The sequence below is a fragment of the Diaporthe batatas genome, assembly GCF_019321695.1.
Source record: "Diaporthe batatas strain CRI 302-4 chromosome Unknown Contig00013, whole genome shotgun sequence".
NCBI classification, from domain to species: domain Eukaryota; kingdom Fungi; phylum Ascomycota; class Sordariomycetes; order Diaporthales; family Diaporthaceae; genus Diaporthe; species Diaporthe batatas.
Genome location: NW_025408560.1, coordinates 1,053,438 through 1,305,520, shown reverse-complemented (window position 1 = coordinate 1,305,520; position 252,083 = coordinate 1,053,438). Strand labels below are relative to the sequence as shown.

Below are 252,083 nucleotides of genomic sequence, written 5' to 3'. Positions count from 1 at the left end.
TTATAATTAATTTAATAATAATTATAAAGTATTTATTATAATATACTTTATTTAATTTTATATATTTAAATATATATAATTATTAATAATTATTAATATTAATACTATTTTTTAAATACTATTAATAAAAATATTCTTTTTTATATTTATTAATATTTTTAAACTTATTATATTCTTTAATTTTATTAATTTAATAACTTATATAATAAATAACTTTAAGCTTTATATTAAATAAATAAGAAATATATTAATTATATAATTTTAAAATAAACTTTTAAAATTTATTATTTATATATTTAAAAATTTCTTTTAATATAAAGTTAAAAGATTTATAATTATAATTTTATAATTAGTATTTTATTTAATTATATAATATTAGTATAGTTTTATTTAGTTTTTAATTTAATTTAAACCTTTTAACTTTTTTAATTTTTTATTTTTAAAAAGTTAAAGTTTTATATTTTTATATTTAAATTTAAAAGTTTTATAAATTTTAATATACTTTAAATTAAACTTTTATTTTTTATTATTTTAAAATATATTAATTATTTTAAATATTTATAACTTTTTTAAAATAAAGGTTTATTTTATATAATTATAAATTTAATTATTAATAATTATTTCTTTTTTATAAAACTATTAAAACTATAAATTTAGAGTAATAATAAAGTATAGTTACTTTATTTAAAGGTTATTTTTAATTTAATAGATTATATAATAAGTTAAATAACTATTTTTAAGTAATTTTATTTATAAAGTTAATAAATAAATATTTATTTAAGTAGAATTAAAACCTTTAAAGGAATAATAACTTTATTTTTATTTATTTTAAGTAACTTATATTTAAAAAAGTTTAAATTATATAATAACCTTATATATAATATTTAATAATATTAAAATTTAATAATTTATAATTTATAATAACTTTAATTTTTAATAAATTAATTTATATTAAAATTAATAATATTAAATTAAATTAATATAATTTAATATTAACTTAATATATTAATATAAAAGTATTTTTAATAATTAATAATATTATAAATAATTATAAAGTTATTATAAAAGTTTTATATAATAAATTTAATTAAATTAATCTTAAAAATATATTATATTTTATTTTAAAAACTTTAACTATTTATTTTAATTTAATAATAAAATTAAAAATATATAAATAGTTTATATATTTAAAGAAAACTATATAAAGTTAAAATATATTAATAATTAAAATATTTATAATAATTAATTAAATTATTAATAAATTTATTAAAATAATTAAATTAATTAAACTAATTAATTAATTAATTAATAAAATTAATAACTTTTATAACTTTAATTATTTAAAAGTTTTAAACTATATATATTAATAAGTAGTTAATAATTATTTATTAACTAATAAAACTTATATAATAAAAATTAATAATTAATAAATTAAAACTTAATTTTATTTATTAAAATAATTAAAATTTAAGTAAATTAAATAATTTATAAATATTAATTTTAAATATTTTAAAATATTTAAATTAATTAAATTAAAATTATAATTTTAATAATAATTTAAAATAATTTTAAAAAATTAATAAGAAATAACTTTATTAATAAATAAAGCTTCTTAATAAGTTAGAAATAATAAAGATATTATACTTTCTTCTTACTATTTAGTTTTTATAGTAAGTATAAAGGAGTGTAATTAGATTTCTAGCTTAGTATAGTAGAGAAAGGAGAGGAATACGTAAATTAAAGTATAGTGAGTTATTTATTTAAAAAGAAAGCTAACTACAAAGTAGTTATAGAGGTAAAGTTTAAAATAAGCTTAAAAATATAGCCTATATACCTACTAGCTAGCATTAGTTACTAACTAGTTAGCTACCTCCTTATAGTTAGCTTACACCCCTTTATACTTACTATAAGTACCGGGTAGTAAGAAGAAAGTATAACGTTTTTATTACTTTTAATTAACTAAAAAACTTTATTTATTAATAAAAATATTTTAATTTAATATTTTATAAATTACTTAATTTACTTAAATTTAAATTCCTTTAATATGTAAAATTAAACCTTAACTTATTATTACTTTTATATAACTTCTACTAGCTAATAAATAATTATTAGCTATTTATTAATATATATAATCCATTACCCTCTAAATAATTAAAGCTATAAAAACTATTACTTTAACTTAAATAGTTGCTTAATTAATTAATCTAATAATTACTCTAATAATTACTTTAATAATTACTTTAATAATTACTTTAATAATTACTTTAATAATCACTCTAATAATTACTCTAATAATCACTCTAATAATTACTTTAATAATTACTCTAATAATTACTTTAATAATCTAATTAATTACTTTAAATACTTTAATTACTTATATATTTTAATTTTATATAATATTTTAAATATATAAATAATATATTTTAAAAGTTTATTATAAAGTTATATAACTAATATATTTATTATTTAATTAGTATAAAGTTTAAAGTTATTTATTATATAAATTATATAATTAATAATAAACTTAAAGGATTTAATAAATTTAAAAATACTAATAAATATATAAAGAAAATATTTTTATTATTAATATTTAAGAAGTGAAAAGGAAGGGGATAATAGAGGTATTAATATTTATTAATAACTATATATATTTAAATATATATAATTAAATAGAATAAACTTTAATAAATAAGTCTTACTATACTTTCTATAAGCTTAAAAGTTATTTAATAAAGGCTTTATAATTATTAAAAGCTTAATTATAAAGAATTAAAAGTAATATAAAATATAGTTTTAATAAAAGTATACTTTAACTTACTTTTAAAAGATATTATAATTACTTTTAAAGATATAATTATTTATTTAAGTATTTAATTATATTACTTAAAAGTATTAACTTACTATTAAAAGGTTTAATTTTACTATTAAAAGTTATTAATTAAAGTAATTTAAATAAATAATTATTTAACTAATAAAAGCTTAGCTTTAAATTACCTTTTCTATTTAATAATTATATAATCCTACTTATAAAGATAGTTTTATAATATTACTTTTTTATAAAGAAATCTTTTAAAAATAATTTAATAAAAAAGTAATTTATTTTATAATTAAGAATATAATACTTTTATTATTATTTAAATAATAATAAGAGTATTTAATATATATAACTTTAAGAGAGTTATTTTAATATTTAAGATCTTTATATAAATAAAAGCTATATTTAATAAAACTTTTAATAATATTATAAGAGTTATTTAAATAAATAAACTATTAGTTATAAATAATAAAAGTTATTAAGTAAGCTTTATATATTACTATTATTATAAAAAAGAAAGATTAAAAAGAATTATAAAGAAAGAAAGAAAAGAGATTAAATTAATTAAAATATTCTATTTTATTTAATTAAAGTAATTATAAAAGTATAGTTTTAATAAATTAATAAATAATTATAAAATAATTTAATTATAAATATAATTATAATAAATTAATTAATTATAATATTTATAAATTAATAAACTTTAATTAATTATTATTAAAATTAATATTATTAAAATATTTATAATAAAAATATTTAAATTAATAAATTTTAAATTATACTTATTATTTATAAAAAAAATAATATATAAAGTAAAATATAATTAATTAATTATTTAAAAAGAAAGTTAACTATTAAATAATTATAAGAATAAAGTTTAAAATAAGCTTAAAAATATAACCTATACACCTACTAACTAATATTAACTACTAACTAGTTAGCTACCTCTCTACAGTTAGCTTACACCCCTTCATACCTACCACACTTACTTATTAGATTAGTTAGTAAGTTCAAACCTAAGGCTAGCACCTTCACCCTAGTATATATATAGCTAAACTTAGTAACTAACTAACTATACTTTAATTTACTACTTCCCCTTACTTTATCTACTATAAATAATAAGCGCGAAAATCTAGTATATAGGTTATAGATAGTATAATACTTATTTATAATAACAAGGCTAAATAGGAAGTCACTTAGGTACTTTATAAGTTGTTATATAGGAATAAACTTGATCTTATTCTCTTGAATCTTGCCCGTCTTGTCCGTGAACGTAGAGTCTGGTTCCCGCTTCTTCAAGTCGGCAATGAGACGCGCCCGGGTAGAGCTTGGCACACGAAGCTCCATGTTCGGGGCATTAACGATGCCGTCGCGGGTTGCATCTTCGTCGTTAGGACTTGTCGCGCCAGAGCTGGCAGAATCGTCGCGGTCAGCAGCTAGCGCCTCATCGTCCTCGATGTTCCGCAAATCCTCGTCGTCCTTATGCGAGCCAGGAGCACTAGTACCTGTGGCCGGAGACAAGGCGGCCTTCTCTTTAGCCCTCGCAGACAGGTAGGGCGCCCTGATACCCTTTTCCATCTCAGCCAGCTGATCATGAGATGTGGCTGGAGAAAGGTCATGTATATCAAGCTCCCATGGGCCATAAAGGAACGGGTTATAGCTCTCTTTCTCCACATATTCGGCGATCCAAGACTTCATAAGGAGGCGGAAGATAACTGTTAGTTCTAAGAGGTGTGTTCTAGCTAAATGTAACTGTTGCCGACTACCACACAACTCCGGCCTAGTACCTTTACGTTGTAGTAGCCTCTTTCTCATGTTAAAAGCAGTCATATTATACAAACGAGGCATATTATCTGGCCTCTATTATGATACAGTTAGCAGCGGTCATCACTGCATCGGCCGCCTCTAAGCTAGGAATCATCATCTTCAACGTCTCCATCAGCAATGGACGAAGACGTTTTCTTCTGTCGCTTAGCGGCGAAGCCGCTGGATCCACCAGAAAATTTCCTCTTCCTGTTGTCATCCGCGGCTCTCCGCTCTCTCACTCCGTCGTCAGCATGCATGCAGTTGATATCGCGTAGAGGAGTACCCCTGTCATAGGCCGATCGGTACCTTAATCAAATGTTAGTTCAACTTGTAACTTGAGCGCGATGGTGGGCTCGGTCCATGTGCAGTAAGTTGCTGCCATCTGGGGCGTTTTGGGATCCACGACTTACTTTTCATTCGGGAGGACCTTCGCAGCATCGTTGACCTTCTTTATCCGGTCCTCCTTTGCCCTCTTTGCCTCGTCACTGTCATTTGGAGCCTTGTCTGGGCGCAGTTTGAATGCAATCTCCCTCCGGGGCCTGAGAACATCTTGGAACGAAGTAGTATGGTCAGCGCCAAGTGATTCGTATAGGTCATCGTTGTCGCAGCAGTCATCTGCGTCAGCTGTTCTATCAGCACTGCTGAACTGCTGCTCTTTCTCTTCGTCCCTCTGTCCAAAGCCTGTGAAAGACAGCTCGGGGTCGATAGCCCGAGGAACTGGGGGGGCAGTGAAGCTAAGTCCAGCGAGTTTCAGGTGCTTGGGCGCCTCTTCGCCCCGCTTTGTCGTCAAAATTTTCCAGTAATGTGCCTCCAGACCCTTGATGTCTAGATCGTGTTGTTGCTGATCGTCTCTCATCCGCGAGCGGAGGCTGTCGACATCGGCCCAGTCAGCCTCGCGCAGCCAAGCGTCAATACTCGCGTCTGCATCGTGCCCAGATTGTATGAGGAGGCATATTGCCCGGAAGACAGGCTCCAGGTCGATCATCCGGTCAATGAGGTCAAGAACATTGGCAAAGTCGTCAACGTCATCAGCCGACTGCTTAATGTTCTCGAACGCCAACGCGGCGAGCCAGCTGTAGAAGACAGCATGTCGCTTGACCCATGGTGCTTCATATTCCTCCACCGACTCGAGTTGCTTGTAGTATCTGGCGGCCACATACTTGGATTCCACGGCGCCGAACTGTTCACGAGCAACCTCGTAGCACATAATGGCGCGAAGGTCCCCGGTGATCTCCAACGGCAGCCGCCCTGTAACAGACAGATTTTTGACCTGCTTGGTATGACAGAAAAGCTCCTGTACTCGGGCGAATGAGGCGGCCTGGATCACAATGAACCAGCGGACGGTCTTTTCTGAACCAATACGGTAGAGGCGGGCCATGATCTGTTGTGTCTTTGCTGCCGAATCGTCTATATTGACCATTATACCCCAGTTACAGGCTCTATGCATGTTCATACCTGATAGTTTCATTGTCCAGGGGACGATCAGGGCATGGACGTTGCATTTCCGGTCATTGAACTGTTCCAGCAAATCGTCGCGTTCGGAGGCTTGTAAATCGGCCGAGAAGTTGATCACATTTAACCCCAGGAAGCGCAGTGCCCCCACAAGGTTACTATAATATTCAGATCAGCAACTATCAGCAATTCAAAGCAGTCGCCGGCTTAGTCCAATTGATTAAGCCGACCGGTGTCTGGTAACTTACTTTTGGGTGAGTGGTGAGTCGACCACTACGAAGACCCGGCTGCCATACATGTCTGGCTGATTGAGGCCTTCCATAATCATGTCTATAACCTTGGATATGATTGGAGACTCGCTCAGTGCGAATGTCATCATGTGGACAGTGTCATCGGTGGCGACATGGCCCTTCTCCGCAAGCAGGAAGTGACGGCGTACCATGCCGCCATATTTGTCATATTTGGCCATGGATGCCACTTGCGCGGCACCAAGACGAGCATCCGACGACTTGTCCTTGGCTATCCTTTCGGGCAAGGCTGCTGCTCTTGGGTCCCTCTTGGAATCCGCAAGATGCCTTAGTTGGTTGATGGTGTCCCTGGAGATTTTCTGCAGTGGGTCCTTTCGATTGACATCGGAGTCGAAGACTAGGCGGAAATTGTGCCAGTCTACGGCGATTAAGTTCAGAATGCAATTAAAGGAGAACGACGAAGCCCGTGGCTCTGAGTCGTCATCCCCCAGATTGAGCACGTGACGGATATGCTCCTCAATCACGTTCCCAAGCATCGCTTCATGTCTTGATGGCATCCAGACTCGTCTCTTCTTCCCTCTGTCGTGATCCTTGTTCTTGGGTTTCGGCTTCCGTCGACTCAGCTGCTGTAGCATAAGGTCGGTGAAAGAGACGAGCATGCTCTGGAATTTCTTTTCGTGGTGGACCTCCACCGTGCGATGCGAACGATCATGGGAGAGAGCCTACTCGTGGGGTATACAACCCGGCCTTTGTGGTTTTTTAGCCTAGTAGATATCTTGCGCTCATTGACGAAGGAAGAGTGGAACAGCTTGCAGGATATGGTTTTGATGTGGTCGTCCTTGCTTCTTATTAGCTGCCGGTATCCATCGAGGAGACACCACCACTTGCGGTGGCCGAGGTTTTCATCGGCCCATTCGAATAAGTCTTGGACAAACCCTTTGTTATAGTCGCCCTTCTTTGACACCAACATATCGTCTATAAGGTCCTGAGAACGCTGGAAGTCGCGGCTGAGGCTATGAATGTCTATATAATCGAGTATGAGGTGATTGTCGATGCCTGACATGTGGGCAAATAGAGATGAATATGAACAGAGATCAGTAGCGTCACCGTATAACGGGGTGCTAGAGGCTAGCAGTAATGCTTGCTTTGGAAGAAGTCTCGTAGTGATGTTGAATGTCGTCTTCACGTTTCGCAGGATATGGCCTTCGTTGAAAGATGCGAGCGTGTAGGTGGGGCCCTCGTCACTCTTCTGTAGCGCCTCGTTGAACCATTTTGGTCCAAACCTGGTCAGTCTGCGGCCCGACACAGGGACCTGATTGGGATACTGTTCGTGGAACTGTAACACCCCTCGACCGGTCGTTATGTCCTTTGACTTGAAGAACTCAGCCAACGTATGGGTCACTGAGAGTTTCTCCTCGACATATGGACGTTTGTCGTTCTCATTACCCGGCCAATAAGTGTATGGGTCCTCACTGTCCCCGCCGATCAAGAAACCAGGAGTGTCATCGTCATCGATCGCGCCCTTCTTTGCCATTTCCAGTCGGACGCGTTTCACAGCGGTTGTGAAATTGACCACACCGCCGCCTAAACCAGGTTCTTGTTCCACGCATGTGGGCTCATCGTCAACGGGCTCGTCCTCGTCGCCGCCTTCCGAGTTTTCGTCATCGTCTGCCGCTGTGTCGTCGTCGACATGGTCTCCGGCATTGGCCCGTCCGGGAGGCATTGACACCCACTGGGTTTTCGCGGGCGATGGTCTGTGGCGCCGAGGTCTGTGTCCTAACTCGATCTCAAGTTGGTTGGGGAGGGTGACGAGGGTAGAGTTTACCAAGAATCGCTGTGCCATTATTTGGTATGACATGAAAACCGTTATGTTCATCACCTTTAAAAATGCAACTTAGTCAGTCTCGTGACACGCAACGACAAGTAAGGCTATAGTAGTGACGTTACCTCTGGATCGAAGCGGCGCTCATAGACCATTTTAGAAAGTCAAGGAATCCCTCTGTCGTTTGGATAACGTTGACACCCTCAGGCATCGATGAGTCGGGTGCGGATGAAACAATGTAATATCGGCGGAGACCCTTGAATGCCATGTGGACAGTCTTGGCAGGTGTCTTGACCAGGTCCGCCTGGCAGATCACAATGCAAGGTCCCCAGGGGCCGTCTTTCGGGATGCCATGTGTTCCTGGCGAACGCTCTTTGATGGACTTGACGAGGGGATGCTCGGTTCCTGCAATGATAAATGCCTTTCCACAGCCCATCTGGTTGGCTTCGAAGTGAGCCTTCACCATTCCCAGATAGTCGACATGGGTAACAGCATCTACGATTTGTTAGGAAGTGGTTTTGGGGACGCGATGACATGACTTGCCGACAAACTGGTGAGGAGCAAACACGAATGCGTTGCTGACCATGTGCTCAAGGGCTATCTGTGTGTCGCCTTCGCTGGCGTCAACGGATGCCCTACCCTTCCCCTTCTGGTCCCTGTTCAGGGCCTCTTTCATACTGAGTCTCGTGTTGTCTTCGTTGAACACGAATTGGTCAGTGTCCAGGCTGAAATTCCAAGCTTTCAAGACCTTTTCCCATAGCTGCTCAACGGGCGGATCGCCCCCAAAGAATGTGGAGAGTGAATAGGTGACGGTTAGCATACGCTTCGCCTCGTCCATGGCATCATCATCGGAGAGGTCCTTTTGAGCAGCCTGGATTTCCTTTCTCAGTGAATCGACCGTATCAGGACAATTATCAATGTAGGTCCCCGCGGTGGCGTTGACGAAGTCAGCCAGCCTCGTATTCGATATGAAGTCGCTGGCCTCGTCTCCCATCCAGCCGTTCCTCACCCACCCGAGCAAAGGCTTCACATGCGCCATAATCACCTCCTAGGTCTTTGTGATGTTGTGAAGATCGATTTCCTCGTACGTTGAGGGCTTGTTGAGGTTGCCTGTCATCTCCGGGCTGTTCGTGATAGCGGCATACGTGTCAAATCTCTCGATCTGTCTTGTCAATTCGACCATGGGCTTCTCGTATTCGAACTTCTTGCTCTTGGTGTCAAATCGTGCGGCGATGACATCATTCACGAATTTCGAAAACTCTCGATCGGCCAGGTCTGCAGGCTTACCGATAATCTTCATGTCGTTGTACGCTTTCAAAATGTCTTCCCTGCGTTCGTGGTCTTCGTCGAGGTTGGCCTGGTGCTCCCTGGCCTGCTCCGTCGCTTCCGATGCCGCGTGATAGTGCAAAATGTCCACAGTACCTTCCCTCTTGTCGCCCAATTTCGCCCATGGCTTGTCCATCCACTTGAAAATCCACGCAACAAGGAAAAGACTGCGGTTCCAGTCCTCCAATGTAAACTCAAGATACCGCTCCGGGGAAAGGGGGTCCGAGCCGTCGTGCCGGCGGAAGCGATAGTTGCTGTTGAGGTCGACCATATAGGCAGCCATCTTCTGCTCTGGACGGACGTCTTCTTGTTCATCGAACGCTGCCCATTTGGCGCGAGCATTGTCCGGGTTCCAGCCTTGACCATGGGTCATCCAGCACAGCACTTTGTAGACAAAAGCCATACCAGTAGCTGGGCCCGCGAACCCATTGACTGGGGAGATGTCCCTCATGCTCGCCTCAACATGCGCGTTAACCACAAACGGGATGTAGTCCTTATCGTCGCGAACACGCTTCATTACTTCCATCAGGTAAGTGTCGGTTGTGTTACGTTGGCTGATCACTGCAGCAGTGTCCTGCATGTGGAACCTCCCCTTCTTGGCCCCCTCGTAAATATGCTCCAGAAGGGGTCCGAAAAGCTCCAGTCCTGTATTCAAGTCAGAATGTTATTCCGCAGAGACCGCAATACGCTTCCTAAACGACGCGGATTAACTCGACAACGACCGCTACCCAGGCAGTAATCACCACAGACAAGTTGTGATGGAATAGGGTACAACACAAACCTTCGGTAAAGGCAAATGAGGTCAGAGCTGCCCCGCTTGGAAATGCGAGATAGGGGACAATCAGTTTGTCGGCGACGTTGCTCGTCTTGATGTTCGTCATTCGGTGCGAGCCAACGACTTGAGCTTTATTCCCCTCGCACTCGCCCTTGTACTCGTCCAACCCCGTCTTATTGTTTTTTGACCTGGCCCAGGGTTCCCCGAATTGTTGTTTCTCATAAGGCAAAGGACCGTAGGAGTTATTCAGCCATGTCGAGGCTGGTATGGATCGATCATAATCGTCGTTGTCGTCCTTGTGCCAGATAGGATGGTCAGATGGGTACCTGGCTTGGATTTCTGTGTCTTTGAGTTTCTCCAAGTTTGGAACGAACTTGAAGGCGCCATGGTATGTGCACTGCTTTTTCGCAGAAGGGGATGCCTTTGCCGCCGACCCCTTGGTCTTGCCAGCATGGTGGTTGCCCGGTGGCTCCGACATGGTGAAATGATGATAGGGACAAGGGGTGTCAGTTGGCTCGCTTAATCCATGTGAACTGTCCGATCACTGAAAATGGTGCGAGTTGGTAGAAGGCGATTGGGTGTTTGAGAAAGAAATAAATTGGATCTGATAGATGTTAGTTGTGCGAGAGGGATAAAAGGTGTCAGTTGGCCAGCTTAGTTCATGTGGATCAGCCGGTGCCTGTGGAGGATGTAAGCAGAAAGAAGGAGGTGAGGTTGGTGTTCAAGAAAGAAATGAATTGGAGCAAGTCTGCTCCGACCTGTTTGCCTGTGTCAGATATCTTTAGCACAAGCACGAGCGGAAGTACAAATGCCCGATCTAATGGAAATTTACACACTATTAAGACTAAGCGGGGGGGTCATTGGTGAAGCAAAGTCGGGTTGGGACAAGCGCAGCGGGCCATGAGCAGAGTCTCCAGGATCAGCACCTCCAGGGGTCGATCTCGTTACTCCTGGCACAGATCTCTGAGAACTCAACCACACAGCTACTAGCTTCACAATTTCACGCTACACCATACCATACATTAGTGGGTACTAGAAATAGTCACTAGGGCTATAATTTATATTAAAAGCTTATATTTTATATAATTAATTAAAGTAATACTTAAAGTAAATAATAATTTTATAATATAAGTAATCTTTTAATAATATTTTACTTAATTCTTTATTAAATAATTTTATAAAGATAAAAGTTATAAAAAAAGGAAATTCTTATAAAAAAAGAAATAGTTATAAAAAAAGAGATAATTATAATAAAAAGAAATAATTATAAAAAAGAAATAGTTATAAAGAAGTTTTATATATTTTTTTTATATAAAAAATAAAAGAATACTTTTTTTCCTTCCTTTTTTTCTTCTTTTTTTATTTTCATTCCTATATTTTCTCCTTTAAGTTAATTTAAATTAATAATATCTAAAAGTTTAAAAAGAAATAATTAAAAGTAGAGTTATTAAAAGTTAAAAACTTAAAAAAGCCTAATAAAAAGGGGAATAAAAGGATTCTCTCTTAACTAGCTAGTATATTTAAGTAAGAGACTTATTCTTAAAGAATTAAGAAAGAGTCTCTTAAAAAGAAAGAGCTTTTTAAATAAATCTATTCTTTCTTTTATAACTCTTTTAAGATATTACTTAAGTTTTATAATATAAAGGTTTAAAGTTTATATTAAATAGTATAGATTTAAAGAGTAGGGTTATTTAAGGAAAAAAATAAGAAAAAAAGGTTACTCTTTAAGTTTTAAAGTAAAAAGTAATAATATAATAATTTTATTAATAAGAGGATTTATAAGGATCTTTATAAAACCTACTTACTATTTTAACCTCTATTTTTTACTTTTTAAAAATTTATTTTTAATTTTTAAAATAGTTTTATAACTTTTAAATAATTATTTAAACTTAATAATATATATTATTATTATTATTAAATTAAAATAAATAATTAAAGTTATATAAACTTAATTATTAATAATTATTTTTATAATTTTATTAAAATTATAAATTTAAATAAAAATATAATTATTTTATATATAATATTTAATAATATTAAAATTAATTTATAATTTATAATAGTTATAATATTAATTTAAATAAATTAAATATAATTTAATATATTAATATAAAAGTATTTTTAATAATAAATAATATTATAAATAAATTTATATAATAAATTTAATTAAAATATTTTTAAAGAATATATTATATTTTAATTTTTAAAAACTTTAATTATTTATTTTTAATTAAATAATAAAATTAAAAATATAATTATTTATATAAATATAATTAAAAGATATTATTTTAATAATAATAATAGTTAAAATATTATAAAAGTTATATAATTTTTATATTTTCTAATTTTATTATTATATTATAAATAAATAAGTAAAGTTTAAAAAATATTATATATTTTCTAAAATTAATTTAATTAAATTTATTATATAAAACTTTTATAATTATTTTATACTTTATATTTATAATATTATTTATTATTAAAAATACTTTTATATTAATATAATAATATAAGCTTATAAACTATTAAAATAATTATTTAAATAAGTTAATTATTATAGTCCTTTAATTAAATAATTTAATTTATTAATAGTAATTAAATAAACTATTTTTATAACTAATTCTAAAGTTATAAGTTTAAACTTTTATAATTTAAAAATCTTAAATAGGTATAAAGGAACTAATTTAAAAGATACTCTTTTAAGGAGAGTACTTTAAAGTAAGTTATATATTTATAAAGAATTAATTAATTATAATACTATAAAGGGTTATTTATAAAAAGCAACTTAATTAAACTAAGTAAGATTATATATATTAAACTTCTATTTTATTTAAGATTTTTAAATATTTTATTTATTATATATTAATTTAATAATAAATAATTAAGCTACTTTTAATATAATAGTTATAATAGTCCTTTATTAAGTTTAGTTAGTAGAGATTTCCTTTATTTATATAAACTCTTTAAGTAACTTTTTATAGTTAATTATTAATAATTAATTATATTTAATATTATTATTATTTACTTTTATATATATAAATTTAATTAATATTAATTAATAATTATAAAAGTAATTATAAATAATTAAGTTAATAAAATAATTTATTACTTTATAATTTAAATATTTAAAAATAATTATATTAAAGTTATTAAATTTTATTAGATTTATATAATTTATTTAATATAACTACTTTTAATTAATTAATTAAATAGAGTTAAAATTCTTTAAAAAATTAATTTTATATAAATATTTTAATAATTATTAAATATAAAGTTTAAATAATTAATTAAATATTTAATATTTAATTTAATATTATTATTTAGAATTACTTTTATAAATATTTATTATATTTTATATAAATAAGAATTTTATTAAAACTTTAATTTTTTATTTATTTTATTATTAAACTTTTTTATATTTTAATAATACTTTAAATTTTATAAATTAACTTTATTAAATATTAAACTTTTTATTAATTTTTAATTAATAAGTTTTATAATATATTTATATATTTTTAAATTATATTATAATAAATAATCCTTTTATATTTTATTAATAGGATTTATTAGTTTTAATTTAACTATATTTATTCTTTAAAATAATATAATTTATTAATATATCTATTTTTTAATTATTATTTTAATATTTTAATAATTATTTATAATAGTTTTTGAATTTATTAAATTCCTTAATTTATTTAATATTATTACTTAAAGAAATTTAAAATAATATATATTTTAAAGTAATTTATATATATATTATTAACTTTAAATATTAAAGTAGAATTATTAAATAATAAAAGATTTTAATAATATATTTATATATATATTATATAATATTTTATAAATATATAAATATTTTAATATTAAAAGATATATAAAATTTATTAAAGATTTTAAAAATAAAATAATAAAATATTTAATTTTATTAACAAAGATTTTTAAAATTAAAAATAACTCTTTATATTAAAAGTATTTAAACTAATTTAAAGATTTATTAAAATTTATTAATATTAAATTTTATTTTAAAATAAAAAAATATTAAATTAATTTAATAATAAACTTAAAAAATTATAAATTATTTAAAATTATATTTTATTATAATTTAATTTAAAAAGTAGAGATTTTAAAAATAAAATTATTATTATTAAAATTTAAAAAAATAAAAATAAAAATAAAAATAAAAAAGAAAAGATATTTATAAATAATAAGAAAAATAAAAATAAAACTATTAAGTATAAAATATAAAAAGAAATTATTTTAATATAAAAATAATAATTTAAATAAAAGTTTAAAATTTAATAATAATAAATATAAAAAAGAATAAAAGAATAAAAAAGAAAAGGATAAAAATAAAAATTAATAATATTATAAGTTTAATAATAAAATAAAGTTTAAAAAAATTTATTTAATAAATTTTTATTTTTATTATATTTTAATTTTAACTTTTATTATATAATTATTTTAAAAATACTTTTAAAATATAGAATTTTATAATATACTATATATTACTATTAATAGAATTTTAATAAATATTTAAGTTAAATATAATAGTTAATATTAATAAATATTATTATAATAATAAAATATATTTTAAATAAATTTATAATATATTTAATAATAAAGTTTTATTTTTAAATATATAAAAATTTAAATATTTAATTAATATAATTTTATATAACTTTTTTATATATTAAAAGTATTATTAAAATATTTTATTTATATAATATTAAATAAATTAATTTATTTTAAATAACTTATCTTAAAGTAAAATATAATTTAATAATAATATTATTTATTAAAACTATTTTATTAATTAAAATATATTAACTTTTATTAATTTATATTAAAAACTTTAATAAATTAAAACTAATATATTATAATTATTAATTAATAAATTAAATATATATTATTAAGTTTTAATTATTATAATAATTAACTTATATAAAATAATATTTTATAAATAATTAAAAATATATTAAAATTTATTATAATATTTTATAAATTTTTAATATTAATTAAAACTTTATATTTAAGTTTGTATATTTTATTATAAACTTATAAATTATAATAATTTATAATTTATATATTTATTATAAATAAAATTAAGTTTAATAAAAGATTAATATTTTATAAATTAAAAGTATAATAATAATAATTTATAATAAATATTATAGTAAATTTTATAATAAAATAACTTTTATAATAATAATTAGAATTTATATAATAATTAGAATTTTAAATTTAAAACTATAATAATTATAATAACTATAATAATTCTTTTTTAGAATAATTTTTATTAAAAGATATTTTATATATAATAAAAAGAATATTAATTTATTTAATATTTTTTATTAAATAATAATATTTTAATTAATATACTTTATAATATAAAAATAAAAGAAAGAGTTTATAAATATAGATTATATAATATTTTTATTAATTTTTAAGATTAAATATAAAAGATTTTTAATTTAATTTTAAATTTATTAATAATTTTAATTAAATTTATATTTTATATTTAATAGATTAAGTTTTTTTTTTTAATTAATTTTTATTATAATAACTATTTATAAAAATATTTTAATTTTTATATTTATTTTAAAAAATAATATTTTATAAAGTATTTTAAAATATTCTTTTAAATATTAATATAATAATTTATTTTATTATTAAATATAATTAATATTTTATTTTATATTATAATAATATTTTATTTATTTTAAATATATTATATATAAATAAAATAAATATTTATTTTAAATTAAATAATATAATATATTTTATTAATTTATTATTTATAATAATTTTAATTAAAATTATAATATTTTATATAATTAATATATTAATTTTTATTTTATATTTAAAATATAATTAAATTAATAATTTTTTTAAAAATATAATAAATAAAATAATATAATAATATATTAATAATATAAAAACTTTTACTATTTAAAAATAAAGTTATTTATAATTTTTTATTTATTAAATTAACTTTAAATATAATAATTAACTTATTTTCTATTAAAAATAAACTTTAATATTTATATTATTAATTTAAATATCTTTTATTAAATATTTATAATATTTTTTATAAATATAAAATATATAATAAATATAATTATATTAAAATAATTTTTATTTTTATTATTAATATTAAATATATATATTTATATTAAAATATTTTAAATTTAATTTAATAAATAATTATAACTTTAATTATAAGTTTATAATAAATATTTTTATTTAATTAAATTATTTATATTATATATTATAAATATAATTATATTATTTTAAATAGAATACTTTTTTATTATTATTAATAAAAATATATAAAAACTTTATATATAATTTAAATTAATATATATTTAGAATTATTAAATTATATTTAATATAATATAAATATAAATTTTATTTTTAAATTTTATATTATAATTTAAATATTAAATATTATTTATAAATAAATTTTAATAAAATATATTAATTAATTAATAAAATTAAATATTATTATATTATATTATATTATATTTTTAATTTTTTTTATAAAACTTTTAAAATATATTTTAAAAGTTATTTTTAAGTAAACTTTAGGTTATAAATAATATTATTAATTTTAATAATTTAATTTTAATTTTATTTATTTTAAAAGAATATTTTTAAATTAATATTAACTTTTTTTTATTTTATATTTAAATATATAAAAGTTATTTAAAAGTTATAAATATTATTTAAGTTATTAATATAAAATAAAACATTAATAATACTTTAAATATATATAATAAATTTAATATAATTAATATTTTTCTTTATTATTATAAAGTAATATTTAAATATAATATTAAAAAGGTTAATAAAATTTTATAAACTATTTATTATTAAAATTATAATATAACTTTTAATTTTAAATAACTCTATTATATTTTATTTTATTTAAGTTTAAAAATATTATTTTAACTTTAATTTTAATAATATTTTAATAATAATTTAATTATATTTAAATTCTTTTATTTAAATTATTAATTAACTTTAATTTTATAAATATAAATATTTTTAAATTTAAGAATAAATTAAAATATAATTTATTAATATAATCTTTATTTAAAAAATAATTATAATTTAATTTTAAAATTATAAATAAATAAAATTATTTTTACTTTTAATAAACTATTTAAAACTTTTAATAAAAATTATAGATTTAATTAATTATAATATATTTATTTTTAAATAATATAATTTGAAAAATATAATAATATTTATATTTTTAAAATATAATTTATATATAAAATTAAAAATAAAAATAAAAACTATATAAAAGTTTTATATAATTTTTAAGAATATAAAATATTAATAAAATATTTTAATATAATTTTAACTATTTAAAAATTAATTAATATTTACTATTTATAATTATATTTACTTTAATATTATTTTATACTATATAAATTAAGTTTTAAAATATTATTTAAATATATTTATAATTTAAATTAATACTTTAATATATTATTTTAATTAAATTATTAAAGAATTATTATAAATATATTAAAATATATTTATATAAATTATTTTATTTTATATAATATATTTAAATTTAAACTTTATTAATATATAAAATATTATAAATATTATATTAATATATTTAATATAAAAATTTTTATATTTAATTTATATTTTTAATTATTAAATTTTAATATAATAAAATTATTTTAAAATTATTATTTTTAAATTAATTATATTTTAACTTTAATTATTAATTTTTTAAACTATTTATTAAAAGATTAAAAAAGAATTTTATTATAAATTTAAAGAATAATTAACTTTAAACAACTTTTTTTTAAATAGTAAATTACTTTTGATTAATAAAAAAATATTTATATAAAATAAAAAAAATAAAATATAAAGTTTATAATTATAAATATTAAAATTAAAAATAAAGTATAAAAATATATTAAATAATATACTTATTGTTAGTATGGGTTATTATATATATATATGTAAAGAGTGGTTTGGTTGGTTGAGTTGGATTGTGTAGAAGGGAGGAAGCTAGGCTTGAAGGGCTGGCTGCGAGTTCCTCGCTATGGTCTACCAACTAGGGTTACGTGACCCGAACTATCTACTGGTTGCGATTGCCTCTATTTCCACACTTATATTATATATTTAGTTTTTATTTATTAATTTAAAACTATATTTAATTTATTAATTATTATTTAAATTTATAATTTAAATAAAATAAACTATTAAAAACTTAATAAATATTTTAATTAATAAATTAATAATCTTAAATATAAAATATATTTTATTCTTTTTAATTTAATAATTATTAAATTAATAATTTTATTAATAGATTATTTATTAATAATAATAATTTTAATTTTAATTAATTTTATAATTATATTTATTAATAAAATTAAAATTAAAATATAAAGTAATAATTTAATAATAATATTATTTATTAATTTTATTAAGTATAAATATATTATTAAAAATATTCTTATTTTAAAGATTTATAATATAATAAATAAATTTAATATAAATATTATAATATTAATTATTTTAAATAAAATTATTAATTAATTAAAAATATTAAATATTTTATTAATTATTTAAATTAATTTATTTTTTATATAAATATTTTATTAAATTTAATATAATTAAAACTATTTAATAATTAATATAATAATACTTTATTAATTATATAAATATTAAAAATTTATAAAATTTATTAAATTTATAGAAATAATAATTCTATTAATATATTTATTAAAATAAACTTTAATAAATTACTTAAAAACTTATATTTTATAATAAATTAACTTTTAAATTAAAAATATATTAATTATAAAGATTTTATTTTAATTTAAATTTAATAAATTAAAATAATTAATTTATATTAAAATAAAGTTTATTAAAATTAATATAATTATAAAGTTATAATTTTAATTAATTTTATAATATAATATATAATATTAATAAAAATAAAAGTTAAATTAATAAAATAATTTTTAAATATTAAGTTAAAATAAAACTATTTTAAATTATTTTATTTAATTTTAAACCTTTTAAACTTAAATTTATATTATTAATTTTATAATAAATATTAATATTAAAAGTTAAATTATAGAAATTATTTTATTTTAAATAGTTTTTACTTTTATAGGAATTATATTTTTAATAATAATAATTAGTATAAATTAATTATTAAATTTAATTCTTTTAGTTTTATAATTAAATCTTTTAAGTTTAAAGTTTTAATTTTAATTAATTTTATTTTTAATTTAAAATAGTTTTATTCTTTATTTCTTTAAATAGTTATTTTAAATCTAATTAGTTTATTTAAATATTTATTTATAATATTTTATAAATAATAGTTAAAACTATATATATATTTAAAATAATTATTTAAATATTTAATTTAATAATTTTAAAATATTTATTTTATAATAATTAAAAGATTTCTATAAATAGAATAATATATTTATTTTAACTTTATAAAAATATAAATTAATATTAAATATATAAACTAAATACTTTTAATAATATTAATAGATTTTTATATATATCTTTATTTTAATAGAATAATAGAATAATTTCTTTTATATTTATTTAATAATTTAAAGGTTTTAAATTTAATTTATATTTAAAATAATTTATTTTTATAAAAGAAATTATTAATATAATAATTATAATAGTTTTTAGTAAATTTAATTAATAGAGATTTTCTTTATTTATATAAACCCTTTAAATAACCTTTTATAATTAGTTATTAATAATTAACTATATTTAATACTACTATTATTCACTCTTATATATATAAGTCTAATTAATACTTAATTAATTATAACTTAATATTTTATTATTTTAAAACTACTTTATTTAAATAATTCTAATAAATTATAATAGATTTTAAATAAGGAGTATAATAATATAAATTTATAGATTATTAGAATAATTAATTAAATAAATTAATTATTATAATTCTTTAATTAAATAATTTAATTTATTAATAGTAATTAAATAAATAATTTTAATTAATATATTAAATTAATATTATTAATTTTAATATAAATTAATTTATTAAAAGTTAAAATTATTATAAATTATAAACTATTTAATTTTAATATTATTAAGTATTATATATAAGATTATTATATAATTTAAATAAGTTAATTAAAATAAAATAAAGATAAAACTATTATTCCTTTAATTAAAGTTTTAATTTTACTTAAATAAATTCTTATTTAATAAATTTAAAATTAAATAAAACTATTTAAAAATAGTTACTTAATTTATTATACTATTAAATAAAAATATAACCTTTAAATAAAATAACTATACTTTATTATTTAAGTTTATAGTTTTAATAACTTATAAATAAAAAAATAAGTTATTAATAATTAAATTTATAATTATATAAAAGTAAACTTTTATTTAAAAAGAAGTTATAATTATTTAAAATATTTAATATATTTTTAAAGAAGTTTTAAAATTATAAATTTAATATAAAGTAAATTAAAATTTATAATAATCTTAAATTTAAACTTAAACGTTTTAATTTAAATTTAACTTTCTTAAAAAAATATTAAATAAACTTAAGAAAAGTTTAAATAAAACTAAAATTATAATTATAAACTTTTAATCTTATATTTAAAAGTTATAAAAAATTATATAATAAAGTTTAATTTAAAAATAATTATTATATAAAGAAATTATTTAAAAGAAATTTTAATTAAAAATACTTTTATATATATTTATAAACTATTTATATTCTTTAATTATAACTTAATAAGTAATTAAAACTTTAATAAAACAAAATTTAATATATTTTTAAAGTTAATTTAATTAAGTTTATTATAGAAAACTTTTATAATAACTTTATAATTATTTATAATATTATTTATTATTAGAAATTATTTTTAATATTAATATATTAAGTTATATTTTATTTATTAATAGTTAAACGTATTATAAACTATAAATTAGTTTAATATTAATAAATATATTATATAATTTAAGTTTTATTTTTTAAAAGATTATTATTATTTTAAAATAATTAAGAAATTATAACTTTAATTTAAAGTAAATTAAATTTTATAAGAATTTTAAATTTAAACTTAAAGTTTTAATTTAAAATTTATATTTAAAAATAAAGTATTTAAAAATATAAAAGGTTTAAACTAATTAAATAAAAGTTATTTATAAAGTTATAATTATAAATCTTTTAATTTTATATTTAAAAGATTATATATATATATAACTTTTATTAAATAATTATTATAACTTTTATTATAAAAGGATATAAAAAGGTAAAGCTTTTAAATTTTACTTTAAATTATAGAATTTTAAATAATACTTAGTTTATTTTAAAATAAAATAAAGAAAGGAAGGAAGCTTTTAATAATTTTAATATAAGAAGAGTTTAAAACTTTAAAAGTTATAAATAACTTATATATTTAATTACTTACTTTAATCTTTAATTTAATATAATTATAATAACTTTTATTTAAATATATAATTATTACTTTTAAAACCTTAAAATAAATAGATTATTTATAATATATTATTATTAAAATCTTTATAATTAATAATAAAACCTTTAAAAATATAATAAACTTATTCTTTTAAGTTTATATTTTTATTATTAATAGTTATTAACTTTATAATAATATAAAATAATATATAGTTTAATTAAAATAAGAGGGTAATATAACTAACCTAGTACTTAAAGAGAGCACTTAATTACTAGATAGTTATAGCTTTAATAACTAGCTTTAAGAAAACTTTAAGTAGTATTATACTATACTAACTCTTATTCTATTATATATAACTATTAAAATATACTTTATTAAAGTATTTAAAAAGCTAGGTATATATTAACTTAAAGTTAAGAAAAATAATAAATATACTAACCTTTATATTAATTATTATATAATTAACTAATTAGCCTAATAGTATAAGAAAGAGTTAGTAGTAATGAGTACTAAGGTACTAACTAATTGGTGCGAGATGTAGGAGGGAGTTAGCACTGGTTGGTACTAACTGTACGAGGACTGACCTAAGAAGTTTTACTATACGCAACCGCCTCATCTCTGCGAGCATTTACTCGGTCGACATGACTGCTACCTAAAGCACTAGCTTATACCTGGTATTGCTGGGTGCGCCATGAAAGACGTGGATGTTGAACGTGCCGGTTAGGAATGTATACGAGTCTCATTAAAATGTTGCTCCATAGTACTAGTAGGCACCATGAGTATACATGGCCAGAAATGTCACAGATCTATCTTACTAAGGTCACACTTTTCTATAAGGCCCTACTTCTCGATCTCGTCGATATATCTATCCATCTGAAATTTGCGCGTCATGAGGAATGTCTACAGGTCAGAGTCTTTCCAGTACATTGCCAAACAGGGCACCCCAAAGGCTACTCCGTAAAAGCTAGTGCAGGATATCGACCTCTAGCAACGGCGTTAGCTCATAGTAATAATTACTCGATATGGTGATCACTTGGGGCCCAAATGGTGCTGAGTCAGGGAAACTTACCGATTGCCTGGAACTCCTTGAGCGCATATCCATCCGGATATAGCGGTGTTCCGTCGGGTTTATGGCGCCGATCGACACGCAGGCCGGTATACTTCGCATCCTCTTCGACCTCCTCCCGAGGTCGTTCAACATGCCTAAGGTCTTAAGGCTGGTGACGGAATCCACACTGATTGGCAGGCGTGAGGGAATAAGGCTGAGAAGGGCGTGACAGTCCTTGACATTCTCGACGTATTACTCGATGCTGTACTAGTCCCCTAGGAGAGGCCCAAAATCTCCATAACATTGCTATCCCTGTTGGTGATGACGGGCAGCCCGAAAGAACCATAGCTGTATAGCTCCTTGATGACGGACTGGCACATCTGGAAGTCAAGCGTAGGTAGGCCATCCATGGCGTCAAGCGTAGCATTGCGGCTCTGCCCACGGTTTAGCCACTTACCCGCGGCTGTCCGGTCGAGCTCCTCATATGTCTGGAGCCGGTGTAGGAATCCATTGCGCTCCCACATACGATCGTGGAGGAGATCGATCTTGTTTGGTGTCGTTCCGGCTTTGGCTGCCTTCTCCTGCATGGCCATGATGACAGACGACATGTCGGTGGCAGCCCGATCTGCAATATTGATGGGAATTTCCTCGTATTTACCCTCCTTCCAAGGCAATTGCTATACTGTTCTTTATTGTTAGCCTTTAGGTATTATTCGATACTAGCCTATGATCCTAGTGGTCTCTTCTTGAAATTAAGCCCCCCTTTCTTTATATTAATAGCACTAAACTTAGGACTCTAATATAAGGCGGTAAAATAAGAAGTAATATATTTATATATATAAAGTTAAAAATAATTAAGTAATTAATATAATTTTACTTTTATTTTATATATATTAAGAAATATATATAATACTTTTATATAATAGTAATTATTTAAAGTTTAATATTTAAAAATATAATAATAATAATAATAATTATAGTATAATATATAATAATAATAATAATAATAATAATAATAATAATAATAATAATAATAATAATAATAATAATAATAATAATAATAATAATAATAATAATAATAATAATAATAATAATAATAATAATAATAATAATAATAATAATTATAATATAATATATATTTATAATTTTAATTTTATAATATATAAATAAAGTTAAGAAGTATTATTTTAATAATTATATTAGTATTTTAAAGTAATTATATAATAAAATTATATCTTAAAAATAACTATTATATAAATAAATTATATTAAAAGAACTTTAATTAAAGACTATTCTTTTAAATATATATATCTTATAATAAAATCTTTATTAAATAAGTTTATAAAGTTTAATATTATAACTTTTATTTAAATATATATTTATTAATTTCCTTTTAAATATAAAGTTAAAAGACTTATAATTATAATTTTCTAACTAATTCTTTTAACTATTTTATTATATTATAACTAGTTTAGTTCTAAATCTCTAACCTTATTTAAACCTCTTTTAAACTTATTTAGTATTGTTCTCTAAGAGAGTTAAATCTAAATTAAAACCTTTAAACTTAAGTTTAAAATTCTTATAAATCTTAATTTACTTTAAATTAAACTTATAATCTTTTTACTTTTTAAAAATATAGTAACTATTTTAAATAATAATAAGTTTTCTTTAAAATAAAAGTCTACCTTTATATAAATATAAATCTAGTTATTAATAACTATTTCTTCTTTTATTTATAAGCTATTAAAATTATAAACTTAAATAATAAAGTATAATTACCTTACTTAATTATATTTTAGTTTAATAGTATAATAAGTTAAGTAATTACTTTTAAATAATTTTATTTATAATATAATAAAGTTTATAAATAAATATTTCTTTAAGTAAAGTTAGAACTTTTAAAAGGATAATAACTTTATTTTTATTTATTTTAAATAATTTATTTAAGTTATATAATAATTTTATATATAATATTTAATAGTATTAAAACTAACTTATAATTTATAATAGTTTTAATTTTTAATAAATTAGTTTATATTAAAGTTAATAATATTAAATTAAACTAACTAAGTATAACTTAATAGTAATTTAATATATTAATATAAAAGTATTTTTAATTATAAATAATATTATAAATAATTATAAAGTTATTATAAAAGTTTTATTTAATAAACTTAATTAAATTAATCTTAAAATATATATTATATTTTATTTTTTAAAACTTTAATTATTTATTTTTAATTTAATAATAGAATTAAAAAAATATAAATAGTTTATAATTATTTTTAAAAGAAATATTTAAAATTTTTATTATAAAATTTTAATTAATAAATACTTATAAATTAAATTAATATAAGTTTAGTATTTTAAAATTAACTTTTTAAAGTAAAATTAAGTAACTTAATAATACTTATCTTAGTTAAGCGCGGCGGCGCAGGACTATGAGATCTACTTTTACCCCGCTTCTCATCGCCCCACTGGCGCAATGGTAGCGCGTCAGACTTCTAAAAAGGAGTTACATCTGAAGGTTGCGGGTTCGAGCCCCGCGTGGGGTTTCTTTGTTATTTTATAATCTTAAATAAACTTTTTAGTAATTTAATAAATCAGTAAGAGATTTATAAAGTAAGAAATAAAAAGAGAGTAAAGTAATAAGTCATCTAAGTTATTATAATCTTTTAATTAAATAAAAGAGTATTAAATTAATAATTATATTAACCCTTATTAAAATATTACTTAGACTTTATAATATAAAAGCTTAAAGTTTATATAAAATAAAGTAGATTTAAAAAATAGAGTTACTTAAAGAAAAAAAGAAGAAAGAAAGGTTATCTTTTAAACTTTAAGGTAAGAGATAATAATATAGTAGCTTTATTAATAAAAGGATTTATAAGGATTTTTATAAAACCTATTTATTATTTTTAATCTTTACTTTTACTTTTATTATAATAATTAATTTAATTAAAAATATAAGTTTAAACTTTTTATTTAATTATATAAAAATTATTTATAAAAGTAATTTAATTAAATTATTTAAAAGTATTATTTTTTAATATTTAAAGTTTTAAAACTTTATTTATTAAATATATATTATATATTATAAATTATTTATATTTTTAATTTTATTATTAAATTAAAAATAAATAATTAAAATTTTAAAAAATAAAATATAATATATTTTTAAAATTAATTTATTTAAATTTATTATATAAAATATTTTATAATAATTTTATAATTATTTATAATATTATTTATTATTAGAAAATATTTTTATATTAATATATTAAGTTAATATTAGATTATTAAAATATTATTTAGATTTTATAATATAAAAGTTTAAAGTTTATATTAAATAAAGTAAATTTAAAAGTAGGGTTATTTAAGGAAAAAAGAAGAAAAAGGTTATTTTTAGACTTTAAAGTAAGAAATAATAATATAGTAGCTTTATTAATAAAGGGATCTATAGGACTCTTATAGAGTCTACTTACTACTTTTAACCTCTACTTTTTATTATTATATTAATTTAATTTAAATATTATTAGTTTATTAAAAATTAAAACTATTATAAATTATAAACTATTTAGTTTAATATTAATAAATATTATATAAAAGTATTAAATTTATTATATAATTTAAGTTTTTAAATTAATTAAAATAAATAAAATAAAGTTATTATTCTTTTAATTAAAGTTTTAACTTTATTTTATAAATATAATTATTTAAAAGTAATTATTTAACTTATTATATAATTTATTAAATTAAAATATAACTTTTAAATAAAGTAATTATATTTTATTATTTAAGTTTATAATTTTAATAGTTTATATAATTAAAATAATTATTAATAATTAGTTTATAATTATATAAAATAAACTTTTATTTTTAAAAGCTATTAATATTTAAAATAATTAATATATTTTTAGAAAAGTTAAAAACTATAAGTTTAATTTAAAGTAAATTAAAATTTATAAAAGTTTTAAACTTAAACTTAAAGAATTTAATTTAATATTTATATTTATAAAAATAAAAGTATTTATAAAGTTTAAAAGTTTAAATTAAGTTAAAAGTTAAATTAAGTTATAATAATAGAAAATAATTAAATTAAAATTAATTATAAAATTATAATTATAAATTCTTTAATTTTATATTTAAAAGAATATTATATATTATATATTTCCTTTTAAATATAAAGTTAAAAACTTATAATTATAATTTTATAATTAATTCTTTATTTAACTATATTATATTATTATAATCTTATTTAATTTTAATTTAATTTAAGCTTTTTTAAATCTATTTAATATTCTACTTTAAAAGTTAAATATTTAAATTTCTTAAACTTAAGTTTATAATTCTTATAAATTTTAATTTACTTTAAATTAAGCTTATAATCTCTTAGTTTTTTAGAAATATATTAATTTTTTAAATAATAATAACTTTTAAAAAATAAAGGTCTACCTTTATATAATTATAAACCTAATTATTAATAGTTATTTCTTCTTTTATTTATAAATTATTAAATTTATAAATCTAAATAATAGAGTATAGTTACCTTATTTAAAGGTTATATCTTAATTTAATAGGCTTAGTAATTACTTTTAAGTAATCTTACTTATAAAGTAAATAGATAGATATCTACTTAAATAGAGTTAAAACCCTAATTAAAAGGATAGTAGCTTTATCTTTACTTATTTTAACTAACTTTAAAAGCCTAGATTATATAATAATATTATATATAATACTTAATAGTATTAAAACTAGATAGCTTATAGTTTATAATAACTTTAACTTTTAACGGATTAATTTATATTAAAGCTAATAGTACTAAATTAAATTAACTAGATATAGCTTAGTACTAGCTTAATATATTAGTATAGAAAAGTATCTTTTAATAATAGATAATATTATAAATATAGATTATAAAGTTACTATAAAAGTTTTATATAATAAACTTAATTAAACTAATTTTAAAAAATATATTATATTTTATTTTTTAAAACTTTAACTATTTACTTTTAATTTAATAATAGAATTAAAAAAATATAAATAGTTTATATATTATATATTTAAATTTAAAGAATAGATATTCGCATAGGAAAAAACGGCTGGTATATAGGTACAATATTTCCTCCTAGGCTATAGCTAATTAGAGGGCATAATTCAACCTCCTCAACTATACGTACCACCTATATGAAGTACTTTTACGCCCCCCCCCCCTATATAGACCTACTAATTCTCCCTATTAAACATACTCCCTTACTAACCGCTAAGAAGCCTCTATAAGGGCTTATAGGATTATCAACTAGCTACTATAGGTTGACTTAATTATAGAGGACCTTATCGGTAATAAGAAGGAGACTTAGGAGGAGATTAGTGCTTAGGGAATTATTAGAGCGCCTTAGGCGATAAGGAGGAAAGAAATAGTAAACTATTAGATTAAAAGCAATAATAAGAGGATTAAATATATAGTTAATAAGTGTAAATTTCAATTTTATATAGTAAGTAGGCGGTACAAATTAAGGTTAGCACACTGAGGGTCATTATACCTATGTACTAGCCGTTTTTTCCTGTGCGAATATCCGTTCTTTAAATTTATTAATTTTTTAAAATTTATATTATTTTTAATATTTATTATATTTAATGTAAAATATTAGTTAAGTATATTATAATTTTATATATAATATATTATTATTATATTTTATATATAAATATTAATTTATTAAAAATAATTATTTTTTAATTTATTTTATTTAAAAAAAACTTAATAAACTTTTTAATAATATTTATATATTATAAATTATAAAAGTATTTTAATATTAAAGGATTAAAAATAACTTATTTAAATAACTTATTTAAACTTTAATAATTAGATTTTTTAAAAAGAAGGGTTAACGTAATAATAGCGGGGAACTACTAGGGCCTTATGTAGTCTGCGGACCTCCAGTCGCCTTGGTCACCACCTGGGCACGCTTGGCCAATCTATTTTTTCTGATGTTTTTCTTTGAAACGCCTTCTTGCTTGCGCCTCCATCGGTGGCATTCTCGATGGCCGATTCATCCGGCTGGTCCAGCCCAGCGACCTTGTCGAGATCAGGGCCATCAAACCACTCAGCATATTGCTGGATCTCCGCAGAGGTTCGGGTGAGATACCTCCGATCGTGTTTGACCCACAGCATAGGTTTGGTGGGAATGTACCATCGGCCCACGAAACTCCCCTGAGCTTTCCCATCCACACACTTCGCATCCGACCTTGCCTCATCGCCGCAGACTGCACCATTCCCCTGGGGAGCCACGAATAATTCATCTCCTCCTATGTCGATGTAGGATGGCGTGACATCAAGACGGATGAAGCCACAGACATGGCATTGGATCTCGACGGTGGTACCGTCACGAAGCTTCATACCCCATTTCACCTTGTCACTGGGTCTCCTAGGGAATACCCCAAGGCGGTCCTCGCGGGATAGACTAGGCTCAAAGCTCGTGTGATACTGATTGTGCTGGCTCTGTGCTTGTTCGAACTGTTGCCGTTGTTGTGCCGGGGTTTGGCGAATGCCTGCCATCTGGGCAATGACGGCCAACTGTTCGCCGTACGTCTGCCCCTTGTCTGGGTCCTTGCACTGGGTTAGGGATTCCGGGTGCCATAGAAAGAACACAAGCCTGTCGACATGGCCATTCTCACCCCGAAGAATGTAAAATCTCGTCTATTGGTCGTCCTATAACGTGACCTCCTCCAGTAGATTCTTCTATAGTTTACTTAGGAATAGGCTTTAATTATTTATTATTTTTTTTAATTTTTAAATTAATTATAAATTTATATTTTAAATATAAAGTTAATAATTATTTAATATATACTTTTAAATTTATTTATATAAAAAGTTATTAACTTTTTATAAAAGTTTCTTTATTATATATATTATATATTATATAAAAGTAAGTAAATTTTTAATAATAAATTAATATATTTTAAAAAAAGACTTAATTTTTAAATACTTAAATTTTTCTTTTTTTTATATAATATATAATAAATAAACTTTTAATTTTTTAAAAAGTTAATTTATTTATAAAATTATATAAAAGGTTTTTAAAATAAATTTATTATTATAATATTATTATAATATTAATTATATATTTAAAATAAAAATTATAATATTTATTAATATTAAATTAAATAATTTATAATAAGCTAATATCTACCTATCTAACTCTAACCTCTACCTACCTAATAATTTTTATAAACCTACTTAGTACTTATTTTTTTTAATAACTCCCTTATATTTATAAGTACTTTTTAAGTTAGTATTAAGTAACTCTTTAATATAATTTTCTTTTCTAATTTTTAATACTTTAAGTATAAACCCCCTTTAGTATACTTTTTAATATACATTTTAATATACTTTTTAATATACCTTTTAATATACCTTTTAGTACCCCTTTTAACACCCTTTTATCTTTAAGTAGTAACTAATTATTTAGGTATTAATTAAATATTTAGATATTAATTAAATATTAAAAAGTTAGAAGGTAAGAAAGTAAAAGTAAAGATTATACTCTTTCTAACTTTCTAGCTCTCTTTTTAACCTTCTAACTCTCTAAACTTCTAGCTCTTTAATATTTAGTTAGTATTTAAATGCTTAGTTAGTACTTAAATGTATATAGGCTACTTAAATATATGTAGGCTAGAAGGTATACTAGAAGGTATACTAGAAGGAATGCTAGAAGGGGTTTATACCTAAAGTATTAAAAATTTAAAGAATCCTAGTTAGGTATATAGTTTTATATAGGCTCTATATATAAAAAGTTAGTATTAAGTAGGTCTGTAGAAATTATTAGGTAAATAGTAGTAAAAGCTAGGTAGGTAGATATTAGTTTATTTATAATTTATAATAACTTTTTTTCTTTATTAACTTATATTAAAGTTAATAATATTAATTTAAACTAATATAGTTTAATATAAAAATATAAATTTATTTAATAATAAATAATATTATAATTAATTAATTACTTTAAAAATAATTATTTTAAAAGATAAAAAAATAAAAGGTAGGAGGGTAGGAGAGTAAGAGGGTAGGAGAGTAAGAGGGTAGGAGAGTAAGAGGGTAGGAGAGTAATAGGGTAGGAGTGTAGAAGGGTAGGAGAGTAGAATATAAGAGGATTAGAGGGTAGGATAGTAGGAGAGTAAGAGGTAGGAGGTAGGAGGATATAAGGGTAGGAGGGTAGGAGGGTAGGAGGGTAGGAGGGTAGGAGGGTAGGAGGGTAGGAGGGTAGGAGGGTAGGAGGGTAGGATGGTAGGATATAGGAGGGTAGGAGGATAAGATGTAGGAAGATAAGAGGTAGGAGGGTAGGAAGGTAGGAAATTTATTTACATTTTATAAATTCCCAATTGACCCCATCAACAAGGACAGGGGGGTTGAGCCCATCGCCAACCCCGAATGTGTCACCAACACCAAGCTGAAGCACAAGACCACCGCCGGAGCCGACATGCACGTTGGTGTCACGGGCATGCTGGCCGTCTACAGGCTCATGCGCCACGCCAGCAACGGCAAGGCCTGGGACCCCGCTGCAGCAAAGGCCCGATGGGACGCATGGCAAGCCGCATACCCGGACGCCAGGCCAGAGGACAGCCTGGAGTTCTTTGGTGTTGACCTGGAGAGCAGCAGCCGCTACCTCAGCCACGAGGACGCCCCGCCTGCCACGCACTACATGGGCTACCATATGGAGGACTGGTCCAGGAACCACTCCATGCTGGCCACCATCTTCGCGGTGTGGAAGAAGCCCTGGGAACAGCTGGGGCCTAAGCGCAACGTCGAGGTCTACTCGACCCCGTTCGAGTCCCAGGAGATGGCCGAGCTTCAGATAGCCGCCAGCCACGGCGAGACGAGCGAGAAGGAGGACAACCGCCTCCGGATGCTGCAGGCCATGGCAGATATGGGCTTTGGCGACCTGGATAACGATGATACCGACTCGGATTTCCGCCGCATTGTCAACGACATTGTGAGCAGGCGCAACGACCCGGCCGCCAACAGGAAACTCGACTTCCAGCAGGGGATGGAGGAGCTGACCAGGGACCTCGCAAAGGTCAACGGTTACATGAACCTGGCCTACAGCAGCAATGCCACGAACAATATGAACAGGCCCGACCTGTTTAAGCGCGTCAGCCCTGAGACCACCTCGATGATATAGAGTATCGTCGAGGCGGTTGTGGGCTCGCAGCACGGCACCCCGACCAACCCCATTGACAACAACACCTTCAAGCCCAACAGCGCCATCATCGAGTTTACACGCAAAACCTCAAAGGCGTACCTCTCCAACTCGGCCAATACCGTCGACGCCCTCCGCGACGTTTATATGGCACGCAACCCCAGGCTGTCGCCCGAAGACGCCCTCAGGCAGGCAGAGGCCAGCATCGCCGCCACACATGCCCTGTCGTCATTCACCAGCGGCGAGATCCCAGTCGACCCACCATGGCCAGCCACGCTCCGGTCACTCGGCCTCGACCCCAAGATGGATGAGCTCGTCTTCAACGCCGAAAACACCCTTGTCACCATGGCCGACGCAGTGGGCAAGGGCGCCAAGGGCGCTAATGCGAGCACCAACGAGGAGATCCTCCAGAAGGCCGCAGTTATCCTGCCGCACCAGGCCAAGAGTAAGTCTAGCCTCACAAGTAGTCATTTTATCCCATATAAGACAGTGGCCAGCAGCAGTCTTCTTATCCCATATAGGACAATAGCTAACAGCGATCTTCTAATCCCATATAAGTAAAGAAGACCACTTCTCAAGCTTATCCCACCCTAGGTATATTCCTATAAGTAATATTATAACAGACGTTAAGATTATCCTTAGGTACATCTTAACCCAGATTAGCTCATTCCTTAACGCCAATACCATGGGACTCAGCAAGAGTCTGATTGCCGAGCTTATCATCTACATATTATCATTGCTGGCAAATGACCCGTCCTCAGGTACGAAGGGCCCATTCGACCCCCACGTCTTTATCTACCAGACGAAGCTGCTCGGGCAGTACACCTCGGACTGCCTGCGCTTCTTCTCTGGCCTCCGCGAATACTACATTGTTAGCTCCACGAAGATGGATCCCCCCCCCCGGCCCGGTGTCAAGACCATCCATGGCATGGCAGCCTGGGAGAAGTTACAGAAGATAATATACGACAGGCGAAACGACCCAAGCGTAGGCAAAACCACCCCCCTGACCCATATAGAATAACACGTGCACTCGAGACCTGTCCAGTCCGGATCGGTATAGTCAAGTTACCGCTAATGCGTCATATTAGATCACCAAGATTACCATCGCCATGACCATCCATCTCATCGAGAAGCGCTGTCTCTCAAGCGAGACATTCGTGACAGGCCAGGATAGCTTCGAGGAGCTAATCGGTCACACGAACCGCCGTATTGTCGCCACGCCTCGCAAGCGCAACTGGGCCACAGATGCCAAGGGATGGTTCAAGAACGCGTTTGACGGCGATGGTGCTGACGAGGCTGCCGCCGAGGGCGCACTCGACGGTACGACGGATGACGCGACCGCCAGCGGGACCGCAGATGCTAGCGAGGCCAGCGACGAGGAGAGCGAAGATGAGCCGGCTGAGGTGGAGGCACCTGCCAGCCGAGACTTCAACACGGCCTGCCGGAGGATCTGGGAGGAACACAAGCCGCCGGCTGGTAGCTCGGCAACGCCAGCCGAGGCCACGGGCGAGTTCGTGGTCAGCAAGATCGACCCGGAGGGGGGCGACCTCCGGGAGGGGTTCAACGAGACCCTTAGCGGCGTGCGTCTGGTCCAGGCCTTTATGCGCCACCACAAGATCAGGACGGGACAGCAGGCGCTCGAGTGGGCCAAGAAACACCCAGGGGGGATCCCCGTGTCGGGGCGCACGAGCTACATGCTCGGCCCCAAGTTCTTCAGCGAGGAGATCCTCAAGCGCGGCGAGCACCCCATCTACTGGCACGTGACGCTTGACGAGGCGCACAGCCTCCGAAACTATGGGTCCATACAACACATGACGGCCTCCCTGCTCCCCAAGAACACCATGTTGCTCCTGACGGGCACACCCATCTTCAACAGCATGAGCGACTTTAGGGCATACATGTTCCTCTACGCCGCCCACAGCGGCATCGACGTCTACCTCAAGCTGCTCGAGACGGATGTCCACCGCCTGGACCGCGCGTTCGAGTCATCAGAGGACCTCATCCGCCTGGGCCTGGTCGAGCTCAAGGACGATGCCGGCAGGGGGTGGGTCGACGCGCTGTTTGCGTGGGCCGACAAGGACCTGGCCAGACGCCAGTGGTGGTGCCTCCTGGCCGACTTTCGCATCCTGGCCAAGAGCCCTGACCCCACGACGAGGCTCGTCGCATGCAGGATGTTCCAGAGGTCCTTCATGTCGCGCCGCACCATTTCGACGCCGCTCGTGGACCACATGGGTCGCACCGTGTACCCAACCACCAGGCTCCCGCCGTGCCACGTGAGGACGGTCTATGTCCAGCACTCGAAGGACCGCTTCCAACGCCTTGTCCTCCTCACGGACCTGATGAACAGCGAGATCAAGGCCGCCAACGAGGAGCGCGCAATGGGTGGCGGGGCCTGGATGAGGAGGCGCCGCGCGGCCGCGGGCAGCATGGGCGCCCGCCCGGGCCAGCGCCCGGTCCTCGGCGACAACCTGCTCGAGTCGCAGGTGCGTCACGTGCTCAACCTCGCCTAGGAGGGTGACGCGCCAAAGGCATCCGCCCTTGGGTTCCACCGGGTCATGATCGCCGTTGCCAGCGACAACCACCTGTTCCGCATGTACTTTGACCCCGAGGTCAACAGGAAGGACCCCTTGAAGAAGCTGTCCGCCGCCGAGATCAGCAGTGTCAACCAGGTGCTGGACCCGCGCGGGGTTAATTTAATCTTTTTTAGATCTTAAAAAAAATTAAATAATTTTATAGAAGAGTGGAGATTTATAAAGTAAAACATGAAGAGAGAGTAGAGTATAAAATAATAAGTACTACTAGATAATTAAAGTATTTCATTTAATATTAATGACGAGCAGTTGGCTATTACTGACCGAGTGGCAGGCATTCATCAGAGCCCGGAACAGCAAGACTACCAACTCGTTACGTCACGAGGCTTATGAGAGAAGTATTCTGAGCCTAACAGCATCAAGATGTCCCGTGATGCCAAGATGGAAGTGCTGAAGCGGAAACTGAACGATCAGAAGGTCAAAAACGGTCTGAAGCTTCACGGTGACATCACAGTCGAGGTAAAGTGCCATTTCTGTGGCTTCCTCCGCCTGGACGTCACCCCGTACTTTCTGAAGGTGGATGGGACCGAGTTCTATGTTGCAGCAAGGGCGTACTGTCCCGTATGTGCGGAGGAAGAGGGCAAGGTCCTAGGCGATGGTGTCTGTCGCTGGTTCATCACTACAGAATCCATTCTCTCGGTCAAAGATAAACCGGAATACCTCAGCAGGTCGGCTAAAGACCTCATCCGGTATGTGGAGTGGTTTTATGGTCCCGGTTCCGACAATGTTGCGGGGTTAAGTCAGTCAGTGGACGCCATCATCGACAGCCGTGACATCGGGACGAACGAGAAATCAACAGTGAAGACACCGCGGCTGCCAAAGAGCGGTGACAAGGGCGGAAGGAGGCCTCCAGACTACATACAGGAGCGACAGTACTACTACTACGTCGACCCCCAGTCAAAAGAGCGGTACAATTCCAATTTCACAACGCTTGGCTTACTCAAAGTTCATTTCAGTGGGAAGCACCCGAGCGCCATATGGGACGAGACGCTCGTTGAGGCGAAAGTCGGTGACCCAGACGGAATGGTAGCCCCAGATGTTATTTCAACCGGCCTTCAGCACTGGTCTTCACCAAAATCCGTTCCCGGCGTCATGATCCCAACCCCTAGGAAGGAGGTCATGGCCAAGACAAAAACACAATCATCGAATGCCAAGAACACCCTACTCCAGTGGCTTGTTAAGAAGTCCGAACCCGTCATCCAGCCCCGTGCCAATGCTGGTATGGCAGATGAGCCAGATGACGGTGCCAGTGGTGACAACAAGACACGGGAGGGGACGGAACCGGGCACGACGAATAAGCGGACAGTCGAGGTCTGTGATTACACCTGTGACGACGACGAGACCTCACACGTCACTTCAGCTGTCCGCCAACCGGCCGAGGCCACGCGGATGAACAAGTGCGTGCGGACTTAGATTCTATCTAGGATATTTCCTTGTTATTTTTTTTTTTTTTTTTCATGTTCGACATATCATAGCTCATCAAAAACAACCTGTTAGCTTTCCTCACAATTAGTATCTTAGCTGTATACATAGCTGTGGATCTCTTCAGGCACTTGATTTAGACCCGTCTAGGATCGCGGTGACAAGGGCGGAAGGAGGCCTCCAGACTTCACAAAGCCCCGGTATCTCTGTTACCACGTCAACCCCTCCTCCCAACAACGTTGTGACTCGAGCTACACCCAGCTTCATTCCTTGGAGCACCATTTCAAACAGCATCATCCCAGGGCTTCATTCGACAAGAAGCTCGTGAGAAGAAGATCACTGCCGAAGACAAGACTGATTCGTCCGATGCTCCGATCAGCCTCCAGGAATGGCTCGTCCCCCAGCCGCAGCCCGAGACCACGAAGAAGACCACCGTCCAGGGCAGTCTGAAGCAGTGGGCTGTGACCAAGCCCCATGCAAAATACGATCCGTCAGTCGAGCTGGATGACTATGCCGGTGAAGACGACGAGACACTGGAGGACACGGCGGCTGCGCGTCAACGAGCCTCTGCGCGGGCCGCGGCGCGGGGAAAGAATAATCGTAAGCACGCGCTTAATTACACTCTTTTACGTTCCAAGCGTCAAGACGGTGCCCCTTAGCCTTGTCTGTGCGTCGCAAGGCTGAGGCCACAAGCACTTGTCGCATTATAACTATCGTTATCGACATTGTATTCTTTTCAAGCGCTGGGTCTTGAGCGTTTACCACTGTATGAAGGCGCCACGTACATTTTACATGTGTGGGGATTAAAAACGAAACCACCACTTCCTCCAGCGGCGTGACGCCCAATTGTGTTCCCATGATAAGGACATTGCGACTTGGGAGTCCCTAGTGGAAGATCTGGTGCGTCTTGGTAATGACAAATCGACCTCGAATATCTGATCGAGCCTTCCGGACCGCTAGACGTCCCCTCGACGTGCTTGTGAGTATATCCCACCTTCAAAACGTCTCACCTGAAGTACGGGCACGTCCATAACAAGACCAACCCGTCTTTGAGGTTACAGGACGACAATATTGGGGCCAACGATCGCGTTCGGATACAGGACATAATCCCTTTCAGGCACGACTTCGTATCTGACAAGAAGGGGGCGTCCCGTGGCAATGCGAGTACCCCAACTGGACTCAGATCCAGGGAGGATGCCATAGGTTCAACAAGGAGTTGCTGAGACATTCTAAAGTCATTATCTTTGTGGGCAATGACAATTGTACAACATGGAAAAGTTTGCTCGATCTCGAACAAGGCGACCGGATCCAGCAAGTGCAGTTCAAGGTCTCGGTGGGCGGCTGCAACGTGAAATTGCTCCTCCACATTTACCACCAGTCGACAGCTTACTATAGAGATCGGATATTCGCACCCACCAAAACGGAGGGTATACCCAGGCCCCAAGGGATAACCTCTCATAGGACAACCTCTCAAAGGATAACCTCTCATAGGATAACCTCTCATAGGATAACCTCTCATAGGATAACCTCCTATAGGATAACCTCCTATAGGATAACCTCCTATAGGATAACCTCTTATAGGATAACCTCCTAGAATAACCTCCTATAGCTTGTAGGATAACCTCCTATAGGATAACCTCTTATTAGATGACCTCCTATAGTATAGTCTCCTATAGGATAATCTTCTTAAGGAAAACATCTTATGTGATAATTACTCGTGGTTTGGTGCTAAACTACGTACTTTGATCTCGAGTTCCCTGGTATGGGTGTACCCTCTGTTTTGATAGGTGGTGGTTATTCCAGCCCTTTTAGTATGGGGTTGTTACTTGGGTAACCTGTAAGTGATGGGCTAGTACCTAAATAAGCCCTTTTTACGATAGCCCCTTTTTCTAACCCCCTCCTGCTCTATAAGTAGGAGAAAAATTTTTTACTTTCCTCTCTTTAATTAATAGTAAACTATTATTAAATTAAATTAAGAATATAAAAAAAAAAAATATTTATTTATTTAAAAATAAAAGATAATAATTAAATTATATAATAAGTATTATAGTTAATTTACTTTTAAGTTATTATTTTTTATTTTTTATTATAATTAAATATTTAAGTTTTATATTTATTTTTTAATTTAAATTTATAATAATTATTTATTTATAATTAGCTTTATTTAAATAGCTTTAATATATTTAATATTAAAAGAAATTTAATTTTATATTTTAAATATTAAAATAGTATTACTCTAAATAGTTAAAATAGAGGTTATATTATTTTATAAAAAGTATTAAAAGGGGTAGTTTTTAAGAGAAATATATTATTTTTTTATAAGATAATAATTAGATATATTATTTTAATTATTTATAATAGGTTTTAAGCTTTATTTATTTATAATTTAATTATTAAATTAATATTTAAAATATATTTAATAAGTATAATAGTTTAAAATATATATAATTTTAACTTTTATTTATAATATAAAATTTAATAATAATAAAGCTATTTAATTTATTATTTAAAAAAGTAATAATAAATAAAGTAGAATAAAAATAATAACTTTATTTATATAAATAAGTTATAAAAGAATAATACTTTATTATTATAGAGATATATAGTAAAATTAATAAAAAATAGGGTCTATAATTAGCCCCTTTAAAGAGAAGAGTTCTCTTTTTATAATATTTAATTAAAACTTAATTATAATAATTTAAGATAGTTAATTTAATTAATTTTTAATACTTTTATAGATTTAAAGGGATAAAGTTAGATATAAAGTAAGTAAAATACTCTTTATTTTAAATAAAATAGATTAAATAGTTATTTATATTAATAGTTAGATAATTTAAAAGCTTATAAATAATTAATTTACTTTATTAAATAATAATTTAAATTAAAGGTTTATTAAATATATAATTAATACTTTATAATATCTCCTACTTTTATAGTTTTTCTATTTTTATAGTTTTTAAACTATTATATAAGGGATATTTTATTCTTTTTTATTTATTTACTTTAAAATATAGTTATTATTTAATCTATTTAACTTATTAATATAATAATTAACCTCTTATATTAAAAATATATATAATAAATATATTATTAATCCCTTTTTATTTTAAGAATAATTTAGTTTTTAATACTTTTTAAAGTCCCTTTATCTTTAAGTTATCTATTTATTAAATTTTTAAAGTCCTTTATAGAAGTAATAAAATAGAGAAAGGTTATTATTATATAGTTTATTTTAAATATAGTTTAATTTTATAAAGTTAGTAGTAATAATATATCTATATTATTATTATTATTATTATTAATTCTATATAGTAACTTTTATTAAAGTAGTAATAAAAATAGTTATAATAATAAAATAATAATAATATTTTTATTAAGTTATAACTATTTTATATAACTTTCTACCTTTTAGTTAGTATAGATAATTATAGTTATTATTATAATAATTTTATATTATTTTAATAGTCTTTATTATTAGGTAAAACTTATATATATATTTCTATTTTAATTTAAAGTATATATTAAAAGTAATTTTATACTTTAATATAATTAAATCTTTCTTTATTTTATTTATAATTTTTTATTTTTATTAATTTATCTTATTAAAAGATAATATAGTATAAATCTTTAATTATAATAAATATTATTTTCTTAATTATAATTAATTAAGTTTTTAAATAGGTTAATATATATTTATTTAATCTTTTTAATAAATATAGTCTACTTTTAAAGATAAAGAGTAAGTTTTAGAAAATAAAGTGTTTAGAATTCCTTTTAAAAGATTAAGTTCTAAAAGAATATATTCTAAAATTATAAAAGTAGCTCTATAATAATATTTATTAAAAGTAGATAGTATTAAATATATTAATCTTTATAGTTATTTACTCTTTTACTATTATTAGGTTTAATAGGTAAGCTTTAATTAAATCTAATAGTAAAGTTTATCTAATAAAGTTACTTTAGTGTACTTAATAATATATATTTTAATATATTATAAATTAAAGTTTATAAAGTTATATATAAAGTTTAGAGTAAAGATAGAAAAATAGTAGTTAAATATAATATTATAGTTTTAATAGTTAGTTTAGTAGGTTAAAGTCTTAAAAATACCTTTATTATTTATATTTAAGGTAATTAAAATATATAGGGTATATAAAATTAAATTAACTTTAATATTAACTTTATTATATATAGTTTTATAATATTTATTAAGTTATATATTAAAGATTATTATAATTAGTTTTTAGAATATTATAAATAATTTTAATTTAATATTAATAATAAAGATTAATAAAGTTTAGAACTTCTTTATATTTTACTTTATTTACTATTTATAAAAGAATTAAAAGGCTAGTTAATTAATAATATAAATAAAGGGATCCTTATATTATAATATAATACTATATTATACCTTTTAAATTAATTAGTTTTATTTTAATCTATTATAAGGATAAGGGTTTATAGTTAGTTATTAGTTTAATTTAGGTTTTTAAAGAGCTTAATATAAAAGTTTATTAACTTAAAACCTTTTAATTATTTAAATAAAGGAGTATATAATTATTTAATAGAAAGTAAATTATTATTTTTAAATAAGTTATTAGAAACTTTCTTTCTATTAAATATAGTTATTATATAGTATAGATAATATTAAAGATTTAATTTAAAGTATATTTATTTTTAATAAATTTAATAATTTAATTAATATTAATATTTTTTATTAATAAAAATATTTTATAAAATATTTTATATTTTTAAATAATAATATTATATAAGTAAAGTATTAAATTAATATTATAGGTAATTTATATTATATATAATTAAGTAATAATAGTATTATATTATTTTATTATATTATAAAAGAGTAAAATAAAATATAATATTTATATTAATAGTTTTAAAATTATTAAACTTTAAGGTTAAGTATATTTATATTATTATTATAATTAAACTAATATCTTTTATTTAATAAGTTTAAATTTAAGTTTAAACTTTAATTAAAGTAATAGTGTTTAAAGGTAATAAGGATAGCTTTAAGTATAGTATTTAAATTTATCTATTTTAATATTTTTTTAATTTACTTTTACTCTTAAATTTATATAGGATAATTACTTTAATTATAAATAATAGAAGTTTTTATTATTAATAAGATTTATTAATAATAATTTTTATTTTTATTACTTTTATAATTTATAGATTAATTAAATAATATAAATAAGAAATTTTAATTTTTATATTATATTTAAATATAAATAATATAAAAGGTATTAATTATAGATTCTTTTATATAGATTAAAGTTTAAAATAATATAACTTATTATTTATTTAGTTTATTTAAAAGTATATATCTTTTAATATTTATTAATATAATACTTTATATTTAAGTTAAATATTTATTATATTTAATTTTAAATATTTATTAAAGCTTTTATTTTTAAGGATTAAGTATTATTAACTTTAAGTTTTTACTCTATAGTTATAAGTTAGTAAATTACTTAAAGATTAAATAGTTAAGTTATTTATAAAAGGTATAGTTATTTTAAGGGAAGAAAATTAACTTTTAAAATATATAGGTTTAATATAATCTTTAAGTTAATTATAATATTATCTATTATTATAAAGTATAGTATAAGTAATATAAGATATACCTATTAATAGATAATATATTTATATTACTTTATTTAAGGGTATTATATTATTTATAGTTTATTTTAAAGTTTATAATATATAGCTTTTATTTTATTAATATAATAAAAGTAAAAGAAATAAATAGTATATATTATATATATAGAGTATAAAATATTAATATAGATATAGTTTTATAAATTATATATTATTAATATATAGAAAGGAGGAGATTATTATAATATAAAGCTTTAAAATAAAAAGAATAAAAGGGTATATTAAGGGCTATTATATTATATTATAATTAATTTATTTATTTATTAATTAAATAAAGATAGATTTATATTTAAAATATATTTAAAGGTATAATAAATAATTAACTAATAGAAGTTAATTAAAGGTAATATAATAAAAGTTAGAGTAAAGATTTTATTTAATTTAAAGTTAAATAAATATTTATTTAATTAATAAAATTTATATTATATAAGTTTATTTATTTAAAATAGTTTATTAATAAAAGTAAAAAAGTTATATAAAAGGGTTTTTATACTTTATAATATAAATAAAATAGTTAAAATTAAAGAACTATATAGTTAATATTAAAAAGTATAGATAGATATTTATTAAATTAGTTTTATTAATTAATACTAAAAGGTATAAATAGATTAAAGATTAATTCTTTTAATTAATATTAAAGTATAAATAGGTAAAAGATTAATTCTTTTAATTAATATTAAAAGTATTAAAGTAGTAAAGTTTAAATTTTAATTTTTTTATTTTTATTATTATTTAAATATATTAAAAATATTTTAAAGATAGATTTATTAATTAATTAATAAACTAATATTTATATAAAAGTAATTAAAAATATTATAATATTAATCTTTAATTTATTATTATTATTCTTTTAAGTTATTATTACTCTTTATATTATTATTATTTAATTAAATTAAAAATAAAGGTTATTATTTAAATTTAAATATTATATTAAATTTATTTTTAAAAGTAAAAGTATTTATTTATTTTAAATATTAATATTATTATAGGTATTATTATAAATAGTATATATTTTATTTTATATTAATTACTTTAAAAGTCTATTTTATAATATTTAAAGTAGGTTAAAGAAAGTACTATCTTAAGGTTAGATGTTATATTTAAGATTTTTATTTAATCTTTAAGTAAGTTTTTATTTTAATTTTAAAGAGTAAATTAATAAAAGATTATAAAAGTAGTTAAATATATATAAACTTTTAAAGGTAAAGTTTTAAATATATTAAAAATAGATATATTTTTAAGTTAAATAGTTAAATAGTTAATTTTAAAGTATATAAAGGATTTTATAATTTAAAAGCATAGGAAAATAAAGTATTTAAGTATAGTTTATTAAATTTAAATATAGTGTTTAAAATCTAAACTTTTAAAGTAAGTATAATATTTTAGAAAGTTATATATTATATTATTAATAATTAAGATTATTTAAATAATAAATTTAGTTTATTTTAAATAAATAAAGTAATTTAAATATTATTTAAAGTTATTATAGCTTTATAATATTTATATTTAAATATTAAAATTATAAAAGTAATAAAAATTAAGATTAATTATATTTATTATAATATTTAATAAGTATATTAATATTAAAATTAGATTATTAAATATATTAAAAGTATTAATTTTTAATTATTATTATATTAATATAAATAGATAATATATTTAAAAATATTTTTATAATAATAAATAATACTTTAAAATAAATATATATTAATTAATTAAATTTTATATAAAGTAGAGTTAATATTAATAAATATAGAAAGTATAGATTAAATTAATATTAATTAGTATTAATTTTAATTTAAAATAAAGATTTAAATTTATAAATAAAATAAAATTATTAATATTAATTAATATTAATTAAAAATTAAAAGGTTATAATATAGTTAATATTAATTAATATTAATTAGAGATTAAAGAGGGTAAACTTATAATTATTATTAAAGAATATTAATTATAATTAATATTTTATATTTTTAATATAATAGTAATATAATTTTAAAATATAGGTATTAATAGAGTAAATTAAAATATAATTAAAAATAGTTTTATATTTAATTAAAATAAAATTATAAGATTATTATTAAATTTAAATAGTTATAAATATAATAAGTTAAAGTTATTAATATCTTATATAATAGTTTTAATATATATAAATTTAAATATTAAAAGACTTTAAAAGTATAATATATTTTTAATTTATTTTTAAGTATTTTAATAGTTACTTATTTTTAAAATTAATAAATTTATTTAAAATAATATTAATTAATATTTATATAATTATATTCTTTTAATTATAATTATTATATTTAAAAATTTATAAAGGTTATATTTAGAATTTAAAGAAAGTTAATATTTAAATTATTACTTTCTTTTTTATTTTTTATTATAATAATTTAAACTTTAATATTATATAATAGAGTAATAATTATTAATTAAAGGTTAGTAAACTTTAAAAATATAATAAAATCTTAAAAGTAATTATTTATAAATTTATTAATTATAAATTTTAATATAATATAGTTTAAAATATATATTTTAATATAATAAAGGAGATATTATTTTAAAAGTTTATATATTAGAATAAGTTATTATTATAATTAAAAGTTATAGAATAATATTTATATCTTAATATATATTAATATACTTTAATATATTTTTAATAATATTTTAATTATAAATATTTTTATTTTTAATATTATATATTTAATTAATAGATAATAAATATTATTATTTTTATTTTTTAATAAAAGTTTATATAAGTTTATATTTATAAATTTTTAATGTAATTTTAAATAGATTATAAAGAAAGTTAATTTTTATTAATTTTATTATTTATATTAAAATTTATAAATAAATCTATATTTTATAAAATAAAATATTTAATTTATAATAGTTTATAATTTAATTAATAATTAATATAATAAATATTAATATTAAAATTAAAAGGTTTTATTTTTATTAATTTAATTTAAATAAAATATTTTAATAAGGAGTTAAAGTAATTATAAGAAGTTAGTATAAGGGTTTTAATATATTAATATTTATTAATTATTATATATTAGAAAAGAAACTTTAAAAAAGTTTAAAAGTTAAACTTAAAGAAGAATTTTACTATTTTATTAATTCTTTTTATTATTATTAATATATTTAATTAAATTATTATTTAATATATATTTTTAATTAATTATATTTATTTTATATTAATAATATAATAGGTTTTAATAGTTTAGTTATAAATTTTATATTTTTATTATTAAAATAAATTTAATTAAATTATTATTATTATTATTAATAAGTTTATTTTATTTTATTTTTTTAAAAATAGATAATAAAAGATTAATTTAATAGTTTATTTTTAATAATATTAATAAATAAATAGTTATTAGTTATAATTTTATAAATAAGTTTTATATATTTTAAATTAAAAGTTAGAAGATTATTATAAGTATTAAACTTTTATAAGTTAAATATATAAAAATACTTTTTAATTTAATAAAAATAATAATTAATATCTTTTAAATAAATAATAGTTTATTATATTATATAATTAAAATTAAAATTTTTATATATTTTATTAATTAGTTAAATTAATTAATTTTAAGTTAAAAAGTAGTTAATTTTAAATAGTATAGATTTATTTATTTTAAATTAGTATTTATTAATATTAATTATTATTATATTAATTAGTTTTATTATATTTTAATATTTATTTATAAAGTTTTTTATTTTATAGTAATTTTTATTTTTATTATTAATTATTTAATAATTATAATTATTTTTATAATATAAAATTATAATTAATATTATTAATAAAATTATAATAAATTTATAAATAAAAGTATTATTAAAGAAGTATTTATTAATTTTATTAAAGTATTATTTAATTATATTAATAAAATAAGAATTATTATAAATATAATAGATAATAAATTAATTTTATTATATTTAAAGAAACTTTTTTATAATTTTATTAAATATAAATTAAAAGACTTTATAATTTATTATAAATATTATTATTTTTATATTAATTTTATTAATAAAAGTATATTTTTAAAAGTATTTTATTTTATTTTATATATTATAATAATATTTATTAATATTAATAATAATAATAATAGTTTATAAAGTAAGGAATAAAGATTAATATTAATTAATATTAATTAAAGAGAGATAAAGGTTAATATTAATTAGTATTAATTAGGGATTAAAAGGGTTATAATATAGTTAATATTAATTAATATTAATTAAAGATTAAAAAATAAATAAATTAATTATTTAATTAAACTTAAAGTTATATTTATTAAAGTTAATAAATTAGTTATTAAAAATATTATAGTAATTAATTTATAAATTAATATATTTATTATTTTTCTTTATTTTAAATTAAAATATATTTAGTTTTTAATATTTTAAAAGTTTATTTTAATAGATATATAATATAAAATAAAGATTAATATAGTATAATATTATTTAAAGTTTTTTAAAGTTAGTTATTAAAATTTTAATTATTTATTAATTAAATACTTTTTTAAATATTAAATTAATTATATTATTTTTATTTTAATTAAATTATATATATTTTAATATATTATTAATTTAATAGAAAGATTTAAAATTTATATAAAATATTATATTTTTAAAAATAATAATAATTAATTATTAAAAGAAATTATATAAATAAAGTTTTAAGATAATAATTAAAACTATTTTATAATTAATAAAAGGAGTTACTTTATAAAGTTAAGTATTTTATAATAGTTATTAAATACTTTATTTATTATTATTTTAATAATATTATTATATTAAATTATATAAAATATATAAATAGTATAATATTATAATTTATTATTTAATTTATTAATAAAGGTAAATAAAAGTTTAATTAAATAACCTTTTAATTATTTATTCTTTATATTTCTTTTAAATATTAATAATTTTTCTATAAAGTTTATAATATTTTATTATATTAAATTTTTAATTATAATATTTTTAAATTATTTTTATAATATACTATTTATAGTATTTTTAATTTATTTTAATATAGTTTTTAATATTTTTATTATTTATAATTAATATTTTAATATTATTAATTACTTTTTTAATATAAATATAATTATTTTTATATTAATATATATATATATAATAAATTATTATATTATAAAATAAATTATTAAAAAAGTTATATAAATAATTTAAGTTTAAAATTTATATTTATAATATTTAATATTAATATTATTTATATAAATTTTAATAAAATAGTAAGTAAAATATTTTAATATTATTATATTAGTTATTATATTTAAATTAATTAATTTTTAAAGTTTTTTAAAGTTATTATTTTAAATTAAATATAATAATTAATTAAAATTATTAATTATAATTTATAAAATATTATATTTTTAAGTATTATAAAATTTATAATAAAATTAATTAATTATTAATATATTTTAATTTAAATAATAAAGTAGTTTTATAACTTAATTATTTTAATTTAATAAAAGGATTAAAAATTTTATTATTATTATTTTAAATTAACTTTAAGCTTTATTTACTTTAATAAAAAAGTTAAAAGATAGTTAATATTAAAAGTATTAAATTAAATAATTTTAATAAATAATTAAAATATAAAAGTTAATATTAATTAATATTAATTTAAATTTTAAAAATAAATAATAATTTTTAAAATAATAATAAATAAAAGGTTAATATTAATTAATATTAATTAGTTTTAAAATATATAATAATTTTTAAAATAAAATAATAATAAATAAAATATTCTTTTTTAATAAAATTTATATTATTTAATATTAATTATTTTTAACTTTTAATTAATAAATTTATTAAAATAAGTTATATATTAATAAATATATTTAACTTTAAATAAAATAAGGATTTTATTAAAGGTTTAATTTTTATCTTTTTATAATAAGTAAATAATATAAAAAAATTTTATACTTTTATTAATAAAGTTTTATTTTTTTAACTTTTTTAATATAAACTTATAGTTTTTAAATTAATAATATTTAATAAATTAAATTTAAATTTATTTTATTATTTTTAAATAAAAATTATTTATTTTTATTTATAATTTTATAAAAAAATATTTATAATTTATAAATAAATTATAATAAATATATTAAATATTTATTTTTAAAAATTTAAAAGTTAAGTTTTATTTTAATATTTAAAACTTTTAAAACTTATTAAAATTTAATATTATAATAAAAATAATTAAATTATTATTTATATTTAAAAATTATTAAATTAAACTTTAATATTTTTAAATAAAATAAAAATATAAAGATTTAATTATTAATTAAATTATTAATATTATTTAATTAATTAAATTTAATTTTTTTAATTTTTATTTAAAATTTTTATTTAATAATATTTTTATTTTTAATTATAATACTTTTTAAATTATTATTTAATATTAAATTTTTAATAGTTTTTAAAAGTATTTTAAAATTTATAATTTATAATTAATAATAATTAACTTTAATTTTTAATTATTTAATTAATTTAATATTAATTAATATAATTTAATAAAGTTTAATTTTTAATAATTTTAAATTAATAATATAAATAATTTTTAAAAGTAATAAAAAAAAAAAAAAGAAAGTAAAAATTTTAAAAAAATTATAAAGGGGAGATAGATATTTATATTCCTTAATAATAAATTTTATTAAATAATTATTTATTTTCTTACTATTTTTACCTTTTTAGGTATAGCTTTAATAGTTTTAACCTTAATTTACTAGCTCTACTCCCCTCCCCCCCCTCTACCCCTATAGGGTGATTAGGGGTGATAGTAGGGGTATAGGTGATGGGTCACCTGTACGCTAAGGCCTGAGATAAGTGCGAATATCCGATCTCTTACTATATGATTAGGGGCTTGTCCGGCATTGTGAAGAAACTGGTCTTCCTGGCATTTCATAGCCAATACATGATCAAAACCAACGATTATCTTCGTGGGGCCTATAACGACCTCGTCTGGAATGCGGCCTGTTCCTTCGCCGGGTTGGACATTGTGAAGCACGATGCCTTCGTCAACTAAACTGCGTTCCGGGTTCGGAAAAGCAGTGCGGCCTCCACTACACCGCGCTCCCATCTCTTCATACCACTTCGGGAAGAAGCACCGGGACGCGGAATGGGACGACGATCTGCCAGTCTGGAAGGTCGTCGACTGGGATTCAGACGTAGAAGAGGAGCTTGACGATCCTAGAGCCCTGGAGCTGCCATGTCGGCAGCCATGGCCTGAGCGCGCCAGAGTCGGCGCAGAGAAAGTTCCAAGAAGCAGTGCGTACTGGCTCGCACACTTGAGCACTTTGCAAATACATGAATGCTATGCACTATTCCAACATGAAGACGCATCTTCAGACAAAGCACAAGGACGTGCCGTACGACTCTTCATTGTACGAGAAGCGAGCCAAGCCTACGACCGGATCAGGCTTTTAAACACATGCACGGGGCACGACATGTCCAGTTGCATTCATTCAAGCCCACGGCAGCGACACGGACACGCATCGGACCACCAGGCCGTGGGTGAAGTATTCCGCCCCTCGGATCATCGTCTGTGGTTGGCAACTCGTACACCTCTCCTGACCGTCCGAATGTCTGACCGTCCGTCGACTGACACGCAGCCCGGACAGTGATGTTTACGGCCGAGTACGGAGTGTACCAGCAGATGTACAATGACTTGACAGATACCCCCGTCCCCTGCGGCATGACCAGCCCAGCCCAGCCCGACGACGGCACCCGGCGGACGGCACCCGGGCAACGCACCCGCCGCCCACCGCTCTTTCGACTGACCCGGAACCGGGCAGCGCCAGCCAGTCCAGCCCCCTGGCCCGGCCGGCGACGAGTCGTGCGCCCCGACAGGCACGCGCATGCACGTCATTGCCACAAGAGCCAGGGCAGCAGCAAATGGGACCCAGGAGCGTGTGGCAGGGCTTGGTGGTGACGGTGCCTCGCGGTGGGAAGATCATGCCACCACCACTGGCAGTCCGTCCAAGCCGTGGGCAAACTCTGTCTGATTGTCAGCGGGGGGTTTCTTGGCCTGTCAGTGAGCGGCATGTTGTGTGTGGACTTCGACCTGCAGGTGAGAGGCTCGGGGACGTTGACAGGATGATGCCTGCTGGCGTGGACGACCTCCCAAAATGCCACTACAATCGAGCCCACGCAGGGCGGCGCCCGCCAGACACCGGCAAGCAGGCCGGTGTTATTAGTCTGCAATGTGCTGCAGCCTGTACGAACCAGGTAGGTTAGACGCATTGAACGTGACAAAACTGCATACAGCTCTTCAGACGAAAACTTCCGCATACCGTTTCGTCGTCACAGGCGGCCTCCGTCTAGCAGCTTAGGTTGACTCCTTCTTTGCATGCCGGGAGAACAGACGGTGAGGCAGAAGGTCAGGAATCCAGGAGCTTGCTGAGTCGTGCCCCCTTGAGGCCGTTGAGGGTACGCTGCCGGCTCGGGCATCAATGCTACCTATCAGACTCCGTGTCAGGTAGATGAGGCAGACCAAGGGACTGGGGCCCCAGTGCATTGTGCCCAAGGATCAGGGATTGAGGTCAGTCCCAAGCTCCAACAGACCGACGACGATCGACGCACGATCGATCGCATACACTCGCCCGAACCAAAACTCGTCCGCCGAGAACAACATGCGAGCACACACCGTGGGCCGTGGCCACGATGGCTTCACAACGTAGACAAGAGGCGGCGTAGAGCAGCGAGGCATAAGATGATGAGGCCCAACACACGAGAGTTTATATTAGCTATTAGTTAAATGAATGCTCTAGGCCACCCGGCGCATCAAGATCCTATGTGACCCCGACACAACCGACAGGCCCAAGAAGCATGCACCGTTTCCATCAATCAACACATCTCGAAACCAAACCTTTCCATCTTTTCGTTTTCCAGACATCATCTTTTTTTGCGGGTTTTGTAGTATATATCCTCTTGCTCCTCTCCGTCGTTCCACCAGCCCCACATGGCTGCCTCCACCCTTCCAAACGACTGTCTTTGGGTATACTTCGGGTATCAAAAACAAAAGACATTGAGTTGCGAACGCGGGAACTCGATACTGCGGACGGAGTCAAAACAAGGAAAGTCGGCCTCCCCCCCGTCGAAAAGTTGCTCCGAGACAAATGGGAATTTCGTTTGGGTATCTCGAAATGCAAATCCGATCCCATACACCCAGGGAGTGGGTATCATAAGTGGTGTGATGCTCCCTTCATGCGACGCCTGTCGTGTCATCGACCTCGCTCTATAGTGTTGTTTCGTCGATCCGTACAGGGCAAGATGTCATGATTGCCCCATGCCGGCTGAGGTTAAATGTTCAGCTTTTTAGGCCGAAGCAGTAACCGCCGGGGTGCTGGCAACGGGAGCGTCCTTGGCGGGCTCGGCCTCCTCGGTGACGGTCTCAGGCTTGGTCTCCTCAGCAGCCTTGGCCTCCTCGGCGGGCTTCGCGGCCTCCTCGGCAGCACCCTCGGCGGGCTTGTCCTCAGCCTTGTCAGCGGGCTTCTCAGCAGCCTTGCCCTTGTTCTGTTTCTTGGGTCAGCAAGTATGCCTATGGGACGTCTGTGCAGACTTTCATCGTGTGAACTGACCTTGATGGTAGCACGGAACTTGGAGAAGGCGTTGGGGCTCTTGGTCTTCTCAGCGTCGGGGGACGCGGCACCCTCCTCAGCAGCAGGGCTGGTGGGGTTGGAAGAGCCGCTCTTCTTGCCCAGGGCGAAGGGGAAGGACGACTTGCGCTTGTCGCTCTTGACCTCCTTCTTCTCGCCGTTGACGGCGGGGGTGGTCTCCGTGGTCTCGACGGGGACGTTGGCGGGGCTGGAGACCTCGGTGCTCAGGGGCTCAACGGTCTCAGGCTTGGGGATGACAGGAGCATCCTCTGAGACGGTGGGAGTGTCCTTGGCCGGGGTGGCGGGAGCGGCCTCCTCAGGCTTCTTCTTGCCGAACGACAGACCACCGAAGAGGCTGCAGACACGTTAGTGATGTGAGCATTGTAGATGAAGGCGCATTCTCGGTCCTGACATACCTGGTGCGCTTGGTGGGCGTGGGCTTCTCGGCAGCCTTGCCCTTGGCCTCCTCGGTGGCGGGGGTCTCGGCAGCGGCAGCGGCCTCGGGCTCCTTGGCAGCCTCGGTAGCGGGCTCCGCAGTCTCGGTGGCGGCGGCAGCGGGGGTCTCGGTGGTGGCGGCAGCGGCCTCAGCAGGGGCCTCAGCGACGGCCTCCTCCTTCTTCTCCTCGGCCTTGACGTCCTTGGCGGCAGAAGACTCGCCCTTCTTGTTACCGCCAAGGAGAGCACCGAAGATAGAGGCGCGCTTCCTGCTAGCGGAGCGCTTGCGCTCGTCCTTCTTGGAGTCAGCAGCCTCCTCCTTGGCCTCCTCCTTGGCCTCTGCCTCGGCAGGGGTCTCGGTGGCAGCCTCAGTGGTGGCAGGGACGGCAGCGCCCTCGACGGCGGGGGTGTCCTCAGTAGCCTTGGGGGCCTCGGTCTCGTCCTTCTTCTCCTCGGCCTTCTCTTCCTTCTTCTCCTCCTTCTTCTCCTCCTTCTTGACGGCGGGGGAGAAGGAAGCGAGGGTGGCCTTGTACTGCTCGGACTCGGTGATGGTGGTGGCGAGCTCCTTGGCCTCGGCGATCCTCAGCTTGATCTGGCTGACCCAGTTGTCACGCTCGGCAGTGTTGCCGGCCTTGAAGGTGTGCTTGTGGCCCTTGGAGGACAGGATGAACTTGTTGGGGCCCTCGACGGTGGGCTCAGCGGCCTCGTGCTGGACGGCGGGTTAGCGGACTGGGTGTGGTGTGTCAGGATGATCAACTCACCAGGGCAATGGCGCTGGTGGGGGCAGTCCTGTCCTGGCCCTTCTCGCTGAAGAACAGCAGACCCTTGCCGGTCTCGCTGGCCCATGCGGCGAGGTGGTGGTCCTTCAGCAGACCGGGGAACTTCTTGGGGTCGACGGCCTCGGAGCCGAACCAGAAGAACTTCTTGGTGTAGATGAAGTTCCTGGCGCACGGTTAGCAACATGTTCGACAAGCTGTCAAGATGTGGCCGGGGCCGTGGAACATACTTGGGGAAGTTGCTGCCCTTGTGCTCGAGCTGGCCGTCCTCGACGGGCTCGGCCTCCTTCTTTGCCTCCTCGGCAGCTGGCGCAGCGGCGGTGGCATCTCCCTCGGCGGCAGGGGTCTCAGTAGCGGGCTCCTTTGTCGCCTCGGTGGTGGCTGCAGTTACATGGTCAGCAAAGGGTGGTTGACAGACGGTCACTTGCATGACGGGGACAGCGAGTTGTGTCGCATACCGGCAGGGGCAGCCTCCTCCTTTGCAGCCTCGACAGGGGCAGTGGTCTCGGCGGTGGTGGTCGCGGGCGTCTCCTCGGCGGGGACGGCGACGGGCTTCTGTTCCTCGGCCATTGTGATTTGGTTTGGGGGTGAGGGAAGGAAACTGGGTATCTCTAAAAACCAAAAACTAGAAAAAAGAACAAAAAGAAGAGGGTGTGTGGAGGCGAGATGGTAGATACAGGGAGTCCCTGACTGATATTGCCTTGAGCTTAAGGGTATTGATATTCCCTTTGTTGCTGACGGAGATTCCAAGACGGAGAGAGGCAGTTGACGGGACGACAACAGTAGAAGTTTGCGGAATCAGGAGAGCGAAGGGATGGGAACTCGGGCTGGGTCGCACTTTATTTGATTTGGGAGGTCTGGGGAGGGAGGTCAGGGAAAGGGTGACTGGGCTCTTTGTATGGGTCAGCCAGGGTCGACATGGGTCACCCAAAATCAACGAATCTTTCTTCCCTGATGAGGGAGCATTGACCACAAGGCCACTTCCCTGCTCGCGACGCCTGGAAATCACAGGGGTCTCAGGGGGTGTGCGGGAGAGGGCAAAACGGTCGTCAGGACGCGGGCCACCGTTGCCGTGCATTTGGGGGAAGCAGGCACACAGGACCGGTACGGAGTACCGAGTACACACTCGACGTCCTCACAAAGGCCATGTACTTGCTGTTCCCGCTGCGCCCATGTACGCACACCTACATCCATCATACACACACAGTTTGCATGCAGTACCACGGGAACATGGAGTGTAATTTCTCCCGACCACGTTAATTTGAGCCCCCCAAAAAGCACAAGCTGTCCTCCGGCCCCCTCACCCACACATTGTCTATAAACGGGCCATGTCCGCCTGGCTGACCTACAGCAACAATCTCTCATCCCCGTGCTGATAGTGGGGTCCACGGGAGCACCTAGTTCAGGAGGAGGGAGGACGAACAAGGGAGGCGATACGGTGCGTTGCGGTACGGTACGGTACGGTACGGCAGAGCATGTGCCTGAAGCGAAGTACCGGCCAGTGCAGGGGTGGGAGGTGCTTGGGAGTGCACCGAGCAGGGGTCCATCCATACCTCATTTCAACTTTTCTGCAACAACGGTACTGTACCGCTGCCATCGCCCACGCATTCTGCCCTCGCTCGACCGCGACGCCTGAGGATAAGTCCTGGCAGCCTGGATGTCTGCAGAGGAAAGGAATGCCTTGCGGGCACTGCAGAGCTTTCCTTGCCCCCCAATCTAAAGACAGCATGACGTTGCCTGGTTCGGAAGCGACGTCACCCGTTGTTGACTTTGAATTTTCCGACGAGGTGAACGACTACACGCCTCCCACGCCCAGGAGAGAAAACAACACACAACCAGAGACGAGGATCGCGATATGAAATGGAGACCACACTGCAGAAAAAAGATTGCCGGCACCAGACAAAAGCCACAAGGGTCTCCACCCTGGTACAGGGTTCCTTCGCGGGATGCTGGTCTAAACGGACTCACCGTGCCAGCCTCTGCACACTGTGTCGGCCTCTACCGGCACCCCAAATCCACCATTGAATTCCTCCTTCTGCCACCTCGCCGAAGCCTCAAGCGCCCTCGTGTTGCCCATTCCATCCCCAGGCAGGCCAGGCCACCACCACCACCGCCGCTGCCCAGGCTGTGACAGCTCCCACACGCAGCAGTTGCTAGCTGCAGCACAGCTCCAGCCGCCACCACCCCCCCCTTCCAGCTACGGGGCTCCATGGCCTCGCCGAATGGCATCTCGCCTGTCTCTGTCGATCTCGCCAACGGCTGATCGCCTCATCAGACCCCACGCCCAACCAGTCGGCCCAGCGCACCCTTTCGAATGGCCGGCTGCCCATCACGGGATGCGCTACTGTGTACTGTACGCACAGAACGATCCTACCACACAACTCGATAGGAGCAGCACAGACACAGAGCCAGACTGGCTGGCTGGCAAGCTGGCAGGCAGGAACAGGCTCGCCGCGGGGCCACCCTCTGTCCTTGCGCTGAAACTACCATCCAGGGCCATTGTACGGAGTACAGTTTACTGGCTACTGAACATCGTCGTATCTGTGCTGCCGACACGGCCAGACTCCAGGGCCACACACGGACGGGACAGAGGGACATGCACCTTACATGCTACCCGGAAACAAGCCGCATCCAGGAGAATTCCTGTACCGAAATCATTGAGCTACTCTTCTGTCCGTTCTAATCTTGGCTTGAGGCCTGAAGCACCGGACGCCCGAGCCCATTCCATTTTCGCGACTGCACTTTGCGAAATCAGACAAAATTTGGGTTGGGCGCCTCGTCGTTGCAGAGCAATCAATTAGGACTCCACTAGACCTGCAAGAGGTATGGGCCGTATGGCAGCGTGGCCCCGGCACCCGCTCCACCGTGTCGCTCGAGCCAGCAGATGGTCTCAAACGGAGACTTTGCCTTAGATTGCATTGCGGACACGGACGCTACTGCTCCACTCCAGATGGCATGTGCTTCTTGCATGTCTGTCCCGGCCACACCTGGCCCTGCGACAGGGTCCCCTGTCCATCAGATTGGGAGGGAAGCCCCTGAACTCAACGCAGGATCGCTGAACTATTGCCCGTCATCGAGGCGGCTTCATTTTATATTGATGCTGTCCCGCCCGACGTACCTCAACAATGCAATGCGGTTGACAGGCGGCTTCCTCTCATGTTGTGCACCGGCAGTGTACGCAGAACACGGCTACAAATACTGAGCATATTCGCCTGCCCTGGATTCGAGGCCTGTTGGCAGGCCTCGAATCGTTGCCCCTCCACCCCCCTCTATCGGCCAAGGCCGCGCACCTCGACAGCTTGACGGCCATCGTTTCCGCCCCCGGACCCATTGATCATCGACCAAATACCGCCAAGAGGATACGATCAGCTCCTGGTCCAAGTACGCAGCTCGAGATTCTTCAACTGAGCCCCTCGCGGTTGTCCTCGATGTGCAGCCCACAATCCTGCTGGCCAATGTGAACCTTCACATGAGAGGCTGCGGTGGCACCTCGAGTAAGCCTCGCAACGTCTAGAATGCTGGACAGATCCTGCTTGGCACGACATTACACTCCACGCCACGCGCCGTACGAATGCACTCGCCATGCGATTACATGCAGCCCGGTAGCTCTTCGTGCGCCGAAACCAACGATTATGCCTGCGTCCCGACCCGAAGATGGAGTGGCATGGCATTCAGCTAGCTCAGCGACTGCGCGGTAGCCATGCGGAGCTGCGTCTGCTTCCAATTCTGTTCGCGAAGGAAATCAACACGGCCTGACGCAGACTACTTCCGGCGGTTGAGATATAAACAATCCGGGCGCGGCTCGCACTGCACCCTGACTTGCGTTTCGAGCTAAATGCGATTGGAAACCATGCAGCTTGAGGGCAGACCGCCAGCAACTTGGCGACCTGTACCTCTTGGCCGCTCGGTTGCATGCTGGATATATGTGCACGGCGGCAGCATCCTGTCTCCAGCCATTTTCCTAAGCCGAAGCTCGAACCCCTGGGTAGAGCCTGGGCTCTGCCCGGCGAGGCGGCCCCAAAAATAGTAGCGATATGGCAACACAACGGACGATCCCTAGAAGACCTGTCAATGCCATCGCATTAACATCCTTCAGGTCTCCAACATATGTGCTGCACACCGCTTTACATCAGATGACGGAGCATCATTGTTATAATCATGCGCTCCCGCATATTTGCCCCCGACTAGCCCCTGAGCTCTGCCGCATAATCGAGAACAAAGTGCTTTGTTAAGAAAGCAACGCAGGTAGGCTCATCACACATTGGACAGCTCTACTATACTAGGTCGTCGCGGCTGGACTTGCCTCAGTGCAATTGTCAGTTGACAGCATTCTGAGACTGCCGCGCCTGTGACCACGGGTGCCAATTGGACGGAGGCAAGCAGCCGTGTCCTCCCGTAGTATTTTGTGCATCGTACTGCAGCCAACCTTCCCAAACATGGCTGAGTTAGCGGTGGTTGCCGCTCCAATGACGCCCAACTTCACAATGAAGGGCGCCACCTTCTACAATGGACTGCGGCTAGAACGACTCGGTTCACACGCTGACCAGCCTCTAAACACACCGACCCGGTGGACACGAGTGGGTGTTGCACATCATCGTAGCACGCCCCGTTTTAGTTTCATCAGTCAGACCGTTCGCTGGCTGGTCATTTGATGGAAACTGATCTCAACACCGAAGAGGAGGTGTCGCTATGTTCAAAGCGATTCTGAGGCACAAGACTTACAATCTCGTTTCCACTTAAAGCCATCCCGAAACATGCCTGCCCCAGCTATAACACAGTATGTTTATAGTTCATGGCGTTCCAGAGGTCTGCCCCCAGCTGAGGTCGACCGAGATCAGGGCTCAGGGCTCGGATTATTAGATAGTGCAGCATTAATGTGCCGTCCGCGTCTTGGCCCGAGGGCTCGTCCTGGTGCACGGCGCCCGGGCTCTCAGTCTATCCCGACTTACGAACTGAGCACACGCCGCCGAGAGGCATGTCCTCCGCTTGCATTATGGCCAATCAATTATAGTGTTTCCCTTTCAGCTTACAAGTTTCACATCTCGCATGATTAAGGCTGCTTGGAGGTCCTCCGCATCCATCGTGTCAGCGCCTCCGGTGTCCAAAGGCTGATCAGGCCATCGCCTCCGCTGCTCTGGTGGTCGTACGACCAAGGGCAGCCAGGCGCTTGTTTGCTCCGTTTTTTTCTCGCCTCAAGCCTCCCGCAGCATGGCTGTGTCCATACTGTGTAAACCTTTTCTTGGGCCCCGGTCGTCATTTGAGTTCGGTGGGGTCGCGGGCCACGGAAGACAGTCCTGGGGGCTGCCCTTGTCCATCTGCGGCCGCCCAATGGCGGCTATCTTGGCCAAATGGGAGTCGCGAAGGGCGGATCGTGCTTATCTGCTTGCGGCTTCGCATCTGATGAAAATCGATGCAACGCGCTGCGGCCATGCAGGCATTGGCTGACAAGTGCCCACCGGTATTTGGCGAGACCCTCAACAGACCAGTTGGCTATATGCAGGTCAAGCCCGGAAAGAGCCACGGCCCCATAACTCGGGGTCTGCGGAGCGAGCTACAGACTCCAGAAGCGCTGCCGAATGTCAAGCAATATACTTCTGATACTCAGTTGGGCGCGCTCTTCGAGTCACAATACGGTGGAGGTGGAGGAGCTGCCACGCAGCACCGGGCCACCTCACAACTGCACGATGACATTGTGACTCGAAGTTTCTCCAGATGCTACCACGTCAACCACCTGCTGTTGAAGGGGACCACAAGCACACTTCCATTCCTCCCCGGCGCGGCAGCAGTCTCTGTTGCTCTCATCCTCCCAGCCCAGCGCCTGTTCCTGCTTGGCCGTTTTGCCAGGAGAGCGATGGGACGGCACCTCGAACCAGAACCCGGCTGTTGGTGTGCAAAAGTAACGTGAGCTGCAGGCCCTTGAAATTACAGCCGCAGATCAACCAGATCTAGACTGGTCTTGGTCCGAAATATCTTCCGGGCACCATAGGGTTGGCTGCTGGTGAAATGAAAGGGAGGCAAAAGACTGCCGGCCTTGACCGCCATTTTTTTTTTAAAAAAAAAAATCTTTTCGCTCCTTACAGATTCAGTGTGTGCAGTATCTACGCCTATCTTGGAACGACAGGTCTGCAGCCTAAGCCCTGGGCAGCAGCAGCGGCGGCAAGTCATGGGAAGTGCCACGGGAAGGGGGCTTGATTATGCTTCTTGATTTGACGGCGGGACAAGGTCACAAGTTTGGCCAGCTGACCCCCTCCACGTTCATGCATGCAGCGCTTTCCCCACCATCATCCCAATCATTGCAGGCCCTGCACGTCGAGGGGACCGATCGCCGCCAACGACCGTTTTACGTTTTCTCCCGGAACGACGACATAATGCCCAAGGTTATTAGGTGACCGAGTACCCGATGGCGCCAACCATGTAGATAAAAACACGGATTTTGCCCCCCTTGTGAACAAGAAAAAAACGCCGTGCCTCCCGGATTTGCTGTCAAGTGACCGCTCAGCCCGTTGGCAGAAAGTCAAGTTTTCGTGTAGATTCGCAAGAAGGCGTGCGTGTCACAAGCCCCCATCCCGACCTCTCGACGCTTCTAGGTCTGGCTAACGTACACACAGTACAGAGCTTGCTCCCTACGTCCCGAGCTAATAGACAGCAAGCTTGACTCGTCACTCGTCATCCCACATGGAGTGATGTCGCCCTGCAGCGCCGCTGCAACCAAGGGGGTGTGCAGCCTGCCCCGTAAACCACCAACCGGATCCGCCCAAGCTTTACGGTTTGGCAGATGGTGGGTTGGATGGCGAGGGTAGCGTGCGACACGGCTCCAAGGCCCAGAAAGGACTTGTTCTGAAATGGATATTACTCTTGCCAAAGTGCCGTTGCTGGACTGCCTGACTGCCTGCTTGTCGGTAAGATGGTGTGGTGGTGTAGTGTTCTGGGCGCCTGCTGGGCAATAAACCGTGGGAACCGGCGGCAACCCTGTCGCCGTCGTCGTCGTCGTGACCACAGCCCCAGGGCCCCAGAACGCCCTACGACGTTATCGGCCGCCTCGGTAGGGCTTCGACAGGTGCACCCTTGCACCGATCGAGGTCATCCGACGGCCTGTTTCTTTCCGCAGGCGAACCATGAGCACTCATCTATTTTCTTCCTGGCTCACTCCGACCCGGCTGTGATGCCATAGCGTTCATCTTTTGAATACCGTTTGCCAATGGCAAGCGGGAGTGTTATCTCTCGACATGAGAAGGCGGCCCGTCCTAAAGCGGCCCCCGCTCCGTTGACCGATCCGTCCCTGCACAGACCGTATTGCACCTTCGAAATCGGACCCGTCCGAGAAAGAAAGGGAAACGGCCGGCTTTGTTGTATTTACCTATTCTTTTCTCAACCGCCCCCCCCCCTTCCACCCCAGGGCTTTGATATTGTCCAGCTTGTCTGTATCACGCGCTCCTCGTGGAGAGTTCCGCCAAGGTTGCTATTACTTGAGAAGCACATTCCGTCACTCTTTTCCTTGATTTCCGGCCCCGGGATCGGACCAGGAGAACGGCGGGGTGGGGCGAGAATCGGTGGGTTGGGGGTGGTGGTGGTGGTGCCACTATTTCGGGGAAGTGTAGGCGGCCATGTGACAACCTGCCAAGTCGAGAGCAACGGGCGCACCAGACATGCAGGCCTAGTCATGGTTCATTCTTCAGGGGGTAGGACTGCCGCTACCGAGCAGCTTCGAAAGGTGTAGCAGGTGTAGCGTGGTGGTGTCTCGGTAAGACATGGGGGGTCTCAATGGTCGTCATTGCGTGCTTCATGGGCAGGGTCTGGATGATGATTTAGGTGATGGACACGCTTTTGCTACCGGGCTTCGAGGTGGGCTTCTGCCACTGACTCTGTTCCTGTCAGTCTGATAATTTTCAAGACCTCAAAGGAGTTCCTCGTGCATATGGTCGGTCACCTTTGTGGTCCTTACCTAGATGGTATCCCTAGGAAACAATGACACCATCCTTTGTGACGATCCAGCCACATGCCGTGTGTGCCGGCTCAACTCCGGGCTGCCGCTAGGATCAGTCTGCCCATTTTCTGTTCAAGAAACCACTGATGATGTTACCCATGTATGTCCCTGATGAAGTCGAGTCTGTTGCCTCGTCTTTGCACATCTCCTTGAGCTGGCTCTGGTTGGCCATCTCTCCTCGGTACTGTGTGGGTGGAATTCATTCCTTTTATGGCTCTTGTCTTCAGGTATCATGTCCTTAGTACTCGCTTTCGTTCCTCCATATCAACAAACAGTCCTCGGTTCGAGGCTGGGCCACAGATTCTGCCAGAAAACAGACTGGCCCGGCCCGGCCCGGCAAGACCTTCACTCAGATCTCTGCTTGTCACTGTTACTGTAGGATCGTCCATGGCATGCTTGAGGAATCGATGGTGTTTCTTGAACGGTCTGTGGTGGTATCTCGTGCCTGTTGAGATTCAGGGGCGTATGTCAGTGCTTTGGGCTTGGTGCTGATAATCTCCCTTACTCCTCTGAGCAGAGGTCATTCGGTAGACACCATTCTGAGGCCAAGAGCGTGTGCTCAGCCAGTAATGTCTCTGTGAACAAGAGATGACATTTGAAATGAGGGTGTCCTGCTGTACAGACCTTGTCAAAGGTGATCCTGGGAACTCCTAGGATACTTGGGAGCGAGTGGTGTTCCTTTGGGCCTGGGTCTGAAGCATGCAGCTGTTTGTCAAAATTTCAACCTGGCATTTCTCAGGGGTCTGGGTCTCAAATCAAGCTCTGTTTGACAACAAACATTGAATCAGCTACCCCAGGCCCAACCGTTGGCCCTCTGTACTTGGGTAAGTGAGAGTGATTCATAAATACTCATCCGGTCTATGATGTAACCTACTTGATCTGGCAAAGCACACTGCTGTCCTGCAGTCTGGGATTGATTTCTAAGAGAGCAATGAAGGAGAGGAAAGCACAACAGACTCATTTAGAGGGGTCACCGGTGATTCATTCCCGGGTTTGTAGCCATGTTTATGACAATGAGGCTCAACGATGAAGCCGTCCATAGCCTTCTAAGGTTCCCTCAGCTAAATTCGGGCAAGGGATGTGTTCATGAATCCTCTTCATTCATATAAGCTTGCTAGATAAGAACTCTAGCGGCCAAGATACACAAATGGGTTTTTATCTTATCTGAACCCTTCAGCAAGACTCCAGCTGTGATGATCAAAGAAGCTATCAACAACAAACATCTGGCTACTCTAACTACCCTACCTACCCTAGGGTACCAGTCTATAAGCACTGCTGGTCAACACTGTTAAGAGTTGCCGCAAGTACCCGGGCCTTGGAACCGTCATCTGCACAAGACCGCCCTTGGGCTTTATCGTTCTGTCATCATGGATATCATGAGCTTCCAGGGATGCTGCCCCAATACCGGGCCACGAAGCTTGATCTCTTTCCTCAACTCAGCAAGCAAGTACTCTCACCTCCTCGAAGATCCTGTCAAGCGCCCGGAAGTCCAGATGTGTTCTGACATATTACAGGAGAGTAGCAAGCTTGTTTGGGTTAGAACTAATGTCGAAGACAGAGCTGGTGGCCAGTGCTCAACAATATGACTATAATGATGATGCATGTTCTGTTCTATTGGCGAAGATTGAGAAGCACTTCCCAAGCCGAAGGCAGTGTTGTCCCTCCACTGGAGCATTACGTTTTCCTTCTTGTTCAAAGCAGTTGATTGGTTGGTCCCGGATCTCGACGCGTTTGCTCTGTTCCAGTGGTTCAACTGTGACTGGGTGCCCAGGGCCTCGGCAAACGGTGTTCCCTCGAGGCTATTTCGTCATGAGAAAACAATCTCCAGATCCACAATAACAATAGAGCTACCCTTGATCAACCGAATCCTGATTCCCAGGGAGCCATGGCCTCCGGGAAGATTTAAACCCACCGCCGCTGTCCCATAACTCGGTTCTTGTCCGCAATCCTTCCATCAACAACAACGAAGGAGACCTCTGGTTTGGTGCCTCCTTCGAGGAAGCTTATTTGCCATCGACCTTGTCCTTTCTTCGTCCTTTCGAGCATCCACAAAGCTTGACACCTAGCACTGAGTGGCCATCATACATTCTGTTGAACCCCCTGAAGAGATCTCGGCACGCAGTGATTCAACTTCCTCCAGTATCACGGCTGTTGGTATTTAGAGCCTCTATCGAGCACTATTGCTTGATTCTACTATCCGAGAGTAGCATAGCAAGGTACCGGTACGTGGGATACTTCTCTTATTCTACTGCCTGCTGCAGAAGATGCCTTACACTCCATGGCCCTGTCATCAAGCCCTTCGTCATCTGCCAATGTATCTTCCCTTTCTCCCACCCCCACCACCCTCGTTTGCACAGCCGTTGTCCGGCCGGACTGATAATCCGTTGGTCCGGAGTCAGAATTCCATCCACTCAGCCCTGCAGCCCTGTTTGTTCAAAGCCGAGTGCCCCAGACTTCCCAATCTTCCGGACTCTCGTCTGCAGAATCTGCACTGTTCCTCATCCTGCCCCTGACAAGCAGCCGGCTTTGTGTTTTGAGCAACCCAGACACAAGAATTGGAAACTTCCTTTTTCACAAACACCTGAGATCCTCTTGCTTTGGTAAACAGTTGAGCTTTCCTGCGTACCCGCCCTCATTCCTGCGTACCCGCCCTCAGTCCTGCGTACCCGCCCTCAGTCTTGTCTCAGAGACAGGTTCCCGCTGATTCAAGAAACAGGCGAGTTCCCTCTTCCCTCTCTTTCCCCTTGCCCTCTCTTTCCCCTTGCCCTCTCTTTCCCCTTGCCCTTTCTTTCCCCCTTGCCCTTTTCCCTTTCCCCTCTCCAAGTCAACATCAGCAGGACTTGGAGCGTATGACCAACGGGATCATCGGAACAGTCCAGACGCACACATTGCCTCACCTATCTTCCCTCCCCTCGAGAGATTTGGATTCAGCGGTGGCGAAAATTCATATCAGCTTCATTTCCATACCTCGGCTTCTCCGTCGGTACATAAAACAAGTGTTCCGGAAGTCAGGCAGGCCCATCTCCACGGCTGCGGTGTGCTTGAGCCTGCGGGTCCACAGCCTAGAAGTCTCTAACGCTGTAGCGGACTAGTTTCTAAGCATCTCATCCCGCTCTCATCTGCTGACATCGAAGCAGCAACCATGAACGGAACTCGCGCCAACCGGCGTAAGCACGAGTACCGTGGAGGCCAGTGGACCAGAGACCTCCTCACGGGCGAGGAGAAGGAGCTTTCGCGCCCGGAGTACTCCATTGGAGCCAAAGACAGGGGCCGGGTCCTCCCCTTCGATGAGACCGGCGTTCCTTACACCAAGAACTACATCAACAACAAGGAGGCCTTTGACGCGCTTGACAAGGCCCGATTCGAGACCGAGGTGCCCCTGTGGCCTCGTAACAAGGATGGAACCCGTCAGACCTTTGCTGACCTCCAGAAGAACATGAAACTGTCCGGAGATGGTGCGAAGGACGCGGCTGAGGCAAAGGTACTGAACACCTTCTACCCTCACCAGGCCGGAGGACTGTTCTGCTCGGTAAGTGTTAGCTGTGTTCCCAAGGGTTATGTGGACCGCCCAAGACTCGTCAATTTGAAATGTTCGATGGGCTACGTACACGATGGCTCATAGTATTGACACAATTAGGCGCCATTTTGCAAGGGCGAGAGGGCCTTTCGCTCCGAGTCCGCCGAGTCTGATCCGAACGAGGACCTGCTTGTTTGTCAGGCTCTGGGCATCAGCGAGCTCCGCTCGCGTATCATGAACAACCTGTCTTACCACGACATCGGAAGCCTCCAGGGCACCTGCACCAACGTGGCGAACCAGGTCATGGGTACCCCGGTAAGTTGTCTGGCCACAACCACGATGTATTATGCTAATGGGGCCTAGGCGCTCTGGGACATGTCTCACGGAGGATGCAACTACAGCGAGTTTACTGCGGAAGAGTTCGAGGTCTTGAAGGAGTGTGGAGATGCTGAGAAGGATGACCAGCAGGGCAACAACGAGGTAAGGATGCTCTATATCTTTGACACATTATATTCGTGTTGATTGTGGACTTCCCCACACATGATGGCACTGACACTGACCCAATTTAGTTTCTTATGATCAGCCCAACACACATGGGCTACGACGAGGGACACGGCCTCCGGGACTACCCAAACAACGTGGCCCAGGTCCAAAGCGTGCTGATCATGGGCAGAGGCCTCCATCTCAGGGGTCACACTATCAAGCGGGTGTGCTTCAACCGAGTGAACTTCTTCGACTCGGGCGTCTTCGGCACCTATCTCGACTTGATGCCGAACCTGGAGCGGGCCGACATCACCAACTGTGACCTGATCCGCTACCACCACGTCCCTTACCTTCTTGACATCGTCAAGGCCTACAACAAGAGGCACGGTCACAAACTGTTGTTTGATGTCTCTCCGAGGTACAACTATGGACCCCTGTGGGAGAACGGCAAGCGGAAGGATGGTTGGTCCGATGGTTACGATGTGGTCAAGGAGGACAGGCAGGGTACCTACGGTCTGACTTACAGCAACCCGGGCGTCAGGATCCCGCCGGCCGTGGTGAAGGTCTACATCTACGATATTGCGCCGCGCATGAAGCGTAAGTTATCAGACCCAAGCCAAGACGGCCTCTCCATCTTAGTACTGACCTTTAATGTCTCGTCTCAGAGTCCGGCCAGATGCACATGATGGAGAGCAACGCCCTGTTCCGACGCTTCCTCGAGAAGCTCCCGCTCCACAGCAAGGCGGTGCCTCGCATGGAGGCCGTCGCCGAGCACAAGGAGTACCTCAAGCGGCTCTTCGCCAAGGGCAAGATCAGCGAGGACGACAAGGCCAGGCTGCAGATCCGCTGCACCTTTGCGGAGCGGGACGCCATATTCGGGGACGAGGGCCACATCCAGCTGTACGAGGACGGCATCCGGTCGACGACCGAGAAGGGCACCCCGTTCCGCTACGGCCTGTGGGGCGACACGGCCAACTGCGCCGACTGCAAGACGCACCTGGCGCTGATGTACTGCACGACCGGCTACGCCTGCGACGGCTGCCAGATGGCCGCGGCCGTGTCCCGCGACGACTACCACTGGAAGAAGCTCAAGTCGGAGGCCACTCAGTACCTCGGCTGCCACCACGAGGACGACGACCCCATCGTGCCGCTGGGCAAGACCAACATCGACTTCAGCGTCCTCCGCGACGCGCGCGGCAACTCGCGCATCCAGCGGCTGAGCGACTTCGAGAACCTGCTCGCGGTCGAGGTGCCCAAGATCCGGAGGATGATGAACCACGCCCGCAAGATGGACATCCGCGGGTACACGGGGCTCAACATCCCCGACCTCGTCGTCCAGAAGAGACACCGGTGCGACCGCGTCCCGGACAACAACGACACCCAGCGGGACCTCCTGCGCCTGGTGTACTACCGTCATGCCGTCCCTCTCGAGGTGATGCAGAAGTTCCCCAACGGAAGGACTGACAGGATGGTGGGCCAGTTCTAGAGGAGGCCATGGACTGGGCAACACAATTTTGGGGTGCTGGGCCCTGAGCAGCTCGTGAGGGTCTGCTTGGTCGAAAAAGACTTGGGGGGGCGCTTTCTTTTTTTTGGGCGGTGGTCCTATAGATAGGGCTACCTGGGTGCTTCGTGACTTGACTCGCAGAGAGTAGCGGAAATCAAAGCGTTGCACTTACTTATTAAACTATTCCCCGTGCTGACTGTGAAAGGGAGGGTCAATTTGGTTTATTGTGCGAATATGTCACATGTATCATTACAGTGACACAGCCGTGATGCTCAAAAGAGCCCAAACATCATCGTGGGAGCGCATATCACGTGGTCACCTTTCGAATCTGCCTAGAGAAGGTTGTTTCACGGGAGGCCAACCCCCAGGTCCCTATCCCGTGGCAGGCTGCCCCATGGCAGGTCTCCGGAACGAGGTTATCCTGCCCCATATGGCAGATGTTACCCGAGCAGAGCTCAGCAGAGCTCAGCAGAGCTCGTCCTCTGTGAGCCTTGACACCTGCAATACGAGGTGCCTCAGAAATAGATTGATGCAAGGGCAACCTCGCATATCTTTTGCAGGGCTGGATCGTTTTCAAGGATCAGATCGGTGTTCATATAGAGACACCGTATTATAACGCGTGACGTTGTTTATTAGGCGTGAGAATTATATGGGCCAAGCAAGCTACATAAATGTCAACTGGTACACTCATTTACATTCTAATGTATTAAAAGTACACTAATAACATATAAATATTACACACTATTAAACTCCCTATATAACTATTATTAAAATAATATATTATATTTACTTTATAAATATAAGTCTAATAAAATTAAGTATAATATTTATAATAAAAGTATATTATTACTAATTATATACTTTTTTATTTAATTAAAAAGTTAGAATAATAAATTTAAAAGACTTACTTCTTAGTAGTTTATAAGTACTATACTATCACTACCTCCTTTAAAGCTTTTATAAAGCTTTAAACTTTTAAAAATAGATTATATTTATAAAAACTTAAAATTTAATAATATAATAAAGTAAGTAATTTATAATTTAATAATAAAAGATATTAAGTATATTTATTTAAAGTTATTAATTAAATAAAGGTTTATTTAATTACTTTAAGTTATATATAACTTTTTTTTATATAAAAGCTTTATTAAAATTAAAAAACTTTTAAATATAAAGAGCTTAAACTTATACCTTTAATAAAACTTATTATTATAATAAAATATATTACTATTAGTTATATACTCTTTTATTTAATTAAAAGATTAGAATAATAAATTTAAAAGACTTACTTTCTAATAGTTTATAAGTACTGTACTATTATTATATTAAAAGAAAAGTATTTTTAATATTATAAAAGTTTTTATATTTAATTTAAAGTTTTTATAAAATAATTAATATTTAAATAATATTATTTATATACTTATTTATATAATATAATATTTCTTAAATTTAAATATACGTTTTATATATTAAAATATTTTTAATTATAATTATTAAATTATATTATTTTATTAATTTATAATTATTATTTATTAAATAATATATATTTAAATTATATTTTAAATAATATTTTAAATTTAAAATAAATATAAATAATATTTTAATTAAAAGTATTTTATTTATATATAAACTTTATATTATTTATATTACTTTTTTAAATATTTAAAATATTTTAAATAAAACTTTTAATTTAAATCTTTTTATAATTAAACTTTTTAAAATAATATAAAAAAAAGTTTTAAAATCTTAAGAATATTCTCTTTTCTTTAATATTATTTATTAGTTTATTAAACTTAAATTAATAAAGTTAACTATTTATATATATAACTTTAAGTGTGTGTGATAATTATGTGCTATTAGTGTACTTTTAATACCTTGGAATGCAAACGAGTGTAGCAGGGGGGTGAAGCTCGGACCACATCGGCCAATTCGATTTTCGTGAGGGACGTGCATTTCTCCAGACAGCTTCAAACAGCCACTGCCCACCAGCATCCAGCGGCCCCAGACTGGCCATCCAACCCGGGCCCTCAATGCCTCGTCAAGCAGTGCGTGTCGTCCTCGGACGCAGCGCAAAGGCAGCCTCGACACCCAGACTGCGCCCCTTCTCGACCACCCCGAAGCGCCGCGACGATGACGCGAGCAAGCCACCGACCCGCCGCGACCGCTCCGTCGCAGCAGCCTCAGCCATCGGCGCCCTGAGCCGGCCCTCACAACCCTCCCAGCGCCCCGAGGGCTCCTCGCCCGCGCCCCAGAGGAAGACCCTCATCACTCGGGAACCCTCGGCCACCCCCCACTCGGCCGCCCTCGGCGCGCGGCTGGGTGCAAACGTCGTCAGCGTCCGAAGCCTGCCGAAGAGACGCGAGGGGAACGACTCCGGGCCCGCGGTGTTCCGCAGACTGAACTTCAGAAAGGACGGCTCCGGTGGCCCACAGGGCTCCCAGCGTCCGCAGGCTGGGCAGCCGGGCGCCAGTGTCGTGCGCGGTGGCTTCACACCGGGGCCCAACGGCCCTCGGTTCGCACGCCCCCCGGCCTTCAGGGGACAACAAGCAGGCGGGCCAGGGTCTCGCTTCGGAGCGGCTGGCGGCAAGCGGCCACCTTTCAAGCGGGGCGGCGGCGGCGCGAGGAAGAAGAGGGACGACGAGAAGAAGAAGGAGAGAGAGCAGGCGAAAGCGACGGGCATGAAGGGGCTGTCCGAGGAGACCCAGGCGTACGCGCGCGAACAGGAGGTCGGCGGCCCGGAGGTGGTGTACACGCCGTCTGTCACCCTCGAGTCGCTCGTCGGGTGGGGGCCGGCGGTGGCCACCAACACGGCGCTGGGGCAGGCCGACATGGCGGCCCGGAGCATCAAGACCCTCGGCGGCGGGCGGGGCACCGACGAGGGGGAGCAGTCGTTCAAGATCGCCGACGTGAAGAAGCGGCTCAGCGCGAACAAGCCCGTCTACTTCGCCAGTATCGAGCAGAAGAGGGCGCTGATCGAGACCCTGGCGCCCGCGAGGGCGGAGAAGATGCTCAAGGCGTTCATGCAGGCCAGAGTCGACCAGTGCCGGTTGTCCAGTGGTGAAAACTGGGGGGCCTCTGTGGCCAGTCTCAAGGCATGGGCCACCGAGTATGCCTCGAGCGAGGAGGGCAAGGAGATGGTGGATGTGGGCTTGATCGAGAGCGGTGCGACACCTGAGAAGTGGCTCAAGCTGGTGTCTGCGTTCAATGCCGTCTCCTGGATGGACGGCGAGGCGGCAAGGTTCAAGACGCAAAACTCGGAGAAGACAAAGGAGGCGGTTCACAAGTTCGTCCTCAAGGGAGAGCACCCCGAGGTCAAGTACGCCGAGGACGTGTACAGCAAGCTGGCAACATACCACGCCCAGGGCTCTACGTACACCATCGCCGACGGCGCCAAGTTCGACGAGAAGATTAGGAAGCTGATCAAGGTGGCGCCCCCGGTCAGACAGGCTGCCCCCAAGGCGGCCGCCCCATAAAGGCGAAATTTACGGCATGAACAGTAGGGAGAAAGAGGCAAGAGATTGTACAAATACAGTAGAATATACAAAAGTCCTGGTCATCGGGTGTCTATATCAATCGTAGCATGCGCTGTGCCTGTGGCATACACCGCTACAGCCGCGTCTGCCTCTTCTCCATCTGGGCGACGATCTGCTTCTGGGCGCGGTCGATGTGCTCGATCTTCTTGTCCTGCAGCTCCTTGACCTTCTTGTCGAGGGCCTTGGCGTCGTCCTTGGTAATGTGGTTGTCCTTGCGCCAGGCGGCGTGTTTCAGCTTCCTGGCGGCCATGACGGCGCGGATGGCGTCGCGCCAGGCGGTGATCTCTGCGCGGAGGCGGCGCAGCTGCTCGTCGGGGTTCTCGGGCTCGACGCGCAGGGTGAGCTCGAGGTCGTTGTCCGGGTCGCGCTGGGGCTGCTGGTTGAAGTCGGGGCTGTTCTGGACGGCGGACATGACGGGCTTGACGTACTCGGCGTCGCTGACGAGGATGGAGACGCTGCGGCCGCCGCGGTGGACGACCTGGGCCAGCTCGCGCAGCGGCCAGGTCTGCGGCGACTCGCGGTCGGGCCGCACGCGCAGCTGGCCCAGCACGTCCGGGTTGAAGCGCCCGCCGACCCTGAACTCGTGCAGCCGCTTGTCGAAGCGCTCGTCCACGCGCGCGTAGTCGGCCTCGACGTCGGACAGGTCCAGGGCGGCGTCGAGGTCGAAGGCGTTCTCGGCTTGCTGCGCTGCCTTCTCCTTGGCGCGGCCCCGCGACGGCGCTGCTGCTGCCTCGCCGTCCTCATCCTCCTCGGCGCCCCTCTCCTCCTCCCGCGCTGCTGATCGCTTGTTGGCCCTCTTCTCCTTGCTCTTCTTGCCGTCCAGCACGGCGGTCTGGGAGAAGCATCTTGAGGGGGTGAACCGTGTGCGCGGCAGGATCGTGGGGCGGGCAGGGGAGCTCGTGGCCACGGCGGCGACTGTTCTGGCCGAGACGGTTGTCCTGGGGTGGGCTTTGTTAGCTTGGGATTTGCCAATTGGCCGGGCAGGGGCATTGTACCTCGAGCAGAGGACAACTCCATCGTGTGTGCACTGTCGCAGTGCGATCTGGGCTCTGTTAAGCCCTCTCATGGCTGCTGTATTAATTTGTTCTTGAGAGGGCGTGTCGCACTACACAGCAGCTCCCACAGTACTGTAGAAAGATCTTGAGCACCTTCGCGTTGCTTGGCCCCGCGTGGACCACCCAAACACCACACACCCAACCCTGCCAATTACCTAGGTACGCAGCGATCCCTGGCCTTTACCGCCTTTACCTTTACCTTTACCTTTACTTTACCGTACCTGCAAATATCGACGAAACACCAGGTAAAATGGAATAATGAGAAGGGGTTACTGCACTGCTAGAACAAATTTCTTTATTAGCCACTTCAAGAGACAGCCGGGATTATTCCTGCCGCCACGATCTGCATCGATTCGTCGTCCGCTATCTTGGGCGACAACTCGTCCCAAAAAGCATCAACAGCACCTCAATTTGTGGTGTTATAACATGTCAAATTCCATTCAAAGTCAAGAACTGTCAATCTTTTCCCGGCCACCATTCTCTCTCCCTTCTAACCCTATACGTATAGATACCCGTCGCCGCCCGTCCATCACCACCCACTCCTTCATCGCCCAACACCAGCTGCATCTTCATCATCATCGTGCCGCGGATACTTGTGTATCGTCCTCACGGCGTGCAGCAGCTCCCTGCTGAGCACGGGGGGCACCCTCCCGTCGCCCGTCAGCGTCCCCAGCCCGGCCAGCCGGTACAGGTACCCCAGCCACCTGAACGAGTCCTCGCCCACCCGCCCGGGCTCGCTCTCGATGTCGTGGAACCTGTGGCCCGTCGCCCTGGCCCACGCCGCCCTCTCCTCCTCCCAACGCCTCTGCTCGCGCGCCGGCGGCAGCGGGACGGCGTTGCGCCCGCTGAAGACACGCGCCACCGCCACCGCCTGGTACTCGAAGCTGCGGAACGTGAGGCCCTTCTCGATGCCCACCGCCGCCAGCGTCGGCAGGTCGTGGAAGAAGGTGTGCCAGTAGTTGTTGACCAGCTTGCCCGCCTCGTAGTCGTACATGGCCCGCCCGTTGGCCCCCGAGTTCCAGAACGGGAACGACGGCCGGTACCCCGTCGCGTATATGATCTTGTCCACGTCGCCCCCGCCCAGCGTCGTCCCGTCCTCGAACTCGATCGTCCCGTCGCCGTGGTACCGCGTTATGATGGGCTTCCACTCGATCCCCCGCCGCGGCCTGTCGCCCTCGAAGCGGCCCCTGTGCCGCCGGGAGCTGTACACTGGCAGCTGCGCCGTCTTGGTCAGCTCGTTGAAGATGTCTGAGCCCGAGGCCGAGTTGCCGATCGTAAGGACCTTCTGGCCCGAGTACACCGTTGGCGAGCGGTAGTATTTCGAGTGGACCACCCGACCCGGATACTTCTTGGTATACTCCTCCAGTCCGTCAACGTGTGGGATCTGTCTTCTGTCAGCTCTGGCGCAAGGAGACGCAGCTGCACGAGTTGGGCCCAACCCACGTATGGTACTGAGTAGTGCCCGTTGGCGATGACAAGTGCATCAAACTCTTCCGTCCACCACACATCCACTCGCCGCAGCGCATCGTGTTTCCGCAGCGTCAACTTCCACCCGTCGAGACCTGACCCCGAAGGCGGTGATGGAATCCGGGTGACATCCTCGACAGTGGTGCTCAGCACAAGATGTTCGTCCAGCTCATGCGTTGCCACATAATTTTCCAGATACTGCCGAGGGACATGGTGCGGTGGGAACGGGCCATATGCAAATCGTGCGTCAGAGAAGCACATCGCTATATCAGGCACATTTGTTCTGTCATTCACGTGAGACTCTAGACATTTATGGTTTTTACTTCTCTTCCTGCTTACGTCAAGGAGTTATAGACTGGCGTCTTGGAGTACCGTTCCTGCACAACTGGCGCCGTGACGGCGGGAAGCTGGCCAGGAATCTGCACAGGTGGATCGATCTGCGGAGGCAGCTTTCCTGGATTTATGGGCAGTTCCGGCCCCGGTGAGGCATCGAATATCCTAATTCATGTTAATAAGAGTTCACTCATGAGGGATGATTCCGGCCACACCGAAGAAACTCACCATGTTCCGCCTGCAGTTTCCCGACGCTCAAAAATCCGAATCCGGTCGAAATAATTCTCTGCCTTGAGGGCAGCTGCCGTAATAGTCCCTACCACCAGCTATCAGCCCATGTGCCACCACCAGGAACAACATTTGAAGGGTGGAGCTCTTTGACGAGCACAACCTTGGTGCTAGGTACTTACCCGAGGCGCCAGCCCCGATGATGGCCACTGACTTGATCGGTTTCTCGGCGCCCATGATTCACGGCGAGGCTGATTCAGAACCCTGTGTTTCCGTGTCGTGTTATTTAGGGAAAAGGTAGATCATCATCCTGACCGTTTATCGCGCCTGCGGAGACGGAGAGACCGTTCAAGTTGGGCCACACGCCGTCACGCGCTCGTCATTTAGCACGCGATGTCGACATCTCGGTATCACGTGTCTTCATGGCGGCAAGTTGCATCTCACCAACCTAATGACCAATGGCATTTTCTGGGAGGTGTACCTCATAGATAAGCCACATACTGGATTAGAATCACTCCATTTGAGTCCGGCATGATGAACGGGCGTTGGTTTGCTGACTGGCTGTCGAGATGTCGTCAACTGGCGAACGGCCTGTGCCGGCAACACTAAACTTAAATTCGGGTCGGCCTCGGATTCGCATCTCAAATGTTTGCATCGGTAGTCAAAATCCTGGTTAGCCGCCGTTTAATTCTGCAAGTGTCAGACTAGAATGCACCGAGTCTTCGCATTGCTCAAGTGTCTGAAGATAGCGATACTTTATTGGTAGAGCTCGGCAACAGGATCAGAAGGATGACATACTGAAGTACTCGCAAATCATTTTAGCTAGTAATTATGCCAGGCTGGTTTGACTTAATTTGAATGAAGAACTGAGGAGTCTGAAACACAAAATTCACCATTGCACATGAAACATGGATTCAAGATGATCAGCACGATTCCAAGGAATGATGTGGTTCTACACTCTGGACAATATCCAGGTGATGTTATGTATTCCAACTCAAACGCTACCATGGAGCAGTTTTTATAATGCAAGCGCTAATAACAATATTTTACAGTGAAGTCGCCATAACACCAGGCACTATATGACATTGCATCAACCCCATCCGCGCTTAGGCGCCAAAGGTGAACTCAGGGATCTCAAAGGTGCCGATCTCCCAGGTCTTGCCGCCGTCGCTGGTGGTCATGTCGCCGGTGACGCCCTCGCCCAGGTACATGGTCCTGTCGTAGCTGGCATCGGCCGAGTCGAGGATGATCTTGGCGTCGGTCCACTTGTGGGCGGGCACGGTGCCGCAGTCCTCCGCCGCGCACTCGACGGCGGAGCCCCAGCCCTGCGCCTTGCCGCTGCTGGTCGAGAGGGTCGAGACCACCTCGCCGTTGATGCTGACCGTCTGGGTGTAGTTGCCGCTGGCGTCGTCCAACTTGTCTGTTTGGAGGGGAGCATGGTTAGTATCGATGTGTGTCTTTGCTGGCGCTTTTTCCGGCCGAACATGGCCCGGGGCTTGCTTACAGTGCATGGTCACCTCGTCACCGGGGTGGGCCTGAGTGGGGGTATCGTCCTGGACGACGGTCTGGCCCTTGCCCTCGCCGAGGGAGACAAGGGTGTAGGCGAAGATGGACCAGGTGTCGGACTTGTAGTTGTCCGAGATGGACTGGATCAGGTCGCCGTTGGAGGTGCCCATGCCGACCCAGAGGGAAGCGTCGCCCTGGTTGTTGGAGGGGACGTCGGGGAGGACGAGGGTGGCGGTGGACTCCCGGATGAAGGTAGAGTCGGCGACAGGGCCGGTGGAGAAGGCAGGGCCCATGGCAGCGTTGACCGACACAGCGGCGGCCGCGATGGCAGAGATGGTACGGAGAGCGGAAGACATATTGGTATGTGTTGTGTGTAAAATCTGGTATTGCTGGTACTGCCGGCAGTGAACGAGAGACAATGAATAGAAACGAAAAACTTAGGAGTCTGGATGAGATGCTTGCTGACACAAAAACAATGCTGTGAAGACCAAGTCGACTTGCACATACTACTTATATCACAATTAAAATACCCCACTACGTCAGTCTTCACCATATACGACCGAGTGCTCGAATCGCAAGCGATGCCCCATGATGAGACTTGACTAAAGCCGGGCCCATGGGGCCACGAGTTGCCTCCACCGGGACTTGTATTAAACAAGCTCATTAGCTTCGGAGCCTCATTGTGGGGGTCGATCAGCCGGTCCCATTCCCGATGTGGTGTTTCATTCATTTCCGCCGCCCTCTTGGCGACCAACCCGCACGCTCGAAACGTTTGTGGGGCATGGCTCCAGATGTCTGATTGAAACAGCCCTCCCCTGGGTTCTCCTTCAATTTTTAGGCCTGCACTTGATCTCCACCAATGGGCCGGGCGAAGCAGGCGGTGATAGCCGGGCCACGGAGAATTCTCCTGCGGCCGCCAATTGATGATGACAAAATTATCCGACGAATCCCGGGGTAATTCGTCAGCCTCGCGCTCTTTCATTACCTACTTTGGCATTTGGCAGACCCTGCCCCTTTTCTGAGAGGATGATGTGGTACCCATTCGGCCCTCGACTCCGAACACGAATTCATGTCAAGATCTCCTGAGAAACAACACACCTAGTCCTTGCAAATGGAGTTGGAATGGATTGTAGTCGTAACGTTACTCGTCGGCCAGAGTCCATGACTACTTACTGCCCTACCGATGTCAGTTTCAACGTCCATCCAACCAATCATCTGTGACTGGGTCGGGTCTTGGAAAGTCCCTGAAAACAAGCCAGCAACACGCGTTTCCGGGCCAAGAGCCTCGCTTTTCGTATTCATCTGCCTATATGATCTCGAAATGGCCTCAGGTCGCCCAATCCTCTCCCAGTACCACTTTGTTGTCTCGTCCTTTTCAGGAACCCATCCAATGCCAGCCCGACGAAGCCCCCTTTTGAGCTTCATCGTATCACCATCAGCCATTGAAATTGCTGTCTGTGTGATTGGTAGCGTGTGACGACTCACTGCCCCTGAGCTTGCTACGGAATCATGAAGTCTTAATATCGACAGGTACCACTTAAGAATCAATTGATTCCACGTAGAAGGGCAGACATTCTATAGGGTAACCTACGAAATACACTTTCAATGAAAAGATTAGTACAAAGAGTGATATGCAAGAAGATTATGTATACGTTGGCAGCAACCTACTTATTTTCCGGGATGGCATCTTTGAGGCCGGCCACTAGAAATGATGGGAGGCAGGCACACAAGCGACATATCCTCGAAAATCAAGTCCCCGACTGTTTTTCTTCCTGGAAAATGTGACTTTATCACTATAAAATTGAGGGTGATTATGCCTAGCACGTAAGATATCAAACCAAGTGGCGCTCACAAGGGCGTCATAGTCTGCCCTAGGGTCGATAAGAGGGAAGTGGTTGCGTTTCTAATTGCCATACATGTATTTGTCGCCTTCAATTGGTAAACACTCAACATCGACAACGGGAAAACTCGCCCAGTCCTCCGCGACATCGAGGATTCCGGCATCAATGAAGAACATGCTATTAACGTAGAGCGAGTTCCCTATCTCCACCGAGGCCACCACTGTCCCAAACTTCGCTACCTCGTCCGTCTCATTGATCGAAACTTGGCCGATATACCGCACAGAGACCAAGCTGTCGTTGATGGCCGAGACGGCAGTGGCTGCCTCTGAGTTATCAGAACAGAGACGCACCTGACGGTCGTATTGCTTCCCGCGTAATGGCAATACGGGTCTAGAGCGATGGGTCTAGATGCTGCTAGTACGGGACGGAGTCAGTCATATTGAATATTGATACATCGTAAACGTGCGCTTTGGCCAATGCTGTCTTAGGGGGTGATTTCTATGACTCGAGCGGACACCAATCTCGAGGTAAATTCCGCAAGCCGGAAATGAGGCTCAGAGTAGCAGGTGCTTGTCGCTACGATCGCTTTGAATCGATCCTTGTAGCATATGACGAGTGTATCTTGATTCACCAGGTCAAAATAAGATGCGGGAAGACCCATTCGTTTACGCCTCAGATGTTGGACGATGGAAACCTTGGAAGGGAGCCCAAGCTTTGCACGTAGGACATAGCGCAACTTGCAAAATCTGAGACTCACGCGCCTTTATTCATTCCATAAGCATGTCTGAGAAATTTTGTGCCGAAAATTGAAACTCTGCCAGTGCCCTCCGAGGATGGGTCTCAGGTAGCTCCGGCTGTAGTCCACGGGTCGGCGATGTCGGGTCCCGACCAAGTCACGTCCATGATGCCCACAGAACACCTGTAACTAGTAGTGAAGGTTAAGGTCTAGACTGAAAGCTTTCTCTATAAGTGTAAATGTTTGATATGGAGGGTCGCTTGTACAGCAACTTTTGCAGTGAGTTGACTCCATCCAGAGTGACCCTAGTATGCCACGGTTACACCATTACACACGAGGTGTTGCGCTCGAGGATGAATCGAAAGCTTTGCCATCGAAGTGCTCCTCATGGATCGAAGTCGCCATAGAACCTTCAACAGATAGCGTCTCCTCTTCTTGAGAGTCTGTGACCTTCCACGCACTCCATGTGGCCATCGGCGCGGACACGAACCATACAACAGCAGCAACAATCAGATTTGTCATGAGAGACGCTGACTTCGAGGCACCCACAGCATAGCTGAAGGTTGACCCGAGTGATTCCCCGCTTCGCAAGAGAGAGGATGTCAAGGCCAGCGTTTCGAAGTGTGTGTCGTAAGTGCCGAGGAGCCAATACATCCATGTGCCGACTGCTTCGTAACCGACTCTAAAGTATATGCTGTTAGTGGGCTGCTAATGCTAGACGCTACCAAATGAGACTCACCTATACAGCAAGTATGCGCATAGACCCCGTGCATAGCCCGGGGATGACCAGTCAAAGACAGCGTCTTCTTTCTGGTAGTCGGCCTGGTTGATGAATTGGTAGATCCATCCAGCGACGTAGATCACCGCGATTATAGTCCACATGGCCCTCGAGCGGGTAGAGCGGCGGAGATACTTCGAATCAAGGAACCAACCGACAACGAAGTTGACAATGATCCCAACAATGGTGACAATAAACCCTGCGAGTGTGCGCCCCCGGACCGAAAAATATGCGGCGAGGTAGTTGCCGTTGTAGGTTTGTCCCCATTGTGCCGTAATGAAGATTGGCACCAGCATGTAGATGTGCTTGGTCTTACAGACTGCCCAAAAGTCCTTGAAACCTTGCTTGAATGTGGTTTTACTCGAACGAGCTGTAGGCTTGGTTCCATCCCTGCGGAGGAGCTTTTCGGGAGAGGACAAGAGCAACGAGAGGGGAAGACCCGCACACGTTAGCCCAACCAGAACAAGATATGTGGTGGGACTGATGCTCCCCGCCTCATCCTTGCTCGTATTAAGGCCAAGCTGTATGCAGCTGGCGATGAGCGAGCCGATCTTGTTGAGGGCGAGCCAGATGGCCACGCACCAGCCTCGGCGGGAGGCTTCTGGATAGCCAACGGCGATGGCTCCCTCAGCCGTCCAAAGGGCCGCAGCCGAGAAACCACACGTAGCTGCTCCAAATATGAGAAACCACTGCGTTCCGTAGACGGTATTTGTATACAAGGCAGCGCAATATGGCACGTAGCCGATCGTTCCGAACACAAGCACCCATTTGAGACTGTACCGATTGCCGAAAACTGCGCAAATTGGAGAGAAGACGACCATGATAGCGAATGTCACCACATTGGCTGACATAGTGTCAGCTGGGATTCAAAGGGTTTGAAATCTGCAGTACTTACCGGCATTGACCACATATGGTTCTGCTTGTCCACCAGCTCCAAGGTCTGCATCGTTTCAGTAAATGCCCATGTGTCACACTCCGGCAGGTGGAACTCACTGTTCAACGCGACCCAGATACCAGGTTGGGTAAAGCTAACCAACCCGAGTATGATAGCCTGGAACGTGGTCCCTCGGTAAAACCGGCGAAGGCGCTCGGAAGCGCCTCCATGATATGCTCCTATATCTTCGGAAGTCATGATCTGAAGGGCCAATGGTCAAGTTCCTATGGATTCTCGCAGATCAAAAACAACGGAACAACAATGCCTTGGGGCATTTCTGGAACCGTGATTTGGCTACACGGAACAGTTAAGAAGACGGGAGATTTATCTGGCTGTCGTGCGGCGATGGCATCATGGGACACTCGAAGCTCGTGCGTGTAGGCTCCTGTGGATCACTTGAACTATCTCTTGTGGATCTTTCCAGGGCTCTGGATCAAATCAGTCGTTTACAATGCAAGTGCTATTACATGGATGAGGGCGGACGACCATCTTCACGGCTACGTTTGAGTGTAACGTACCAGGGGAATGCCTGCCATACCAGTATTCTGCATGCCTCGGAATAACTTTCTGCTGCGTATTCACCGCGTGCATGACAGCGTTCCAGAGTGCCGTATCCTACATGCATCAGAAAGTAAGCATGGCCATAAGGGTGCTTCAGGGTAAGATCCAAGGTATACGAAAAGGGAAATAACTGTTGGCTGTATCATCCAAGGACAATTGCACTTCAACATAGGTCGACGCAATATTAAAGGCGTCTAGTACAGCCCGAAAGACTAACTCTAGCATTCTTTCAATGTGCTGGAGCTCTCTTGGTATGTGGTTTTTTTTAGAACAACAACGACACCTGGGCATGGAACATACCGAATCTCCCGTGTCCAGTGTAGAACTTCGAGCCATTGATGCTTCATGGAGAAGAACAATTGGCTTACTATGTAGTATATTTTGATTATGGTCTATTCGAGGGTCGGGGACACACAGCATTGAGAAAAGGAACTAATGCAGGCGCTTAAATTACGTGATTTTGTTTCATGCTAAACAGGCAAGCAGATATTCGCTCGGGCGCCGAAGTAACCTATCGACCACCAAGAATGATACCGTCGGCCAGCTGAGCCTGTCTTATTCGAATTATGTGTGAACGTCCCTCTACCTAAAGCCCAATTCGTGCATTAAAAACACATTCTTTCAAACCTAATAGAAATAAAATCAGTCCTGATATACATTGTCTGTGAGCCAAGTAAGTGTTGTGAAAGTGATGAATAGCGGCATCGAACTCCGGTACTCGCCGGGCCCTTGAGCACGCCATCTCTCGCCATCTGTCCCACCCTAACACGTCTTCCAGCCTTCGACTGGGCACAACGCAAGGAATGCTAGGCCACCTGCAAAGGTTTGATGTAATTTCTGACTTTTCATTCGGTAATTCCCGTCTTTCTCCGACGATATCAACGTGCGATTGCGGCCCTTCCATCGGCGAGTTGACGTCTATTTCATGTCACGTGAAACCCCTCCCAGTACATGAGCAAATCTCGGAGGCTACTCCGCTCCGGTTATTCAGGTTGTAGAAGATCCCAGAATACGTTCACTGCACCTACGTACGATTCTTTAAAATACTTTACGTGTATGGGGATTAAAAACGAACCCACTAAAATACTTCTCGAAAAGGCGGAAGGTGCACAATCAAGATGGCAGAGTCCAACGGGAACAACTCTTCGCGACCATGGATCATGAACGCATTCGTCATGAGTGCACCGGGTCACCTGGCCCCTGGTAAGCCAAGTCTCAGGCCGGCACACGTACATGATACTCACTGACCAACTCAAAGGTCTTTGGCGGCATCCCGATCAGGGCGAGCTCACTGTGGAGCACTGGGTGAAGCTGGCAAAGCTGCTGGAGGAGGCAAAGTTCCACGGCGTATTCTTCGCAGACGTGCTGGGCATATATGATGTGTACAAGGGGCCATCGAACAACGGGCCGGCGCTTCAGAGCGCTGCGCAGATCCCCATTGGGGATCCTAGGTATACACAGACAGTGGGCCGCCTCGCGTGGAAGACCTTGCTAAAATTGTCGCAGCCTTCTCATCTCTGCCATGGCACATGCGACGAACTCGCTCTCCTTCGGCGTGACCGCTTCGACGACGTACGAGAACCCTTACGCCCTGGCGAGAAAGTTCGCCACGCTGGACCACATCAGCAAGGGCCGGGTGGGATGGAACATTGTGACTTCCTACCTGGACAGTGCGGCGAAGAGCTACGGCCTAGAAGAGCAGATACCGCATGACGAGCGATATGTGAGGGCGGATGAATTCATGCAGGTTGTTTACAAGCTCCTTGAGGGCTCCTGGCAGGAAGGAGCCGTGGTGAAGGACAAAAAGGCTGGCATTTATGTGAACCCGGACGCGGTCAAGCGCATCGACCACAAGGGGTGCGAGGAACCCCGTGTGTGTGATGTCGGAGCGAACATTGACATGGTTGCAGAAAGTATTACCAATGTGCTGGTCCCAGTCTGCTAGACCCATCTCCACAACGTACGCCATTCTTGTTACAAGCTGGAGCATCAGCGTAAGTGGCCCGGCTGATACCCTTGAGAAGGGCATTGCTGAACAGATGACAGGTCTGGGCAGAAGTTCGCTGCAACTCATAGCGAGGCAATGTTCCTGCCGGGCTTGATCCCAGAGAAGACGCGCAAGATTGTTGACGATACCAAGTAAGCATCCTGGATGTTGGATGTGTATGCATGTGAGCAGCAGCTGACCAGCGTTGTAGAGCAATACTCGTCCAGCAGGGGAGGAAGCCTGACAGTGTCCGTTTCCTCACCGGAATATTCATCGTGGTGGACGAGACAGACGAGAAGGCGCAGGCAAAGTTCCAAGACCTGCTCCAGTACGCAGACCTGGAAGGCACCGCAGCGCTATTTGGGGGCTGGGCAGCAACGGACCTGGCAAACTTCACCGATGATGAGGACTTTGCGTTCAGCGGGCCGGGCGCGATCCAGTCCATGATCAAGGCGTGGACAGACACCGTCCCCGGGACAGAAGGACTCAAGTGGACCAAGCGCAGGGTCCTCGAGCAGCTCGCCATATCCGGGGCCCACGCGAAGGCGGTTGGGAGTCCTAAGACGGTTGCGGACATCCTGCAGCGCTGGATCACAGAGGCCGGGATCGACGGGTTCAACTTGAGCTATGCGACTACTCCTGGTACCTTTGAGGATATGATCAAGTACCTCTGGCCAGAACTCAGGGCGCGGGGCGTGCTTCAGGAGGACTATCCTGTCCCGGGAGGGAGCATGCGCGAGACGTTCTTGGCTGATGGACAAGGCCCTCGTGTTCGGGCGGATCATCCTGCGGCTGCATATACATGGAAATGATGAGAGCTAGTACTGCCTCTAAGCAGGAAATTTAAATCCATTAAACAGATAAAATGTCTATACCTTATATGATAGCTAGGGATTGTTAGGAGGTGATATAGGGAAGGTGTATCCTTGAAGGAAATGGATTGGAGTGTAAAGCGGACACCTTAACCACTGGGCCATCGGAGCGTTTTAACACTAGAAACAGCTTTGTTGGCCCAGTGGTTAAGGCGTCCGCTTTACAACAAGTGATTAGTACTTAAACGCGGAAGATCACAGGTTCGATCCCTGTACGAAGCAATTTTGTATTTTTGCATCTAGAAGCGCGCCTAGACACTCCCCAGCCTTTTTGGATGTTTCTTATCGACTTAATATTCATTAATGTTCAATAGTAATTATATTCATCTATGGCTTTGGAAGTGTACGGTAAAGAAACGTAGTGGCCCACCACTTTCAACAAGGAGAGCATATAAACATGAACACGAAATTTAGATGATATTGCATGCTACTCCACCTTGCGCTAACCCTAGACTACTGACAAGATGATGCTTGACTGACTTTAATTAGACTTTTCCGGAACACCACAGCCAACTCCCAACCTCAACCCGACCCCTCCCAGCCCTAGATCTTCTGATTAGGCCCAGCAATCAGCATCTTGATAGCCTGGCCCTCCTTGGCCTTCTCAAAGGCCTCGAGCGCGTTCTCAAAGGGCACGGTCTGCGAGATGAGCTTCTTGGCGTCGATCTTGCCGCTGGCGACCAGCTCGACGGCGAGCTTGTAGTCGCCGCTGCCGTAGCGGAAGCAGCCGTGGGCGGTGGCCTCCTTGACGGCGAAGGCCATGATGGGGAAGGTGATGTCGGCCTTGCCCATGCCGCCCTGGACGTAGTGGCCGCCGTTCTTGAGGACGTGGACGGCGGCCTGGATGCTGGGCTCGGCGCCGGTGGCGTCGATGACGACGTCGGCGCCGTCGGGCAGGCCGCACTCGCGCTTGATGTTGTCGGCGTTCTCCTCGGCGGGGATGCGCTGGGACAGGTAGGTGTGGGTGGCGGCGAAGTCCCGGGCGAACTCGAGCTTTGAGGGGACGATGTCGACGCTGACGACGGTGGAGGCGCCAAAGGCCTTTGCGACGGCGGCGCAGAGCAGGCCGACGGGGCCGGCGCCCATGACGACGACGGACTGGCCGGGGTAGAGCTGGGCCATGCGGGCGATGTGGACGCCGACGGCGAGGGGCTCGATGAGGGCGCCCTCCTGCAGGGACATGTTGTCGGGCAGCTTGTAGCAGAAGTCCTCGGGGGCGGCCCAGAAGCCGGTCAGGGTGCCGTTGACGGGCGGGGTGGCGGCGAACTGCATGCCGGGGCAGAGGTTGTACTTGCCCGACAGGCAGCTGGGGCACCTGCGGCAGGGGTAGCCGGGCTCGACGGCGACGCGGTCGCCGACCTTGAGGGTGGTGACGGCGTCGCCGACCTGGGCGATGACGCCGGCGGACTCGTGGCCCAGGACCATGGGCTCGTTCAGCGAGAACTTGCCGATGCCGCCATGCTGCCAGTAGTGGACGTCCGAGCCGCAGATGCCCGTGTATGCGATGGCGACGAGCACGTCGTTGGGCGAGGTGAGCTTGGGCACGGGGCGGTCCTCGAAGGAGACGTCCTTGACCTTGTTGAGGACGAATGACTTGTTCTGTGAGGCGAGGCGAGGCGTGAGCTGAGCTGCTGTCGTCGGCGTCATGCGAGGGAGGGGCAAGAAAGGTGCGTCTGAGGTTGTGTACTTACAGATTTGCCCTCCATTTTGAACAGTACTTGAGTGTATGAGGGGGGTCAAGAGGTCAAGACAAGTCGCGAATGTGAAGAGAGAGAAGACAATTGGCGCGTGATGCAATGGTGACGAAGGGCAGATGACGAAGACGACAGAAAGGAAGCATTAGACAGTCCACCAGGGAGACAAGAAAAAATAGGGGCACCCAGCCAGTATATCAAGGGCAGCACTACGGCAGATAAGAAGTCCAGACTCGCGCGGTTGCGTAACGTGTAAATCTTTCGAGGATCGTGACCCCTCATCTCCAAGACCCCAACGGACGAGACGAGCTCTGTTGGAGCAACTGTACGGTACTACTCCGTAACTAACTGCTGGCGCGGGGCAGCTCCTGGGTCCTGGGTCCTGGGAACGTCCCCACCGCCGTCAGCTGCCCCCAGGCAGGCACCCCCCTAGAACCAGCCGTGCCCCTTCGAAAAACCCATCCAGCCCAACGGCCCAGATTTACCCAGCCATTTACCCGCACCAATCGTTGACAGCCGCCCCGAGCTGCCCCAAGCCCGCCCCGGCCGCACCAGCGGTCGAGTCTCGCCCGCCAGCCCGCCCGAAAAGGTGGACAAGGCCCCGACGTCACCCGACAGCGCTGGGCCACTGTGGTGTTTATCAGCGCATGAAATCGCGAGCGGGTAATTGGGCTGGCTCATCACGGATCAATACGAGGACCTCGGCCGAGTCGACGGGCGGACGGGTCAATCCCTTTTCTTTGCGTTCCTTTTTTTTTGAATGCTTTGAGCAGGCAGCACGAGCATCGAGAACACGGGTCTGTCTCCAGCTGGACAGAAAATGGATCTAAGATGAGTTTGTTCGAATGCGCTGGGATGGAGATTTGCCAATCCAGGAGTGCCTTGCACCGCCGCGGCTAGACTTGATGCATCGTGAGAGGTCGCTCGCTGGCAGAGGATGGGCGAGTCACGGCTCAGGACCACGTTTTTGAGCTGAAGCAATTGTGCTGGAAATAGGTGCACGATTTTGCAATGTTGATAGTGAGATAGAGTGAGCCTAATTATGCCATGATTTAAACAGCTTTGCGTTGAGGTCACCACTGCCACAATTGTTCATGGGAACCTTGAGGCTAGCACCAGCGTCTGCCCGCCACAAATCCTGACATTGGATTACCACTACACCCGCCATGCAACTCGAGCTCAAACAGCTCACGGCGTATCGAATAGACAAATCCTTCAAAAGTATGTCTGACCCGGTTGCAAGAGCAGCAGTCTCTCGAGCTCAGAGACACACACAGTGTCAAGAGGCTTCAGTGGAAATACGAGGAAGCGATGGTACACCTGTAGGTTCGTCTGAACAAATAATGGCGAACGAGATGCTCGGCAGTAGAAGAGTTTTCAAGATGATGAGAAGGCAAAGGGCTTCAAGGGTCGCTGCGAGCATCGGTCAACTCATCATGAGAACTTGAGCCGTGGAATACCGGTCTTTGTGATTGTATCATCTCTTGGAATTTGTCGCATATAATATTGCGCGAAAACCGCAAAGGAACGTCTCACAACACTACCTAAAGCACCGTCGTTTCTGACTACTACTACGAACCGGAGGTCTGATCAACGGTGGTAATAAACGGCCCCGTTCCATCCATCTGCCCAAGAACAGCCTCCATCAGTTCCTTAGGGTCCCACTGATCCCTCTCTCTCATCCGCTTGTGCACAAACCATTCCATGAGATCCTTCACCTGCTGCGGTAGCAGCCCGAGTCTGTCACGGTAATCGCCCCACTCGCCACCATGTTCACGGTCAATCTCATCCCAGTACCACCCATCAAATTCTTCCCTGTCCCACCTGTATGTGAAGTTCCACAGGTACTCGCTCCGCTGTGCCGCCCAGCGCTTTGTCATGCCGTCATAAAGGGGAGTGGGTATCGAATCTTTGTCCTGGATGCTGAGACGTGAGACTTGCTCTGCGACGCCGTCGCTGTGGTGATAGGACTGCGGATCGCCATTCAGCGTCGATTTTATCCGCTCCCTATAGAATTCCCGCTCCTGCTGCTGCAGTGCACGCATGAACATCAGCCGGTTGTTTTCGATGTCCTTCGCCAGTTCAAAGTCAATGCGATGGCTGTTTTTTGACAGGTCCTCTTTGCCTTGGACCTGTCCGTCTTGGTCCTGAGCCCCAGTGTCTTTGATATTTCCCTCTTCGCTCCCAATGTTCTCCTTGCGGGCTAATCTGATGTCAAAATTTTCAAGCACAGCCCCTGGGTCCCGGTCCATGATGACCCAAAACGGGGGGTCGTAGATATAGGACTCGGGCGCAAAGTACACAAATTCCCAGTCGATCACGCCCTGGACGTCACCTTGGTCGTTGCAAAGGACATTATGCGGCCTAAAGTCATCGCACCAGAGCCGGAATGACTCCTTCGTTTCTTCTGACGCGGATCCATCGTCTTCCGGACGCTGTGGGAGTCTGCGGTTCTTGGCCAGCTGGCGGAAGAGATACCGCGCCACGAAGCTGTCGCGAATGTCCTCCTCGTCCTTCTCGGGGTCTGTGTCGTAGAGGAGCCCGGCGATGTACGTCTCTGCAATGGATATGTGCCATTGTCGAGATGTCGAGATCGTTTTGGCAGTAGTGATATCCGGGGCGAAGAGAGATTCGGGGACATGATACGACGTGATCTGGTTGCTCAGGAGGAATGACTTGGGGGCCCCGCCTGGGACGCCGCGGCCGTCCACGACATCGAGGGCAGAGATGCTTGGTGAATGGAGCTGAGATAGCTGGATGTGTACATTTGCTAGCTGGCGGAACAAGTGGTCCTTGATCAGGTTGACGTCTCCCCCCAGTTCCGGCCGTTGGACAAGCTCCGGCTCAGCCAGGAGAGTGCCCATGTCGTAGGAATGGGGGATAAACTCCACGACCATAAAGGGCAGATCAAGCCCTGTGGGGTTGTCGGCGGCCGATCCCCAGTGGTATACACGAGGCACACGTATGGTGGTGTGCTCTGCAACATGGAGCATCGTTGCGACCTCTGCGCGGGCCTTTTCCTCGGGGAACGCTACCAGGCCAGGGATCGGCACGCGAAACATGGCAATCTACACTTCTCAGTAAGGGCTTTTCAGTGCATTGAAACGGGTCTTTCCTTGATGTCTACGGCTTTGAAATGATGGATGGCTTGTATCACAACCACGGCATTTGAGGAGCTGAACTCACACTTGGACCGGCCGACTCATCGTAGAAGTTGAATGCGATGCTAAGATTATAGGACCCATAGTACCATCGATTCTCACCAGTGGGCATCCCTGGATGGTATTTCTTGACAAGGGCGAGGATCCGGTCTCGAAGACCCGTGGAAAGGTCGTCGAACTGCTCTCGAGTTTGATCTAGCCACGTGTCTCGCAGTAGGTTTCTGTGCCGTGCTGAAGAGTTTGATGGCGCCGCAGAACCTCCTGGGCCGGACACTGAGCCTGAAGGCGAAGGAGGAGGCAGGCCGTGGCTGCCTGACGGAGCGATGGTAGCATCGCGGCTCCCGTTGGGAATAAACTCGGGCATTGCGTTCTGCCGGTGCCCCTGACGCTGCTTGCTCACGTGCGATCTTTCAGATGCCTCGAATTCCGCAGATGCCTCTAGGGCGCAAAGACGCGCGCCGTTTAATTATAAGGTGGCCTCGAGTGCACAAAAAAAAAGTTGTGGTGCTGACGCAGGATTCCAATGATGCAGTCCCTGCGACTGTGCCGTATGCATGTTGTAGAGTTTACTAATTCCGGGGGAGGATTTGGCCTGCCTCGAGGGTCGAGGGCACATCTTGGCCCTGTCAGTACAGGGAGCTTTGCGAAACAGGCCAGGCCTCTCCGCCAGCGGCCGTTGGAGTCCGCTGTGCGTCACAAAAGACACTCTTCCGAAAGTCTCGGGCGCTTCACACCGGGGTCGTCATAACTCTGTCTATTCTCGGTACACGACTGTTCTGAACTCACTGAAGGGGCCAATTGTTCTCAAGAAATGTAAGCATACAGTTTGGATTCATCTAGTTATGCGTATCATAGGAGCAGGTAGGATGCCTAATAATAAGTAGGCTCGAGAAGACGAGGACACAGCACAGTTCCTGTTGGCCATGGGCTAGAGGGCAAACTGTCAGAACTATAGGTATAACAAAGTCAGAACTGTGTGCAGCGTGGCAAAAAGATGACGGCGGGAAGCCTCCATTTCTCCATGGCTGTACGTTGTATTGAGTGCCGGCTTCGAGCCCTCGGCGCCGCGAAGGCCAAGGTAAGCACGCCACCACCGTCATCCCTGAAGTTGCTCTCATGTTTCTTTTTTAGGTAAACTTCAGCCTGTCATACAACTGGCGGCGACTGGCCCGTTGCGGACCAGAAGCCACACATCAATGATGCAACTGATTTCAGATGAGGGATTCAGGTCATTGCTCGCCTTTTCTTGCAGGCAGCAGAGTCGCAGTGGACCTGTCCTAATTCGATCATGCAGAGGCGTATACGAGCGGTTATGCCTCGGAAATAGATGTGATGGAGCTAGCCCATGGTGTTTCAACCATGATTATGGCCCATACTACGGCACGCTCCATATGGCTGCGAGCTGACGTCCCTCCGGATGGTCCGCTGGGCTGCCCAAGGCCGTCACCCAGCCGTCGCAATCGTGATCTCAGACCTCGTCCTGGGAGCATTTGAGGACGCGTAGGTGTATACAGACTCCTGAGATAGTAATATCTTGGTCTCGTCGTACCCAGATCCTGCATCATCTGAGTCGCCATCCTGTCGGGGCCGTTTCTGCTTCAGCCTCCATGTTGGCCTCGCATTGTGGATATGAATAGCTCTGACATTTTGTTGCTTAATAGCAAGCACCAACCAGATATAAAACGAGGTTGGTCAGGTCCATCCTAGATTCGATATTTCCACCAGCCATCATCACCAATTCCTCTTGTTTGCCATACACGTTTCTTCAGCTCGAGCAGCGGGCCTCTCGACTTCGTCTCTTAGCATTTTGATTCTTTCAAAGAACTTGCCGTAAATATGAGCTCCTCAAGGCGCAGCAACGCGAGTGGCCGCCGCCCCAGTCACAGCGCCTCCTCGTCCGGGTCCAGCAACGTCTCATCGATCCAAGAGATCGCGCGCCCGAGCACCAGCGCCGGCCCGCGGATGCAGACGAGCAACACCCAGTTTTATTCCCAGCCCGGCGGGGTGGCGGACGTCCAGAACGTCGACCGCGTCAACCGCAACCCTTCGTCGGCGAGCATCCCGCCATACACCTCGGCGCGCCCCCCAACCTACCACTCTCAGGAAAGCTCCGGCGGCCCCCGCCCAGCCAGCAGCGGCAGCGGCAGCGGCGGGCGCGCTGGTACGCACGTTTCCGACCCTCCGAGCTACCACTCGCGCACCTCGAGTCAGCAGGCGCAGGGACAAGTCTATGGCCAGCAGCCGCAGCAGTATCAACAGCCTCAGCAACAGAGGCCTGCGCAGCCTGCGCAGCAGCAGAGACCCGCCCAGCAGCAGCAGCTGGCGGTGCCTCAGCAGCGGCAGGGTTTCCGTCAGCGCACTTCTGAGAGACTCAGGAACTTGTTGCGTCGACCCCGCGACCGCAACTAGATACCTAGAGGCCCTTGACTGCTGTGCCCCTGAGGGAAGAGGTTCGAAGCTGAAGGGACATACTCGAAGTCGGCGTTTACATTTAGTTTTGCTGGACTTGAACGTGACTAGCTCTACCCAGGTAGGCAGAGCTGCCTCTCTCTCGTCTATGCACACAAGATTGTGGCGTTGCTGGACCAACGCTACATGCACGTTCCTTTCAGGGAGGCAAGGATATAGCTTGGAATGGATTGGTTGTTGAATGGGTGCATGTGGGTGGTTGCTTTGCGATAGCCATGAGCCTGGTAGTTTGCTCGAGTTCACTCCTTTATAAATAGTATACCACACTTTCATTAAAATGAGCGGGGCCGTTTCCTTTTCCCAGTGATCTGAAATATGTTACAATCCTCCGAGAGAGTCGAAAAATGGGCTGAATTCTCATTCTCACCGCTCGAATTCGAGTCCAGTGTCGGCATCTTGGACATTCTACCACCTCCGTCTTCGGTGTAGCCTTATAATGCGTGTCTATCCTTAGCGCGGCCTCGACCTCGTCAAGATTTAGGACAGGGTATTTCTCAAAACCTATAGACAGGTCCAAGGTTGAATGGGTTATAAATCAGTACGACATTGTTGTAATGGTTTTCTCATATTCCCTGATACCCCGGCCGGCGGGATCACTGTCAATCATCCAAGCCCCCAACACGGGGGACCTGGTTGTGCCGTCCTGCTTCATGAACTCCGGGAGTAAACGCAAGCTCCTGAATGACAAGTCCGGGGTTCCTGGTGGTTCAATCCTCTTGATCCGCCCTGTTTCCATCTGCGACTATCTTCCCGTCGGCTTCAGGGGTTCTATCAAAACACTCCCGAGCGAGAATGGGCCTACGACAACATTTTGTGAAAGGCTCTGGCTACTCGCCATCAAAACATGTCGGTAATAGCCATCTTAATCTCGGGTAATCCTTGAAAAATGTCCCACATTACCGCCTAGACTATGTTATTAGCTAAAAGCATTCGGTATGGGGCCTTGATCCAGGGGCCAGCGCAAAAACGAATTGTTTAAATCACCAAGCCAATTTTCTCTTTCCCCGACTAAAGCATACTAGGGTTAAAAGAGTTATTTCACGGGAAAGAACATTAAAACGGGATATCAAGTACACAATCCCAGACTTTTTATCCCTTCCACGCGCAAATCCACGCACACATTTCCACGCGGCCTAGGAAAGTTTTCCGGAACATAATACGTGAAGAGTAGGCTAATGCAGCACATAATCCAACATATTGCTTGGAAGAATCAAGGTCCTTGTCTGATACTGTAATGGTATTTGAAACAGTAGAAACGTCTTTGTGGGCAATGACCGCACGATCTAAGAACGCATGTAGTAGGCTTCTCCAGCGCGAGACTCAAATGATACCTATGTATGTAAGATTGGAGTAAGAGGCTCCCGTTGATCATTTCGAATCGTTTGGTCAACATTGTGTCAACAAGCTCCTTGGGGGCCCGTTTGCTGACAATGCATGGCCATCCAGCTGGTCCTCTGTACGATTCAGAAAGTTGACAGAATTCTCTCATGGTTTTGTCAACTTCATAACATGTTCACATACTGATCACAAGCCACATATAAAATGTGCATGAGAATAGGATTGCCAGCTGGGTCGTTTGGATGGGTCATTTGAACTACACGGGTTTCCTAAAGTCAGGCTCGAATAGGAGGACATACTACACTCCTATGCTAGAAGGATAGTGAGCACTTAAGGTGGTCTATGAAATTATTTATAGTACCCTTTTAGCTTACTTTTATATATATCTTTTTAATTAAGTCGATAGTTTAAAGACTTTTACTTAAGTTTAACCTTTATTATATTTTAAAGTTAATAAACTTTAATTTAAATTAATTTAAATACTAAATATATTAAAATCTATTTATATTTTAAAAGTAATTATATATATTAAAAGTAATATTTTTAATAAAATATTATTATAAAATAACTTTTATTTACTTTTAAATATATTAAATATTTCTTTAAATTAAAAATTAATTTAATTTTAATTATATATAAAACTTATATTAATATTATATATTATTAATAATATATAAATTATAAACTATTTATATTTTTTAATTTTATTATTAAATTAAAATAAATAATTAAAATTTTTAAAAAATAAAATATAATATATCTTTTAAAAATTAATTTAATTAAATTTATTATAAACTATTTATATTTTTTTAATTCTATTATTAAGCTAAAAATAAATAATTAAAATTCTAAAGAAATAAAATATAATATATCTTTTAAAAATTAATTTAATTAAATTTATTATATAACACTTTTTATAATAACTTTATAATTATTTATAATACTATCTATTATTAAAAAACACCTTTCTATATTAGTACGCTAGGCTATACCTAGTCGGTTCGGGCCGGCACTATTAGCCTATTAAAGGTTAAAGTTATTACGAACTATAGGCTGCCTAGTCTTAATACTATTAAGTACTATATATAAGGTCATTATATAACTTAGGTATAAGTTAGTTAAAATAGATGAAAATAAAGCTACTATTCCCTTAAGGGATATATATAAGTTCTAACTCTATTTAAGTAAATACTTATCTAGTAAACTTAAAAGATTATTAGCTCTATAAATAAAACCACTTAAAAGTAGTTACTTAGCCTACTACACTATTAAACTAAGAGATAACTAGGTAAGGTAACTATATTTTATTATTTAGGTTTATAATTCTAATAGCTCTATTATAAATAGAAGAAGAAATAGTTATTAATAATTAAATTTATAATTATATAAAGATAGATCTTTACTTTAAAGAGAAGTTATTAATATTTAAGATAGTTAATATATTTTTAAAAAAGTTAAGAGATTATAAGTTTAATTTAAAGGAAATTAAAATCTATAAGAATCTTAAACTTAAGTTTAAGAGCTCTCTTTTAGATTTAACTCTTTTAAAAAGAAAAATATTAAAAAGGTTTAAAAAAGGCTTAAATAAAGCTAGAAACTAAATAAGGTTATAATAATATAATATAGTTAAATAAAAACTAATTATAAAATTATAATTATAAATCTTTTAACTTTATATTTAAAAGGAATTAAATTTATTATATAAAACTTTTATAATAACTTTATAATTATTTATAATATTATTTATTATTAAAAATATTTTTATATTAATATATTAAGTAATATTTAATTAATTTAAATTAATATTATTAACTTATTAAAAGTTAAAGTTATTATAAATTATAAATTATTTAATTTAATATTAATAAATATTATATATAAATATTAAATTTACTATATAATTTAAGCTATATATAAATATTAGTTAATTAAAATAAATAAAAATAAAGTTATTATTCCTTTAAAAGTTTTAACTCTACTATTAGGGCTATAGGCTAAATGCCTATAGGACTAACTAGTAGGTTTATATACTCTACTTATTTTATTAGCTTAAGTGGCCTCTATACCTCTTACGATGCGGGATTGTAGCTTTGCTGCCTCCCCTATACTATTTCTTAGGTAATTCTAGTTTTAAATTAATAATTCTTTATAAATAATTTGAGCCTTCTTTTACTATAAGTTATGAGGACTGTTTTATTTACTTTATAAATAAATATTTATTAAGTAAAACTATTTAAAAATAGTTACTTAACTTATTATACTATTAAATTAAAAAATAATTAAATAAAATAAATATATTTTATTATTTAAGTTTATAATTTTAATAATTAAAAGAAGAAATAGTTATTAATAATTAAATTTATAATTATATAAAGATAAATTTTTACTTTAAAAAAAAGTTATTAATATTTAAAATAATTAATATATTTTTAAAAAAGTTAAAAGATTATAAACTTAATTTAAAGAAAATTAAAATTTATAAGAATTTTAAATTTAAACTTAAAAATTTTAATTTAATATTTATATTTATAAAAATAAAAATATTTATATAATTTAAAAAAAAAAAACTATAATAGCTTTAACCTTTAACGCGCCGGTTCGAACTAGTACGACCTAGTGTACTAATATAGAAAGGTATCTTCTAATAATAAACAATATTATAAATAATTATAAAGTTACTATAAAAAGTCTTATATAATAAACTTAACTAAGTTAATCTTTAAAAAATATATTATATTTTATTCTTTTAAAACCCTAACTATTTATTTTTAACTTAATAATAGAATTAAAAAAATATAAATAGTTTATATAATTTAAAAAAAGGTTTAAATTAAGTTAAATTAAGTTATAATAAAAGAAATTAATTAAATAAAAATTAATTAAAAAATTATAATTATAAATCTTTTAACCTTATATTAAAAAGAGTTATTAATAATATATTAAACTTTTTAATTAAAAGAATATAATAATTTATAAGAATAGAAATTTATATACTTTTAATTAAAAGGCACGTATTTATCTACTAATTAAGAAGTATAGAATATAAAATAACTTCTTCTTAAAGGGCTAGCTAAAGTAAAAAAGGTGAGCCTTAAAGTGTGAAATATAGTAAAAGGTTATAAATAAAGTTAGTAAATATAACTTAAGTTTTAAAGGATTAACTTACTCTATTTATAATCTTTTAATTATAAAAAAGGTTTATTTATTAAAGTTATAAAAACTTTAAAGTTTTATACTTTAATTAATTAAATAGTAAAGAAAGTATATACTTTTTAATTAAAAGTATATAAATTTCTATTCTTTAATTTATTTATTATTTAATATTTAATAATATAAATTATTAATAATTTTAATTTATTAATTTTATTTAATAATATATTATTATATAATAAAAATATAACTTTATTATAATATTTTATATTTTAATAATAAAATTTAAATAATTATAATATTAATAAAAATAAAAATAATTATTTATAATTTATTAAATTTTATTAAATTTATTAATTTATATAAAATATTTAAAAGTATAATAAAGTAATAATAATAATAAATTAATAAAAGTTTAATAAAGTTTTTAATTATTTAATTATTTAAATATATAAATTTATAATAATATTATTATATAATTATAAAACTAATCTTTATAACGAATAATAAAAAAATAATTAAAAATTATAATTCTATATTTTAAGTATTATTAAAGTTTAATTACTTAAATAATTAAATATTAAATATATAGACCTATTAGTTAATCTTATAAATAATTACCCCTAAGCCTTAACATACTATTAAAACTATATTGAAACCCGCTCAGAACGTGCAGCTGGTACATGTAGTTTTAAAAATGCTAAAAAAGGTAAAAGAAGAGGCGATTGTCGCCGGGAATTGAGCCCGACGTGGGGGTCGAACCCACAACCTTGAGATGTAATCTCTGTCAGAATCGTGAGGCTATTCAGACCCTCACGAGGTCCTTAAGAGTCTCACGCTCTACCGATTGAGCTAGCCGGGCGTCTGTTAAGACGCTGGATCGTTGAGGAAGGAGCGACCGTGAAGTTTATAATTAGAAATTGCGTAAAATTTAGGAAGGAACATATAATAAGTTTATTTTCTTAAACATTTTCTAAAAAATATTAAGTATAAATAAAACTATATTTAAAAAGTTAAAATTATAATATTTTTAAATAATATTTATTTATTATTAATATATTTATTTTATTATTATTATTAATAATATTTTAAATTAATAATTCTTTATTATTAATTATAAAAATTATTTTAAAATTAATATTTTAAAATTAATATATTAATTTTTTTTATCCTTTTATATATAAATATAACCTATGTTTTACTTTATTATTAACTTAAAATCTATAAATAAGTCCTTTAAGATATACACACTAGATTTACTAGGCTTGTTAAGAGTAGCATGCCTTAATACTGGTGGGGGGCCTAGTAGGCGGATTTCCATGGCATTGCTGGGGTGAGACTGATCTGACAACATGATGTGTCTCAAGGAAATCAGTCGAGAGCCCAGGATGGTAGTCTAGAGGACGGGGGCCGCTGTCTATTACCGCTGGCAGCTGCCAGACTATGGCTCGATGGAATTGATCCCCTGGAGCAGACAAGGAGATAGTCATTCTATTTGCATGGGCTGAGGGCCGTAACTATCGACCTGCTTTTCCATGGCCTAAGATAACATACCCTCCTCATGCGTGGACATGAGTAATGAAGCGGGCGCCGCTCGAGCGTCTTGGAGCAGCAACTGCGGATGACGTTGGACTGTCAGAGGGCAAGGGAGGATGCCCAGCAGACCCGGGGCAGGTAGGGCGGCCGGGCAGAGCAGGGAGTGAGCTCCTAGCTGAGGGGTTGGGCCCCTACATACTTCCCTTTTGGGCACGCATGTTCTCAGTGATTGGCCTGGAAGCTAGGGCTGGATCTCCCCGGGCCCCCCACCTGGGCGTTGAGGCGAACGCATATGCAGGGCCACGACCGACATGCAGGAGCATTTACACTAGCACGGTCGGCGAGAGTGAAAAATGTACGTTATTTAAATCCTCATCAGGCGCGCCAATGCTGATACGAGCCCTCGGTATGCAGAGTTTTCTGACTACCTAGGTATGATTGCTCCCATCCATGGGTTCTTCCGTCATGATTATTGAATTCGGTGAGAAGAATGCCTTTCTCATCATCCCGAGGTCCATTTCTATTTCGTAGCTGTACTAACTCATCTGGATCGAACTCGGTGCCCGAAGAGGAAAAAAAGCCCCCAAGGCCCCTCACAGCGGCGTCAGACGACTTGGTTAGGATCCATAAATCGTCCCACCCCTCCTTCACGTCAGCGCCTCAGCGCTTAGTATTCGTCGATAGGCGACGGGAGAGGAACCGGTGTCACATTTTTGAGGCAGCCAGTCGGTGTGATAGTGATGATTCCCCAGCCGGTCTGGCAGTTGGTGCACACTGTCTCGGTGGGACAGACAGTCGTCGTGGTGGGCGACACAGCCATCCTCGGGCAGCCGCATTCCAACGTCACAGCCGCTGAGAACGGGGCGAGCATCTGTCAGCTCGGGCCTATAAACACTCCACGTGGGGCAGCCCCCGCCCAAGAAGCAAATCCTTGCCTTGGGGGCCAGCAGTCAACTGGTAAGTCGGGGTGATAGACGTACCATCAGCAAAGCACAGTCCGGCGTTCGTGCACGTTGTGGGACAGCCTGTTGTCGCTGTAACTGTAGCTGTCGGGCGGAACGTGCAGAACGCAGGAAGTCTGGTGGTGACTACATCCTGACGAGCTTCAAGTTCGATAGGGTTGGCTGCCACCAGTGTGCTGTATCTTGTCAGTCCCTTGGTCATGGACATGGGCAGGGTCGACTCACCTCGACAGCAAAGCGACTACGGCTGTGAGAGACTTCATGTTGGCGAGTGGTGGGTGCAACGTACCACGTTGTAGTAGGTTTAATAAGTCGGTGTCTTGAAGGCACTGAGGAGAGATAGAGCTGAGGGCCTGAAATTTATATATTCGTTGTTCTTCTTGGACTGCCACCAACACATTTATATATTCTTTTCTGGGCCAGACTGCTGCGGGGAGTCTCAAGAAACTCCGACGCGAAGCCAAAGCATCACGCCGATTCGGATGTCGGGTCTGACGAGGGAGTCTCGCCAAGAAATACATCCCCCCAGAGGCTGTACACAGGTACATCTCTACATGCATTGTGTCGGACCACTGCGGGTACTCAAGTAGGTACTAGTAGCCTTGATAGTCCTCGACCAGATTGTAAATTTATTCCTTAGTTTCCTAGTTAGACATAGCTTAATCTAGGTTTTAGGTCTAAGGTAAAGGGGCTAATTAAAACCTATTAATTAAAGAATAAATATTAACTAAACTAAAGGGTGATTAAATATTAATAAATAATATAATAGTTTTACTTTTACTTTATAAATTTAAAATAGTTTTAAGTTTAGCGCACTGAACCTTTTAAATAAAAACCCTTAATATATTTAAAGTTAATAACTAAAGTCTTAATCTTATCTAGCATCCGTGACTAAACTAATTCTGACTAATTTCAACCCTGTCCTCGACCTAGATATCTGGCCCCCAATATCTTTGTTCGGAAGCCGGGCGCAGACCCTGGCCTGTACCCGCCTTGGCCCGCCTTGGCTGGAGGGAAAATTTCTGTTGAACACAAGACTAATACGAGATGTTTCCTCTGGAGAGGATATGCAGTCTCCTTCACCTGTCAGCCCATGGGCCTTCTATTGGTCCCACTACGTGAAGAGGAATCGACTGTTCAGCTGCTTCAGGACACCGGTGACACTAGGGGTCTCGGCTGAGGGGTCTCTGGTCAGACCTTCTTGCGCACGGCAGACCGCTTTTTTCCGCTTCTGAGCATCAAGGGAGGCGCGTGTAGTGAGCACAATGTCTTGGGTATGAGACACTCGCCCAGCTGCCATGGCCTATGACGACGCCTCTGAGCATTTGGCATCAGCTGACCTCACGTGTGACGATCTAGTCAACCTTGGAAAGGACCTTGACATGCCTCTGAATCGTGAATCTTGTGATTGCCTAAGCGCATTGTACATACAGTGGCCTACCATCTTCGCGACCAAGCATGGCCTGCCATGTCAAGTATGCTGTCGCGCCTGTTGAAGAGGTCGATCATCTACGGTACCTAGGGTAGGTACGTTATGTCCGTAGCACATCTACATGTTAGAAGGGCTGCGTCACAGAAGATCGTTCGAAAGAAATGACGCTGTCGGTAACCAAGCCGGAAGGCCGGGCTTTGCCTGCTAAGGAAATTAAGTAGATAGCGCATCCTCGGAAGGTAATCTGACCGGAACTTATTCCGTAGGGGAATAGGTGCCCACCGCGCTAGATTGTACCCTCCACTGTGAGGGTAAAGTGAAACCGCAGGAGGCTATACGTTGGATGTGATGTTGCAGATGGTAGTTCCACCGCAGCATGTCCCACAGAAGTTTTGCCCAGCAGGAGCTTATCGCTCAACATCTAAGCAGCCCGGCACAGAGTACTGGTGTACCGCACCAGAATCGCACCGACTGATAGAACCGCCTTGGGGACCGTCTCGCATCAAAATCGGCTTCTCACCGAATCCTATTCGCCAAAGTGGCTTCGCTTCTTATTCCGTATACGTGGTTTCGCTTCTATTCCGTATACGTCCGGGGATATACATGGCGCCTTCATACGGTGGTAGGCGCCCAAGACCTAGCGCTTAAAAAGGACATGAATGATGTCGATAACTATGGTTATAATACGATAGGTGCTTATGGACTCAGCCTTACGACGCACAGACAAGGCTAAGGGGTACCGTCTTGACGACGGCGTTGACTAGACCGCCGCGATGCTATGGGCCAAAGAGCGGTGCCTTCGTTATTAATACCCGTGGTTTCGCTCCCAGACTAATCGTTTGTAAAATGCCGTTCCTTTTGAAAATGACACCATACTTGTATGAGCACTTTGTATGAAGGCGCCGTTTGTGGCTTCGGACGTACACGAAACAGAAACGAAACCAGTTATATTGGTAAATGGAAGGTGACTAGAGAGATTTTCGTGATTTTGGTTTCTTCTAATAACAGTTGATAAGACCGCAGCCTGAGTAACTTTAAAAACATCAGCGAGGGCTTATGGACCAAGCACTGGTAATACCGGATCATAGACATGCCTAAGCAGACTGATGCGGCCGCTCGCAGTGAGTACAGCCAAGATATGAGTTACAGTCCTTTCTCACGACCGACCTCTGCGAGTCACCCATGTAGATGACTCGAGTTGTTGGTCTGGGGAGTATATATATCCAAGGACCTTCGATCCATTTGAACTACGATCTCATCTATTCCACGTCAAATTTCACACCACCATCAGCAGATAGTTAATGCAGACGGACATTCGCATTTGTTTTCAGATATTTCCTATCAGTGGAGAAATTCCAAAGCATCATGCCACCGAGACCCTGGCCATGTACTCCTAAGCCCCGACCGTAAGTTGCGATGATAAAGTTCCTCCCTTTTCGACGATGCTTTTGTTACAAGTAAATGCTAATCAGTCGCAGCCCTTCGCCTTCTCCACCACCTTGTCCACATCAGAGGACATAAGGAGAATTGGAAAGGAAAACATCATGACGTGGAACTTGGGTAAATAGCTGCTTTTGCTTCTATTTCGTATACGTCTGATGACATACATGGCGCCCTCTTGGATAACTAGATGGAATTATATCTAGATAGCTCATAACAGCTTACATACTTTTGCCTCGTTGAGCCAAGTCAAACATCCACCCTTGTGATTATCATTATTGTCTTGAATGTATTGATTTGGTATTGACTCGTGCCGTGGACCTGCATGCGTCGTCGCGCACGCTTGTGCTCAGGGATGCTCTGCACTATAGTGGTGATGACATGAAGCTGCCTAGCTTTGTGCAAGATTTATATAGAATTGTAAAGTGTCATTTTCCTTCTCCACGTGTACACGCTCGAGATATATCGGTTATAAAAAAACAGTTCCAGATGGGGTTGCAGTGTGTGAGGTATTGTGGATAGCTGGAGGCCGTGGCTGGTCTACTCTCCATCTCGGCTGTGTGCTCGCAGATAACAACGGGCTTCTGATACGCTTTAGTTAGTGATTAGTGCTTCCTACATTCAACTGGGGTCAATCAAAGTGGTCTGCCAGCATGTTTCCAAGTCTCAAGTACTCATCAACGGGAATGGCATATTGCACATCAAACATTCGCCAGCGACATGACAGTTGCTCTTCACGAACAGGCCCGTCCTACTCATCACCTTCCAGATCGTCCGATACAGAATCCGCATCCGTTGTGGTCTTCATCCTCTTGCCCTCGATGGCATAGTGATGACCCTTGGTGCATCCAGGAGCTGTGCCCACCTGGTCACAGCAGTCCCAGGTGAAGCCTTCTGGGTACTCCTCCCGCATTTCCTTGGTGTCTATCGTTCCATGGCATCTCTCGTCGTGGTCGGCCCAAAAGTCGTCGTCATCGTCACCTAGCTCCAGCTCCCCTGAAGATTGCGCTGGTCAGCAAGACTCGGAGTTTGTGGCTGTGCTGCTGTATTTTGAAGCCCGAAGCACACTTGCCGTGGTGATAGGTGCAAGCCTTGGAACTGTTGGATTCCTCGCTAAAGGTCTCCCCGCAGCGGACGCATATGAAGAATTGGTCCGAGGCCTTCCTCTTCTCGCCAGTCTTCGCAGCATTTGCCTCGGCAGCTCTGAGTTGCTTGAAGTGGGCTGCAAACTTCTTCTCGATCGACGCGTCCTTACATAGCGCGAAGACAATGGCGCGGAGCTCATCCGCAGAGGCTTCCTGTACAAGATCCATATCTTTGGGTTGCTGACGGTGGTAAGGGCACTCACGGGGCGTCAAAAAGGACGTCTTGGCATGTTTGACGCGACCTGGACGCGTCGAGCACCATTTTACGTCACAATTCTTGGTGTGCACTGTGGGGAAACTCCCGGGGTACTACAGTAGAAGGTGTCCCCGCTGCCCCGATCGTCTGCCCAAGCGTGGACCTCGGGACTCGGGAGTCTTTTTTTTCACGCCTACAGCTCTCGACCGCCCGCGGCTCCAGAGCGCGCAGACCAGCACCCAGCCAGGCAGATTTGCTGCGGTCGAGATGACCTCGTCGATAGCCCGTCGCAAGGCACGCATCCCCGGCGACTATAACATCAATACTGTGGTACCGAAATAACGCACATTGAAATGCATGCATTAGGCCACACCACCACGCGATAAGGCGGCAGGACGGCTTGCAGCAACGTTACCAGGTCCGTGCTTGGTACCGAGGCATGCCGAAGACTACTAGGCCGAGCGTGGACGGGGTTGCTGTGCAGCGATACGCAGCTCCATCGTATCTCGATTTGCAGTGAAGCATCCCGGCAGCCCGGCAGAGTTGCTCGGCAGAAATATGAGGTCGACGCGTTCCCGACACGAGGTCCAACGGGGTGCCATAGGGCTGCAGAGAGAGCAGGACGTGGCGAAAAAGTCCTCCCAAAGAATCTGTCTAGTTCGCGTTTTACACGGATTGTCGAGGTTTTAGCTGCGGCTATGTGTTTAATGCGCGAGAATTTCGGTGCGTCGGGGGCGTTTCGGTCTGAACTTCTGAGCGCTCAGGATCCTCGAGCCACCTGGGCAGGAGAGGGAGGCATGGTGCTTATTAGCAATCGCTTACATGATATCAGAGCGCGAAAGCAAGCCACCACGTGGAAGCCATCGATCCTACAAGATGGCCGGTAACCGATTGGGCCATAAGTGCGAGCCTGCAGATCCCCATCGTACTGTGTAGTATCACTGCCCACGCCAGAGCCACACTCTAAATGTGCTATATGCTCCGCTTCAGCCCCGGGGAAGCCTTATCTGTCGCCGAGGATCGTCTTGAATCATGGGACGAATCTCCATTGCGCAGAGGGCAGAAGCCGTGAAACATGAAGCGCTCCATCCGCAACATGGGGGACGCGGGACCCGGAACGAGGACTCAAAACGCACTGCGGGCGGGATGAGCAGCCCCTACCTGGTACGCAGTACTGGTCCTCCAGGTGCCGGTTTGCAAAGTTCAGGCCCTTGGCGGCGATCACGAACGAGAGCGGCCGGCACCAGACATCCATCGTCACCAGCAGGCGATCAGGATGGCCGGTGCATTAGCGGCGGCGATGCTTGAAACGTAAGCCACGACAGTCGCATTCGTTAAGGCGGCTGCGATTCGTGGACACCGTAGATCTGTTCAATGTTTAAAAAGCGGCCTGCTCAGGACACAGGCTGGGAAAATCGCAAGCTTTCCTTATTCGGTATGCCCTCGCCGTGGGCCGGGCTAAGCCCAAAGCTGGATGGCCTCTGCGTACCTGGGCCCGACAGGGTGGCCTGGGTCACCGCGGATCAAGGCGATTGGTATGGCTGTCGTCGTTGACTCCTGCAAGGCCCAATAGCGTCCCGGGTCGAGTGCTAGAACTCCAGTCTGGGCCGGCCTAGTTTGGCGTCTATTAGGTGCCGAGGTGCCTGGGCTGCCAGGGTCGGGCAGTAGTGAGGATATTCCACCGAACTCGGGAGCAGTCGGCCCCTGCCACCCCACAAACTATATGCTGCAATCATACACATCGTGCTGCACTACTGTGGTATAGGCAGTCCGAACATTCCAAGTTTGCGAAACAATGCTCGGCGGGGACAGGGTGTCTCCTTGCTCGCAAGCCATCTCGAAGGCGGAACCAATCCACCCTGGCCAAGGATTAAAGCTTCTTTGCACCATGGCTGCTGTTCCACCTATGTGTCTGGGGGAAGGCCATGCGAATATAGGTTGTGATGATGCCCATCCCATTTCCGTCACGCCAGCCTCGTTCGTCATTCCACAACAACTACTACACTCTCTCACATAACTTCACCTGTCAAGCCCGCCTCCCCTTGTCTCCGTCCTCCTCCCCGGATCCTACGGTTGCAGCTTGCGGTCCGCAGTTCCAGCTTGAGGCGAACCACCACATACGCATCCGATGTTCGCAAAGGTACTTCTCTCAGGCCTCGTCGCCGCGGCGGCGGCCCAGACCACCAACTCAAGCTCACAGGCCTGCGTCTCGGGCAACGCAGTGCACATGATCGTGGCGCGGGCCTCCCTCGAGCCGCCAGGTTTCGGTATCCTCCAGAACATCTCGACCCGCGTGATAGAGCAGCTGCCAGGGTCCAATGCTGAGGCCGTCGTGTATCCCGCCACGCTGGACGGCTACCAGAACTCGGAGGGCCAGGGAGTCGCTGCCATGACGCAGCTGGTCAACAACTACGCCCAGGCGTGCCCGAACAGCAGGATGGTCCTCATGGGGTACTCGCAGGGCGCACAGGTCACGGCCGACACGGTCTGTGGCTCCAATATCGCCGGGTTCGCCCAGACGCAGGCAGTATCGACGGCAGTCACTGATAAAGTTGCCGCGATCGTGTTGATGGGCGATCCTACGCACCTTGTGGGCCAGCCATTCAACGAGGGCACTGCGACAAGGAACGGGGTGAGTCACAGAATATCGGGAGTGGCAGCTGGACGATGACTGACTGATGATGAACAGACCTTCCCTCGGGTAGATAGTTCCGGCTGTGCCCCAGTGGCCAGCAAGATGGTCTCGTTCTGCAACGCGGACGACACGTTCTGCGACTCGGGCAACAACATCACCGTGCATCTCTCCTACGTCCAGGACAACGGAACCTCCGCGGTCAACTTCATCACCGAGAAGGTCAAGGGCGGGTCCGGCAGCAGCAATAGTTCGGGCTCTACCTCGGGGACAGGTGTCGTGACGGTCAACCCCGCCCCGCGAGCGGTGGCAGCTCCGGCTGGATTTGCTATTTTGGCTGGAACCGCGGGGATGCTGGTAGCTTAAGTCACCATATTTTGGTGAAGGCGGCCTCTATCTGGCCGCAATGGAGCTGTCATGCCACGGCGGAGATCTACCAGCGTCGACACCATTGCTGACCTCGCCATCCCCTTAATACTCTGGCTGAATTACTATTTGCTCGTGCACCATGCTCACCATGTATATATGGATATTTGGGCAGCCACCATGTCTGGACACATGGGTTGTCACGATCTGCTTTTACTGTATAAACGCAACGACATACTGCACAGCCGAGTGTGAATAGGATTCGCATATTGACCCGAATATACGCTCCACATTGTACATACAAACACATCTCGTCAAATAAACAGCGCTGAGAAGGCTTCAAATGTTTCTGCCGTGTATCACAGTCATCTCGCAGCCGATGTGATCATCTTAGTGTCTCTACTTGATGTTAAAATTACATGGACCTGACTGGGATGAAGCATGGTAATTCAGGCGCTAGGCCAACACTGGCAGCAAGTGAGAGTTTGATGGAGCATATACTTACACCTAGCTAATTTCCCGCGGTGTCCCCACGTCTTCGAGGACCTAAGTGATGCCCAACAGATAGTCATCATAGTTGATAGCAGAGAAACTCAAGCTTCCCAGTGCCATAAACTGCAATTCTGTGATCTAATTATTGTAACATTAGTCTGTAGCCTGTAGTCTGCAGTTACAGTTACGGCATCCTAGCAACGACAGAGTCTAGAAGGACGGGTATAACTAGGTCACTGGTCTAGAGTTTTATCGCCTCACCTTCCGCTATACGCGCAAGTCCAGACTTGGGCCATAAAAGCCCGTGGTAGCGTCGGTAGACTGCCTGGCGAGATCGACTGAGGAAGTATAGGAAGCGACATCCGTTAGACCCTCTTGGAATGGAAGAAGTCCATTCTCACCAGGACAAAATAAAGTGTGATGTTTGTTTCCCGGACCCGGGCGACCGGTCTACTTGGCATCCCGGCCGAGGCGCTGGCCGCACATATGCAGGGCCCTTGACCACATGAAAATGAAGTGTATGAAAGCTTTCCCGCGTATTCTGTTCTTGGCCGTCGTCATATTCTGCCCCCTGCGCTAATGCCTGGCAGCCTGAACCTGGCCACAGCCTGCCGAGGTGTGTTAGCCGAAAGGGGAATCACGGCGCCTGACGAACGTCTCCCGACGAAGGCATTCTGTTTGTACAACAGCTCAACGGGCACAATCAATTAGAATATATGGACCAAACATGCGCCGGCTCAGGTACAACGTCGCTGTGTCGTTGGATGGCTTCATCGCGCCTCCAGATGGGTCGGCGGACTGGATCGTGCACGACGACTCGATCGACTTCGACTCGCTCTACGCCGAGTTTGGGACGTTCATCCTCGGCCGCAAGACGTGGGAGTCTATGGTGAGCCTCGGGGACCAGAACCCCCTAGCCGGGAGGCCGAAGGAAAATGTGGTAGTTGTGACCAGCCGGATGAAGCCGGAAACATGGCCGGATGTGTCTGTCGTCGAGCCGGGAGCGGCAGTCGAATACATCACCACGCTCAAGGCTGGCGATGGCCAGGACATCTGGCTTTTGGGGGGAAGTCAGCTAGCTGGCTTGTGCATGCAGGCAGGGCTTGTGGACACGGTCGAGACGGCTATCATGCCTGTCCTGCTGGCGGGTGGAGTTGGGCTTGTGGGATTGAGACCGGAGGCGGTTGGCTCGACAGGCTTCAGACTCGGGCTGGTCAACACGCAGAGACTCGAGCAGAGCGGTATTTTGATGTGCAAGTACCATGTCATTGGCGCAGAAAGAGACAGCCTATGAACAATCCGGAGGGTTTGGGCGTGAAGGCGCCGTGTAGTCCGTTCGACTGGTTTTTAAGGGCGTGTAGCTTCCAAAGTTTGCGATGAAGGAGGCTCAGGTGGATTGAAAGCAGCAGGGGGGAGGCGTGACCCAGATTGTACTAGAAAATCGCTTTCAGACTTAGTGCATTTTCATGTCAAATGTGTCCCGACTCCGAGCAGGCCATCTTGAACAGTGCAAATTGACAAGTTTCTTAACTATGAATAGTGAGCATGGGAAGCCCGTATTTATAGACAATGGAGCGTAACAATGGTGGGGCGCACTGCTATGGATAAAATGCGATTTGAAAACACGGTTTGGAGCTGAGTGGATGGCTCCGCAGAGTACAAGGCTGTAACGGTGCTTCTGTCAGAGCAAGTGACCAAGTTTGGAAACCGAACCGCTTGCTTGCCTCCCTCAGGTGGTTTCGTTCTTAATCCACATACATCCCGAAGGCGTGCGGTCCCTCACATATAGATGGTAAACACTCAAGGGCCCAGGTTTCTCCTTTTACTTATTTATAGAAACATGTAAAGGAACCCCTTAGCCTTGTCTGTGTGTCGCAAGGCTCAGACCACATGCACCTATCATACTTTAACTAAAGTTATAGACACAGTAATATTCTTTTAAATGAAATTAGTTATTTAAAAAAAGGTAGTTTCGTTTTTAATCCCTATATATATAAAATGTATATAGTGCCTTTATATAATAATAAATATTTAAAACTTAATATTTAAAGAAATATAATATTAATAATAATAGAAAGAGAATATAATATATAAATATATAATTAAACTTTATATTATATAAATAAAGTTAAAAGATATTATTTTTAATAATATTATATTAAAATTATTAATATAAATAATTTAAAGGTTAATTTACTATAATATTAAAGTTAAAGTTAATAAAATAGTTATATAATAAAATTAAAATAGTTTTTAAAATAGTTTTTATAAAAGAAGAATTTTATAATATAAGACTTAATAAACTAACTTTTTCTATTAATATATTTAATAGTTATTTAAATTTACTCTTATAAAATAAACTAAATATATTATAATCTCTATTTTAAATATATAACTATTAATAGAATAATAATATTATAATAGTAAACTTATTTAAAAGCCTTTTATATAAATTTTATAAAAGATTAAAACTTTTTAAAAATTAAGTAAAGTTTATTTATTATATATTAAATAAATATTATATAAGGAAAGTAGAAGTTTAAATACTTAAAACTAAATTTTCCTTTTAAATATACTATTTTATTATTAAGGATTTATTTACTTTTATATAATATATAAGGAATATAATAAAAGAGGGAGCTTTATAAAGAAAGTTAGTAACTTTATTATATATAAATAAGTTTAAAAGTATATATTAAGTAATTATTAACTTTATATTTAAAGTATAAACTAATAATTAATTTAAAAGTTAAGAAAATAATAAATAGATAAATAGTTAAATAAAAAATATAATATAGCTAAAGCCTTATTTAAAGAAAAAAATTAAAAAATGCTAATAATAGTTGAAGAGGGCTGTGCCTAGGCACGTGGCCGCTAAGGCAGCCTCGTTGCATATAGATAAAACTACTTATTAAGCGTAGCGAGGAGTTATCTTAAAGCGAAGCGGAAGAGCAACAATAAGTAAAGCTTTCTCTATTACTATATAATTTAATGAAATATTTCATATATTAGATTGGTTAGAATCCAAATCTCATATATAGATTAGTTAATTAATATATTTTTATATATATTGTATGTACTTAAGGAGTTATTGTTAAAGAAGGAGTAGCTCCCGCTCCTGCCTAGCTCCAGCCCTAGGAAAGCTCCCTTTCGCTTCACCTTTAGGACAACTCCTCGCTACGCTTATATTCCTTAGCCGAATGAAGCCTTTGGGTACACGTATTTAAAGTAAGTAGTAGGTAAGGCTAGGACGCATCGTGCCCGACGGCGCCGGGCGCCGGCGACTAGAATCGTAAAATTGATCGAAATTATACTGCACACAGAATTTAAACGTGAATGGTTCTCCTAGAAGCTCGAAACTTTTCATCTCATAACATTACCACTTATTGCTTCATCGCCTCCTCTCTCCTCGATTTATCTCACCTTATAACATTTGAACCTATTGCCTCACTGCCTCTGGATTCCCAAGCTCTTGCTTCTCATCCTCCCACCTCAATAACGTCACCATGGACGCAGTCTTGGATCGCCTAGGCTTAGTGACCCCTGAGCGCGCCCTTCAATTGGCGATGAATGCGGTTATCGCAGGGATACAAAACGGGAATGGCGATGGCGACAACACTCGCGTTTGCGTGGTCTGCATCGGGGAATTCGGCCCGGATAACATGGCGCGACTCCCCTGTGACCACAACTTCTGCCAAGGATGTCTCCGAGAGACGTTCAAGATGGCCCTCACCGATGAGCGTCTTATTCCTGTGCGGTGCTGCCAGCAGAATATGCTCGACGCAGAGCCCCGGGTTCAGGCTCTCTTGGGCCCTCAGCTCGTGGCCCAGTACCGGGATAAGAAGGTCGAGGCGGAAACCCCGAACAGGACGTACTGCCACAAGCCCAAGTGCTCCGCCTTCATCCCACCCCAGCACATCGTGAGCGAGATCGCAACCTGCCCTAGGTGTCGGGCGACGACGTGCTCCTCTTGCAAGGCGGCCACCCACAAGGGCACCGACTGCCCTGTCGACGAGGCGGCCCAGAAGCTGTTGGATGTGGCAAAGAAGGAAGGCTGGAAGCAGTGTCACGCTTGCAAAACGGTCATCGAGCTCAAGCAAGGTTGCAACCACATGAGTAAGTCCATAACCACCCTCGTACCCAGTAACTGCAACTCGAGAGCCCCAAATACTAACAGTCCGTCACACAGCTTGTCGATGTGGCGCCGAATTCTGCTACGTCTGTGGCAAGGTCTGGAAGCAAAAAGGCCAGCCAGGCGCATGCGCATGCGACCTGTTCCACGAGGCGACCCTCCGCCGCCAGGCCCAGCGGGAGGCAGCGGCCCGCGGAGAGGGGCCTCCTGAACATGAGCTTCAGAATGAAGTGCTGGGCGACCTCCTCGACGCCGCATGGGATGCCCCGCAGAACGCAGCGAGGCCCCACCGTCAGCCCCAGGATGCCGGGATCCCTTGGGGGCTGGGGGAGCTGTGGCGGGACGAGGTTGATGCGGTGCTTGTGGCACAGCACGAGCGCGAGGAGCGCGCACGAGAGGAGCGCGCACGAGAGACGCGCGAGCGCATGGCGCGTATGGTACAGCAGCAGCGCCAGCGTGAGCTGCGTGAGCTGCGTGAGGCACTGGAGTATCTCGGGACTGAGGAGCGTCTGATACAGGTGGAGCTCGAGATTCAGGAGCGTGATGCACAGCAGCATCTCGGGATTCAGGAGCGTGCGGCACGGCTCCAGCACGAGCGCGAGCGCGAGAGGCGTGCACGACTGGCGCGCCAGCATAGGGCGCATGTGATACAGCAGCGGCAGCGTGAGCGGCGAATGGCAGAGGAGCGGCGCGAGCGTGAGCGGCGAATGGCAGAGGAGCGGCGCGAGCGTGAGGAGCGTATGGCACAGGTGTGGCGCCAGCGTGAGGAGCGTATGGCACAGCAGCGGCGCGAGCGTGAGGAGCGTATGCGTATGGCACAGCAGCAGCGCGAGCGTGAGGGGCGTATGCGTATGGAACAGCAGCAGCGCGAGCGCGAGCGCGAGCGCACCGGGGGGAACCGACCCTGTTGGCACACCAGGATGATGAGGAGGGGCGGCGCAGACACCTGCCAGGATTGCGGCCGCCACTCGCCGCGATCTACCATGGAGTGTCTGGACTGCAACATCCAGGTCTGCTTCGGGTGCAGGCACAGCCGTCTCCTGCGCGGCCCTCGTCTGAGGTGATCAGGGAATTCCGAGGTGGCTGGCTGTCTGTTGTAAAATCCACGACTATCATCATGGCGCTCGTTGTCGGCCGCAAGAGTCGGAGCCGACGCCTCCTGGGCCAAGAGACCTGGATTAGAAGGAAGGGGAAGAAGAGGGCCATTGAGCACCAAGAAATGATTGTTGTCTGTGCGGATGAAGCTTGGATATCCGAGATGTATTGCGTTATCTTCTAATACTTTGCCTTACACCACGTAGCATCAATACCAACAAGTTAAGAATCGTCCCTTCCCCTCGCCGCGTGAAATCTTGCCATTCGATACAGCTACACTCTATGTCCCGAGCCGACCACGAGCGTACAAGTACACATAACCCTGGCTAGGAGTCGGGTCCCTGGCCGCCATACAAGGCGAGCATGTCGCCCGCCGCAAAGACCTGGCTGATGAACTCGTCTGCCTCGCAGATGACCCTCACGCTCTGCTCCACGCTGGGGGAGCGCGGGCCCCCGGACACCTGCTGCCAGCTCGTCAGCAGCCTCCGCAGGTGGTCGCCGGCCGTGAGGAGGTCGGGCCCGATGACGCCGCGCAGGGACGGGACCCTCGATGCTGCGAGGAGGACGAGCATCGCCCCGGCCATACTGCGAGATAATGGTCAGTAAAAAGAAGACTCCTGAGCAGCTAGGTCACGGTGCAGGGAAACAACTTACGATAACGAACAGATCCACGTGTCCACCAACACGGTATGCGCAAACCCCCGCAGGTTCAGGATATGCAACAGGCACGCCTCCAGGCACGCGCGGCACCCGCTGAGGACGTCAGGGCTCGGCTTGTGCACGCTCAGCCCGTCGCCGCCGGACCCGCTCCCGCTCAGCATCCACATCAGGTACGGCCGGTAGATGACGCTGCGGCAGGTGAGGTACCGCTGGCGGAGGAAGCCTCCGGCCTCGGTCTGCGTGGGGCGGGTGTCGACGGTGAAGCCGAACGCGGCGGGCAGGACGTCGCGCCACTCGTCGAGCTGGTGGTTCAGCTCGGCGACGACGTAGGGGAAGCGCGCGGCGTCGAGGCTCGCGCCGGTGCCCCTCGCGTAGAGCAGCTGGTGCACGCGGTTGAGCAGCCGGCGCATCGAGATGCACGCCAGGAAGTACAGCGAGCTCTGCTCCTCGACGGCGGGGCGGCGGTGCGTCGAGTAGGCCCCCGGGAGCGGGATGCTCGACTCGATGCGCGCGATCCCGGACTGCGGGAGGGCCGACAGCTCGGCCAGGTAGTCGCTCTCCAGGACGTAGCAGGACCAGAAGATGCGGCGGATGCGCTCGGCGTCCTCGGCCGTGTCGCCCGCGGGCGGGTAGGACAGCAAGAGGAGGCACTTTGCCGACGCGGCGTTGATGTACTCCCACGCCTGCAGGGGCCGGCGCAGGGAGGCGAAGTACATGGCCACGAAGAACAGGCACTGCGTCGCCGTGGACCCGACGTCCATGTGCACGACGTGGAGGCGCCGCAGCGCGTGGTCAAAGTACAGGTCGCCCATCTCGCGGCGCTGGGCACGCTGCTTCAGGTCGTCGTCCGAGAGCGCCGCGGAGGCCTGGGGCGGAGCGTGCGCCAGGCCTGCTATCGCCTGGCTCGCGCAGCCGAGGGCCATGGTCAGGAAGGCCAGGCAGGCCTCGACGCTCTGCTCCTCGGCCACGCCGGCGTTGAAGCACTTGACGGTCAGGCGCACCTTCTCCAGCTGGTGGCGCGACATGGTGGGGTACCAGAAGTTGACGCCGTGCTGGAAGGCGTCGAGGATGGAGTCCATCTCGTCGTCGGTGACGAAGGGGTACATGATGGTCGAGGAGCGCATCTTGATGGGCGGGCGGGACTGCTCCAGCTCGAAGATGGAGACGTAGTCGCTGCGCAGGGAGGGGAAGACGTCGAAGTGTGGCCACTGCAGGACGGACTCGGTGGTAGAGGTGTGCATCGAGTCGAGCACGGCGTTGTCGAAGCCGTTCTGGCCATTTGGTTGTTGGCCGTTGTGGCCGTTGTGGCCGTGCTGGCCATGCTGGCTTGGCTTGAAGTCCGGAGGAGGCTGGTGCGCGGTCTCACTTATTGGAGTCCGCGGCGGGCAAGCGGTGCGGTATGCGTGAGCCTCGGTGACTGGCGATTCCTCGAACAAGGGGCTGCCGGAGTGAGGGCCAGGCTGTGAGAAGAAAGACGGCCGCCGTTCAGATAGGGGTGAGGCGATCTGCCGTCATGTCAGTCAGAGGCACTGGTCCCAAGTGCAGAAGAGGCTGGCAGGTGGGAGGTACTGACGACACTGGCATTCAGGTCATGGAGGAACTTCTCTACGCGAAGGACGCCTTCTAGGATGAGATCACTCTTGCCTCGTCTGAATTTTCGAGCTGGTCAGCCTTATGCCATGACCTGGATCATCCCCAGGGAAGAGGCATGGAGCTCACGAGTTGGCTTCGGAACCGTACGTGCAGTCCTGCTCCGAGACGGAACAGGATGTACACGGATTGTTACCGTCGCATCTGGCAGTCGACCACGGTCAGCACCCTGTCCTGACGGGAACTCCACCCCCGACGCGTCGAGTACTGTGCACTTCACGTCGCGGCTTCCAGCGGTGAGCCGAACCTTATTTTCCGCGCCCGACAAATGTCGCACTGGCAAAGTGGTCAGCTATTGTAGAGAGGCATGGGATGGTCGAGGGAGGGACTCACGGCATGGGAAGTCCTTAATCTCTTTCTGGAAGGCTGTTCGGACCGTTCTGATGACGGCGCAAGGTCCTTGTCATCATCCATCGACGCGGCGAGGATCTGGGCCCAGGTATCGACCACTTTAATGGGTTCAATGGGTTCAATGGCTCTGGCTGTGTGTAAAGTGACGGCTACAGGATACGGATCTCAGCCTCGGTAGTGCTCAGCAGCCTCGGATCGACCCGAGGCGGACCGGTAGGCATAGGCACGTAGAGACGCAGACGCAGACGCATAGCAGGTCAACAAGTCATGTGAGGTACAAGCAGGCAAGCAGAGAGGTTGGGATGCAAATGCAGCTGCTGGGGCCGGGCCTGGACCTGGACCTGGACCTGGACCTGCAGAAAAGAGATGCGAGAAGGGAGAGGGAAGGTTGCAGTGGAGATAAGCAAAGCATAAAAAAGGGCATGGGAGAGAAGATCGATCAGCAGAGCCCAAAAAAAACCTGGTCCGAGTTCCTGGTTCTGGCATCTGTCAGTTTTTTATCCTGAGCGAAAAAAGAGAAGCTCAATTGGAGTCTGACCTCGGAATGGCAGAGAAAACGCGGGGAAATTGCGGGGATGGCATGAGGCGTGTCAGGGCATGGAATCCCAAAAAAAGGGGGGCAGCATCCAGGGGAAATGGGCAGGTGTGCTAGGTACTGTGTAGGTGTGCCTGCCTATATGTCAGGGCAGTCCATCCTGGGCCGGATCACATACCTAATCCTTCTCTCGATAGCATCCATTATCTGGCCCGTCCTTCTTCCTGTTGCACCCACCCAGGCCAGGCTCCGCACCCACCGTCTGACAAGCATGATGGGTCTGGTGACTGTCGGAAACAGGGCATTACCGCAATGTCAGGCAACCTGGCTTGCCTGGTTCAACAAGGCCGCCCGGCCCAAGCTTTTTCATCGGTCCTTTTAAGGGCGGCTTGTTTTCGATTTGCCATGCGCACCAATGGTCTGGTTCCTCCGGTGCGACCTGGGAGCCTATCGAGCTGCCACTTACGGAATAGAGACCTCCACCACAACACATGGTTCCCTCCGCATTGCCGCTTGCCGCTCGCCGCCTGCCCGTTGCCAGATCTCTGGGATCTAACGGGCGAGCTATCGTTTAGCCAAGGTCCCGTCCGTCCTCTTTTGACATTTGTTTCTCATTGCAACACTCTTTTGACTTGACAAGACATGCTTCCGTGTGTGTAATCCACTCAACCCAGCCGCCCAAAACCAAGATGGAAGTTGAATCCATGGTATCATTCCCGATTCCCGTGACCAACCAGCCCGCCTCCGGACCCAAAAACACCGTCACCCCAAACCGGGGGCCATTCTTTCGCTCGCTCGCCCGGCCCATGCATCGACGACCACTTATGCTGTTGAAATGCCACAACTAAATGCCACAACTAATCCCCAGTTCAAGACGCTAAGACGCCACACAGCCCTTTTTTAAACTCCCACACCCCCCTCCTCCCCCTTTCGAAATCACCTGGACTGTTGGGAGCCCGGCTCATCTAAGGCTCGCCCCAGATCTCGTCGGCGATCTGCCTCACCAGGGCCAGCTTCTTCTTCTCGTCCTCGAGGCTGAGCGGGTACCCGGACTCGTGGGTGCTGAAGCCGCACTGGGGGCTGACGGCGATCTGCTTGAGGGCCTCCTCCTTGGACTGGCCTGTGCCCTCGGCCACGTACTCGGCGGCCTTGTATATGCGCCTCTTCATCTCCTCCTTGTCCTCGAGCTCGCGCAGCTTGGTGCTGATGACGCCCACCACCACGTTGCGCTCCTTGGGGAGGTACTTGAGCGGCTCGAACCCGCCCGCGCGCTCCGTGTCGTACTCGAGGTAGAAGGTGTCGACCTTGAGGTCGCGGAACAGCTTGGACGCGATGATGTCGTACGCGCCCTCGGCGAAGTGGCGCCCGCCGATGAAGTTGCCCCGGCACAGGTGCACGCCCGTGTGCATGTCCGCGGGGACCTTGGAGATGCTGTCGTTGTAGAGCTTGATGTACGCGTCCAGCAGGTCGTCCACCTCGCCCACGTTGTCCTTGTCCTCGGCCCAGCCCTGGCGGAACTTTTGGGAGCAGAAGTCTGTTTGCGCGTGTCAGCTCGGCAGAGGGGCCGCAATCTGGATCATTGGCTGCATCAACCCGGGCTCACTCACATGCCAGGCCAGGGTCGTCGAACTGCACGTTCCTCAGCCCTGCCTTGTACAGCAGGTCCAGCTCGGCCTGGTAGACCTTGGCGACGTCGGCGAAGTAGTCGGCGTCGCTCGCATAGACGCCCTCCTTCCAGGCCTTGCCCTGCTTGTAGCGCATGTGGAACCAGGCGGGGGTGATGATGGTCAGCTTGATGTCGGCCCACCTCTCCTTGGGCAGGGCGGCCTGGATCAGCCTGAGCTCGTGCAGGTTGCTGTGGCTCTTGTCGGCGCTGTGGCTCAGCTTGGAGCCGGCGATGACGCTGTCGCCGGGCATGACCTTGCGCTCCTTCTCGATGAGCGAGACGACGTCCGGGTGGTAGAGGCGGAACATGCTGGCGTCGGCCTCCTGCAGGGCCACGGTGCCCTCGAACTCGTCCCACATCTTGCCCCAGAAGCGGGTGCGGTTGAACTCGCCCGAGGTGACGGCGCGGAAGCCCAGGTCGGCCTGCAGCTTGACCACGTCGGCCACCGCCTGCTTCTCCAGGTCGGGCAGGCCGGCCTCGTCGGGCGTCTTGCCCTGGCGGATGGCCTCTCGGGCATCCAGGAGGGGCTGGGGCCGGAGGAGCGAGCCCATGTGCTCGGCGCGGAAGGGAGGGGCCATGCTGGGTGGAGGGTGGAGGGTACTTGATCTGCTTGGGTGGTTTGGTTTGGTCTGCGGGGTGACGGCCGTTGCAGGTGTTTCACAAGGCAGGTTGGTGTCTTAATCTACCCGGGAGGAATTCCAGAGGATAGAGTTGGACCCAAGACGTCAGTCTTGGGTCTTGGGTCCGATCTAGCAGATTTCTTTCGGCACTCTCGAACCAACAGGCGCAGCGGTGGCAGCGGTGGTCAGTAATGATGCCGAGAGACCATCGCTAGTGCGGGGAACAGTGGGCATGCAGAGGCAAATGGTTGGAGAAGCTGGAGTCTGGACAAGCTTTTGCCTGGGTCCGGCTTCGCTGACCTCGATCCTCCTCGCTCGCCATCCGAGCTGCTGACAACGCCGCCATTTTGCTATTCAATTGCCAATTGAAAGAGTACCTAAGCTCGCTTTCAAGATATTATTATGAGGATCCTGCAGGGTCGCTCGCCCACATATTCCACCATGCAGCGCCCAAGACGATAGGCCAATGGTAGCAGGTCCCACATCGGATTTAGGGGTCTAATCCCGTCCCCATCTGTGGAGCTCACTCAATCGATATCGGCCACGGGTACTTGGTACTTCTAGACCCTGATTATCCCCAGCTATGTAATAGTTGACATAGCAATGGCCCACTGCAAATTTTGCAGAGACACAGACTTCTGGCGGAGAGCAGAGAGCAGACTTCACCAACCAACAGATGGATCGAAAGCAACCATGATTTGGATCTGCGGTCGCCCCTGGGCTTGCTTGGCGAGGTGAACCTCACCGTGCTTGGCCATCGCTGCCATCCCAAACGAAGGATACCCATGTCAGCGATGCTTGATGTTGAGCCGATACTCAGTGTGTCATCAGCGACTCTTGCACGACCTCTGAGCTCCCCGACAGCATTTTTGACGCGTGGTCCCTTGGTCCTGCAAGCCGCTTGGGTATTTGTTCGTAGCCCTCGAACGGTTGACCAGATGCCCCACAAGCTTCTGTCTTGCTGTTACTTACTCGCTGTGGAACATCAATCGGGAACCTTGTTACCCAAGATCTTGAATCCTGAGCTTAATTCAAGGTCCTGCCTCGTCTAGCAATGATGGACGGCGTTGTCCAAGGACACCTGAGCCTCGTCACTCTGTGTTGCGTCTACAGACTGCCCGAGGACTTGCCACATTCCAAGACGCCACTGTATGGTGGTAGATTTATATGCACACACTCAGAACACAATGAGACTCCACGGAGACCAGAACGGCCCGAGGTATGTCGGCCGCGTACCATCAACCACAGGCAAAGTATTTACGCTGATTATCACCAAGCCCCGGAACCCAAGTGGGCACGATGCGCCCCTAATTTTCGCGCTGACGCAACTTGATTGAACTCATGCACCCCGTGCGGGGACGAGATCTGAGTCAAGTATTGGCAGCCAGCCCCCAGGCACCCAAGCACCGGCGCTCCGGCACAAGAGGTTCCCTGGCTTGCCTGGGCGCTCGGGAGCTACCGACATTTTGGGACGTGTGCGTCCTCGCGTCCGGGGAACCGATTACCCCCTGGGGAACCTTCCCCACAAAACCCCCGTGGGGAATCTCAGGGCCAGGGCTGCCAGGTCACGACGCGGGAGGAGGTTGCAAGGAAGCCTGGTAAATGTTTTCCCCAGTCGCCATCGCGTTCGTCACCAGCTCCCCCCTAATCCGTGCCAATATCGGACCGATCTGTTTGTTATATCCCATCGAAACATTTTGTGGCCCCGTCGTGCCCAAGACTATAAATATGAAGTCAAGGAGCGTGCTCTGTGTCCTTGGCGAGTTCATCCCAGGTTGAGGCTTCTCTGCTGTCAGCTCAAACCTTTGGCCATATAGTCTGTCTCCCCAAAGACACGCATATATCATCATGGCTTTCAGCTGGAAATGCGTTGCTTCCATGGTGGTGGCCCACCTGGCCGCCCTCGCCCAGGCCCAGGGCGAAGCCCCTCTCACCGTCCAGACAACGGTCGGCGAGGTGACCGGCTTCATCAATGAGACTGCCCCGGCCGTCCGTCAGTTCCTGGGTCTCCCATTTGCCGAGCCTCCCGTGGGATCCCTCCGTTTCCTGCCTCCCGTCCCCGCCAAGGACGCCGGCCCGATCAACGCCAACACCTACGCCCCGGCCTGCAAGCAGCAGCGAAGCAGCAGCACGAGCCTGTACACCGAGGTCCTCACCCAGTTCCTCATCAACGGGCCCGACTCCGAGGACTGCCTGTACGTCAACGTGTACGCGCCCCTCAACCCCGTCGAGGAGAGCCTCCCCGTCTTCATCTACATCCCCGGCGGCGGCTTCACCTCGGGCGGGTCCAACTCGCTCTACAAGATCCCCGACCAGTGGATCCAGCGGACCCAGTCGCACGTCGTCGTCATCATGCAGTACCGCGTCAACGCCTTCGGCTTCCCCAACGGCGCCGCCGCCCACGAGAACGTAGGCCTCCTGGACCAGCGCCTGGCCGTCGAGTGGACGCGGGACAACGTGGCCGCCTTCGGCGGTGACCCCGAGCGCATGGTCCTCTGGGGCCAGTCCGCCGGCGGCATGTCCTCCTCCGTGTACGGCTACGGCTACCCCGAGGACCCCATCGTGGCGGCCACCATCTCGGACTCGGGCGCCGCGTCGCCCTCGAACCTGGGCCGCCAGCCCGGCAACTACACCACCTTCAGCACCCTTGCCGGCCTCGTCGGCTGCGGCGGTCTGGCTGACGACGCCGCTGCGGAGCTCGAGTGTGTGCAGGCGGTGGACGCGAACACGCTGCAGGACTACATCTCCAACACCTCGACCATCAGCTTTACGCCCGTGATGGACAACGTCACCTCCTTCTCCAACACGACGGATCGCATGGCCCAAGGCCTGGTGGCCAAGATCGTAAGTACTTTGCTAGCAATTAGGTCCTATACGTGTTATACTAATCTTTGGACTTTGCGTAGCCTGCTATTGTTGGGCACAATGCCAACGAGGGTGCGTCTTCTGGGGTATTCAACGAGGCAACCGGCCCTACTCAGGCGACAAAGGACGGCTTCCAAGCAGCGATTGGCTGCCCAGTTGTCAAGGAAGCGAGGTGAGTGGTTGTGATGTCCCGGTAAAGTCCTGGCTTTTCCTTTGCTGACCACAATTTCTCTCCGTAGCAACCGCGCGAGGTTCGGTCTTCCAACTTACCGCTACTTCTACGAGGGCAACTTCACCAACATCTCCCCCTTGCCGTGGGTTGGTGCCGCACACAGCTGTAAGTACTATACTCTATAAGCCGCAGGTAGAGGATGCCCTCAGAAGCTGACTGATCCCCCCAGCTGAGCTCCCACTCCTCTTCGGGACGCACTACGAGTACCGTGGAAACTCGACCGAGTTTGAATGGGAGACGAGCTACGGCATGGAGGCACTCTGGCTCTCGTTCGCCGCCAACTCCTCGGCCGACCCCACTGACGGCGTCTCGGTTACGTGGCCCAAGTACAGCGAAGACACGGATTCCTTGGCGGTCTTTGCTGCGGATGACACCTGGGTCCAGTTCTCCGATGGCAGCTTCGGTGCCGGAGTACAGTGCTCTTCTTGATTCGAGATGTCGAGTTGAGGTTCCTAGCATATATCCGACAATTTAATGATATGAATCACCTTTCTTATTGTACATATATAACCCAGCGTCGCGAGTGAGTGGTCGATATTGGAGCCTCTTAGTGCGACTCATTAGGCTGTGCACCCTACTTTTGCAAACGAAAGGGGATGCTAAATGAACAAAGAACGCAGTGGTGATGCGTGCTGACACAATCGTTACCCAGACCATGGAATGTATTACATCTGTCCCCTATCTCTCACATGTATTGATACTAGAAAGTGATCTGCATTTTCCCGTCATTGCTCACGGCCCACCGATCGAGACACTTGCCGTAGTTTGCCTTTGCGAGGTATGGATGGCTTCTGACCAAGTTCTCACTCATTCCAAGGTTCCGCGCCGAAACTCTCATCCAAGTTCATACACCGAAGAAGTTCCTCAAAAGAGAACATGCTGTGGGCCCCAACCCCTCGCCTTCGAATTCACCGTTGTCTAACATGCCATCGGCCATGGGAATTCTGGACCATTTCATCATGGTCAGGAACGACCTTCCCCTGTCGTCTGTCCGGTGGATGTCGGCCCCGAACTCGAGAAGAAGACGGAGGGCGTCCGGATTCGCGGGTTTCCATTTGTCGGCCATGTCGAGAAAGTACAACAGTGGCGGGCGAACACAGTGGTCTCCAGAGTTGGGGTCCGCGCCCTTCGCCAGTAGGACCTGGAGGGCCTCGGGCCATTCCAGAGCAAGATGGATGTAGCTCAGGGCCCGCGGGTCTTTTGGGAGCAGCGGCAGCGGCAGGTGCTCCAGGATCAGCTCCAGGGGACGGGGCAGTGTCTCGTCGGCGTTGGGCTTACAAGAACATCGGATGAGTCGATGGTTGTGCAACTCCGTGATCGCTCTCGTGAATGCTGTTGGGTATCCGGTATCGGGCATATAGGCACTGTGCCCGTCAGACTTATGGGTAACTTCGTATACATAAGCACTCCAGTCTTTGTTTAAGGGTGCCATATGTGGGTCAGCTCCATGAAGCAGTAGGAACCTCACCATGGGGCGACATCCACAGGCGACGGCACAAGATAGGGGAGTCTCCCACCAGGAATCGAATCCGTTCACCTGTGCGCCTTTCTCTAGCAGGAGCTGAGCAATAGGGACAGGTGAGTGGTACCTGCAGGCAACCTGGAGCAGCCGAGAAGCAGCATTGTTCCCTGGAGAGTCGAATTCCGGCCTCGCAAGCAAATTCTTAATGATCCTGGACTCACCACGTCCTAGAGTTTTGTAGTTCTTAAGGGCCACCTTGAGAACCTCGGAGGGCGTAGTGCGGCCAGGAAAGAGGTCGATGATCGAATCAATGTGCTTCATATCTCTCGAGTAAATGCCAGCTTTGATGCTCTCCTCCAGTCGTTCGTCCGATAACTCGAGAACTGCCCCATACCTTGCCAGGATGCGACACTCGTCAAAGCAGCGATTGTTAAACGAGCGTGTGATCTGGTCGCGAACGTATATATGTCCATAGGGCGCCACCAAGGCATGCTGGAGAATGAATCCCATGATGGTAGCATCGCCCTCGTCCACAGAAAGTCTCAGCGCCATATCCAATGCGCAATTTCCACTCTTGGATCGCATATCTGGACGGGCCCCGTATCGGAGCAGCAAGTCGACTTTGTTTGCTGGCGTGGCCCAGAAATTGCGTCCACCTTCGGCGAGCAGCAGGTATATCGCATTCTTTTGCATGCTGTCCACAGCATTCACGTCTGCGCCGAGCTCGAGAAGGACTTGGAGCGTATGCAGACGTGACCCGCGCTGGGCTGCAGCGGCTGCGAGAGGTGTAACCTCCTGAAACGATGGTACACGCTCATCGATGTTCACTCCCATAGCGACAAGCCGGCGCAGAAAGTCTTCTCGACGTTTTTCCCAAATGGCAGGGTCGGCTGATCGATGCTGCGGCGGGAAACACCCACATGGCCGTGTAGAAATACGCAAGAGAATGGCCGCCCTTTCAGTACTTGAAATATCATAACTTGCGCCCTCAGCCAGAAGCACGACGGCCCCGTCAAAGAAGCCCATCAAGCAGGCCGTCCGCAACGGTGTTCTGCCGCCTGGTTCTAAGATGTCCAGAGAGGCTCCGAGATGGATCAACATCTTCAGGGCTTGCAGATTATCTGGAGATGAACAGGCATGATGCAGGGCAAAAAAGCCGTCACTGTCAGGCTCATCCACACCAACCATCCCATTGCGGACAAGGAACTCGATAGCCGCGATGTTATTGCGACGAGCGGCTGTGTGGAAAATATTCGTGCTGGGAAATGGCCCGCGTTCAGGACTCTGAATCAAGGCACCATGAGATATGAGCAGCTTTGCCGTCGATGTATTGCCGCTGCAAATGGATATATGTAGGGGGCTCCAAGCGTGTGGCCCGTGGCTCCCGCTGTTGTAAGCGTTGTAAATGTTATCATCATCGTCGTCAAAGTCTCCGATGTGCCCAGCGTACCCTAACCTGGGTTCACATTGGCAGACGTGCTGTGCCAATGACTCAATTCTAGCACCGTTCCTTAAAAGCCATTTGACTGCTGCATTTTGTCCAAACTTGGCGGCGATATGAAGAGGGGAAAAGCCTGTGCTGCTGTATAGTCTGTGCTGCGGAAAGGAATCAAGGCGGCGGACAACAGTGGCCAGTCGTGAGCCGCTGGTGTCGTTGATCTCAGCTCCGTAGGACCGCATCCTCTCGAGCGTGTTGATATGGCCATGTTCAGCAGCCCAGAACATGGCGCTGTTGCCCGCTTCCTTCACACTATATCGCAGGAGTACTCGAGTCGCCAGGTCATTCAGGCGGCGGTTCGACCGGGCGAGACGCGCCTTGTCTGGCACATCACACGCCTCGGCAATCAGGATGATGACCTCGTCTGGAAGGCTGGACAGAGAGCTCATGATGGACGTTTTGCAAGGCTTGTGATTGGTCGTTACTGCGCAAGTGCGAGAAGGATTTTTCTCTGATGTGTGCTGCAGAAGAGGCGGAGTTGGATGTCAGGCGGGAGCGTACCCGAGAATTGATCTCTACCCCTCCCTTTACTTTTTTTGTGCGTTACACAAAGATCCACCCAACTACAAGTCCTGTCAACCAACGAGTTAGCCAAAGAAGAATGACCTCCGACTGTGGTAGTATTCCTCGCTTCAAGTACTAGAACATACATTGTGCTTCGGTCTTTTATGCAGGGCCATATGCCTCCCCTGTTACTAGGTCTAGTTTCGAATATTATTCGCAACCGAGACCAAGGACTTCGTAGTTCCAGCCTATTGCTTCACATGAAGCGAACGCCTATTCTTAATCTCAGGGCCATTCTATTCGTTGAGGTTCAGGCAGTGATGGAACTTAAAGGCATAATTACCCAGTGAGCCCTTATCAATGACTTATGAAATCGATCTTATGGTTTTGAAGGAATACATTGCCAGAATAGTAAGAGTATGGCATCACGAGCAGCCGCACCAGATGCATGCTGATCATACTTCTATGTACAGTCCCGGCCCATGTCTGGTATCATGCACAGACTACCTGGGGGGCAGGCCTTCCCTACCCCCCTACACTAAGGGCATAGGGGGTGCTAAAATTCCGCAACGGCTAAAATCCCATAATACTCATACCTACCTATTTTTACTATTTTTTCCTATAAAAATCTACTTTTTAATTAAATATATTTTTTTAATTAAATTTTATATAAAAAAAAGTTAAATATATTTAAAATTCTTATTTTATAAAAATTAATAATAAAATATTTTTAAATTCTTAGGGTTAGGGTTTAAGATTTTAATTTTTTTAATTAAAGATTTTTAAAATTAATATATTAACTTAATTAAATTATATTATTAAAAATAAAAATAATATAATATTATAAAATTATTTACTTTATATAAATAATATTTAAAAATTAGAATCTAATTATAAAAAATTAAAAGTTAAAGTTTTAAAAGATTTATAATATTAAAAATATTATAAAAATAAAATATAATAACCTTAATTTTAAAAAAACTTTTAAAAATATTATTTATATATACTAAATAATTTTAAAAATATTCTAATATTTTTACTTTTTAATAATATAATTCATTTAAATAAATATACTAATTTTAAAAAACCCTTAACTAAAAAAACTAAAATCTTAAACTCTAATCTTAAAAATTTAAAAATATTTTATTATTAATCTTTATAAAATAAGAATTTTAAGGATATTTACTTTTTTATAATATAAAATTTAATAAAGGAAATATATTTAATTAAAAAGTAGACTTTTATAGAGAAAAGTAGTGAAAATAGGTGGGTATAGGTGTTGCGAGGTTTTGGCCGTTGCGGGTTTTTGGCACCCACTCCGCCAGGAGTGGGTAAGTGGAAGCCGAGGCCCACGGGTATCTTACTAAGAAATAAGCTTTCTAACAGGAGACGAAATGTCTTGTATCTCTATAATGATGCTTTTAGACATCAGATGAGCAGGGGTGATGCTTCATCCCATTGCACCAAGGAACAGCATGCATGTATCATGGAGGTATCGAATTCAAAATTCCTCGTTTTAAAGTCTGTTTTCTAACTGATGTGTGCTGAGATGACAGCACCTCCCGGGATGTCGCGCCGTTGAGCCAGCACTTGACATCTAGAGGTCATCGGGAACACAGGCCAGGATGTCAACACGCCGACATCTGGGGTTTGCCATCCCCGGAGGCGGCTCCGTTGGGGGCTCCCGGGGCTTCGAGCGTCCCATCGCCGATGTCTCCATACTTGGCGACACTTTTATTCGATGTGTATGTGTGATATTTGACTTGGCCAACAGCGTCGCCGCCATGGCCCAAGGCGAAGGTGGGCGCGGTGGGGGATGATAGAATGAACCATGTCATGATGCTTGCCATTGTCTTGCTTGTTTGATGTATCAACGCTGTCCATTGGATTCGGAGGTTTCGAAAGTTTGCTACTTGGAATTCCAACGTCTTCAAATTTCATTTTGTCGTTAAAAGTTTACACTAAGCACATCAAAGAAGTCTGAGGACTAATTGCATTCTATGAGTTCATGTATAGAACCGGAACAATAGTAAGTGCCCTGCATGGAGAAGGCAATACATCTTTCAAGATGTACGAAACGAGTTTCCCCACGCTTATATACATAAGTATTTAAGCACCGTTCGCCAACCTCCAGCAGACATTAATGACTGCGCTAGTTGCCAGAACATGGCTCACCGTACGAGGAGGTGCGATGTTAGCCAAGTAACTAACATAGTACAAGCCCGTCTTCAACAACACATGCAACCCCAGCAAATTCGCAATGTGCGTGTCAGCAGGCGCCAGGCTCTGTGCCAGCGACGCCGCGATGGCAAACCCGGCAAAGTTCTCCATCAGGTTGTAGTGAGCGGACCGCATGCGCAGCGGCAGCCCGTCCAGCGTGTGGACGTGTTTCCGTGGCGTGTTATTGTCCAGTCCCTCGCGGCGGCCCATGGCCTGGCCCGCTGCCGAGATTGCGCCGGACGCCCCGAACGTGATGAACACGTAGATCGCCGTGAGGGCTGGGATGGTGCGGCCTGGAGCTACGCCGCCGGGGAAGACCTCGAGGACTCGCTCGAGGATGCCATGGAACACGCCATCTGCTTTGGTGATGCTGGAGGTAATGGGGACGCCTATGAGATACGCTGCTGCGAAGCCGCTGATGGCGGCACCAGATGGATTGACGCTGTATGCCTGTGTCAGTATCACAGGTGCGCCGAGGAGCTAATATTGCTGAACTTACATCGCCTCATTGCGGGCGACTTGATCCACTTTCTCTGATGCTGTTTTGGGTGGCATCGTAAGATCTAGCTTAGAAAGGTGTGTTTGGTGTTGATTTGAAGCCGATATCAATAAAGATGATGGGAAGAGGAGAACACGAGGATCTCTATTCGAATGACATCATACTTTTGGGGTTGATCTTTACCTCGGCATCATAAGAATGCCATCAAGTGTTGACTAAGAGTCAGACCCTCCTTGTTACATAAGGCACTCGCTCGGACTGAATACTTAAGTAATTGAAACCTCTGTGCTTACCGGGAATAGGGTTCCCAATGTACTACTAGTACACAGGTTTGTAAACATTTGAAAGCCGAAATTGAAATACTCATCGGATTCAGCTTCCCTCCTCCACCAGTATCACATACCTAGGTACACTGCGCCAAAGATGCAGCCAAATGGTCAAATCTTCTAAACGTTACTGGACAGCCACCGTGACTTGCTGGCTTTGTGCCGGGTGGTTCTTTATATTGGATTGTGAAATTCATTCTGTGAGAAGCTGACCTTGAGCTATGGAAAGTCATTCCGGAAGATGTTGATCAATTGGACGATCGTGTCACAGAAAGGCCCATGGGTATATGCACTTGGGACGAGACATTCAGTAGCGGCAGATTATATTTGAGATTGCCAGTATGATGAAGCCGACATTGTCATTCGCGCTTCACTCCATCCATGCATGTGCTCAGGAATGCAGGCTCGAAGATACTGTGAATCAGGTGGTGTGGAGTTCCTAGCCCGAGCCGAGAAAAGGTTGAATTTAATCGATTGGACACATCATCGTAACATTATCGTAGAGTAAATGGCAATACTGGATCTCCTGGATCAATGGAGAAGTTCATCTTCCCAACTAGACTCGCATGTCCTCGAACCCTTGGTATACAAGCCGGTGCACCATCCTTGATGGGGCTTTGCTCCTCAGATACAATTTCTCCCTCAAATGTTGATCCTATAATGGATCTATGTATGAGCTTCGACCGTCCAGCCCCTACTCTTCCCTCAGCTAACAGCATCGCCAGCCTTGCACAAGTCCCAGAGCCACAGGGAGATCGATCGATCTGCCCATCGGCGAAGACAGTAACGTTTGTCTGTCTCACGGGATCCGCACTCTTGTCGTCCTCGTCAAAAAAGATGACGCCGTAACAGGCCCTTGCACCCAGGGCTTTTTTGACCTCCCTTCCCAGCGCAACAAACTCATTTGCATTCTTCGGCTCGACCCTCAGGCCGAGTTGAGCTGCGTCGACAGTGGCGTAGACTGCGCCACCAAAAGCCAAGCCGGCAATGATACTGACGCCCCGCGAGGGGACATCCACCGACAACCCCTTCTCTAGCTGGTAACTGGCCACGTTGACAAAGTCCGCATGGACAGGTTTCCCATCCTTGACAAAAACATTAGCAACAACCCGGCCAGATGGGACATCGACAACAACATCTACAGTCCCATCCGCCCCCTGTGGAGCCTCTACCAGCCCTTTCGTGACGGCCCAGTACCCCAGCGCGATCGTCCCATGGCCACACGCGGTGGAGAATCCCTCAGCGTTCCAGAAGAGCACACCAAAGTGCGCGCCGGAGTCGTTGGGCGGGGTGATGAAGCCTCCGTACATGTCCGAGTGACCTCGAGGCTCCAGGCATAGTTGCTGGCGGAGAATGTTGAGAGGATGGTCGGGGTTCTTGAGTATCGTGAGGCGGCGTTCCGCCACAGAGGGAGCATTGGGAAGTGCGTTTATGGGGAGCTCGGCGACGATGCGGAAGGGCTCGCCTGCGGTGTGCCAGTCTTCAGTCTGGATCCAGTATGGAGAGGACATGACGCTTGGTCACGCGGAGTGAAGAGGTAACAGTTCTGATCGAATTTAGTCACTCGGGTATTCACACTTAATGTCGTTGTCTCTCCTTGGGCTTTTGAACAGCTTGAGCATTGTTCTAATGACATGGCTAGCATCAGCGGAGGCAAAGCCATGATGAGGAGAAACTCTAATACTCCGATCTCGGCCGGTACGTCACATACCTGAGGCTCCTCATAAACGTAGAGATTCGAAGTGCTCTGATACCACATAGACTCATAATCGCATACCGGGCACAACCGCGAAGGTCTCAGTCGTTCCCAGGGCCGTATCGCAAGTGCTTGATATTGTTCGAGGTTATATCGGCGCTGCGAATATACGTCTTGATCCTCGAAGTAATCTTGGTTCCCCCTTTATCGCCTGACACGTTCTTGACGCATTCTAGATGACGACCTGTTCCTAGCTTACATAGCACAAAACATATCTCGCAGAGCCATAATACATCTCAAACTTTCAGCCATAATACAACGACTATTTCGAAGAGTCCTCCAGAGCATCTGCCATGTCCCCAAGGGTTTCAAATTTCCAGTCGTACACCTCCGGACTCCGATTTCCCATAATGGCACCTGGCCTGACTATCCAGCAGGAGCTCATGCCCATCTTCTTCGCAGGGTGATGATCGTGATACTGACTCTGCGCCGTCTGGAGAATCTGCTCCTTCGGCACGCCCAATTTCTCGGCGGTCTCCTTGATCATATACTTGAAGTTCTCAAGGTCCGGCTTATAAGACCCAACATCTTGAGCGGTGATGACCAGATCGAATTTGACGCCCTCTAGAGGACCACTGTTGCTGCGAGCGAACGACTCGTGGTCGACGTTTGAGAGCACCACTAGCTTGAAATGACTCTTCAGCCGCTTCAGCGCCGCGACAGTATCTGGAAACGCAGGCCAAGACCCCACAGAGGCCCCAAACGCGTTGCTTTGTTCTGGGGAAGGCTTTGCTAGGCCCAGCTTGGCTGCAATCTGAGGGTGGATGGCGGCCAAGATCTCGTGATACTTTAGATCCGGAGTGGTGGCCTGCTGCGTCCGCTCGCATTCGTGAATCACGTCGAGAAGCTTCTCTCTGCTGAAGGTTGCGTTGTTGGCATCAAGAAGGGGCTGGAGGTTGGATATGATGCCTGTCTCCCAATCTATCAAGGTGCCGTACACGTCGAAGCATAGGACCTTGAAATCGGTAAGGTGCGCCATGATCTGAATTCTGGGCACAAGAATGGGCGGGCGCTTTGATCGTGAACGGTGGACTGTTGCATATATTTCAGCCTCCTTGGCTCCTTAGCCTGTCAGTGATTCGGAGATGGAGGCCGCAAATACGCAATATTTGGAGTGATTGTGTACAAATAAAGAGCTCAGGCTCTCCGCAGACGCAACAGATCCATCCCGCCTGACGTTGGGCCGGGTACAGACCGGGCCGGGACCCCCTGGAGCCGGGGCATGCCCCCGAAATCTCGGCATGGCCCGCTCCATGCACAGTGGATTGCATCACTGCTGCTTGGCCCTGATCAGCCCTAAGTCATGGGACTTTGGCGCGGCGTTCACAACATTGGGCTAACTCGGCAAGCGCCTTCCAGTGTGTACTTGGCTTAACCGAACGTTTGAATGAGACCGCATTGGCGGGTATTACTCAGAATTGTCTTGGGTATCTTGTTGAAAGGGTGTCTCGAGTGTTTGCATTGCCTGTCCAGGCCTGCTCGTGGGAGTACATGTCCGCTTTTCGCAACAGCAAGAAAAGTCTTACTCTACTCTACCAAAAGTGTCACCTGCCAGTGGTCCAACCGGGGACTCGGACGGCTGCGACGATGGACATGACAGGTCTCCCTGTGGATGCTCCTCGAGCTGCAGCCACCCGACTTCGTTTTGCCGACGTAGGCTGGCCCTATTCAACAGGTGGCTCTTGCATGGTGCTAACTTCGTATTGCATAACTAGGTTGCCGTCACAGCGACAGCCAACGAATTCAAAGGAATATACCGCGGCAAGCAATACCATCCCGCAGATTTTCCCAACACACTCGATCGGGCGCTGAGCGCCGGAGTGGAAAAGGTCATTTTGACGGGCATGAGTCTGCAGGACGTGTCCACGAACCTTGAAATCGCACGGTCTCGTCCAGCGGGTTCATGCTTTTTCACCATAGGCGTCCACCCATATCATGCCGCCGAGCCTTTGGCCGAGGGCCCCTCGTATCTCGAAAAGCTCAAAGAAGCCGTTGAGACGAATCTTCACCAAGATCGACGACATCTGGCTGCATATGGCGAACTCGGGCTGGACTACGATCGTCTCAATCTTGCGGATAAGCAGACACAACTCGCGACGTTCAAGGCGCAGCTGGACATGTTCGTGGCCAATCGATGGGATCTGCCGCTGTTCCTGCATTGTCGTAACGCATTTGAAGATTTTGTTGAAGTGATGAGTTCCTACGCGGACGTGCTGCCTTGCCGTGGTCTGGTTCATAGCTTCGTGGGTTCTCGAGAACAAATGGAGAAGCTAGTCTCAATGAACCTCGACGTGAGCGTCAACGGCTTCAGTTTTCAGACCCGCGAGAGCTTAGACATGGTTGCTGCGATTCCACTCACGCACCTCCAAATCGAAACTGATGCTCCTTGGGGGGAGCTCAAGCCCAGTTCCGAGGTGGTGAAGAGGTATCTGACCAACCTGCCTCCGCTGCCAGCGAGTAAGAAGAGGGATAAATGGGAAGCCGGTAGTATGGTCAAGGAGAGGAATGAGTCCTGCACGCTTGCCAGAATTGCTTACATCGTGGCTGGACTAAAAGGCATCAGTGTAGGGGAGGTAGCAGGAGCGGCGTGGGAAAACAGCGCGAAGATGTTCAGACTATCTGAAGAATAACATGTATGGAACTCTAACCCATGTCCAATGGACTGTTCTCACTAGGCTTCACAGTAGACTTATTTCCATACAGTACACTTCCCTCAGTGTACTGGGTGTAGTGAGTGGCCACCCTATATACTGTCCGAGTCTCACTGTAACAGACGGTATACTAATGATTGAGCTTAGTATTGGGACAATCAACCCAACCCGGGCTCAGCATGAAATATTGCTATCCTGGAAATCCGGATGAGGCTCAGACAATACCATCGTAAATGCCGCCCCACAATTTCTACCCTTCCGAATCCTTAGTCAAGGCGGCACTGTTGATCTTATCGCTGGCTTGCAAAATCTTCCTCGGATCTGGTGGCCTCCAATTCAGCAATACGTCTCGCTCCAGCCATCTCGGCCGTCTTGGCTGGTTGTTCAAGCTCGGCCTGTGCGGAATGCTCATGGTCTCGGTGCGGCGAGTGTGAGATCCGGGATGACGTTTCCTTCCCCTTGTCGGTGCCCGCTTGTGCATTCATTCGTCTCCTTCGTCTTAACAGAAACCATACCATAAACGCGACGAGTAAGGCCACAACACCGCCAATGGCGATCCCAATGGTCGAGCCTACGGTAAGTGTCCCACTAGGCGTCTTGCTGACTGGGATTTCTGTTCCTCTAGCTGTGTAAGTAGCAGTAGTACTGCTTGGTGCAGAGGTCGGCGCGTCGGCTCGGTCCGTAGATCTCCAGTTGATCTGGATCATTGGTGCCCAGGCAGTCAGCGTTTCGATCGTGGTAATGGACATGGTAGGGATATTGTCCCCCGTCCCCGTTGGGGTGTTTGTTGTTATCTGGGAGGCGACGAGTGGGAAAGTCTGCATGAATGAGATCATGTCTCCTTTCGAATCGCACGTTGCCATCATCATAACGGTCGAGGTAGTCGTGAGCCCACAACTTGCTCCCCATCCGGGAGTATTGAAGCACGTGTACCCACTGAACGGATAGTTGCGGTTAGCCCAAAGCGTCTACTCGGGCAGGCTAGGCAAATGCAATCCACTGGGAGTCAACGTACGTCGGACAGCAACCCACTGCAGTCTCGCCATCCACCATTGAAAATTGCACTGCCCAGTTGTTGCTGCCCGCGGCAGTAGCAGTGCATGCACTGTTGTAGCCGTGAGGACAGACAAGGCCAGGAGAGTAGAATCCCCACCCTTTGAAAGGCAGAGATGGATACGACGCACCCTGTGTTGTCGGTGGCCAACATTGGGTTGCGTCAATCTAAAAGGTCAGAAATCCTCGAGCTCGGGTCAACTGGGATGTGAGGTCACCCGTGGACCATGATGATGGGATTCTCTCGCTCTCGATGGGGTCCCAAACTTACCATGGCGTCGTTACCAACACAAGCTTGGCCACGCCATCCAGCCCTGGAACACCACTGAGCGGCGGACACACAAAAGTTCTCGCAGGATGTTGGAGGTGTAAATGTTGTGGTTAGCGGACCTAGAATTGTCCTTGATTGGTTCACAGCCTGAGGGACGAGGGGAGTTGTCATAGTATCAAGATTACCCAAAGCGCAAGAGCTTGGGACAAAGACCTGGATGTTTCGAGTGATTCTACACAAGTAAAGTCCAATGACAGACCTATTCAGTGGATCGAAAGCCTTTGAAGGTTTGAGACGTCTGCGTATAAAGTTTGGGAATCGAAGTCATGAATATTCGTTGCCGTCAGCACATAATCTCGAAGAAGAGGGGATCCGAGTAACCCGCATGGAAACAGCAGGAGACACACAACTGCTTCAAGTTAGGTGGTACAAGGCTACAGACAAGGGGCCAAAGACGCTCAGTCCTCGCGGAGCTGAATCGTGCAGGCCGAAACTCGCACCATGTCCTCGTCAACAAGTTCAGTGGTCTAAGACATAAGAAGCTGCGAGGCCATTTATATCCACCTATACGCGCAGGATTGCTGTTGGATGGGTCAGGTGTCTCAAAACAGTCCAAGGCCATGCCGTATTTGATGGGAATAACCGAGGACTTTTCTGCAACAGAAGCGCTATGCCGTTGGGACTCGACCGATGACTGATGGCATGTTTGGGCAAAGGCCCAGTAATGTCGTTGACGCTTACAACTCGTTTTTCTCTCCTATGAGTCCATACCTGCAGGAAACTAAACTGCAATGTGTACCATGGTCTGTATTTAGGCATCGACTACCAATGTGGCCAGATGGGGAGCTGGCCAGAGCCGAGTTCAGGGGCCTTACCTGGGCAGTCACTTCTAGGCTAATGTACCTTCTTGTGTGAGGATATTGGAACGATGACAGCTATGAAAGCTACTAGTATTAGGCACAAGTATTATATGAAGGCGCCATGCATGTCTTCAGACGTGTGGGGAACCGAAGCGAAACCAGTCAAGGTCCAATTCCTCACCACTCCACCCTCGAGAGCCGGACATAGCACTGAGTAGGCTCCCGAGCAAACTTCTGAACGGAATCATACGAGCTCAGCTCAGGAGGACACGGCCTCAGCTCAAAGTGCCAAACCGCAAGCGCAATCTGGATCCGCAGCGCCTGCAGCGCAAGCCTCCTCCCATAACACCCCCTCGGGCCCGCGCCGAACGGCAACGACGGCCCAGCCATAGGATCGAAGACCACCACGCCGTCCCCGGCCGACCTGAGCCAGCGCTCAGGCTTGAAAGCACCAATGTCCGCATCATCCCACACGCCCGTCAGCCCCTTGTTGGCATCGGCCGCACCACCACCACCGCCACCCCTCCGCGCCCCGGGGGCACGCAGCCCGTCCGGCTCGACAGGCCGGTTCGGCGCGAGGTAGCCCGCCCCGTTGGCCATGAGGAAGACGTTGGTGCCGCGCGGGACGACCCTCCCCAGCACGGGGGCGTCGCACATCGCCCGCCGCACCACGAACGCGATCGACCCGGCGTGCCGCAGGACCTCCTCCACCACGGCGTCGAGGTACGCGACGTGCGAGCCCGCCAGCTCGGCGTAGGACGGCGTCGCGGCGCCCGGGAACGCGGCCCGCAGCTCGGCCCGCAGCCGGTCCTGCGCGCCCGGGTTGTCCGCGAGGTACTTGACGCTCCACGCCATCGTCGTCGCCGTCGTGTCGTGGCCCGCCATCAGGAACCCCGTGAACTCGTCCACGACGGCGCGGCTGTGGTACTCTGGCCTGCGGCCCTCCTTGGCGGCCGTGTCGCGCTCGCGGAGGAGGACCGAGTGCAGCGCGCTGCGGGCTTGAGGGCTCTTGTTGTCGCCGCTGTTTTTGTTGCTGCTGGCCGCCGCCGCCGCCGCCGATGCCGGGTCGACGCGGGGGATGCACTCGTCGATCTTGCGGCCGACGTACTCCTCCTTGACGGCGATGGCCCGCCTCATATAGGGGAACCTGCGCGACACCCACGCCGTGAGGGCCGGCGCGGGAGAGAGCTGGTTCTCCGTGATGGACATGCATATCGTGATGATGGCGGCCGAGATGGGCGGCACGATGTCCTCGGTCTCCGGGAACGGCACCGGCTCGCCGGTGGAGGACGCCTCCAGCCCGGGCGGCGGCGTCCAATTCTGCATCTCACGCAGGCGCTGGAGCGTGACGTTCTCCTCCTCGGCCAGCCCAAACAACGCCGCGAGGATGGCATCCAGCGCGAGATAGGTGAGGTCGTGGTGGGCTGAGAATGGCCTGCCGGCCGCCATGTCGCACTTGATGCCCCAGACGCGGATCATCTCCTCGGTGGCCCGGTACATCTCGGGGGCGCTGACCTCCTGGATGAAGGTCGGGGCCATGAGGTGGTTGATGAGCGCGCGGTTCCTCTTGAACTGGACGTCGCTGCTGAGCTTGTGTGAGTGCTGGCCGGGGATGATCCCGCCGATGACCTCGCCAAAAAAGGGCGCCCGGTCGAACTCGCGGTTGCGCCGGAGGAGAATGTCCTGGCTTTCAAAGGGGTCTGTGATCACGACCCATGGGTACGAGAAGGGCTTGATAAATACTTGCACGATGGGGCTTTTGTGTCGGTCAGTAAGCGAGGTGAGCCAGCACTTCAGTGGGTTAGCAGAATGATCATGCTAGGGTTCTGGCGGCTTGCTCAAAGCCAGACCCATCCGGAGACTTACAAAGATTCGCTTTGTACGCTTGACGTAGCCCATCATCTCGGGCACGTCGCCAAGAAGCTGCCCCGCCGCATCGCGATTATACGGGATGTCTGGCAAAGGCTTGGGTAGAGCAGCACGGTAGGCAACATAGAGTAAGGCAAGGACCAATGGCAATATGAAAACACCATATGCGGACATGATTGCAGCCATGGTGCGCGTTGGACGGAAGACGAAGTTGCTAGGTGGAAACGTTTCAAGCAACACACGATGCGGCCGAGTCGCTGAGCAGGTTGACTATTTGGACATCGAGAACTTTGCCGAGATAATGCATAGATAATGCATACAATAAGCAGGGCACTGCCGGGATCTCCAAGGCAGCTTACTAGTGCTGATGCAGAGTGAGCCGTCCTCGCCGAGCGGAAGATGCATTCATTCTGAATCATATTCATTCTACCACGTGCCTATATCCAAGCGATGAGAAGTCCTGCTTTTGCCTAAATGCGCGTGGTGCTACCTACAACCCAACACTCTCTAGCACGAATCCGAAGCTGACCTCCTCGCACTTTACAAGCAGGTCCTCCCTCACGCCGGGACCACAGGCGGCCGTGCCAACACCAGCGACCTGATAGTCCAGCCTGAGCAGCGTGGCGTCCTCCTCGACCAGGTCGGGCGGGTGCCTCGCGCTCTGGATCGTCTCGGCCGAGTGGTTGCTCGCCACCCAGCTGAAGCCGCCCTCGAAGCCCTGCGCCACCGCCCTGACGCCGGCGTCGTGCGTGTTCGTGAGGGTCACGTACCGTGCCTCCATGCGGTTGGCGTTCTCCTGGGGAACCTCGTATGGTGTCTGCAGGTCCTTCACCGAGTCGGCCGTCCAGACGCCAGTACGCTGTGAGTCCTTCTTGTCTGGGTAGCTCTCCCCGGGGCCGAGGCCGAACCACTTGACCTTGTCGAGCTTCTTGCTCAGGCGGAGGTTCAGCCCTGCCCGGGGCACGTGTGTGGGCTTGGCGCCCGTGGGCTTGGCGCTCTTGACGTCGATAGATAGGGATCCGGTGTTGGTGATGGTATACTCAATATGGCACTCGTATCCCCAAGCCAGGATTGGTGGTGTGACGAAGATGTGTGACTTCAGGATGGCCTTGTTGGGGTCAGAAGTATCCACAGTGAACGAGCGGCCTTGGCTTTCCATCACATCCACGCCGAAGCGCTGCCAGTACGGTAGCTCGCCAGGAACGTCGTTGTCTGTGGCAGGGCGCCAGAAGGATGGCGTGATGGCAACCCCGGTGGTGGGGTCAGCTTCGAGTATAGACACGCCGTTGACGGCCCAGGAGGTTGGAGCTCCGCGGGCGCGATCGAATGTGAAGTTGTAGTTGGGGCCAGAAACATTGACCTTTGCGCCGGTCGAGGTGACCTTGACGGGAGACGACATCTTGTTGAGGGCCAGAGCCGTTGTTGGGGAGGCCGCCTTGGATACCTGCCACTGCTTCCAGGCAATCTCATGGCCTGCGGCTGCCCAAGGTGTATCATCGCGGAGGGTCAGTGATACGGTCACAAACACCTCCTTGTTGCTCTTGTACTTGGACAACGGCCCGCTCAGATCAATCTCGCCCTTCTTGCCTGCCTTGATGTCAGGGATTTCAAGCTTCCCAGATGCAAGGAGCTTAGATCTATGACGGCTGTTAGCGGAATACTCTATCTAGGCGAATGGCAATGTCACTTACTCCTCCCCAAACTCCTCCACCTTGTAGGAGGCGACGAGGTGTTTGAGGTCGATGAAGTCGTAGTAGTTCTTCAGAGTAAGCTTCTGACCGTTGACAGAAAAACCAACCGGCTGAATGACCTTCTTGTACTCGGTCAGGCCAGGTGTAGGCTCATGGGTGCTGAACAACAGCCCATCCATGACGAATGTGCCATCATTGGGGACATCTCCAAAGTCGCCTCCGTAGGCGTAGTAGCCACCCTTGCCGGTGCCATCGCCCTCCTCCTTCCAAAGGCCGTGGTTTGCCCACTCCCAGATGAAGCCACCCTGGAGGCGGGGGTTCGTTCGGAAGAGCTCTTCGTAGTCTTCGAGCCAGCCAGGACCGTTGCCCATGGCGTGTCCGTACTCGCAAAGGACAACAGGCTTCTCATACTTGCCATCCTTGACACCCTCGTTGTTAACAAGTCTCTGGAGCCGCTCAACCGGGGGATACATGTAGCTGTACATGTCGGCCGTCTCTGCGTGCACGTCACCCTCATAGTGGATGAGGCGGCCTGGGTCGACCTTCTTGCCGTACTCGTACATGGCCTTGTGGTTTTGGCCGTAGAAAGCCTCGTTGCCAAGACTCCACACGATGACGGATGCATGGTTCTTGTCACGTTGGACAAGATCGCGCATGCGGTCCACGTATGCCTCCTTCCAGGCTGGGTTGTCAGTTGTGAACTTGGCGGCTATGGGGAAGGTGAGCTTCTTGCGCTCCTCGTAGTCCTGGCCCTCAGGGATATCCTGGGGCCTCGCAACGGCGTCGTAGAAACCGTGGCATTCCAGGTCAGCCTCGTCCATGACCCAGAGGCCAAGCTCATCGCACATGTCCAGGATCTTGGGGTGGGATGGGTAGTGAGAGCAGCGGAGAGCGTTGATGTTGTATGTCTTCATGATAAGCAGATCACGCTTGATGAAATCAAGTGGAACAGCCCGGCCAAAGTGGGGGTGGTGCTCGTGCCTGTTGACACCACGCAGGCGGATAGGGGTACCATTGACGGTCATGAGCCCGTTGATAAGCTCGACCTTGCGGAAGCCGACTCTTTGCGTTACGGTGTATGGCTTAGAGGAGGAGGTGCTGAGGGCCAGCTCCACGTTGTAGAGGTATGGCGACTCGGCGGTCCACTTCTGGGGGTTGCTGACGGGTATGGAGACGTCGATTTTGGATGAGCCTGTCCCCACAGAGACCTCTTTCGTCTCAATGACCTTGCCACCCTCCTTGTCCAGCTCCGAGATTGTAAGCTTCAGGGTGGCCTTCTCCTTGCTGAGCACGTCGACTGTAGCCTCCAGCGTGGCGTTCTCGTAGTTGGAGTCGAGGTCTGTTCGTAGGAACCAGTCGTCGATTCTGGAATCGGCGGGGAAGGCGATCAGGTGGACGTCTCGAAAGATGCCTGTTCAGGGATCAGCAAGAGGTTCTCAATGGATCCTCGGAGTAGATGTAATTACCAGAAAGCCACCATTGGTCCTGGTCCTCGATATATGTGCCGTCTGACCATTGGTAGACGCGCACGAAGACCTCATTTGTGCCGTCCCTGACGACATACTCGGAGATGTCGAACTCATGCGGGTTCCTCGACCCCTGAGCATAGCCGACCAGCGCACCATTGACAAAGACATGGTAGGCGCTGTCTACACCGTCAAAGCGCAGTCTGAGCTGGGCATTTGAGTCCCAGGTGTTTGGCACGTGGAACGACCTCCTGTACGTGCCCGTAGGATTGTCTGTGGGCACATACGGAGGGCAGACGGGGATGGGGAACTGGACGTTGGTGTACCAGGGCTTGCCGTGGCCCTGGAGCTGCCAGTGGCCAGGCACGTTCTGCTTTCCCCAGGCGGTGGTTTCGCCAGCCTCTGGCTCGGGGGCCTCGAGCGGGTTGGGGGCATAGTGGAAGTCCCAACTGCCGTTGAGCAGCAGAGACGTCTCTGGGATGTGGTAAGAGCGGGCGGGAAGGCAGTTGCGCCTGAAGACGGCTTCGTTGATGTAGTCGGGCCTGTCTTTGTCCTCCTGGAGAGGAATGCCGCGGGGAGCCATCCTGAAGTTCTGTCCCATTGAGGTCTCGCCACGAGATTGGGAGCTAGAGAGGGTGAGAGAGAGGAGTGCCCAGGTGGGGGGGGCAGCAGGGGATGGGCGAGCAAGGCGAGCTTTATCTACCGGTAGAGTAGAGCTTCACCGGCAGTGACACGAGCGCTGGCTAGCTCTGGCTAAAGCTGCAGTGACCCAGTGACGGAGCAGTGGCCCAATGATGGAGCAGTCAACACGACAATGTATGCAGTGGCCACGAGAATAGAGTGGCAGTCGAAGGTGGAGGGCGGACCTCGGCCGAGATGATCACGCTTCTGCTTGGACGAGGAGGCCGATATATGCTACTCTGCAGGGACCGACAAGCCAACAAGTCCACAATTATGCATGGGTGCCGTCAGCGATTGGAACCCGCACATGCATGGAATGCCTGTTTCCGTTTCTGAGCAAACAAGTCGGTACACAGTAGTGGTGAAGATGTCCTGTTCTCGTCGGGATCGGGCGGGCAATTCTCGGTTGAATAGGCCAAGCTATCTGGTTGAGTGACCTCAGTGTGGAACTTTTTTTTGCTCCTTCCTCTGCTCGGACCTGGCAAGAGCAGGAAGCAGCTGCGCACATGTTGTTTGTGCCTGATTGATGGCGGGGTCCCTCACTCCAATTGAGCTCGTGCTGCCTCGCTCCATCCTACCCCGCATTCTCCACAGCCGGACTCATGCTCGGTTGTCCAAGCAGATACACAGTAGCAGAATTACCAGCACAGACATTTGTTCACATGCAGCCCTGGGGCCAAAATACTTGATGCATTCCAGTAAAGAAAAGCTCGGTCAGCCAGAGTCGCAGCCGCATCCTGCCAGATGGTCACGAGGGAGATCTAACCGTGGCAAGGCACTGACCCCGAGAGAAAAAGATCCTTGGAGTGCTGCGAAAAGATTCAGGTACTGAAAGTTGGAGGCTAGCATGATGTATCTACCCATGTTAATTGTTTGTAACAGTACATGGGAGAAACATCTTCAACCATAGGATCCTGACGGGGAAGACGGAGCCGAGCTTTGGGGCAGAAGTGGGTCCTCAGCCAACCCCAACCTGACCCCAGATCAGCCCAGGGCCGGCCAGTCTGTCAGTCTGTGCGTGGTTCTGACGAATCTCACCCGACATACCGAGCTGCCTACCTTCATTTGCACGAGCTAGCATTTACCCGCACCTCTCTCGAGCCTCGAGCCAGACTGCCCCGGACTGCCCTGGACTGCCTGACTGCCAGACGGCGCTGGAACCTCCCCTTGCTCCCCTGCCAGGCGATACCTGGCCCTGCCTGGCTAACTCGTTGAGAGCCGAGACCAAAACGAGGCCAATGGGCCGTCCGGAGCCGACCTCCAACAAGCGCGCCTCGTACTGCATGGTACTCAGAACAAGGGTCCGCACCACGCCAGGCTGCCCCATCTCCGGCCACATCGCATGTCTCTTGCCCATGGGGCCGCAGGGGCGCCATGTGCCCACCAATGGCAGCAATGCGGGGGATCCACGAACCAGCCTTTGTATGCATCTCCGTCCACATGCCCATGTTGTAGGCCCGGAGCGGACCAGTTCTTGGGTTGACCACCACTTTCTGGGGTAGTATGTGCCTTGTTGTCGGTCGCCTGTCTTTTCTAACGTTGCACTGTCGCGTTGTAGTACACATATAAAGTTATGCATCTCGCCTCCACCCCTCCTCTCGTCTCCCAGCCTCTCGGGTCACGAAACGTTGGGTGGACTTGAACCTGTTCCAACTGTTCCCAATCTGCCACTGAGATAGACAGAGATACTACTCAGCCAGCCATGGCGACCATTGACGAAAAGCCTACGGGCGTCCAGAGTGTCGACCACCATGACGATGTCGCGAACGTCGACCACGCTGTTCACATCGCCCATGAGACCGAGGGCAAGATCTCTCCTTGGACGTGGAACATGTTCCGCCTCTACCTGGTCCTCGCCGTTGCTTACCTCTGCGGGTATGTCTGTCCTCACTCTAGATAAGAGACATCGCTGACATACCTCTAGCTGCTTGAATGGCTATGACGGGTCGCTTATGGGTGGTTTGAATGGAATGAAGGCTTATCAGACATACTTCAACATGTTAGCCCCCCCCCACCTCTCTATCTATGTTTTTGGTGCCTAGCAATATCCATTTTGACAAGAAATACTGATCATGTCCGGGATTTAAAGGACTGGGGAAGGATCCTCAACCGGTCTCGTTTTCGCCATGTACAACATTGGTTCGGTGGCCGCTGTCTTCCTCACCGGCCCCGCGAATGATCTGCTCGGACGCCGCGCCGGCATGTTCATCGGTGCCGCCATTGTTGTCATCGGAACATGCGTCCAGGCTCCGTCAACCACCTCGGGACAGTTCCTCGGCGGTCGATTCGTCCTTGGTTTCGGTGTCAGCTTCTGCTGCGTCTCCGCCCCAACATATGTCAGCGAGATGGCGCACCCGGCCTTCCGTGGCACCTTGACAGGACTCTACAACTGCACCTGGTATATCGGAAGTATCATTGCCTCTTGGGTCGTCTATGGCTGTGCATTTATCCCCGACCACACCAAGGCGTGGAGAATCCCCATCTGGTGCCAGATGATTACTTCTGGGTTTGTCGTGCTGTTCGCCTTCTTCCTGCCCGAGTCGCCTCGCTGGCTCATTGCCCGTGACAGGCACGAGGAGGCGGCCGCAGTCCTGACCAAGTACCACGGCGAGGGCGACCCGAACCACCCCTACGTGCAGCTCCAGATGAAGGAGATGGCCAACCAGATCTCCAGCGAGGCATCCGACAAGAAGTGGTGGGACTACCACGAGCTGTGGGACACCCACTCGGCCCGCAGGCGTCTCATTTGTGTCCTCGGTATGGCTTGCTTCGGTCAACTCAGCGGTAACTCTCTGTCGAGCTACTACCTGCCCACCATGCTTGTCAACGCCGGCATCAAGGAGCAACACAAGGTCCTGGCGCTGAACGGTATTAACCCTGTGCTCTGCTTCTTCGGGGCTTGTCTTGGTGCTCGCATGACCGATGTTGTGGGACGACGGCCTCTGCTGCTGTACTCGATCGTCTTCTCCTCCTTCTGTTTCGCCATCCTCACTGGTACCTCCAAGTTATCTATCGACCAGCCAGACAATGTCGCCGCCGCCAACACCACCGTCGCCTTTATCTTTATCTTCGGCATTGTCTTCTCATTCGGTTGGACGCCCCTTCAGAGCATGTACATCGCCGAGACTCTGCCCACGAGCACCCGCGCCAAGGGAACCGCCGTCGGTAACTTTGCCTCTGCCGTCTCCAGCACCATCATCCAGTACAGCTCCGGGCCGGCCTTCGAGAAGATTGGCTTTTACTTCTACATCGTCTTCATCTTCTGGGACCTGTTCGAGGGCGCCTTCATGTACTTCTTCTTCCCCGAGACCAAGGGCCGTACTCTTGAGGAGCTCGAGGAAGTCTTCTCCGCGCCGAACCCTGTCAAGAAGTCTCTTGAGAAGAGAAGCGCCCAGACTGTGATGAACACGATGAATGTGCAGGCCGATGATAAGGAGGTTTACGTTTAATGAGCGGCGTAGGTTTATAATCAAGGGCCTAGTGCCATCCTGGGAGAGCCGCCTCAGCACATTCGATGCTTAGAGACAGACATCCATACTTCGCCCACACATATATGTGTGTAACATGGCTTAGAAAAAAACTTCCAAACTCGCACCATGTTCACAAAGCCCGTGAAACGTAAGAGAACTGATTGTCTTTGTGGACATACGCAATCGTGCCGGACGCGAGGAATGGTTGTCTTACATCAGATCTGGGTTGAACCCTGGGACATTAATCCGAAGAACAGTCATCCGTCATAAGTTCCTTGGCCAACAGCCACGGCCATCGGATCTTGGCGTCAGAATTGTTCCAAATCCGACGCCCACACAAAGCCGATGCAGTCGCGCTCCGAGCCGTGCTTAGCTCCACCGGCCCGCGTGGGCTGGATTGGCCCCCGACGCCGTTCCTTCGTCGGCTTTACGACCACCACGCTTCTCGCTCTCTTTGTGCTACGTGCAGGGACGCGGGAAATACAGCTCGTTGATCAGCATTCGGGACGTGGCAATGGCGGCTCTTCGGGGATCCTGTTGAGCCACAGCCACCTTCGCCCTGGAGATAACGGATGACCTAATGCGCGTGAGCTGAGACCGGTGAGTGTCATGGGTGGGGGCGCCGGGTGGGATATAAGACATGTAGTTCTTGCTCTGCTCAAGATGGCTTCACTTGAGCACCTCATCACAGACCTGCCATTCATATACTCCAACAATTTGCGTTGTAGAGCACACCATACCTACTATCAGACACATTGCCATAAACCAAGCACGCCGTGCAAGCCGACCCCTATTCTAACCAAAAAAAAAGCAACAAAAACCATGTCCCTCGCAGGCAAAGTCATCATCGTCACCGGCGGCTCAAAGGGCATCGGGCGGTCCATCTCGCACCGCCTGGCCCAGGACGGCGCCTCGGTCGTCGTGAACTTCTCAAGGGACGCCTCGGCTGCGGAAGAGGTGGTGAAGGCCATCGGGGGCCCGGACAGGGCGCTCGCGGTCCAGGCGGACGTCGGGTCCGTGGCCGGCGTCGAGAAGCTCGTCGCCGCGACGCTGGAGCGCTTCGGCCGCGTCGACGTCGTCATCCCCAACGCGGGCATCATGCCCATGCGGGCCACGGCCAACACGACCGAGGAGGACTTTGACAGGGCGTTCGCGCTGAACGTGAAGGGGCCTTATTTCCTTGCACAGGTTTGGCTTGCCCCCACTTACGTCCGTCTTTCCCATGTGGACCACTCATACTGACGCACCGACAGAAGGCAGCTGCGCACATGTCGCCTGGCGGCCGCATCATCTTCGTCAGCACCGGCATCGCCAAGGCTAGTACTGTTGCGCCGCCGTACCTGTTGTACGGCGCGACCAAGGGCGCGGTCGAGCAGATGACGCGGATCATGGCCAAGGACCTGGCTGCCAAGGGTATCAACGTCAATGCTGTCGCGCCCGGGCCGACTGGGACTGAGCTCTTCTTTGAGGGGAAGAGCGAGGCTATGATTGAGGGCATCAAGAAGGCTAGCCCCTTCGGCCGGCTCGGGAAGCCAGATGATATTGCAAGTGTGGTTGCCTTCCTGAGCGGCAAGGACAGCGCGTGGGTTGCTGGACAGGTCATCCATGTGAACGGGGCAGCGTTTGTTTGATGGGGGCGATGTCGATGAGAAGGTGCAGCACAATTCATCCGGATAGAGTCTTAAAATGAAATAGAAAATGGAATATAGACAGTCTACAGGTAAATTCTAGTGGTAGTCTACGAAGTAAGATCGCTGAAATGCTTCAGTCAATGCTCGCGGCCGGCCGCACCTGTTCAATGGTCCGTCCCATAATCATCAGCCTCTATCCTCGTAGTCATTGCCATCACCGACCCGGCCACCCCCCTTGTTCCGATTAACACGCATCGGCGGCCCCCTTCTTGCCCCCAGCGGCAGCTCCAGCAGCTGACAGCGCCTCGCCGACTATGGGTACTCCGGCCGCCGACGTTATGGCCCCGGCGATCTGGAGCCCCTTGGATGCCCCGTCACCGCCGTCGCCCCCGTCGTCACCGTCCTTGTCTGCCTTGTCGGCCTTGTCACCGCCCTTGTCTCCCTTCTTACCGTCCTTCGGGGCCCGCTTACATGCCGCGGCCTTCGCGCCACCTGCTGCCTTGGCACCACCCGCTGCCTTCGCACTTGCAGCCTTTGCACCTGCAGCCTTCGCACCACCTGCACCTCCTGCACCTCCACCCAGGGCACCGAGGGCCCCCAGGCCGCCGAGGCCGCCAAGGGCTCCGCCGCCGAGGCCACCGCCAGCGGCCGAGAGCGCGCTGCCGACCTGTTTTGCGCCGGCGGCTGATGTGATGCCGCCTGCTAGGCTAAGGGCGGCGCCGACTATGCCTCGAGCATTATTTTGTGGATGCTCTGAGGATTGTGACGCGCTTCTGGGGGTGACGGGTCAGCATTGCTTCAAATATTTAGACTGTTTGTACACAGGGGCGAGGAGGTACATACATCGGTGCGGCTGAGGTCGTGAAGGCCAGGGAGAGGAGGAGGGCTGCGGTTCCTGTTGCGAGTCTCATTTTGGCTGGTGGAAGGTATTGAGGAGTTGTGTGTTTGAGTGTGTGCGATTGATGGTATTCAGTGGGCTCTGTGCTTTGATGTGCAATTGATTGTAGTTTGTTGTTGTCTGACCTGAGGTGAATTGGATCCTTCTTATATCCCAGATGCGGCATTTCCATCTTTCATGAAAAGCTCCAAGATGAGAGTATCGACTTCCTTTTTTTATCCAACGCATGCGAAGGAACAAATCGACCCTCGCATCGCCCATGAGCTCACGGCAAGCCAAGCGTGTCTCTTTTGACATCCAATCTTCAACACATTCGCCAAACTTTGGAGCGTTGTTTCCACGGTTCGGACGACGTTCGTGACATCTGCAGCATTCGGCTCCGCCCGAAGCACACATACAGAAGGCTTCCAGAACGAGCGTTTACCCAGGCGACCTATGCCATTTTTGGACTGCTTCGGTATCAATTGGGCAATGACGGGAACTTTCTCGAAAGGAGCTTCCCAAATGGGCTGGCCATGCGCGGCGCGGATTACTTCAGTACCTAGGCGGCCTAATGACGTTTCAAGGTTCGTCCCAAGGCATGTGCCGGACCCGCGTTTTCGGGTCCAGGCTTCGGCCATCGCGCTGTCAGATATACTGTCAAGGCCATGATTGGCTGGGCCGAGGCTTGTTTTCACCAAGAGCAGAGCATATACAACATTGAGTTAGCCTTGGTACGTGGGAATCCCATCAGCATTTTGTCCATCAAACCTTTGCCGTGCATGTGAGTACCGAGGTAGTCATGGCCAATCCCCATGACGACATATAACTCGAGTTGCAATGATGTAGGCCGTTCGTGCAACAATTTCACATCAGAAGGAGCTTTAGCATTACCTTGGGTCTTGCACGCTTCTGTGGGAAACGAACATTACTCAAGGGTGTGTCCCGAGGTCTGCTACGCGGCCTCCCCGGCGGCATCTAGTCACTGTAGCCCGATTGAGGAGTAGTTCTGAAGCCGAGATTCTCCATGGTGGTCGAATCAACCAAGTGGGGCGTCGGCTACGAATGGGTTGGCGACAACTTGGGCTCCTTGTGTCGACGATCAACGGCGCTGTCGGGATGGTGCTACCTGGCCTTGTCTGTGCTTGATAAGGCTGAGGCCACGTGCCCCTAGCGTATTGGCATTGTACGTGCGTTCTCTAAACCCCGGGTCTTTGAGTGTTTATCACCAGTTGACCGAATGAAGACGCCGTGTATGGCTTCGGACGTGTAAATAATAGAGACGAAACCAGGAGGAAGTGTCGGCAAAGCCGACGTATAAAGAAGCAGATGAAAAATGAGTGCCTGATCTAGAAGATTCCGAAGGAAATCACTGAGGCTCCCTTCGTGGAAACGCTGGTACGACGATAGTGTGTTTTATGTGACGCTGGAATAGCCGCCCCACCCCAAGCGCTCCTATCAGCCGAGTTCTCACCAGGACAATTGAGATGTCACTTGGGCTTTTCAAAGTAGTGGCTCACTAAATCGTACGGATTTGGCAAGTAGGTCTGCCTAAGGAAGGCAAAAAGGAAGGAAGGTTGCACTTCGAGCCCTTGGGCAGAAGGTGTAGGTGTGGCAGTCTTATCGATAAGGGGACCCCTTGCCACCCATCATCCCATGCATGCCCTTCACTGTGCACAAAGAAGAGGTGAAGCTCTTGAGCCTTACTCGAAATTATCAAATTGAAATAATAGGTATTATAGTTAAGAAAAGAAGGAAGCATGACATGAAGATTCTAATAAGTCTCAGTCTGAGCACGAGCAGCTAAGGGCCTTGAAAGCTACAAGTAGTCTATGTCGCTTCACAGTGTGGTACCGGGCGTTTGAGGACACATACAAACTGTTGAGAGCCAAGTCTGTCAACTTGAAATTCTGGTCTTCCTCTGTGCAAGAAATCATTGGATTCATGCCAGGGTGCGTGAAGATATCTACTACTACAACTAACTCAATCATGGAATGACTAAACAGCCATCTACGAGTACGAAACACCTACCCTTCCATGAAACAACCGCCTATAGGATAGTTTATCTGAGGAAACTTCTACTAAAAATATCCTTTTTCTGCTCTGTAAGCTGTATCAAGAATGGTGGTCATTGGGGCCGAACGGGCTTCGCCGACACTTATCGCCGGCTCATCTTGTACGCGTGATTCAGCCACCGTGAAACAACTTAAGGGATCGTGTAGCAAACGGCATCGAGCAAGATCACTTCAAGTCCAATATGAAAGTCTGGTTTGAACCGAGGTAGTGTATTCATTGCCCAAATATGCCAGTCACATCTTCAGAGCGTGAACAGCTCAAGTGAGGCTGTCCTATCACCTTGAAGTGAAAAATAGTTACATGAAAAGCCCGAGAACCCCGTCATCCCAATTCAGCAATGCGCCTTCTTGATGATGCAGCGAGTCACCCCGGTATTACCTGCCTGGGGCGGCGGAGAGTGGTTGAGAGAAAAGGATGCTTGTCAACCAAGGACTAAAACCTTAGTTCGGCTTCTCGCCGCCCTGAGGGAAGCCGGGGAAGCCAGAGCCCTCACCACCGAAGCCGCCTGTGGGCCTAGGTCCGAAGCCTGATGTCTCGGTTAGTGGTTATGATGACACTATATAGGATGACAGACGACTTACCACCAGTGGGCCTCTGACCACCGAATCCGGGGAAGCCACCCGTAGGCCTAGGTCCGAAGCCTGACGTCTCGGTCAGCGTTTGTGATGACATGATATAATGTTAGAGACGACTTACCAGTGGGCCTCTCACCGCCGAAACCACCCTCGGCTCCACCCTCGGACCCGGGAGGGCAAGAGGGCTTAGGGCCGCGGGTGAAGGTCTGGAAGCCAGACGGGGCGCCGTCACCGAACTGGCGCTTGGCGTAGCTTGAGTCGCCGAAGCCGCCATTGCCGAAGCCCTCCGTAGGCAGAGGACCCTCCGCACCGCCGAAGCCTTACGTCTCGGTTAGCGTTTATATTAACATTATATTGTATGTATAACTTACCACCTGTGGGCCTCTCGCCCCCGAAGCCCCCGGTAGGACGAGGTCGGCCGCCGCCGTGGTGCCTGGAACCTTCTCCCCCGAAACCACCAGTCGGGAAGCCGGGGAACCCAGTGGGAAAGGCGCCAGGACCACCGGAGTGGTGAGGGTGATGTCCAGCGCCTGGAAAGCCTTGGCCGAAGCCCGGGCCGCCGGTCCCAGATGGGAAAGGAATCGCATCAGTGCCAGTGGGGAAGGGGAAGGGCTGCTCCTGGTCCTGAGCGGCAACCATTGAGAGGAAGATAGCAGCGATAAGGGGGGTGATCTTGACCATCTTGACTGATTTTATTTTGCTTGAATTTGAAGATTCGAAGTGATTTGCTGGTTGAGACGTTGGAAGAAAGGCGTTTTGAAAGTTCGACTTGCGAATGAATGTCTGGTCTGGACCGACAAAGAAAGAATCTGAAGACTGGCTTCTGAAAATGACTGGAAGGAAATCGAAGTTTGGGCTGAAGAGCGGGATGAGGAATGAGAACAAACAGACCTGTCGACGTCGAGAGTGAGGCTCTTATATTCTGTCTGGAGCCAGCAGTCAACCGTGGGATCAAGCAGCGGTCTCCCGCCTACCTGGGCGCATGCAGCCTCGTGCCGCTCCCGCAATTCTAGACCTTGGCGATTCTATTTTGCCTCTAATTTCCTCGAAACAACCCGCGAGCCCGCGAGGGATAATATCATATCGGGGGTGGGTCCTCAACTACCGCGATGGGGCCAGCGGGTATCCATCGGAGCTGCAGGAGGTAGGGAAAGTGACGTGAGCAGACCTAGGTTGACCCTGCAGAGATCCGGCCTGCTGCCATCATCTCCGTTGAGCACATCTCACCCCTGACTCTGTCTGACCTCTCACCCCTCTCTATCTGCTGGCGACTTTCGAACCTTGCATGTCGACATCCATGGATGCCAAGATGAATTTTCAAGATCGCCCAGTCGAATAACCCGGTTCACGTTGCATTGATCGAAACATCTGCATTGCTGCCGACATTGTGTACAGGCTGGCACAATAAATATGCCATGACATGGTTCATCGGACATGGAAATAGGAAACCCGTGCGACTATCCATGGATGTCTGCAAGGGATTGACGGCAGCGTACCAAGGTAACGAACGGTGCCGAGGGGCCCCCAGGCCCAAGGCAAGGGTTCGCAGGTGCAAAGGTTGAAACATGCTTATCCGCAATCTGGGCCGATGTGGTGACGAAGCTTCGCGTCCATCTTCATTTGTTTTGAAACACGGACGTTCGGGTGGCGGGTCGGGCGACCTGGCAGCTGCCTGGGCTCTTCAGTGGCTTGAGTGGCTCGTTGACGAGTCGTTGCAGCACGAGCTGGCTGCGGCGGTCCCTCGGGGCCCGCAATTTATGCAGTGAAGCTAGCGATTGTATGATTCGAGCTCGGATCAGGACGTGGTCAGCCCGGTCGGACAATGATGGAATTGTGGGGAGGCGTACGTGTGCCGATGGGCGCAATTGGTGGAAGTGCGCGCAAGCGACGGGAGCTCAGGATGGAACATTTGAAAGGAGAGACCTGGGGATTCGCGTCAAGTATTGATTGAACTTTAGAATAAATGGAAGTGATGGATTATAGTGTAGTGTATCTGAGACTGACAGCCCTCGAGAGCCAGGATCAGGGAGACAGGCAGTCGCCTGCAATGCTGCTGGGATGATGTTGGCAGGCGCCAAGAGCGCTTGAGGCTCCCAGCTCCTTGGTTTCCAAGGGCCAAGGTTGGCACTCCCGCAGCTATCACTCAACCACTGTCCGGATGAACTGGCCGTGGCATGCGAACACGGAGCTGGCAGCGCGGCGATCAGCTTGGCCGTTCAGCTGTTTCATGTTTCTACACGTGTGTCTCTGCATGTGACCACCCCTATACTGTGGTACACGAGCACGTGTGGGACAAAATCGCCGAGCAGCGCGAGTCGGACGGAGCCGGGGATTTTACTTGACCCAGAACAACCCACAACCTGAAAGGCTGGAGTGTGCGCCCAAATACTCCGTACCGGAAGCGAGGCCGTGGCCGCCAAGACCGCCAAGGTCAATTACCACGAGGCTCTACTCTACTTAGGTACGGAATAGAAAGAGCGCGCGTGGACGCATTCTACCTCTGTAAGTCGCGCCTTCTCGATGTGCCCGCGACTCACACCCCTGGGCACTCAAGGGTAGCCAGCTCGTTTCATGCCTAACTTTAGAACACTCAGATGTATTCCCTCAAATACGGACTGTCATGGAAGCAGGTATTCAAAATTTCAGTCTCAGACTTGACGCATACATAATGATGACTACGCCTTGCAGTTGCTGAGGTGAGGTGAATTCATCATCATCAAGCGGATAACTAGCTGCGGAGCCATACACCGACCAACATGTAAGGCGGCCCAGCCCCTCATACCCACCTGGGCAGACCCATCCTCAGCATAATCTACAATAGCAGATACAACTAGCCTCATATTTTCTTCCTAAGTAATTCAATTTCTAATCCTTATAAATATATATTATATCTATAGTACTTTTATAAGGTTATAATTATTAAAAAGCTAATATTTTTATATAATAAAGTTATAAGTATATTAGTAATATTTTTAAATTATTATACTATAAATATTATTTCTAATATTAATATTAATTAAAACTATTAAAATAAGTAGCTTAAAAGCTAGTCTATTATAGAAATAGAGTAACAGGGAGTGGAGTCATTATATAGCGAGACTATAATACCTATAGTCTCTAACGATGGTCAGCACAACCGACCTACCCTCAGGTTATATATAACTACTGACGCAAATGCCGTGGTGTCCACCGGTAGCACTGTGCTACACGAGGCGATGTTTAGCACGCACATGGAGGCGTACCGTGCGATGAACGGCCGCACACCTGCAGTCAAGCACGCGACATCTGGAATCACCCGCGTAGGTCATGAGATCAGCGATCGCCCACAAACTACATCGTGATGGCGACGGGAAGAACTAAGACATACTAGTATAAGGGCGCGGTCAAGTGCTGGGGTGTCACCGAGTCGGTGTAGCCCAGCGCCCAGACCAGCGTGGGGTACCTAGGTAGAAGCTGTTGAGGGTGAAGCTCCACTCCACGGTCGTCATCATGCCGACGTAGAAAGGCCAGGGGGTGGACGTCGTAAGCGCACTCCACGAGCTTCGTGCGAGGTTGAGCCCGTGTCGGTTCTTCTTCGAATCGCCGATGTCAAACCCGTCCGCCTCGAACCGATCCTAGCCAGCCTTTTCTCCATTGGCGTGAACCTGAGGCAGGTCTCAGAGCAGTTGACCAGGACGAACGGGGTAACCAGCGCAACGGCTGCAGTGTCAAAGTCGTCGACGAAAAAAAGAGCCAGCGAGTCCCGGCGAACATAGGAGCGCTGACGTATCGTGAAGGGCACAGCAGGGGCAGTAACGTGTTGGAAAGTGGCTAGAAGATCATGTAGCTGATCTGGAACATGTTCAATGCCAGGCTGGAATCGGTTTCCCTGAGCCCCATGTCGTCGTCGAACGTTGATATTACTGCCATCCTGGCGTTGCCGAGGCTGGGCTGGTCCATGTACTGCAAGGGTTATTCTCGGACGTTGCTGTTAGCCGGGTGGTTTCAGTATTGTCGGACGAGATTTAGATGTGTGTTTTCGCGCACTGCGATGGGTTCAAGTGGCGCTGAGATTATGAAAGAATGGGCGAGTACCTGCCAGGGGGCTTCTCAACGCCATGAACGTGCTTGGTAATGGTCACGACTCCGCGATGCATACCATAGGGTACTCTTTTTATCTTTTTGCTTTTCAATGCCCGTTACTATGGAATGGATGAGGCAGTGGATGCCTTGCACTGTTTATACGTTAACAGCATGTGACAGGCTTCCATGCCGCATGCCTCGCGAGGTCTATCTACGGAATCTAGGCTTGATGTCAGAAGATGACTGGAAGCTGTTGGGGAACCAGTTGACGCCGCATTATGATTGCGGAGCCAACCAACTGCTCATCAACCCTGCGACTAAGTTGATGTCGGCGTGCAACTCTTTAGATATTCTCCTTGCGTCCTGCAAACCTGCAGCACGGGCCGAAGAGATGCCCAAACCCATGGACTTGCCTTCTTGGGTATCTGATTGGACCTGAATACAACCCTCACATCTCAAATGCAGACAGGAGTGAAGCCCTCGAAGCCCGTGTTTGATCTTCTCAAGATCTGATGGCTCTGATCTTCAATGGCGTTGAGTGTGGACTGATTCAGAGTGTGAGGTCGATCTCGGCGGTTGGCTTACCCTAGGAGGGGAAATGCCTATCTGGTAGACTCTCCTTGAAGCAGAACTACCAAGAGCTGATAACCGAGGGGTAAAGCTCCTTCAAATACTGATGCGAAGGACTTTGCTGATTTCTACGGAATGCGGTGGCAATCTGGAGGACAAGGCCCTGCTCAGGTTGACTGGGGGCTTTTCGCAGGAGCTCCATGAATGTTGCAGGTCTCTCGGCAAATAAGAAAAGAGTGGCGTTCAGGTTGATCCCGATTACCTCGCTGGTTTCCTGCACTGGTTAGGCGAGATAAGGGGCACCTAGGTGAGCGCGATGACGAGGAAATCGTCGAGCAGGTTGTCAACACTGAGGCTGCTCAACTCTTTGTGGAGTGGCATCACAAACAGTCGAGTGTAAATCTCGAACTGCACTATACGGGCCATCCAATTCGGCGGTTGCTCGCACTAGAGTACACAGAATTCATGACCTGCAAAGACTCGATTGGCTTGATGCAAAGAGCGGTGTCCCCAAGGGACATTGGTTCGAAGGCTGTGTGGTGCCTGGTTGTCCTCTGCCCCTACTCCTTTGGAAAGTCTAATCTTCCAAGTATCTGCCAGTTTGACTGTGTCTTTCCCATCGGGAGGGAAGCCATAGGGACTTGTTACAGCAAGAAGATAAGGGGAAAATGACGAGGAGCATGTTCACCTTGGTATGAGCCATGACCGGGGAGTTTAGATGTTCTGGCGTTGTGTGCCCAGGTGAGTGAGTACACTGGAAGTTGGGCCCATGGTACGGGAAAAGAATCAATGAAAACCACTTTGTGCCATTGCATTTTTCTACTTAAGGGATCTTCTTTGTATACTAGGTGTTGAACAGCGTATCCGGGTAGTGTGAATGGTCTAGGAGACTGTTTCGCTACTTCCAAGAGAACTCTCCGAGGCCCTCGTGCTTACCTTGCCCGGCTGCAGCCCTACTGAATGGGCAACGGTGCAGACAGCTTATTATTACAATAGGAAACCAGTCCTCTGCTCAACATTCGGTGCGCCAATTTCTGTCAGTACCATTTCGCCTTTCTCTTTGTCGTTATTACCTCACCGAATAGTCCTAGTGCAATAGACTCGAGGGTGCATCCTATCAACATCGAAGGATCGAAATCCTACAGCATTAGGAGTTAGCAATCAAAGATCGGAGAACTATATTGATAGGAATCCAAAAAATACAGGGCCATGAGGTGGTTATTTCCTGTCTCAAAACCTCCAACTTGTGTGCATTGAAGGCTCTGTGGCATAGATGGGAAACGGGGTAGGGTCTGTTTGGTGGGGACGGGGTGTCAAAATAAGTTGTATCCAGAAGCTGCTTACCAACATAAAGGCGTCCAACATCTCCGTGAAATCCGAAAGATCCATCTCGCCAGGAGTTGATCGAAATAGTAACAAGCGTATGGATAGCAGGTATACTAAGGATTCCAGCCTGGTGGGTCAGTGATCAACGAGTTCCAGGACCTGCTATGCGCTCTGAAGATCACTTCCAGATCCTAGCCTTGAAGCTGGGCAAAGCTTGGCTATTATGTGAGGCTAATCTTTCTAGATAATGAAGCTCACGGCCCGTTGGCTTTGTCCCAATCTGAAAGGGCAAGAACCAAAAATGTTCACACTATGGACATTCGGGTCGGGCAATTGTCTGCCGTCCATTGAGTCCCGTCCCGGCGTCCCGGGACACGTTCTAGATCTCGATGGCCATTATTCACAATAGAGAACTGTCAATCAGGCTACCAGTACTCGCATATTCGTCCTCAAAAAAAAATGATTATGGACGGCGCAATCTCAACTCATCAACCCGCCTAGCGCGTACTACACCAAGCAGGCTTCGGGCGAGGGGGTATGACATACGTCAAGTTGTGTGATGTGGATTACTGAGTGTGGCGCCCTAGCTGCCAATGTTTCCGACCCCACAGGTACCCGTAGCAGCGCAGCTTGGAGCGTGGCTTTCTGCGGAGACGCAATCTTGCTTATTCTCTGCGTTCGGTCCATCTCGTGCCGGCAGGGACCGGGGCACTTGGGTAAATCACGTATTATCGTGCGTGTTAAGTTCATCCCGCGTTGGTCTCTCTACCGCGCAGACTGATGGACAAGAGAAAATACGCAATGGACTCATCAACGGGTGAACCGGTCCCACGGACATCGTTGACGTTGTGACCAGCGGTGATGATCCGTAGGGCGCTTTGACAAATCCCGAGTTCCTCAAGTCAGCTGGCGGGCCGCCTTAATGCAAAGCGATCTCGTCCGAACCCCGCAGATCACCCTGCAGTGCGCGCGTGTCGACTTGAGCTTGGGCAATAGGGTTACACCTCCACCAGCCAAAATTCAAGGTTCAACGTCGCGTCGGAGACAGAATTGGTCGAAACCCCCTGGAAGTTGTGATGACTTTTGCTTTCGGCAGCGGGAATCTCTAGCCCGTCGAGCGCGCCCCCCCCCTGGTGGGCCTGGCTTGTAAACTAACGGACCGCCCTGTCCGCGTGTCGTGTGCTACTAATTTTGATGTGATGATGAGGGGGAGTCGTGCATTAGTTCTAGAAGCTTTTATAAATGGCAAAGCCTATGCGTTGTATTCCTCGAGGTGACGCGGTCCCGGCCAGGAGATGTTTATCTCGACATCGTCTTTATCAGCCAAGAAGCAGCCATGTTCGCGACTTACGCTGTCTGCGTGGTAGCAGGGCTGTCTTCCGCAATTGGGAGTGTAGTTCCCCGTATCCGCCAGGAAAACACGTCCTCACCCACGGTGTCTTTGGACTATGCCACCTACCAAGGTGTCAGGCTCCAAGCTGGAGTGGACCAGTATCTGGGCATGCGCTACGCGGCTGCACCAGTGGGCGACCTGAGATTCCGTGGACCAAAAGACCCTAAGACAGAGTCAGGTGTCCAGGATGCGTCGAGCGTCAGTATATCGTCCGGGCTTTCCACAGCCGGTCCTGGCATCCCAGCTGACAAAGACTGTCACTCAGTTTGGCCCTATCTGTGTAGGAGCCGACCAGAAAGAGTCAGGGACGCGAACAGAGGACTGTCTATTTGTGAACGTGTTCACGCCGTCAGATGCTACTCCAAAGTCGAAGCTCCCGGTCTGGGTTTACATCCAGGGCGGCGGATATGCGGTTGATGCGCAGGCCAACTATAACGGCACCGGTGTTGTGCTGCATTCGGGTATCCACAACGGCACGGAGATGGTGTGTCAGTCGGACTACAACCTTGTCTTCGTCAACTTCAACTACCGTGTCGGCGCATTGGGCTTCTTGGCCAGCGAGGAACTCCAGGAAGACGGCGACCTGAATGTGGGATTACTGGATCAGAGGAAGCTGCTATACTGGGTCAAGGACAATATTGCCAAGGTAAGAAAGCCTGAAATGAATTTACATGAGTCACATACTCACTCATATTGTGATTTCAGTTCGGAGGGGACCCAGACCACGTCGTGATTCATGGATCTTCTGCTGGTGGCGGCTCAGTGGCACATCATCTGACCGCTTATGATGGCGAGGACAAAGGACTTTTCGTTGGTGGTGCACCACAGTCTCCCTTCTGGCCCACGCAACGAAACCTGAGCGAGCTGGAATTCCAATACAAGCGTTTCGTGGCCGACACGGGCTGTTCTAACGCAACTAATGCTTTGGCATGTCTTCGCTCAGCTGACCTGGCCACCATCCAGGCGGCCAGCGTCACCCTGCCCTGGCCGGAAGCCGGCAACGACCCAAGGCCTCTCTGGTACTGGCTGCCAGTTACAACTGGACCCGGCACGCTGGTTCCCGCCAACCTTTACGACTCCTTCGAATCAGGCAAGTTTATCAAGGTGCCCTTACTGATCGGTGACGACACAGACGAGGGCACCGTCTTCGCATACAACGCCTCCACTCCGGAAGATGTGTCACGATTCTTCAAGAACAACTATCCGCTCCTCGACCAAGCTGAATTGGATCAGGTCAATGAGGCATATCCGCTTACCACTCCCCTGCCGAACCACGCAGCTTACTTCCCCTCTGCCGCAGCAGCATACGGAGACGGCACGTTCACATGCCCAGGGAACACAATGGCCGAAACAATGTCGAAGTTCTACGAGCCAGGAAAAGTGTGGAACTACCGGTACAATGTCATCGACCCCGGGAATGTCGCCGCAGGCCTGGGAGTGACTCACACATTTGAGACGGCTGCGGTGTTCGGCCCAGGCTACGTGGACAATGTCCCGGCCAGCTATTATACAACCAACGCCAACATTGTGCCTGTGGTCATGAACTACTACATTAGTTTCATCAGGGCATTGGATCCGAATGTCTATAGGTATCCGGGAACACCGGTGTGGGAGACGTGGGGGGACTTTGGAGGGGGCAGGGGATTCAGGTTGAAGTTTGAAACGAATGACACCGTTATGGAAGAAGTACCGCAGCAGCTTGCCGACCGTTGCGCGTTGTGGAAGGATTTGAGCAATGCGATGGAGGTATAACACACAGAAAAGATATAAGACCCTGAATCATTATAAGAATAGTAACCCGGCGCGATTGAAGCTTATAACCTTGTTTGTGGTTCAGAATCCCCCAGCAATTCCGTGTCGTTCTTTGTTTAAGGTTTCGATCCGTGACAGCGCGTACCTGGCAGAAGGTGGGTTTTCGGATGAATGCGCCCCTGGCGGGGGTGCAAACAAGATCCAATCGTCTTAATTACCCGGGGGGCAGGCCTTCCCTACCCCCCTACACCAAGGGTATAGGGGGTGCCAAAATTCCGCAACAGCCAAAATCCCGCAACACCCATACCTATCTATTTTCACTACTTTTCCCTATTAAAATCTACTTTTTAATTAAATATATTTCCTTAATTAAATTTTATATAAAAAAAAGTTAAATAAATTTAAAATTTTTATTTTATAAAGATTAATAATAAAATATTTTTAAATTTTTAGGGTTAAAGTTTAAAATTTTAGTTTTTTTAATTAAAGGTTTTTTAAAATTAGTATATTAACTTAATTAAATTATATTATTAAAAAATAAAAATAATAGAATATTATAGAAATTATTTACTTTATATAAATAATATTTAAAAATTAGAATCTAATTATAAAAGATTAAAAGTTAAAGTTTTAAAAGAGATTTATAATATTAAAAATATTATAAAAAATAGAATATAATAACCTTAATTTTAAAAGACTTTTAAAAATATTATTTATATATATTAAATAATTTTAAGAATATTTTAATATTTTTACTTTTTAATAATATAATTTATTTAAATAAATATATTAATTTTAAAAAACCTTTAACTAAAAAAACTAAAATTTTAAACCCTAACCCTAAAAATTTAAAAATATTTTATTATTAATCTTTATAAAATAACAATTTTAAAAATATTTATTTTTTTATAATATAAAATTTAATAAAAAAAATATACTTAATTAAAAAGTAGACTTTTATAGAGAAAAGTAGTGAAAATAGGTGGGTATAGGTGTTGCGAGGTTTTGGCCGTTGCGGGTTTTTGGCACCCACTCCGCCAGGAGTGGGTAAGTGGAAGCCGAGGCCCACGGGTACGAAGAAATGCACCCCTGAGTCAAGTGGGCTCGGATGAGACCACCGCCGCTGTCACCCAAGGCAGCCCAAGGCCGACCCTCCCAACCTCTCCATTGAACAGCCGTAGCGGTATTTGTGGAGCCGCAAGGCCAGCCTGCCAGCTCATCGACGATTGTTGCACAAGTGGAAAGTGGACCCTGAGTCAAATGAATTCAAATCCATTAAATCCAGGTTTGCGGTTACTGGCATCCAAACATGTAACAGTAAACTTGGACGTTGCGCCTGTCTCGCCTAGGGTTCCACAAGCGAGTATTATGCAGGCGTCCGTTGCTCGTTCATGTCGGGCAGAGGTGCATGGAGTGAGGGACTGAGGTGCATATCAAGCAGGTCACCCTCCCAAGGTTTGAGACCGCTGATCTGTGTTCGGAGGGTCGAAGAATTTTGCCTTTTCCTTACAGCCAATAATTACAGTCGCCATTATGGCCCATCATATTCGCCAAGTGCCTGTCGACATCCAGTCCCGCATCTTTCACGAGCTTGAGCAGGCCTCTAAGTTCAAATCCAAGTCCAAGTCCAAGTCAAGCGGGACTACTCATCATGTCAGGGAGATATCACCACCAGCTGTGGACCGGTCTATACGTGTGACTGAGAGCTTCAACGACAAAGAAGCTTTACTTCTTACCCTACAACATGGGAAGCATCTCGTCGAGGACCTGACTTTCTGCGTCAGACTCAAGGAACTAGACAAGCAGGACAGCCGCATCGGTCCTGGCAAGCCTGGTGTCACAACGGCTGCCCAGGAGATTCTCAGTGGCACGCACACGCCCAACCTGGGGAGGATCAACCTCGAGTACGACTTCGAGTTGGGAAATGCAGATGGAAACTCCGTCGAGCCGGACGTGAGGGCGTTCGAGCAGCCGCGGGACGAGGAGGCCCTGCTGCAGCTCGAGCACGACCAGACATGGAGGCGACTGTTGGCCGATACCTGGAGCGCGATGGCCGCGAACCACACCGCCACTCACCTGTCCATCAAGTCATTGGTACCAGCGTGGTCGTCCGCGTTTCACTCCGCCGAGTTCCGCCGGTTCCTTGCCCGACTGGAGGTCCTGGACCTCCACGTCTCTGGGATGAAGAACGGCCACCGCAGCATCAACACGGTGCCGGCGTACAACGACTCCCTGCAGTCGCTGCTCAAGGTGTATTTCCTGCACGCCAGCTCCGTCAAGCGGCTCTCGCTGCACGCCTCCCAGACGGCGCCGCTGGGCGCCCGCGGGAACTACCACATCCCGCTTTCGCTGAAGGCAACCCAGCTGCCGGCGCTGGAGCACCTGTCCCTCAAGAACTGCTTCGCCGGCTTCGAGCTGGCGCACTTCATCAACGGGCACGCGGGCACGCTCAAGACGGTCGAGCTGCGCAACTGCTACTCGTACCGCAGCACGCACGACGCCGTCGACTCGGGCGGCGGCATGCAGTGGGCGCGCTTCTTCGCGCTCATCAACAGGCCCGGGATGGCGCTGCGCCGCCTGGTCATCTCGGACGACCACATCCCCCTCACGATCGACGACGCGCGGCTCGACAAGTACGACCCCGACACGGCCAACGAGCCCAGCGACGTGAAGAACGTACGACGTGCGCAGCGGCGGGACCCGAAGAAGAGGCTGTTCCTGTACGCGTACCTGCGGGACTACTCGGGCGAGCTGTGGATGAACAAGGACGCCATCGTCACGGCGTTTGAGAACGGCGACGATCAGGTGGCATACGATGAGCTGATGGCGAGGGTGGAGGGGAACGCTGCGAGTGAGGCCTTTGGGGCGGATGACTGTATCATCGCCGAGCTCGAGTGATCATTTGCGAAAGATAAGATGGGCATGCCGCGAGAAGAGGACGGGGCAAGTTTCTTTGCCTACCATGTACGATAAATGACGAATTAGTGATACCAGCTGCGTTTCCTTTCCGGCTTTAGCAACCGAGCATCATCCTGTATCTAATATCAGCCACGCATTACAGCAGAAAAAGAGTTTGTTGACATCAATGATTCCCATCTGCTCGGCACGAGGTCTCGATCCTGACTGACTCTTCGCCCGTCTCTCCACCGAATTCAGGGGCACCAAGACACAAAGTGGAGCAACGTCACCGATGTCACGTACCAGGCAGCCCAAGCCGGCCTGGGGCCTTCCCCAAATCTGCATTAATTTCCACCACGACGGGGAATCCCCACACTGATTAGCGGTGCATTGTAACCATCACCCTCACTATCGACCGACTTGATAACGGCGGATCCCAGCGCACCCAGCTGCTATGCTCATTGTGGAGTCCTCGGCCAGTTCGGCCAGGCTATCAACTGACCAAAGATCAATTCAGAGCTTCACTGCTGATTAGCTGCCGCGCCGGGCAGGGCAGTGTGTTGGTTCGGAGATGATGTCGGCTTGGGAGAATCCTGTACCGGTATCTATCTCTTTTTAGCGCTGCCGGTCATCACCCGGACCTGCCATCCTGCCCCTTGGTCTTCCCCAACGCGTTGAAGCGCCGTTGTACTTATCACGGGCGCCAAGGGGGTCCATCATCACCGCCCCATGCCCATGCCTAGCATGTACATTGCGGGGAAAGCGCTTGTCATGACCAAGGCCTCGGGGTGGATGTCGTCTGCCCATGTGAGGGAAAAAGAATGTAGTATAAAGAGAGAGGGACGGCAGCGCCAAGGCTTCACCTGAAAATGGAGGTCCAGGCCGACTTCTCTCTCGCTTTCCATTGGGACCAAGAAGGGGACTGACCGTCAAGATGCTGTGGTCTCGCGCGATCCTCGGAGGCGCCCTCGCCGTGAGCGGCGCGTCCGCCTTCACGGGCAACACGACCAACTACATCAACGACCTGTTCGACCAGTCCATGAGCTTCCTCGACCAGATCTATGACCCCACCGCCGGCTACCTGTGGTACTTCTACTACCCTCTCGCCGCCGGAAAGCACGAGACCCGGTCGACCGTTTGGTATGCCGCCGGTCTGCTGCGCCGGAATGAAGGGGACGATGTGGACAATGCCGTCAAGATCATCACGAGTGTCATTGGTGACCAGCAGAAGAACGTCAGCGCTCAATGGTAGGAAGACTGCCCCAGGAAGTCCCGGTTGATACGGCGCAATGCCCACGACGGCTTCACATCTGCCGGCAGTATCCATATACTGACGCTTCCGGCGAGTAGGTTCGGAGACTACACCAAGTATCCCGAGGAGCCCACAGTCGGCACGGACTGGTACCCTGAGAAGGTACGGACGGCCATCCCCGTCCCAGATCCCCACAGACGAACCAATGCTGACCGGGTGACAACCCCCCAACAGATCTACAACTCCTGGGACCCCAACTGGCGCGGCTTCATCGGCACGACCCTGATCGTGATCTACGAGGAGTTCGGCGACCTGCTGCCGGAGGACACGCGCACGCTGATCCTCGAGTCCATGCGCAACAACACCATCGGCGACAGCTACCGCGTGGGCGGCGTGGACGGCGACAACCTGTACCCGGCGTACTCGAACCCGTCCATCATGCGCGCGGTGGCGTCGGGCTGGACGGGCCGCAAGCTCAACGAGAGCAACATGACGGCCGCCGGCGAGATGTACGCGCGCGAGGTGCTGGACCTGTTCGACCGCAACAACACGCTCTCCGAGTTCAACTCGGCCACCTACGCGGGCATCAGCCTGTTCGCGCTGACGCTGTGGGCCAAGTACATGCCGGGCGAGGGCGAGGCGGACGCGTCCGTGATGGGCGAGAACGGCGCCCGCATGATCGCCGACATCTGGACCACCATCGGCGACATGTACAACGCCAACCTGCGCAACGTCGCCGGGCCCTGGGACCGCACCTACGGCTGGGACATGAACCTGTACATCGGCATCCTCAACGCCTACATCTGGTCCATCGTCGGCGCCGACCGCGCCCCGGGCATCAACACCGTCAGCAAGGGCGGCCGCACGCCGGCATGGGCCACCACGCACGCCGACGACTTCGAGATCGCGCCCCTGCTCGCGGCGCTGATGCCCTACCACCACACGCTGATCCCCGACGACGTCGCCAAGAAGCTGGCCGCGTTCCCGGGGGAGCACACGTACTCCGCGTCCGCGCTGTCGCCGCCGTGGGACCTGGCGCAGCGCAACATCACGACCTGGCTCGGCGAGAACCTCACCATCGGCGCCGAGAGCTTCGACCAGACCGTCGTGGGCGGCGCGTCCATCAACCAGCAGCAGTGGGCGCCCGCGGTCGCGCAGTGGCTGCGGGCCGATGGCAGCGTCGGGTGGTTCTCGTACTGGGCCACCGAGTCGGCCATGCAGGTCGACGTGCAGCCGTACAGGCTCGCGCTGACGTACCCCAAGGGCAACGAGAGCAGCGTCTTCACCTTCATCATCGGGTCGAACCCGCTTGGGCAGAAGCGGAACGTGGTGGAGTGGGGCGATGTGATGGGCCTGAACGTCAACGTCAGCGGGACCGTGGATCTGAAGCACGAGGTTGCCTTCTGCGGTCTCGAGGGTGGTTCATGCGACAGCGTCCACGGTTTCGAGTTCTGGAACTTCACGTACGTGATGCCCGCTGGGAGCACGGAGACGCCGAGCATCGTGTTGGACCTCGAGCTGCTGTAATCATCGGCGGGATTGTATTAGGGGCAGGGTTATAGATGTATATCTTTGTAGAACGCTGTGCAAACTCAAACTGTACATACACCCATCGAGAGAGCACCTCTACTCGCTCTTCAGGCTCCCCACCGTCTTCAGCTGTCCCTTGGCCTGACGGCTGGCAACTTCCTGCGGGACGTATTTCAGTGGTCGATACTCGGGGTTCCACATCTGCTCACGGATCCACTCCTTGAGGTCGCCGTCGTTCTCAGGAATGCCCTTCTCCGTGGCCAGGCCGTCCTTCACCGCGGCGCGGATGACTTTGCTCGCGACATTGACGCTGACGTCCCGCACAATGTCCACACCAGGCAGCAGTGGCGCTGTGTTGTCCTCAAGAGCGGGTGACATTTCTGCAACTGCCTCCACCGCTGCGACCAACATCTTGTCAGTGACCAGCTTCGCCCTAGAGAGCACCGCGCCTAACCCTATCCCAGGGAAGACCACGCTGTTGTTGCACTCTGCGACCTTGATCGTGACTTCCTTGCCATCTTTGCCCCACGGGCCCTTGACGGGTTCAAACGGGGAGCCGGTGGCGACCAGGGCACGGCCGTCGGTCCACTTGAGTATGTCCTTCGGGACGGCTTCGTGTAACCGGGTTGGGTTGGAAAGTGGCATTATGATGGGGCGGTCGACGTGAGACGCCATCTCCTTGACGACATCCTCGGTGAAGGATCCTGGTTTTGTCGAGGTGCCGATCAGAACGTTTGGCTTCACTTCCTTGATTACCGCCAGCAGGTCAGTGGACTTGCCATCCCACTCCTCCTTGCTCCTAGCAAACATTTTCTGGGCCTTGTTGAGGGGAGTCACGGCTGTGAGCAAGCCAGGCTTGTCAATGAGCCTGAGTAAGTGGTGTCAGCTTAGAACCGTGGTCACGTTTGGGCACAGGATGAAGGGAAAATCATACCAGAGCTGCTTCGCTGCGTCCTCCTTGCTGATTCCGCTTTCTGTGACGATTGCGTCTCGAATTTGATCAGCAATACCACAGCCAGCTGAACCAGAGCCGAATATGACCACGCGCATGTCGCTCATCTTCTGCTTCGAAACATGTAGGCCGGACATGATCGCAGCCAATGTTACACAGCCAGTTCCCTGGACATCGTCGTTGAAGCAGGGCAACTCAGGGCTGTACCTGTCGAGAAGGCGCCGTGCTGCAAGAGCAAGATCAGCAACCACTGCAAACAGCAGGAAAAGCGTGGAGAAGACTCGCCATTGTCGAGTCCAAAGTCCTCAAAGTGGATGTATGCGCGAGGGTAGAGCTTGCGGGCCGACTGGACGAACGAGTCGACAAACTTATCATATCGCTCACCCCGGACGCGCTTCGACCGTAGGCCGAGGTACAGGTCGTCATTTAGGAGGTCTTCATTGTCTGTACCGCAGTCCAGGACCACTGGGAGAGTCCGGTTCGGGTGGACGCCAGCACAAAGCGTGGTCAGGACAAGTTTCGCTATCGAGATGAGGATACCACCAACACCCTGATCACCGATGCCCAAGATTTCCTCGCCGTCTGGTCATGGTTCAGCTATCGGTCTCGAGAGGAGCGGGCTAGAGATGAGCTGGGCATACCGGTAACGACGATGTAGTCGATGTCCTCTGGTCGGCCCCACTGTGCAAGATCATCGTGGACGCGGTCGGCGTCGTTGATGTTCAGGAAGCAGCCCTCGGGACGCCGGAACAGACGTGAGTAATTCTGGATGGCGTCTCCTTCTGTTGGCGTATAAATGATGCTGAACATCTCCTCTAGGTGATCATTAAGAAGCTATCGCCTGTGATTAGAGGCTGATCAACAACCACGAGCCCTGTGTGACCTGGCCATACCTTGTAGAACAACACCTCATTCTGCTCCTTCATGGACGTCATGAAGGTGTTCTTGGCCAAATCATCTGGGCGCGTGGAGTATTGCTGGTAGGCACGGCGGGCTTGCTGCTCCAGGGTCTGGACGCTCTGGGGGAGAAGACCGGTAAGGTTGAAGGCCTGGCGCTCCTCCTTGGTGTGCGCAGAACCCTTGTTGAAGAAGGGGTGGTTCAGCAGAGTGGTGCCAGTGAGGGCACACTCGAGGGGCCCGGATGTGCTGAGAGGCAGATCTCCATACTTGGAGGTCTCCTCTTGAGGCGCCATCTCTGGGGAATCGGAGGAGTGGAAGGGTTCCAAGGTTCTGTTTAACTCTTCACATGGACTTCAAAGGGGCTAGCAAACTTGTACGAAATGCTACGTGCGAAGCAGCACTTGAGGATTTGGGGGAATCACAGGAGACACAGATAAGTTGCAGGTGGAAGCCAGAAGGCGAGTTGCATTGCCAAGAGATCAATAAATGCTCAAGAAGATGCAAGCCAGATCCACTCGACACGGTGTGTCAACCAGAGGGGCAGACATGTCGTCGGACTTGTTTGGGAGAGAGCGGCCTAGAACAAACCGTGACGTCACGGGCAGTGGTGCGTGTGTGGCCGGGCGGCCGTAATCCGCTCGACTGTGCGTGGCTAACAGCAAACCGGGAAGCTTGTTTGTTCTAGCTGATTGCTGCAGAAACACAATCTCTCCAACAACAAGCCTGGGGGGACATCATGATAGCCCTGCCGTGCTGGCTGCGCTTGGCTGCATCTGATTCGCAAGGTGGCATCGCACTCCTCCTTCTCGGCCGATCCTGCACCACATCGGCTGGACCCCCACGGGAACCACCAGTTGACGTGTTGCTGACGGACTACGGAGCTGACTGACAAGAGGGCCCCTGACTGCAAGTCTGGCCTGGAATGCGTAGATGTAGGAGCTCTAGGAGCCTCGCCCGGGTGGAAGAAGATGCCCACAGACGAGGACTATGATGGTCCAGTAAAAGATTGTTCTTGCAGTTGTTCCGAGCTTGACCATCCCGAAGGACGATCATGCCCGGGCCCGATATGCCGGCTTCCTCAATGGCCCCGACGCAAAACGCGTCAAGACCGAGAGGCCGCCCCGAAGGACGACTCGTCGAGATTGGTGGGAGTAGACGGCTCGAACAGGCTGCTTATTTACATGGTAAAGAGAAGACACCTACCTGTCCTGAAACGAATTACAAATGCTTATCGTGCACTTGAACATTGTGTTTAGTTGATCATGCCTGCCATTTTGTGACAAAGGTCGTGCAACTTTGGTGAGAGAGGGAGAGCTCGTTGAAAATTGAGAGAGTTGAGATTTGCAAGCTCGCTAACGAGCTTGGACCAGCCCCACATTGTACCTAGGTACAGCAAATACCACCTGGCGCCAGCCGAGACCAGCTGTTCCTCTTATCCATCCGATAAGACGACCACCTCCCCTTCAAAGGCAATCCTTTGGACCTGGCCGGCATATGGTGTCTCCGTCCGAATCTCGAAGCCTTTCGGTCTCATCCAGTAGCCATGCGTCCGATATCACCTTGAAGCTCAGTGATCCATTGACTGCCCTGAAGACAAGCCCCTTGCGCTTTGGCCGCTGGCCCTCGTGCTTGTCGTGTAACACGAAGCTGTCGCCTGCTGCCTTCGCCACCAGCTCGTCCATGTTCTCCGCGAATGCTGACAACCTTATCCGCCGAGAAATGGTCGGGACCAGGTCGAAAGTGTGGTTCAGTCTGTTCCGCCATATTTCAGAATCTCGACTGTTGAACCGTCTGAGGCCGGGTTCGGAAATAGAATGCACGTAGAATCGGCGACCACTGATCTCGTGAGAATTGCCCGAGATCCCCACGCCACAGAGAACCCCAGACAGGACCATGTCTTTGGTATAATACGGATCTTTACTTAGCGCATCGATAAGGCCTTGGCTTCTCAAAGCCGCCCAACTGCTCGAGTCCTTGGTCTCTTCGTAGTCATGGTCTCCAATACTGATGCCCACTCCAGACCTCTTGAGAAGGAGCCCATTGCTGTCACCCACGAGCATTCCAGGAAGGTCCTTGTAATTCCCATCCTCAGTGGCCTTGTAGGCCATGATCGGAATTCCATCGAGGAGCTCGGTAATCTCAAATTCCTTGTCTCCGTGTGTCTGCCAGAGTTTGGGCAAGTTCAAGTTCTGGGCTCGCTTGAGTTTGTTATCGGGAAGGAAACAGGGCGGTCGTCCCAGATCGCGCCCTCCATCTGAGCGGTCTCGAAAGTTCTCAGCGGCTGCTTTTTGGATGACAAAGCCATAGGACTCGTGTAGTCTCACTTACAGAATGTGGTCCATCTCTGGACATTGAAGTTGTCTGTAAAGTCAAACTTCAACATCTCTGCGTCAATTCTCTTTGCGCGATCAGGGCCGTCCGAGTCGCACTCGTCTTCTATCATTTCCTTGACCAAGAGAACCTCCTCGAAATCGTCCTTACAAAAGACCATGCCCTGTGAAACGTGGCCGTCTATCATGACGGTTTGGACGACCCAGCCCGTTTTCCCATAAAGGTCGGCGCGTAAATGCGATGAACGGTACGGCACGAAGCGGTTATCGTCAAATGGAAGGAAACTGTCAATTTCGAAGTAGAGGACCATCTGATTCAAGAAAAACTGGCCCCAGGGTACGACAATTGGCCAGCCTCCCACCATGGCGACCTCGAAACTGTCGCTGGAGGTGAGACGCTCGAGCCGGGAAATGTGTCGCAGCGAGACGAGCTTGTGCGGGGGAGTCTTTGAAGGAGACATGGCCGCGCTGGGATCTAGGTAGCTCCGGAATATGGTACCGGCCGTTAGCCGTCTCCAGGGAGAGGATTTGATGTGTCCTGTTTATGCCCAGTTCAAGTCTTTCCGGTGTGCCAAAATCGACCTTGAGCAAGAAACCGAGGAGGTTTGAGTGAGAGCGGAATGGCTCAGAAGCAACATCCTATGCTCGAGTGGACTGAATATCTATCAAAAGCACTTCTGCGTTGTCTGCGTCCCAGGGCTTCAAATAATCAGCTGTAATACAATAACATTTGGGCCCATCTCAATTTACGCAATCGGCGCGCAAAGGACCATGTGGTTTGAAATTCAGAACATATCTGAGTTGTGAAACGGAGGAATGAAATGCTGCAAGCTTCTCTGGGCAGACTCTCTAGTCATCTCTTTCAACTTTAGAATGTTGTCTTGCCGTCAGGCAGCGAAATCACTTTGTCACTGCCCCTCGGGGACTGCAGCCTGTCACGTTTAATTGCTAAACAACTTGGAACATGATAATGATACAGTTGTGAATAATGGACTCGCCCAAGCCGTTGTCCTCAACAATGTTTCAGCAGTATTTGGCCACCACCAACTCCATGAAGTTGACATTGGCCGGCCACCTTTTTTGGAAGTCTTCAGGGCTAAGCACAACTTCTCTGAAAGGCCCAACTTCTAGACGAGATTGCCTAGCCCGTTCGACCGCCGCATTTTCATCCTCTTGCAGTGGAATCATCTGATCCTGGAACATCCAACATATCTCCTCAATGTCTCTGCGAGAGTCCGGGTCGCCAGGGATTAGCTCGGGGCCCCAGATGCCAGCCCGTGATCTCAACTTGAACGGCGGCTCCACCGTCTCGAGCCACTCCTGCAGCTCCTCCCCGATCTTCTCGTAGTACCCGTCCTTGCTCATGCCGGGAGGTGGTGTGAGTGGCTGCTCTCCATCCCAGCTCCGGCCGACCGGGGGCTCCTCACGTATCCATGCGCGCCCCAAGATGACGGAGATGAGCTCGAGGTTTGGCAGGACGTTAGCGGTGCCCAGGCGCGACAGGAGCCTGGCGAACCGCGGCCACTGGGCGTTGCAGAGGCACCTCGACTCCAGTGCCAGGTGTTTGATCTCCATGAAGGGCCCTGTCTCTACCGGATCGTGGATGCTGTTGTACAGCTGGTCGATTGTCTTGGAAGAGAGGTAGGCGGCGTCAATCTGAGGGTCGAACTGCCGACAGGGAACTTGGACACGCTCGCCGCGCCTAGTCCTCGCCCACGTCAAGGACATCTTGCGCCTGGTGTGATCCCTCGACTCCCGGCACAAGTGCAGGATCGAGGGAAGAGGAACTATGACCCTCCAACAAGGGTCTTCTGAGTCGTAGGCATCCCCGTACTGAAGGTCTTGCTCGTGGAAGAAGTAGATCCCAGGTGAGACACTAGCCAGGGCGAGGTCCCAAACCTGTTCCCGGAGCTCCGGGGGTAGTAGGTCGAACGGACGATGAGAGCACTCCACGCCAGCTTCGGTAACGTCGCCTGTTGGTCGTCTGGACTTGGAGCTATAGCCGGCGGCGGCGGCGGTCTGTTCCGCGGAAGTGGTGTCCCTCTTCCCACGGCCAGAGTCGAGCGTGAGATCCCTCATCTTGTTCGTCATGGCTGAGATACGGGTCGTCATCGTCAATGTAGCCATTTTGCTTGGTGTCGTGTCTTGGGTTACTGCAGAGGCGTCGGTGCTCGTCATGTCGAGACTCCCAATCGAGGGCGCGGAGGTTTATTATAAGACACCGTTTCAGCGGTGCCTTCGAGACAACATGAATGTCGTCGACTTCGGCTTCTTGGCACGTTGGGGACTTAGAAAGGCGATTGGCTAGAACGAAGTTCCTCAACGCAGTGGGACCCTGCTTGGGGCTACTTCGTCGTTTCAGCTTTTTGGGATGACTGCAACATCAACACCAGGCCACCTAGGCTAGCTCTAATTGGGGCACACCTTATACTCGGGCTTCTGTGTTTCTGCTCAAGGCACATTTCTGCAGCAGTATCAGTCGCCACTCGCCCACTTCTTTTCTTAAACCGCAGCTTCTGCATTTCAGACGAACATCATGTATGAGCTCCGACGACTGTGAGCGGGGTTGCCTCGAAAGGTCTGGCCCGGCAGATGACTTGAATTATTCAGCCGATGAGTGATGACCCGCATACCAGCAATGGATCATAGAATGAGGTGGAAAGCCCTGGAGGCAGATTCGACTGCACAGCCTGACCCATACTTAGCCCTGGAGGCATGTACCCCTGCGGTAGGCAACTCCCGTGAGCACTGGCAGCCGCATCTAAATTCAGGATGGCAGGTCAGAAGCAAAATACCACCAATCAATTTATAAACCTGCAAAGTCAGGGATTCTCCTCGGCGTCATTGACATCTGTGAGGCCGAGATGGTCTACATGCCTAGGTGTCTGGCATGTGCTGGCACATGCCTTGAAATGCGGTCCACAACCACGGTACCCAAACCGACCACCACACGTGATAGCTACCTAGGTACTTAACAATCGTTCTCTAAGTTCTCTAAGGCAAGCAGCTTATTCTATGGTTCTCAGAGGGTAGGCAGGCGGGTTCGTGCATCTACCCTAGGGTACTCCTCAAAGCATTCCAGAGAAGCAAACTAGCCGAAGCTAGGAGAAATTGTACCACGTGATGACCTGCTCAGACAAAACACACACACGTTTGGACAATTATCTACTTAAGTAGTTATCCATGAGTAAATCCTCTGCATTGAGTACCTAGGTAGGCCGAGTTCTAAAGTTGAGAAACGGCAACTTGCAAGAGATCAAAAACAAGCAAGCCGGGCAGAAAAGGATAGAACCCCATGTCTATACGGTATCAATTGACGTGAGCATGTAAATTCACTGGCGTTTGCCTCAAGGATGTTGCGTGACTCCAGGTACAATACCTAAGTCAGGTTGCCTACATAGTCCTGCGGACAGATTGTACATTTTACAAGCTCAGTCCTGCTTTGAGACCCTGAGCGCTGGCTACCTAGGTAAACAACCTTTCCAAAGATTTCAAAGTTGTCAGCAGTTCACAGTATGCACATTGAAGTCTATGCTGTAATATCTGTGATGCGGTCCACGATACCATTTTCGTGATTGCCCAAGTGGTTAAGTCAGCCGCGCCGCACTGGCAGCCTCTTAGGTCCTAAGCGGTACCTGGTGGACAAGCCTCACGGTACCTTTCCCAACTGCCCAACAGTGATCAGGCAGTCGTGCGTACTGTAGCCCCTGACTGAGAGGCAGCGTCGCAATGGCGTGGTGGGTGCTTCATGCGTGCTGGAACTATTTCGCCCTGCAGCGTGCCTCCGGCCAACCACGACCGGCGGTTACTCGTGCCGCTGTCTCGGAAAAACGAAGTTAGCCACCCCCTGTTTTATTACCCCTACAAAAATTTATACACTCACTTTATATATATATTTCTATTCATTTTTTCTTTAAAATAAAATTAAAAAATGTTATTTTACTTAAAATTATATAAATTATAAGTATAAAAAAATGTAATTAATTTTTTTAAAATAGATTTAAAGGGTTAATTTTATAAGTAAATTTAGAGAGTAGGCTTAGAGAGTAGGTCTAAAGGGTGTGTGAAATAAGTTTGTAAATTTTTGTAGGGGTAATAAAATAGGGGGGGGGGCTAACTCTGTTTTTCCGAGACAGCGCTTCACCTGGGGTCACACTTAAGGTTAGTTTGAGTTCGTAGAATGCATATTCCCTTTTCACCAATGCCTGCTGAGACACCCGCGATGTATGCGATGCTGGTATGCGGTGTCTTTGCAGTGATTGGTATTAGGTGAGGTCCGAGTGACGCGGGCTGCGAACAAGGAAAAAAGGTCGTTAGACGCTGACCAGTATCGACTCATCGATTGCCTTTTCCTGACTATCGTTCTTCTTTGGACCTTATTTCTCCTCAATAGAGCTGTGACCCAAGCACTAATCCAGTCATCGCCCCATGTGCGCCTTGTAAAATACTCTCAACTACATATATTGAGAAATCTATAATACCCCATGACCGAGCTTCTCAGGGTGCACGGAAGCGTCAATCCATCGCGCTTAAAGGTTCATGCCATCTCCAGACTGTCCCGGTCGGAATCCGCCGCCGTAAGAATTGTCGTAACCTTGCCCGTGTAGCGCAAGTAATCACCTTCAATCAAGGGCATTAGAGACGATTTCCAAATGTTTTGACCGGTTCTGTGCGTGTGGTAGACCGTAGTAGCCAGCAATGCGCCCATCATTGCTTCAAGAACAACGGATAGAGTTAGCCACGGCCAATTGATTTGGATGTAGGTCTCGTCAATATAGGCTGTCCCGTTGACAACCTCCGAATTGGGACCAGACATCATCAGATTCGATATTCCGGTGGCCATGTTCTGCAGAGTCTCCGTGACATTCGGTCTGGTATACAGGACCTGGAGTAATGCATTTTCGACAGTCATACCAAACTCAAGCCCGCTCCTCGGAGTCGATGCAGCCAAAACGTTGAAGAGCGCGTTGAAAATGTCCCTTTGGTCTATGAAGTTTGTAACAAAGGTATTATTCCCAGGGAAATCGTTGCCATCTGGGACTGAAAGCGTTGAATGTCCGCCGTATTTGTCATCCTCTGCTGAGACCAGGGTGAACGGGAACATGGTCCTCTTGCCAGGCTGCAGAGTGCCGTTGATTATGGCCCATTCAGACAAACGATGTGCACAGAGCGAAAACTTGCACTCATATGCCTGCAGAGCGTTCATCCATTGTGGATCGTATCCGTGGTCAGCACCCCACTGGGTCTGGCTGAACAAGACAAGGCCAAGATGCATGACGGTAGTCGTGTTGACAGTCGAGTCTGCCATGCTGAGGCTTGTGTTTACCTTCGTATTGGAACTCACCCCGGACTGGATGATGGCGTCCAAGGCACCCAGCTCGAAGCCGGATGGAGTCGTGAAATTGCAACGATGTGAAGGGCCCCAAAGCGGTGTTGCCGATACATACTGCTCGCAAGACCTCGACGTATCATTCGTGACGTCGGTGCAGTGTGAGCAGATTCCTAGCGTAGTGAGGTCTGGGAAACTGCAGTTCGATACCGAGCAAGAAAAGGGAGGGGAATACACTTGGTCGAACACGCCGGAAATGGCTGCCTGGGACAGCAGTGGGTCACGTGTGATCTCTAATTCGGGAACAAAAAAGAAAGTCAGAAGAGAAATCTTGATGACAGACTTGCCAAGAAGCCATCATCAGTGCAGTCCGCTGCCCACTTACCTGGATCGTATGCGCCCTGCCAACCATAGTCATACACCTGAGACCTCTTCACGTACGCATTTCCAGCTACCTCCGTTTGCCTGGACGGAAAAGAGATGATCTGCTGAGCAAACGGATCAAGCGCCACCGCAGCGATTGTGAGAGCGCAACCAACGTAGGTCAGAAAGCCCAAGGAGCCGTACTTTCTCCCTGCCCAAAAGAAGGCTGCAGAGCCTAATGGCCCACGACTAGCATCGTCGAAGGTTTGCATGTGCTCTGGTCTGTTTTGATCAGCGAATGCCAAAGGCAATGTGGCAGAACATAGGGACTAACCTTGCTGTTTTTCTTACTGCATGTAACCATTTCAACTGACTGATACTTTCACCCACGGGCAGCATCATTGCCGCCTTGCCCAATGTGGACAAGGCGGAAATCACAGTATTTGGTTGAAGGGCAATTCGAGACGTCCACGAAGAGAGTAGCAATCCGTTTATATTGCTCAGCGTGATGATGACACTGAATAGGAATGCCACGCTCAATAACCCACAAAGCAGCTCCTTCCACCACCCTTTGCGGCAGGAGTGGAGGGGAGCAGAGGTCTCTCCACAGGGTGGCAGTGGCAACGAGTCGCGGCTTTGGCTCCCATGGCTCACGAAGGATGCCGACCCCGAGCTGCGCAGCTGTTGTCGCGCCGAAGATCGGGATGATACACTGTACCGCGTGCCTTGATCACCAATCGAGCATTGAACCCTACCAGATATATCTGATGGTATGGAAGGTGTTGGATCCCTGGTCTGATCGGGGTAGTGAGGACGACTAATCTGCCTTGTGTTCTGACCCACAGTATTTTCAGGTGTCGGAAATGTGAGATCTTGTAATGAAGATTCGAGTCCTGCCATTATGACGTCCAGAGAAGAAGTTCATACAGACTATACAATGTCCGAGATGAATCCAAATAACAAGCGAGATAAGTTGATACAGCACCTCTAATTTCCAAATGTCATCTCTTATAACTATCACTTGCTCAGACGAGGCCTGAGCTGATCCGGGCAGTCAGGCAGTAAGCATGGGGGCCAAGCACCGACAGAGACACATCAGTTACACAGCATTCAGCACAACTCAACCAGCGTCATAGTGCAGCGGCTTGGGTCCACTGCGCCTTCGGACATGCACATCACATACCACTTTGAACAAATTCCTAGCATTTGATTCGATAATTGGGGCATTTAATTTTCTGTTTGGCGCAACCAATGCGCTCGTTTTGCACATTGACTCTAAATTTGGATAGATTTCCAATGTGATACTAAGTACCTAAGCCTTCTAACTGAACCCATATATGTAGTACCTCGGTATTAGTGCTTGAGCAAGGCAGACCATACATATGGCAGGCGTAAGATCCTTTACCAGCGATTGTGATCCTGGTTGGCTTGGGGTCTAAGACAGCGTAACACGAATTAGGCAGAGACTGTGATCGACAAGGGTGTCCTTCAGTCGTGCCGTATGATTGCTGAGTTCTTGTCACAGTTTGCCTAGCGTCATGATTGTTGCACCCACGATGCAGTGCGTCGAGAGCCGTTTGGCAGGATGAAACAGTGGCAAGGCGGAGCCTTTTGCGCAGGGTAAGCTGCAACTGGACAAGAGGGATTTGCGTGTCGGCACTGTCCGGTATCTCACAGTGAGGCTATTCCTGCACCCTTGAGCCCCGGAAATGTTCTGATTGCGTCCTGATCGACCTATAACTAACAAACAAAGTCTGATTCAAATTATAAACTATAGATTAGAGGTTATTAATCTTATTTTTATCTTTTTCTTTAAAGCTTTAACTATATTATAATTTTCTTTATATTATATCCTACCTTTTAATTTAAATAATTATTTATAATAATATTTAAAAAGTTTAATTATTTAATTAATATTAATAAATTAAACTTATTAAAAGATTATAATAATTAATTATATAGTTAATTATTTTAATAGTTTATAAATATATATTATTATAAAAAAGTTTATAAAAGTTATTAATATAAAATATTAAGTAAAAATAAATAAATATATAAATAAAAATTATAATAAATATAAAAATATTAAATTTAAAAATATTAAATTTAAAAATATAAAATATAAAATATAAATATATAAACTTTTTTTATTAATTTATAAGAAATATTTTAAAAAATAATTATAAAACTTATTTTTAAAAAATAATTAATAAAGTTACTTTAAATAATAATAAATATAAAATAAATAATAATATTATAAAAGTAAAGTAATTAAAAAGGAATAATAAAAAAATAGTTAAATTATACTTATAAATATATTTTAAGTATAGAAAGTATATAAAATAAGTAAGCCCTACTTAGAAGAACTTCTCTCCTAAATCAATCAACTTAATTCTACTACACTATACACTCGATTCCGTGACACCTTCTGCAGAGTTAGCAGAAGCGGCAGTGGATGAGAGCATTTCCACAGAGTAGAACTGGTCGAGATCTCTAATGAGGCATGCGGGGCTCAAATTGAGCAAGAATTACAACTAGGCTTTTGAAGCATCTAAGTCCTTAAAAATAAAGTAGCCTCTGTTTGCTAAGCTTAGTAGAAGTAGCTATTCTAGGCTGAGGGAGGAGGAGATCAGACCAGCAACAGGTGAGATGCTAAGCTGAAATGACCACCAACAAATTAGACACAATTGGGCAAAAAAACAAAAATTCCCTGGCTGGAAAGTGACCACAACGGGCTTTGAACCCAGAGTCAGTCCGTTCTAACTGGGGCCCCTGCACGACGAAACAGAGTCCCCAAGTTAGCGGTAGGCTGAAGTGTTCAACTACACCAGGCGGTCGTTGACACGTTGTTGTTTCCCTGGCATAAGCCCTTATGTACCTAGGTACCTAGGTAGTTATGGTTTCCCATGCCTGGTCGCAAGCACATTCACTTGTCGCAGCTGTGACTTGGCCGAGCACCAAGCCCCATTCTCGCAAACCGCCAGCAGAAAAGCATCAATCAATTGCGTAGAATGAGGGACCTTCGCGTATTTGACCCCCTTCAAGCCACTGAAGACCCAATGATCATGACATCCCTAGGGTAGGGACAGAGGCGAGACCTTACAGCACCCTTTCGGTGCTCTCACCTCAACGAGTCCCTGTCGCTGCCGATGCACAGTTGCGGGCTCCAATGGAATGCCCAGCTCACATTCAAAGTACAGTTCTGTTTTGAACCGCTCCTCGTGACACGTTAAAGTAAGTCCTGGTCTTAAAGAACGGCCCCACTGTGGCCGAATGGACGCCCCAAGACGCCGAGCCTTGATTGATGGCACTGCCTCCTGTCTCCAGCACCTGCATTAATGAGATTGTACTACGCCTCCGTCTTCTGTCGTTTGCAAAACCGGCAACTTTTGTGCTCAAAATTGTTTGAAACGGGAGGGCTTCCGCAAACGCAGGACTTCATCTGTATACCCACCTTCCTGGCTGCAGTGGTTCGTTGAAGCGATCACACCCTCAGTGAATGAGACTGGCCAGAGCACGAACGAACAAACAAACAAACAAACAAACGAAAGCCAGACTTCAGGACACAACGTAAAGTTGCCTTCACTTCGACAGGAGAGTTCCTGCCCCACACAGGGTTTCCTACCCCGCCAGCCAGGTCGTCCGAATTACCCAAGCTTGCACTCGACCTGAGCGCAAACGTCAAGGGACACCACAAGTCAGTTCTTCGACGTCCTTGGAGAGGTTAGCTTCCCGCATCCCTCAATCAGCAAAAAGAGCGCCATGACCTGCGCCAGCCTCCGACTCGACATGGCTGCGTAGTTGTCCAAAATGGAGGAACTCCCAATCCTCATCGACGACCTCGAGGTAGGCAAGGTGGTCATCCGATCAGAAGCCGCTCAAGCAATCCAGTCTGCGAGAGATGCGGATTCCAACATCTCCAGCGTCGACGAACACGCCCAGTTCTGTGCTTTCAGCGATGGCAGCCACCGTGACGGTCGAGGTGGCGTAGGCATGGTTTACAGGAGACAGTGGCTACCTGATCGATGGGCTGCCGATCAAACTGACAAGCATCCAAACGGACTCGGAGCCTTTGTCAAGCAAATCTTCCTGTCATACTGTGATCCAGACAATACATGCACTCAACGCCGAGAGCATTTGTTCTCCTACGGCTTCAATTGCGATTGCCCGCTCTGCGTGGCTGAGGACACTATTCCCGCAATACTGAACAAGCGTGCCGAACTGATCGAGGAGTCCAACAACTTCATTACAACAAGTTTGGCTTCCGCAGACCTCTCCAAACTCTCTGAGACTACCATTTGCGCCGCAGAAGAATTCCGGCGACAACTAGAGGGTACATGCCGTGAGGCGAAATACCACCATCTTCCGCGGCTGGAGTGCGTCCCCTTCTCATACTGGCCATGTCTAGTGAATGGAACGCCGGAGGAGAAACTCACGAGGGCGCTCAACGCGCTGAGGAATTACTGGTACTTCGTCCAGATCGGCAATAGTGTCAGGATCGATCGTTCGACAGCCGTTCCGCTCGGACCGGCGATAACGATCGCATTGGTAGCCACTACTGCAAGCTTACAATTGGGCAAGACTGAGGTCGCCTCGCAGCTCCAAAATCCCCGCAAGGAGATATACATCATTATTCACGGTTTTGAGAGCGGCCGGGGCTTGGAGGATATGGACCGCGACTTCGGCATCTGACGCTGAATTCTTTGCGTACCTCAAGATCCATTCTAGTTTGTCATTGGAGATTAAAGATCACAGTGTGCACTGTGGTAAATTTCTGATCTTAAAGTCCTTTCAATTGCGTTTTTGAAATAAGAAATAGATGTACAGCCTAGAATTTCCTTGTTTCTGATTCAACCAGTAAACATGTGTTCCTAGTGTCGCTAATTAAGTTGACATGAAAACTCCAAATTCAAGAAATAGCCGCCTTCGTTTCAGTAGCACAATCCTGGGCAGCAGGCGGAGCCTGACCGGCGATGGCTTCCACTCCACATGGGTACCGAAGATCTATGACAGGCTGCGCTGGGGTCAACGAGGCAACTTTCGCGCCAGTTCCCGAAGGACACGTCGCCGTGCCCGTGACGGAGTCAAGTGTGCAGGACTCATCTATTCCGTATTGGCATTGAGAGTCATTGATGTTCCTCAGTTCGTAGTTTTCGGCCACCCAATTATCACCCTCGGCAATACACTTGTTGACCTGATTAGGACTCAGCGCCATGAAAGACATCTTGCCGGTGTCAGACGTGATGATGTCTGCACATTCCTTCATGTCAACGACCTCGTAGTCCACATCGAGTGCCCCGCCGGCATCAGGGTTCAGAAGGGCGGGCGATGCCGTCGCGGAAGTGCCGTATGCTAGGTACTGGTACGTGTCGAAAGAAATATCATGAGCTCCACCCGAGACGTCCAAATGAAGCACGGTACGAGAACGGGAGCCGTGTGTGAGTTTGATGCACATGCCTGAGCAGTCTGGCCAGTAGGGCCAATAAGCCATGCGGTTCACGTCAATCTTGCAGCCGTGGACACCGATAGTCGAACTAAATGCATCATGGGGTGTGACTTTGACGGCTCCAGATGGAGAGAGCGACAGTGCATTAACACATGTGGACAAAGCCGTAAGGATTGTGGGAAGCCGAAGCATAGCGATAATAGATCCTGTTTGGTGTAAAAAGGAGTGGATGCCACCTTCGTGGGGCTTGTGGTAGACCAAAATGCAGGTAAGGAGTGTCAGGAATGACGATCACATGGAGGAATTGTCCTGGCGATTTACTCGTGGAAATAGTCCTCCCTTTTATTGAAATGTGAGCACATTCTGAGATTGAGAAATCACCGGTGGGGGCGGACCCTCGGGACCTTATTCATTGTTCTGGGTGGCTCGGAAATGGCCTCGGCCAACATGATATGCCCCTACTCTGGCGCCATCTGAATCCTTGCGACCCGGTCAGCAAAGAGGCCAAGTCAACACTTTTCTTTGCCGTGTCCTTCTTTGGGCCTGCATTTCAACCAACCATTTGACGATTGGTCTTGGCCAACCCATTTCTTCATTGTGCGGCAGGCCACAAAACAAAGGCCCGGCCCAGGGCCGCGTTCTCGGCCACGACTGATGTTTCCCGACGTGATCAAGATGAGCAAGTGCGCAGATGTAGCCAACAAGTTTGAATATCATTGGTTCAAGTAGTGCTAATGTGAAACAGGATCGAGACCCTGTGCCAACAACTGGGAGGCCCTCCTCGTCTCCCACAAAGAAAGATAAACGTTCTCAGATCAGAACAGCAACACTCAGATCAGAACTGCTGCACTCAGATCCCTCTAACCAGTGTATGTACAAGAAACGGTCGATGAAGAAGCAGAGCAGTCAGTCAAAACCTCGTTGTTCTGTTTGATGTCAATTATCGTGGCTCCAGTGACGCCAACAGTGGTGCCGCTCTTGACAGCCGATGCGCCCGTGAAAGAGACCGTGCCAAAGTCTGCAAACGGCACCAGGGTGCAGCTATTGGCGGAGCTGCATTCCGAGAAATCCTCGACGATCCATTCGGCATTGGTCTCGCACAGATCGCCATCGGCCACATTAGTGAAAGTCTGCGTCACAGTCTTTCCAGTAGTCAGGTTTTGGATGACAGCAGTGCCGGAAGTCTTGGAAGTGGCCGTGACTGTCATCTTGATGGAGTCACCAGCGGAGATGGTGATTCCGGAGAAGGTGTCTAGTACCGTCTTAGAACCTCACAACCTCTCAAAGTTCAAAGATCTCATGACTTACACGCATAGTCCGGGTACCACTCATACCAGGCATCATAGGACACACTGGAGCCATCAACGTACCAGTCAATTCCCGTCTGGAGAATTGCAGTCTGGCAAGTGTCTCCGTCGATACCGACCCACTATTTGGACCTCTGTCAGTACAATCTTTTACGGCTTATGAATTCAATGACTTACGGCAGAACCCGCAGACTCAACGCTGCTGCTGGAGCTCCCAGTGAGCGTGGGGACGGTGACGGTACCTGTCACCTGGGTAAAGCCCGTTGAGATCAGGACCGCACCCGCCCAGTTGCTAGAGTACTCAGCGTTGGTCTCGTTGGTTACTCCCTCAATAGGTTCAGAGGTAATCAACGGCTGAGAGGAACGGGTGGCCCCAGTGGAAGATCGCCGAGCAAGCTGACGAGCTTCACGCCTCTCACGACGCTGCTCGGTGAATCGTGCACCGATAACGGCCTCAGCACACAGAGCAGCCGTGATAATGGGAGTGAACTTCATTGTGACTGTCAAGACAGATTATCGGTGACAAGATGCAAGAAAGGGGACAGAAAATGTTGTAAGCGAATGAAGAGCTGCGAGGTGAGTGCTGTCGATAAAAATGCCCACTCCAGAACACATGGGATCATGGACCATTATATACACAAGGCCACCGTCCATGAGGGTGATGGAGACATCGTGATCTTTACTGTCCCAGCAGAGCGGCTCATGCCTTAGCATACAACATGCCAAGTGTAGCTGCACTCATCTGAGGAGATAAAAGTCCCAGGGGAACTAAGCATGCCTATACCGCGGACAATTCTGCCTACAAACCGGTCGGTCGGACGCGAGAAACAAGGATTAGATGAACTTCGGATCCGCAAAACTTCGAAGGAGGCCGGATACAGACAGATGCAACCTGAACCACCTTCCAAGTTGGAGCACGATCTCCGTGTGAGCAGGTATTCCTTCTTTGTGCCTTGGAATTGCCGCTGGCCTTATCACTCGCCTGGTGTCATCGTGTGTGTGTCAGGTGAGCGTACCTAGGTGCAGATGGCTACCTGCTATCCGGCTTGACCTCGGGAGCGGGGCAGGGGTCCAGATGTCACAGACCGGCGGAGATGCCGCTCGAGCCCACGATCGGATATCGGAGGCGGCTGATCTCATTTCAAAAGAACAAGCATTTGTATGCGCTCCCCGGATTGCTTGTCGTATGTGGCGGTGCGGCCAGTTTAATCAGACAGTAAACTGTTGGCACGCCCTTTGCGCAACGCATCCCGATGGACCTGTCTGATTGATGAGAGTCGGCTGTTAACAAGTTGCTCGTCATCAATAGCTGCGTGAAGTGAAAGCAAAACCTTCAACTTGAAGTTGCCACGAGGGTAAGGCATAGCAGAAAGCATGCAGCGAGGATGTGGCTGTTGCTGGTGTCTCCTTACCCACATGTCCAGGTATGGTTTTGTAAGTAATACAACCCCTGGCGCACGCCCTGTCACCTCACACTATGGTAGCATTTAGGATCTCCCGGCACTTATGGGCTGCTACTTACTCCGCTTAGGTGCTGCTATCAAGACAACCAGGATGGTATTCGGTGGACAAGTGGCACGACTGGCGGTCTGTGTTGCATCGTCCACTGGCACCGAACGATACATTTTCAAAGTCGACGGGACCTCGGGAGGGACATGAAGCCCCGACGGTGATATCTCGTCATTGCAAAATGATGTTCAGGGCACCTGGGATGCACTGTTCCCCCGGAATCTGCTACTGTGCAATGGAACCCCCACCCCCAGGACTCCGGTTGGTCTTCCTTTCTGGACTGGTGTGAGGCACCTAACCTCACATCACGTCGTCCGACGGCGGACCGAATGCATACAGGGTCTTCCCTTAATTCTTGTGGTGCAGGCACTGCTAAATCATCTGATGTAACCTTCCCACCAGCCAGTTGTCCCCCCTTACACGGTTTAAATGGCTACCCACGTTTTAGAGATGTAACGCTACAAAACAAGCTTTTTTGCGCCTGTTGGTATTCCTCTGTTGGTATTTCTCTGTCAGTCCGCACAGACCTAAAACCTGCCCAAGGGATCCTTTCCCGACCTCTCAGATGTCGGTCCGCAGTACGAGTTAGTGGAAACCCCTGCGCACTGAAAGCCGTAGCTGTAGCGGCACGAATGTTTCTGGGGTCAAATACCTCAGAAGAGTCTGACAGAAGAGTTAGACAGACTTCTAAAGTTCGGCATGACTTACATGGGAACCTAAAGGGCCCCCCCGGGGGGGGGGGGGGAGAAAGAGATCTGACTTATCGATTTGGCCACAGCCCTCGGTCATAGAAAGAAACGTATGAAATACGGCTGGATCCTGGGAAAATAGCTTGCAGCGGCAATCAGAATGGGGTTCAAACATGGTGGTGGTGCATGAGACACGAGGTGACTGGGCGCCACATACCTAGGTAGCCTGCTGATAGCAGCAATAGCATCGCCCCCGGATTCCATACCTAAGTAGCATCCACAGCAGCTCACAAGTCTGGCAGATACAGCATTGGAGTAGGGGCCACGCCAACCTCCTGCTTATCTCAAAAAGCCTTCCCCCAAACCCGTCGTCAGACCTAAATGGAAGTGGAGCGAAAGCCCTCATGCATCGAGACCCTCGCAATTCTGAATGCACATGTGAGCGACTACCTAGGTACCTAGGTACCTCACCAGACACACCCATGTAAACCATTGACAATGCGGCTCTTGTGTCGTTCCCTTCGATCCATCAAAACCCCGGGAGCTTCGATCCAAGCCATTACGGCGACCCGATGCTACCTACTATCGAGGACCCATAATATACCTTGGCTAGAGCCGCTATCGCCTGGGCAAAGCTTGAAAAGCTTGGTCGCCAGACCAAGCAACGTGATGCAAAGGGGCAGGGGGGCGCTTCATTTTACTGCAACCATCACCCTGCTACCTAGGTAATAAAAGCCGAATATCTGGTCCTCTAAAACAACACGCCTCTCCATTTCGGAATAGTCTCCTGAGGTCAGATGTTGAGGGCTGCCAAAGAAGTCGTGCCCGGCGTGGGATCTGTTGCTGGAGCTGTTCTTCCATTAACAAACGATCTATGCATGCAATGCTGGGCGAAACTTGAAATGAGGGAGATGAGCTATAGATTCCACATACCTGTCGGACCGATAAGCGATTAAGTCATCGGTTCAATGCAGGTAATGGCCATCCTTTACAGCCTCCTATCACTCAATCGTTGCTTCTTATTCTGTATCCAACATGGTGGTGAATTGGAAATGTGAAGAGACCATCGATGTGGATATCATTCCCCTAGAACTTCTAGAGCGACGCACCCTGATCATTGCATTGTTAATTTTGTCGAAATTGTTCAAAATTGAGCAATATAGCCTCTAATCATAATCATTCAAACTCAAAGGCTCAGATTTTCGGCATATTGCGATTAGCCCCTGCATTCTCGCTGTAATCAGTTGTTTCGAGGTCCATGGAGGGTGCGGCCGGTCAACTTCCCATCTCTCCTCCTCAGCACATAAAACCCTGTGACTGACTAATTTGCTTCAGCAAAGCATAATATAAGAGCCTTCGTTCTATGAAAGAGCATGTATTACGCACAGATAGTTGAAGTGAAACCAAAGCCTTAGTCGCCTGATTATGCGCCTCAGAAAGTGCTGCAAAGTGTTCGTGTGTATGGCTAGTTAGAGCGCATGATGAGATTCCTTCCGTTCCGGAAGTGCCAGACTCGCAACGAGATACCTCACACAACATCTTCTTCGATATGGCCATTCGGAGCCAAGCTTAGCTCTCCTAGTATTACTGTGCCCACATTCTTTTGAGGTAACATTCATTTCGTCTAAGCGAGAGTAGATAGCCATCGCAACGCTTTCTGCTGTCAGCCATTTCGTGCCAGCAAGACTATGAGGACTTAGCTAATAACTTTGATGGAATTATATTCCACAACGCATCATTGCTGCAGGTCGCAGGCAACTGAATATCACTTGTCTCATCGGTGTCCGCTCAATACAACTGGAGTCTATACCATCAACAGGGTTTAGGCGTGCAGCGGAGGAGTTGATGCAGCACGACAGTATACTGAGTATCAGATAGGAGACTTCATTATAAAAAGAAATTGCTGTAAGATGCTTTGCTAGAGTGCTCTGATAGATATTCAGGTATTCAGCTCAGTTTGTACGCATCAAGTCCAATCCCTATTTTTGCTACTCTGCTCCACCGAACGATTCTATACCCGCCTGTCTCGATGCACCATTTGCTTCGCAACCGGCCACACATCTAATTAAGCATTGGGATGCAGTCCAATGGCGACGGTTGACCCAGGGGTGTAAACTTGAAATGTCTTGGAAATTTATTGTCGAGACAGTCGATGACGACACGCAACCCCCGCTGTCCACTTACCGAAGTGGAGGACAAGAGAGTTCACGTATCAAGGTCGCATGCCCAGGTGTGCAACAACCCCCGCTTTCCGACCGACAGTTCTATTTTCCTCACTGCACAATCTCAGGAACCCTTGGCCCGCGATCTCGGAACGAAGGTCTATACCCGGAGGCCAAGCGAAAGATATTCTCATACATTCATGAAAATTCATCTTCACCGAGGCTGCTCCATTTGACGAGCTCATAGAACGGCCCGGGGTATCATCGATAAACCTGTCATCGCCTTGTCCATCAGGGTTGCTTTTGCTGGGTACGGACTCTTTCTATATAAATTTCTCTAGTAAGCGGGAACGTGGCTACTTACTTAAGTAAGTATTAGCTAGCGAGATCGCGAGCTATCATAGTCTGCGCATACCGGAAGACTATACCATGAGAAAATCTCGTTCTAACAATGAGTCCCGCTTCAACCACTGATGCTACCAACGGAACTGATCCAGCCACCAAGGCCCGATACGGCAATCCTTTGCCCTCTTCATGGATCCCCCTTAACGAGAAGCCTTGCGGTACGCCCACTCGGCGCCTTCGGATTGTCACCATTGGCGCCGCTGTGGCAGGGATGGGTTTCGCCTACAAGTTACAACAAGAGCACAAGCTAACCACTGGATGCGTCAACGGATTGGATGGTTCACTGGTGGATCATACGATTTACGAAGCGCATAAAGACATCGGTGGCACATGGCTAGTGAACACATATCCTGGTGTGGCGTGCGATGTTCCAGCGCATGTTTATGCCTTTCCCTTCGAGGTCAGTGTGTCTTTCAACCTCCAAGGCTGGCAGTTGCCTGGTCGACATTCAAATTTTCTCGCGGAGAGTTTCGCCCTTGGGTAGACTGACAATGTTTTAGCCTAACCCCACCTGGAGCTCTTTTTACGCCAGCGGTGAGGAAGTGCTAGCATATTTCAAACGGACAGTGGCCAAATACAATCTCGACCGGGATGTGAAGCTGAACCACAAAGTCGAGCATGCCAGATTCGACGAGGCAGAGGGACGATGGCATCTTAAAGTCCGACGAATGGACACAAGCGAGGTGATTGACGACGTCTGTGACGTGCTCGTATCCGCCACGGGCTTCCTTTCGCACTGGCATTGGCCTTCGATACCAGGTCTCGACGATTTCCAAGGCCACCTCGCGCACAGCGCAGGCTGGGACTCACAGGGCGAATATGACTACAACGGCAAGAGGATCGGAATCATCGGAAACGGGAGCTCCGCCATCCAGATCATGCCGCGGCTGGCCCCTGGGGCAGCACACCTGGTCAACTTTATCCGGCACCCGACCTGGATCACGGCTGGGCTGGGCTCGGCTGCCATCGACGGTGCTGCGAACTACACCTACACAGATGCCGAGAAGCGAGAGTTTATCGAGAACCCAGAGAGTCTGAAGCAGTACCGGAAGCGACTGCAGCAGGCGACCAACGAGGGCTTCGAGATGTTTGTGAAGGGCAGTCAAGCACAGAAGGAAGCGTACGAGGCTACATCCCAAGCCATGCTAGACCGCCTTGGAGGCGACCAAGAGCTTGCGAAGAAGCTGATCCCGGACTGGGAGGTGGGTTGCCGCCGTGCGACGCCAGGACCAGGATATCTGGAGGCTTTCACGAGAGACAACGTCTCCATTGTCAGCGACAGCATCGAGCGCATCACAACATCCGGAATCCGGACCCACAGTGGAGAGGAGTTTGAGTTGGATGCCATCGTCTGCGCCACGGGCTTTGATGTGAGCCATCGGCCACCGTGGCCACTGATCGGACGGTCAGGTATCAGCCTTTCGGAGCACTGGAAGGAAGAGCCATATTCATATTTGAGTCTGATGGCGGCCGGTTTCCCAAACTTCTTCATGTTTGGTGGTCCGAATAGCCCGGTGGGCCATGGAAGCTTGATGAGCCAGTTACAGTGGAGCGCGGAATGGATGTGCAAGTGGGTGAAGAAGATGGCTTGTGAGGATATCAAGTAGGTCACCAAGTGCCGCCATGGCTACCCCTTCCAATCATGCCGCCGCAGGATACGACCGATTTGCTGACCAGGCTGATGCAAAGGTTTATTGACCCTAAGCCAGAGGTGGTGGAAGAGTTCAATGCCTACGCAGACGAGATCATGCAGACGTTGGTGTGGTCTGGTGGCTGCAGGTCATGGTACAAGAATCATCGGGTCGACGGACGGGTCACAGCTGTCTGGGCTGGAAGTGCGATCACATACTACGAGATGATCCAAGACCTGCGGCCTGAAGACTTCGATATTGTATACAGATCGAGAAATAGGTTCAGATTCATGGGTAACGGTAGGGCTGCCATGGAGAGTACCCCAGGAGCTGATCTGGCGTTCTATATATACAAGTAGAGCGCTTGAGAGGCAGTGGGTGAAAACAAGATCAAGCTGCACCTGGAAGAAGCATGGTAAGGTTGCCGAAGGCTCATCAGAAATGCGTCTAAGCGTAACACTCAATAAATGTAGACCGACATACAACGAATTGACTGTAGACTGTCCATGGTGTCCAACAACCTTTCACCGGTCCTCGCGCCTCGGAGGGCACGGCGGAGGATGGAGAGGTCTTCGGCAATGGGTAATTACAGGCACTGGATGGAGCTTGTACTCGCCTCGCACAAGCTGAGTGCACTTTGATGTTGATCTGGGGCGAGCCAAGGCCGTCAGTGTCCAGGGTCTGCTGCACAAGTCTGGAGAAGTGAATACGGACACATTTGATGAAGATCATCTGAGTGAGTGCCTAGAACTCTTTTTCTATCGGTTTTCTTCCATTACTTAGAAACATTCCATGGGATTTGTTGTATCTACCCGTCTGGACCAGACTCCATATTTATAATTCAACAATGAGAAGCTCGAATCCGCCCGTCATCTCGTTAACTACGCATCCATCCTCTGTTCTCCAAGTCAATCCATCACCCGTCGAGCTCACATGATCCCTTCTCACCCATGATGTTGACAAAGTACCCGCACGTGCCATGTCGCATTTCCAAAGATGCAGACAGTCCAGTTGGTGAGGTACGAGAGTCTCTGTCCGGTCAATCCTCTTTCTTCGTTTGTGAAAGGATAGAATAAGGTACAAAAGACTCGCTAAAACTTCGGTACAGTGTCGAGATGTCCGTCGTGTTGTTTCGAGGCAAGCCGTAAATTCCACTGCGGCAGTTTCAATTGCATTGACTCTGGCGGTCAGGCGGTGGAGGGGCAAGTATCAGCCTGCGTTTGGAAGTTCCTTGCGGAGGAGGAGAAGTGGCCTGGGCGGGAAGATGATGATGATGCCGCTGTAAATAAGCTCCATTGGCAAGCGCTATGTTGTTGTCGGCAAAGGAATGATCAGGGTCGGTGTCAAGAGGCGCAGATGAACTGGGCTGGTAGCATTCATGAGTCGATGGTGTCCCTGGTGATCATCATGGCGCTTTCGAATGTTCAGTGTTCGCATGGGGGAGAGAGCTCCTGCGGTCCCAGAGGACCAGCGGAGGATGCCGACTCGATCCGCCATGGCGAGAACATTTGAAGTGCTTCCGGTTGTCCAGTATTCGCATGGGGGAGAGAGCTCCCGCGGTCCTTCAGAGGACCAGCGGAGGATGCCGACTCGATCCACCATGGCGAAAACAAGCGCCTTTTCCAGTTTGCCCCCTTGTTTTAGGAGACGATTGCCTTTGGTCAATATTCCACGACCGCCAAGACAGGACGTGGCCAGACACAGTAATCGAACGAATTGGGGACCAGCCGTATCTATGCCGCTTCAAAGGTCGTCGCCCTCGCCGGTACTGCTGTCATAGTCGCTGTCTCTCCCGTCGGCATTATCGCTGTCTGTAGGAGGGTGCCTCGATATGTACCGAGCGCAGGCCCTGCCCATAGCTCTCTTGAGGGCCGCCTCTTCGCGTTCATCCAGCCTGCTGCAAGCGATTTCGGGGAGCTTCACGAGCATATCGTCGTCAAACCAGTCCCTGAAGACCTCGCAGAGGGCGGTTTGTGAGAGGGTGTCCTTCCTCTCGTACTCCCGCTCGAATTCTTCCAGACTGGTCTCTTGGATCTCGCGCTGTAGTATCCCGTCCAGGATGATCTTGGCCTCATCCTTCTGGGCGGTCTTTGTGAACCGCGTGTCGGGGTACATGATCCTGGATGCCATCCGCGGTACGGTCTTGTAGACCATCCTTCGCATCATAGTGATGGCGTAGGCCTGGTTGTAGCGAAGACCGTTATCAACTCTTGGGTAGCCGTCGTCGGCAGCAGGGGCAGTAGCGGTAGATGGAGCCGCAGTAGAGGAATCTGCAACAGGGGGGTCTATCTCGATAGAGGGCAAGGCCACATCAGCGGCAGCATGCTCAGAATGAAGTTGTGCCGAGGGATATGGCGGAGGTGAGTCAAGAATGGAGGAAGGTGTGGAGGCAGAAGCAGCGCGAGCACTGCGGCTGAAGTGGTTGGCAAAGTCGTACTCAGTATCGACATTGGGATCCTTGTCGCTGCCAACCTCGTAGGTATTCTGTTGCGACGGCGAGGCCTTTGTGGCCGGTGGCGCAGACAGGGAAAACTCTTGGCCGAAGAAACTGACAGTGGCCGGCATGGGCGCTGCAGTGTAAGCAGCGATACTTGCCGATGGCTCGTTGTTCTGGTTAGGGCGCTCCGTTGGAGATTGAGCGCCTGGGTCGCTCGCCCTCAACTTCTCAAGCAAAGGTTGAGCCTTTGAGAGGATGGATTGGAGGTGAGCGACGTCCAACTTCGAGGAGGCAGCAATACCCTTGCCAAGATCCGTGGACTGGGGTCCGATCGATTGAGCCGCCTTGTCTAAGCTCCCAATGCTGGTAGGGGCAAGGGGGGTTGAGGCTGCTCGCGGGCCTGGGGTAGAGACGGCAGGAGAGTCCTGTGTGACGGGGCGAGAGGGGGATGAGCTCTGCTGAGGAGCACTCGTGGGCACAGGCGCTGTCGGTATGACAGGGTAGGGCGCGATGTTCGAGGACCAATCGGCACCGATGGCAAATGGTCTACTGTAGGCGTTTGCTATGTCGTTGGCGACGGCCTCCATGGGGTTCCTGTCGTGAATCCACTGGGCTTTAGTCTCGTGACCGATGAACATGCTGAACGTGGTTGAAACCTTCGAGTTCGACTTGTCGGGGTCTGAGATATGCACCGAAGGCGTGAGCTGGATGATATTCTCCAAGTCACGCTTGAACTTCGCAGCCTTCATCTCAGCCTCGGTCTCGGCCCAGGATTTGACCTTCTGCCATCGCGGGGCCAGCTTCACAGGCCACGGCCACTGGATTGGCTTGAAAACCATAGCAGCACTGGTCCTGGTCTCCTCCCATGTGCGAATTTCCTCCCAACCCGGAGCGACCTTCGTCGTCGATATGCAGTCTGGTTGCTTGAAGATTGAGGCAGGAGAGGGAGTAGCCTGCGAAGCTGCCTGTGTCTCAGCAGCCTGAGCCGTAGTGGGCAGGGCAGCTTGAGTCGTCTGAAGGGGTCTCGCAGGCTCCGTCTGCGGGTTTGTGGGCTGAGTGCTGACCGGAGCCAGGCTACTCTCGGGCTGAGTGAAGGTGGCAGCAGTCATGGGGGGAGTGGCAGGGGGTGTAAGTTGCTGCGGAGTGGTGGCGGGCAGGAGGGTGAATGGGATGGCCCCATTCTTGGCTGGTGAATTCGGAACAGCCGCTGCCTGGGCAGGCGCCTGCTGGGGATTGCCGGCAGCCTTCAAGGTGAAGGGGATCGTGCCATTCTTTGGCGGCGTGTCAGGAATAGCGGCAGGGGGAGTAGGTTGCTGCAGAGTGGTGGCGGGCACCAGAGTAAATGGGATGGCTCCATTCTTGGCTGGTGCATTGGGAACAGCCGCTGCTTGGGCAGGCGCCTGCTGGGGGTTGCTGGCAGCCTTCAAGGTAAAGGGGATCGTGCCATTCTTCCGCGGAGTATCAGGAATAGTGGCACCTTGAGCAGGCTGCTGCTGCTGCTGCTGCTGCTGCTGGGTGGCGGGCGCCTGCTGGGTATTGCCGGCAGCCTTCAAGGTGAAGGGGATCGCGCCATTCTTCTTCGGCGGCGTGCCAGGAATAGTCGCAGCTCGAGCAGGCTGCTGCTGCTGATACTGCTGCTGATACTGCTGCTGCTGCTGCTGCTGCTTCTGAGCGGCGGCGGCGGCGGCTTGCGCAGTGAAAGCAGCAGGCTGGCTGCTGGTTGCCATGGAGGGCGTCCTCTTGACACCGTCCATCTGCCCCGAGTAATCGGGCAGCGGAGCAAAGGCGTTGTTGGCAGGGGTTGGTGTTTGGGCAATCGTCTGGTAGAATGACGAGCCCGCCGTCGCGGGGGTCGAGGCTGGCTGCGCAAACACGCTTGGAGGGGTCAAGGGGGTCGAGGTGAAGGAATTCGAGGTCGAGGAGAAGATCCAGGAAGCATCGGAACCGACGTCGGTCATGTCGGTGTCCGCTTCGTCAATTTCCATCTCCATGTTGACATCGCCCTTGGAGTCAAGATCCATCTCCCCCGCCGAGTAAACGGCAGCTCGGGTGATATAGGCTTTCATCGCGTTGCGAGCCCGCTGCTTGTCACTCTTGGACGAGAACTTCTAGTTCCTGCTCAAGAGAGTGACGAGGGCGGAACTCAATTTGCGTAGCTATTGTTTGCACGTTCTGGTTAGCCGACCTGACAGTAGAAGGGAGACGCAGTCAGAGTAGTGTCTGTCTTGCCTTGGATTGACCCCGAGCGAGATTAGTAGGAGGCGCGCGGGCCTGGTTGGCGACGATCTTGATGGCCATCGCAGATTTGTCTCTGGCGCCGAATCTCGCGAGATTACGACCCTTGATCTTGGCCCTCAGGCGGTGGTCCCGACCGTGCTTGGTGGCGGACGACGAAGCATCGCCGCCGAAGCCGTTGCCGCGACCGAGGCGAGGGTACTGGGCATTGCCCTGAGCGTGGGGGAAAGAAGCCATCATCTTGTCAATGGTACGAGCGGGAAAACTGAAGGAGGGGGGTTGGGGATGGGCGCAAGGTGCAGGACGATTGGGGTTTGTTTTTTTCTTCGAGATCGATTGACTGATTGATCAATCGAAGAGGAACAGGTGAGGTGGATGTGCTGATCAGATCTTGAAATTCAGAAGAAGAAGACAGTGGATGTAGGTACAGTTGGTGTGAAAAGACAAGCAGCAGTCGAAGGTTGGATGGAGGGTGGAGGGTGGAGGGTGGACGACGGTGGGATGTGGGTTGTGGATGGAAGGTTGGGAGCTGCCTCTCGAAGCCTGCAGGGAATCAATCCAAGTGCGAAAGATGGGACCGAGCTTTGGACTGCCCCGCAGCTTGATCTCAATTCAATGTTGTCCACGGAGGTACCTAGGTATGCAACAAGTTGGGCTACGTCTGGTAACTGTCCCAACGATGAGCCCCGTGAATGTGTTGATTCACCATTCAGATAGGCAACGAGGCGGCTGTCAACAAGGGTGCCAACCAATCAGGATAACTATTCGTAGTGACTTTTCAGTGAGTTGATGCCGAGTCTTCTCAAGCTTCAGGGAAGCTTTGTAGGGTCTCGCTGCCGAGTCTGTCAACGCTGCAGTGGTCGTCTCAAGCTTCCGTCAGCACTTGAGACCATTGCTGGCTGGAGTTTCGTAGCCCGTTGTTGAGAACCTTCGATCTTATGATCAAGCTGTTGCCAGACTCGACGTCAAAGCAATGCGTTTCCCCTCCCTTCAGCTCGACCTCGCCGAGTCAACCCAATTGCCCACGTGACTTCGATTCACGGTGTCGTGTCTGCCAGCCAAAAATCTCGCCCTGTTTGCTTGCTCACTCGTTCGTAGGCGCGGCCTCCAGCTGGAAATCAGCTTGGCCACTGGCACCTTGTGACCCCCATTAGCAAAGAGCAGCATTCGACACCTGACCTCCAGGCTGTCCAGCTTGGCAATCTGCCCCCCGTCCAGCAAAACGTGGACCGTCCAGGCACATAAACAACCCTTTCAGTCCAAGGCATGTCATAACAGTTTCGTTGATGAATAGGGTACCGATCTGTGGAGGTTGACCTGGCTTCTGAGATTCCGTAACAATATCTTCCCAAAGAGCTCTGTGTGCTGACAATACTCTAGAACATGCGGCACACTCGGAGCTGTATGCCCCGCTCAAAAAGAAGATGCCAGTGAATAGAAAGCCCGAGCATGCTCGGCGTCGGCACACGAAACTCTCATGGCGCATCGAACTCAGCCGCCTCAGTCCTAGAGGCAGAGCTCCCAGAGCGCCATCTGAAAGACGCCAGGGCCGCGTTACGTATAGCGCGCGCGGCGGCCAGCGTAGCATCGGTATCGGACATCGCCATCCCAGATCCCACGGCGGGTCTATCCGAAGCAGCATCCAAGATGCTTTTCTCCAGAGAGGCGCGAGCTGATGGTGGCTCTGCCATCGGTCGAAAGCCAAGCTCAGACGGCAAATCGGGGTAAAAGCGCCTGGGGATTGTATCGAGGCTTTCTATCCCGTATGATTCTTTAAGAAACAACGTTTGAAATAAATATTTTGAGTCACTACTTTGTGTCAGAGATGTAGTATGACAGGACAACGAAGCTGATGGCTGCGGTGCCCTTGGTTTGCTGCTCGAGTTGAGTATGCGCCGCACCAAGACTCTGAACTGTCGGAATGGTCCGGTCATGGTGACGTCTCAGGATGTCATTGAATTCCTGAATGAGACGGAAACAATTCTCACAGCCTAGAACTTTGCCGGACTGAAGCTTTGGGTTTCGTTGACAAGTCGGTATTGATAGAAGGGAAGCAATCGGCACCTGGGGAGTGGTGGTCTACTCACTGGTTTCTCATTCTGTTCATTTCAAATTTCATGGACAGGCAATACACCCACTCTTTTTTCTAATATAACCGGCCGCCGCCCTGATGTCGCCTGGTTGTTTAGCGACGATACTAGCACAACTGGTTGATGCATTGGCGGGAGCCGGCTCGTCGACGGCTCTATGGCGGCTCAACACTTGTACTGCCTGACATCAGTGGCAGTAGGCTGCTACATACCTACTTTTCGGCGTAAATCGAGGACATAAAATTCATTTCAACTGGCAGTGTCTGTTCTACTCGAGTTCTGGCTGAGTTTCAAGCATGGCGTTAGACTGTTGCTGCTCCTTCTCGGTGCCGCTTGACTCACCCATGGTTTCCAGATAGCATGCTGCATTCAACGTTGTCTCAGTAATGCCCCCTGACCACAATTTTTAGCACAGAATATAATTGTGGAAAGGATTTGGTTGGACGAGCATCATTGGTTGAAGACCTGCCCAGGTGTTCTCATAGCATTCGCATGACGATTGGTCTTGGAGATCTCTGAAAGGTCCTCCGTCGTCTTCTTTGTTGGCAGCACAATCCTTTTGTGCTAACTAATAAGCGGCTCCACGAGTACATCACCAAGTCCTTTGCTCCATCCCCCCAGATATGACCATTTCAGTCTAATAAAAGCTTTGAGCAGTGCCCAAAAGGCCTCTTGAAGGAGGGGTAGCATGGCGGGCACCAGTAGTATTCACCGCATTTAACTAAAGATTTGTGGAGACGGAATTGGAGATCTGTCGGTATCGTTTTGAGCCGAGGCTAATGACTTGGCTTTTCTGATTTAAAAGTGTAGCTTGTCTTGTCAATTCAAACTCATGACTTTCTGGCCGATGTGGGGATCAATTGATTCGAACTCCAAACTTCCCATTCCGTGTACGTGTGTACGAACGAAAGGTCCAGGAAGCCGTGTCTCGCCTTATTACTCCAGACGAAACCACATGAGATCGGAGAGGCCATCATGCTTTTCAAATCTTCACATCCAGATATAAGTGGTCGGTGCCATGCATTCTAAGCAGTGTTCTAGCAACTAACAAGACGGTCCTCAGTGCCGGCGAATTAGACTATATGGGAGTGGCTTTTCCACTCGCCACAGTCCCCCTTATCCAAACCTGAAAATACCAGCACTGGAGGCTTTACGGATGTGCACACGAAGGAGAAGCTCACACACGGAGACATCAAGCGGCTTTCCACATCTCTGTCTGTGGCTTTGACAGGTCGCTTCGGTCTGCGCGAAGGTGATGTGATTCTCTTGTACAGCAAAAACACGATTTGGTATCCGGTCGTGACTCTGTCTGCAGCTCGACTCGGGGCTATAGCTTGTGGCGTCTCACCAGAGTACAATGTCGAGGAGCTCTCATACAGTCTGAGGATCAGCCGGGCCAAGTGCATCTTCACCAGTCTCAACGGCCTGGCTAACGCACTGGAGTCGGCCAAGCAATGCAACATTCCTCAAGAGAAGGTGGTTCTCCTCGAACGTTCTGAGTCAAGTCAGGAGAACATCCGAGGTCTGATCCGAAAGGGATCATCACGAAACAGGGCACTTCAAGCTCAGCCTTTTCAAATTCCGAGGGGCAAAACAAACGCCGACATTTGCGGATTCCTCTGCTTCAGCAGCGGAACCACAGGTCTTCCCAAGGCTGTAATGATTTCGCATGCAAACGTGATTGCCCAGTGTCTCCAGGTACAACAGATTACTCCAAGAAATCATACAAAGATTCTTGCCGCCCTTCCATTCTATCACATCACTGGTATCGTGCATCAACTCCACCTTCCAATGCGGTTGAATGCAGAGGTATTTGTCTTACCAAGCTTCAACCTCGACACGCTCTTGAAGACAGTCTCAACTTACGGAGTGAAGGAACTCCTCATTGTGCCTCCAATCCTCATCCAACTAGTCCAAGGCCAAGCAGACCTGGCAAAATACGACCTCTCCCGAATCGAACGCTTCTCTTCTGGCGCTGCACCCTTATCAAAGGAGATCCTGAACCTGCTCGAACAAAAGTTCCCTGGAACTGGATTTAAACAAGCATACGGCATGACCGAGTCGTGCTCGGCCATCACGTCTCACCCGCCCTCAAAATATGCATACAAGTTTGCAGACAAGGTTGGGATGCTGGTCGCCTCGACTGAGGTGAAAATTGTTCACCCTGACACAGGAGCGGAGTGCGACGTCAACGAAGCTGGGGAGATTTGGGCGCGCGGACCTCAGGTGGCCATGGGCTACCTCGGAAACCCCAAGGCAATTGCTGAAACGTTTGACAACGACGGTTTCTTGCACACAGGTGATATCGGAAAGTTCGACGACCAAGGCATGCTTTCCGTCGTTGACCGAATCAAGGACATGATCAAAGTCAACGGCATTGGGGTCGCGCCCGCAGAGCTGGAAAATGTCCTCTTGGGCCACCCTGCAGTAAGCGATGCTGCAGTGTGCGGAATCCCGGATCACCGAGCTGGGGAACGGCCCAAGGCATTCGTGGTTTTGAAGTCTTCCGTGCGGGAAAATGCCGAAGTGGCGGATCAACTCATGCAACATGTGAAAAGCCGAAAGGCAAGGCACAAGTGGATTGCGGAAATTGAAATTGTTCCCAGTATACCGAAGAGCGCATCGGGAAAGATACTTCGACGCCAGCTCAGCACCAGACCAGGGCAGAAAGACGCGGTTTTCCGCGACGGGTCACTTAAGGCGAAGATGTAGGTAATAACTTAATATCTCAATGCTACTTCATGGTATTTTCGTGGAGCTCTTTCAAATTCAGCCAAAATTTACTCGGTTGGGTGAAAATTACTAGCCCCCTTTTTCAGGTGTCACCCAAGTATCAGATTCACATGTTATAATCGCTCTGTGTAGTCTCATTTTATATTGAGTGCGCATTTATAAAAGCCGCTGGCCTCACTTACCTAGGTAGACCCGGTCCCCCCCTGATAGAGCATCCAGGCTTTCCATAAATGAAAAGAAGTCATCTTTATCCCACAACTGCTGTACGAAGACGTCTCCAGCACTCTTGTTTCAGCGCAAGATGCTCATCCGTTGTTCTCATGACGGCGCTCTTATTCTCAACTGCTCGGCGAAGCAAGTAAGCCAAGCATTCCCCCAGTGTCCCCCATGTAGAGCACTTTATCACCGTTGGCCGAGGCAATCCATCGATCTTGTGCTGAAGCAATGAGAAACTAACAGCATCAGACATGCCGTGCAACTGGGCAAAGGCGACAGGGACAGTTGGAAGACCATTCTTCATGCGATCCTGGTGGAGGTTGAGCGCCTCGGTCAAACTCTCCTTGTTGTGGCTGCACAACAGGAGTTTAACAGACGGGAACGCCACCGAGTCTGGCCCAGGCCGGCCGACATTGCCGAGCTGACGCTTGAGAGCGCCTTGAGCGATGCTGTTGTAGGACTGGTCGGTATCCTCCTTGGTATCGTGGATGAATGATCTCTCCTCTGAGAGAATGTAAGCCCCTCTGACAACCTTAAGACCCAATGTAAAGCCGCCCTTATGGGCCGCAGTCAGGTGCTCCACGACGTTCCTAGGTGTCTTCTTCAGATACGCCTGGTACGTGTTATACACCACGGCAGTCCCGTCCTGGTTGAACTTGCGCATGAGCTCGAGCGTCACGTTGTCGATGGACACCTGATAATCCTGAGATTCCGCGTCGACAATCATGCTGATGTTGCGCTTCTTGCACTCCATACACAGTTCATCCAGAACCTCGAGCATCTGACTCGGAAGAGTCTCGTCCGCCGCTAGAGCCGCGGTAACCGCTCGCCCCGCGCCAGTAAGCCTAGGCATTGTCCAGTCAGGCATCATCCCAGACAGTAGAATAGAGTCCACACTCACTTGAACGCGATATAGTCTCCAGAGCCCACGGAGTCGATCGTCTCCATAATGCCGACTTTCCAGCGATCAATCTCGGCATCTCGTCCACCTTCTAGCTTGGCAGCCGTCGCACCATCGCCATGTAGAGATTCTTTGCCATATGTGAGGATGATAGCTTCAAATCCAAGACTCTTGAGTCTCTGCGCGCACTGCTTGGTCTCGATGGGATTTTCGCCAGCACAAAACTGATCGTAAAACGTAGGCTTAAGGATTTTGCGCAGGATAGGGTTTCTGTCGACGTCTAAAAATCGGCCGCCGAAAGGTTTGCACAAGAAGGAGAGCGTATGGAGTGCCGGTGTCAAAAGGAGAGAATTGGAAGAGATTGTGGAAATCAATAATGACCGGAGAAGGTCTCTCGTTGTGAGAATGGAAAGGGGGTATCTCTGCCTGAAGGTCTGCGTCTGACTGTCTGCGAATCCATCAAGTTGAGGAGACCTTATCGCTGCTTGCCGGGCCGCTGTTGACTGGCTTGAGTGCAGGCGAGCAAAGGGGAGGCAGCCCAACTTGTTGGTGAATATGCAGGTGTGCAAGACAAGTCCCCTTCCCGCTGGGAATAGAGCAATTTTCGAGGATGCCCCCATTCTCAAGTGTTTCTGTTTAGGAATTAGCAAAGGAGAATGAAGAAGTTAGATCTCCGTCCGAGTGATTCGGTGGATGTTCGTGATACCATGAGTCGCCATGATAAACAAAGATGTCTTGATATCGCGGGGTTATCATGGCGTAGCGCACTTACACCACACGTGCATGCTCCGATGCTATGCGAGCGGTAGCAGCTTGTTGATCTAGTTAGTGCGGGGAACCGCTGTGTGACAACCAATCTCAATGTATGCTGATCTATGGCCGGCCGAAAGAGGAGATATTGCCTTCAGTACCTGCCTATTAGAGATAAGACGGGACGTGAACTGTCTGTCTTCCGGGGCGATACCGGAAGTTCCAAGGTTGACACTGACAAGTGCTCCCGTGAAGGGCAGCACCAGATAGTCGCTGCATTCATGTGCATGATAGCACACGACCACTTTGCAGCATTATGCGATCAGGATGATGCACAGTCTGAAGGCATCGATGTAAGCATACATGTTGAACCCAGGCGCTGGTCAGAATCGAGCCACCTCGTTTCTTGAGCAGGGTGTATGAACTCGGTACACTGGACAAGATAGTAAAGATGAGCTCAGATGCAGCAGGACAATTCATTTCCGAGCTTGGTTTTCGAGTCCCCATTTGCCTCCCCTCAAAGACAGCTGTGTCATGGCAACCGTTTATCAGGCAGCTTGCGCGCTGTGTCCGGATATGTCAGTCACAGCTCGGTATTGGTCAGTTGACCTAAGTATTGATAGCCAAAAGTCAATGCGACAGGCTTTTTCAATGTGATCTCAGGGCGCACATAGTCCATGCCCAAATGCTCGCCTACCTAGGTACCTAGGTACTAAGTACCCAGGTAACACTTGGGAAGCCACCATGATTTGCCCCAGAACATTTGCATGGAGTAGTAAGAACTGACCGCCACCATGTGCATGCTCCCATACTGCTCAATCTGCCTAGTCTGCCTGTGTCAGCAGGATGCCTGGACCTCGCGGGGATTTGCCACTCCGGCGAGGTATATGACGGGCTGTCTCCCCCATTCTCTGCAGGGTACTAATTTTTTGAACTTTGGCACCTTGTAAGTATCAATCCAGCCTCAAGGCATACCAAACTCGCTCTGGTGGAATCCAGAAGTGCGTCGTGGGTTTGCACCAATCGGGACTTGTATCGGCTGACGGAGTGGCTGACAGCTCGCGCTCCTCCGGTCAGCCGGGCGCCCTCCGGCCGCCAAGGAAGTGTCAGCAATATTGGATTAGGACCAAACGCTGTCAATGTCAATTTTCAGGGTTTGGTGTAAATGCTGCACGGTGCTCAATGCGGGCTGCCATAACCTGTGACGCCATAAAGTTCATGCTCCGCACTTTCCAGGGTAGGACTGGACACCAATTCACATCGTGTCCGGGACATTGCTCCGTAAATACAAGTACCATCTTTTCGGTCTCCATATTCTGATCGGAACATTCGCATCATCGCCGATCTCGACCATCATGGATGCTCAGTTGTTGACTGTGCTGCAGTTGACGGCATGGAGCAGCGTTCTGAGCAAGATCCTTGACTGGCTGTGTTCATTCCTCCCGGGATTCGACAACGATGAGCTATACCCTCTGCACGCTTTCGACGATACCAGAGAGAACAGGAAGATAATATCATGGACTCTCCGCTTCGATAGCGTCCTTGACGCGGACCAGCTTCACCTCTCCCTTGTCAAACTCATCGATCGCCCTGGATGGAGGAAAATGGGTGGCCGGCTGGCGAAGGATAAGAGCGGAAAACTGGAGATCCAAGTGCCGGAAAGATTCACTTACGACCGACCGGCGGTCCGATTCACAAATGAAGAATTTGACCTCGACATTGAAGAAGAGCCTCGCGTATGGAAACTTCCAAGGGGCGACAATACAGGAAGACCGTCGCTACACGACGGCCCTCCGGCCTTCCGATACCTCACTAAGCATCCTGATATGCCGACTAAGTTCTCAGAATACGTGGGCAAAGATGAGCCTATGATGTCCATGCATATCGCCTCATTCAACGACGGCACACTTGTCACTTTGACCTGGCCTGGTGTTGTGTCGGATATGATGGGGATGCATGGGCTCATCCAGGCCTGGTGTGAAGTCCTCGGAGGCCGTGAAGACAACGTTCCGGAGGTCATGGGGGCACACAAGGACCCGATGAGATCCCTCGGACGACTGAAACTGAGGGAAGACTATGTATTCGCTGGAGCTCATCTGCAAGGTCTCCAACTCCTGCAGAGTATGTTCCACTTGGTCATGGACAAGTGGGCACATGGCGAGATGGAGTCCAAAACACTTTGCATTCCTGCTCCATCCATGGCCAAATTGAAACGGGAAGCTGGCGTATCCTCGAGTAGCGAGAAGTCACTCATAAGCGAAGGTGACATCTTGGCGTCCTGGCTGGCGAGACAAGCCTGCTCTATCCTGCCGATTTCCTCCGACCGGCCGGTGACCGTTTCGATCCCGTTTGAGGCGCGGTCGAGACTGCCCATGGTATTTCCCCAACAAACAGACATGGAAAAAGAAAGCTGGGGAGAGACATGTCGACCAAATCCCGTCTATCTCGGCAACGCCACATTCAACGCTCACCTCCACATTCCAGGTTCTGCCCTTCTCAGCGCGCCCATAGGAGAGGTCGCCTACGCAACTCGTGCCGCTATCCTTCGGCAGACAACAGAATCACAAATCAAGGCTGGCTCACGCGAGATCCGCCGTCAGCAGGAAGAAGCAAGTGGCTTCATGGGCAAGATGAGACTGCCACTCAAGTACACCACGCCTGACAGCATGATGGTTACGGTGTCAAATTGGAGCAAAATGAATGTCTTTGATGCGTTCGACTTCTCACCTGCGGTTATCAACAAGAACATAGGTGTTGCTGCCGGGGGTATGACTGGCCTCAAGGCGGGCAAGCCGACATATAACCACATGGATGTGCTAAGGCCGTCGGTGGGTGACCGGAACAAATTTCATATCTCTGGAAAGGATCATCACGGGAACACGTGGGTTACAGGAAGAATGTCAGCTGCTGGATGGGAGGCCCTGAGAGAGGAGTTGGCCTGGTTATAGAAAGCACTAGGTAATGTTGAAACAGGTGCGTGGCATTGCCCACAGTGCTGGAGAGATGTGAGATCATGTATTTGGAAGCAAGCTATTGTGAAACGGGCCCGTTACACACTATTTATTGAAGGAAGCAAAACATTGAAACCAGCTTTGGCGTCAGGGCGTTGTCATTCTCCTTTCTTCAAGTCTAGAATGCCATCAGTTGACAGTTCTCAATATAATCACTTGGCAACTGGCGAATAAACTGGCCGAGTCCACGGAGTTCTGATCCGATCCTATTCATTGTTTTTGACAACCCTCTCTCCCACAACCCAGGCAATTACTTCTATTATTACTAGGGCCGGAACACAAGGGCCGGGTCTGCTTGCTCGCATGGCCTCAATACATACCTTAAGGTATCGAGTTGTATTTCCTCAGCTTTATCCAAGAATTCCATTATTTCGAATCAAGAGTCGTCATGGCCCACCTCTGCCGTCTTGGCCTATGTGGAAATATTTTCCCCATTTCTAGGCAAGTGGTCGAAAAAAGCGACCAGACACGGTTAGCAAGAGAAGACAAAGACTTGTAGTTCTGTTGAAATAAAATCGATTATCTGAATTCTGATAAACCCATAGAGACCCCTGAAAAGACTAGGGACAATGCTAATTTGTTCATATGACGGCAATTGCTCATGATGATCGAACCCTAGAGACCGGTCTGACTGGACTAGACACCTCTGAGAATGTCCAGCGTCGCAAGACGGAAGTCCCCGCTCGTTACCTGCAAGCTATGTTCGTGTCTGTATTTCTCTTTTTCTGTCAGATAATGACCAATTAGGACTACAGAATTCTGGTCAGCCGATAGTCGCCACCCTCGCTGCTTACGCGTGAGTTCGGCGACCTCTCGGCACTAGAGCCGAGTGTTGTCAGCCCCGATGTCAGCGTCGGGCCGCCGATTTGGCCACGTGCTGTATTATATGCAGAATGATAAATCTTGAGTCTTCTTTCCTGTGCATAGAGCCTGTATCACTCAGAGTAGGCTGCATACAGGAGCCACCACAGGAGCCAACCTTGGAAGATGTCACAGAGGTTCAGCACGGACGATGTTGCGGCGCACAACACGCCCGACTCACTATGGATCATCATCGAGCAAAATGTCTACGATGTGACTGAGTTTCAGAAGGATCACCCAGGTCAGCTCCAAATTGCCCTCAATGATCTCCCCATCGCTTGTTCCGCTTCGTAACAGAGACGGGTGACAGGCGGAAAGAAAATCCTTCAGAAATTCGCGGGCAAGGACGTGTCCAAGCAATTTCGAAAATTCCACACTGAGGCCTCGAGCATCCTGCTCGACTACAAAGACGATTTGCAGCTTGGCAGCCTCGACGTTGAGGAGAAAACTGAGCTGCCGCCGACGGTGCAGACGGTGCCGGAAATAGCACAGCCACTGACCGCCACGGCTTGACGGAGATCACAGCCAATGAAGAGGTGGTCGGACACCAGCTCAGGCACAGTCCTGTCCTCTTCACAGATATGAGCTCCTCGTTCATTTCCTTCGTGTACAGTGAGACACGAAGGGGATGGACAGGGGCAGCAGGAGGAGAGCCCGAGAGGTCAGTGCTAGCCGAGACCCGCTCAGATACTAGTCTAGGGCTGATCGGTCCCTTGAAAATTGGGCAATTGGGTCGCTTTTTCAGATTGGGTGGGTCAAGGGTCCATTGTGTCATCGGGATTGGCATGCAGCAAGCGTGAGAGCGGAGAACACCACGACGGCCGAAGTCAAGGGCCAGATGGGCGGCCCAAGCTGGTGGAGGAAGGGACTGTTTCTCCTGGGCATTATCGAGTATTTCGTGTCGGGAAAAGGATAAAAGATGATCGATTATGCTTTCGGCCTGTAAAAGAGCAGTCGCATTGGGATCAGCAAGCACGGTCATACGAGAGTGTTCAGTCCCCTGAAACTTTAAATATACTGGAAATTGTTGAGGGTACAACCTCATTACAGTAGTGCAACCTTTTGCAAGTGGAGCTGCGGAAGCTTTCCGGCTCCAATCGTGGAGTGCATATGCAGCTTCGAGCTTACTTTGGGCGATAAGAGCTACGATAAGGAACCCCCTGTTGCTTGTGCGGTAGGAGAGGTAGGGAAGTGGTGTGTTTCAACCTCGACTTGTCAACAATCCCCCCTTCGTTGTTACCAGACAACAAAAACAAACAACACAGCAGCAGCAGCCACGCCTCCCACCATAGTCCAGCGCCAGCACATCCATTCACTCTTTCACATACCCGTTGTAAAATGGCTGACGCGACAAACGTGGGCGCCTCCAAGCCGGAGGAGACCAAGGTGGAGGACACTGGCAACAAGGTCGACGCGCCACCTGCATCTGAGACACCAGCCCAGGCTGACCAGGCCCTGCCCGTCGAGGCCCCGGCTGAGCCTTCACCGGCTGCCACCGCCACCGCCACCGAGGAGAAAGCCACCACGGCTGAGGCGCCCAAGGAGGACGCTGCTGGTGCTACCGAGTCTGCCGCTCCCGCTCCCGCTCCCGCTCCCGCTCCCGCTCCGGTGGCTACGGAGGCTAAGGCGGATGAAGCCAAGCCCGCCGAGGAGGACAAGAAGGAGGCATCCAAGGGCGAGGTTGAGGGTGACACCGAGACCAAGCCCGCCGCTGACGAGGCTGCTGCGGCCACCGAGAAGGAGCCCGCGGCCGCGGCCAAAGAAGCGACCCCAAAGAAGACCCCCTTCGAGGAGTTTGACGCTAAGGTCGCCGAGATCGTGGGTGAGGTCGGTCACGATGAGATGTGGGGGGTCAAGCTTGTCACTCCTGCCGCGTCCCACGTCCCCACCCAGATCGTCATCCAGAAGTTCCTCAATGCCAATGACGGCGACCTGGCCAAGGCGATTGACCAATTCAAGGGCGCGCTCAAGTTCCGCAAGGATAAGCAGCCCCTCGAGCTGATGAAGAAGTCTTTCAGCTCCGCCAAGTTTGCCGATCTTGGTGCTGTCACGGTGTACCCCGTCAAGGACAGCAGTCTGCCCGAGGTCTTCACATGGAACCTGTACGGAAATGTGAAGGGGAAGATCGAGGAGGCATTCACACCACTAGATGAGTATGTGTAACCGAGGCCTACGGAGATCCAGCGTCACACAGCACATGCAATGATAGGGCTGACTTACCCCGGCAGGTTCATGGACTACCGGATCGCCCTGCAGGAGCTCGGCATCCAACAGCTCAAGCTCTCGGAGGCAACTGAGCCAATCACTGCCGAGAATGATCCCTACAAGATCATGCAGGTGCACGACTACAAGAATGTGTCGTTCTTGCGCCGTCCTCCAGCGGTCAAGGCCGCCAGTGATGAAGTGATCAAGAAGTTTTCTCTGGCATACCCTGAGCTGCTGAAGGCAAGACCCCAATCCGCCATCGTACGATATTCTTATGGACTCGGCTAACAAATGTGGCTGAGCAGGAGAAATTCTTCGTCAACGTCCCTGCCGTCATGGGCTGGATGTATGCAGTCATCAAAGTGTTCATCGCCCCGAAGACGGCCAAGAAATTCCACCCAATGGCCAACGGCGCCAACCTGGCTGCTGAGTTCAAGACCAGCGGGCTGGACGAGAAACAGCTGCCCAAGGAGTACGGTGGTGAGGGCGGATCCGGTGACGGCAAGATGAAGGATATCCCCGGCTTGGTCAATGAGCTGAAGTTCGAGTAGACAGAAGGATGAGTAGGTCTTGGCCCTCAAGGCCCCCGGTGCTCATCTGATGGATTTCTGCCATTATTGCATCATCAATCAGTTTTAATAGCGATCAAGACGGTCTAAATCCATTTCTCTCATGTATCAGTCATTAATATCCGCGCCATTACGGGAAATCGGGCTGCGAATCTCTGGTTTTGGTGCATATTTGAATATTTAACCTTGAAGATATCGTACTTAGCATGTACCGGTACTTCACTAGGTCGGAGAGTTATTGGGAAGCAATTTGACATTATGTATTAACCTCAGAATCTGTACTGGCAGCCTCTCCACAACCACAGCGCCCTGACTCCTGGAAATGTTACAGTTATTACTAATAATAAGAAAAAAGACCCTGTATCCTAGATAACTTTAGAGCAGTCCGTCAAATCATTCAGGTTATTCACACCCAACAAGCTCATCCTAAAGTATGCAGGTGCATATGCCTAATCACATAAGTCAGTAATGAACCAAGCAATTGCCATGTAGGACAGAGGACAGAGGACAAAGACTTACCGCCTCCCAAGCTCCCTGGTCCTTTGCAAACGTCTGCCACGTCCCGGAAGTCTCGGAGTCGTTGGCGAGGCTGATGTCGCTCTGGAACTTGAACACTCCATCAGGAGTATCAGGGCTAGCCGTCTCGCCGTAGTAGTTGTTGTCCCAGATACCGTCCGTGGTGTCCTGGCTCTTGCCTGCCTGCGACGGGTCGACATTCTGCTGCTGGCTGACGGTGTGCGCACCGATAAGGGCAACCAGGTCGCCAGCAGTGAACGTCTTGGCCTCAAACAGCGCGATGTTGGTCTGCGCGTCGGCAAAGGGGCTGGGGATAAGACCCGCAGGCGGCAGCGCATTGTTGTCGACGCGCCCGACGTAGGCCTTGATGCGCGGGCCACCGGGGCACGCGGCCGTGGCGGCGATGGCGTTCATCTGGATCAGGTCGGCCATGGTGATGTTGTACTGCTTGTACTGGTCGAACCACGCCTGCGTCTGCGCGGCGATGCCCTGCAGCCCGCGGTTCTCGATGCGGCCGAGCTCCTCCGCGTTGAGGACCACGCTGCCGTCGGCGCCGCCGCTCGGCAGCGACGACTGCCAGGCCGCGGCGTCGTGGAAGCCCAGGCGGATCGCGCCCCGGGCCGCCGCGGAGCACCCGTCTCCGTCTGAGAAGCTCCCGCGGATGTCGTCCATGATGTGGCTCCACTTGCAGCAGGTGTCTGCTGCGCACTCGGGCGAGTCGATGTCACCGGGGGCGTTGTAGTCGCCCCCGTCCGCCAGGGCATCCAGGAGGCCTGTGAGGATGGAGGAGATCTCGGCGCCGACTGCGCTGAGTGTGCTGGTTGCCTCGTCTAGGAGGTCTCCTAGTAGGGATGTTGATCTTGTTGCGAGGACAGGTGTGTTGCGCAGATCTGCGAAGAGCTCTCTGCTGGCATGATGATAGGGGCTGGCGCTCACCACGGAGCTGGCCAAGAGGATAGGCAGGAGAGAGTGCATTGTGAACAAGGTGATGATGGCCTCACTCGGTGAGGTACGGGATATTAAGATATAGATGTCTTCGGGTGATTTGGAGGGGAAGTGACAGTGGATTCTGACCAGTTGCAGATATACGAACGAGAGGAAGGACAATGAACGACGAGGATGATGAGTGTGATATTCCAAGGCAAGCGAGTCCAGACTTATATGAACGTTGACGACGAGGAGGAATATTATATCCATTTCATGACAGCCACAAGCACAGCCATCCCTCCCATCCGATAATCAGGCAACATTGTATCCATGGCCCGGACGGGAGCCAGACCGCCACGAAACCCCTTGGAGCTTTGGGCACATGAGCATGTCGGGCTGTCAAGATGGCCAATGAATCATCCGAAGAATTAAAACACCAGACTAAAGATCACAAAACTTTTCTGAAGGCGCCGACACTAAGTCCAGATACAGTATCTTACCTGAGAGACTCCCCTCGTGGGATTCACACCGGCGCCGGACGTGTCCCGGTGATGTGTTTGCTGGCAAAACTTCGCAGTAAGTTGTCGATAGTCGCTCGTTGCTACTGCAGAGTTGACACCTTGGCGTGGTGTTGTCGCGCCACAGCTGAGGCAGACACCGCCGACTCCATTGGCCGGTCCGAGGGGAGGGACAGGGTTTCTAACAAGGCATGAGCATCTGATGCAAGGACTCTGACCTGAAGACCATCTCATTCCATGACAGCTCTTCCCGGGGGCAGGCATACGGCGAGTACCTAGGTACGGAGGCCACCTGCAACGATGCGACGGCAACATGCGCTTCTTCATCCCACTCCATCCCTCCCCCTCGTAAAGGCAGCACCGCAGCACTAGCTGCTGCAGGACCCGGCAACACGGTCGCTCGACAGGCTAGTGCGTGCTTCGGACGTCCGCTGGCGCGGCCGACGCTGCCAATGAGACAGGCTGCCGTCAGCCGCAGCGTGCCAGTCGTGCCCACACGCTGCCCCCCAGGGTGCCAACGCTACTGTGCTTAGGGTCTCTCTCAGATGCCGGCGCCGGTGGGCGGTCACGGCAGGACGCCTTGTGCGGCGGGAGGGGCGGAGGGAGGCCAGGGTTGCCATTGTTCGAAACGCACAGCTTCACCCAAGATATGAGGTTTCTTGTCGTACGGTGATGCTCGTGGGCGCAGAGGGCGTGATCTGCAGCAGGGTGGAACAAGCCACGGTGTGTGTGCCCCCCACACCTGTGAACCTGTTGTTTCCGGGCTGGTGAGGATCCGGGGGACTGGTGCGGGTGCAGATCGTGGCTTAGCCACCGTGTACTGAGGCTCCAGGGCTCGTGTGTTTGGGACCGTGAGCATCTGGCACATAGATAGCAATCCGAGCTATGTATCAGGGCCTGGGGTAGCCCAGACCTGGCCCTCCCAGCTAAACTTACAGCGCTTACTCAGACCGTGCCTGGGCAGTAGTGGTCGAGTAAGCCCATACCTACGGCCCAGCTACTGTATGAAGGACCACCAGGGCCCAGGGGTTATCATGGGGTTGTCGATCACGCCGAGCTTGAATTTAAGGTGGTGATGCTGACAAGAGGCTTAACGGGCCTGGATACGATGTCGCATCTCTGCGTTTGGGCCTCGACGCTTTTCTCCGCCCGGAAGCAGGCTGCACAATTATGCGCTGGCCGTGCTCCGTGGTCCTCTGCATGGGTGTTCTATTTTGATGACATTTGCGCTGTGACTCTGCACTTGTCATGTCGTGGTAAGATTGAATTTCATCGTATTCCAACACAGCACGGATGACGAAGGAAGACGACGCGTCTTTGATTAAAGGAGCAAGACGTTGCTGTTGCGGTACGTGATTGATATAAAATATCCATAGGTCCCTTGCCAAGAGATCGGATCACCCACCCTGTCGCGCAGGAAAATCTCCGAGCGGCACTATGAAGCACAGCGTATGTGGCTAGAGAATGCAGGAAAACGCGGTACCGAGTGTTCGTCTCGTCTTCCTGATCAAAGACTGTGCATGATCCCGCCACTCCCGGAGCACGCCAAGTAATCATTCCAACATGTAGCAGAACGTTCGATTACCTACACACATATAAAAAAGATTCGCTAGAGTGCCCAGGTGCTGTTAGGTTATTTGCCGCCAACAGTGATGTACTAGTGTGTCCATCGTCGGTAATCAAATTGTTTACCGCCAAAACGGTGCTCGTATCACTCATTAAGAATTAAGGCTGCGCCCTTAAACTTATTTATATTGGCCGAGCGGCCCAGGAAATTCCCTCGCTTCAATTTCTCTTTCGACTTGGGGACTGCCTCAAGGTTCCTGCGCACCATGGGCGTGAGAATATGCCTGGGCGAGATACAGGTGACACGGATGCTCCCCGTTTCATCTTTTCGCGGAGGGCTCCACTCCATTTAACTAAAGACCGGGCGAGTTAGATGACTGCAGCCATCGAGCTGCTGTACACGGGAGAGACAAGACTTTTGTTGGCCACGAGCTCGGACATGCTCGCAGCGAGGGATGTGCTTCCCTTGGATTTGCTAAAGCATCTGGCGTGCAGCCGAGCTCGCCGTCATCAAGACTCCGGTATAGTTAATTGACAGCCAGCACGCGCGCCACGTCGTCCGCCTGGTAACAAGTACTCAGTGGCAGTTGCAGGGTGAACAACACCAACAGCAATCGCACCACCTCGTCCCTTAATTTCCTCGGTAATGGCCGTGATTAGTCTTATCGTGACATCTTGTTGCGAAGCGATGGAATAAGAATGCAAAAGTGATCTCAAGGATCCTCACAAGATGACGCAGTAGCAGTGATGGGTATAATGCGAACTGAGCAAAATATCGGAGGGATTGGGAGGTCGACAGGTGGGAGTCAAAAACCTCTAGACAATACCCCTGGGCAGTGAGCACTTGAGAGTGAGGTCTATTGGAGACTGGGCGCCATCACCACGCCCTCGTCCTCTTCCACGACCCCTATCAGCCATTTTGGGGGATGGCGGTGTCCCGAGGTCTGTCAAAATAGAGTGCAAGGCACACAAGCAGGTGGGCTGGATTTTGAACAGCTCGCAGCACACACAACTCGAGATAGCGATAGTCAAGCAAGTGTGTATGATTGCATCCTCGACAGCAGATTCTCTTCACTGCATTAAATACATGTGGCTTCTCGGCAAGCCTTCGTGTTCGCACTGCGAATCCTTTACCCATTCAGCCCTCTCGTCCTTCCAAAATTCCGGGCTTGTATATTATACCCCGGTCTCCTCACCATGTTGATCGGCTCTGCCTTGCTCCTGATGTCCCCTTGCTTCACCCGCTTCCACCGTACTGCGCCTTCCAATCCTCGGCCCGCTTCGCATCAAATTTCGGGAAGAGGGATTGCGCCTCGCCGAGCCGATGTCCTTTTTGTATACAGTCAGAGTCGAAAGTGTCAGGAATAGACAGGACTGGCTCCGGCTCCACGCCCAACTGTCTGGTGATCGACTCGGCGGTGTCCGGTAGGAACGGCTGCAAGATAGCAGCAAGGAGTCGGATGATATTGACGCAGACCGTAAAGTAAGCCGCCCTCTCTTCCTTGTCGGCTTTGTCGACTTTGAAAGCCTGCGTAGCCAATTTGTTGCCAGCGTCGGATATACTGAGAGCGTCATCCAACGCCGCGCGCAGCTCGACTGCCTCAAGGTGACGGAGGTAGGAGCTGAAGAGACTGTTGACCTTTTCCTTGCAGCTTTCCACCTTTCCGTCCGAATCGCGGAGCCCCGAGCCGTCAGGTACGACGCCGTCGTACCCCTTGGGCTCAGGGTTGTTCACAAACTTGACAACGCGGTTGACGAAGTTGCCCAGATTGTCGCTGAGTAGGCTGTTGTTCTCCTTGACAAACTCGTCCCATTTGAACTCGGTGTCTTTGTGCTCTGGACGATGATAAAGGAGGTAAAACCGCCAGACATCGGCCTTGATCCCGCTCGCCTTTGCCTGGTCGCCGAAGACACCAATGCGTTTTGACTTGGAGAACTTGGTCCCCTCATATTGCAGGTACTCCGTCGCACAGAGAGAGTGCACCTTTGTCCAGTTGTCCCCGGTTGCGATTAGAGTGGCCGGGAAGAAGATGGAGTGGAAGAAGATGTTGTCCTTGCCGATAAAGTGGTAAAGCTGGACATCATCCGGGTTCTGTGGTTGCCACCAATCCCGCCAGTGGTCTGTGTGCTCTGCGGTGATTGATACGTATCCGATCGGGGCATCTAACCAGTTGTATATCACCTTGTTTTCGTAACCAGGCACGTTTGTAGGGATCCGGGTGCCAAATTTGATGTCGCGTGTGATGCTGCGCTCTTTTAGCCCCTTCTTGAGCACGCCCCGGGTTTGACTAGTCGCGTTGCTAGACCACTGCTGCTCCGATTCGCGAACGAAGTCCTCCACTTGTGGCTGCAACTTGTCCAGCCTGAAGAAAAGATGCCCCGTGTCCCGCTGGACGGGCGTGGCTCCACATCCGTTCAAGTTACAACGAGGATTCTTGAGCTCAATAGCGTCTTCAAATGAGCCGCATGAGTCACACTCGTCGCCCCTAGCGCCTTTTCCGCAATGGGGACAGTCGCCAACGACGTATCGATCTGCGAGGAACCGCTGGTGGGCTTCGCAGTACAGCCTTGTTGTTATCCGCTCGTCCAGGTGTCCATTCTCGTAGATTCTCGAAAAGATCTGCTGCGTGATCTGAGTTTGATTCTCAGTCGTGGTCCTTCCGAACTTGTTGAAACTGATATTGAACCACTGGTAGATGTCCGCATGGATTTTGCGGAAACGGTTGCAGAGCTCCTCCGGCGTGCAGCGCTCACGCGCCGCCGCGATCTCCGTGGCAGTGCCGTACTCGTCCGTGCCGCCAATGAAGAGCGTGTTGAGGCCACGGGCCCGACAGAAACGAGCGTAGACATCGGCAGAGAGACAGGAGCCGATAATGTTTCCGAGGTGCGGCACGTCGTTGACATATGGTAGGGCGCTGGTAATGAGGACATTTCGGCTCCCGGGTTTGGTTCGGCTCCCGGATGGGGGAGCCGAGATTGAGGTATCGCCTGATGATGAAAGCATTGTTGGCAGGCTATGAATGAGTCTTAATACAACTTGACGATTGTGCGATGAAAATGTTCTTGCAGTTGTGATGGGTATGGTGTGCCACAAGTAGACTTGGATTTTTGATGTAGGAAATTTGTGCTTATTTTGGTAGTTACGAGGAAAGTGTTTTCAGGACTGGGTCACAAATGTTTCGGGAAGTGAGCACCCTTTTATGACTCTTCACTAGTTATTTCCTTCAATTCTTGAAAAGTAGCACGGCCTAGGTACTTAGTGCTTGATAGGTCTACAACTAGGTTGAACCGGTTTCTGGAGATGGCTCCGATATTAAACACAAGAAAGAGACTGATTTAGTCTTGGGCTTTAGCGGTTCTAAACACTGCCAGTGGAGCACTGGGAGAAATCCACGGCCCGACACAGGTAATTTGACAGGGCTTGTCAAGTTCCTACCACGATCAGTTGACCTAAAGTTGGATCAGCGGCTTTTTGTCCAACAAGAAAAAAGCAGGACCCCTTAGCCTGACGGCCTTTGTGTTAGAAGCTCAACCCATACATCATACTAGCAAGTCCAAGAAGTATGTCAGAGTGATTTTAGCCTCGCCATATGACTGCTCTGCCGGCTTTCTAGTGAGCGGCGCCGTCGGGAGCGATGCCTTCCAGCCTTGTCTATGCGGCACGAGGCTGAGCCACGTGCCCACATACTGTATTCTCTTTCCACTGTTATTGGCACTGTGTTGTTTTTTTAAGAAAAAACGCTAGGTCTTGAGCGTTTACCACTGTATGAAGGCGCCACATACATTATATATGTATGGGGATTAAAAACGAAACCACCCTATGTCAGAGTGAAGCATAACCGTTTATGTCTAAATTCCTAACTGAGTTGTGATGCTCGTGGCCTTGGCCTTCTCGCCTGGGCTGCCCGCCGCGCACTTCTCTTATCGGCATCGGAGGCTGGCTGTCGGTGCTTCTGCTGCCTCGGCAGAATCCATTCTTACAGATTAGTGACATGCCAATATAGGTGATTGTTTTTAGCCGCTCGACAAACAGGTAGGTTGGAAATAGGATACAGTGAATCACTAGATCTTGAAATCCGTATACACATGTACCTGGGTACCTAGGTAGTCAAATGGCCTCGTGGCAAACCAGGCAGCGTTTGATGCAAGATTACAAAGGTGCCGTTGCAATTAAGTCGCTGGGGCGTGCAGGCAGGTCCACGCTGGATGTGGGGCCCCCAGGTCCCAGGCGGGCGGCAAGCTGTTCGGAGCAAATGTCCCGCAGCTACCCTGGTAGCTCTAGGCTAGGCGGTGAAGCAAGAAGCAGCAGTTGACGGAGTGAAAGTCGGCAGAATCGCGCCAACACCTCGGGCGGCTTGGTCAGTCTCAGGGATCTGCAGCGGCAGAGGCACGCGAGTGTACCATCACGTCGCTCTGCGAACTCACGAGCTCAGCGGCCTCGTACCTTCTGCGTCCTGCGTTTGAACACAACTGCCACGAACCTAGTGCACAACCAAACAAGCAAGCGAAAGAGGCGAGCCTTACGATGGACCGTCCCCGTCGGCATCCTCAATCCGATTGCGACTCGACTGGCCTCTAGAGGAGGCAGCACGACGAACACCCGCATCAGGACGCAGCAAGAGCTGGATCGGAGGGTCTGCAACTTGGGAACGAGTCAAGCTCTTGGATAGGCAACGTCGTCATGTACAACAAGGACAAGATCATGCGGAAGCTCCTTGGCAAGGCTGCCGTCGAGTCGTCGCCGTCCTCGTCCCTCGCAGCAGACAACAATCCCAACCTCGGCGTCACATCTGCCCCATTCACACCCGCCACAAACTTGCGACCAAGCGTTTCGCAAGATGCTGCGTACAATGCCGGCGTGCCCATTGACTGCATCGATCGGTCTCCCGACGGCCAGAGCGCCATTCTCGCGGGGAGGCACATACTGAAGACGGTCAAGCTCAATGGAAATACGATCCAAGACGGCATCGACATTCGTGCTGCCATCCTGGCTCAGCCTTTCATGAAGAACTCAGTCAATTCGAGCTCAGATCAACTATCAATCAAGGACGTCAAGTGGTTGCGGGGCAGAGGCGACACCACCATCTTTACGGCATGCGCCAGTGGCAAGATCTTCCAATATGACCTGACACGCCTTGGCGGAGGAGCTGACGGAGCGCCCATGGAGGTCATACAAATGAGGGAGGACTCGCGACAGATCAACACCCTGGACATCAATCCGCGATCATCCTATCTTCTCGCTGGAAGCCAGGACGGCATCGTGCGCTGCTTCGATATCATGAATCCTGTCCGGACCCACACCGGCCACCTCAGCTTCAGGGCAGTACAGGCGTTCAAGTGCAACGCTGGCGGCGTCCAATGTATAAAGTGGTCCCCACACGCAGACGGGGCTTGGTCTTTTGCCTGCGGCACAGACCAGGGCGTCGTACTGAAATGGGACATTCGAAAGGCAACGGCCCCCGTACTGAGGATCAACGCCCACGACAAGGCTTGTTCCACTCTTGCTTGGCATCCAGATGGCGACCACATCGTCAGCGGTGGTTGGGATAACAAATGCCATGTTTGGGACGCATCCACAAAGGCTGACAAGAGGCAGAAGCCCAAATGGACCATCAGCACTCCGGCGCCCGTGTCTGATGTGGCGTGGCGACCTGGAACGTGGTCTGCCACTGCTCAGGGCAAGAGGGCAGCACAGCTAGCAGTCTCATACGAGGGTGGCAGCCATGGTCGTAATGGCATCAATGCATGCCACGTATGGGATCTCGCCAGGCCTACAATGCCTTTCAAGGAGGTCTCGAAATTTGACGCTTCGCCTAGCGCACTCCTATGGCATGACCAGGACCTCCTTTGGACCGCTGGCCAAGACGGCTTGTTCAACCAGTTCGATATTGCCTATGCCCGGAAAGTCGTTGACCGCACTACGATGTCCGTCGTGGCCTTCTCGTCTCGTGGGGATGTGGTCACTTTTCTTGATGAGCGCCCTCAGGTGCGGCGACCTCACCGGCCCGTGGTGTCCGCGGAGATGCTGCCGAACCGTGCCTCTTACACCTCCACTCCCACAGTCCCAATGCTCAGCATCAGCCGTAGTGACTCGGAAGATGAAGTCGCTGGAAACTTTTTGGGGGCAAGACGAGCGAGGCCAAAACACAGGCGAGCTCCTACCAGCAGCCGTTCCGTCCAGGCGCTTAGCACCACCCCACCCGGAGGACCGGACTCGCCGGTGATGGCTCTCGAGCAGTCAATCAAGGCTTCTGGCCTTTTCAGATCTCAGCAAGCTATGACTATTGGCCGAGCCCCATCTGCGGCGAATGTCAATGTGTACGAGTATCTCTCCTCCCACTATCTCGAGACAATCCATGATCTCTTGCCTTACAAGCGCGGGGCAGAGTCATTGGATCTCCGTATCCAAGCCATTCTTGGCCGCTATTCCAAGGCCGCGGAAATGGTCGGCCAGTTCCGTCTATCTCAAGTTTGGAAGGCACTGGCATTCGCCATGAGCCTGTTGCTGGAGAGGAGGGCACAGCACCACCTCGATCGGCGGACCGGTGAGTTGGAAAGGTCCAATAAGGCGATGGCAAAACTGCTGTCGAAGTCGCCTGCCACTTTAAAAGGGATTGATGAGATACCCAAGCTTGGTCAGGTTCAACTGGCCCAGTCTGGATTGACAGAGCCGGAAGCAGCATTTGGGGGCGGTCTCAAGCATCCTGCGAGCGTTGAGCGATCAAGCCATCTTCGCTCGTTGCTGTCGGAGGAATTCGAGAGCACATCTCAGACAGCTACCCCGCTCGCTCGACCTGTAGACGGTGGGAATGAAAGCGGCATCGAGGCAATCGATCACATCCGCGAGCTTGAAGACCACCATTTTGAGTATGGGAAGAAGCTCACCCCCGTGCAGGAGGGCGAGAGCTTCACACTCCCTCCGCCGGTCAGACGACCCGCTCAACGACAGCGACTCGATTCGGAACCGCTCTCTACCTTCAGTCATGATAGCGACACCCATGCAAGCACGGAGGGGTATGATTTCTATGATACGGACGCTATCAGTCAGGCGATTGATGTACCGGGCGCGAAGCCGAAATCGGATCAGGTGCCACCACTAGGTACTCCAAGCAGCGCGAGAAGGGCTGTCACGAGGCACGACTCAGACGAGTCCTTTGGGCAGATGTTCTCGATCTCGAGCGGAAGCAGGCAAACCACAGGCCTGACTGCGTCCTCCTCAGGTTCTATGCAGCGTCGGACACATAGAATTACGGGTGTAATGCCCTCCAATCCGCAGCTTGCTCGCAGCGCCAGCACGGGGGAATATGAAAGCAGAATCAGGGGAGCAAAATTGGAATCCACCGGCACTCCGAAGCTTCAGCATCGAACCTCCGCTCCGGCCGGACCTGATGATGGCGCCGTGACGCAGTCTACCGACGAAGACCATATGATTACTCAAACAACCATGGACAGCATCGATTCGGGAAGAGGTGATTCACATCCTAGGCCTGATAGCTACCCGCAGTACACGTCCCAGACCGTTTCGCTTGGCGTGAGCCCTTTGGATTCGTTCGAATTTAGTCAAGACCCAGAACAGCCGCAAGAGACAGATTATCTGCCATGGTCAGACGATCCACGGTATCCACATCCTATCGCTTGGGAAGATGATGCACCTCCACGCCCTAGTCCTCTCGACCCATACAAGCTCGTATCCCGAGCAGTCAAATTCGAGGCCACAAAGTCGGCACTCAACGCATCAGCCATGGTCCTTCTTCTACGGCCGCTGGTGTCCGACGTCAACGATGTCATAGATGCTTTTCAGGCTGCTGCAATCATCAAACAGCAACATTCCCGTCTCATGGGAATGAAACTGTTCCCACAGGCAGCTCTTCTTAGAAATCTTTGCATCAAAGGCTGGCCTGGTGGGCCACTCCAGCAATGGGGCGAAGACTACCCAGCGGTGTTTAGGCCCGCACAGTCCAACAACAAGGCTGCATTCCTGTGTCAAGACTGCCATAAACCAAGAGAGATCGATCGGCGCAACATGGAGACGCAGTCGGCCAATCAAATTTGGCGATGTGAACGATGTAGCTCAGTCATGGCTGCATGCGCCATATGCCGCCATCGCGAAACACCAGAGACCGCCAGTGAAGCGACCGAGATCTCTCCTGAACTGCTACGCACAGTAGTTGATGGGCAAGGCGACGAAGCTCTTATGTCAACCTGGTGGTATTGTCACGGATGTGGACACGGCGGACATGCGTCGTGTCTCGCAGGATGGCACACCGAGGTCGTCGATGATGAAGCCTCGTCATTTGATGATGGTCCCGAAGGACTCTACTCGGATGGCTGCTGTCCGTTCGATGGATGTGGACACGCCTGTCTTCCTGGAAAATACCGTGCCGAAAACAACGTGGCTAGGACAGAGCAAGTATCACGTGCTGTGAGGGAAGTCAATCGGAATGTTTCACACGCGAGCGGGACTGCATCGCCACGATTTGGAGCAGGGCGCTACAGTACTGGAGCACTAGACGAACTTGCCCAGCGAGTTGGCAGGCGACGGACTGGTGAGACGAGTCTTGAGGGCAGCATCCACGACCTCAACGAAGTACCGCAAAGCAAAGCTGTGGAATCCGTCCGAGACAGCCTAGCAAGCGGCCATGCGAGTCCCATGGGCGGCCTAGGCAGGGCTACGAGCGCAATTCATCTCGGGCCCAGCAGTGAGAGACCGAATACATCTGCGGCGAGCATACTGAGTTCCAGCCCTGGCAGAGGCGGCGGCATCAGCGGCGACAGGGAGCGCAGGAAGAGCGTGAAGTTTGCAGGCAGTGCTACGGTCGTCTCAGCGGATGACGGAACGCCAAGGAGACAGTAGAATTGTCGACTGGCGCCATCGAGATCAGTGCTCAAGCACGCATCGCTGCTGAAGTACTGTGTCCGCAAGCACCGCAATCCAGACAGGTCCGGCTGGCTGCGGTGGATCGTGGGCAGTGGACAGGCAGAAGTCAACAGACGGAGGAAGGACAAGGACCTGCTGAGGCGGGCAGATCTGAGGAAGCGGGAGACGGAGAACGCTTCTCGTAACAGCAACTCGGGACCTGTCCATCCCAATGGTGTGGCGGGAGGCTACTGGCAAGAAGTGATCCGTTGGCAAGGATGGGATGAATGGGAGGAAGAACAGCGGGCTGTCGACCCGGAGGATGAGGAGGAATGATGCATTTTCCAGCACATACGTCACAAATGTGGAAGTGTGATATGGACTCAACGTGCCGCAGTGCACGACGGTAGAGGAGGAGAGTATAGCGATGATGTCTTCAAGGCCTGATAAGATACCCACTGACACAATAATTTAAAACTATTTATTACACGTGTTTTCCCTCGCTTGTTCCTCCTATACGATTTCGTTTTCCACTACTCATCCAAGGGACTTCAACAACTTGTTGTGGGTATACAAGTTGTACATCAGCTTCCGGTTCAGCTTTCCGAAGATGTCTACGCAGCTGTCAGCTCACCATGCACACCTAACTCATCAAAAGTAGCGGACGGTACTTACACATCGGGATACAGAGTGCAATCAGGACAAGCGAGACGATGCCGAAGACCCTGAACACCTCACCGCCACCAGCCTCGCCCGCCCAGGTGTTGATGAAGGTCGAGAAGGCGTAAAAGAGGAAGTTCTTCAACATCATTTGAAGCACAAAGACTTCTGTCGACTGTCTCGGGAAGGAATCGCTGGACAGACCATTAGTTTGGACCTCGTGAGAAACACGACACGCACCGCGGCCTGACTTACAGGATGTACAACCCGGCCGATGTCGAAGGCACAGAGATCCCAAAGCAAGCGCAGCCGTGACAGAAAGCACCCAAAAGGTACCCGTCCGGCCTCGGGTTCTCCACGACCCACATGAACAGGAACCACCCGAGACCGCAGAACAGCGCGCCGAGGATGTTGACGGGGATGCGGAACTCAGCCTCGTACACGCCGCGGTTGGCGCGCGCCAGGGCCCTGGCGGACCAGTCGCACAGGGGCCCCACAAAGACGGCGAGGACGCCCCCCACGAACGCGCCGGCCCAAAAGTAGCCGTTCTGGGCGACGTTGAGGTTGTAAGGCGGCACGGACCAGATCTGCGAGAGGATGTAGGCGGAGACCACGAAGAAGGCTACGAGGACGGCGCTGACCATCAGGATCCAGAAGACTGCGGGGTTGATCAGGTGCACAAAGATCTCGGAAAGCAGGTGTGGGATCGACTTGTTAGTGTAGTTTGTCCGCTCCCACGGGGTAAGGGTCTTCACGAAGGACCTCCTGGGGGTCCGGGGCTGAGCCGTGCTGCTGGTCGTAGGGACCTTTTCGGCCTGGTGCTCCCAGGTCTTCTCGGCCCCGTCGGTGCCGGCCTGCACATCCTGCGTCGTGTCCGCGGACCGGGGCGCTGCTGCAGCGCGGACAAATTGAGTCTCCGGGAGCAGGAAGACCGTTGCCAGGAGCCCGACGATGTCGAAGGGCAGCTCGGCCACGAAGAGGTTCTGGTACCCGTGGTTCTGGAACATGACGCCGCTGATTATGGAGACCATCGAGGCCATGCACGCCAGGGAGCAGACGATCACCGCCGTGCGCCACCCGCGCTCGTGCAGGTAGAACATGTCCCCGACGGCGGCGAGGGACAGGCTCTCCCATGCTGTGACGCCGAGGCCCTGGACCAGGCGGCCTGCGAGGAGGGTGTGGTAGTTGTTCTGCTGGGAGCCGACGATGCAGATGATGGTCCCCAGGGTGCCTGTTGTGGCGGCGAAGAGGAACTGTGGGCGTTTTCCATATTTCTGGGCGAGGACGGAGACGAGTGGTCTATACGGAGGCTGTCAGGTCCCACTCCTATGCACCCACTAATTATTGTCTTCCTACTCACCCCAAAGCGGCAACAAGTAAGAGCTGGTAGCCTGAGAGCTCGGCGACCTCGGTCAGAGTCACGCCCAGTATCGGCGCGAGCGCAAAGGTGGCTGGGGCTATGATGGGCCCTGGCAGGATAGCAAAGATAATGGCGTTGGCGAAAATGACAAAAAATGCGGCCTCTTTCTGCCACCGCGGCCAGAGCTGTGGAGGACGTCAGCACGAAGGATAAGAAGGCGATGTATTTAGAAATCATACCAAGGGATCGTTTAGGTCAGTTTTCGATGGTTGAGGAATGAGGATTGTTTCCACGCCCTGTGAGTAGTTAGTTGGCTTTAACCCTTGGGAGGCTTGCGAGGACATTTAGTTGAACACTTGGGCTCATACCCGGTACGTGATCTTTTCCAAGTGGTCGTCGTCCACTTCAGCTTCTACACCCGCGCGACTACCGCCAATAAGTATTTCTGTGCCCGGTATCTGCCCACCATCCTTCAATTCCGTATCGATGATTCCGAAAGGCATTTTCGACTGGGACTGGCCACGGCCTGACTATTCTCTCCGCGGAGATCGTAAGACATCTGCAGAGGGATGCCGACGTGGTCTGTCCAGGGGACTTAAATCACAGACCTACAATGCTACCACAGTTCCGGATCAATTATGGAACCGCCGTCCGGGAATTCAATGCTACTTCGCGAGCGGCTGGACACATGTGAGTACCGCTCCCCGCACCAAGGGGGTTTCGGAGAGGTCAATCATCCTCACCATGGGCGTCTTGGCCCCTTCTTACTCCACATTCTATACCCTTGTCTCCCCGTGGGGAATCTTTCTGCCAGGCACTAGCTATCTGGTAGCGATTTAGGAACAATATACCCGGCTGATTATCTATGGTGGCGGGAGCCTGCCCTCACTTCGGCAGTCAAGTCATCATGGTTTGGAAAGTCTGCCTAAGTAGGCTTGGCGTCAGGCATAAGAGTGCCCCGAAAGTCAGAACGGGAATTTCTCCCTTTCATTCCGAGGTATGCTGGCATTTAGAGATAGGTTACCTTCAACCAAATGACCACTCTGGGAGCTGCATATGTGACACAACTTGAAGACGTTGGGAAGTCTGCTCTTTCGGGACGGCCTTATGCAGTGAGGTTCTTGGTGAATATCATTCGCAACTGGTATCGTGTCTTTTCCGCATATATCCGAAAACACATGTACCGTGCATAATGAAATGAGAACTGTTTTGCATAGCATTGTGCACATTGAGAACCCAGTGACTCAAGCGATTTCAGAGCACCCACTTCCGAGCAGAAATCTTATCTTTCAAGAACCTCCGTATACCAGCTCTTGCGACGGCTTCAATGTCCATCTCACAAAGACGCACGAGGCAATCCATCTTCTTTCCAGGAAGGACTTTGGGGGCGTCAACCAACTCACATTGCGTCTGGATCTGGGCATGAAATCTTAGCCACTAAACCTCTGCCAATGGAGATAGGATCTCGATCTGATCAACTTGATGACATCGAAAAAGCACCAGTGGGCTATTTCTTGGAGATACAAAAAGTGAAGTTTGATGAAATTGCCGCTCCACGACAAGCAAGCAAGACTTCTGAGGCAGTTGGAAATTCTCCCGACAAGGTCGAGAGAGACGGGCAGCACATGGACGAGGAAGAGAGCGAGATCGGTTTGAAACTCGCAATGGAAAGTCCGGAGTGTCTATTTAACCACCTGGGCATGGACGGCCTTTCCTTCACAGTGCTGTCGAGATTTCAGATGAAAACAGCCTCGCTACACTGCCAGCCGAGATGGCACATGTGCAGTCGAACGCCCTTGTCCAATCCTGGCTGGACGCACCAGCAGAGCTAAATCACTCGTCGAAGGAATCAACATCAACACGAAAAAGGTTCACGGGGAATCCATCGGAATAAGACCCTAGAAATACCACAGCACTCATGTTCGCTGCAACCAAGAAGCTGAAGATTGTGGCTAAGGCCACCCTTGGGCGCGTTAAACGGTGACTCCATCAACGAAGTCAATGGCGAACTCTTAGAAGGCGGAACTGCGCTGAATTATGCCCGTGATCTGGGAACAGTTGCTATTTGGGTTGAGAGAAAGATTGCAACCCACTGACAAGAATCCTTGATGGCAGGACTGCGCTGCATGTAGCAATCGACCTGAAGAATCAGAGAATTGCCCGATATCTACTAGTAGTAGAGCTCACAAGGCATTGTCAAGTGAAAGCAAGTCATTTTGACAACGGCCATATGTCCCTTCTTGCCACAGTATGCAAAGTCATATTTTTTGTCAGTATTTTCTGAGGCTTTTGCCAAATGCCCACATTTTATTAACATAGAGCATGATAAATACTGTAAGGCTCTACTTTCTTGGGCTTATAATTATGGACACCCTGATTGTCTAACTGTTGGTAGTCTACATATGTAGCCCGTCCGAGAACATTAAAATCAGAACGAAGGAGCATCTTCTTTGCGGCCGAGGTGTGTAGGCATCCGTTCAGCGATGGTTTTCTTCAGATGCCAGGGTCAAATTGATATAGAACCCTGCTTCATGTTGACCTTAAACGTTGATCAGGTTTTATGAGCGCTCTCGTACCCTTGGGTAGTATGTCCGTTGATGGTGGCTGCGAGGAAAGGCATATCTTGACTCCAAGAACATTCTCTCCCGTAATGGTAAAGTGGCGGATAATTCATCTCAGTTGATTCAATTAGGTCGGCAGGCCTGTCTCCATGTATCCTGTCGTGACAGGCGTTGCGGCATTCCGGCTGTCTAGCCTTGGAATACACATGGTGAGGCACGCAGTGGGCGACCGCTATATCTCTCGCCGAGAAATGTTGGACTTTGATGAGAGGGACTATAAATTAGATAAAGGTATTGCCCCGTAATTGAAACCCACCACTCCCTCGGCTATGGAAGAAGACGAAGTGCTCGCAGAGGATACAGCGATGCGCCTGCCGATGATGCCATCACCGCCGACCTGGAGAAGGAGCTGTTGCTCCAGCCTTTTCTCGACCGGTGTGGCTGAGCTGCCATGTCTGGGAATGGTGAAGCTCTCCAGTTCCTTGCACTCGGCACGGGGGACTGTCAAGTCTCCGGTTGAGCTTGGCTCATGGTCAGCGGGTCCCGCAGAGTCTCTGCCAGGTGGCACACTCACAAGATAGTCAAATTCAGGTCGTGATGCATGCAGCTGGTTATGGATGGGGTAAATCGAACATGCGTAGCCACAGGGCTCCTGTGGTCATTTGCGTTGAAGAAAAGGAGCTGGCCGGCCAAGCTCGCTGGGTCTGGTTCCTGGGCGACGCCGCTGTCCTCGACCACAGCGAGAGCCCCGTAGCGTTTGGGGTCCTGTAGGTCTCTCTCACTTCCGCCACACATCGTGACTGATCTGGCGGAGTAATGATGATTTGCTTGTGACAGACCTCGAGACAAAGATCAAGGAAAGCCTGGACTCAATGTATGTCCTCTCCAACTGCAGGGGTTTGGTAGTAAAAGGCCGGGTCATGATTTCGTTTCAATTTTGGAATTATGACCTGGCGGTCAAAATGTACAAGTATCTCGGTTCTTCTGTCTTTTTAGTCTACACTTGAGCGGTCAGTTTGCGGGCAGGTTGAATCCGGGCAGCCATCCGGGTGCGCACTGGTCCGCACCAAGCGAAGAACGTGCTTGTTGCACCCCTGAGGACCCTTTTGTCCACCCAGGAAAAGGTTGGGTGGGGCACAAGCACGTATATGCCATTGTGGCCAAGACTTCCACAACCTCAAGATATTGAGCAAGTTTCCTTGGGTGCCACATTGTCTTGAGCAAGTTTCGTGGGGCTTCTCACCACTGCCCAAATACAGGCTCATCATAGTGGGCACCCAGGTACCCAAGTACTTAAGTACTTGGGTACGGAGTACAACCATGTCCGCCACATTCGGGTTAGGGGGGAACGCTCGGACTCTGGAATGCACGTGGCGTGTCCAACAGGGCGTGCGTTTCTCCTCTCGTTGACATGCTCGGCCGTCCATTTACGCGTTTGGCTGGCATCGTCACAACCACACACCCTCTGGGCGTCTCTTTGCAACCCCTGGCAGCCCTGGCCCCTCTGACAATATGGCCGAATCTCCTATCAGGGACAAAGATATGGCCTCGGGGTCTTCGCCCTCGACCGCCTTGTTCACCAGCCCCGGAGATGACCAAGATAGTGCCAATGGGAGCCCTCGTGCCGCGAGTCCTGCTGCTGCGAGCCCCCGTGCGGCCAACCGCCAGCCCGCTCCACCGAGGATGCTTCCTCCTCCTCATGGACGGCGGTTCCCCACTGAGGAAACTGCCGAGGCATTCCTCAAGCACTTCTCGATCAGTGCAGGCTACAAGATTGTCCGCAAGCGAAGCGCTGGCAAGGGCAAAGACGGCAAGATCATCGCTTACGAGTGTCATCTCAGCGGCCACCCCCGTGGTGGTAGAACAAAGAAGATTGGCTGTCCCTTTCGCATCAGTCTCGACTGTCTGAAAAGAACAAACTACGAATATGAGATCAACTCTATGGGCGTCCGCCAGCACAACCACGGCCCGGACGTCAAGGACCGTAAGTACAGAATATCTAGATACTTGTATGACACCACCTTCCAGCGAGCCGAGCACACCATTGCTTTGCTTTGTAACGGCTCTCCCAATCCGAGGCCATTCCAGCAGGGCCAGCTGCGATTCGGGCTTGGCGTGACCCGTTATGTACCTGGTGTTGGGTCATGCACCATCCATGCCATGAGCAAGTTGAGAGGACCCGGATGGCCCCAGAGTCCAAAGCTACCCAGACTCCTTCGACGCCGCACATCTGCTCGCTCCTCTCAAGTGCTCTTGTCTCCTCCCTGTTCCCTTCCGTCATTCTCACCGTGCACTGTTACCTCCTCTGCTCCTCAGGCGCAAAGGCACTACTTGTTTGAGGTCTTTCTATCCGTGACAAGCTCTTGTAAAATAGAGAAGAAAGGCTGAATAGGTCTCAACAGCTCCTAGACCAAGACGTCCTCCTCCACCCCAACGTCTCACAATAACAATGTCTGTGAACACCTACTTTCTGCCGGCCCTGCCGTATGCCTACGATGTGAGTGGCAGATCAATTCTTCTACAGTGATCTCTTGCCTTTTTCCAAATATACTCCGTTCCACCCTTAGCCTCCTGGGCTTCATGTTTGATATGATTGTCACAAGTATGGAAAACTAAGACAGCGTCGGCGACAAAGGCCCTCGAGCCCAGCATCTCCAAGCAGATCATGGAGCTTCACCACTCGAAGCACCACCAGGCCTACGTCACAAACCTCAACAAGGCCCTCTTCGACCTAGCGGCCGCCGTCCAGACCAACGACATCGACAAGCAGATCACATTACAGTCAGCCATCAACTTCAACGGCGGCGGCCACATCAACCACTCCCTGTTCTGGCAGAACCTGGCCCCCGCGTCCAGCCCGGAGGCGTCGCGGCCTGACGAGTCGGCGCCGTCCCTCCTTGCCGAGATTGCGCAGACCTGGGGCAGCCTGGATGCCTTCAAGCAGTCATTCTCTGCCAAGCTGCTGACCATCCAGGGCAGCGGCTGGGGCTGGCTCGTCAAGGTCGCGGGGCCTGGAGACAGGAAGCCCCTCCAGATCGTGACGACAAAGGATCAGGACCCCGTGCCTAACAGCTTCGTCCCTGTTCTTGGCGTGGACATGTGGGAACACGCCTACTACTTGCAGGTGAGCAGTCATTCATCCACAACCATCATCATTTTCGAGTCTGGTCTCCTAGGCAGTCTCGATCTGCCCGGTGGATTTCATCTAACCCTCTCGTGGCAGTATCTTAACGGCAAGGCGGCGTACGTGGAGAATATCTGGAAGATCATCAACTGGCGGACGGCCGAGGAGAGGTTTCTCGGCGCCCGCGCAGATGCCTTCAAGGTGCTTCAGGCCTCTTTGGGCTCCGGCCAGTCTCTATGATCCGGCTCTTCTTCACTTGTTGCTGAGTGCTGTGGCCAGACGTACGTCAGAGATGTGTTTTAGGCTCGATTCAGCCATTGCGGCATTTGTGCCGATGAAGGCTTCCTTCTCTGGACGGGGATCAGTGAGAGGATCGACGGTGGAAAAAGTCCACAGCATGAACGTGACAGTTTTCAGAACCCTGCATTAAACAAGGTCTTCTGTAGCAGAGCCAATGTATTGAGGCGCTTCATGTACTACAGAACTCCGGCGCAACTGTGTACTATCATCAAGCTCTTCACTTGTACACATGACCATCTGTTTTGAAAATCGAATTGAATGTGCCTGTCTCAAACCCCTGAGATCTCTTTAGTTTCGGCCCCCTCTCTGATGCTCTGTCTACTATGCGGGTCTCTAGTACACTATACAGCGCCCTATCTACTATGCGGGTCTCTAGTACACTACACAGCGCCCTGTCTACTATGCGGGTCTGTAGCACACTACACAGCGCCCTGTCTACTATGCGGGTCTGTAGCACACTACACAGCGCCCTGTCTACTATGCGGGTCTGTAGCACACTACACAGCGCCCTGTCTACTATGCGGGTCTGTAGCACACTACACAGCGCCCAGAGTACTTCTCTACCCAAGTCTTTCTCTGCTGAGTGCAGCTGCTTGTAAGCTTGAGATGCCCACTTTTATTTAGTGTTGCCAGTCTCGAATTCTGATGCCTCCAACTACATATCATTTACATCATCGAGGCGGACAGACTCAACTTGCTCTCCAAGCTTTGTGAACGGTTGGAAGCACACAACTTGGGTTATGAAAACCCGGAATCTTGTACTGTTGAACATGGTGGTCAAGGCTGAGTGCATCTCTAGTTTCGCAACTTTCACATTGGTCTTTGTTGCGTGGAGTGCTGTTGTTCCCTGGTCCTAGTTCTGGAGGGCCTGCCAGCTTCGCTACAGACCAGTCTAAATTTGTAATACCTAATTACATAGGTGTGATTTAAGTAATATAATGATGTGATCTCATTTTCTCAGTTGTTCTCATTGTTTGCAATGCAAGCTGAGCCTTGTGAGGAGCTGTGTGGGCACTGTTTGCTAGTCCACACGTGCCGAGCAAAATCACGACTCCAAGCTTTGACTGACTTAGGTAGGAACTATGGATCGTGAGATCACCTGGGTACCTGGGTACAGCCTGTGGGGCCAGGCCCTACACACCAGAACGACATTGGCCCATTTCAGTAGCTCCCTGGTGACCAAGCACCCACCTGTTCAGACCTCCGGGCCCGTCTTCCAAGAAACCCACCCACCACAATTCCAAATTTGCAAAAACCGGTTGCCACGGAGTTTTCAAAATACTTGTGCGGAACCAGATCTCTCCCATGAAGCAAACCCGATCGACCCAGAGCCCTCGAAGACGGTAGACACCACCAGCCAACCGGCCCCAGCTGTCGGCGGTAAGTGATGCCCTCCCCTTTCCTCTCCTACAGAAAGGAACCGTGGCAAAGGTGGTTTGGAGAAGATCCCACATCACTGGCCTCGCCCTGAAGTTACGAAACACCACAGATCACGTCCACACACGCTCGCACCTGGGAGGATTTGCCACAGCTGACACGCTCCACGAGCAGACTGCCCGACTTCCTCCACCAACTTCCTCTATCAACTTCCTCAATCACAGCCGTACTCTACACAGGATCAGTAGAATCACTCTGATCCCATACCAGCACTCATCAAGCCCCATCATCACTTTGTGAACGCTTCACAGGTTCAGCCTACACCCTTCACGATGTCTGCGTCACAGCCCGCCCCAGCGCCCCAAGCGCCCCAGCAGGGAGATAACAATGCTCGTATCTCGCAGGCCTTGCAGGCCATCTGGCGCAACCACTGGGGTAATATCATCGACCTTTTCGCGCCAAACCTTGCCGCATCCCTTCGAGACCAGGTTCTCAACGAGCTCACCGCCAAGCGGTATGAGTGGTCAGGGAACCAGTTTTACCGAGGTGTGATCGGGATTGACAAGATCAAGGAGGCGGACCTTCGAAAATTAAAGCAGTGGATGTACGGTGATCAGGACACGACCGATGCGACCTGGCGAGACACCCTACTCGGCAAGCCCGAGGAGGAGAGAAAGGTACCATGGGTAGCCAGAGAGAAGCTGGTTGCTCTTAATGTCTTCTTTGCGGCTATGAAGGCAGACCACAACGGTCGCACTGGCAGAGTGCAGAGCAAGTCCTCATTCATCGACCAATGCAAGCTCAACTTTCTGCTGTCCCCTGAAGTTGAGGTCGACGAGGATCCCTACTGGGCTGGCTTCCTTGAAGAGGTTGCTAAAGACCCTGACCAGACCAACCTCTATGACACCGTCGTCGAACAGATGCGCATCAAGGAAGAGGATGCAATGATGGAAGAGGACCTGGAGGGTGAGGATATCAAGATGGAGGAGGACGTCGAGGACGTCAAGATGGAGTCGCTAGAGGAGGCGGTGCGTCGCCTTCAGCAGGAGAACGACGCGCTGCGCCGTGAGATTAAATCAAGGGAGTAGCGACCTTCCACGACTGGATTGCATTTCAGTCAATCGCTGTGGGGCGAGTTTCGAAACAACCATGAGAGGGGGGCAGACCGAGTTGCAACTGTCCCATCTACTTGGGGTTTCACGGCGAGTACACGAGTTGAGGAAACACCGACTGAGGTGACAGCATGGGTCGATCTCTTGCGCGAGGGCAAATCCTTTTCTCATTATCAGTCTGTGTTTACGGGAGGAATCACGGCAGGAGTTCTTGCGGCAGGAGTTCTTACGGCAATTCGTACGGCACGAGTTCTTACGGCACGAGTTCTTACAGCACGAGGTTTTACGGCACGAGTTCGTACGGCACGAGTTCGTACGGCACGAGTTCTTACGGCAGGATCGCTCACGGCAGGAGTTCTTGCGGCCGGATACCGCGTTGGAGGGTATCATGCAGATGGTTTTCTCATAAAAGGCCCATCAAATTGGGAAGTAATGGCAGTTTCATCACATGGATGTGATGATGTGATCGGGCAATGAACCCCCGAGTGGACACTGAAGAATGTAAAATTAGCTTCTCGTAACTTTCAAACAATTCATACGAGTTCAGTCACACCGCTGTAGTCTCTAGTAGAAGCCCTCGAAGGTATCGATCTTCTCCTTCCCAACCTCCTTCACAGCCTCGGCAATGATGTCCTCTCCCCCAACAACGTCAAATGCAAGCCCAACGGTCTCATCATTCTTGATGACCTCAACAACAACCCTGGCGACGTCCTGCCTCTTGATCATCCTTCCCAGATGCACCTTCCCAGCGCTCACAAACCCATCCCCAGGGTCATTGCTCAGCCCTCCCGGCCTCACCATGGTGTAGTGCAGCCCCCTCTTGTCATTGCCCGTCCTCAGCTCCTTGTCAGCCTCAAACTTGGCCTTCATAAAGTCCGCGATACCTTTCCACACGCCATCGCTCTGCTTCCTGTCATCATCATTGTACCAGTCCGGCACGGGCCTGTTCTCCCGGTCCCGCAGGTCCAGCGCGCTGATGCTCACGAGCCTCTTTCCCGCGTCGCCGGCCTGCGACGAGATGCCCAGGGCGTCGAAGATCTTGACGGCGGCCCTGTGGTCCACGGCGTCGATGCGGTCGGGCGGGGAGCCGTAGCCCGCGCCGGCGGCCCAGACGACCACGTCGGGCTTCACGCGGCTCAGGGTCCCCAGGAGCTCGGGCACGGTGGCCTTCTCGACGTCCTGGACGATGGGCTGCGTCCCGAGCTTCTGCAGCTCGCCTGACTGGTCCGGGTTGCGGATGAGGCTGTAGACGGTGTATGCTGTGGGCTCCTTCTCCGCTACGAGGATCTTGGTGATCTCCAGGGCCACCTTGCCGTGGCCGCCCACGATGAGTACGGTCTTCATGGTCAATTGAGTCTCTTGCTTGTGTCAGCTTGGCTAGAGAGTGAGGGGATTTGAGAATGCTGTGCAATCTGTGGATACGGAGCAGAGAACACTACTATGTAGTTGATGAACTGCTGTGAATGCCGGGATGTTCGTAGAGGCCGAGAGCTTGGGGAGTGATGTCACTGACTCCACAGGTAGTCACCTAACGTGGTCGAATTTGAGACCTTGTCTGACTTTAGGATTAGATGTAGTAACCCGCACCGAGGATGGCTTCTTGCAAATGCTTTGTCTCCTGTAAGGCATCCTGGACTTCATTGTGTCCAGCAGCACTGGGTCGATACAAGGTGCCCAGGCCTTCCAATGGATGAAGATAGCGCTGTACATAGAAACAGAGACGCCAAGCGCTCCGTTTCAAACAACGTCAACTCTGCATGGCTACAGTATGTTTTGCTGGGACCCAGTGTAATCCACGCCTAGTCTTACGATGTGGGACAGATTCGGATCTGACCAAGATGGATTGCCGGGACCCACGAGCCTAATGCCACCACCTGCCCAGGTGGGCACGTCTCGCATCAGAAAAGCCAACAATGGCAGGCATAATGTCCAATAGACGCGTGTAGGTGAGTTGTTCCAGAGGTTGCAGCCTGCGACGACTTGTTTCAGGAGCTGTTGCAACCCACCTAATTGTTAACTAAATCAGGCTGCCGTCCTGTGGGAATCAATCCCATCTTAATCGTCAGCGACAGTTGCTGGCCACAATGCCGTGTCTCCTTCATGCGGGTCACGATATAGATGCATTTGCGAAACTTGGCACGCCAGTACAAGTGTTGTTTCATGAGAAGAGCATTTCTTTCTCGGTCCTCGTTCACACTGGCTGTTGAATGAGGCCAACAACAAACTTCTCTAAATACGAGTGTGGCTTCGCCTGTGGGTGCCTATTCCCAAGGATGCTGATTCGTTGGCCATATTCTGACCGCAGCGGGGCCCTCGAATCACTGCACCCCCTGCATGTGCTAATGAGCCGTCACTAATTTTGTGGCGCAGGTTAAAGAAACTTGATGGTCGTTTCGAGCTACCAACAGCAACTTGGGAACATTTTATCTTCTCGTCGTCCGCCGCCATCGAAACTACCTAGTTACTCATGGTGCTCCTCGAGCCAACAGAGTCATGGACTCCGTGAGCCTCGCCCAGCTCGAGCGCCCACGCCAGCTGTACAAGAACCTGTCTCCAAACAAGAGGGTTATCCGACTCTTACGGCTGCTGCCCGGCCGGCCGGAAGAACCCAGAATATGCTGCGAGCTACACGAACGTTCCTTGTTGGATGCCGTGGGGCGTTACAAAGCACTCTCCTACGTCTGGGGTCGGGAATACATAGGGTACGCAGACGACGAGCATGCCGTGTATTGCAACGGTATCAAGGTCCGCGTCACGCTGAACTTGTATTCGGCTCTCCACAGTCTAAGGGATGTCACGGCCATCTCGACGATGTGGATCGATTCCCTCTGCATCGACCAGTCGAACGAGAGAGAGCGCTCCCATCAGGTCGGAATTATGCGCGACATATATGCGTACAGCACGGAGGTGATCATTTGGCTCGGGACAGGCGGGCCGGAGACTACCAAGACTGAGTGGGGCGACATTCGCTTCTTCGGCGATGAAAGAGACACGCCCAAGATTGATTCACACCTTGGAAAACTTTGGAGGGGACAACTGGAGCTGCCAGACGATAGCCAGGATATCTTCGGGGCGTTTTGTGTTTTTTCAATGTTGGCCCAGGGACTCCCCGCCTCCAGGATCTGGTACCTCAAGAACTTGACCTATTCTGCCCCAATAGTTCGTGGGATTATGGCTCTACTGGTCGAGCCTTGGGTATGTACATCATTCTCTAAGGGCCGGCCGTACGGGTGGTACTGATGCCTCTTGACTTCGCAGTGGAGCCGAATTTGGGTGGTCCAGGAAACTGTGGTGTCGACCCATGCCCTCGTCTACTACAAAAACATATCTATGCCGTGGCATGCTTTTTCGAGAGCGTCTCTGTGTTATGTATCGGGCAAGTTCACCGAGCAGCTGGGGTCTGCGCCCTCTCAGACATATGGTCCTGCCCTGGCCAATTTTCACCAACTGGTCGACGCGATCGACATGCCTAGAAGAGCCTGGAACCATTTCGATCCATCTTCACTCCTTCCGCTCTTGAGAAAGTTCCGCACTAGATACGCAAGCGACCAGCGAGATAAAGTCTTTGCCCTGATCGGCTTGGTCAGTCTCTGGGGCCAAGACCAGCCCCTGGCCCCCGATTACGAAAAGCGGCTGAGCAGGGTGTACTGGGAAACGACAAGGCACCTCATACGGAGCTCCGGGTCACTCGCAGTGCTTGCTGGCACCACTGCCAGTGCTGCACAAATCAATGCCGGCTTCCCGACCTGGTTGACGGACTGGAGCTACCGGCCTGCTTCTAACGAGGCAGACCGACTCAACAGCCACCGCTTTTACCAAGCGTCTGGAGGATCAATGGACGGTGTTAGCGTTCATGGTCAGACACTCCTTGAGACAAAAGGGTACTGTCTCGACACTATCGACACTGTACAAGGCTTCAACGATTCTCTGGGAGAAAATCTAGACGCATGGTTTCTGGAATGGGAGCCTTTCTTCTCTCAGCCTCAATACAAACATGGGGGAACGGTGCGAGACGCCTTCTGGAGAACCATGTGTGGCGATGTGATATACGTTCCCGAGGCGAGGACTGAGCGGGACAAGTTCAGAAGAGCAAGGGCCTCAGACGTTAAGGCCTTTGAGCATTGGCGTCGAGTTGACAAGTCTGCGAACCGCCGGACCTCGATCATTGGCGGCACGTGGCAAGACTTGGTGAGCCCCGAGCAGCAGGCGGCTCACAAGATACGCAACGACTTTAAGCTGGCGGTCGAGTGCGCCTCAAAGGGGAGGCACTTCTTCATCACGACGGGGGGGCGATTAGGCACTGGCCCGCCAACTCTGAAACAGGGTGACTCCGTATATATAATGCACGGTAGTAATGTCCCCCTGATCCTGCGCAAGACACTCACGTCCAGGCAGTGCCGAGGCAAGGTCGTGGAGAAACTGGTGCCCTCCACTAATGAGGCCGAGGCCATGGGACGCACGGCGGACCAGGAGGGCGCGAACAGGGCGGCTTATCGAGAAGTGTCGAGGTTCTCAAGGTGCAGTGAGGTTCATAAAGAGTGTTACAGACTCATTGGTGACGCGTATGTCCATGGAGTCATGGATGGAAACAAGATCTTGGATTGCGTGAGGACGATCGAGACTGTCTATCTTGTATGATGGTCCGGGAGCATGACGTACCAGTAGCAAGGTGGCTTCAATGAAAGTTAAAACCACAAACTTGAAGTAGGCCAAAGCCGTCTACCTACAAACGGACCCCAAGGCTCTTGTGCCCGCTGTTTTGAAATAATGAAAAAACTGCAGCTGCATGCCCAATGCCTCTGCACAGAACCATCCAGCTTCTTGTGTTGAGCACGACCGCGCAAGTACCACTTCGATCTCAATTGTGACTTGTGTTCACTCAGCAACAATTCTGCATACTTGGGTGATCAACCGGCTCGTGTTCCAGCTGTACGACGGCCGACTTCCAGCCGGTCAAAATTTCAGCCTGATTGAGTTGCCCTCCTGTTCCCTCGTTCACTTCAACAAGATTTTGCCCAAGTGTCAACACTTACTTTACGCCTTCAACGCTGCCTTATCAGCCTGAGGCTGTGAGCTTGCAGTACCTCCACCGTACCCTAGGGTACTTCAGTCACCGTTCAATGGTCCAGAAGCAACCAAGCAAACGACCAAAACCAAATCTTCGTCCGTCTCACTCGACGGTGATACAATGCGCTTGCCTTGAGCGATCTCCCCCATCAACTTCCACCCTGGTCAGCAAGTAGCTACAGCCTGCAGCGTCTGGAGCTGTCAAACAGCGGGGCGCCTCTCCAGAGTGAGTCCAAACACCTCCCAATAACAGACTCGCCCTAGTCTGCCCAGCGACCACGAAATCTTTTAACGAGGTTCAACCAACTCATACATCCTTGCTCTAGTATCGCTTGGCATACCCAACCTCATCGCCGTTAAGGCACACCAAGATGGCCGACGATGGCATCACGGACGAGGCCGGCACGGGACAAAAGCAGCTTGTCATCTCAAGCGGAAATACGGTGAGTTTTCTACCAAGGGCTGACACCCATCGCGAGTCCTGCACGTTTCAGCTGTTGAGGTTGCTGACGATATCTTTCGATTGAAAAAGGCATTCGAGTTCCTCAAGCTGCCCCCCGAGATCCGCAACAAAATCTATTGGAATGCTCTGGTAAAGAATCACGACTGTCACTTTTTCTTCCAGCCACCGCTCACTCGCGTCAACAAACAAATCCGCTCTGAGTCGCTCCCGGTACTCTATGGCAACAACAAGTTCAGCGTTTGCCTTTTCGAGGGTTTCCTCTCTGACTTTCCGTGGAAATTCCCAGAACTTCGAAAGCGCTGGGACACACCGCCGCAGATACCGGCGGTGTCCACTGTGTCAAGCTTTGCCTACATCACCAGGCTTGATATCAGACATGAGTTCTGGGATGGAGAATACCCAGGGAGCTGTGTCTTCATCGACGTCTGCATGAGGGACAAGGAGCCAAACTGCCCTGGTTTGCAAAATCATCGCAAGAGGGACATGAAGCCAGTCTGCGCTGGTTTGCGTAATCGTCTCATGATTAGGCGACCTGAATCGGGTTGGGAGTCCCGTGTAGAGATTGTCTCGATCTGCATTCACCTCTTGTCGCACAGCGCAAGCTTGTTGGAGTGGCATGGGGACAATCCCTTGTTTCAACCGGTCTTGGACTATATGGTGGAGGTGATGGAATCCTTGTTCTTCATCGCAGAGAAGTGCCCTGCGGCGGCAAACTGGGTCTGGTTGGTGGTCGAGGCAAGTGATATCGACTATCCATACACTGAATACGATGATGTATTCGATGAGGACCTCTGGATTCCAATGTGGTTTTATCTAGAGGGCCACTATGATTCAGAGGGATACATTCCAGGAGAATCTGATTTTGAAGAGGGAGATGACTGAGCCATTTGGACATGATGACCATTGACAGGCTCATGTTTCGGGGCAGCGAGGGCCGATCTTGAAGCAAATGCTTCGTAGCAATTGATCGATCTAGTTTAGAGACAAATCGTCCTACTCAGGCTGCATGAGGAGACAGAGAGGCAGCTAGGTCGATGAGGGCTGCCCCAGTTCTCGGTGGCCTGCCCTCGGGTAGTTAGCTCTGACTTGCACTTCAATCACGCTAATACAGTCAGCTCCCAATCCTTCTTGAACGCAGTCCTGTTAGGATTTCTCAATAATTGTGCCTGTGGTTGCCTGCTTGCCAACTCTTTCGTTTCGTATATTCACATTCAACAGTCTCGAGTGCGAGCTGATTGTCTCTCTCGAAACTGGTTGCTCTTGGGTCCCGTGCGTACCAGTTCCGTACCAGGATAAGCTGGGCAAGTCTTGCACTAGAATCTCCTCTTCCGATCATCCTTGGGCCTGTCTGCCTGTAAGTCCAATTTCATGTGTACTTACTTATCTTGCAACTCATCTCATCACCAATTGCTAACATAGAACAAATGTAGCTCTCAAGACCGGCCTACTACCTAAAGGCAAATGCCCTCACCACTGTTGCCTTCACATGCGATTGGCTCTGATGTTAATTTGGGTGCTGCAACCCCAGGTTCTTCAACCAGGTTCACCCTTCCAATGTAAACCCACCAATCTCCATGTCTCTGGCCAACCAATCCTTGGCACCCTTCTTCAAGTAGCGGGCCCCTCAATGACTCAATGCAGACTTTCCAGGCAATCTCCTAGCGCATGGAACTCTGCCATCTAGTCTTGCCTAAATTGAGCACTCCTCCAGATCCAGAACAGGAAAGCTTGTCAGGGGGTCATCTTCCTGTCGGACAAATTTTGCCCATCCAGAATTCAGAGCTGCCACCACTATTCCTTTTGTAGCATGTCCCTGACGCGGAGAGAACTCGAAGTAGTAAGTGAGACTGCCCGAAAGCGATTGAAATCGGATGCTTCAATGCCGGCAGTTGCCTTCGCTTGGGTTGGTGCCCAGTTTTGTGGGTTGATTTTACCTTCAGTGGGATTCCGGATGCAGCAGGTGTGAAGTAGCGTTGCGGCCTAGGAGGAACAGACGTTGAACGTAACTGAGCCCATGAAACAACTATAAACCCAGGATTATATAGGTCTTCCCTATAGGCGCGGCTTGTTTTCATCCCCTAAACTAACGCCAGCGTCACATCAATGACAGCATTTCGGTGCCTTTCCGAAACGGAAGAATTCATATATCTGTTGTCGGAGAGACGTCGCCCTGGTCCTTCACCTCCACCCGTCCATCCGCCATTTTAAAGCAACCCCAAATTCCTACCATGCCCTACGTCTGTTCAGCAATTGAGTGAATAGGAGGACTGTAGTAGGCGGATACGGAGCGTCCAACTCCGATAATGTTCCCCTGAATCAGCTACGTAACGTAGTCACTGACATCAGTGGAGTTCAATATGCCCATTTCGAAGCCGAATGGTATCCTAAGTTTCTCATAATGATAAATACCTGCCAAGCCTGCCCAAAATTGTGGCGAGCTGCTCATGAGCTGTCACCGGTCTTTACTCAACCCAGCAGATACCCCATCATTTGACAGCCTCACTCATCTGATCCCCAAGTCTCTGTACTCACACAACCATGAAGTCTCTCTTGCTTGCCGTATTACCTGTTGCCTCTGCAGCGGCCATTGAGCCTCGCCAGGGCAACTACTTTAGCTTCGGCAACTTCTTCTCGACCGGCGGCGTCGCGGCCAACACGTTCATCCGCCGGGCCACCACCACGCTCGTCCTGCCGGCTCTGAACAGCCCCCACGATGGCAATCTTGGCCTGTGGCCCGGTATGGGCACCAAGTTCGACAGCGGAGCCGATGGCCACCTCGTCCAGGGTCTAGCCATCTCCACTGTGGGCTATGGGTAAGCTCGGATCGACTGGTGTACTGGTGTACTGCCTGGCTGTCATGTAACTCACACGCTCAGATCCCCATGCAACCTTGCTGCCAACGAGGTCAAGTGGTGCGTCGTTGCAAGCACATATGACGGTACGGCCCTCACTCAATTCCACGTGGAGCTCTAGAGATTCTCATCCATCCTCAGGAAACCAACATGATGGCACTCCCTACAAGGCCAACCCAGGCGATCGCGTCACATACGACTGTAAGTTCCGCCGGTGACTCTTTGAGCAGATGTCAGATAACTCACATCTCAGCAGACTTGGTCAACGGAGCAAACATTGACCAGACGGTCTCGGTCAATGGACAGGTCGTTTCGACCCTGTCCTGGCGTACGTATATCCTTCTCGAGCTTTGGAAACCATGGTCCTGACTCTTCTTGACACATAGCAAGCGGCAAGGGCGCAGGCTGGGGCACAGGTAAGTTGAACTTGTCCACATTAAAACCCATCTAGAGCCTGCCGGCTGATCATCTGTGTTCCAATAGCAATGGAGTGCCAGGCGGCCAAGTGTGGTACCGTCCCCGAGCACCACTACTACAACACAACAATCCTCATGGACGGCACCGACCCAAATTACAAGAACACCGTCTCGACCAATGGTGCTTCAGGAAGCCTGGTCACCAGTGACGGTGGCAAGACCTGGACCGCTGCTGACATCAAGATCAACCAGTACACTTGTAAGATCACTTTTCACCTTTTACGGATCCCCGTCTTTCATGTTTTGGAATGTTCTAGAACACAACACTTGAGGACCCGTAGCAGGACTAACTTCACCACTAGATGTTTAAAAGGTCGCTGGATGCCCGGGATATGTAGTGGTCAAGGGGTCTCTGTTTTTTTTGCTCCAAATGCACTCCTGAAGTGGCTCTGTTTTGGCAGAGAATTGTGTATAAGGCACTTATGGTAGGAACTGGCTGTATATAAGAAAACCAATGTACATCTTTGTGCCAATTGTGATAACCAGTATTTACCAATTTGCTGCCTAGGGTGCTAAACAAGGTGGACTTGCTTACTATGCGATTAGTATTCGGCTCCACGACCGTCCCTTAACCTACAAGTACCCTTGGTTCCGGGCTTCTGGCCTAGGTCTAATCTTTGGCTTACACATGAGCACCTCACAACATATTTGCACTTCTTATTATCTTACTGAACGGTCTCGGTGGTTCAGATCCGACTTTTGACCAGGCGACGCTGATAGTATGGGACCTTTGATCATCTAGAGACTCCCGCATCCTGTACACTAATAAATCATACTTTTCGTGCTTATCCGGCTTGATGTGGACGACCGCGAGGCGTTGTATCATGATCAAAGACCGACTGACGCTCCAGCCGTACATCGGGACTGCTGAAACTCGAGCTTGGGTCCCGGGGCAGACGGTTCAGCTGCAGAATAGTCTCCGTAGGCTACGCCAATTCAAGAGCAATGCTAAGAGTGAGCCGCATGCACCAACCCCGCCCGGCAAACTGACAACCACCATGTTTTAGATACGTACTGACTCGTCCATCTATCATGGATGAGACTCGGCCCTGCCAGCAAGTGAGGCTTCGGGACAACTAGTTGTTCATCTGTTTGGGAGAGAATTGTTTCCGATCGCGTCAAGTCACCGGTCAAAAAGCTGTGGCAGTTCTGAAGTCCCACACAATGGCGTCCCCAATCTTCACACTCGCCCTCTCCCTCCTCTCCATCCTACTCACCTACCGCTACCTCCTCTATCCCCTCCTAATATCACCACTGAGCAAGGTGCCCCCAGCCCACTGGACCGCGCCCATCTCGCCGCTATGGATCCTCTACACCCGCCGCCGCCGGAACGAGAACGCCACCATCCACGCCCTCCACCAGCGCCTAGGCCCGCTAGTCCGCCTCGGCCCCAACGAGATCTCGGTGAACTGCGTCGACGGCGGGGTGCGGACCATCTACGGCGGCGGGTTCGAGAAGGGCGACTGGTACGGCGTGTTCAACAACTACGGCAAGGCCAACATCTTCTCGTCGCTGCGGCGCGGGGAGCACAGCGCGCGCAAGCGCATGCTGAGCAACGTCTACGCCAAGTCGACGGTCCAGTCGAGCGCCGCGCTGCACGGCATCGCCGAGGCCGTGCTGTGCGGCCGCATGCTGCCCCGGCTGCACGAATCCGGGGACGCCGTCGAGGCGTACGAGCTCTTCTCGGGCGTGGCGATGGACGCCGTCACGGGGTACTGCTTCGGGCTGGCGCAGGGCAGCGACTTCACGCGGGACCCGGCGCGCTGCAGGGCGTGGGTCGTCGGCTACAAGGCGCGGCAGGCGTACATCTTCTGGCCGCAGGAGATGCCGCGGCTGACGGCGCTCGCGGGGCTGCTGGGGCTGAGGCGCTGGCTCGTCCCGCGGTGGGTCGACGCCGCCAACGACGGCATCGCGGCGTGGGTGCTGGGGCTGTGCGACGCGGCGGAGGCGGCCCGCGGCGGCAGGGACAGGGCGGACCCGAGGGACAGGGCGACCGTGTTCAACCAGCTGCGGGGCATGCTCAGGAAGTCCCGCGGCCGCGGCGACGACGCCCCGCTGGAAGGGGACGAGCGGCTCGAGATCGCATCCGAGCTCATGGATCAGGTGCTCGCCGGGTTCGACACCACGGGCATCACCATGACGTACCTGGCGTGGCAGCTGTCCAAGCCCGAGAACAGGGGCGTCCAGCGGGCGCTGCGGGAGGAGCTCAGGGCGGCCGGGGCGGTGTGGGCGGCGGCGGCGGCGGACGACGACAAGGGCGGACAAGAAGGAGGGGTGGCGGGCAGCCGTGGGCCAGCCAGCCCCAGCCCCGACTTCAAGACCCTCGACAGCCTGCCGCTGCTGCACGCCGTCGTGATGGAGTCCCTGCGGCTGCACGCCGCGATCCCGGGCTGCCAGCCGCGCGTCACGCCCCAGGGAGCAGTGCTGGGGCCGGCGGCGGCGGACTGGAGCGTCGGGGGCCTGCCCGCCGGCGTGCGCGTCAACTCGTACGCGTACGCGCTGCACCTCAACGCCGAGGTCTTCCCGCAGCCCGAGAGGTGGGACCCGTCGCGGTGGCTGGATGATGATGGTGCCCGCGGCGGCGGGGAGAAGGCGAGGTGGTTCTGGGCGTTTGGGAGCGGCGGGCGGATGTGCATTGGGTCCCACCTGGCTGTGGTGGATATGAAGAGTATCGTGGCTGCGATCTGGGGGAATTTTGAGACTGGGATTGTCGATGATGCTGGGATGATACCCAAAGGTGGGTATACGTGTGAGCCGTTGGGGTCACCCGAGGGCAACTATTTGTTGTTGAGCTTCACGCCAGCAGACGAGGTTGTGGCATCTTGATTAGCATTGATATGGATGCGGAAGAAATCTTGTACCTGGTCCGAAAATATATCGCAGGCAGGCAGGCACCGGGCATAATGAATCCAGTCGCATAGGTACTCATCGCATTTGGGGTATCTTAAAACGCTATACAACACACCTGGATGACTCTTCTCACTTCCCGACACGCTCGCGCATACCTTTAGTACGCAGCGTGAGCCTGCCAAAGTCCGCCTCGAAAGGCATGCCGACATCAGAGATCTCAGGCACCTTCGAGCCGTCATCCCCGGGCGCCTGACCACGCAGCTCCTTCATCTTCCTCCTCGCCTCGTCGCCCGCCGACCGCCCGCCGGCAGGCAGGTCGCTGTCGACGCTCCCGCGGCGGCTGGACATGACACTGTCTGCATCGTCGGGCACGCTTACCCCGCGGCTCCTCATGATGCCCGCGCGCAGGCCCCTGACGCCGCCCTTGGTCCGCTCGGGGAGCTCGTCGTTGCCCGCGCTGCAGACGTAGAGCAGGTACTTGAGGTTCGGCAGGGTGTGGCGGATGTCCATGACCTTGAGCCCCTGGGCGGCGCAGAGCGTCTCGATGTCCTTGTTGAGGATGAACCACCCGTAGTCGAAGCGGAACTGCGCCGCCGAGCCGCCCCGCGGCATGTACAGCGGGAAGTCGCGGGTCGAGTCCTGGATGATGGAGATGTCGTCCGTGATGTAGCTGCGGCTGCCGCAGTAGGTGATTGGGTACGGCAGCGGCACGCCCAGGTAGAACTGTAGGTGGTGTGTCAGCAGGGCGACGTGGCCCAGCGCCGCGGACAGGGCGTCCTCTTCTGCGCCGCTCACCACTGCGCTGCCGTAGTCCTCGGCGTTGGGGAGGGCGATGCCGAGGATCTGGAACTGCAGCGGTTTCCCGTTGGGCACGGGCTCGATCCTGAATATGGTGTTGAGGTCCTCGCAGATGCGGCGCCGCTGCCCGCGGATGTCATCCGTCACCTTGGCGGACCGTTGCTTGTCGGCAGAGAGCTTGTCCAGCGCGCTCTCCATGTCTTGGTCGGTCTTCTCCATAAGCGACCTGCCCTGAGCCATTTTCTCGCGACGGCTGGCAATGGACGCCTGCAACCTCTCGGCCTGATCTGACGAGTTCTTGACCGCCTTCTGCTCGGCAGACACAAACTTCTGAACCAAGTTTAACCTCTGCCCGGCCTGATCGAGCTCGGTCCGCTCGTCATGATTACCGGCGATCATGTCGTTGATCTGCTGCTTGAGTGTCTCCTGAGTGGCCATCGCATCTTGGATGGAGCGCTCGAGGGTGGACAGGCGCATGAGGGCATTGTAAGAGGACGTCGGCTGGGGCTGGCCCTGCCTCGGAGAGAAGGACTTTTGAGGCAGCTCGAGGGTATAGATGCCATCGGTGAGGTGGAAGACCAGGCAGTTGGGCGGGAAATGGGTCCCGATGGTGCTTCCGAGGAAGTTGAGGGCGCGCAGGTCCACGAGCTCTTCGAGGTGCAGCGACCATGTGCCATGCCGCCTCGCCCAGAGCCTGACCGTCACCTGGGGCAGCCGAAGGGTTGGGGAGCAGATATCCTGGGACAGCTCGAAGAACCGGAAATCAAAGTTCTGTGAGCCGCAGTGTCAGCACCCGCGGCAATTTCTTCCTGGCAGACATTGTGTCCAGGGGCGCAGGCGTACCACCGATCGTTCGACAAGTTCGCTGATATACACAGGCTCGTCCTCGTCCTCGGCATGCAGGGTGAAGAAGGAGTCGGCGACCCGGCCCTCGATCGTGAGCTCGAGCCTCCTCTGGCGCGTGACGGGGCTCGCGCTGCCGAGGTTTGTGCTCCTCCTCCGGGCAGTGGACGGGCGCAGGCTCTCGGTGGAGGCGGAGTGGTGCAGGCCGGCATGCTCGCGGAGGGAGGCGACCTTGTCGGGCGAGTGCTTAACCGCCGAGTCGTCGGCCGTCTTGCCCCTGGGGCGGTCGAAGCTCAGGTTGCGCAGGAAGATGCCGCGCAGGTGGCGGAGGCGGCGGTTCTGGGGCAGCAGGAGGGGTCGGGTCGTTTCTGCCATTGCCGTGGCGAGGGCAGCTTCGAGCAGCGAGGAACATCGATGGCAGGTGGATGCAGCGGCAAGCTATCAAGCTATCATCAATTGTCGTCACTGCGGTGGTAGAGTGGCCCAAGATGGAGCTCCCAATAATGCTAGTAAGCCTGAGCTGGGGCCATTGGAGAGCTCCCACTCAGTCCTGCGGGGGGAGTTGGGGAGTTCAGAGGAGCTAGCCCCTGGGGAGCTCTAGCGTCAGACCGTCACGTGTGGGTCCGCCAGGCCTTGTGGGGCTTCTGCTCTCAGGCCTGGGTTCGCATGGAGCTGTCTGTATCCATCTGGAGCAGGTTCATGAGCCCGACCATTCATTGTCTGGCATGTCTTTCACTTGTGTTTGATATTTACATGCTTATGTTTACATATCTTGTACATCTCTCAAATGACCCAGGCCATTGATCATACTGACCTGCATCTGACAGGTGATCCCAATGCATTGCTGGTGTGACCATTCCCGCCCAACACATGCCACCTCCTCCTGCAAAAGGACATGTGTCGTACGTCGCCGCTAGGATTCGACCCAGGGGCCGTTCTTCCGAGGCAGATTCCTCGCATTCGCCAGCCAGCGGTCTTCTCAAAACATCACGTCGAGACTCAAATCCCAACTACCGCACCTGTAATGTCGATTTTGCACGCGGTCGACAGGCTTGGTCTCCAGACGCGCCGTCAGCGTCGATACAGACAATATCGCTAGACCCATGTTGTGGACGTGGTGGCGCTTCAAGGCTGGGTCTAGCTCGCTCCCAAGTGGCCAGCTGGAACCGCATGTGGCGTGTGAGACTGTGGTGCCAATTTGGTGACCGACCGTTGGACTGCATCTTTTGCGCCTCATGAAATTTTTTTTCTTTCTTTTGAAACTCGGCTGCAGGGCTGCCTGCGAATCACCCAGGCTCCGTTGGGTGAGGCCTCTTGGACATGCGTATCTTCTTGCGCACCCTGCCCTCTCGGCACTCGCGCTGGCCTCTTCGTTGTATCCTCTCGGTCCTGAATGGCCATTAGCGAAAGAAACACAACCTCACTGGCCCGTCGCAACTTACTTGATCCGAGCTACAATCCTGATCTCCTGGAGGTGCGGATCATCCTCCCCGTTGTCGCCGCTGTTGACCTCCAGCTCCACCCGGAAAGGCGAGCTCGAATGCTTGGTGTTGGCGGCGGCGGCGGTGGCACCAGCGGCAGCGGCAGCACACTGCCCGCCGTCTTTCATGAGAATGTCTTCATGATGGCCACGGTTCTGGCATGACGGTGATGATGATAATGTCGAGTGCCCGTCGGTCGGCCACTTGTTGGAGAAGTGGTGGTGCTCATCCCCGCGCATCATGAATGCGATGCGCTCGTGCCGCTGCTGCTCGTGGCAGAAGAGCTCGAGGGGGGTCTCGAGCTTTTTCACTGCCGACTTTTGCGTGCAGGCCATGACTCCCGACAGCCCTCCCGACAACGTGACGGGGAGGTGGCTGGATCATCAGGTCAGCGTCGTGTAACGCGAAGAGCGGTCTTTTTGTAACCTGATGGGGCAATAATACGGGTGGGCTGCTCGGGCTTACCGCCAATCCTTATCCTGGGCTGCCTGGGCTGCCTGGGCTGCCTGGGCCCTCTCGCTCTCGCTCTCCTCCAGCCTAGTGGGCTCGACTTCGCGCCGGCCGCCGCCGTGTGCGGCGCCTTGCCGCCCTGTCTCAGTGCTCCGGTCACCCATCGCTCGCACAGCGTCCTCCCCGGAATACCTGCGCAGGACGGGACGCAGTGTCGAGGAGAGAGTGACTGGAGCACAACGTCTGCCTGTTGTTGCAGTTTCCACGAGAGCTGAGGCTGACAGAGTCTCACCCCGTCTGCGGGTGGGTCATTCTCCGCACGACCACGGGGGAAGAGCTGAGCGGAACTCAAAAAGAAGAGGACCCGACGCTCTGGGTGCCGATGTCTCTGTCGTGGGCGGGGGTTGGTCGAAAGGGCGATCCTCGAGCCGGGAGCTAATACACACAGACACACACACAACACGACACTATCAGCTTACGGAGTGGGGGGAGGATTTGCGTAGCGGGACCCGACAGTCTGGGTCGGCCTGCATGCAGGCTCGATGCAGGTAAGATCAATGGTTATGTGACCAGCCTGCGTCTCTCCCCCATCCCAGATTGGGTCGAGCGGTGGCGGCGCAGCAAGCTGAGCTGAAAAAAAAAAAAAAAAGAAGCATGGGAAAGAAAGAGAGGAGAGACGACGGGCAAAGAAGGAGGGTCAAACCCCGACAAGCAGCCGACAAGCAGGGCCGCCGAGACAATCAAGCTTGCAAGCCTACGGCAGTCCACGCTGGCCCATGCCGGATTCCCGGGATGGCGTCACAGCGTATGGATTCCTAGTGTCTTGGTCTCGCCCACGCCATGTAACGCTGTGTCTTCCTGCCCGACCCAGGCCAATGGGTGGTGCCGCTGTGCGCTGTCTGGCTGTCCGCACCGCCTCGGGCACGCACCGACCTGTTCTTTCTTTTGCCTTGGCCCTTGCAAGCCCCTCGTGCTCCGTACTGCGCGTGTGGACCCATGGTTGCGGCTCGTTTCTGCAGCCCGCGAGAAAGCGGCGTCGGTGTGTGTGCGCTGTCCCGCTGTCTATGCGCTATCACCCGCGCGTCACCTGTTGCGGACCGTCTCGCTACGGGGGAAAAGACGGACAAAGCAAGCATGCCTGGCATGCTGGTTCTAGATCCCGCCTGCTGCGCTAGATCAGCACCCCACGAAGCGGCCGGGACGCGGGATGGCCCTGCGCTGTGACAGCACGGGTGCGTGTTACTGCGTGATAATCACTCGTTTCCGTCAATGCTTCACCTGTCTGCCGCATGGGTGAGATCCTCCTGCACAAGGCTGCATCGTGGCGGATGCAGGACTGGCCAATCTACTCCCAATCGCCGGCCTGTTTTTTTGGTCTGTTTTTTGGCCATGCAACATGCAAGTAAAACAGGTAAAACAGGCAGGTCGTGTTGCCCCTGTGAACTATTTGGAAAACATTTTCCCACCCCGCCCCTTAATACGATACCCAGACGCTTATGCCACAACTAGCTGCATTTTGTTGTTGTTTTTTTCACTGACCACTGGTCCTCGGGCATTTCCCCGACAGCACTTGCATGGGTTCGCTGTTCTTAGCAGGTCGCCTTGCCCGGCCGAGGTACCAATTCTGTGCCCCTATCTATATCTCAGGAGAAGAAACATCAACGGACGCTAGTGGCATCATTGATATCAATAATGGGTTGAAATATAGAACAGTGGTAAAAGTACGAGGGATCCTCCATTAATGAGGCATGCATTCACTTATCACCCGTCAACCAACCCAACCCCTTTTACTACGTGGCTGAAAGTTCCTCCTCGGTCAGCAGCCTCGAAACGGCCTCGATATCCGCCGCCGTCGCATTCCTCTGATCAGCAGTGCCGTAATACTCAGCAGTCTGTATGACCCTGACGCCCGGGTTGGGCGCAATAACATCCGTCGGCCCACGGTGCGCCCTGCCCAGACCACCACCGGGCAGCGTGCCCAGCTTCGGGTAGTACGGCGCCTCGTTGTCGGTGAGCTGGATGTCCCTGCACGTCTCGAACCGCACCCTCTCAAAGTCCCGGAAGAAGCCATCATAGCGCGCGTCCATCGCCTGCGCGAGCGACACGAGCGCCGTGCCGTCGCCCGGGTCCAGCTGCGCCCAGGGGTCCCTGCACCGGTCCCCCTCGCACGACTTGGTCACCATGAGCAGCGCGTTCAGCCGGTTAGCGACCTGCCTCGCGGCCTCGGACTCGGGCCCGGACGGCGCCGAGGAGCCGGCGCCGCGCGCGAGGTTGGTCAGCTCGTACGGGTCCGCCGTGACGTTGTACAGCTCCGTCTCGCCGCTGCACCACACCGCGTACGCCCAGCTCTGCTCCTCGCCGACGGTGCGGATCGTCTTGTACGTGTTGTTGTAGAAGGGCGCGCCCAGCGACGCCGCGCTGGGCGCCTCGACCCCCACCAGGCCCCAGTACTCCACGTTGATGCTCTCCTTGCCGTTGCTGTTGCCCCTGCCGGCGTCGTTGTACGAGTTGGGCGCGTGCCACTGCCCCAGGAGGGAGCGGCCGTCGAAGAACGAGGGCCACCTGGACCTGTCGAGGCCCGCGATCTCGAGGAAGGTCGGCGCGAGGTCGAGGTGCAACCCTGGGGTTGTTGATGTCACGCCCTCTGGGACGCCGGGCCCGCGCACTACGAAGGGGATGTTGACGTCCTCGTTGTAGAAGAGGGACTTGCCGCCGGGCACGCGGTGCTGGCCGAGGTGGTAGCCATTGTCTGATGTGTAGATGACTGCAGCCGCGTTAGGGGTGAACATTTGGCTGTCTGGGAATTTCATGGCTTAAAAGACCTACTGTAGGTGTTGTTGAGGACTCCCTTCTCCTCGAGCATCGTGATGACGTCCTCAACAATCTCATCCACGCCCTGCAGGGCTTGGAGCCGCGACCTGTACACAAAGTCCGCGAAGTTGATTGCTGACTCGTTCATGGGCGATAGCCATCTTACCCATCCGGACTTCCCATCTTGATGCTCATCCGCCGGGTTGAAGTTGGGAGGGTGAGGCGCTGTAACATCTGCGAACTGGTTAAAATGTCGCTTCTGTGGAATCGGCCTGCAAACCTGATGTCAGTCCGTGAACAGGCGTTGGAGAAGTTCGAGGACAACTCAGACCTGTGCGAAGGTCCTTTTTGCTGGAAGGCAATGTGGGGCGTGAAAGGTGTAATCCCAAGGAAAAAAGGCTGAGAATGGTTGGTAAGATAGTCCAAGCGATCGAGCCTGGTGCCTGTCAGGATCGATCACGGATAGGCTTCCTCTCGAGGAATTTAATACTTACGCCTTGATTCGCGTGATATCAGTCTGGTGCCAGCCGGGGTAATATGTTGGGCGTTCGCCGTTCTTAGAGAACACGGGCACATTATAGCTATTTGATTCTTTGTCAGCAACTCTGTCTACCGACTCGAAACCTACCCTGCTACTGGACAGATGCTCGAAAGGGAACACTGGTGTTCGATATCGAATCAGTCAAAACATACTCATCAATGTAGGGTTCCAGCTGGCAACTAGTTAGCAACGGCTAAAGCCTCATGCACAATTTGCTGCATGCAGAAGTGGTGAACTCACAACACAGTCAGCATGGTCCCACCCTTTTAACGTGACATTGTAATTAGAGATTCCATAACCGTTCATTATTTTACCGACATCTGCAATCAAATCGTCGGTTAGTCACTGGCTTCCCCGCCTGCGAACACCAAAATACCTGCAGACTTACACTCCGTTCTGTACCCTGCCTCTTTCAGCCAGTGCGGCAGATAGTTCTCATCTTGGCCCGAGAGAACCCATTTGTTGTATGCGCCACTGCAAATTCCTTAGTAAGATTTTCTAGAGATACTACTACACCAAGAATACCACTTACCCCGGCTTAACCACGTTTGTGATGTTCGTGTTGTGCACCTGCTGCCCTCGGAGCAACGACGACCGGCTTGGGCAGCAGAGGGCTTGCGTGGTATAATGGTTGCTGAACTCCACACCCTTACCGACTAGCTCCCTCTGCACCACAGGCATATAGTCCAAGGAACCCAGCCGCTTGTCCTGGTCATCCGTCATGATAAACACGATGTTGGGGCCCGAGGCAGCCTGGGCACGGCCTGCACGCGTCAACAGGCCGGCAAGCAAGCCCACGGCCAGGATGACAGATGCAGACATTATGATTATGATGATCCAGGCCTTTTTGGATAACGACTTGCGAGTGCAGGCGGCAGGGGGTTCCTTGGGGGGCCCAATCTCCTGTGACGAGCTATCTTGGGGACCGGAGTCGTTGGGCTGTGCCGCTGCGTCCTCTTGTGCTAAAGGGCTTGCGGACCTGCCCGGTTCTGTCGACGCTGCCGCTGCTGGCCTGTTCCTCGAGAAGAAACCAGAGAACGTGCCGTAGCTGTTCTTAAATGCTTTGCCCACCTCCATCTTGGGCGCGGGCTTGGCTTTGCCGTATGGTGGTAGTAGTGCGCCCCCGGGTGATCTCCACTCGATATTGCTTTGTCGGCCGTGCTCTCTAGCCGACTGCTAGGCGATGGTGCGACTTGACGTGAGGAGTGCGGCACGCAATTCTGCAGGTTCGTGACGATGATACTGTAGGGTCAGGAAACATCGACACTCAAAGGTGAACAGGAGCCACATCAGAGTTTAGGGTGGATATCAGCTGTGGACCAAAATGATATCTACTGTAGATAGTCAGGGGACCGGGAGATCGACAGTGATCCCCCTGGTCAGGGTCCCCTTCGTTGGCTATACTCGAGACGCTCCTCTGACTGCGCGGTCTTCTGGCTTGTGATTTGTGGCTTACGGAATTAACGCCTGCCCCCATAGCCGCCCATGATTGGATTCGGATTGAGCATTTGCCTCGCGGCTCGTTTTGTGTTTCGAGATCGCTGAAAATTCAAGTGTACCCAGCCCGTCGGCCCAATCACTTACACGACAAAGGTTTGGAGGGCTTGCAGGCTCCCGAGGTCCCGAGCCGGGGAGCCACACTGCAATATCGAGCAACAAGCACAAGTCCCTGGCAGCTTGACGTTCTGGCCTGTCTAGCTTTAAGCCCTACTGCAGTTGGTGTCATCCTAGGCACGTCATCCAGGTCAGGTCGGCAGTCGACTTAGGGATCGACACAACCCCGCCGCCGTTGGTGGGGAAATGACATGGTTTGTAGCGAGTCAAACATAAGTGAAAGAGACCGACTTCCAGTGTGTTTCTGGGGGGTGTGGGGTGTCACTGGGCACCTCTGGAATAAAAGCCTGCTGTGCACGAAATAGATTCGAACGGGGATGCGGGTGTCAGCCAAGGTATGGTCGTCTTATGCTGTGGTGCCTAAACCGCGGAGTCTACCTAAGTAGGTACCCAGGTTGGTGTCCGTCATGCTCAAGAAGCCTATCATATTGGCATTCCTAGGTAATATTGTTGTCACATAGCACTTGAGCATTCTCAGCAAAAGACCGAATATTTCTAAACACATTAAAATCATTACTTCACGTTCTTCATGGTACAATCCAGACAAAGCAGTGACTGGTTATATGTCTCTTGTGTGGCCGGAAGTTGGGGAAATCGTTGAATGCTCAAGTCTCCGGCGACGCCGTTCCTGTGCACCTGTGCACAATCGTCAACCAGGCTGGTCTTGAGTCACCGACAATTTGAAACACTTGCGCACACACACGGCGTCGACCTCGAAGCGACGAAGCGAAGGTCTGATTTCTTGATACCAAAAATTTCTAAATCACCACTGCGAAACCGAATAAAAGAAACTGTCCCACTTGAACTAGAAGCAAAAATCGAAACATCCGCCAGTGGTCTCAGCTCACCAACATCTCAGGGCGACCCCTGAACCTGGCCGATGACGGTGCCGATAAGGTTCTCCGCGATCATCGCACCAGGCCAGCTGAACCAGGTCTTGGAGGTGCACAATCCCGTCTCGATATCCACGGCCTCGGAGAACGTTCCATCAAACTGGGCCGAGCCCTGAATCTGCCTCCACGCCTTGTCTTCTCTCACTCTATCCCTGACCATCTGCGCAAACTTCCACTCCTGAAAGAACCCAAGAGTCCACGGGCCAGGGGTGTGGTCGCTTCCAAGACCGTGGAACGGCTCAGTCCCAGTTCCCGCGTAAGCCCTGTTCACTGACTCGGGATCTGGATTTGGCGTAAAGGCCCACAACATGGTACACTCCCATAATTTCCTCAGATATTGCTCTTGACCTCTGTCGCCTCCGTCGCTCTTCAGGAAGCCCCAGTCTCGGGCGTACAATGTCGGCAGGTCGTTGCTGTCGTGGTAGTAGCGAAGCCGCTCTGGATCGTTCAGGCCTCTGGAAGGGTCAAGTCCATACGCGAACACGGCTTTTCCATTTATTTGACTGATAAAGTGCTTCAGGATATTCTCTCTGATCACCACTGTGACTGGCTCCAGTTGAGCCTGAAGGAGCACCAGGTCAGGGGCCTCTGAATCTGGGAATTCGGGACGCGAGAGAAGGCAATCAAGCTTGCGAAGTGTGTACCAGAGCAAGATGTTGCTTGAGAGAAGGAATGGATATTCCTCGGAATCATCATCGGCTGAGGTCTCTTCTGTAGCGAAAAGATTTGTCTTCGTGTCAGGATCTGTCTCGCTGTCATGACCTTTCGGGGTGTCTTGTCGAGACAAGACGTCCTGAAGGATGTTCTTGAAAGGGTTGCTCGTCAGGATGGACTTGACAACGTCTGTGGTTCCAGGCCTGCTCTGATAGCGTTCGAAGTATTCGCACAGTTCCAGGAATGGATAACACTGCGTATCTAGCTGATATACTTCTGCATCTTTGGGTAGGCCATTGACCAGATACGAGCGTCGCCAAAAGTGACGCACCTTTCCTTTGATCTCGATGCTCGTAGTGGCTATCTTGAAAAGCCAGGTAAGATGGTTTGTCAGCGCTTGGTGGATTTTCGTTTCATATTGGCCTGCCAATTCATCGTTGTTCGGCAGTAGTTCTGCCAATCTTTGTCCATCCAGCTTCATCAGGAGCCTCATCTGCCAGTAATTATCTCGAGGCCAACCGAGATTCAAAGCAAAGTGGTCAGCGATACAACAAGTCCCATCGCCCTGAGGGCCTGATACCGGTACGCAGCAGCACCCGAGGATGTAGTTGACGTTAGTCCAGAGAATTGCGCTCTCTGTTGTGTCGGTGGAGTCCCAATTGCAGCCTTCGAGTTCTGCCAAGTGACGATTCATGATGTCGCTCGGGTTGGATATGCCATCTCGATGGGAGAAAAGCTTATCATCACCAACGTCGACTGCGTTAGCGACTGCCGCGAAAGAGTTGAGGTAATGTCCCTCAGAGCCGTTGCCTGGATGGAACGAAACGATGAGCTTCAGAGTTTCATTGGGACGCAGTGATATCACTTGAGTCGATCTTCGGGCAGACCGGATTGGAGGTTGGTTCTGCACTCCTGGCTCTGGAAAAAGCGAATCATCCACGTCGATATACTGTGCGGTCGTCTGATTGTAGAACATGGCGTGAGCCAAAATCCAGCCCCCCAGACTTGGGTTCCTGACACCCAGCACCTTAGATCCCTTTTCGCCGGGATGCAACTGTAGCTCGTTCTTAGGACCAGGCATTTCGACAGCTCCCCGGTCGGTCAGTTGCCCGTACCCAGCTCTAGACACAGCAAATTCCAAGTCAAGCGCCACCGGAACTTGTCGCTCGATGTTGTCCATGTTTGTGACCTTGCTCGCATGGGTTATACTCCCATCATCGTGGACTTTCAAGACTGTCTGCACAAATAACGAACCGCCGTCGTACTCGAATTGCGCGTGGCTGCCCATACTGTTCCCGACGTGTCTCATCACTACTGGGCCCTGGACCCCACCAAAGGCTAGACCAAGTCCGTTACGCTGCTCAATAAGCAGTTTCTCGGGGTTCTTGCGAAACTCCCGAACATATTCGCGGTTTTCCCTTTCACGATGGTTGAATTGAGCCCACGGGGCTGCTACCATGATCCCATACTTGCTCCGAGCATCCAGGGGCGCGCTAATCTGGTAGATTTGGCCCAATGGATTCGCAGATACTGTGAAACCGTTGGCTCCGATGTCGACAGTCTTGCGAGGCCATTGGCCCGGTCGGAATGTTTGCTTTCTGAGCTGATCGTTTGCTGAGGTGGACATTTTCCTAGACTGAACCAATTGGATATCTCAAAAAGCTGTTTAATAGAGTTCTCAAGTGCTGGATTGCTTTTTGACTTTCACTGATGAGTGAGAGACAAGCCCAAGAAGTCTGGAGCCTGTACTTGAGGCTGTAGTTATACACAGCATCGAGATTGACTCACACACGGCCAGGAGGTATTGATATCATTCTCTTTGTTTAGCATCAGCGGACCAGAGTGAATGACACATATTCACACCTTGACAACGGTCAGATGTCCCAAGTGACAGTGATTGCTCTTTGTGGAAACCACTGTCAACATGCGTCCTTGGGTGCAACAACTGATTTGTACCACAGTGGTACCAACGTCCTGTAGTGAATCGGCAACGGCCAATTATAGCCTGACATATCTAATAACTGAGAACAAAGAAAGATTGGTGATGTCAGCATACATGTATCATGGGACATTACAATTGGTGTTCAAGTCATGTGTAGTCCAGTAACTAACACGCACCAGTGGCAACCTTCAGACCACACACAGTTTTTGTTGGGTTTCAGCTTTGGAATCGGATGGAAATGCAAATATTGCCACGTATTTCCAGTTTTCGTCACACCATATCTTCTTTGATATCATCTTGATCTGTGTGGTTAAGTAACTGTGGGGACATCAAGTGATCCAACGGCCCAATGTACTAGTATGAATCATCTGAATCATGGATCAGAGTCACTGCATAAGCATGTTGACAGTTCTTTATCCCACATAATCTCTCTCAGATATTCTGATCATGAGAGCCTGTTCATTCAAGCTGTGCTTCTTGTCTTTCTTTATTCGAAAGTTCCTTGGCATTGTGTTTGTTGATAGGCAAGGGCCAGCCTTTTGGCTGCCTTTGTGGGACTTTCAAATTCCATTTAGCAGGGATTACTTCGAGACCATTTAGATATTCATTCTTGTCTTCTCATAATAAGGCTACTCATTTCGACAGTCTAATGTAACGTTGCCGTTTGTAAGAAATCTCGCTATCTAGGTACCTAGGTACAGTTGAGGTGATCTGTGTGGTTGCCACGGGGCCTTCGCTACGTGCTCCTGATTTAGTTTTCTACTGTTTTTGTTATTGTGACTTCTTATGAAGAAAAGCGCAGGGAATTTAAGAGTCAAGTACTTTATGAAGGTGTTGCACACTGGCTTACATTTACGGGAATTGAGAATGGACCCAATGCCAGAAAAGGAAGTCAAAGATTGCTGCAAAATGTTACATGTAGACCCAAGGACGTCATTTTTGGCAATATATCATTTTATTTTACTTTTATCAAACTAATAATAGCGACCGACTTTCCTCCAAACTATTATCAATGGCCATAGTCGAGCAAATACTGGCAAGAAGCCAAAGATAACAGCGAGAAGTAATAAGCATAATGAAGAATTCGACAATGCGCCAGCTTCCAACACCTTTTAAATCAGACATTACATCACAGGACAATCTAGTACACAGTATAGGCCACCACCTCTTAGACCGCAACAGGTTTCGAGCTTGGGGGCTCCTCTTCCTCCATCATGGGCTGCAAGCTCGTGGGCGTCATAGGCGTCATTGGCCCGACCTGAGAAAGCGGGCGCTTCGAGCTTCCTCCCCAGGAAAATGAGAAGCTAGGAACGGTAGGGCTAGAGCCAGAGCTCTTGTCCTCCTCACTGCCACCAGATGACACGGACAAGTTTCGGAACTTGGTCAGAGCAGCACCCATCGAGGCACCGCTGATCGAGAGGCGGACAGAGCCCGGGCGGGAGTTGCCAGCGCTCTTGTTAGAGAGCTGGTAAGCGGTGTTCATGACGAAGTTGTTGTAGTCCTCCTCGCTGTCAAACAAGCTCGATGCCACGCTCGCCCGGCGCAGGTTGTCGGCGCTGCCATGGGAAAGTCCGGAGAGAGTGGACATCCGCCGGAGGACCTCGTAGCCGCCTGGGTTTGCTTGGGCCCAATTGAAGACATCCTCGCACATGTCTTGAAGGTCGAACTCGGCCTTCCAGTCAAGTTCCGTCGAAGCCTTGTCGGGCGATGCGGTCACGGTGCCCAGGTCGCCAGGTCGAGCGGCATCGACGGTGAAGGGGACAGAAGTACCGGCTGCTGTTGAGAAGGCTTTGATAATCTCAAGCACGGAGTAGCCCCTGCCGGTGCCCAGGTTGTAAGCGTGGTAGTTGGCTCCAGGTACTTGGTTGGGAAACGTCGGTGAAGTTGGGGATTGGCTTGGCGACTTGTCGACAGGGTTTTCCATGATATCGGAGACAGCCTTTCGCAGAGCTGCAAGATGTCCCTTGGCGAGATCAGACACGTGGATGTAGTCCCTGACGCCCGTTCCATCCGCCGTGTCATAGTTGGAACCGAACACGTGCACCCTGCTGCGACGCCGTGCGTATGCCTGCATGATGACTGGGACGATGTTGTTGGGGGTACCCTTGGGGTCTTCGCCGATGAGACCACTTGGGTGAGCTCCAGTCGGGTTGAAGTATCGCAGGGAGGTGGCGTGGAAGTGGGGGTGGGCGATACAGAAGTCATTGATGATCTCCTCGGAAATCCACTTTGATCGTCCGTATGGGTTGGTCAGGAGACCGCCGCCTGTACCTTTTCCTGCAACTTGAACGGTGTCCTCCGTAATGCCGGCCTCGTGGCCCGCTCCGTAAACGACAGCGCTAGATGAGAAAATGAATGTGTTGATATTGTTCCGCTCGATGGCGCGGAGGATCACCAAGAGACCCGTAATGTTGCTGTCATAGTAGTCAAGTGGCTTGGAGATAGACTCTCCAACCGCCTTCAAGGCAGCAAAATGAATGACAGAGACTATCTTTCCGTGAGTCTCGGGGTGATTAGTCAAGGGAGTGGTCTGCGTTCTTCTTGTAGTGTCGATCTTGTACTCCAGCATTGGGTACGCCTTCTTGGCCACCATTGCTGCAACATCGATGGGGAGCAGCTCTGGTTCGAGAGCGGCTTTAGCATTTTGCCAGAATGAGAAGACTGCATTGACGCTTGGCGCGTCCCGGATATCCACCTTGTGGAAAAGAATGGGGGGGACGACCCGAGAGGTCTCTCCGCACCTCTCGTACTCCTTTGTCACGATGTGATGCACGCGACAGAGTGACTCAAGGTGACTGTTGCAGAGATTGTCAATGACAACCACCGCAAAACCAGCAGTGAGCAGCTCCAGCACCGTGTGCGACCCGATATAGCCAGCGCCGCCAGTTACCAGACAGATCGGGAATCCCGCCGCTGTTGCCTTGGACTTGTCAGCGTTGATGCGGAACGTCTGGTGGTGTACCGACTTCGGCAGAGCCGATGACTTGTTAGTGTTGGGGCTGAGAGAGCTCATGGTGTATGATAATGGACTTTTTTTTTTGTGTTTTTTTGACTGCTGTCTGGCAGGGGGCAAGATTCAGAGTAGAACGAATGGATGAGTTGTCAGAATGAATGAGTTTTGAACAAACGATTGTAAAGTGAATGAATGGGCTAAACCCCTGTCAGATGCAGTAAACGATTGTATAAAGCGGGTGGATTGTGGATCTGTCAAACAGCGGGAGACGGGAACCAAGACGGGTCGCGCCGTCTTAATATACAACAAAGAACGGTAGGCGCGATCTGCCCCTTTTCCTCTCCATCCATAGACATTTCTTTGTTGTCTGCCGAGGACCGAGGGTCGGTAGCGCCGCTATCGCGTAGTGTACTCACATTCGGTGCTTCGCGGATGGGCTGACGCTGTAGTCTAACTTGAATGTCAATTGGACTAATCCGGGACGTCTGGATGCCGAGGCAGCTTGCACGGGCTTCGAACTTGGAGTCTTTGGTGCTTGGACTTAGGCATGTCTCACTCCGTCCAAGTGGTCGGCCGCTTTCGTACTGGCTCGCTTCTTTGCGAGTCTGGGCCCACGGGATCCATAACTATTGAACCATCACATGCTCTAGGAAGATGCGAATCCGCCGAGGGCTTCTATTCCTGACCTCTCCGAGGCTCGTGGCACGCAGACTGTGGGCTCGGATTCATGGCTAACAGCAGATCCGAGGGCATCCCTTGGCTTGGGGACGAACAAGAGCTTAGCTCGAAGCCCCATTCTAGCAAGCAGAAGCCAAGTATGAGGCAACTTGGAAGTCGAGTTTCTAAAGTACAACTCATTATCGTTGCGGGCCCTGGATCGACTCGTTCTTCTGTATGCAGGTGACCAGAGCTGAGTACTTACGCAGGGTTGAAAATTCCCTTATGGACACCCATGTCTTAATAATAACTAGACAAATTTAGTGCCAGGGAAATCATGTTGTATCAATCGCGGGACAGAGCAACGAAGTAAGATCTGGGACCATACCTACATATGTAAATAAAAACCAGAGCGTAGGCTTTTTCGTCCCAATCGACTTTGGATCAACCAATTTTTAGTCCATGCATTTTTTCCAAGTAAACTGTGGCCCGAAATTTCAACGGAGTGATAAACACCAATTCCCGAAATCTGCCTTGAATATTTCAGCAAGAATTGACTCAAATTTTCTTATCCACAGAGTTGTTCCTCCAGTTACCGAGAAACAAAAAGGCTCTCAAACTTTCTGTTGTTCAGGATAGCACTTTTAGAATGAGGATCCCCAAAGGTTGTGCTGTCCCTTGCGTGCATCCTGTGCCAAACCACTTGTAGAAGTGAATTTATTAATTTCGATAAAAATGCAAGTTGAGCCACATAAGAACTGAGGAAATTTAACTCTTTATGTATAAGAATTATTGATTCTTGGGTTGATTGCAAGCGGAACAATACTACCTAGGTAGTATTTGCATTGGGTTACTGCTCGGAGATGTCACGAGATAGCCATTTGCTCCCAGTCACGTGGTTTCGTTTTTAATCCCTATATATATAAAATATACATAGCGCCTTTATATAGTAGTAAACACTTAAGACCTAATATTTAAAGAAATATAGT

At 47.5% G+C, this 252,083-nt stretch overlaps 70 protein-coding genes across 70 annotated transcripts; 30 read left to right on the top strand and 40 right to left on the bottom strand.

Annotated features, from left to right (window-relative positions):
- Window positions 1-4,030: 4,030 nt before the first annotated feature.
- KVR01_010223 (uncharacterized protein) lies at window positions 4,031-4,645 on the bottom strand (the record flags this gene model as incomplete). Its single annotated transcript, XM_044789995.1, has 1 exon — window positions 4,031-4,645. The coding sequence occupies one exon, from the start codon at window positions 4,643-4,645 to the stop codon at window positions 4,031-4,033; it is 615 nt and encodes a 204-aa protein (XP_044640382.1).
- Window positions 4,646-5,027: 382 nt separating this feature from the next.
- On the bottom strand, window positions 5,028-9,182 carry KVR01_010321 (uncharacterized protein; the record flags this gene model as incomplete). Its single annotated transcript, XM_044794933.1, has 5 exons — window positions 5,028-6,231; window positions 6,322-7,043; window positions 7,064-8,075; window positions 8,269-8,638; window positions 8,678-9,182. The coding sequence occupies 5 exons, from the start codon at window positions 9,180-9,182 to the stop codon at window positions 5,028-5,030; spliced, it is 3,813 nt and encodes a 1,270-aa protein (XP_044640480.1).
- Window positions 9,183-9,191: 9 nt separating this feature from the next.
- Window positions 9,192-10,722, bottom strand: KVR01_010179 (uncharacterized protein; the record flags this gene model as incomplete). Its single annotated transcript, XM_044781797.1, has 2 exons — window positions 9,192-10,114; window positions 10,251-10,722. 2 exons carry the CDS (start codon window positions 10,720-10,722, stop codon window positions 9,192-9,194), a joined length of 1,395 nt encoding a protein of 464 aa, XP_044640338.1.
- A 20,509-nt stretch (window positions 10,723-31,231) lies between these two features.
- On the top strand, window positions 31,232-34,672 carry KVR01_010471 (uncharacterized protein; the record flags this gene model as incomplete). The annotated part of the gene is made up of 5 exons (XM_044794444.1): window positions 31,232-31,903; window positions 31,934-32,396; window positions 32,515-32,545; window positions 32,594-32,936; window positions 33,040-34,672. The coding sequence occupies 5 exons, from the start codon at window positions 31,232-31,234 to the stop codon at window positions 34,459-34,461; spliced, it is 2,931 nt and encodes a 976-aa protein (XP_044640630.1). The 3' UTR covers window positions 34,462-34,672.
- Window positions 34,673-50,388: 15,716 nt separating this feature from the next.
- On the bottom strand, window positions 50,389-53,417 carry KVR01_010576 (uncharacterized protein). The gene is made up of 6 exons (XM_044784890.1): window positions 52,942-53,417; window positions 52,714-52,864; window positions 52,469-52,649; window positions 51,689-52,416; window positions 51,255-51,627; window positions 50,389-51,189 (listed from the first exon to the last, which is right to left on the bottom strand). Exons 1-6 carry the CDS (start codon window positions 53,051-53,053, stop codon window positions 50,992-50,994), a joined length of 1,743 nt encoding a protein of 580 aa, XP_044640735.1. The 5' UTR covers window positions 53,054-53,417; the 3' UTR covers window positions 50,389-50,991.
- Window positions 53,418-57,977: 4,560 nt separating this feature from the next.
- KVR01_010522 (uncharacterized protein) lies at window positions 57,978-58,872 on the top strand (the record flags this gene model as incomplete). Its single annotated transcript, XM_044793659.1, has 4 exons — window positions 57,978-58,020; window positions 58,123-58,379; window positions 58,564-58,604; window positions 58,635-58,872. 4 exons carry the CDS (start codon window positions 57,978-57,980, stop codon window positions 58,870-58,872), a joined length of 579 nt encoding a protein of 192 aa, XP_044640681.1.
- Window positions 58,873-63,609: 4,737 nt separating this feature from the next.
- On the top strand, window positions 63,610-65,953 carry KVR01_010375 (uncharacterized protein; the record flags this gene model as incomplete). The annotated part of the gene is made up of 5 exons (XM_044794335.1): window positions 63,610-63,996; window positions 64,105-64,299; window positions 64,348-64,464; window positions 64,554-65,064; window positions 65,133-65,953. 5 exons carry the CDS (start codon window positions 63,610-63,612, stop codon window positions 65,951-65,953), a joined length of 2,031 nt encoding a protein of 676 aa, XP_044640534.1.
- A 1,965-nt stretch (window positions 65,954-67,918) lies between these two features.
- KVR01_010392 (uncharacterized protein) lies at window positions 67,919-69,526 on the top strand. Its single transcript, XM_044784588.1, has one exon. It carries the CDS (start codon window positions 68,002-68,004, stop codon window positions 69,442-69,444), a length of 1,443 nt encoding a protein of 480 aa, XP_044640551.1. The 5' UTR covers window positions 67,919-68,001; the 3' UTR covers window positions 69,445-69,526.
- Window positions 69,527-69,577: 51 nt separating this feature from the next.
- KVR01_010141 (uncharacterized protein) lies at window positions 69,578-70,570 on the bottom strand (the record flags this gene model as incomplete). The annotated part of the gene is made up of 2 exons (XM_044791968.1): window positions 69,578-70,442; window positions 70,500-70,570. 2 exons carry the CDS (start codon window positions 70,568-70,570, stop codon window positions 69,578-69,580), a joined length of 936 nt encoding a protein of 311 aa, XP_044640300.1.
- Window positions 70,571-71,103: 533 nt separating this feature from the next.
- Window positions 71,104-72,824, bottom strand: KVR01_010187 (uncharacterized protein; the record flags this gene model as incomplete). The annotated part of the gene is made up of 5 exons (XM_044790003.1): window positions 71,104-71,943; window positions 72,003-72,309; window positions 72,366-72,524; window positions 72,588-72,675; window positions 72,770-72,824. The coding sequence occupies 5 exons, from the start codon at window positions 72,822-72,824 to the stop codon at window positions 71,104-71,106; spliced, it is 1,449 nt and encodes a 482-aa protein (XP_044640346.1).
- A 777-nt stretch (window positions 72,825-73,601) lies between these two features.
- KVR01_010322 (uncharacterized protein) lies at window positions 73,602-74,553 on the bottom strand. Its single transcript, XM_044788131.1, has 2 exons — window positions 74,092-74,553; window positions 73,602-74,007 (listed from the first exon to the last, which is right to left on the bottom strand). The coding sequence occupies exons 1-2, from the start codon at window positions 74,447-74,449 to the stop codon at window positions 73,694-73,696; spliced, it is 672 nt and encodes a 223-aa protein (XP_044640481.1). The 5' UTR covers window positions 74,450-74,553; the 3' UTR covers window positions 73,602-73,693.
- A 2,444-nt stretch (window positions 74,554-76,997) lies between these two features.
- Window positions 76,998-78,580, bottom strand: KVR01_010530 (uncharacterized protein; the record flags this gene model as incomplete). Its single annotated transcript, XM_044792826.1, has 5 exons — window positions 76,998-77,253; window positions 77,323-77,352; window positions 77,410-78,292; window positions 78,344-78,388; window positions 78,442-78,580. 5 exons carry the CDS (start codon window positions 78,578-78,580, stop codon window positions 76,998-77,000), a joined length of 1,353 nt encoding a protein of 450 aa, XP_044640689.1.
- Window positions 78,581-79,897: 1,317 nt separating this feature from the next.
- Window positions 79,898-81,742, top strand: KVR01_010436 (uncharacterized protein; the record flags this gene model as incomplete). Its single annotated transcript, XM_044786693.1, has 6 exons — window positions 79,898-80,146; window positions 80,202-80,394; window positions 80,450-80,800; window positions 80,854-80,937; window positions 80,990-81,082; window positions 81,142-81,742. The coding sequence occupies exons 1-6, from the start codon at window positions 80,062-80,064 to the stop codon at window positions 81,740-81,742; spliced, it is 1,407 nt and encodes a 468-aa protein (XP_044640595.1). The 5' UTR covers window positions 79,898-80,061.
- A 421-nt stretch (window positions 81,743-82,163) lies between these two features.
- Window positions 82,164-83,816, bottom strand: KVR01_010681 (uncharacterized protein). The gene is made up of 2 exons (XM_044787937.1): window positions 83,494-83,816; window positions 82,164-83,401 (listed from the first exon to the last, which is right to left on the bottom strand). The coding sequence occupies exons 1-2, from the start codon at window positions 83,506-83,508 to the stop codon at window positions 82,346-82,348; spliced, it is 1,071 nt and encodes a 356-aa protein (XP_044640840.1). The 5' UTR covers window positions 83,509-83,816; the 3' UTR covers window positions 82,164-82,345.
- Window positions 83,817-85,067: 1,251 nt separating this feature from the next.
- KVR01_010174 (uncharacterized protein) lies at window positions 85,068-87,021 on the bottom strand (the record flags this gene model as incomplete). The annotated part of the gene is made up of 2 exons (XM_044789706.1): window positions 85,068-86,564; window positions 86,683-87,021. 2 exons carry the CDS (start codon window positions 87,019-87,021, stop codon window positions 85,068-85,070), a joined length of 1,836 nt encoding a protein of 611 aa, XP_044640333.1.
- Window positions 87,022-88,286: 1,265 nt separating this feature from the next.
- Window positions 88,287-89,066, top strand: KVR01_010709 (uncharacterized protein; the record flags this gene model as incomplete). Its single annotated transcript, XM_044794508.1, has 2 exons — window positions 88,287-88,348; window positions 88,565-89,066. 2 exons carry the CDS (start codon window positions 88,287-88,289, stop codon window positions 89,064-89,066), a joined length of 564 nt encoding a protein of 187 aa, XP_044640868.1.
- A 6,318-nt stretch (window positions 89,067-95,384) lies between these two features.
- KVR01_010711 (uncharacterized protein) lies at window positions 95,385-96,658 on the bottom strand. The gene is made up of 3 exons (XM_044784044.1): window positions 96,338-96,658; window positions 96,131-96,288; window positions 95,385-96,002 (listed from the first exon to the last, which is right to left on the bottom strand). Exons 1-3 carry the CDS (start codon window positions 96,631-96,633, stop codon window positions 95,818-95,820), a joined length of 639 nt encoding a protein of 212 aa, XP_044640870.1. The 5' UTR covers window positions 96,634-96,658; the 3' UTR covers window positions 95,385-95,817.
- Window positions 96,659-99,490: 2,832 nt separating this feature from the next.
- Window positions 99,491-100,555, bottom strand: KVR01_010610 (uncharacterized protein). Its single transcript, XM_044782231.1, has 2 exons — window positions 100,057-100,555; window positions 99,491-99,980 (listed from the first exon to the last, which is right to left on the bottom strand). The coding sequence occupies exons 1-2, from the start codon at window positions 100,295-100,297 to the stop codon at window positions 99,736-99,738; spliced, it is 486 nt and encodes a 161-aa protein (XP_044640769.1). The 5' UTR covers window positions 100,298-100,555; the 3' UTR covers window positions 99,491-99,735.
- A 1,535-nt stretch (window positions 100,556-102,090) lies between these two features.
- Window positions 102,091-103,628, top strand: KVR01_010548 (uncharacterized protein). Its single transcript, XM_044781669.1, has 2 exons — window positions 102,091-102,957; window positions 103,015-103,628. The coding sequence occupies exons 1-2, from the start codon at window positions 102,454-102,456 to the stop codon at window positions 103,321-103,323; spliced, it is 813 nt and encodes a 270-aa protein (XP_044640707.1). The 5' UTR covers window positions 102,091-102,453; the 3' UTR covers window positions 103,324-103,628.
- Window positions 103,629-104,542: 914 nt separating this feature from the next.
- On the top strand, window positions 104,543-105,109 carry KVR01_010598 (uncharacterized protein; the record flags this gene model as incomplete). The annotated part of the gene is given in 2 exon segments (XM_044790279.1): window positions 104,543-104,704; window positions 104,723-105,109. 2 exon segments carry the CDS (start codon window positions 104,543-104,545, stop codon window positions 105,107-105,109), a joined length of 549 nt encoding a protein of 182 aa, XP_044640757.1.
- A 2,212-nt stretch (window positions 105,110-107,321) lies between these two features.
- KVR01_010566 (uncharacterized protein) lies at window positions 107,322-109,011 on the top strand (the record flags this gene model as incomplete). The annotated part of the gene is made up of 2 exons (XM_044786351.1): window positions 107,322-107,931; window positions 108,005-109,011. The coding sequence occupies 2 exons, from the start codon at window positions 107,322-107,324 to the stop codon at window positions 109,009-109,011; spliced, it is 1,617 nt and encodes a 538-aa protein (XP_044640725.1).
- Window positions 109,012-109,291: 280 nt separating this feature from the next.
- Window positions 109,292-112,230, bottom strand: KVR01_010248 (uncharacterized protein). The gene is made up of 6 exons (XM_044782291.1): window positions 111,686-112,230; window positions 111,600-111,628; window positions 111,422-111,496; window positions 111,276-111,351; window positions 109,697-111,207; window positions 109,292-109,627 (listed from the first exon to the last, which is right to left on the bottom strand). Exons 1-6 carry the CDS (start codon window positions 111,764-111,766, stop codon window positions 109,369-109,371), a joined length of 2,031 nt encoding a protein of 676 aa, XP_044640407.1. The 5' UTR covers window positions 111,767-112,230; the 3' UTR covers window positions 109,292-109,368.
- A 368-nt stretch (window positions 112,231-112,598) lies between these two features.
- On the bottom strand, window positions 112,599-114,867 carry KVR01_010630 (uncharacterized protein). Its single transcript, XM_044792319.1, has 2 exons — window positions 113,846-114,867; window positions 112,599-113,772 (listed from the first exon to the last, which is right to left on the bottom strand). Exons 1-2 carry the CDS (start codon window positions 114,480-114,482, stop codon window positions 113,204-113,206), a joined length of 1,206 nt encoding a protein of 401 aa, XP_044640789.1. The 5' UTR covers window positions 114,483-114,867; the 3' UTR covers window positions 112,599-113,203.
- Window positions 114,868-115,706: 839 nt separating this feature from the next.
- KVR01_010529 (uncharacterized protein) lies at window positions 115,707-118,243 on the top strand. The gene is made up of 6 exons (XM_044788430.1): window positions 115,707-115,743; window positions 115,802-116,981; window positions 117,030-117,368; window positions 117,431-117,561; window positions 117,629-117,726; window positions 117,791-118,243. The coding sequence occupies exons 2-6, from the start codon at window positions 116,373-116,375 to the stop codon at window positions 118,048-118,050; spliced, it is 1,437 nt and encodes a 478-aa protein (XP_044640688.1). The 5' UTR covers window positions 115,707-115,743; window positions 115,802-116,372; the 3' UTR covers window positions 118,051-118,243.
- A 78-nt stretch (window positions 118,244-118,321) lies between these two features.
- On the bottom strand, window positions 118,322-120,970 carry KVR01_010627 (uncharacterized protein; the record flags this gene model as incomplete). The annotated part of the gene is made up of 2 exons (XM_044781992.1): window positions 118,322-118,423; window positions 118,472-120,970. 2 exons carry the CDS (start codon window positions 120,968-120,970, stop codon window positions 118,322-118,324), a joined length of 2,601 nt encoding a protein of 866 aa, XP_044640786.1.
- A 2,062-nt stretch (window positions 120,971-123,032) lies between these two features.
- Window positions 123,033-123,993, bottom strand: KVR01_010624 (uncharacterized protein). The gene is made up of 2 exons (XM_044788127.1): window positions 123,805-123,993; window positions 123,033-123,747 (listed from the first exon to the last, which is right to left on the bottom strand). The coding sequence occupies exons 1-2, from the start codon at window positions 123,858-123,860 to the stop codon at window positions 123,195-123,197; spliced, it is 609 nt and encodes a 202-aa protein (XP_044640783.1). The 5' UTR covers window positions 123,861-123,993; the 3' UTR covers window positions 123,033-123,194.
- Window positions 123,994-124,835: 842 nt separating this feature from the next.
- Window positions 124,836-125,641, bottom strand: KVR01_010289 (uncharacterized protein; the record flags this gene model as incomplete). Its single annotated transcript, XM_044786654.1, has 2 exons — window positions 124,836-124,894; window positions 124,975-125,641. The coding sequence occupies 2 exons, from the start codon at window positions 125,639-125,641 to the stop codon at window positions 124,836-124,838; spliced, it is 726 nt and encodes a 241-aa protein (XP_044640448.1).
- A 366-nt stretch (window positions 125,642-126,007) lies between these two features.
- Window positions 126,008-126,982, bottom strand: KVR01_010404 (uncharacterized protein). The gene has a single exon (XM_044793652.1). It carries the CDS (start codon window positions 126,863-126,865, stop codon window positions 126,149-126,151), a length of 717 nt encoding a protein of 238 aa, XP_044640563.1. The 5' UTR covers window positions 126,866-126,982; the 3' UTR covers window positions 126,008-126,148.
- A 497-nt stretch (window positions 126,983-127,479) lies between these two features.
- On the top strand, window positions 127,480-128,516 carry KVR01_010272 (uncharacterized protein; the record flags this gene model as incomplete). Its single annotated transcript, XM_044792187.1, has 2 exons — window positions 127,480-127,539; window positions 127,602-128,516. 2 exons carry the CDS (start codon window positions 127,480-127,482, stop codon window positions 128,514-128,516), a joined length of 975 nt encoding a protein of 324 aa, XP_044640431.1.
- A 2,268-nt stretch (window positions 128,517-130,784) lies between these two features.
- KVR01_010669 (uncharacterized protein) lies at window positions 130,785-132,841 on the bottom strand. The gene is made up of 2 exons (XM_044782543.1): window positions 132,588-132,841; window positions 130,785-132,512 (listed from the first exon to the last, which is right to left on the bottom strand). Exons 1-2 carry the CDS (start codon window positions 132,774-132,776, stop codon window positions 130,899-130,901), a joined length of 1,803 nt encoding a protein of 600 aa, XP_044640828.1. The 5' UTR covers window positions 132,777-132,841; the 3' UTR covers window positions 130,785-130,898.
- A 149-nt stretch (window positions 132,842-132,990) lies between these two features.
- Window positions 132,991-136,894, bottom strand: KVR01_010324 (uncharacterized protein). Its single transcript, XM_044781497.1, has 3 exons — window positions 135,748-136,894; window positions 134,282-135,692; window positions 132,991-134,227 (listed from the first exon to the last, which is right to left on the bottom strand). The coding sequence occupies exons 1-3, from the start codon at window positions 136,346-136,348 to the stop codon at window positions 133,081-133,083; spliced, it is 3,159 nt and encodes a 1,052-aa protein (XP_044640483.1). The 5' UTR covers window positions 136,349-136,894; the 3' UTR covers window positions 132,991-133,080.
- A 601-nt stretch (window positions 136,895-137,495) lies between these two features.
- On the top strand, window positions 137,496-139,970 carry KVR01_010287 (uncharacterized protein). Its single transcript, XM_044787561.1, has 4 exons — window positions 137,496-137,850; window positions 137,931-138,303; window positions 138,353-138,427; window positions 138,518-139,970. Exons 2-4 carry the CDS (start codon window positions 138,131-138,133, stop codon window positions 139,875-139,877), a joined length of 1,608 nt encoding a protein of 535 aa, XP_044640446.1. The 5' UTR covers window positions 137,496-137,850; window positions 137,931-138,130; the 3' UTR covers window positions 139,878-139,970.
- A 268-nt stretch (window positions 139,971-140,238) lies between these two features.
- KVR01_010349 (uncharacterized protein) lies at window positions 140,239-141,678 on the top strand. The gene is made up of 2 exons (XM_044784529.1): window positions 140,521-141,086; window positions 141,152-141,678. The coding sequence occupies exons 1-2, from the start codon at window positions 140,562-140,564 to the stop codon at window positions 141,527-141,529; spliced, it is 903 nt and encodes a 300-aa protein (XP_044640508.1). The 5' UTR covers window positions 140,521-140,561; the 3' UTR covers window positions 141,530-141,678.
- A 95-nt stretch (window positions 141,679-141,773) lies between these two features.
- KVR01_010532 (uncharacterized protein) lies at window positions 141,774-142,440 on the bottom strand (the record flags this gene model as incomplete). The annotated part of the gene is made up of 2 exons (XM_044784502.1): window positions 141,774-142,302; window positions 142,373-142,440. The coding sequence occupies 2 exons, from the start codon at window positions 142,438-142,440 to the stop codon at window positions 141,774-141,776; spliced, it is 597 nt and encodes a 198-aa protein (XP_044640691.1).
- A 2,234-nt stretch (window positions 142,441-144,674) lies between these two features.
- On the bottom strand, window positions 144,675-147,022 carry KVR01_010644 (uncharacterized protein). The gene is made up of 4 exons (XM_044791891.1): window positions 145,429-147,022; window positions 145,179-145,376; window positions 145,064-145,123; window positions 144,675-145,008 (listed from the first exon to the last, which is right to left on the bottom strand). The coding sequence occupies exons 1-4, from the start codon at window positions 145,736-145,738 to the stop codon at window positions 144,923-144,925; spliced, it is 654 nt and encodes a 217-aa protein (XP_044640803.1). The 5' UTR covers window positions 145,739-147,022; the 3' UTR covers window positions 144,675-144,922.
- A 5,329-nt stretch (window positions 147,023-152,351) lies between these two features.
- On the top strand, window positions 152,352-154,160 carry KVR01_010331 (uncharacterized protein; the record flags this gene model as incomplete). The annotated part of the gene is made up of 3 exons (XM_044792670.1): window positions 152,352-152,606; window positions 152,674-153,054; window positions 153,114-154,160. 3 exons carry the CDS (start codon window positions 152,352-152,354, stop codon window positions 154,158-154,160), a joined length of 1,683 nt encoding a protein of 560 aa, XP_044640490.1.
- Window positions 154,161-155,584: 1,424 nt separating this feature from the next.
- KVR01_010397 (uncharacterized protein) lies at window positions 155,585-157,257 on the top strand. The gene has a single exon (XM_044790710.1). It carries the CDS (start codon window positions 155,694-155,696, stop codon window positions 157,056-157,058), a length of 1,365 nt encoding a protein of 454 aa, XP_044640556.1. The 5' UTR covers window positions 155,585-155,693; the 3' UTR covers window positions 157,059-157,257.
- A 735-nt stretch (window positions 157,258-157,992) lies between these two features.
- On the top strand, window positions 157,993-159,837 carry KVR01_010184 (uncharacterized protein; the record flags this gene model as incomplete). The annotated part of the gene is made up of 3 exons (XM_044787715.1): window positions 157,993-158,306; window positions 158,409-158,472; window positions 158,545-159,837. The coding sequence occupies 3 exons, from the start codon at window positions 157,993-157,995 to the stop codon at window positions 159,835-159,837; spliced, it is 1,671 nt and encodes a 556-aa protein (XP_044640343.1).
- A 99-nt stretch (window positions 159,838-159,936) lies between these two features.
- Window positions 159,937-161,985, bottom strand: KVR01_010492 (uncharacterized protein; the record flags this gene model as incomplete). The annotated part of the gene is made up of 5 exons (XM_044790356.1): window positions 159,937-160,708; window positions 160,775-161,018; window positions 161,078-161,374; window positions 161,434-161,626; window positions 161,686-161,985. The coding sequence occupies 5 exons, from the start codon at window positions 161,983-161,985 to the stop codon at window positions 159,937-159,939; spliced, it is 1,806 nt and encodes a 601-aa protein (XP_044640651.1).
- A 1,170-nt stretch (window positions 161,986-163,155) lies between these two features.
- On the bottom strand, window positions 163,156-164,483 carry KVR01_010502 (uncharacterized protein; the record flags this gene model as incomplete). The annotated part of the gene is made up of 2 exons (XM_044793876.1): window positions 163,156-163,946; window positions 164,021-164,483. 2 exons carry the CDS (start codon window positions 164,481-164,483, stop codon window positions 163,156-163,158), a joined length of 1,254 nt encoding a protein of 417 aa, XP_044640661.1.
- A 562-nt stretch (window positions 164,484-165,045) lies between these two features.
- On the bottom strand, window positions 165,046-166,149 carry KVR01_010297 (uncharacterized protein; the record flags this gene model as incomplete). Its single annotated transcript, XM_044787991.1, has 1 exon — window positions 165,046-166,149. The coding sequence occupies one exon, from the start codon at window positions 166,147-166,149 to the stop codon at window positions 165,046-165,048; it is 1,104 nt and encodes a 367-aa protein (XP_044640456.1).
- Window positions 166,150-168,559: 2,410 nt separating this feature from the next.
- KVR01_010382 (uncharacterized protein) lies at window positions 168,560-170,614 on the bottom strand (the record flags this gene model as incomplete). The annotated part of the gene is made up of 3 exons (XM_044781608.1): window positions 168,560-169,644; window positions 169,737-169,996; window positions 170,049-170,614. The coding sequence occupies 3 exons, from the start codon at window positions 170,612-170,614 to the stop codon at window positions 168,560-168,562; spliced, it is 1,911 nt and encodes a 636-aa protein (XP_044640541.1).
- Window positions 170,615-173,524: 2,910 nt separating this feature from the next.
- KVR01_010578 (uncharacterized protein) lies at window positions 173,525-174,406 on the top strand (the record flags this gene model as incomplete). The annotated part of the gene is made up of 2 exons (XM_044784711.1): window positions 173,525-174,047; window positions 174,123-174,406. 2 exons carry the CDS (start codon window positions 173,525-173,527, stop codon window positions 174,404-174,406), a joined length of 807 nt encoding a protein of 268 aa, XP_044640737.1.
- Window positions 174,407-174,536: 130 nt separating this feature from the next.
- KVR01_010379 (uncharacterized protein) lies at window positions 174,537-175,492 on the bottom strand. Its single transcript, XM_044786224.1, has one exon. The coding sequence runs from the start codon at window positions 175,350-175,352 to the stop codon at window positions 174,624-174,626; it is 729 nt and encodes a 242-aa protein (XP_044640538.1). The 5' UTR covers window positions 175,353-175,492; the 3' UTR covers window positions 174,537-174,623.
- A 528-nt stretch (window positions 175,493-176,020) lies between these two features.
- KVR01_010476 (uncharacterized protein) lies at window positions 176,021-176,962 on the bottom strand (the record flags this gene model as incomplete). The annotated part of the gene is made up of 4 exons (XM_044789143.1): window positions 176,021-176,412; window positions 176,469-176,589; window positions 176,645-176,790; window positions 176,887-176,962. The coding sequence occupies 4 exons, from the start codon at window positions 176,960-176,962 to the stop codon at window positions 176,021-176,023; spliced, it is 735 nt and encodes a 244-aa protein (XP_044640635.1).
- A 4,316-nt stretch (window positions 176,963-181,278) lies between these two features.
- Window positions 181,279-183,222, top strand: KVR01_010519 (uncharacterized protein; the record flags this gene model as incomplete). Its single annotated transcript, XM_044789720.1, has 3 exons — window positions 181,279-181,632; window positions 181,733-182,835; window positions 182,922-183,222. The coding sequence occupies 3 exons, from the start codon at window positions 181,279-181,281 to the stop codon at window positions 183,220-183,222; spliced, it is 1,758 nt and encodes a 585-aa protein (XP_044640678.1).
- A 1,384-nt stretch (window positions 183,223-184,606) lies between these two features.
- KVR01_010715 (uncharacterized protein) lies at window positions 184,607-187,775 on the bottom strand (the record flags this gene model as incomplete). The annotated part of the gene is made up of 2 exons (XM_044786329.1): window positions 184,607-187,359; window positions 187,541-187,775. 2 exons carry the CDS (start codon window positions 187,773-187,775, stop codon window positions 184,607-184,609), a joined length of 2,988 nt encoding a protein of 995 aa, XP_044640874.1.
- Window positions 187,776-191,426: 3,651 nt separating this feature from the next.
- On the top strand, window positions 191,427-192,337 carry KVR01_010573 (uncharacterized protein; the record flags this gene model as incomplete). The annotated part of the gene is given in 2 exon segments (XM_044791283.1): window positions 191,427-191,434; window positions 191,452-192,337. The coding sequence occupies 2 exon segments, from the start codon at window positions 191,427-191,429 to the stop codon at window positions 192,335-192,337; spliced, it is 894 nt and encodes a 297-aa protein (XP_044640732.1).
- Window positions 192,338-192,605: 268 nt separating this feature from the next.
- Window positions 192,606-194,175, bottom strand: KVR01_010200 (uncharacterized protein; the record flags this gene model as incomplete). Its single annotated transcript, XM_044790552.1, has 2 exons — window positions 193,476-194,175; window positions 192,606-193,419 (listed from the first exon to the last, which is right to left on the bottom strand). Exons 1-2 carry the CDS (start codon window positions 194,093-194,095, stop codon window positions 192,606-192,608), a joined length of 1,434 nt encoding a protein of 477 aa, XP_044640359.1. The 5' UTR covers window positions 194,096-194,175.
- Window positions 194,176-195,580: 1,405 nt separating this feature from the next.
- KVR01_010634 (uncharacterized protein) lies at window positions 195,581-197,187 on the top strand (the record flags this gene model as incomplete). Its single annotated transcript, XM_044787752.1, has 3 exons — window positions 195,581-195,833; window positions 195,879-197,049; window positions 197,118-197,187. The coding sequence occupies 3 exons, from the start codon at window positions 195,581-195,583 to the stop codon at window positions 197,185-197,187; spliced, it is 1,494 nt and encodes a 497-aa protein (XP_044640793.1).
- A 1,036-nt stretch (window positions 197,188-198,223) lies between these two features.
- KVR01_010228 (uncharacterized protein) lies at window positions 198,224-198,610 on the top strand (the record flags this gene model as incomplete). The annotated part of the gene is made up of 2 exons (XM_044790992.1): window positions 198,224-198,338; window positions 198,408-198,610. 2 exons carry the CDS (start codon window positions 198,224-198,226, stop codon window positions 198,608-198,610), a joined length of 318 nt encoding a protein of 105 aa, XP_044640387.1.
- A 712-nt stretch (window positions 198,611-199,322) lies between these two features.
- KVR01_010285 (uncharacterized protein) lies at window positions 199,323-200,853 on the top strand (the record flags this gene model as incomplete). The annotated part of the gene is made up of 3 exons (XM_044794898.1): window positions 199,323-200,250; window positions 200,326-200,563; window positions 200,611-200,853. Exons 1-3 carry the CDS (start codon window positions 199,436-199,438, stop codon window positions 200,851-200,853), a joined length of 1,296 nt encoding a protein of 431 aa, XP_044640444.1. The 5' UTR covers window positions 199,323-199,435.
- A 383-nt stretch (window positions 200,854-201,236) lies between these two features.
- Window positions 201,237-202,362, bottom strand: KVR01_010314 (uncharacterized protein; the record flags this gene model as incomplete). The annotated part of the gene is made up of 2 exons (XM_044787136.1): window positions 201,237-201,320; window positions 201,391-202,362. 2 exons carry the CDS (start codon window positions 202,360-202,362, stop codon window positions 201,237-201,239), a joined length of 1,056 nt encoding a protein of 351 aa, XP_044640473.1.
- A 3,273-nt stretch (window positions 202,363-205,635) lies between these two features.
- Window positions 205,636-207,402, bottom strand: KVR01_010237 (uncharacterized protein; the record flags this gene model as incomplete). Its single annotated transcript, XM_044781861.1, has 1 exon — window positions 205,636-207,402. One exon carries the CDS (start codon window positions 207,400-207,402, stop codon window positions 205,636-205,638), a length of 1,767 nt encoding a protein of 588 aa, XP_044640396.1.
- A 1,677-nt stretch (window positions 207,403-209,079) lies between these two features.
- On the top strand, window positions 209,080-213,252 carry KVR01_010156 (uncharacterized protein; the record flags this gene model as incomplete). The annotated part of the gene is made up of 1 exon (XM_044794934.1): window positions 209,080-213,252. The coding sequence occupies one exon, from the start codon at window positions 209,080-209,082 to the stop codon at window positions 213,250-213,252; it is 4,173 nt and encodes a 1,390-aa protein (XP_044640315.1).
- Window positions 213,253-213,739: 487 nt separating this feature from the next.
- Window positions 213,740-215,778, bottom strand: KVR01_010550 (uncharacterized protein; the record flags this gene model as incomplete). The annotated part of the gene is made up of 6 exons (XM_044781997.1): window positions 213,740-213,758; window positions 213,839-213,869; window positions 213,931-214,094; window positions 214,171-215,214; window positions 215,276-215,460; window positions 215,698-215,778. The coding sequence occupies 6 exons, from the start codon at window positions 215,776-215,778 to the stop codon at window positions 213,740-213,742; spliced, it is 1,524 nt and encodes a 507-aa protein (XP_044640709.1).
- Window positions 215,779-217,538: 1,760 nt separating this feature from the next.
- Window positions 217,539-219,076, bottom strand: KVR01_010418 (uncharacterized protein). Its single transcript, XM_044791702.1, has 2 exons — window positions 218,411-219,076; window positions 217,539-218,357 (listed from the first exon to the last, which is right to left on the bottom strand). The coding sequence occupies exons 1-2, from the start codon at window positions 218,629-218,631 to the stop codon at window positions 218,111-218,113; spliced, it is 468 nt and encodes a 155-aa protein (XP_044640577.1). The 5' UTR covers window positions 218,632-219,076; the 3' UTR covers window positions 217,539-218,110.
- A 272-nt stretch (window positions 219,077-219,348) lies between these two features.
- KVR01_010329 (uncharacterized protein) lies at window positions 219,349-219,896 on the top strand (the record flags this gene model as incomplete). Its single annotated transcript, XM_044794737.1, has 2 exons — window positions 219,349-219,820; window positions 219,865-219,896. 2 exons carry the CDS (start codon window positions 219,349-219,351, stop codon window positions 219,894-219,896), a joined length of 504 nt encoding a protein of 167 aa, XP_044640488.1.
- Window positions 219,897-220,066: 170 nt separating this feature from the next.
- Window positions 220,067-221,493, top strand: KVR01_010304 (uncharacterized protein). Its single transcript, XM_044785715.1, has 4 exons — window positions 220,067-220,176; window positions 220,239-220,333; window positions 220,472-220,960; window positions 221,060-221,493. Exons 2-4 carry the CDS (start codon window positions 220,286-220,288, stop codon window positions 221,198-221,200), a joined length of 678 nt encoding a protein of 225 aa, XP_044640463.1. The 5' UTR covers window positions 220,067-220,176; window positions 220,239-220,285; the 3' UTR covers window positions 221,201-221,493.
- Window positions 221,494-222,969: 1,476 nt separating this feature from the next.
- KVR01_010350 (uncharacterized protein) lies at window positions 222,970-223,725 on the top strand (the record flags this gene model as incomplete). Its single annotated transcript, XM_044784254.1, has 2 exons — window positions 222,970-223,314; window positions 223,375-223,725. The coding sequence occupies 2 exons, from the start codon at window positions 222,970-222,972 to the stop codon at window positions 223,723-223,725; spliced, it is 696 nt and encodes a 231-aa protein (XP_044640509.1).
- Window positions 223,726-224,235: 510 nt separating this feature from the next.
- Window positions 224,236-225,646, bottom strand: KVR01_010685 (uncharacterized protein). Its single transcript, XM_044784389.1, has 2 exons — window positions 225,263-225,646; window positions 224,236-225,107 (listed from the first exon to the last, which is right to left on the bottom strand). Exon 2 carries the CDS (start codon window positions 225,091-225,093, stop codon window positions 224,314-224,316), a length of 780 nt encoding a protein of 259 aa, XP_044640844.1. The 5' UTR covers window positions 225,094-225,107; window positions 225,263-225,646; the 3' UTR covers window positions 224,236-224,313.
- A 518-nt stretch (window positions 225,647-226,164) lies between these two features.
- On the top strand, window positions 226,165-228,830 carry KVR01_010491 (uncharacterized protein). Its single transcript, XM_044790431.1, has 2 exons — window positions 226,165-226,944; window positions 227,008-228,830. Exons 1-2 carry the CDS (start codon window positions 226,243-226,245, stop codon window positions 228,385-228,387), a joined length of 2,082 nt encoding a protein of 693 aa, XP_044640650.1. The 5' UTR covers window positions 226,165-226,242; the 3' UTR covers window positions 228,388-228,830.
- Window positions 228,831-229,187: 357 nt separating this feature from the next.
- KVR01_010592 (uncharacterized protein) lies at window positions 229,188-230,402 on the top strand (the record flags this gene model as incomplete). The annotated part of the gene is made up of 2 exons (XM_044783762.1): window positions 229,188-229,259; window positions 229,349-230,402. 2 exons carry the CDS (start codon window positions 229,188-229,190, stop codon window positions 230,159-230,161), a joined length of 885 nt encoding a protein of 294 aa, XP_044640751.1. The 3' UTR covers window positions 230,162-230,402.
- Window positions 230,403-231,817: 1,415 nt separating this feature from the next.
- Window positions 231,818-233,036, top strand: KVR01_010516 (uncharacterized protein; the record flags this gene model as incomplete). Its single annotated transcript, XM_044783616.1, has 6 exons — window positions 231,818-232,092; window positions 232,156-232,217; window positions 232,273-232,332; window positions 232,388-232,459; window positions 232,518-232,547; window positions 232,615-233,036. The coding sequence occupies 6 exons, from the start codon at window positions 231,818-231,820 to the stop codon at window positions 233,034-233,036; spliced, it is 921 nt and encodes a 306-aa protein (XP_044640675.1).
- A 529-nt stretch (window positions 233,037-233,565) lies between these two features.
- Window positions 233,566-235,433, top strand: KVR01_010463 (uncharacterized protein; the record flags this gene model as incomplete). The annotated part of the gene is made up of 1 exon (XM_044788584.1): window positions 233,566-235,433. The coding sequence occupies exon 1, from the start codon at window positions 233,772-233,774 to the stop codon at window positions 235,431-235,433; it is 1,662 nt and encodes a 553-aa protein (XP_044640622.1). The 5' UTR covers window positions 233,566-233,771.
- Window positions 235,434-235,586: 153 nt separating this feature from the next.
- KVR01_010374 (uncharacterized protein) lies at window positions 235,587-237,473 on the bottom strand (the record flags this gene model as incomplete). Its single annotated transcript, XM_044787821.1, has 2 exons — window positions 235,587-237,026; window positions 237,099-237,473. The coding sequence occupies 2 exons, from the start codon at window positions 237,471-237,473 to the stop codon at window positions 235,587-235,589; spliced, it is 1,815 nt and encodes a 604-aa protein (XP_044640533.1).
- A 911-nt stretch (window positions 237,474-238,384) lies between these two features.
- Window positions 238,385-239,341, bottom strand: KVR01_010679 (uncharacterized protein; the record flags this gene model as incomplete). Its single annotated transcript, XM_044784039.1, has 4 exons — window positions 238,385-238,487; window positions 238,541-238,954; window positions 239,045-239,098; window positions 239,322-239,341. The coding sequence occupies 4 exons, from the start codon at window positions 239,339-239,341 to the stop codon at window positions 238,385-238,387; spliced, it is 591 nt and encodes a 196-aa protein (XP_044640838.1).
- A 1,478-nt stretch (window positions 239,342-240,819) lies between these two features.
- On the bottom strand, window positions 240,820-243,104 carry KVR01_010495 (uncharacterized protein; the record flags this gene model as incomplete). Its single annotated transcript, XM_044788221.1, has 8 exons — window positions 240,820-241,793; window positions 241,856-242,112; window positions 242,172-242,276; window positions 242,335-242,421; window positions 242,534-242,553; window positions 242,622-242,701; window positions 242,770-242,855; window positions 242,914-243,104. 8 exons carry the CDS (start codon window positions 243,102-243,104, stop codon window positions 240,820-240,822), a joined length of 1,800 nt encoding a protein of 599 aa, XP_044640654.1.
- A 1,746-nt stretch (window positions 243,105-244,850) lies between these two features.
- KVR01_010511 (uncharacterized protein) lies at window positions 244,851-247,169 on the bottom strand (the record flags this gene model as incomplete). Its single annotated transcript, XM_044790646.1, has 2 exons — window positions 244,851-246,035; window positions 246,672-247,169. 2 exons carry the CDS (start codon window positions 247,167-247,169, stop codon window positions 244,851-244,853), a joined length of 1,683 nt encoding a protein of 560 aa, XP_044640670.1.
- A 1,483-nt stretch (window positions 247,170-248,652) lies between these two features.
- KVR01_010394 (uncharacterized protein) lies at window positions 248,653-250,497 on the bottom strand (the record flags this gene model as incomplete). The annotated part of the gene is made up of 1 exon (XM_044790254.1): window positions 248,653-250,497. The coding sequence occupies one exon, from the start codon at window positions 250,495-250,497 to the stop codon at window positions 248,653-248,655; it is 1,845 nt and encodes a 614-aa protein (XP_044640553.1).
- Between the last annotated feature and the right edge of the window lie 1,586 nt (window positions 250,498-252,083).

Coding starts and splice junctions, on each gene's coding strand:
- KVR01_010576 (XM_044784890.1), bottom strand. CDS start 53,053: ATGGCCGAGGAACAGAAGCCCGTCGCCGTCCCCGCCGAGGAGACGCCC. Junction 52,865..52,941: donor GGAGGAGGCTGCCCCTGCCG/GTATGCGACACA, acceptor ATGTAACTGCAG/CCACCACCGAGGCGACAAAG. Junction 52,650..52,713: donor AAGGGCAGCAACTTCCCCAA/GTATGTTCCACG, acceptor ACCGTGCGCCAG/GAACTTCATCTACACCAAGA.
- KVR01_010392 (XM_044784588.1), top strand. CDS start 68,002: ATGCCTCGTCAAGCAGTGCGTGTCGTCCTCGGACGCAGCGCAAAGGCA.
- KVR01_010322 (XM_044788131.1), bottom strand. CDS start 74,449: ATGTCTTCCGCTCTCCGTACCATCTCTGCCATCGCGGCCGCCGCTGTG. Junction 74,008..74,091: donor TGACGAGGTGACCATGCACT/GTAAGCAAGCCC, acceptor CCCTCCAAACAG/ACAAGTTGGACGACGCCAGC.
- KVR01_010711 (XM_044784044.1), bottom strand. CDS start 96,633: ATGTATTTCTTGGCGAGACTCCCTCGTCAGACCCGACATCCGAATCGG. Junction 96,289..96,337: donor GTAGTCGCTTTGCTGTCGAG/GTGAGTCGACCC, acceptor GACAAGATACAG/CACACTGGTGGCAGCCAACC. Junction 96,003..96,130: donor CGGACTGTGCTTTGCTGATG/GTACGTCTATCA, acceptor CCCCGTTCTCAG/CGGCTGTGACGTTGGAATGC.
- KVR01_010610 (XM_044782231.1), bottom strand. CDS start 100,297: ATGGATCTTGTACAGGAAGCCTCTGCGGATGAGCTCCGCGCCATTGTC. Junction 99,981..100,056: donor GGCTTGCACCTATCACCACG/GCAAGTGTGCTT, acceptor CGCAATCTTCAG/GGGAGCTGGAGCTAGGTGAC.
- KVR01_010548 (XM_044781669.1), top strand. CDS start 102,454: ATGTTCGCAAAGGTACTTCTCTCAGGCCTCGTCGCCGCGGCGGCGGCC. Junction 102,958..103,014: donor GCACTGCGACAAGGAACGGG/GTGAGTCACAGA, acceptor GATGATGAACAG/ACCTTCCCTCGGGTAGATAG.
- KVR01_010248 (XM_044782291.1), bottom strand. CDS start 111,766: ATGGATGATGACAAGGACCTTGCGCCGTCATCAGAACGGTCCGAACAG. Junction 111,208..111,275: donor ATGACCTGAATGCCAGTGTC/GTCAGTACCTCC, acceptor ACATGACGGCAG/ATCGCCTCACCCCTATCTGA. Junction 109,628..109,696: donor ACGTGGATCTGTTCGTTATC/GTAAGTTGTTTC, acceptor ATTATCTCGCAG/TATGGCCGGGGCGATGCTCG.
- KVR01_010630 (XM_044792319.1), bottom strand. CDS start 114,482: ATGGCCCCTCCCTTCCGCGCCGAGCACATGGGCTCGCTCCTCCGGCCC. Junction 113,773..113,845: donor CGACGACCCTGGCCTGGCAT/GTGAGTGAGCCC, acceptor ACGCGCAAACAG/ACTTCTGCTCCCAAAAGTTC.
- KVR01_010529 (XM_044788430.1), top strand. CDS start 116,373: ATGGCTTTCAGCTGGAAATGCGTTGCTTCCATGGTGGTGGCCCACCTG. Junction 116,982..117,029: donor TCGAGTGGACGCGGGACAAC/GTGGCCGCCTTC, acceptor CTCTGGGGCCAG/TCCGCCGGCGGCATGTCCTC. Junction 117,562..117,628: donor CCAGTTGTCAAGGAAGCGAG/GTGAGTGGTTGT, acceptor TTCTCTCCGTAG/CAACCGCGCGAGGTTCGGTC.
- KVR01_010624 (XM_044788127.1), bottom strand. CDS start 123,860: ATGCCACCCAAAACAGCATCAGAGAAAGTGGATCAAGTCGCCCGCAAT. Junction 123,748..123,804: donor GTCGCCCGCAATGAGGCGAT/GTAAGTTCAGCA, acceptor ACAGGCATACAG/CGTCAATCCATCTGGTGCCG.
- KVR01_010404 (XM_044793652.1), bottom strand. CDS start 126,865: ATGGCGCACCTTACCGATTTCAAGGTCCTATGCTTCGACGTGTACGGC.
- KVR01_010669 (XM_044782543.1), bottom strand. CDS start 132,776: ATGGCTGCAATCATGTCCGCATATGGTGTTTTCATATTGCCATTGGTC. Junction 132,513..132,587: donor AGCGTACAAAGCGAATCTTT/GTAAGTCTCCGG, acceptor AACCCACTGAAG/TGCTGGCTCACCTCGCTTAC.
- KVR01_010324 (XM_044781497.1), bottom strand. CDS start 136,348: ATGGGACAGAACTTCAGGATGGCTCCCCGCGGCATTCCTCTCCAGGAG. Junction 135,693..135,747: donor GGACCAATGGTGGCTTTCTG/GTAATTACATCT, acceptor ATCCCTGAACAG/GCATCTTTCGAGACGTCCAC. Junction 134,228..134,281: donor GTGGAGGAGTTTGGGGAGGA/GTAAGTGACATT, acceptor CAGCCGTCATAG/ATCTAAGCTCCTTGCATCTG.
- KVR01_010287 (XM_044787561.1), top strand. CDS start 138,131: ATGGCGACCATTGACGAAAAGCCTACGGGCGTCCAGAGTGTCGACCAC. Junction 138,304..138,352: donor GCCGTTGCTTACCTCTGCGG/GTATGTCTGTCC, acceptor ACATACCTCTAG/CTGCTTGAATGGCTATGACG. Junction 138,428..138,517: donor TATCAGACATACTTCAACAT/GTTAGCCCCCCC, acceptor CGGGATTTAAAG/GACTGGGGAAGGATCCTCAA.
- KVR01_010349 (XM_044784529.1), top strand. CDS start 140,562: ATGGCTTCACTTGAGCACCTCATCACAGACCTGCCATTCATATACTCC. Junction 141,087..141,151: donor GGCCTTATTTCCTTGCACAG/GTTTGGCTTGCC, acceptor ACGCACCGACAG/AAGGCAGCTGCGCACATGTC.
- KVR01_010644 (XM_044791891.1), bottom strand. CDS start 145,738: ATGGTCAAGATCACCCCCCTTATCGCTGCTATCTTCCTCTCAATGGTT. Junction 145,124..145,178: donor CGGCGGTGAGAGGCCCACTG/GTAAGTCGTCTC, acceptor CCGAGACGTCAG/GCTTCGGACCTAGGCCTACG. Junction 145,009..145,063: donor TGGTCAGAGGCCCACTGGTG/GTAAGTCGTCTG, acceptor CCGAGACATCAG/GCTTCGGACCTAGGCCCACA.
- KVR01_010397 (XM_044790710.1), top strand. CDS start 155,694: ATGGCCCATCATATTCGCCAAGTGCCTGTCGACATCCAGTCCCGCATC.
- KVR01_010379 (XM_044786224.1), bottom strand. CDS start 175,352: ATGCTTCGGCTTCCCACAATCCTTACGGCTTTGTCCACATGTGTTAAT.
- KVR01_010418 (XM_044791702.1), bottom strand. CDS start 218,631: ATGTGTGGCGGAAGTGAGAGAGACCTACAGGACCCCAAACGCTACGGG. Junction 218,358..218,410: donor GACCTGAATTTGACTATCTT/GTGAGTGTGCCA, acceptor CCATGAGCCAAG/CTCAACCGGAGACTTGACAG.
- KVR01_010304 (XM_044785715.1), top strand. CDS start 220,286: ATGTCTGTGAACACCTACTTTCTGCCGGCCCTGCCGTATGCCTACGAT. Junction 220,334..220,471: donor CCCTGCCGTATGCCTACGAT/GTGAGTGGCAGA, acceptor TCGGCGACAAAG/GCCCTCGAGCCCAGCATCTC. Junction 220,961..221,059: donor AACACGCCTACTACTTGCAG/GTGAGCAGTCAT, acceptor CTCTCGTGGCAG/TATCTTAACGGCAAGGCGGC.
- KVR01_010685 (XM_044784389.1), bottom strand. CDS start 225,093: ATGAAGACCGTACTCATCGTGGGCGGCCACGGCAAGGTGGCCCTGGAG.
- KVR01_010491 (XM_044790431.1), top strand. CDS start 226,243: ATGGACTCCGTGAGCCTCGCCCAGCTCGAGCGCCCACGCCAGCTGTAC. Junction 226,945..227,007: donor CTCTACTGGTCGAGCCTTGG/GTATGTACATCA, acceptor TTGACTTCGCAG/TGGAGCCGAATTTGGGTGGT.